The 288,358-nt window shown below is 31.6% G+C and overlaps 4 protein-coding genes and 1 long non-coding RNA gene across 6 annotated transcripts; 3 read left to right on the forward strand and 2 right to left on the reverse strand.

Annotated features, from left to right (window-relative positions):
- The first annotated feature begins 12,275 nt into the window (after window positions 1-12,275).
- Window positions 12,276-14,918, forward strand: LOC119616486. The gene is made up of 3 exons (XR_005232548.1): window positions 12,276-12,954; window positions 13,026-13,332; window positions 14,687-14,918. It is a non-coding gene; the product is annotated as an uncharacterized LOC119616486 (long non-coding RNA).
- Window positions 14,919-21,170: 6,252 nt separating this feature from the next.
- LOC119616487 lies at window positions 21,171-23,142 on the forward strand. The gene is made up of 2 exons (XM_037972848.1): window positions 21,171-22,089; window positions 22,144-23,142. Exons 1-2 carry the CDS (start codon window positions 21,502-21,504, stop codon window positions 23,125-23,127), a joined length of 1,572 nt encoding a protein of 523 aa, XP_037828776.1. The 5' UTR covers window positions 21,171-21,501; the 3' UTR covers window positions 23,128-23,142.
- A 5,918-nt stretch (window positions 23,143-29,060) lies between these two features.
- LOC119616475 lies at window positions 29,061-31,602 on the forward strand. The gene is made up of 3 exons (XM_037972836.1): window positions 29,061-29,613; window positions 30,296-30,515; window positions 30,603-31,602. Exons 1-3 carry the CDS (start codon window positions 29,061-29,063, stop codon window positions 31,600-31,602), a joined length of 1,773 nt encoding a protein of 590 aa, XP_037828764.1.
- Window positions 31,603-38,103: 6,501 nt separating this feature from the next.
- LOC119616477 (protein fuzzy homolog) lies at window positions 38,104-232,408 on the reverse strand. Of its 2 annotated transcripts, none has more exons than XM_037972839.1 (4): window positions 232,243-232,402; window positions 231,612-232,178; window positions 148,412-148,908; window positions 38,104-38,599 (listed from the first exon to the last, which is right to left on the reverse strand). In XM_037972839.1, exons 1-4 carry the CDS (start codon window positions 232,318-232,320, stop codon window positions 38,542-38,544), a joined length of 1,200 nt encoding a protein of 399 aa, XP_037828767.1. In that variant the 5' UTR covers window positions 232,321-232,402; the 3' UTR covers window positions 38,104-38,541. The 2 variants fall into 2 exon arrangements, with proteins under 2 accessions (XP_037828767.1, XP_037828766.1); XM_037972838.1 differs by lacking the exon at window positions 38,104-38,599 and adding an exon at window positions 134,971-135,657 and having other exon boundaries at window positions 232,243-232,408.
- Window positions 232,409-284,990: 52,582 nt separating this feature from the next.
- On the reverse strand, window positions 284,991-285,461 carry LOC119616485 (dolichyl-diphosphooligosaccharide--protein glycosyltransferase subunit DAD1). The gene has a single exon (XM_037972847.1). The coding sequence runs from the start codon at window positions 285,353-285,355 to the stop codon at window positions 285,017-285,019; it is 339 nt and encodes a 112-aa protein (XP_037828775.1). The 5' UTR covers window positions 285,356-285,461; the 3' UTR covers window positions 284,991-285,016.
- Window positions 285,462-288,358: the final 2,897 nt, after the last annotated feature.

Consider the following 288,358-nt stretch of genomic DNA (forward strand, 5'->3'; position numbering starts at 1 on the left):
AAAATTTGTCTACAAAATTTGAAGAGGATCGGTAGATAATTGACCCTACCCTCTCAGGAAAACTTTTTTGAAATCAAAAAATGATATACATCACGATATACTGAAGCTTTTTAAAGAACCTGAACATATCAATTATCTCAATGAGAAATAAATTTAAAAAAGTATTCATACCCAGCAAAAACTCGGTAACGCTTGTACTTACATAACTACTTACTTATTAATGACTACTACTTACAGCCTACATTACTTTTAAGTATACTTATAATGACTTATATATAGTCATATAATTAAGTACTTTATTTTGAGTTTTTCAACACACAGAAAGCGTTTCTGTGAAAACCAATATTGGACACAATAAAATAACTAAGCATTGCTGTTGCAAGACAGCGAACTAAAAAACAAGAAGCCCGACCCATATTCTATGTTTTAGTGTTTTTAAAACAAAACAACTTTTATCTCTTTATTTATAAGTACTTATATAAGTAGTGATTTGTAAGAGAGCGTGGTAAGTATTCGCCTCCAATGTCATGACCGTGTTAAAATAATGAGTTAAAATGATATTGAATAAGTAGTGAAAAGCGGATTTATTAGCTTTTAACTCATTATTTTTCAATATAAGTTTTTGCTGAGTATTGGTAGGTTTTTATTTACTCACAATTAATTTATATGTATAAATTATATTTAGATAAAACTTATTCCTATATAAGTAGTTATTAATATCAATTGTTCATTAATTCATTACATTCGAAAAGAAATATTACCACAAAAGTTGTGTTCAAACTGTTGCAATAAAAATATTCAATTTCAAACATATATTACCAAGCAACCATTGAATTTTTAAAGCTCATATTAATATATATGATCAGAAATATTGTCAAAATTATTGGTGTCAAATTTTAGTCATTTAAAAAGTTACAGATTTATGATCAGAAAACGACAAAATTTTCCCACTGTGCTACGTTCACAATGAAAGAGTAGGGTAGAAGGGGGATCATACGCCATAGGGGCACATCTGCCAATAGCGAATAACTTGAAAACTGAGTAATCGATTTTATCGCATTATCAAATTTTGTTTTCGTTTATCGATTATCTATCATCCCTTAAAAATTGAAACATTAACTTTACATATGATGGGAGGCAGACATGATTAATTGTTTTTCAAAGAGCTGTGAAAATATTTCACTGTGTGAACTTTTTGTGCTAACTTTTTTAGTTTTTGTGATAGAAAAAATATATTGGTCAGTATTAGAACGTCAATAATAGTGAACAATAAGACATAATAATATTTTCGATAATATAATTTGAAGCCCGAAAAAAATTGAAACTAAACCCCAGAACTGCCCGTGGGGCCAAAATATGTAATGCTTGTGATGTAGAACAAAATTTGGTTAAAATATAGAAAATATCAGTAATAATTTGTTTTAATTTTTTTTCTTAAATGATGAAACAGAACACGACTGTAACTTCAAGCAAAAACGTCGTCAAAACGACATAGGCCCATAATTAAAGCTACGCCAGTAACTACAAATTCTCTCATATTTCTATTTATTTTCTTTTGTTTTTATTTTTCGTTGCCTATTTACATGGTTTTGTTTATAAAATGTATGAAAATATTTTGAAAGTATGGTAATGTTGTTGAGAGAATGAGTACCTAAAAATATGAGCATAAAAATAAACGCTCTCAAAATAAAATAAAATCTATTTTTACAAGCGCACTTTACGACTTCAAAAAATGTCAAATTGTATGGAAAGAAGCGCTATGCCCCAGTTATGTTCCATCATTAAGTTTTGTGAAATAAACAATAAATATCTGGTTTATTATACATTGTTTAATGAATTAAAGTATAAAACAGCAAAATAAGTTTTTATTTCTGTAATTTTTTCTTTTATTTTACTAATGACAAATCTGCCCCATCCCCTTGGCACATTTACCCCATGGATGGGGCGGTATCGCCGTTTTTGGTCAGTGCAGAAAAGTTAAAAAAATATGTACATGAGGATGACTTAGGAAAGATTGAAAGGAATAAAACTAAAGCCAACATATCTAAGTATCCGAACCAAGAAAAAAATTAATAATATGTATTGTGGTTTTAATTTGAGGCCGCCTCAAAAAAAAGTGGCGTATGGTCCCCCTTCTACCCTATTTGACTATCTCGTTTTAATTCACTCCAGAGTGGAGTACTCTGCCATTGTGAACGTAGTTTAATTTCGGTTTTTTGTGGGTATTGTATTATGGTAAATATTAAACATACTACTTATGAAAAAATTTCAAATTAGTTTGCGAGTCACGTGTCGTAGTTATCCTGTGAAAGAGAAGGATGTACTCGAAGAGAGCTCTAAGCTACCTCAGCCTTTAAATATAGGTGAGGGTTCCGACTCTGAATCCTCAGATGATAATAGCAACACCATTATAAAAAATCCCAAAAGGATGAAGTGGAGCAAATAGTGAAACAGGTGAGTGATAGCATAGCTAAACTACCTATTATTAAGATAAGACTATCTGGAGCACAGAGGAGGAAGTTGAAAAAGATGCTTCAGGAAATCATAGTTAGTCAATCCAACGACAATCCAAAGGAAAAATCGGACTCTCTCACAAATATGAGGCAAAGAGGATCAGGTCTCCCGAAGAGTTGACAACTGAGAATAGACCTAAGAATAAAAAGAGCTCCCCGTCTTCTAATACACAGTCGAAGCCAAGCCATACTTCACTCAAAGGAACCTCAAGTCAGAATTCCTGAGAGTAAGGGTGACAACGCCAAGATAGATATTCCGAAGACGACCGCGTCGGCGATATCAAGTTATGGGTATCTCAAAAGAAGCCCCGAAAAGCGAGGAAAGAGAGGCTAGACAGTGGAAAAGGAAAAGAGCCGCCATCTTACGCCAAAGTTGCCAGAAGAAGACACCGGGACGATCTCTGCTATGCAGTTTACGATGCCGGTAATCCGACAGGCAAAATTCCAATAGACCAACAGAGTAAGGTAGAAGATCTGGTGAACAATAAGATAGTGGACCACGTAATCGCTTCAAAGGGCAAACAACCAATAGAGAGCGTGAGCTGCGAGTTCAGCATGGGCGTGATGTTGATGAGGTTGGCATCTCACCAATGTGTTAGCACCCTTAAGAACTTGGTGGAAAGTATCCCTCCTCCCTGGGACGGCGCTAAGCTAGGACTGGCAAAGAAGAGCGAACTTCCGGTTCTCTTAAAGTCCACTTTATACATAAAATGATGGGGCAGTAAACTGGTTAATGAACGTATACTGGAAATTCTTGGTGGTCAAAATGCTGAGCTGGCCGTGGAAAATGGACGTCTTTTACAACAAAGAAGAACCTGAGGAAACTTTATGTGTAATAGGTATCGACCAGAAATCTATGGCTAGTGTTGCCAAGAATAAAGGTAGGGCTTACTTTGCCTCTAAAGCTGTCATATTCAAAAAGGACACTAAAATACCTAAGACCACAGCATCAGTAGCAACTACTGATAACGTTAAGGAGTCAAATTCTAAATGAAGGTACCACTAACTCGCCAAAAGAAGGTGCAGCTGCCCTTTCCAAAATTGGGGAGGCGCCGATTGAAAGGGATGTCAAAACCGGTCCCGATAAGGTCACTAAAACACCTAAGACGGCACCCAAAGCATCATTAGCAAGAACTGGTAATTTTGAGGAGTCAAATCCTAAAAGCGAATAGGAAATCACTCACTCGCCAGAAGACAGAACAGCAGTGCTGTCCAAAATTGGAAAAGTGTCGATTAAAAAGATTGCTCTTCCTATGCCTGATAAGGACACCGCAGTGCCATCAATGGTACCCACTGCATCAATAGCCACTTCAGGTTACCCGGAGGAGTCAAATCCAACGAGCGGGGAGGTGATCACTAACTCGCTGGAAGACAGTTTAAATGGATGATGAGGTTATCCAAATAAACCTCCATCGGAGCGAGACGGCTACAAACGCTTTGATGGCTAAAATTAACACAGGTAAGATACATATAGCTTTAATCCAGGAACCTTGGACGATTCGCAACAAGGTTTCTGGATTAAATCACGTAAATTTCCAACTTTTCTACGCTGATACAGGGTCTCGACAGAGAACATGTATCTTATGTCACAAGAACTTATGTTTTCTCCTCTCAACAGGATTATCCACATCGATTCTCCGACACTACCACCAACGTCGGAGCTAATGAAACTGGTCGAAGAGGCTCAAAGGAAAAATAAGAAAATTGTAATAGGTTGTGATGCCAACTCCCACCATGTAGCTTGGGATAGTACAAACACCAATCGCAGGGGACAAGCCCTAATGGATTTCCTTAATACTAAAGACTTGATCACATTGAACTTAGGTAATAAAGCTATCTTCGTCAATAGAATCAGAGAAGAAGTATTAGATATAACTATATGTTCAGAAGAGCTTACAAACGAAATTCAGGATTGGAGAGTTTCGGACTAGCACTCCATTTCTGACCATCGGTACATAAGATTCGAAATACCACGGCCGCCACCAAAGCCGATAAAGTTTCGGAATAAGTCTAAAACTAATTGGACAACGGTCGGTTCCTTACTAAAGAATCGTTTATGTCAGGACACTTTTCAATGTCGAAATAAAGAGGACAAAGACGCCAAAGTAGAAATGCTCACAAGTGCCTTGGTTGAATCGTTCGAGGACAGCTGCCCCCTGCGAGAGCAGAGATCTCCCTAGGAGAAACCCTGGGTAACCGGCGAGATGCGGAACCTTGGTAAGACTCTTCGCAAACTATTTAACCGGGCATGTCGTAAAAAGACCGCAGTATACTGGGATGAGTATCGTAGTAAACTTGGTGAATATAAGAAAATTGTTCGTAAAGCCAAACGAGACTCCTGGAAACTTCTGTGAACAGGTAGACAGCGTAAATGACGTATCGAAGATAAAAAATTCCTATCCAGAACTCATGTCCAACCAAATCGATGATACAGGAAGGAGGCTGGAGGATATGGAGGAGACAATGAAACTCCTAATGGATTCTCATTTTCCACCCGGTATATCGAATAACATAGATGAACCGATATTGATATGGTTAAAGGGACAATCAAGAGATTCGCTCCCTATAAAGCTGCAGGGCCGGATGGCATTTTCCCGGCACTCTTACAGATGGAGGCGCGACTGGTTTCCGTACATCTGTCTCAGATATTCACTGCATGCTTGAAATTCACATATACCCCCATTAAATGGTAGGATGCAAGGGTAATATTTATACCTAAACCTGGGACACCTAAGTCTTATTGATCGATAAGTCTTACGTCCTTCTTACTTAAAACCGTGGAACGGATAGTTGATAGTATGTTTGAAAGCAGTATACCCGACAAAGACCTAAAATTTAAGCAGCATGCTTATGTAAAGGGACCGCTTTAAACGAAGTTGTCCACTACATAGGTGCATCCTTTGATAGCAAACTATATGCACTGGCGGTATGCATTGACATCGAAGGGGCCTTCAATTACGTGCACACTGATACTCTTATCCAATCCCTAGATCAGTTTTATGTTGACCGGATTCTCCGTAACCGGATCAACCACATGCTAAGGAACAGATGGATAAGCTGCGAGATGTACGATATAACTATCAGGAAAAAGGTATTTCGCGGTATACCACAGGGTGGCATTTTGTCACCTTTATGCCATGTTTCCACTGAGGCTTTTTGAGCAAATCCAGTTGACTTGGGCAAAACTAGTTGAAATCATATAGATTTCCTATACATTTTTGACACATCCAAATCTAGTTAATCTACTAGATTTGATTTCAAACATGTCGAAAATGTATTTTTTCGAACAAGATTTGCTTATGCAACACTGCGATGTGTCTAGGGCTATCTATCTTTGGGCTATCCATTCAAATTGAATGTTTTCATCGAAAAAGTGGCATTTAATAAATAAATTTATTCGTTTAAACTGTAATTTTTTATTTTTAATATATAATTTAAAATAAAATTAACTTTATTGTGGATATGAAAAAATAAAGTGACAGAATTTGTTCGAAAATTCGAATATCAAAAACGAGTAAGTTCAGTGGAAACACAATGAAGAGGTTTACGCAAATCTAGCAGATTTCAATCCAGTGGAAACATACCATTACTTTGGGTTACCTCGATTAATAGCCTCCTAAGGACCCTAACCGAGAAAGGACTTAGACCTGTCTGCTATGAAGACGATGTCGTAATATTTTTGAAGGGAAAGGATCCAAATTACTTGTGTAGAAGAGCTGAGGAGGCTCTGAATACGGCCTTGAGCTGTGCTCAACCGAGAGGCCTCAATGTCAACCCGGCAAAAACGGAAATCAGTCTTTTCACAAGAAAGACACAAATTTCTACGTATACTGAACCTTGCTTCCTGGGCAAGAAGTTACCAGTGACAGACAAAGTTAAGTCTTAGGTGTAATCCTCGACCGGAAATTAAAATGGAGACACCACATAGAGGATAGGATCAACAAGGCACATCGGTGCTGGGCGATATGTAGGAGAATTATAGGCATGAAATGAGGTCATAGTCCTACTATGACAAATTGGCTTTATAAAAGTGTAATTAGACCAATTCTAGCTTATGCTTCAATAATCTGGTGGACTGCTTTAGACAAAAAGTGCAATATCAAACTACTACAGGGAGTTCAGCGTACATGCTGCTTGGGTATAAGTGGTGCCATGTGTACTACTTCAACCAAGGCTCTGGAAACGTTGCTAGATATTCCACCCATTGAAACATAATTAAGATATGAGGCGGTGCTTACAGCCGAACGGCTCTTTACTTTAGGCGAACTAGCCAAAAGCGGTTATAGGACACGTCATCAATGTATACTGGACACATTGGAAAGTTGTACATAATCATCGGACGTGCCTGCTCGTAGAGCAGACACATAATATGTCGGAAACTTTGAAACGCTGATCCCAGATAGAATGTCTTGGTCAAGCGGAACATTAGAGCAAATACCAGTAGGAATCCGTTGTTACACGGATGGCTCTAAATTAGGGGACAAAGTGGGGTTGGGCTTCTATATTGAAGACCCAGAAACTCAAATATATCATCGTTTACCAAATCATAACACAAGCTTCCAGGCAGAAGTAAGAGCAATAACGGAATGCGATATCAGGTGACAGAACTAAATCTAAGACCGTATTGTATTGTAAGAAAGCTTTAACTGAACACTCTCCCAGAGGTAAGGTTTACATCATATGGGTACCAGTAGTCGGCAACGAAAGGGCGAATGTAATACCTTTAAAGGGAAGAGAGGAAGAGGGAAGGAAGAGAGCTAGAAGCAGTTAACCTGACAAACGCAAAACCATTCGACGCAACAAAAGCTGAACTAAAAATATGGGTGAGAGAATCCCATAAGGCCTCTTGGAATAATGAAACAGAGTGTAGAACCACGAAGATTCTATGGTGTGACCGTGATGAGAGCAAGACGAAAAATCTCCTCAAAATGAGCAAGTCTGAAGTTAGTATGATGGAACGTATTCTGAGTGGACACACAGGATTACGACCACATCTCTGCAAAATTGGACGCGCGGATTCAGACGAATGTAGAGCATGTGGAGAGGACAGTGAAATTCTGGAGCACTTTCTTTGCCTTTGCCAGGCATTCGTCGAAGTTAGATCCAAGTATCTTGGAAGTGATGTTATTCCGGAAATAACATTCATGACTAACACTGATTGGAAGATTCTTAGGAATTGCTTTCAGGATACTGAGTTTCTGAACACTGAAAAATAATTCATTCAGTGAATTTTTTTCATGATAAGGAGCGCACAATAGGCCTGGTAGTGGCCTAGGTGTATTTCTTCGTATTTGATGTAGTATACATCCTCCTATCAACCTAACCTATTTTTAAATATTCTAATTTATTGTTTGCTTTGCTTTCGTCACACTTTCGTAATTTTGGTAGTTGCTTTATTTCTATTCTGCTTTCAGAGCATAAAGATCGTGTGCGATTACTATCACACATGTTAAGCGTTGCCACTCCCAATGATTTATTTTTTTTTATATTTTATTCGAAAGTAATTGATTTTTTAAAATGTTAGCTTATTAAAATGAAAATATTTCTTTAATAAAAAATAAATGACTACATATATGTCTAAAACTTACAGCTAATGGTAAACAAAAATGTAATTTAAAGCATTTTAGTAATGTTTTTTTGTAAGATAATAAAATAACTACTCAAAAAATTAACACAATTTGTAATTTAACAAATATTTAAAAAATTAAGATATTAATTCGTTTATAAAATATTTAAATAAATATATCTATATATATAAAAATGAATGTGTGTTTATTTGTTTGTGGGTTTGTTTGTTTGTTTGAAGTCTATAGACGGCTAAACTGCTGGACCGATTTTCTTGAAATTTTCACAGTGCCTTCCTGTATGTCTGGAAGGAACTATAGGCTACTTTTTATTTAGAAATTTTAAGTGGGCGAGGTGCCACGCCTACATTCAAAATAATAATTAAAAGTTGCATATCTCAGAAACTGCAACAGCTAGAGTCCTCAGATTTTGTATGGACAACTTTGACATCCATATGAACATGTGTGGAAAAAATGGGCGGCCTATCTATAGTGGGCGTGACACCTCCCATATAATAAATATGAGAGGAGGTAAATTAGTATATCTGAGAAAATATAACAGTTAGAGTTCTCAAATTTATTTTCTTTATTAACAACATGAATATTTAGGACAAAAAATAGGCGGACTAGCAATAGGGGGCGACGCACCTCCCATATGAATTAAATAAAAAAATTTGTTTATCTGAGAAACAATTAGAGCTAGAATTTTCAAATTTTGCAGGAAGAACTTTAAAATCCGTGTGAACATGTGGGGAAAAACGGGCGGACATTCTTTAGGGGGGCTTGGTACCTCCCATATGAATTAAATGCAAAAATTTGTATATCTCAGAAACTATTAGAGATAAATGTGAATATTTGGGTAATAAATTGGCGGACTAGCAATACAAACTATTAGACAGACCTGGGATAAGTGCATTAAATATGTTAATGCATTAACAATTTTTTCAACATTAAAAAAAATTTATGTTAATGAAAGTTTATTGCATTAACATTAACATGGGTACATTTAATGCATTAAATTTGCATTAACATTAAATATTTTTGAATTTAATGCATTAATTTTACATTAACATTAAATAATAAGTAATAAAATTAATGCATTAATTTTCCTTCTTTATCTATATGCAGTGTGACCATTTTGGCATTTTTGCAGCTAGATTTAGCATTTTTTATTTTGATTTAGCTGTAAAATTTTAATTTGGCATTTTATTTAGCATTTTTATAAAATATTTTTAGCATTTTAAGCTTTTTTTTTTGCAATTTTAGTATATAAACAAAAAAAGACAAATTTTTGCAAAAAAGATTTATATTGGAAATAGGTTTAACCGGAAAAAATCAGAATTAAATGTCTACCCAAACACAAGCAACAAGAAATATGAGAAACGTAACAATTTACACTGTAATTCAAAATAATGCAAAAAGATTCATGAAGATAAATAACTTAAAATTACGCCAATACAAGTGAATACTTTAAAATGTTGTATTCTAAAATATTTTTCTGGAACCCAAAGCTTTTTAAAATTCGAGGTGATAGAAATAATTCAAGAGATTTCATATATTTTTACAAATACGTTCAGTACGCTATTTTACAAACTAATACTTTTTGTTTGCTCATGGAATGAAACATATAATTTTGGAAAAGGCTATGTATGACAGTTAATTAACAAATTTTATTTTTTCCTATTGTGACAAACCTTTGACTGGGGGTGGAACTGGCACGCTGGTGGTTGCACGGCATTAGCTCGTCGGATTGGGGTCGGTTCTTTCCCACCCAGTTTGTCGACATTTAAATTTTCTCGTGCCTTCTAAGATTCCCAAATATCCTAAAATTAACACTTAACATAACAACTGGGACACAATGTAATGGTTTACCGTATATATTAGACGAACGGACGTTTTGACAGTAGCAGGTGGATTAATTCGGTGGTTAATTGTATCAGGAATCACTGAAGGTACGGTTGGAGTTACCTTCCCGGGATGCCCACCCCTGATATGGCATTATTTTAGCCATCCATGGTCCCTATGTACCCGTGTTTGAATTCGTAGGAACCCCTAAGTAAAACTTACCATTCGCCATGACTCACACCATTACCTTTCTCTTCTTCAGCCTTGCATTCTTATGAACACTTATATGCAAAACGTTTCAAATTTTAATCTTAAAAGTAAACATATTTTTTTTATTAATAGAAATTATCTTAAACAATTAGTTTCATACGGAAGCAATGCTATAGAAAAATAACAATTATCAAATAATCAAACAATAACAATAATAACAAATAATATATACAAATTTAAAAGAAAAATTATAATTTAAAGGCTAGATAGTGAAGATTTAACATGAGTCTAATAATTTTATGATATAGGTATGTGAATATGTATAAACTAAACAAAATATAGACTATAGTTTGCATAAGTTCTTTTTTTTTTTTTTTAAGTATCTACATATATATTATCTATTATTACATATATTTTCTTTTACTATATCATTTAAATGTTCATGACAGGATTTTGTATCGGATTTATTCATTAACTCATTTACTTATTTATATAGTTGTTTTTATGGTTATTTATTTCTTTACTTTATTTATTTATTTAATTAATTGATCAATTTATTAATTTATTTATTTATTCATTTATTTATTTATTTATTTATTTATTTATTTATTTATATAATTCATTAATTTATTTCAAAAAAAATTATTTTAAATAAACGTTTATTTAGAATATTATTTAGGTTTATATTTCTCTTAAGAGCATTGTAAGAAATCCGATAAATTAAGAAATTAAATTAATTGTTAAATCGAAATATTAAATTATTCTTATTATTATCCTATATGTTTGAGAACAATTAATGGATCAAATTATGGAATAATTTGTAAATTTGATCAATTAACTGTCAGAATCAAACTATTAAATGGTTTTAAGTTTGTTTTAACAAATTAGTGATATTTTTTTTGGGGTATATAATATATAAGTCTGTTCAATAACAAAATGAATTATTATGAATTATACCAAATTGTTTTATTTTTTTTTTATTTTTCTGTTTGCTCACCCAAATATAGAATATATTTGTATGAATGTTTTTCTTGTTTATTGTAAATAACTTTTTGTTATTGAACAGATCGGATATTAACAATTTTAATTAATGTATAATATAAAAAAAAATATGTATACATATTATTAATTTATTCAAATTTATATGTCTTAATTATTTTGAAAAAAAATAATGGATTTTGAATTAAAAGAAGGACTATGAATTACAATACAGCTTACAACACAAATTTGAATTATAATATTCTTTTCTCGTTTCAAAAAAAAAAATTTTGTGTAAAAGATTTTTTTTTTTTTTTTTTTTGGAACGATTTTGTATTCTTTTGATTTCCTTAAATCATATACTGTCATATAACGACATATACGCTAGTACACAACATACCACAATGACTTTGAACACGTTTTTTTTTCTGAAGGTGACCCTATGTGTCCACCACGACCTTCAGAGGTCGAATAGGTCATGAAATGTCAAGTTATGGTTCGACTTATACTACAATTTTAGGGCTTACCCTGGAAGTTTTGCTTTTCTTTAACCGTTGTATCTCAAATTCTGTTCCACAGTTTAAAATCGAGGTTAGTGGTTTGGGACTACCCTGTTCTACCTCTGGTTTCTGTCTGGGCTTCAAAAATAGTGGTTTTTCTGATTTCTCCCTCTTAAGGCGGACTTACACCGAACCGGTGAACAGTTGTTGTTGTCTCCACTAAGTTTAATTCGTTTAAATTTTCAGACCTAGATGACTCTGTGATCTGGTTTTTTTTTTTTTTTTGCAAACAAACAAAACTAAATTACCATTGATATTCCTAATCATTATCATTAATGATTTTATACAACACTAACAATACAGAACATGTTTTACAATTATATGAATATTTATGTTCATGTAATGTATTATCATATTGCATAATGTCGTTACTAATTTGTCGTCATATTAGTAACGATGTGTATTTACAAAAAAAAAAATTTTAAGAAATCGTTCTTACCTTTGAATGTCTTGTCAACGGTTTGAATCGGTTAATTTAATCTATTTAAAATAATTTTCTCCAACGGATTTGAAATTTTCCCACTATCTATTTGATTAAAGCAAAACTTCAAATTACACAATTTTGCATAGACTTTACACTCTAACTTCCATTTAATCAATGATCGATACAAACGTGATCATAAAGTATCGATGATCGTCAAAATCAATAATCTTCGGGTTTTTTTATGTTCTTTTCGTCTATCCAAGAGCACTGTAAGGTCATTCTATGTTCTTTTCGTAGTGTATATTACTGTGAATGACCTGAACCCTACTGCCCCCTATATGTCATGATCATGCTAATGAATGACGTTTGGCGTTGTACTAAAAAGTTAGGTCAAGAGCAAACCAAAAAAAATGGGAAAGAAGGGACCAAAACAAAACAAACAAATAAACAAACTACATTTCTCAAATTTTTGTCGTGAAGTTTAGAATTTTAATAAAGAATTTAAATAAGGAGATTTTTTTTTTTTTAAATCAGAAAACCGTCAGTAAAAAATGACCTATTCGGAGTGCTCTCCATGAAAGAATGGATGGAGTACGGAGAGTTCATCACGATAACTCGTTCTTTTTCCCTTTGAAGGCAGTATTGTGATGATAAACAACCAGCGATGTGGGTATGTGGTACTGAAAGGTGCTATTCCTAGTCAGGTAATGTTCCTTAAAACAAGGTGACCGTCACAAAGCCAGTGTTTGTTGCGCAACCTGTGTAGCAACAAAAACTGGGAACTGCGCAGCCGGGCACGTTGTGAATATCTAGGTACGTTTTGTGTTGCTGTAAAATTTAGGGCCTTGTTAATATTCCAGGTAAGTTTAAATAGTGTGAAGTCATTCATCTTTTTCTCTACAACCATTAAATGTAATTTGTATTCACACAGGTTCTATTATTCCTCCGATGTTAACATTTCTACAACTTCCCCTATATGAGACACACTAAGTTCTTTACCGTATCACTATGGCATTAAGTATAATTAGTTATATATTCCTATTGTCATATACCGTTCCCTTGTCCATTCATTAAATGCTAAACATTTTAATTTTCCCTCCAGGTAAATCTTTTTTCAAAAAAAACGTGGCAGATTTGAATAGTTACTAGGTCCTGTATACAATTAGGAATGTTTCGTGTAATCGCCTTGGGTTCTAAAGTTTGTTTCGGATTAGTGCTGATAACTGTGTCATAAGATGGTGAGTAAAATTTTCCATTTGTCTTTCTTTCGATTTAAGATACTACGATTTACCTATTCGTCTACTAAGTGCCGATTCTAATCGATTCAAACGCCTTGGATTATTCTAAAATTAATTGATTTACTATGCAAATATCTGTTTTTGAATTTTGCAACTAAGTCAACCAAATGCTAACTGAACATGATTATTCATATTATAAAGAAAAGCCTTGATACGTAGTGTTAGAAGATAGATTCGAAAATCTTTATTTTTGAGATCTAAACCAATCCATCAAAATGAAGAAATTTTAAACTGTATATGTTCCATACTAAATGTTTAGTAATCCTTCTTTCAAACCTATCTTTACTTATACTTCACCTAAAATCCTGTTGTCTGTAGGTATTTTGGTCATGTGATCAAATCTTATTTTTCGTTTCCTATATTCTCTAAGGACAGTTTTGGCATGTAAAACTATTGCTTGAGATGTTGGGCATGCATAATACCGATTAATTGACCGTTTAAATTCTCAACTTCATATTGATTAGATCCCAATTTTCTTCTTATCCTACACTTTAACCAGGGCTTACACAGTTTCGCATTTATGCCTTTTGCAAAATTGCTCTGTATAAAGTTTTTTCTAAAGATTTCTTGCCCCTCTCTAAATGTTACGTACTTGCTTCTTTTGTTGTAATTGTAGCAGTAGTAGCTGTTGTTGTTGTTGTTGTTACAGTTCTGTTTGGGGGAGGGTTAGTTTTAGGTTTGGCCTTAGATCTTAGTGCTCTTTCCTGTTCCATGATTGTTTAAATAAGAACTAGTATAACGAAAATGAGTTTTCTCTTTTCCTCTAAAACAAACTAATTTAACAATCCTATTAGGGAATCTAAACTATTTATAGTTTTTGTTTAATCAAAATAAGCTAATTTAACGATAAAAATGTAATATAAATCTTCTCCTAAGAGGAAACACTAAGCAAAAGAAAAGACTCAAGACACAAGCGTGAATCAAAAAAAAATAATAATAATAAACTTAAGCATAAAATAATGTACGAGAGTAATTTAGAATGACTAATTAAAATAAATGATTAAGTAAAAAATAGTTATATAAAAATAAAGGAACGATTTTCCCTTTTAACAACTGTATTGTGAGTTGATCGGTTCGGTCGTGTGTACTAGATTTAGTAATTATTTTCTTTTAAATTATAACAAGGAAACAATATTTTACACACTGTACAAATCTACAATATAATACCTGAAATGTTCTATCTTATTAGTTGTTATTTTAAGTTTTAGTTTTGTTATTTTTTTTTTTTTTTTTAGTTTTAAGCAAAGTAAATTGCTGTTAGTTAATTAATATATTAACTTTTTTGTTCTTTCAGATGTTGGCTGGTGTGAATCATCAAGTTTGGCTGGTAGTTTACTGCTGATTGGTGATCCTGATGATGTTTCTATCCCAAATTCTAAACATTTTACATTATTTTCCCTAAATTCACGAAATTAAGAAAATGTTCCGTATTTGCAGAAACATCTTTAAATCTTTAAATAATTTTCCTTAAGAAAGTTAAATAAAATTTTACCCCTGTTAGAGTAATGAAAATGTATGTTTTTTTTTTTTTTCGTAATTGGACTCTATTTCCTATCTACTACTGTCAAAAAAATGCGGACGAAATGTATCTATACTGGACAATACTATTATGGACTACTTATAGAAAACTCATCGCAACGAGTCTGTTAAAGTCGCTAATAAGCTCGAGACGTTATTGTCGTTTGGCCTATGACTTACTTTATTTTCAGAAACGTTTCGATTCGAATGTATAATGGAGTCAATGAAATATAACAAAATTTGAACTAATCAAATTTCCTCGCCGTGTGTTCGTTAGAGTCGCTAATAAACTTAAGACGTTTTAGTCATGACGGTTTATGACATACTTCAACGAAACACTTTGATTCAAAATGATTGGTTCTCCAATACTGTTATGATTACAAAACAAACGCCGCGACTCAGGCATGGTATGTTGTTTTATAACTCCTTCCGGGACATGCGTTTGTTGTATAACCATTACCTTATTGAAACTTTGTATGGCATTTTGAAAAATGCTCATACGTTGGGCGCCATAAATATGACAAACCTTTGACTGGGGGTGGAACTGGCACGCTGGTGGTTGCACGGCATTAGCTCGTCGGATTGGGGTCGGTTCTTTCCCACCCAGTTTGTCGACATTTAAATTTTCTCGTGCCTTCTAAGATTCCCAAATATCCTAAAATTAACACTTAACATAACAACTGGGACACAATGTAATGGTTTACCGTATATATTAGACGAACGGACGTTTTGACAGTAGCAGGTGGATTAATTCGGTGGTTAATTGTATCAGGAATCACTGAAGGTACGGTTGGAGTTACCTTCCCGGGATGCCCACCCCTGATATGGCATTATTATAGCCATCCATGGTCCCTATGTACCCGTGTTTGAATTCGTAGGAACCCCTAAGTAAAACTTACCATTCGCCATGACTCACACCATTACCTTTCTCTTCTTCAGCCTTGCATTCTTATGAACACTTATATGCAAAACGTTTCAAATTTTAATCTTAAAAGTAAACATATTTTTTTTTATTAATAGAAATTATCTTAAACAATTAGTTTCATACGGAAGCAATGCTATAGAAAAATAACAATTATCAAATAATCAAACAATAACAATAATAACAAATAATATATACAAATTTAAAAGAAAAATTATAATTTAAAGGCTAGATAGTGAAGATTTAACATGAGTCTAATAATTTTATGATATAGGTATGTCAATATGTATAAACTAAACAAAATATAGACTATAGTTTGCATAAGTTCTTTTTTTTTTAAGTATCTACATATATATTATCTATTATTACATATATTTTCTTTTACTATATCATTTAAATGTTCATGACAGGATTTTGTATCGGATTTATTCATTAACTCATTTACTTATTTATATAGTTGTTTTTATGGTTATTTATTTCTTTACTTTATTTATTTATTTAATTAATTGATCAATTTATTAATTTATTTATTTATTCATTTATTTATTTATTTATTTATTTATTTATTTATTTATTTATATAATTCATTAATTTATTTCAAAAAAAATTATTTTAAATAAACGTTTATTTAGAATATTATTTAGGTTTATATTTCTCTTAAGAGCATTGTAAGAAATCCGATAAATTAAGAAATTAAATTAATTGTTAAATCGAAATATTAAATTATTCTTATTATTATCCTATATGTTTGAGAACAATTAATGGATCAAATTATGGAATAATTTGTAAATTTGATCAATTAACTGTCAGAATCAAACTATTAAATGGTTTTAAGTTTGTTTTAACAAATTAGTGATATTTTTTTTGGGGTATATAATATATAAGTCTGTTCAATAACAAAATGAATTATTATGAATTATACCAAATTGTTTTATTTTTTTTTTATTTTTCTGTTTGCTCACCCAAATATAGAATATATTTGTATGAATGTTTTTCTTGTTTATTGTAAATAACTTTTTGTTATTGAACAGATCGGATATTAACAATTTTAATTAATGTATAATATAAAAAAAAATATGTATACATATTATTAATTTATTCAAATTTATATGTCTTAATTATTTTGAAAAAAAATAATGGATTTTGAATTAAAAGAAGGACTATGAATTACAATACAGCTTACAACACAAATTTGAATTATAATATTCTTTTCTCGTTTCAAAAAAAAAAAATTTTGTGTAAAAGATTTTTTTTTTTTTTTTTTTTTGGAACGATTTTGTATTCTTTTGATTTCCTTAAATCATATACTGTCATATAACGACATATACGCTAGTACACAACATACCACGATGACTTTGAACACGTTTTTTTTTCTGAAGGTGACCCTATGTGTCCACCACGACCTTCAGAGGTCGAATAGGTCATGAAATGTCAAGTTATGGTTCGACTTATACTACAATTTTAGGGCTTACCCTGGAAGTTTTGCTTTTCTTTAACCGTTGTATCTCAAATTCTGTTCCACAGTTTAAAATCGAGGTTAGTGGTTTGGGACTACCCTGTTCTACCTCTGGTTTCTGTCTGGGCTTCAAAAATAGTGGTTTTTCTGATTTCTCCCTCTTAAGGCGGACTTACACCGAACCGGTGAACAGTTGTTGTTGTCTCCACTAAGTTTAATTCGTTTAAATTTTCAGACCTAGATGACTCTGTGATCTGGTTTTTTTTTTTTTTGCAAACAAACAAAACTAAATTACCATTGATATTCTTAATCATTATCATTAATGATTTTATACAACACTAACAATACAGAACATGTTTTACAATTATATGAATATTTATGTTCATGTAATGTATTATCATATTGCATAATGTCGTTACTAATTTGTCGTCATATTAGTAACGATGTGTATTTACAAAAAAAAAAATTTTAAGAAATCGTTCTTACCTTTGAATGTCTTGTCAACGGTTTGAATCGGTTAATTTAATCTATTTAAAATAATTTTCTCCAACGGATTTGAAATTTTCCCACTATCTATTTGATTAAAGCAAAACTTCAAATTACACAATTTTGCATAGACTTTACACTCTAACTTCCATTTAATCAATGATCGATACAAACGTGATCATAAAGTATCGATGATCGTCAAAATCAATAATCTTCGGGTTTTTTTATGTTCTTTTCGTCTATCCAAGAGCACTGTAAGGTCATTCTATGTTCTTTTCGTAGTGTATATTACTGTGAATGACCTGAACCCTACTGCCCCCTATATGTCATGATCATGCTAATGAATGACGTTTGGCGTTGTACTAAAAAGTTAGGTCAAGAGCAAACCAAAAAAAATGGGAAAGAAGGGACCAAAACAAAACAAACAAATAAACAAACTACATTTCTCAAATTTTTGTCGTGAAGTTTAGAATTTTAATAAAGAATTTAAATAAGGAGATTTTTTTTTTTAAATCAGAAAACCGTCAGTAAAAAATGACCTATTCGGAGTGCTCTCCATGAAAGAATGGATGGAGTACGGAGAGTTCATCACGATAACTCGTTCTTTTTCCCTTTGAAGGCAGTATTGTGATGATAAACAACCAGCGATGTGGGTATGTGGTACTGAAAGGTGCTATTCCTAGTCAGGTAATGTTCCTTAAAACAAGGTGACCGTCACACTATACGAAATAAAGAGGTTTTAATTTTTATCATCCTTCAGGAGTTCTTGTTAATTTGTTGAAAATAAGTATTGAAAAAAATCAATAATATATAATTAAGACTTTCTCATCCTACTTTCTGTTCTTTTTATTTTTACCAAATTTTTAGTAATTTTGTTGTCACGTTTTTTTTTAATTAAAAAAAAAATACATAAATTTCGAAAATATTATTGACAATTTATTCCAGAATTACAAACTTACGGATTTGAATATATCTCTCAATTCATTTCATACATTCTCATATATATTTTTCCGAAAAAATCTTGGAAGTATGAGTTATAAACCTGACATCTATTCACCGAGATTTAAAATTATTTCAACGGAATTTTCAATATTTTTGTGACATGAAAACCATTTTTAAAGTGTTTTGAGGAAGACAAATAAAATTGTTTATATAAAAAAAGTAAAACTAGAAATATTATACTTTTCCTTCCGAAAACACATATAGGTTTTATACCATGAGCAACTAGTGTAATTAATAGAGTTTTAATGTAATTTTTGCATTCAGAAATATTTTAAAGTTAGAGACATTACATATTGCTAAATTTACAAAAATTTTGAAATAATTTTTAGCATTTCTGTTTATCTTAATACCACTGAACTTAATTTTTTGCCCTACTCCACTATACTACGTTTGAGTATACTAATCGGTTAAGAATCATTTTCTGAATCGATTATGCCATGTAAGTCTGACCGTCTGGTAGAGGTTGAAATTTTCAAAACAATAAGCACGTATGCTTTATTGATCCAATGACAAAACCTTTTAAAAATGGTTAAAGTCCGTCCTTTATTTTACCTAGCCCCCATACATATACAAATGTATAAAGCCTTTCTCAGAAAATTAGTTTAAATATATCGGAACCAAGGTTCAATTCAACATAAATGCTTTATTACGAAAAATAAATCAAATTTTATACTCATATGGTCAACCACGGCAGAATATACTTTCTTACTTGTTATGAATTACAATGAATTTCAGTTACAAATTAATATGAATTGTTCATAAAAACACTTACAAGATTTTAGCATTTTTTTGGCATTTTAAAATCAATTTAGCATTTTTTCTAGCATTATTTTGGATGGGATTTAGCCGCAACATTTTTTGAGACCTGGTCACACTGTCTATATGTATAAAAATGAATGTGTGTTTATTTGTTTGTTTGAAGTCTATAGACGGCTAAACGGCTGGATCGATTTTCTTGACTTTGACGTATATATGAACAAAATGGGATTGGCTATAGTGGGCGTGTCACCTCCCATATAAAAAATATTAAATTGTTATATCTAAGAATATATAACAGTTAGACTCCTAAAATTTTGTCGAAGCCACCTTAGTATCAATATGAATATTTTAGACAAAAATGGACTGACTAGCGATAGGGGGCGTGACAACTCCCTTATGAATATATGAATCTATATATTTAAAAATGGCCGGACGGATTTTCTTGAAATTTTTACAGTACTTTCCTGTATGTCTGGAAGGAACTATAGGCTACTTTTTATTTTAAAATTTCAAGTAGGCGAGTTGCCACGCCCACATACCCAATAAGTATTTAATGTCGCATCTATATATATAAAAATGAATGTGTGTTTGCATGTATGTTTGTTTGTTTGTGCTTTATAGACAGCTAAACGGCTGAACCGATTTCCTTGAAATTTCAAATCAACACAAGTGAATCATCTTCCGAGTATAAAAGTGTATTTATGGCATCGCTAGTTCCATTAAGAATTCGAAAGTATGCTGACAGCGAGTCTCCATCAACCAGTTTCGATGATATTTGGAAGAATTCGACTCCAGGATCCAAAGCTTTTTGTAGGCCAATAAGCTTTGAGTATATAAAGGAATCCAAAACAACAACGCAAGATTTGATAAATCGTATTGAAGCAAAAATTTAAAACTTGGAACCTATAACAATCGAAATAGAAAATTATTCGTTTAACATGTCCTATGATTTAAAACTTACAATGATTGATGGGAAAGTTGGAAATGCCATTACAGGAACATCATCTACTTGGTACTGCTACATATGTGGTGATAAAAAATCAGAATTTTCGAATATTTCCAAGCAAAGGTCAATAAATGAGGAAACATTACAATTTGGAATATCCCCCCTACATGCTCGCATACGATTCCTGGAACATTTTCTACATTTAGTATATGATTTAAAGTACAGAAGCATACCGGAAAATGCAAACAAAAGTGCAAATAACAATAAGGAGTTAATGGAAATGAGAGCCAGTGAGAAAAGAAGAATTCAAGAGGAATTTAAAAAGCGGATGGGATTAAATATTGATAAACCACTCACAGGATATGGAAGCACAAACGATGGTAATACCGCTAGACGTTTTTTCAAACATTTTGAAACTACTTCCGAAATAACCGGAATTAATATGGATTTACTGCAAAAGGTCAATATTATTCTAATGGCGATAAATAGCAAGCACAAAGTGAACGCAACAAAATTTGGAGTGTTACCGCCACTGTCTATTTAAATAATCAGTTATTGTATTTTGATTGTTAACTTCACATTCTAAACATTACTAAACACATCTTTTGTAAACGTCAAAATTTTATATGTATTTGTTGAGTGAATTTTTTATACTAATTATTTTATATTGTAATTGTAAATTCCACGCGGTTAATCATAAAATTGTCTCTCCTATAAATATAAGAAAAAGGTGTCCATTTTGTAAAAAAATAAGCTATTCAAAAGAATCGCTCTTGGTATACACACCAAAAAGAATTTTAATTCCGAGTATTTAGTTAAATAATATCAAGTTTAAATAAAAAACTATTTTTTCAAAACAATAAAAGCTCGGTTTTTACAATCTGTAGTGGAAGCCAGGAGCTTAAAAACAGCGACAACAACTTTTAAATTCTTTTTGATAATTGTTAAAACAACCCTTCATCACCTTTTGGATAATCTAGAAGAACAACATCTGGCCGATATAACGTAAGTCCTAATATCATGGATTCTTCATATTCCTTACAGGGTCAACCACCAAACCTTCACCAAATACAAAACCCAACCACAGAATCTTCTATCATCTGCAAAACATGTCAAAAATCATCAGACAACAATAGCGCCATATTTTGCGATAAATGTAAGTCAGCATTCCATTTAATATGTGCCAACGTAGATAATAGCCAACCTCAACGAACATGGCTTTGCCAGAACTGTTCTACACAACAACAAATATCATTTGATTCACCTCGTTCCGTTCGTACCTGCTCCTCAAACTCATCACGTGCATCCCATTCCCGTACACATGCCTTAGAACTTCAACGCCTGCAGGAAGAAACAAATCTTGAAAGAGAATTTATTCGGAAAAAATACCAAATTCTTGTACAGGCAAATGAAGACGATGGTGATATGCCGTCAGTATCAAATTCCGTACATGAGTGCCTAAAGGAACAACAGGATCGTACTGAACATCACACAAGATCTGAAAAACAAAATTTTAATGAAACAACATATTTTGCATATCCCGAACGAACTGCAGTATCAACTTTACCTATCACAACTTTATTTACCCAGCCAACATATGACAATAACGTAAGTACTGCAACAATTGCCCAACCCAGCTCTACAGTAAATTCATCAATACAGAACACAGCATCGAACTGTTCAACGTTTATTAATAATCCATCTCAAAATAATGTATATACTTCAAGACAAAGAATAAATGACATTTTAAATAATAATTCAAACATTGAAATTCAAACTCAAGTGCAACCAGAGCCAAATGTTCCCTTTACAGGTCCAGCGTTTCCCGTACACCCATATGTATCCTGTCCAAATATGGACTCATCTCATTATACTACAACAAATCAACAAACACGATCAGCTCCGCCAATGGATTTTCGTTACAATGAACCTACGTTTCATATGCACCCATCGTCTACCTTAAGGTCAAATAACCTCACACACCAACAAATGAATACACGGCAAACTGTGCCAAAAGATTTACCGACGTTTACGGGCTTGCCTGAAGAATGGCCACTCTTTAGCTCAACATACAATTGGTCCACCAATATTTGTGGCTTAACAGATGCAGAAAATTTGGTTCGGCTACAAAGAGCATTACGTGGAGAAGCTTTGCTATCTGTCCAGCATATTTTAATTCACCCCACTTGTGTACCAGCCGCTATGTCAACTTTAAAACTGCTTTACGGCCAACCCGAAAAAATATTAAGTTCTCTGAAAAACAAAATAAAATTACTGCCTGCTGTAAACTCAAACAAATTACACACAATTACTTCTTTCGCAGTTGAAGTTAAGGGTTTGGAAACAACAATTAAGGCTTCTGGTTTATTAGATGAGCTTAATAACTCTTCACTATTGCAGGAATTAATTGTCAAAATGCCATCTTATTTTCAGTTGAACTGGGGCTCACACAAAACAGAATTGATAAAGAAAAATAAAAAGGTAAATTTAACAGAATTTGCAGACTGGATTTATAACGTAGGAATATCAGCAAGCAGCGTAAATGTTGAGAGTAACAGTAGTATATTGACGTTGCACAGTGGGGCAGAATGGAAATTTTTTGGAAATAAATCTGGCATTTCTAAACGGCTGATCCGATCGGGATAAAATTTGGCGTGAGCGTAGCCAAGGAGTATTCGAGTTTAAGTTTTGAAGATGAACCCTGCAGATGCCCCAGGGACGGCGCTGTGGCGGCTCAAAGTAGGGTACCTACGACATGTAAAATTTTTAAACTCGTGCCATTTTTTTGTTTTTCACCCAAATACAAAGATTTTTATATTTTGTGAAAGCGCTCGACGAGATCTTGAAAAAACATGCTTGGACATACTACTTATCTCTTATAATATCCGAGTTATAGGCATTTAAAAATTTAGTGATACAAAATTTACCATACCTTGGTCCGCCTTTTTTTGAATACCGGGCGTAATTTTGGACCAAATGGACTCAATTTTTTCTTGTTAGTTAGACAACAAAATTTCCAATAATATACAAAAAATTTCAGATCAATATCGTTTACAGATCCAAAAATATACGTTTTTTAATTTAATAATTCAAAAAATTTTAGATTTTTGGCGTTTTTTTGCCAAAAATGTGTCTTAACTCTTTTATTAATAAAATAAATTTTTTATTAAGAACATATAACAATTTTATAGTTTTCTAAAAGGTATCTTTACGCAGAACGCTTTGGCGTAAAAAACTTGTCCTATTTTTTGAAAATGTTGCCACTGCGTCCTTCCGAATATGACCTATTTTTTATCAAAACTTCAACTTTGGGCGACATGTTCTAAAATCCCAAAGCTGGGATCAGAAAACTGAAAGCAGTTTTGGAAACCTCAATATGTTTTCTATTTACTCCAAAAGTATTTTCCCAGCCCTAAAAGAAATGTGGACCCTATGGGCAAAAAAGTAAAAAATCCCATTTTTGGGATTTTCATTCCTATTTTTGGGAATTGCGGGATGCCCTTTGACCTTTTCAATTTTTTTTTTGCATATTCTTATTTGAAATGACAAATTTAACAAGCGTTGAAAATTTCATTGAGTTTTGTTCATAAATAAAGATTTTGTCATATATTACATATTTGTTTAATTTCTAAAACTATGATTTATATCAACATTTTAATAGGATCGCAGATAGCTACAACAATTTACTCCATATTTATCCCTTAATATCATTTTTTAGTTAGATATGGAAATTCTCGACCCTTTACAAAAAATTTCAAGCCAATATCTCAATTACATTCAAAAATATGTTCATTTAAACCTGTGTCCTTTAATTTCATCTTTTTCATATTTTAGTATTAAGTATGACAGCACATATTTAAATCTTATATTTACCTATTTTCTATTTGTTTGCTTATCCTTATAATTGAAAGGTCCTATTATGCTTAAATTTTCAAAAATTTATAACTATTTTTTACCTAAATTTTTTCGACAGATCATTTCGTTCTGTTTCGTTTATGATCATGTAGGTAAAAATGTACAGGTAATGATAATTTCGATTCATTCACTAATAAGAAATATCAATGACTGAATTACAGGTTATAGTAATATAGTCCTAAATGTTAATAGGTAGACAATTCGTAATTTTTTACTTTGGAATACCTGTATTGGAAATGACAAGAATTGGTATATAAGTAAACTTCTCAGATTTTAAGTACCATATTTAATAAATCTACAATGAAGATTACATTAAAGTACGAAGAGTTGTGTTCCGTTTTATGGAGTATATCTTCAAAAGGGCCAGAAAGAATTGAAGACATTTCAAATTATATAAAAACTACATATAGTAGAAAAGTAGACAAAACAGGCATATCAAAAATTGAAAACTTTTTAAAACTTTTTGATGTAAAAAGTAAGTCTGTGGATGGAAATCAAAAGAAATTTCGATTAAAATTTTGTAGTTGGATGGAAACTACTACGGAAATCTCAACTTACAACACATCAATAGGAGCGCCTTGCAAGTCATACGAAGACTTATGTTCAAGGTAAAAAAAAAAGAGGGTCACACAAAAACTTTTTTCAATCTCAAATGAGGAAATTGCTGATACATTTAACGAAATGCTGAAAAAGGAAAACCAACATATGGATGTCGTACATATTGCAACTATTCTTCCTAATGCATCACCAAAACGACTTAAGCGAATTGTGGAAAGTATACCAACTCCAACATCATAATCAAATTTTACTGAAGAGGAAGCAATAGCGCTTATGTTGGAACTGGGTCTCAGTCGAAATAAGTACCAAATATTAAGAAAAGCTCTGCATGAAAAAGGACACAATATATTACCATCATACAAGGCGATCCAGGAAAAAAAAAAACAAACTATCCTACTAAATCAACAAAAAATAATGAAGAATTGAAAGAACTGAGAGCTGCGAAAAAAAGCAGAATCCAAGAAGAATTTAAAGTTCAGATGGGATTAAACATCGACAAACCACTTTCAAGTTGCGGTAGTACAAATGACGGTAATACGTCGAGAAGGTTTTTTCGTGATTTTGAAATTACTTCAAAAATAACTGGAATCGACAAGGAGTTGCTTCGAAGAGTTAAAACTATTTTAATGGCACTGAATAGTAAACATAAAATTAATGAAAATCAATTTGGGGAATACACATCTGAAATTTCTAAATTACTTGTATCTCTGTATCCATGGAGGGAACTAACACCAACAGTACACAAAGTATTGTGTCATGGTCAAATAATAATTGAATCGAATATTCTTCCACTTGGAGAGTTAACAGAAGAAGCCCAGGAAGCGAGGAATCGAGATTTTAAGCATGTTCAACTATTCAGCTCAAGAAAATGCTCCAGGCAATCACAGAATGAAGATATTTTTAATAGTTTACTTCTATCTTCTGATCCTGTTCTTTCAACTATGCGAAAAAGATGGATTTGTTATGAAACTCTATCATCTCAAAACAAGGAAGATTTAAAGGACTTATATTACCTTCTGGATATGTATACCGATATGACAGATTATTTTATAGAAAATAAGTAGTGTTAGGAATTAACTATATAAGTAGGTTGTAAGAATTAATTGTATTATGTTTAAGATAAACAGTTCAAATAAAAAAAGCTATTATACTAACTGATGATATTGTATTAAATTGTGTTTTATATTTCGGTGGGCGGGAAAGGTAATTTGTGTGGGGTGATTTAGGTGTTGTTGTGCGTGGCTCATAATAAAATTATAATTTTTTTTATTTAATATACAATATTATAATAAAATAATTAACTAAATAATTTTTAAAAATTGTCCAAATATTTTATTCAACACCAATGTATGTTCTGTCATACTTAATACTAAAATATGAAAAAGATGAAATTAAAGGACACAGGTTTAAATGAACATATTTTTGAATGTAATTGAGATATTGGCTTGAAATTTTCTGTAAAGGGTCGAGAATTTCCATATCTAACTAAAAAATTATATTAAGGGATAAATATGGACTAAATTGTTGTAGCTATCTGCGATCCTATTAAAATTTTGATATAAATCATAGTTTTAGAAATTAAACAAATATGTAATATATGACAAAATCTTTATTTATGAACAAAACTCAATGAAATTTTCAACGCTTGTTAAATTTGTCATTTCAAATAAGAATATACAAAAAAAAAATTGAAAAGGTCAAAGGGCATCCCGCAATTCCCAAAAATAGGAATGAAAATCCCAAAAATGGGATTTTTTATTTTTTTGCCCATAGGGTCCACATTTCTTTCAGGGCTGGGAAAATACTTTTGGAGTAAATAGAAAACATATTGAGGTTTCCAGAACTGCTTTCAGTTTTCTGATCCCAGCTTTGGGATTTTAGAACATGTCGCCCAAAGTTGAAGTTTTGATAAAAAATAGGTCATATTCGGAAGGACGCAGTGGCAACATTTTCAAAAAATAGGACTAGTTTTCTACGCCAAAGCGTTCTGCGTAAAGATACCTTTTAGAAAACTATAAAATTGTTATATGTTCTTAATAAAAATTTTATTTTATTAATAAAAGAGTTAAGACACATTTTTGGCAAAAAAAACGCCAAAAATCTAAAAATTTTTGAATTTTTAAATTAAAAAACGTATATTTTTGGATCTGTAAACGATATTGATCTGAAATTTTTTGTATATTATTGGAAATTTTGTTGTCTAACTAACAAGAAAAAATTGAGTCCATTTGGTCCAAAATTACGCCCGGTATTCAAAAAAAGGCGGACCAAGGTATGGTAAATTTTGTATCACTAAATTTTTAAATGCCTATAACTCGGATATTATAAGAGATAAGTAGTATGTCCAAGCATGTTTTTTCTCGTCGAGCGCTTTCACAAAATATAAAAATCTTTGTATTTGGGTGAAAAACAAAAAAATGGCACGAGTTTAAAAATTTTACATGTCGTAGGTACCCTAGTTTGAGCCGCCACAGCTCCGTCCCTGGGGCATCTGGGGGGTTCATCTTCAAAACTTAAACTCGAATACTCCTTGGCTACGCTCATGCCAAATTTTATCCCGATCGGATCAGCCGTTTAGAAATGCCAGATTTATTTCCAAAAAATTTCCATTCTGCCCCACTGTGCGTTGGCAGATCTTCATTCAAACAAAACAAGAAATGTACATGTTAACACACATGATGCACAAAGTAAAAGAAATTGCATAGTCTGTTATGAACATTGTGGCAGTGTTGGAAAATGTAAAAAATTCTTAGCAGCAGATAGAAATGAAAGGTGGAATTTAGTGAGAAAACTCAACCTCTGTAAACTTTGTTTACGTCGTCACTATGGTGTCTGTAATAGTAACATTATGTGTGGATATGATGACTGTAAAATAAGACACAATTCTCTTCTGCATAAAATAACATCTGATCATAGGGAAGAAAATGTAGAACAAGATGAAAATAAAAACAAAAATGTTAACGTCAACTTACATGCTGCACACAGTGGAAACAGTAGTGATAAAATTCTGTTTAAAATTCTACCCATAACTATATATGGTACAAATAATATTTGTTTAAAAACATATGCATTTATTGATGAGGGTTCATCAATCAGTCTTATTAACGAAAATATAGTGAAGACTTTAAAGTTGAGTGGTGATCCTGAGCCTTTGTGTTTAAAATGGACAGGCAATATGGGACGCAGTGAACACGATTCTCATCGTGCATTTGTGCATTTCTGGCCCTAATAAAGTAAAGCACTCATTACAAGTTCGTACAGTGAAAGAACTATCTTTGCCTAACCAAAGCATTAATTACAAAAATTTGTGCAGTCAGTATCCACATCTGAAAGGCTTACCTATATGTGATTATACAAACGCCATACCAAGTGTTTTATTAGGTATAAATAATTTGAAGCTTTGTGTACCAACACGTGTAAAAGAAGGTAAAAGTAATGAATCTATAGCTATTCGTACGCGCCTCGGTTGGCTATTATGTGGTAACTCAGTTGTACAACAAACAAATCAAATTGAATATAATTTTCATATATGTGATTGTGATCGTCATTATGACAGTAAACTTAATTATTTAATAAAAAAGTTTTATTCACTCGAGGTAGCTGGTATAGCTAATACAGCTCCTATAGTTGGAAAAGAAGAACAAAGAGCTATCCAGTTACTAGAAAAACATACTAAACAAATATCTAATGGCCATTATGAAACTTCTTTACTGTGGCGATATGATGACGTGAAATTACCCCAAAGTTTTGATATGGCAATGAAAAGATTATTGTGTCTTGAAAAGACTTTGAAAAATAATAAAGAATTGTTTAATATATTTGACAAAACAATTGAAGAATATTTAATCAAAGGATATATTACAAAAATTAAGCAAAATGTTAACGATGAAATTAGAGTTCCAAATATGTGGTATTTGCCAATATTTCCGGTGTTTAATAAAAATAAACCCAACAAAACCCGAATAGTTTGGGACGCGGCCGCGAAATCACATGGGGTTTCATTAAATAACTTCTTACTCAAAGGTCCAGATATGTTAGCGTCGCTTCCATCTATTCTTTTTAGATTTCGACAAAGAAAAGTAGCTGTATGCGGTGATATAGAACAAATGTTTCATCAGATCTTTATTCAGAAAGAAGATCGTAATGCACAGCGTTTTTTGTGGCGAGGCTGCAATGAGAATAAAGAACCAGATGTGTATATGATGAACGTGTTGATTTTTGGAGCATCATGCGCACCGTGTATATCACAATACGTAAAAAATCTACATGCTTCCAAATTTGAAAATGAATATCCTGAAGCCGCTGTTGCCATAAAAGACAATCACTATGTAGATGATTTTCTAGTTTTGACAGATAGTGCAGAAGAAGACAGTAAATTAGCTAAGGAGGTAAGATTCATTCATAATCAAGCTGGTTTTAACATTAGAAATTGGTGTTCAAATAGCGATAATGTACTACAGGAGTTAAAATCTAGTAATTCGAATAATAATATTTGTTTAAATATAAGTGATGGCATAGAAACAGAAAAGGTCCTCGGAGTATTTTGGATTCCCGGTGACGATGTTATCACGTTTAAACTCTCGTTATCAATTTTAAATAGTGAAATTTTTCTTGGACAAAAAGAGCCAACAAAACGTGAAGTTTTAAAAATTTTAATGAGTATTTACGACCCTTTAGGTCTAATTGGAAATGTTCTTATGTACCTAAAAATAAAAACCTGTTTCAGAACAACAATTTATAAAATGGAAAAACTGGTTAACATATTTACCGCACTTAAACAATATTAATATACCTCGTTGCTATTTACAAGTATTGCCAAATTACAACAACATTGATGTTCAATTACATACCTTCGTAGATGCTAGCGAATGGTTATGCTGCCGTGTCCTATTTTAGAATCTCTAATGGTAAAGAAGTTGTCGTATCATTAATTGGGTCGAAAACTAGAGTGGCACCGCTAAAATTAGTTTCCATACCTCGATTAGAACTGATGGCTGCTGTAATAGGTGCGAGATTTTCTAATACTATTATTCAAAGTCATTCTATCAATATTAATCGGAAGATATTTTGGTCAGATTCGCAAACCGTTTTGTCCTGGATACGCTCAGACCACCGCAAATATCATCAGTTTGTTGCCGTACGTGTAAGCGAGATTTTATCGTTATTTCTGAGATAAATGAATGGCTATGGATATCCGGAAAAAATAATGTGGCTGACGAAGCAACTAAATGGGCGAAGAAACCAGATATATAAAAATCTAGTCGCTGGATTAATGGCCCTGCATTTCTTAAGTTTCCAGAAAATGAATGGCAAAATAAAACTATAAATTTATCACAAACAGAAATGGAACTAAAGGAACACAATCTATTTATAGAAAACGTAGATACAATCATTAACATTGAGCGCTTTTCACGCTGGTGTAGAGTTTTAAGAAGCACAGCATTTGTAATTGGTTTTTGTAATCGCCTAAAAATCAAAAAAGCAGCTGAAAGTGCAGAGTTAACTCAAGATGAATTATTGAAAGCCGAATTAGTTTTGTTGAAACAAGCTCAGCAACAAAAGTTTTTTGATGAAATCAAATCCATTCAACAAAATAAAAAGTTACCAAAAACAAATTTTTTATACAAATTATCTCCTTATATTGATAGTGATGGTGTACTTCGTGTAGCTGGACGTATTGAAAATGCAGACGTTCCTGATGAATTAAAACATCCAGCAATTTTACCAAAACATTGTCGTATTACAAAACTTCTAATATTGCACTACCATAATATACATCATCATATTAATCACGAGACTGTCGTGAATGAACTACGACAGAGATATTATATTCCAAAGCTTAGAGTTGTGTGTAGATGTGTTGTACGAGAATGTCAGATGTGCAAAGTTATAAATGTTTTGCCTGTGTTCCCTCAAATGGCCAAATTGCCCAGAGCTCGCCTTGCTGCTTTTCGGTCGCCTTTCACCTTTACGGGGTTGGATTTTTTTGGCCCCTTGTATGTTACAGTTAATCGCCACAAGGAAAAAAGATATGGCGCCTTATTCACATGCCTGACAGTTAGAGCTGTCCATATTGAAATTGTCCATAGTCTTAACACAAGCTCATGTATTATGGCAATTCGTAATTTCGTAGCACGTCGCGGACAACCAAGAGAATTTTTCAGCGATAATGGAACGAATTTCGTAGGGGCTGAACGCGAATTAATGGAAGCAATAAAAGAGGTGAACAAAAATGAATTGGTTCGAAACTCGAGACCATTAACTTACGTCCCAATCGAAAGCGAAAATGGAGAAGCAATAACACCTAATCATTTTCTACTAGGTAGTTCAAATGGAATTAAGCCCCTTGCTACATATGATGATGACGGTATTATCTTGAGAGAATTTTGGTTACGTTGTCAGCAATATGCAGATAAATTTTGGAAGCGTTGGGTAGCTGAATATTTGCCAACGTTAACGTGCAGAACGAAATGGTTTGAAAAGGCTAAACCATTAGCTGTTGGAGAATTGGTGGTAGTGGTTGACCCTGCAAATCCGAGAAATGTGTGGCCTAAAGGGCGAGTCATAGAAGTTTACAAGTCCGAAGATGGCCAAGTACGTAAAGCGAAGGTTATGACGACTGGTGGTATTTTAGATACCTGCAGCTAAACTGGCAATCTTAGACGTGGCTCAACATAAGGAGTAAGCTTTCAAAGTGCCTTTTCATCTTACTGGGGAGGGGTGTTACCGCCACTGTCTATTTAAATAATCAGTTATTGTATTTTGATTGTTAACTTCACATTCTAAACATTACTAAACACATCTTTTGTAAACGTCAAAATTTTATATGTATTTGTTGAGTGAATTTTTTATACTAATTGTTTTATATTGTAATTGTAAATTCCACGCGGTTAATCATAAAATTGTCTCTCCTATAAATATAAGAAAAAGGTGTCCATTTTGTAAAAAAATACGCTATTCAAAAGAATCGCTCTTGGTATACACACCAAAAAGAATTTTAATTCCGAGTATTCAGTTAAATAATATCAAGTTTAAATAAAAAACTATTTTTTCAAAACACTAAAAGCTCGGTTTTTACAATCTGTAGTGGAAGCCAGGAGCTTAAAAACAGCGACAACAGAGAGTATTCTACAAAAGTTTCTAAATTACTTTTGGAATTATATCCCTGGAAAGAAATGACACCTACAGTTCACAAGGTCATCATAGAACATAATATTCTGCCTTTAGGAAAGGTCATCATAGAACATAATATTCTGCCTTTAGGAGAGCTTACAGAAGAACCCCAAGAATCGAATCGACTTTAAGCATATTCATCAGTTTAGCTCAAGGAAGTGTTCTAGGCAGTCTCAAAATGAAGATATTTTTAATAATCTGATTCTATCTTCTGCTCCTGTTTTATCTTCTGTAAGGAAACGTTGGATTTGCTACAAAACGTTAGCATTTGAAAATATTCATGAATTTAAAGATTTACTTTATCTTTTAGATATGGACTACTGTCTATTTTTCAAAACTGTATATAATTTTTGAAAATTAAAAAATTCGCGGAATACTTTTTAAAAAAAAATAAAAAATGTTTTTTATTCAGTTTTTGCGAAGATACAAATTTTTCAAATTGCAATAAAAATTTTATTTATGAATATTTTTTGATGAAATTTTACAGTTAGGTAGATTTTTTTACTCAAAATCCAAAATTAAATAAAAAAGTTTTAAAAAATCTCAAAAATGGGATTTTTTGGTTTTTTGCCTATTATATCCATACCAGGGGCGGGGTTATCGAAACCCGTTACAAAATGATTAAGAACATATTGGGTCGTATAAAACAGGTCACTATAATTTGATATCGACTATGCGATTTGAGAATTTTTGCTCAAAATTGAATTTTCCATAAAAAAATAGGGTTTTTTTGGATGGACCTGGTCCCCTCGGTATCAAAAATTTTTAGGTTTTGTTTCATTTATCGTATTTTATGTAAAGTCAGCTTTCCAAAAAGTATAAAATTTATATACATCTTCTTAGAAACTTTTTAGATAACTTAAAAAGAAAAAGATACTTTTTTCCCAAAAAAATGGCAAAAAATCGCCTTTTTTTAATTTTTTAAATTAAAATGCCTATAACTTTGGACTTAGTCATGATTTTTACATAATTCTTTCACTGCTTGATATATAAACTTATTGTTAAGCGAATAAAAAAAATGGCGAAAATCGGGAATATTTGGACCCGCTATTATCAAAAAACTAAAGTAAGGACGGTAAAAATTTTAAAATTTTAATTTTCAAATGCGAATATCTCCTAAACTATAAGAGATAATTTACTGCTACGATGCTCGATGAGGAGATTCTATATACGAAATTTTTTTTAAATCGGAACTCAAATGAAGAAATAGGATCGTTTTAAAAATTTAACATAGCCGAGGTGTCCTAATTTGAGGACCCCCCGCCGGGCCCCTGGTTGGCCTATAAGGTCCAAATTCAAAACCTAAACTCGACAACACCTCCTCTTTGTGCATACCAAATTTCATTAAAATCCGTTAGAAGTTACCGAATTATTTCCCTCTTTTTTTTTTCCTATACCACTGTGTATCGGTTCATAATCGACGCATATAAAGGTCCTCTTCAGAAAATTACTCATACGCACACGGTTTAAAAATTTTAATAATATTTGTTAGTTCAAAAGATCTCGGTCCATATTTGACTTAAATAGGTAGGTAGGTAGGTTGATAGGAGGATGTATATTACATCAAATCCGAAGAAATACACCTAGGCCACTATCGGGCCTGTTGTGCGCTCCAATTCATGTTAGTCAGGAATGTTATTTCCGGAATAACATCACTTCCAAGATACTTGGATCTAACTTCGACGAATGCCTGGCAGTGGCAAAGAAAATGCTCCAGAGTTTCACTGTCCTCTCCACATGCTCTACATTCGTCTGAATCCGCACGTCCAATTTTGCATAGATGTGGTCGTAATCCTGTGTGTCCACTCAGAATACGTACCATCATACTAACTTCAGACTTGCTCATTTTGAGGAGATTTTTCGTCTTGCTCTCATCAGGGTCACCCTATAGGATCTTCGTGGGTCTACCCACTCTTTCTTTATTCCAAGAGGCCTTATGGGATTCTCTCACCGATATTTTTAGTTCAGCTTTTGTTGCGTCGAATGGTTTCGCGTTTGTCAGGTTAACTGCCTTGAGCTTCCTACCTTTTGAAGCTATTACATTCGCCCTTTCGTTACCGACTACTCCCGAGTGGCCTGGTACCCATATGATGTGAAGTACCAGTATTCTGTTAAAGCGTTCTTACAATCCAATACGTTCTTAGATTTAGTTATATCGCCTGATATCGCCCTAATTGCCTTCTGGCTATCGGTAAGTGTATTAAGCGCTGTGGGCGCCATATTTATTCTAATCCAATTTACGCATTCCGTTATTGCTCGTACTTCTGCCTGGAAGCTTGTGTTATGATTTGGTAAACGGTGGTATATTTCTGTTTCTGGGTCTTCAGTATAGAATCCCATCCCCACTTTGTCCCCTAATTTAGAGCCATCCATGCAACAATGGATTCCTACTAGTATTTGCTCTAATGTTCCGCTTGACCAAGACATTCTATCTGGGATCAGCGTTTTAAAGTTTCCGACATATTATGTGTCTGGTATACGATCAGGCACGTCCGATGATTGTGTATAACCTTCCAATGTGTCCAGTATACATTGATGACGTGTCCTATAACCGCTTTTGGCCAGTTCGCCTAAAGTAAAGAGCCGTTCGGCTGTAAGCGCCGCCTCATATCTTATATATGTTTCAATGGGTGGAATATCTAGCAACGTTTCCAGAGCCTTGGTTGAAGTAGTACATATGGCACCACTTATACCCAAGCAGCATGTACGCTGAACTCCCTGTAGTAGTTTGATATTGCACTTTTTGTCTCAAGCAGTCCACCAGATTATTGAAGCATAAGCTAGAATTAGTCTAATTACACTTTTATAAAGCCAATTTGTCATAGTAGGACTAAAAATCCATTTCATGCCTATAGTTCTCCTACATATCGCCCAGCACCGATGTGCCTTGTTGATCCTATCCTCTATGTGGTGTCTCCATTTTAATTTCCGGTCGAGGATTACACCTAAGTACTTAACTTTGTCTGTCACTGGTATCTTCTTGCCCAGGAAGCAAGGTTCAGTATACGTAGAAATTTTTGTCTTTCTTGTGAAAAGACAGATTTACGTTTTTGCCGGGTTAACATTGAGGCCTCTCGGTTGCGCCCAGCTCAAGGCCGTATTCAGCTCTTCTGTATTAAAAGTATTACGACATCGTCTGCATAGCAGACAGTCCTTTCTCGGTTTGGGTCCTTAGGAGGCTATTAATCGTGGTAACCCAGAGTAAAGGTGACAAAATGCCACCCTGTGGTATACCGCGGGATACCTTTTTCCTGATAGTTATATCGTACATCTCGCAGCTTACCCATCTGTTCCTTAGCATGTGGTTGATTCAGTTACGGAGCACCCGGTCAACATAAAACTGGTCTAGGGATTGGATAAGAGTATCAGTGTGCACGTTATTGAAGGCGCCTTCGATGTCAATACATACCGCCAGTGTATATAGTTTGCTATCAAAGGATGCACCTATGTAGTGGACAACTTCGTTTAAAACGGTTTCCACCGATCGTCCCTTTACAAAAGCAAGCTGCTTAAATTTTAGGTCTTTGTCGGGTGCACTGCTTTTAATCATATTATCGACTATCCCTTCCAAGGTTTTAAGCAGGAATGACGTAAGACTTTTCGGTCGATAAGACTTAGGTGTCGAATAGCTAGGTTTCCCTGGTTAAGGTATAAATATTACCCTTGCATCCAGCCATTTAATGGGGGTATATATGAATTTCAAGCATGCAGTAAATATCTGAGACAGATGTACGGAAACCAGTCCCGCCTCCATCTGTAAGAGTGCCGGGAAAATGCCATCCGGCCCTGCAGCTTTATAGGGAGCGAAGCTCTTGATTGCCCCTTTAACCATATCAGATGTAATTACAATGTCCGTGTTAGCCTCCCCTTCGTCCAATATCGGTTCATCTATGTTATTCGATATACCGGGTGGGAAATGAGAGTCCATTAAGAGTTTCATTGTCTCCTCCATATCCTCCAGCCTCCTGCCTGTATCATCGACCATAGATTCCGGTTGGACATGAGTTTTGGATACGTCATTTACGCTGTCTACCTGTTCACAGAAAAGTTTCTAGGAGTCTCGTTTGGCTTTACGAACAATTTTCTTATATTCACCAAGTTTACTACGATACTCATCCCAGTATACTGCGGTCTTTTTACGCCGTGCCCCGTTAAATAGTTTGCGAAGAGTCTTACCAAGGTTCCGGATCTCCCCGGTTACCCAGGGTTTCTCCTGGGCAGATCATCGCTCTCGCAGAGGGCAGCTGTCCTCGAACGATTCAACCAAGGCACTTGTGAGCATTTCTACTTTGGCGTCTATGTCTTCTTTATTTCGACATTGAAAAGTGTCCCGACATAAACGGTTCTTTAGTAAGGAACCGAACATTGTCCAATTAGTTTTAGACTTATTCTGAAACTTTATCGGCTTTGGTGGCGGTCGTAGTATTTTGAATCTTATGTACCGATGGTCAGAAAAGTAGTGCTAGTCCGAAACTCTCCAATCCTGAATTTCGTTTATAAGCTCTTCTGAACATATAGTTATATCTAATACTTCTTCTCTGATTCTATTGAAGAAGGTAAAGCTACCTTACCTAAGTTCGATGTGATCAAGTCTTTAGTATTAAGGAAATTCATGAGGGCTTGTCCCCTGCGATTGACTTAAGCCATTCCTTTTACGGCATACGGTTTGATGGTGGGTATATGAGATTCGGCAAAGCCGAATATAACACTCTCACTTGTTTTTTCTTGAATTTTTTATGACATTTTCAGAGGTTGTCTCAGATTTTTGCTCATATCTCCGTTATTTATGGACCGATTTTGCTTATTTTCAATAGGAAACTTCTCGAAGGTATGTCCAACAGTATTATTAAAGATTTTGACCCCGAAGATATCTGGGGTCTTCAGAAAAATGATTTCAACAAACATATAGACAGACTGTCAGACAGACAGATGGACATAGCTTAATCGACTCCGCTATCTATAAGGACTCGGAATATATATACTTTATAGGGTCGGAAAATTATATTATAGAAATTACAAACTGAATGACAAACTTATATATATTTCTCTCACGAAGGTGAAGGGTATAATTATGACATTATATATAATACTTATTTTGAAAAGTACAATCACACTTTGTGTAATTTTTTACTAAAAACTATGTATGTAAACTTAAAGCTAAAATGTTTATTGTATAAGAAACATGTTTACGAAAAATCTAAAATACTTACTTTTGTATTTATTTGTGCATACAAATGAATGTAATTAAAACAAACCAAAAACAACATGCATTTTTTTGTAAAATATTCCAAACTGTCAAAAAAATTGTATGTACAACAAATATGAAATCAATTAAAAAAAAAATATATGAATTTTGTGAAAATATTGCAATTTTTATATATTAATAGGTCTGTACTCGATAATTTGTAATAATTTGTAACAATTGTTACTGGATTCCGTTCGCGTACTTTTGAAAACTTGCAACAAGAGAGTATGAGAGCGATAAAAATGACAGTTCGTTGATAGAGAATTTTTTAATTTTACTGGATATTTTTTTCCCAGTAAAAATATCAAACATATGTTGACAACATATGGTTTATAAATGAATATGTAAACAAATCAAAGAAAACGAAAATTTGGTAAGTTTTACATTTTTAGAAATAAATATAAAAATGAATAACACACAAATATTAAAAAATTTTTTGTAATTAGATTTATTCTAATTTTATTTATCATAAATTAGTTTTTAAAAGAGTTTGTTTGTTGTGAAAAATCATAATAAATATTGACAATCTAGCGTTTTAAAACAATATAGAGTGTCTTTCTCTTAGCGATTTTGTGTAAATTTTTATTTTAATAATATGTTTGTAACACGAAGTTTTAAAACAATTATATATTTTTAATGATAATACATGTTCTGTTAACTTTAAATATCCTTTTATGTATAAGAAAAATTATATTTTGTTTTTCATGTTTTGTTAGCGATTGATAATCCAGTTAATGCTTTATAATTTTGTTTATTATTTAATTCATAATATTGTAGAAACAAACAAAAAAATTCTTAAATAAATAGAGTTTTTTGAGCTATTTTAGTAAAGCACCTAAAATAAATTTTTATACTGAATGTATTATATTATAAATTACTTGAGATTAGCACATACATGCGATAAAATAAAGAAAAAATCCGCAAAATCCGCAATTTTCTCAAACCTGTGATCCACGGTTGTCAGGTCTTATAATGAAGAAAAATGTTAAAATCGTCTAACAAGAAAAAGTATTTCTGACAATGTTGCAAGACAAAAACTGTAAGTTGACACGGTTGTTAGACATTTTTTGAAATGTTTTCTGCCAACATTGTAAGATCTAACAACCGGGTATACATATGTACATAGCTTCAGTTTTTATGGTAAAATAATTAGAAAAAAACACCACCGATTACCAACAAAGGCTTTTATCTTGGATTATTTGGTTAAATATTTGTTCTCCAATATACCTGAAAATACACAGTAAAGAATATATTAAATATATTTCCAGTATATCAGAAAAAAATATATAAGAAAATTTAAAAATAATAAAGTAAATAATATTTTATTTTTATATTAATTAATTAATAATACATAAGTACATTAGGTTGGGTCTAAAAAAAGGTAAGTCAGTAACTCCCAAGGATTAAATATATGTTACAGCCGTACCTAAATAAAAACGATGAGCGTAGTTAAATATAAACAAATTACAAACGGAATGACAAAATCAATATACCCCCATCTTTTTTGATGGTGGGTATAAAAATAAATAATTAATTTTTACAACGAAAATTACATTTATATTAATGGTAAAAATTTTATGTGTAGCAGTGTTGACACATAACTCATACAATTTTTTCATAAATTTTTTTTATCACCATGCGGTACAAAAATTATGTTGCCATCGCAAAATCTAAAATTTTTGACACCGTTTCATTTCTTATTTATTCTTTGGTGTTAGGATTTATTTACGTGAACAAATTTTTTTTTTAATTTTTGGAAATGTTATTATCAGAAATGTCTAAATAAAAGCGTTGAGCGTTGATAATAACATTTCCAAAAATTAAAAAAAAATATTTTTTTCACGTAAATAAATCCTATTAACTATCCAATTAACTACACTAATTCAACTTTGAAAAGCTACTAGAACTAACCTTTATCTTAATACTATACTTTTATCTTTATACTATCTTAATTTTATCCAATTTAACTTAAAATATAATTAATTTATCTTAAACTTAAATTTTTATTAAATTACTTAAACTTTTCTACCTTAATTGTATCTAACATAACTTAAAACTTTAATTTTCTCAAATTTAATCTAAATTTTGATAATAATTTAACTTAATCTTAACTTAATTTCAAATTTTATTTTAATTTCAATTTAATTAACTTAATTTTATCTAAAATTAAACTTAATCCTAACTTAAAATTGTAATAACTATTATACACTAACCCTACCCAGCAAAAAAATTTTGAAGTTGTTAAAGAAGAAGGGATATTTTCATGATTTCTTTAGTAAGTATTCTATTTAATGCGTTTTAAATACATGCCTAAATTCTAATAAATTTGTCATCAGTGAAGGCATGAAAAATGCACCCAAATTCACTCATGTAACTCCACTATATGAATTGTAATATTTTACTGTAATTTGGTATTCTCTTAGGAGATTTAACGAAAACGTGCATTTCATACAATAAAGATTAAAAATTACATAAATTTTTTTATTAGATTTTTGTTAAAATTAGTAATATTAAGTCCATTAAAATTAGTAATATTAAGTCCATTAATAAGAGAAGGAAAAAACCAAGACTGCTTAACGGATTTTAAAACACAATGGGTATTTTTTCTCTGCATGAATTTAAATCCAGTCAAAATCAGTTAGTTATGTTTTATCTTATTCTATTTTTGTCAATATCACTCAAAAAAATAATTTAAATATTGATAATTAAAACGAAATACCATTAATGCATTTTTAAATAAATATAGTGCACCAATGAAAATTTGCTTGAGAATCATCGAATATTCATTGGTTATAAGAACTCATTTAAATGACTAACTATTTTTGCAAATACGAACCCATACATGCCAATGACACGCTAATGTTAAAATCATGCATGTTTCCCCTAAATATGAACCAGTTCATTATCAGTTCAACCCATGCATTTACTACTTTTTTTGCACGTCTTTTTTTGCTGGGATATATACACCCTAAAATACACACATAAATATACTCAAAACCTATATAAGAAATGAGAATTTAAAATTAAAAATTATAATTAGAAACCAAATTCAACAAACTTCAGGCCTGTTGTCATCGTTGGATTATGTTTGGTAAGTTTTAAATTATGTTTAAATTCTCTAAATTTTCTGTAAAGATATTCTAGGTAGAGGTAGTTTAAGTAATTTAATAAAATTTAAGTTTAAGATAAATTAATTAGATTTTAAGTTAAATTAGATAAAATTAAGATAGTTTTTTAAGATAAAAGTTAGTTCTAGTAGCTTTTCAAAGTTGAATTAGTGTAGTTTTAGCGTTTAATTAAGATTAACGATTGATTAATTTAAGTTTTAGTGAGTAATTAGTTTGGATTTTCAAGTTTAAATAGTTTTTAAGTTAGATAATTAGTTGTAGGTTATTTTTAGTTTGATTCTTGTTGGATTTTAGAAAGATGCTGAGGATTGGCGATACTCATATTAAAATTTTCAAAATTAAGTAAATTATCCTCAGAGTTCTTTAATTCGTTTCAGTATTAACTTGAAATGATGGTAAAGTTGAAAAATTAACATAAGTTTTTGGTCAATAAAGATGATATGATTGCTTGGATAAACGTGGATCGCCATATCTTTTGCAGATAATTTATTTATCAATGCAATAACCGTCTCAAACCTGATTCTAATTCAATTCCCGGTTTTATCCGCAATAGAAATTACCAAAATATCTGTCCGTTTACAATTTTAAATACTTTATTATAACGGAAATTGATTTATAATATTGTATTTCCGTATTGTTTAATAAAATTTTCTGTTTAAATGAAAAAATTTTTGAACACATACAAAACTTTCAATAAATTGTTGTTGGAAATTTTTTTAAGTATTTCCAACCCAATAAACAATTTGAAAACGCATAGCTCTCACAAAACAGATACAGCTTAAGATATGCACAAGCAGATCGACAACTGGACCTGAAAGGGCGATTTGGAAGATAAATGCTTCTTATGCCTTGACCTCACAAAGTGGACCTCCAAAAAACAGCTTTAACGAGCATAACTGCTTTAGAAGTACGAGTACAGCGATTAAAGTCGACATAAGTAAGTTTCTTACGAACCAAAACCTCTCTACCAATTTTTTTAGGATCGGTCCATAATTGACCCTACCCCTTATAAAAGGTCCCCTTCGGAAAATCACTATAACGCTTATTACTGGCTCAAAAATAAGAATATAGCAATGAAATTCGATACACATAAGTTTCATGAGAGTAGAAATCTCTCTACTAAATTTTATATGGATCGGTCCATAATTGACCCTACCCCACATATAAGGTGCCCTTCAAAAAATTACTTTAATGCTCATTACTGGCTAAAACATACGAATATAGGAATATAATTTTACACTAAGTTCCTCGCTAACCAAAATTTATTTACCAACTTTTATGTGGATAGGTCCATAATTGACCCTATCCCCCTATTGGGTCCCCTTCAGGAAATGGCTTTAACGCTCATTACTGGCTTCAAAATACGAGTAAAGCGATGGAATGCGACCCACGTAAGTTTTTTACGAGCCAAACCTCTGCACCAATTTTTTTTTGGATCGGCCCATAAATGACCCTTTTCCCACATAAGGTCCCCCTCTGAAAATGACTATAACGCTCATTACTGGCTTAAAAATTGGAATATAGTGACGAAATTTGGCACACATAAGTTTTATGCGAGCCAAAATATCTACCAAAATTAGGGAGGATCCGTCCATACAAGTTCCCCTTACTGGTTAAAAAATACAAGTATAGCGATAAAATATACAAGTATGCAAGTTCCTCGCGAGCCAAAATTTCTCTACCAAATTGTATGTGGATCGGTCCATAATTGACCCTACCGCCCATATAAGGCCCCCTTCAGAAAATTACTTAAACGATCATTACTGGCTTAAAAACATGAGTTATGAAATACGGTTATGAAATTCGCTACCGAATTTCATGCAAAATGTGTTGGTAATTTACCCTACCCCCCATATACATATGTAAGCCCCCTTTAGAAAATTACATTAACGCTAATTACTGGCATAAAAATGCGAGAACAGAGGTGATATTCAATGTTAACAAGTTCTATATGAACCAACATCGGTCTACAAAAAGTTATGAGGATAGGTCAATAATTGACATTACCCCTCATATAAGATCCTCTTTAGAAAATTTGATGAATAAAATTCAGAAAATTACTAGTACAGCTATGAAAATCTAAAATCATTCCGAATTTAATGAGGACTGATATATAACTTTCCCTTCAGAAAAGAGTTTTCGTTATTAAAATACGAGTTTTCCTTATTTAAAATAAGAGTATTGCGATGAAATTTGACATAAACAAGTTCTATACAAAATGAAATCTTTGTACACAATTTTATGAGTATCGGTTCATAATTGACGCATATGAATGAAGGTACTTTTCAGTTTAAAAATTATCAAAAATATTTTCTTTTAAAAAATTAATATTTTGTTAGTTCAAAAGAGCTCAGTCCATAATTGACTTAAGTCATATTCCAAATATCGCCCTGATGTTTATAGGGGAGCATTCCTTTTGCGGCATATGGTAGACGTTTCGATGGTGGGTATATGAGATTCGGCACAGCCGAATATAACACTCTCACTTGTTTGAAATTGGTTTTTTATTAATGAATAATTGTTTTATTAAAAAAACTAGATATTTTTCTTTGTATTTTTCATGTAAAATTTGGTACTGTGCGTTCGAGTATTTTTTAGTTAAATTATTTTAATAGTGAAATTATGTTGTATTTTAACGTAAAATATTCTTCAATTATTTGGGGAAAGCCTGCGTATCGCCGCCAAAGTTTGTAAATGTGTTTATAGGAGAAAAATTACACTTCTTCGAGTACACTAAGTATTAATTTTCTATTTATTTATTTTATTTATTGTAATATTTTAAAGCCACATTTGGCCAATAAAATTAATATTAATACATACATATTAATAATAACAATAGTAAATATTACAGAGTTTAACAACTTGTTTAAAATTACAAGTAAAAACTAAAAACTAAGGCCCCCAGCCAAAAAAGTAACATAAAAGATATTTGAATATTTACTGCCGGTTTCTCTAAATGCGAAAGAACATTTTCATTCTTACAAATATATTGAAAACAACAAATAAATTTAAAAATTTGTTTTTGTTTAATATATTTATAAGAAAGAAAATGTTGTTTCGATATTGTGAAATAGGCAGTTAATACTAACAAAGGAATGTGATAATTATTCAGAACTCCACAGTTTATGGGTCCATAAAGTCCGATTTGAATAAAACTTCGGATATATATTTTATATTATCTGAACTATAATACTCTGAAAATACTTTATTTAAAATGTAAAACAGTAATGAATTAATACGTAGCAAAATAGTTTTTTGGCATTATATCCCAAAAAAATTTAATTTTTTTGTCACATTTCGAATTCATGTGCTTTAAGACACGTTAATGGTCTGGGGAATTTGCAATAACTTTTAAACTTTTTAACCAATATTTGTGTCTTATATCTTTATGAAATGCTTATTATGTGTACATTACGATTCCTTTACAATAAAGTTCGAAGTTTATTATTAAATAGCAACATTTGAGCAGAAACTGAAAAAATCGATTTTTCAGAGCAGTTGCGGCACCTGTTAACGTTATCCTATCAGCCTAATTGTTTGTATGACATGGTTTTACAACCCATAGAACAAATCTAGAGCGGGGGACTGGCACTATTCGCAATTTGGTTTTTTTTGAGCCCCTAATGTACATATATGGTTGTTGTAATTAGTGCAACAGAGCTGAACAAAACACAGTCTTCATGTATGAGGATAAAAAGAAAGGAAAACATTAATGTTTCCTCTAAAAATGGGAGTCCATGTAAGTTAACTGATAGAGATGCACGTCAAATTGGAAGGCTACTGACTTCGGGACAAGCTAAATGCCCTAGAGTAGCTGCTAATATTACTAATAAGAATGTTAGTGTATGGACTGTGCGAAGATCTTTAAAGAAAATTGGCATTATTCCAGCCCAAACTAACACCTAAACAAAAAAAAAGCTCGCCTAGACTTTGCTAAAGCTCACCAATTTTGGACATTAGACGATTGGAAAAGAGTTTTGTGGTCAGATGCACAGTGGGGCAGAATCGAAATTTTTTGGAAATAAATCTGGCATTTCTAAACGGCTGATCCGATCGGGATAAAATTGCGTGGCGTGAGCGTAGCCAAGGAGTATTCGAGTTTAAGTTCTGAAGATGAACCCTGCAGATGCCCCAGGGACGGCGCTGTGGCGGCTCAAAGTAGGGTACCTACGACATGTAAAATTTTTAAACTCGTGCCATTTTTTTGTTTTTCACCCAAATACAAAGATGTTTATATTTTCTGAAAGCGCTCGACGAGATCTTGAAAAAACATGCTTGGACACACTACTTATAATATCCGAGTTATAGGCATTTAAAAATTTAGTGATACAAAATTTACCATACCTTGGTCCGCCTTTTTTTTGAATACCGGGCGTAATTTTGGACCAAATGGACTAAATTTTTTCTTGTTAGTTAGACAACAAAATTTCCAATAATATACAAAAAATTTCAGATCAATATCATTTACAGATCCAAAAATATACGTTTTTTAATTTAAAAATTCAAAAAAATTTTAGATTTTTGCCGTTTTTTTTGCCAAAAATGTGTCTTAACTCTTTTATTAATAAAATAAAATTTTCTTTAAGAACATATAACAATTTTATAGTTTTCTAAATGGTATCTTTACGCAGAACGCTTTGGCGTAAAAAACTTGTCCTATTTTTTGAAAATGTTGCCACTGCGTCCTTCCGAATATGACCTATTTTTTAATCAAAACTTCAACTTTGGGCGACATGTTCTAAAATCCCAAAGCTGGGATCAGAAAACTGAAAGCAGTTTTGGAAACCTCAATATGTTTTCTATTTACTCCAAAAGTATTTTCCCAGCCCTGAAAGAAATGTGGACCCTATGGGCAAAAAATCCCATTTTTGGGATTTTCATTCCTATTTTTGGGAATTGCGGGATGCCCTTTGACCTTTTCAATTTTTTTTGCATTTTCTTATTTGAAATTACAAATTTAACAAGCGTTGAAAATTTCATTGAGTTTTGTTCATAAATAAAGATTTTGTCATATATTACATATTTGTTTAATTTCTAAAACTATGATTTATATCAAAATTTTAATAGGGTCGCAGATAGCTACAACAATTTAGTCCATATTTATCCCTTAATATCATTTTTAGTTAGATATGGAAATTTTCGACCCTTAATTAAATAAGAACCGTTTCTTTATTTTTTTTCGACTTTATTGTCGTGATGTTCTTAAACAACTAACTTAAATTATATCATTTGTTTATCAACTAAAACTCTGACAGACATTCAGTCAGCAGTTTTACATTTGAAAAGAAATATGAGTTGTTTTCATATTTGAATTTATTTATGCTGACAATGTATTTATGTATTATAACAATAACACATACAAATCAACAAGCAAACGGGAGTTTACTATTGTGCATGGATTGTGTATCCATAACACCCCCGGACGAAGATGTTTGCCCATTTTCCAAAGGAATTATGGGTAAGTTAACTGTAACTTGAGTTTTCTTATTTTCTTTAATCTTAATATAGGTGTAGATACATAAGACAACAAAAATAATTATTATAACAGTGGCAATAGATACACTGTATTTTCTCATGATATTTTAATTCTTTGATAATTTTGATATTTTCCATATGTTTGTAATGTAATTCTTCTAAAGTTATTGATTCATTAGTGGTTATATTTCTAATATGATTTGGAACAATAATAGTGTCTTGATAGTTTTTCTTATTATACCATTTATCCAAATAAATTTGACAATTTTCAATATAAATTAAATAGTTTCCATTTAAAGCAAAGTAAGTGGGAACTTATTACAAGTATGATTTACATCAAAGTTTCCGTTAATTACTACAATAGCATTAATTCCAATCTCTATCACCTCCGTTAAAGTGTTAATTTCATAATTACATGTCATTTGATTTTGATTAAATATATTTTGAATACAGTTATCTTGAACTGATTTTTTGTTAGTTTTTTTATAAACAGTGCTTTGCTTAACAATATAGTTCTTATTATCTAATACAATTTGTTTTTTATTCTTGTTTGGAATTGGTTGGATAACAATTTCTTCATATGTTTCAGTTTTCATATTAGGAATCCTAATTATAAAAATTATGTTTTTATCATGCAATGCAACATCCAATTCGATGTTTTTAATTTTGTCTATTGTAATGTTAAAGTCGTTAATCTCTTGATCGGTAAGTATGTCTCTAGTAAGAGTCCTTAATTTAGAAGCCAATAATAATTCTCTAACTTGTTCAATTATTTTTTCTATATGATCTAATTCGTATTGTAATTCGAATTTTCTAACTTGTGTTAGAGTTTCATTGATTAATTGTTTATTTTGTATAATAGATATAGTTTGTAAATTTCCCAAGTCAGACAGTTTTACTAGTTGATTTTCAAAATGTTCGTTTATTGTAACTTGTTTATTAACTTGTTCGATAATGTTTCTGTTATTTTCTGTTATGATTTTTAATTTAGTTTCTATTTCAATTCGGTCGTTATCATCCATAACACCATATATCCATTTAAGTCCCGTTCCAAATACGTTTACTAGTCCTCTAATCTGTCTATGCCTAGGTATAATCGAATATAATTGCTTTTCAATATGTCTAATTTGATGATTTAAGTATTCATTCTTTAATGACTCTATTTTAAACTTCAATTCCTTCACATAGTCGGAATATTTTTCTGTGTTGAATATATGTAGTATTTTAAAATAATTTTCAATAAGAGCCACTTCTCCCGTTTGTATTAAAGTAAATCCGTTTCCATAACTCAAATCAGTTGTCAATAGTTTTTGTGCTAGGGCCAGGTTGATCGTCAGCATCGTCAACAAGAACCTCCAAGATAGAAATATATTTTTTCTCTTTAATAAACTGATCTTTATGATAAAGATTTTCCTTATGAATATACTTTCTAGGATTAATTTGTTTTGCCTTAACTTTCTTAATTTTTTGATTCAATTTTCCCTCTTTTCCTACGTTTTTGGCATATTTAGTATTAATACTATGATCATGTCTATTTCTATTTATGTAATCTAAAGTTTTTTGTTTTTTACTTTACTTTTTACTTTATTTGAAAACTGTAAATCTATTGGCTTTTTGCCAGTAGTTGAATGTGTCAAATTGTTATAAGCACTTAAGGCTTGTATGGGTAAATCAATATTAAAGTTAATGTCATTTTCCTGTTCCTTTATCTTCAAAATTCTTATCTGTTCATTCAAGGTTCCATGAAGTCTTTCGACATCAGAATTACCTGTGTGTCTATTTGGAGTAGTAAAATGATATTCAATATTTTGTTTTTCCAAAAAATCTGTAAACAATGTTGACCTAAAACCACCTTCATTATCCAATATAATTTTATTCGGTTTTTTCATCAAAAGAAACAGTTTTAAATAAGCTTTAATTAATGTCAAAGTTGTTTATTTATTATTAACAATTGTTAATAATTTTTTTTATTTCTTTTTTCAGGTTTGGATAGTAATATAATTGTTTTAAATCTTCATAAGTTTTGTTTATTCCAGGGTGATTATTATCAAACCTATGATGTTTGGCTATTATTTCTAATATTTCTTCAACATTCTTTTCTTCAATAATATGATTAGTTAAGAATACTTCAGCTTCAATAATATTATTAGGGTTAGATTTTCTGTTTTTGGATTCATTTTGGAGTTTTATTAAATCCTCTTTGTCAGGACAATATAATGCCACTGCTTTAAATAGTATGATCTTGTCTAATATTCGCGCTATCAGCTCAGAATCAAGTTCTGTATAGTTATATATTATTCTATTATTAGAAAATATTATATCTTCATCAATTTTAGATAAATCTCCTTTTTTAAGGATAATTTGATTCTTGAAACTTTGAAAAGGTTTTTCTGTAACCTTAAACAAGTCTGAACTGTCTTCTTCAGCAGAATGTACAGTTTGGTTGTCATCTTCAATGACTGGAATACTTTCCAAAATGTCTACTCTACTAGTTGTTTGTTTTTTACTATAAGGGTTTCTTGGGTTTTTCGCAAGATCTTCCCTAGAGTGTATTTCTCTTAAATGTTTATTTAATGCACTTATTGTTGCATAAGTTTTTCCACATAAAGGGTAATTTGTTTTTCCCTCATGCATTAACATATGTTGATTTTCGCTAGTTTTATCTCTGTTATTTTTACCACATATTTGGCATTGTGAATAATATTTTTGGTTTACGTTAGTTTCCCTAATTCTTGAAAGTGCATCCGCTACTTTGTTTTCTTTACCTTGTACATGGGATATATCGAACTCATATTCATTGAGCTTGATTTTCCATCGAATAAGTTTAGAATTGGGTTCTTTTAGGTTTGCTATCCATATTAAAGGTTTGTGATCTGTATGTAAATCAAATCTTCTTCCGTAAAGGTAATGTGAATAAATTTTCTATAACAACCACTTAGTCCTAGGAAACTTTGTATTCCCTGACCGTTTTTGGAATGGTTTGTTTTTTAATAGCTTCTATTTTATTAGGATTTGGCCTTATGCCTTCGTTCGTAACTATATGTCCCAGAAACTCAGTTTCTTTTTTCAAGAACTCGCTTTTATTTAAAGACACTTTTAATACCCCATTTACACATACACGAAATCTAGTAGATTTCATTTAAAATCTTTTTCCAAATCTAGTCCGTTTACACTTACTATTCTTGACATTTAAGATTTCATTTTTTTCTAATATTTCTTGAAAAAGTGTGTGATATGAAAAATAAGAAGGAAAAATGGGATATTTATCAAAATTCCACTTAAAATAAAAAAATAGATATCTAAATATAACATTACCTTTTATTTTAGATTAACTTTTCATTCATGTTTTTCAATTTATAAAAATTTTGTCGACATTTTAATTTTGTTTGTTTGTTTTGTTTCAGATCAATATCATTTACAGATCCAAAAATATACGTTTTTTAATTTAAAAATTCAAAAAAATTTTAGATTTTTGCCGTTTTTTTTGCCAAAAATGTGTCTTAACTCTTTTATTAATAAAATAAAATTTTCTTTAAGAACATATAACAATTTTATAGTTTTCTAAATGGTATCTTTACGCAGAACGCTTTGGCGTAAAAAACTTGTCCTATTTTTTGAAAATGTTGCCACTGCGTCCTTCCGAATATGACCTATTTTTTAATCAAAACTTCAACTTTGGGCGACATGTTCTAAAATCCCAAAGCTGGGATCAGAAAACTGAAAGCAGTTTTGGAAACCTCAATATGTTTTCTATTTACTCCAAAAGTATTTTCCCAGCCCTGAAAGAAATGTGGACCCTATGGGCAAAAAATCCCATTTTTGGGATTTTCATTCCTATTTTTGGGAATTGCGGGATGCCCTTTGACCTTTTCAATTTTTTTTGCATTTTCTTATTTGAAATTACAAATTTAACAAGCGTTGAAAATTTCATTGAGTTTTGTTCATAAATAAAGATTTTGTCATATATTACATATTTGTTTAATTTCTAAAACTATGATTTATATCAAAATTTTAATAGGGTCGCAGATAGCTACAACAATTTAGTCCATATTTATCCCTTAATATCATTTTTAGTTAGATATGGAAATTTTCGACCCTTAATTAAATAAGAACCGTTTCTTTATTTTTTTTCGACTTTATTGTCGTGATGTTCTTAAACAACTAACTTAAATTATATCATTTGTTTATCAACTAAAACTCTGACAGACATTCAGTCAGCAGTTTTACATTTGAAAAGAAATATGAGTTGTTTTCATATTTGAATTTATTTATGCTGACAATGTATTTATGTATTATAACAATAACACATACAAATCAACAAGCAAACGGGAGTTTACTATTGTGCATGGATTGTGTATCCATAACACCCCCGGACGAAGATGTTTGCCCATTTTCCAAAGGAATTATGGGTAAGTTAACTGTAACTTGAGTTTTCTTATTTTCTTTAATCTTAATATAGGTGTAGATACATAAGACAACAAAAATAATTATTATAACAGTGGCAATAGATACACTGTATTTTCTCATGATATTTTAATTCTTTGATAATTTTGATATTTTCCATATGTTTGTAATGTAATTCTTCTAAAGTTATTGATTCATTAGTGGTTATATTTCTAATATGATTTGGAACAATAATAGTGTCTTGATAGTTTTTCTTATTATACCATTTATCCAAATAAATTTGACAATTTTCAATATAAATTAAATAGTTTCCATTTAAAGCAAAGTAAGTGGGAACTTATTACAAGTATGATTTACATCAAAGTTTCCGTTAATTACTACAATAGCATTAATTCCAATCTCTATCACCTCCGTTAAAGTGTTAATTTCATAATTACATGTCATTTGATTTTGATTAAATATATTTTGAATACAGTTATCTTGAACTGATTTTTTGTTAGTTTTTTTATAAACAGTGCTTTGCTTAACAATATAGTTCTTATTATCTAATACAATTTGTTTTTTATTCTTGTTTGGAATTGGTTGGATAACAATTTCTTCATATGTTTCAGTTTTCATATTAGGAATCCTAATTATAAAAATTATGTTTTTATCATGCAATGCAACATCCAATTCGATGTTTTTAATTTTGTCTATTGTAATGTTAAAGTCGTTAATCTCTTGATCGGTAAGTATGTCTCTAGTAAGAGTCCTTAATTTAGAAGCCAATAATAATTCTCTAACTTGTTCAATTATTTTTTCTATATGATCTAATTCGTATTGTAATTCGAATTTTCTAACTTGTGTTAGAGTTTCATTGATTAATTGTTTATTTTGTATAATAGATATAGTTTGTAAATTTCCCAAGTCAGACAGTTTTACTAGTTGATTTTCAAAATGTTCGTTTATTGTAACTTGTTTATTAACTTGTTCGATAATGTTTCTGTTATTTTCTGTTATGATTTTTAATTTAGTTTCTATTTCAATTCGGTCGTTATCATCCATAACACCATATATCCATTTAAGTCCCGTTCCAAATACGTTTACTAGTCCTCTAATCTGTCTATGCCTAGGTATAATCGAATATAATTGCTTTTCAATATGTCTAATTTGATGATTTAAGTATTCATTCTTTAATGACTCTATTTTAAACTTCAATTCCTTCACATAGTCGGAATATTTTTCTGTGTTGAATATATGTAGTATTTTAAAATAATTTTCAATAAGAGCCACTTCTCCCGTTTGTATTAAAGTAAATCCGTTTCCATAACTCAAATCAGTTGTCAATAGTTTTTGTGCTAGGGCCAGGTTGATCGTCAGCATCGTCAACAAGAACCTCCAAGATAGAAATATATTTTTTCTCTTTAATAAACTGATCTTTATGATAAAGATTTTCCTTATGAATATACTTTCTAGGATTAATTTGTTTTGCCTTAACTTTCTTAATTTTTTGATTCAATTTTCCCTCTTTTCCTACGTTTTTGGCATATTTACCCAGCAAAAAATAATTGATGTCATACTTTACAAACGACATCTTAATCACATCTAAAAATGCGATTGCATACTTTTCGCTTTTATAAACCAAACATATACTTACAAATTAAAAAACAGTTAAAAATGAGAAAAGAGTTGTAGAAAAGTCACTACAAACAACATATTCGAAGTACTTCAAATTTTGATGAAAAACCAATGAAATTTACATAAGCGTTTCATTGAAAGAATGTGGTTTCTTTTTGACATACAAATATCGGATTTTTACAGCTTCTAAAGACAAGATTAGATGTAGTTCAAAGTTGTCAAAAATGAACAACATCCCTCCAATGACACGCTAATGTAAAATTCATAGGTTTTTCACCTGAATTTGAATCACTTCGGGTTACTAGTTGTGATGAAAATTCTACATCTTTTTCCACACTTTTTTTGCTGGGTAGTATTAATACTATGATCATGTCTATTTCTATTTATGTAATCTAAAGTTTTTTGTTTTTTACTTTACTTTTTACTTTATTTGAAAACTGTAAATCTATTGGCTTTTTGCCAGTAGTTGAATGTGTCAAATTGTTATAAGCACTTAAGGCTTGTATGGGTAAATCAATATTAAAGTTAATGTCATTTTCCTGTTCCTTTATCTTCAAAATTCTTATCTGTTCATTCAAGGTTCCATGAAGTCTTTCGACATCAGAATTACCTGTGTGTCTATTTGGAGTAGTAAAATGATATTCAATATTTTGTTTTTCCAAAAAATCTGTAAACAATGTTGACCTAAAACCACCTTCATTATCCAATATAATTTTATTCGGTTTTTTCATCAAAAGAAACAGTTTTAAATAAGCTTTAATTAATGTCAAAGTTGTTTATTTATTATTAACAATTGTTAATAATTTTTTTTATTTCTTTTTTCAGGTTTGGATAGTAATATAATTGTTTTAAATCTTCATAAGTTTTGTTTATTCCAGGGTGATTATTATCAAACCTATGATGTTTGGCTATTATTTCTAATATTTCTTCAACATTCTTTTCTTCAATAATATGATTAGTTAAGAATACTTCAGCTTCAATAATATTATTAGGGTTAGATTTTCTGTTTTTGGATTCATTTTGGAGTTTTATTAAATCCTCTTTGTCAGGACAATATAATGCCACTGCTTTAAATAGTATGATCTTGTCTAATATTCGCGCTATCAGCTCAGAATCAAGTTCTGTATAGTTATATATTATTCTATTATTAGAAAATATTATATCTTCATCAATTTTAGATAAATCTCCTTTTTTAAGGATAATTTGATTCTTGAAACTTTGAAAAGGTTTTTCTGTAACCTTAAACAAGTCTGAACTGTCTTCTTCAGCAGAATGTACAGTTTGGTTGTCATCTTCAATGACTGGAATACTTTCCAAAATGTCTACTCTACTAGTTGTTTGTTTTTTACTATAAGGGTTTCTTTGGTTTTTCGCAAGATCTTCCCTAGAGTGTATTTCTCTTAAATGTTTATTTAATGCACTTATTGTTGCATAAGTTTTTCCACATAAAGGGTAATTTGTTTTTCCCTCATGCATTAACATATGTTGATTTTCGCTAGTTTTATCTCTGTTATTTTTACCACATATTTGGCATTGTGAATAATATTTTTGGTTTACGTTAGTTTCCCTAATTCTTGAAAGTGCATCCGCTACTTTGTTTTCTTTACCTTGTACATGGGATATATCGAACTCATATTCATTGAGCTTGATTTTCCATCGAATAAGTTTAGAATTGGGTTCTTTTAGGTTTGCTATCCATATTAAAGGTTTGTGATCTGTATGTAAATCAAATCTTCTTCCGTAAAGGTAATGTGAATAAATTTTCTATAACAACCACTTAGTCCTAGGAAACTTTGTATTCCCTGACCGTTTTTGGAATGGTTTGTTTTTTAATAGCTTCTATTTTATTAGGATTTGGCCTTATGCCTTCGTTCGTAACTATATGTCCCAGAAACTCAGTTTCTTTTTTCAAGAACTCGCTTTTATTTAAAGACACTTTTAATACCCCATTTACACATACACGAAATCTAGTAGATTTCATTTAAAATCTTTTTCCAAATCTAGTCCGTTTACACTTACTATTCTTGACATTTAAGATTTCATTTTTTTCTAATATTTCTTGAAAAAGTGTGTGATATGAAAAATAAGAAGGAAAAATGGGATATTTATCAAAATTCCACTTAAAATAAAAAAATAGATATCTAAATATAACATTACCTTTTATTTTAGATTAACTTTTCATTCATGTTTTTCAATTTATAAAAATTTTGTCGACATTTTAATTTTGTTTGTTTGTTTTGTTTTCCTCTTTTTTCTTGTGTAGTGTCGTATTTTTTAGTATTATTTAGGAAAAAACAGAGTTGCATCACTAAAAACTATTAGATTTTGAGTAGATTTTAACGAAATCTAGTTACGAAGTAGATTTTGTTTTGTATGGGAAATCTAGTTAAAATCAAGTAGATTTGGCTCGAAATCTCATAAGTACTAGATTTCGTGTATGTGTAAATGGGGTATAAGTTTGCTTTCCTCAATGTAATAAATATTTTTTCTAAGTTACTAATGTGCTCTTGTAGAGAAGTCGAAAATACTAAGATGTCGTCCATGTAAATAACACAGATTTTGTTAACATGTTCCCTAAGAACATTGTTCATCATGCGCTGAAAAGTCGAAGGAGCGTTCTTAAGCCCAAAAGGCATTCGAACGAACTCAAAATGACCATTATGCGTAGAGAAAGCTGTTTTTTTGCGGTCTTTAGGTTCTACTTCTATTTGATAGAATCCCTTGGTAAGATCTAATGTCGAAAAATAATTCGCTCTACCTAGTTTGTCTAGTATGTCATCTATTCGTGGTATAGGATATTTATCTTCCTTAGTAACCTGATTTAATTTGCGGTAATCTATGACTATACGCCAATCCATATAGGTGCGTTATATGGTGAATTTGAATGTTTTATGATTCCTTGTTCTAACATTTCGTTCATTTGTTTTTCTACTTCTTCTGTATGAATACTAGGATATCTATATGTTTTAGAATATATGGGACCTGTCAGTCCTGTATCAATTTTATGCTTTACTTCATTTGTAAAGGTCAAATCATCACCTTTATGATAGAAAACATCTTCATGTTTCGGAATTAAGATACGAATAGCTTTTGATTCTTCGGAATTCAAATGGTCCAAACGTAAAGGATTATTAGTATTACCTAATTGCTCAATACTATAAAATTCTGGTAACCGATTTATATCATCTGAAACTGTCGTCTCCTCATCATCTCCTTCATAATATAACCTTAATGTCCTTCCATTTATTTTTAAAGTTTTTTCTTCGTAATTAATTGTTGCTCTGTTTAATCTTAAAGTCAAATGTCCCAAAAGTCCATGGAAAAAATCATGAAATTCGTATAAACCGAAAGTGGTATCTGAAACTAATGGTATTTGCATACTGTCTTTTGGTATAATACCCTCGTGGGAAATATTAAAAATTCCTGATGCTGTTTTAATCGATATGGGGTTCTCCAACCTTTTGATAAATTGTGGGGGACAATGGTCAAAATTTAAAAAGTTTTCGGTCGATCCTGTGTCAATTAATAGTCGCAAGGACCTTGATTTTCCTCTAAACAGGATATATGGGAGTCCGAGTCTCCCGGGTCTTTTAGGTGAGAGGCCATTACAGGAAAATTTCCTGGTTCATGAGACCCGTAACTCTGTCTGTCTTGTCTAACATAATTTTTATAATCAAAATTCAAACACTTACAATTACATTCCGCTTCCTTGGACTGCTGACCATGATGGTTTTGTCTTCTCGTCTGAGTTGTTGAAACGTCCATCGGTTCCGGTTGTTGCTGTGTTGTTGGTAAGTATAGCTTAGGTTGCCAGTTGTTATGTTGATCATTATTTCGTAGCCATCTATTGTTTTGTTGCCCGTTGTTGTGTTGTTTGTTGTCCCGTTGTTTGTTATAATTGGTCTTAGGCTGCCGATTATTTCTTCCTTCCTTCCTATCGGTGCCCTATTCTTCATTCAAGAACCCTGATTGGGCCAACTCATGCATAGCTTCCTCCATGGTTCGAGGTTTTAGAGAACAAAGAACTGTTCTCATGTGTACGGGTAATCTTGTTGTGAATACCTTTAGTGCAGTTTGTATGTTCCTTTCAACATCCTGCATATTTCCTTCTTGTCTGCTTTTTTGGTTCAAAATTGCCAACTATTGTAGTATGTAGTTGTGGAAGTTTATTGTACTTCCTCTGTATTGCGCCGCTCGCAGTTCCTCATACAATTGATCAGCTGTTTGGAAACCTCCAAAATTGGTTTCCAACATTGCCTTTATTTCACTCCAGTTATTTAAGTGTGGATGTATTTCCATTGCTCTTCGAGCCTTACCCATCAGTTTGCTTTTTATTATGTTGATGCACATCCTTTGTGCTTGTTCATTATACAACATTAGGGTAGGAATTATATCATCAACGTTGGTGCAAAAAGTGCACAAATCATCCTTCCTTCCATCAAAGGTTTGAATTTTTTCCAGATATTTTAGCGGATTAATATCTAGAGTCTATATATATATATATATATATATATTTATTTTTTTTTCTTTCGAATACTCGGTGAAAAATGTTGAAACACTTAATATCGCTTGCTTCTCAGCATATATAATTTGCGCTTATATATACGAAATATACACAAGGATATCCGAGTATCCTACCGACTGCGCCAATTAAATAAAAACCGTTTCTTTATTTTTTTTCGAACTTATTGTCGTGATGTTCTTAAACAACTAACTTAAATTATATCATTTGTTTATCAACTAAAACTCTGACAGACATTCAGTCAGCAGTTTTACATTTGAAAAGAAATATGAGTTGTTTTCATATTTGAATTTATTTATGCTGACAATGTATTTATGTATTATAACAATAACACATACAAATCAACAAGCAAACGGGAGTTTACTGTTGTGCATGGATTGTGTATCCATAACACCTTTACAAAAAATTTCAAGCCAATATCTCAATTACATTCAAAAATATGTTCATTTAAACCTGTGTCCTTTAATTTCATCTTTTTCATATTTTAGTATTAAGTATGACAGAACATACATTTGGTGTTGAATAAAATATTTGGACAATTTTTAAAAATTATTTAGTTAATTATTTTATCAAATACTATAACATTGTATATACAATAAAAAAATTATAATTTTATTATGAGCCACGCACAACAACACCTAAATCACCCCACACAAACCACCTTTCCCGCCCACCGAAATATAAAACCCAATTTAATACAATATCATCAGTTAGTATAATAGCTTTTTTATTTGAACTGCTTATCTTAAACATAATATAATTAATTCTTACAACCTACTTATATAGTTAATTCCTAACACTACTTATTTTCTATAAAATAATCTGTCATATCGGTATACATATCCAGAAGGTAATATAAGTCCTTTAAATCTTCCTTGTTTTGAGATGATAGAGTTTCATAACAAATCCATCTTTTTCGCATAGTTGAAAGAACAGGATCAGAAGATAGAAGTAAACTATTAAAAATATCTTCATTCTGTGATTGCCTGGAGCATTTTCTTGAGCTGAATAGTTGAACATGCTTAAAATCTCGATTCCTCGCTTCCTGGGCTTCTTCTGTTAACTCTCCAAGTGGAAGAATATTCGATTCAATTATTATTTGACCATGACACAATACTTTGTGTACTGTTGGTGTTAGTTCCCTCCATGGATACAGAGATACAAGTAATTTAGAAATTTCAGATGTATATTCCCCAAATCGATTTCCATTAATTTTATGTTTACTATTCAGTGCCATTAAAATAGTGTTAACTCTTTGAAGCAACTCCTTGTCGATTCCAGTTATTTTTGAAGTAATTTCAAAATCACGAAAAAACCTTCTCGCCGTATTACCGTCATTTGTACTACCGCAACTTGGAAGTGGTTTGTCGATGTTTAATCCCATCTAAACTTTAAATTCTTCTTGGATTCTGCTTTTTTCCGCAGCTCTCAGTTCTTTCAATTCTTCATTATTTTTTGTTGATTTAGTAAGATTCTCTGGCACACTTCTATATTTGAGGTCGTATGCTATGTGTAAAAAGTAATCCAAAAATCGTATTCTGGCATGAAGTGGTGAAATTCCGAAAGACAGGACTTCTTCATTAATACTTCTGCTTTTGTTTATATTTGAGAATTGCGACTTTTTCTCATTACATATTGAGCATCTCCAGAAGGAAGAAGTTTCTGTTATGGCATTGCTGACCTTTCCATCAATCATTGTTAAGCTTAGCTGATATGATACGTTAATAGAATTTTCCTTATTTGGTCTTCTGAAAAGTCTGACACAATTCTTGATGCTGTGTTTTCGAGCAAAGATGATATATCAATACAAGCTTCCACGTCATTAACAGCAATAGGTGATGGTAGGATAGTTTGTTTTTTTTTTTCCTGGATCGCCTTGTATGATGGTAATATATTGTGTCCTTTTTCATGCAGAGCTTTCCTTAATATTTGGTACTTATTTCGACTGAGACCCAGTTCCAACATAAGCGCTATTGCTTCCTCTTCAGCAAAATTTGATTGTGATGTTGGAGTTGGTATACTTTCCACAATTCGCTTAAGTCGTTTTGGTGATGCATTAAGAAAAATAGTTGCAATTTTCGTTAAATGTATCAGCATTTCGTTAAACGTATCAGCAATTTCCTCATATGAGATTGAAAAAAGTTTTTGTGTGACCTTCTTTTTTTTTGACCTTGAACATAAGTCTTCCTATGACTTGCAAAGCGCTCATGTTGATGTGTTGTAAGTTGAGATTTCCGTAGTAGTTTCCATCCAACTACAAAATTTTAATCGAAATTTCTTTTGATTTCCATCCACAGACTTACTTTTTACATCAAAAAGTTTTAAAAAGTTTTCAATTTTTGATATGCTTGTTTTGTCTACTTTTCTACTATATGTAGTTTTTATATAATTTGAAATGTCTTCAATTCTTTCCGGCCCTTTTGAAGATACACTCCATAAAACGGAACACAACTCTTCAAATAAGAAAATGCAAAAAAAAAAAAAAAAAAAAATAGGAATGAAAATCCCAAAAATGGGATTTTCTACTTTTTTGCCCATAGGGTCCACATTTCTTTCAGGGCTGGGAAAATACTTTTGGAGTCAATAGAAAACATATTGAGGTTTCCAAAACTGCTTTCAGTTTTCTGATCCCAGCTTTGGGATTTTAGAACATGTCGCCCAAAGTTGAAGTTTTGATAAAAAATAGGTCATATTCGGAAGGACGCAGTGGCAACATTTTCAAAAAATAGGACAAGTTTTTTACGCCAAAGCGTTCTGCGTAAAGATACCTTTTAGAAAACTATAAAATTGTTATATGTTCTTAAAGAAAATTTTATTTTATTAATAAAAGAGTTAAAACACATTTTTGGCAAAAAAACGGCAAAAATCTAAAATTTTTTGAATTTTTAAATTAAAAAACGTATATTTTTGGATCTGTAAATGATATTGATCTGAAATTTTTTGTATATTATTGAGTCCATTTGGTCCAAAATTACGCCCGGTATTCAAAAAAAGGCGGACCAAGGTATGGTAAATTTTGTATCACTAAATTTTTAAATGCCTATAACTCGGATATTATAAGAGATAAGTAGTAGTAGTAGTATTTGGGTGAAAAACAAAAAAATGGCACGAGTTTAAAAATTTTACATGTCGTAGGTACCCTACTTTGAGCCGCCACAGCGCCGTCCCTGGGGCATCTGCAGGGTTCATCTTCAAAACTTAAACTCGAATACTCCATGACTACGCTCACGCCAAATTTTATTCCGATCGGATCAGCCGTTTAGAAATGCCAGATTTATTTCCAAAAAATTTCGATTCTGCCCCACTGTGGGATGAGACGAAAATTAATAGACTTAATTCAGATGGAATCAACTATTTTTGGTCTAGAACAGGAGAAGCCACCCAAACATACCAAGCCATGGAAACTGTTAAACATGGAGGTGGCCCTGATGGTATGGGGATGTTTTACCTATTTTGGAGTGGGCCCACTTGTCCAAATACATGGAATAATGCGTAAAGAAAATTACTTGGACCTCCTTTATGAACATTTTCTAGTGGCTTTAGGACAGTTGGATTATAATGAGGAAGACGTAATATTCCAACAGGATAATGATCCGAAACATAAGTCGAAAATAGTTAAAAAACCAAAAATTTCATGTGATGGAGTGGCCTGCTCAAAGTCCAGACTTAAACCCCATAGAAAATTTATGGGCCATCTTGAAACGAAAACTAGGGGGTCTCGAACAACAGCCCGGAAGTATGAAGGAACTTTGGGAAAAAGTATATGAAATGTGGGGTGATATTGACATAAAATACTGCGAAAATCTTATGGAGAGCATGCCACAACGTATTAAAGAAATTATTAGCAAAAAAGGCGATATAACCGGTTATTAATATTATTTTTGTAAATATTTTGAAGAGAGTGCAAAAGTGAGTTTTTTTAGTTTTTCTATATTTAATTTTTTTATGTATTAAATGAAATATTATTTTAGTTTGTAATATGTATTTGTGTTTAATGGAGACCTACTAATACTGTATTTTTTTTATTTTATTTGATTTCGTTTTTTATATCCTCCACCACCATCAGTGGTGATAGAGGGTATATATAACTTTGTCATTCCGTGTGTAACACCAAGAAATATTCATCTGAGACCCAACAAAGTATATATATTCTGGGTCCTTATGAAATTCTGAGTCGATTTAGCTATGTCCGTCTGTCCGTCCGTCTGTCTGTCTGTGTAAAACACGCTCACGTTAAAACGAAGCAATATAATTTAACCAAATTCACCCAAAACATTCATTATTATCCGGTACAGTTTGGTATTGAAAATGAGCAAAATCGGTTCACATTGGGAAAAGTTATGAATCAAAATTTAAAACAACCTCGAAAAAAATAAGCATTTTTTACACATTCTGGTGTAATTTTCTCGAAAACTATGCAAGATAATTTCATAAAAGTCGACATACATTCGTTTCTACACAAGATCTTGATTCCTACTGAAAATTGCCAGAATCGGTTCATAATTTCATATACATCCCATACAAAAGTACATATTCCCGGAAAATGAGTTTTTTATTAATAACTTCCGTCAGAATGTCGATATCTTCACAAAATTTTACAAATTAAAATCTTATGTTAATAGAATTCATTGAGAGAAAAAATTTTCTGGATCGGTCCATAATTGGACAAGGTCCCCTCCCGAAAATCACTTAAACGCGCATAACTCATTACTAAAATAAGATATCCATATAAAATTTGGAATAAGTATTGCTCATATGCACAGAAATATTAATGTGAAAGTTTTTTCCGATCGGTCCATAATTGGTCATAGCTCCCATACAAGGACCCTTCCCGAAAATCACTTAAACGCGCATAACTCATTACTAAATCAAGATATCCATAAAAAATTTGGTACAAGTATTGCTCTCACATACAGAAATATTACTATGAAATTTTTTCCGATCATACAAGGTCCCCTCCCGAAAATCACTTAAACGCACATAACTCATTACTAAATCAAGACATCCATATAAAATTTGGTACAAGTATTGCTCACATATACAGAAATATTACTATGAAATTTTTTTCCGATCGGTCCATAAGTGGTCATAGCTCCCTTACGAGGTCCCCTCCCGAAAATCACTTAAACACACATAACTCATTACTAAATTAAAATATCCATATAAAGTTTGGTACAAGTATTGCTCATATGCACTGAAATATTACTGTGAATTTTTTTTCCGATCGGTCCATAATTGGTCATAGCTCCCATACAAGGTCCCCTCCCGAAAATCACTTAAACACACATAACTCATTACTAAATTTAAATATCCATATAAAGTTTGTCAAAGTTTTGTTCTCACATATATAAATATTACTATGAACTTTTTTTCGATCGGTCCATAATTGGACATAGCTCCATACAAGGTCCAATCCCGAAAATCACTTAAACACACATAACTCATTACTAAATTAAAATATCCATATAAAGTTTGGTACAAGTATTGCTCTCACATATAGAAATAATACTATGGAATTTTTTTCCGATCGGTCCATAATTGGTCATAGCTCCCGTACAAGGTCCCCTTCCGAAAATCACTTAAACGCACATAACTCATTACTAAATTAAGATATCCATATAAATTTGGTACAAGTATTGCTCACATATACAGAAATATTATTATGGAAGTTTTTTTCGGATCGGTCCATAATTGGCCATAGCTCCCATACAAGGTCCCCTCCCGAAAATCACTTAAACGCACATAACTCATTACAAAATATTGATATATATAGATTTACATAAATTACACTATAAAATTGTGTTGCAATCGGTCCATATTTAGTCATAGCTCTCATACTAGGTCCCCTCCAGAAAATCACTTAAATGCACAATATTCAATATTGCCAAATAATGATATAGATACAGAATTTTGAAATTTTGTCTTTATATACATAATTGGTTATAGCTCCCAACAAGGTCCTTTTACGAAAATATCTTAAACGCACATTACTCATTACCAAATGAAGCTATTGATTCAAAATTTGGCACATATATTAGTTTTGTATAAAAAAATTATATTTCAAGATTTTTTCACGATCGGTTCAGAACATGGGTGCGGTCGGTCCCATACATGTTTCCCTTCAGAAAATCACATAAATACTCATAACTTATTACAATATTAAATAAATCTTGAGATTTTTTCTATTTAAGACATGAGAAAACTTATTTCTACAAATATTTGATCAATTAGAAAAGTATTAATATAAAAGTAGCTGGTGGAGAGTATTTAAGATTCGGCTCAGCCGAATGTAGCACTCTAACTTGTTAATAATTAGAGTTTCACAAAAGCATCAGTAACAAAAAAAGGTTCACTTTTGCTCCACTGTGTACATATATGAGTTTTTTAAAATATGATGTGATTTAAAAAATGGTGCAACAAGTTTACGTAATAAATTGATTAAACTTTAAAGTAGAAAGTGTTGAAGTAGTTTTTAGTACAATTATTAATTTTCCATTGGTTTTCATATTTCGAGGTCGAAGGATATGGTCATAGTGACCACATCTCTCAAAGAACTCATATAAAAAAATTATATTAAATAAAAATTCCTATAAATTTTCACAAACTTAATTTGGAAAAGCTAAAAACGCAGTTTAATAAATATCTTCTATATACAGTGAATCAATTAAGTAATTTGCCTATGTAAAATTTTATAAATTTTAAGAAAAAACTTTGTCTGAACAATTATTTTTTTCAAAGTTAAGCAATTTGTTTGTTGTGTTTTTTAAAGAATATCTTATATTTTAATTTTCTACCAAAAAAAGTAGAATCGTGATATTAACTAACGAGATTTTTTATAAAATGTGAACGTTAATTTTGTAGGTTTTTTAGTTTTTTTGTTTATTTTTTTAATATTGCTGTATATTTTTATACAATTTTACATTTTTATTAAACCTGTATATTAAAATAAATTTTTTTTAGATATTTAAGTAGTGGTACGACTAAATTTGGACATTTCTTTAACCGATTTATTATCCTATATACCTATAAGAATTTATCAATATTTGACTTAACATGAAATCTATCGTTTCTTTGATTTTATTTCGAAAATAAGTAATTTTGAAAAGGATACATTATATACTAGAAAATCAATGGATTTGGACCTAGAAAAAATGTTTAGTGGGGTATAAAACTACATATTATAACAAAATAATCTGAGTTTTTGTCATTTTGTATTGATAAATAAAAACTACATTACGAAAACCCCATCTATTTGGGGAGTACTGTGAGAATTTTATTTAAAATTGTATAATATTGATTCTTATTCAATAAATCTAACACTAAGTACCATCATAGCCACTCTAAGTATGGGGATATCACCGTATACCACTGTAGAACTATTACATGCTAAAATCTTGATTTTCTACCTCATATTTTGAATGCTTTATTTTATGAATAAAATACAGTAGGCGTAGTTGGATCTGGATAGTTATTCTTGATTTGGGTTCTAACTATATATAAGTGTATATATTAGCTGAAAAATATTACTTTTGTGGACCTTAGGTGATGAGAACCGCCTCTATTTGTAAATATCTAAATTAAGTATTTTTCCTGAACCACACGAAAGTTCACTTTATATTGTTTCCAAGCAACCTAAGTTCTGTTTAGAGGTCTAAATTTAAACATAATGTTCTTTTAAGTTCGTATATGGACTTTGGAGTAGATAAATGAGGACTTCAATGGTTTTTGCTTAGATACAAGTCGCTCTCCTTTGGCAGTTAAAGATTTTGAAAGACAACTCAGTGCGATTTTTTTTTTTAATAATTTCTTGTGTTATTTCATCAATTTCTATATTTTATATTTTTTAATGATCGATTAAACATCTCATAATTGAATTTCATTGATTTACACTTGTTCTTAAAATCTAAACTAATTTTTTATATTGGAATTGCCTCATTATTTCCCTTTAAACATTTTTAACGCAAATAACTACACATTTTCACACAATGAGGATATGATTTTTGAAAATTACAATTGAAAAATACTTAACACGTGTCCTTTTAACAATAAAACAATTAATTCCAAAAAGCAATTAAAAAATAATTTGAAAAACGCAACGAAATTAACTGGAATTTTCAATATGCAAAATATTTTATTGACGTGCAAATTCTCGGGTGGCGGATAGGGGGTGGTGATGGACCATCTGTCCTCTCCCAGCTTTAATTTCACTTAAGCTGAGGGAGGGCAGATTGTCCACCACCTGGGAATATTATATTCCCCGCGGACCAAAAAACTGGAAAAAACAAATATGGAAAATAAAAATAAAAAGATAAAAGTTACGGTGCAGGGCCTAAATAACCCAGTACCGGCGGCAAGTGTTGATCTACTCGCGAGTCACGTGTCGTCGTCATCCTGCAATCGTGAGCAAAATACTACTACGGAGGTGGGTACGTTGGCCTCCGTGGCGGACAATGCGTCAAGTGTACAGCATGCCACTGGCAAAAATATAGGGGTGAAAAAGAAGGATGTACTCGGAGAGAGCTCTAAGCTACCTCAGTCTTTAAATATAGGTGAGGGTTCCGACTCTGAATCCTCAGATGATAACAATAATACCATTATAGCAAATCCCAAAAAGGATGAAGTAGAGCAAATGGTGAAAGAGGTGAGTGATAGCATAGCTAAACTACCTATTACTAAGAAAAGACTTTCTGGAGCACAGATTAGGAAGTTGAAAAAGATGCTTCAGGAAATCATAGTTAGTCAATCCCACGACACTCCAAAGGAAATATCGGACTCTCTCACAAGATCTGAGGCAAAAAGGAGCAGGTCTACCGAGGAGTTGACAACTGAGAATAAACCTAAGAGAAAAAGAGCTCCCCGTCTTCTAATACATAGTCGAAGCCACAGTCAAAGGAATCTCAAGTGAGAATCCTGCGAGTAAGGGTGACAACGCCAAGACGAACACGTCGGCGAAATCAACCTCGAAGGTAAGGGAATCTCAAAAGAAGCCCCGAAAAACGAGGAAGGAGAAGCTAGACGGAGAAAAAGGAAAAGAGCCGCCATCTTACGCCAAAGTTGCTATGCAGTTTACGATGCCGGTAATCCGACAGGCAAAATTCCAATAGACCAACAGAGTAAAATAGAAGACCTGGTCAACAATAAGATAGTGGACCATGCAATCGCTTCAAAGGGCAAACAACCAATAGAGAGCGAGAGCTGCGAGTTCAGCATGGGCGTGATGTTGATGAGGTTGGCATCTCACCAATGTGTTAGCACCCTAAAGAACTTGGTGGAAAGCATCCCTCCTCCCTGGGACTGGCAAAGAAGAGCGAGCTTCCGGTGCTCTTAAAGTCCACTGTCTACATAAAAGGATGGGGCAGTAAACTGGCTAATGAACGTATACTGGAAATTCTTGGAGGTCAAAATGCTGAGCTGGCCTTGGAAAAATGGGATGTCTTTTACAGGAAAGAAGAACCTGAGTGAACTTTATTTGTAATAGGTATCGACCAGAAATCCATGGCTAGTCTTCCCAAGAATAAAGGTAGGGCTTACTTCGCCTCTAAAGCTGTCATATTCAAGGTGCCGATTGGAAGGGCTGTTACAACAAGCCTCGAAAAGGACACTAAAAAACCTAAGACCACAGCATCAGTATCCACTACTGATAACGTTGAGGAGTCAAATTCTAAAATCGAGGAATTTACCATTAACTCGCCAGAAGAAAGTGTAGTTGCCCTTTCCAAAATTGGGAAGGCGCCGATTGAAAGGGATGTCAAAACCGGCCCCGACAAGGACACTAAAACACCTAAGACAGTACCCAAAGCATCATTAGCAAGTACTGGCAATGTTTAGGAGTCAAATCCTAAAAGCGAGGTGCAGCAGTGCTATTAAAAATACTGCTATTCCTATGCCTGATAAGGACACCGCAGAGCCATCAACAGTACCCACTGCATTAATAGCCACTTCAGGCTACCCGGAGGAGTCAAATCCAAAGAGCGAGGAGGTGACCACCAACTCGCTGGAAGACAGTTTAATGGATGACCATGATTGAGGTTATCCAAATAAACTTCCATCGGAGCGAGACAGGTAAAATACATATAGCTTTAATCCAGGAACCTTGGACGATTCGCAACAAGGTTTCTGGATTAAATCACGTAAATTTTCAACTTTTCTACGCTGATACAGGATCTCGCCCGAGAACATGTATCTTATGTCACAAGAACTTATGTTTTCTCCTCTCAACAGGATTATCAACATCGGATGCAACGGTGCTGAAGCAAGGTCGTGGCAACATATTCCTTGCATCTATTTACCTGCCTTTCGATTCTCCGACACTACCACCAACGTCGGATCTGATGAAACTGGTTGAAGAGGCACAAAGAAAAAATAAGAAAATTTTAATAGGTTGTGATGCCAACTCGCACCATGTAGCTTGGGGTAGTACAAACACCAATCGCAGGGGTCAAGCCCTCATGGATTTCCTTAATACTAAAGACTTGATAACATTGAACTTAGGTAATAAAGCTACCTTCGTCAATAGAATCAGAGAAGACGTATTAGATATAACTATATGTTCAGAAGAGTTTATAAACGAAATTCAGGATTGGAGAGTTTCGGACGAGCACTCCTTTTTTGATCATCGGTACATAAGATTCAAAATACTAAGGCCACCACCAAAGCCGATAAAGTTTCGGAATAAGTCTAAAACTAATTGGACAATGTTCGGGACCTTACTAAAGAACCATATAGGTCAGGACACTTTTCAATGTCGAAATAAAGAGGATATAGATGCCAAAGTGGAAACGTTCACAAGTGCCCTGGTTGATGCGTTTGAGGACAGCTGCCCTCTGCGAGAGCGGAGATCTGCCCAGGAAAAACCCTGGGTAACTGGGGAGATCCGGAACCTTGGGAAGACTCTTCGCAAACTATTTAACCGGGCACGGCGTAAAAAGACCGCAGTATACTGGGATGAGTATCATAATAAACTTGGTGAATATAAGAAAATCGTTCGAAAAGCCAAACGAGATAGCGTAAACGACGTATCGAAGATAAAAAAATTCCTATCCAAAACTCATGTCCAACCGGAATCTATGATCGATGACACGGGCAGGAGGCTTGAGGATATGGAGGAGACAATGAAACTCCTAATGGATTCTCATTTTCCACCCGGTATATCGAATAACATAGATGAACCGAAATTGGAGCAAGGGGAGGGTAACACGGAAATAGTTATTACAACTGACATGGTTAAAGGGGCAATCAAGAGCTTTGCTCCCTATAAAGCTGCAGGGCCGGATGGAATTTTCCCGGCACTTTTGCAGATGGAGGCGGGACTGGTTTCTTTACATCTGTCACAGATAATCACTGCATGCTTAAAATTGGCATATACCCCAGTTAAATGGCAAGATGCAAGGGTAATATTTATACCCAAACCAGAAAAACCTAGCTATGCGACACCTAAGTCCTATCGACCGATAAGTCTTACGTTCTTCCTACTTAAAACCTTGGAACGGATAGTCGATAGTATGGTTAAAAGCAGTACACCCGACAAAGACTTAAAATTTAAGCAGCATGCTTATGTAAAGGGACGATCGGTGGAAACCGCTTTAAACGAAGTTGTCCACTACATAGGTGAATCTTTCGATAGCAAACTGTATACACTGGCGGTATGTATTGACATCGAAGGCGCTTTCAATAAAGTGCACACTGATACCCTTATCCAATCCCTAGACCAGTTTAATGTTGACCGGGTGCTCCGTAACTGGAACAACTACATGCTAAGGAACAGATGGATAAGCTGCGAGATGTACGATATACCTATCAGGAAAAAGGTATTTCGCGGTATACCACAGGGTGGCATTTTGTCACCTTTACTCTGGGTTACCACGATTAATAGCCTCCTAAGGACCCTAACCGAGAAAGGACCTGTCTGTTATGCAGACGATGTTGTAATACTTTTAAAGGGAAAGGATCCAAATTACTTGTGGAGAAGAGCTGAGGAGGCTCTGAATACGGCCTTGAGCTGGGCTCAACCGAGAGGCCTCAATGTTAACCCGGCGAAGACAGAAATCTGTCTTTTCACAAGAAAGACAAAAATTTCTACATATACTGAACCTTGCTTCCTGGGCAAGAAGATACCGGTGACAGACAAAGTTAAGTACTTAGGTGTAATACTTGACCGGAAATTAAAATGGAGATACCACATAGAGGATAGGATCAACAAGGCACATCGGTGCTGGGCGATATGTAGGAGAACCATAGGCATGAAATGGGGTCTTAGTCCTACTATGACAAATTGGCTTTATAAAAGTGTAATTAGACCAATTCTAGCTTATGCTTCAATAATCTGATGGACTGCTTTGGACAAAAAGTGTAATATCAAACTACTACAGGGAGTTCAGCGTACATGTTGCTTGGGTATAAGTGGTGCCATGTGTACTACTTCAACCAAGGCTCTGGAAACGTTGCTAGATATTCCACCCATTGAAACATTTATAAGATATGAGGCGGCGCTTACAGCCGAACGGCTCTTTACTTTAGGCGAACTGGCCAAAAGCGGTTATAGGACACGTCATCAATGTATACTGGACACATTGGAAGGTTATACACATTTATCGGACGTGCCTGATCGTATACCAGACACAGAATATGTCGGAAACTTTGAAACGCTAATCCCAGATAGAATGTCTTGGTCAAGCGGAACATTAGAGCAAATACCAGTAGGAATCCGTTGCTACACGGATGGCTCTAAATTAGGGGACAAAGTGGGCCTGGGGTTCTATATTGAAAACCCAGAAACAGAAATATACCACCGTTTACCTAATCATAACACAAGCTTCCAGGCAGAAGTGCGAGCAATAACGCAATGTGTAAATTGGATTAGAATAAATATGGCGCCCACAGGGCTTAATATATTTACCGACAGCCAGAAGGCAATTAGGGCGATATCAGGTGATAGAATTAAATCTAAGACCGTATTGGATTGTAAGAAAGCTTTAACTGAATACTCTCCCAGAGATATGGGTACCAGGCCCCTCGGGAGTTGTCGGCAACGAAAGAGCGAATGTAATAGCTTTAAAGGGAAGGGAGCTCGATGTAGTTAACCTGACAAACGCGAAACCATTCGACGCAACAAAAGCTGAATTAAAAATATGGATGAGAGAATCCCATAAGGCCTCTTGGAATAATGAAACGGTGGGTAGAACCACAAAGATTCTATGGGGTGACCCTGATGAGAGGAAGACGAGAAATCTCCTCAAAATGAGCAAGTCTGAGGTTAGTATGATGGTACGTATTCTGGGTGGACACACAGGATTACGTGCACATCTATACAATATTGGACGTGCGGATTCAGACGAATGTAGAGCATGTGGAGAGGACAGTGAAACTCTGGAGCACTTTCTTTGCCATTGTCAGGCATTCGTCGAAGTTAGATCCAAGTATCTTGGAAGTGATGTTATTCCGGAAATAACATTCTTAACCAACACCGATTGGAAGATTCTTAGGAATTACGTCCAGGAAACTAAGTTTCTGAACATGGAAAAATAATACATTCAGTGAACAATTTTTGTTCATGAATTGGAGCGCACAACAGGCCCGATAGTGGCCTAGGTGTATTTCTTCGGATTTGATGTAGTATACATCCTCCTATCAACCTAACCTAACCTAATAAAATGCAACAACACATGCACCAAAATTTTCATTTTAATATTTTTTTTTTGGTTTTCCCATTCTACACAATCTCTATTTTCAATTGGAAAACATAAATTGACTTTTTACCTGTTTTTTTTTTTTTTGAATTTTATTTATGAACAAAAACCAAAATTCTCTTAAAAGTAGTTTTGTTGGTTTGAAGCCCCCATATGAATTAAATAGAAAAATTCGTATATCTGAGAAACTATTAGAGCTAGAATCTTAAAATTTGACTTAAAGAACTTTGACATTTATCTGAACATTTAGAGTATAATTGGCGGACTTTCAATTGGGGAGTTGGTACCTCCCATATAAATCTATATATATACAAAAAATAATGTGTGTTTTTATGTGTGATTGGACTTTATAGTCTGCTAATTCTATTCACAGTATCTTCCTGTATGTCTGGAAGGAACTATAGGCTACCTTTTGTTTTAGAATTTCAAGTAGGCGAAGTGCCATGCCCACATACAAAGTTAGTCTTAAAAGTCGCATATCTCAGAAACTGCAACAGCTAGAGTCCTAAAACTTTTTACGTACAACTTTGACATCCATATGAATATTTGTTGACAAAATGGGCGGAATGGCTACAGTGGGCGTGTCACCTTACATATTAAGAAAATATTAAATTAGTATATCTGAGAAAATATAACAGTTAGAGTCCTCAAATTTTGTCGGAGCCACTTTAGTGTCGGACTAGCAGCGGACTAGCAGCAGAGGGCATGGCACCTCTTATATGAATTAAATACAAAAATTCGTTTATCTTGGAAACTTTTAGAGCTAGAATCTTCAAATTGCACGAAGAACTTTAACATACATGTAAACATTTTGGGTAATAAATTGGCGGACTGCCAATGGCGGGGAGTTGTATATCAAATTAAGAACTTTCACATTCATGTGAACATTTAGAGAAAAATGGGCGGACTTAAAATGGGGGATTGGCACCTCCCATAGGAATTAAATACAAAATTTCGTATATCTGGGAAACTATTAGATTATTCACATTTTCACGTTTAAATCTTAATTAACACTTGGAAAAATTGGCGAACTTGCAATAATTTGAATGCCATCATTTATATTGCTTTTAGAGTAGCAAAGCACACTGGGTATAGCTAGTACATATATAAAAATTAATGTGTTTTTGTATGTTTGTATATTTAAAGTTTATAGACTTCTAATAGGCTGCACCGATTTCCTTGAAATTTTCACAGTGTATTCCTGTATATCGGGAAGAGGTTATAGGCTACTTTTTACTTTGAAATTTCAAGTAGGCGAGAAGCCACGACCACACATAAAATAAGTATTAAAAGTCGCATATCTCAGCAACTGCAACAGCTAGAGTACTAACAGGTTATAGTGCTATATTCGGCTGTGCCGAATCTTAAATACCCTCCACCAGCAAGCTATTTTTAATTAAAACCCATTTAACTATCTACTTTTTAGATAACTCGGCAAAATTGTTGTTTCCGTATTGATATGCATATGTCAATCTAATTTTAGTTAAGTCTAGAAAAATTTATATTAATAGGTCAGTTCGAAAACATTTTAATATAATGATATATCTATATACAGAACATATTCTTGTCGAATTTTATCCGGATATAATCATTTAATAACGAATTAAGTGGTATTAAGTGATTTTCAGAAGTAAACCTTGTATGGGAGCTAAGACAACTTATGGACCGATACGGAAAAAATTCCGTAGAATGGTTTATATGCTCACAAAACATATTCAAGTCGTACTTTATCCCGATAGCTTTATTATTCAAAGAAAATATGCGATTTTTGTAAGTGGACCTTATATGAGAGCCTATCCGGAAAAAATTTCGTAGAGTGATTCATATGAAGACAAAACATATTTGTGTCGAATTTGTTCATGATAACTTTATTTGACAATGAAATATGTGCATTTAAGTAATTTTCGGAAATGGGCCTTATATGGGATCTATGACCAATAATTTACGATCCGGGAAAAAAGTGGTAGAATGATTTATATGTACACAAAACATATTCAAGTCGAATTTTATACTTATAGCTTTAGAATTTTATAAAATATATGCGTTTAAGTGATTTTCGGAAGTGGACCTTATATGGGAGCTATGACCAATTATGGGCCTATCCAGAAAAAAATTTGGTAGAGTGATTCATATTTAGACAAAACATATTTGTGGCGAATTTTATCAAGATAGCTTTATTTGACAATGAAATATGTGCCTTTAAGTGATTTTTGGAAGTGGGCCTTATATTGGAGCTATAACCAATAATGGACCGATCCGTAAAAAATTTGATACAATGATTTGTATGTACACAAAACAAATTTGTGTCGAATTTTATCCCTATAGCTTTTGAATTCAATGAAATATATGCGTTTAAGTATATTTTCGGAAGTAGACCTTATATGGGAGCTATGACCAATTATGGACCTATCCGGAAAAAATTTTATTAGAGTGATTCATATTTAGACTAAACATATTTGTGCCGAATTTTATCAAGATATCTTTATTTGACAATGAAATATGTGCTTTTAAGTGATTTTCGGAAGTGGGCCTTATATGGGAGCTATGACCAATAATGGTCCGATCCGTAAAAAATTTAGCAGAATGATTTGTATGTACGCAAAACATATCTGTGTCGAATTTTATCACAATAGCTTTATTTATCATGAATATGTGCGTTTAGGTGATTTTCGGAAGTGGACCTTATATGGGAGCTATGACCAATTGTGGACCGAATGAGATATACGTTGATGATTTCTGTTTACATTATATTTGCATGTACAAAATTTTGTATTGATACCGATATATTTGAGGAGTTATTAACGATAAACTAATTTCCGGGAATATATACCTTTGTATGGGGGCTATGGGAAATATTGGATCGATTGTAAAGATTTTGAACATAATTTATCACTGCCTTGAAAAAATAATGTGTGACAAAATTCATCGCAATATCTTTGGTAGTTTCTGAGAAAACTTCAGAAGAATTATGAAAAAAAGTAATTTTTTTCGAGGTAGTCTGAAATTTTCACTCGTTGTGAACCGATTTTGCTCATTTTCAAAACCAAACTGCTTAGGATAATAATAAATATTTTGGGTGAATTTGGTTGATTTCCTTTGCTTAGTTTTAACGTGAGCAGAATTTCATAAGGACCCAGAATATATATACTTTGTTGGGTCTTAAATAAATATTTCTTGGTGTTACTAGTATGAGAGCTATGACCAAATATGGACCGGTCGTAGAACAATTTTATAATTAAATGTATGGATATCAATATTTTGTAAAGAGTTACGGGCGTTTAAGTGATTTTCGGGAGGGAACCTTGTATGGGAGCTATGACCAAAGATGAACCGATCGTGAAAAAAAATTTTGAAATAACATTTCTGTGTACAAAAATAGTATGTATGTCAAATTTTTTATGGGTATCACTATTTGGTAATGAGTTATGTGCCTTTAAGTGTTTTTCTGAAAGGGGCCTTGCATGGGAGCTATGACCAATTATGGACCGATAGGAAAACAATTTCACAGTAATATTTCTGAGCAATACTTGTGTAAAACTTTATATGGATATTTTAATTGAGCAATGAGTTATGCGCGTTTACGTGATTTTCGGGAGGGGACCTTGCATGGGAGCTATGACCAACTATGGACCGATCCGAAAAAACTTTCATAATAATATTTCTGTATATGTGAGCAATACTTGTACCAAATTTTATATGGATATCTGAATTTAGTAATGAGTTATGCGAGTTTAAGGGATTTTCGGAAGGGGACCTTGTTTGGGAGCTATGATCAATTATGGACCGATCGGAAAAAACTTTCACAATAATATTTCTGTATGTGAGAGCAATACTTGTACAAAAATAATGTGTGACAAAATTCATCGCAATATCTTTGGTAGTTTCTGGGAAAACTTCAGAAGAATTATGAAAAAAGAGTAATTTTTGCTGATTTTCAATACCAAACTGCTTAGGATAATAATAAATATTTTGGGTGAACTTGGTTGACTTCCTTTGCTTAGTTTTAACGTGAGCGTGTTTTAGGCAGACAGACAGACAGACGGACATGGCTAAATCGACTCAGAATTTCATAAGGATCCAGAATATATATACTTTGTTGGTCTTAAATAAATATTTCTTGGTGTTACACACGGAACGACAAACTTATATATACCCTCTATCACCACTGATGGTGGTGGAGGGTATAAACATTTTTATCTACAACTTTGACATCCATAAGAATATTTGTGGACAAAATGCGCGGAATGGCTATAGTGGGCGTGGAACATTCCAATCCCCCCATATTAAGGAAATATTAAACCAGTATATGTGAGAAAATGTAATAGAGTCCTCAAATATTACCGGAGACACTTATTGTCAATATGATTATTTAGGACAAAAATAGGACGGCCTTGAAGCCGCCAAAAAAAAATGTTTATATTGGAAACTATTAGAGCTAGAATATTAAAATTTTGCACGAAGAACTTTAACATCTGTGTAAAAATTTTGGGAAATAAAATGGCTTACTACCCATGGGAGGAGCGACACCTCCCATATGAATCTATATATATAACAAGTTAGAGTGCTATATTCGGCTGAGCCGAATCTTAAATACTCTCTAATACTTTTTAATTGATCAAATATTTGTAGAAATAAGTTTTCTCATGTCTTAAATAGAAAAACCCCAAGATGTAAACAGCTTAAATCTATTACAATTCCAAGATTTATTGAACATTACAAACCCCATTTTCTTTTATATTTATATATATATATATGCTTTAAGCAAAATTTCTGTACATAAAAGCTATATCTCAGTCAAATTTTTTATCTATATCGTAATTTAGTTATAAGTAATGTGTGTTCAAGTGATTTTCTGAAGGGAACCTTGCATGGGACCGACCGCACCCATGTTATGAACCGATCGTGAAAAAATTTTGAAATATAATTTTTGTATACCAAACTAATATATGTGCCAAATTTTGTGTCAATAGCTTTATTTGGTAATGAGTAATGTGCGTTTAAGATATTTTCGTAAGAGGACCTTGTATGAGAGCTATGACAAATTATGTATATAAAGACAAAATTTCAAAATTCTGTATCTATATCATTATTTGGTAATGAATATTGTGCATTTAAGTGATTTTCTAGAGGAGCTAGTATGAGAGCTATAACCAAATATGTACCGATCGTAGAACAATTTTATAGTGTAATTTATGTATATAAGAGCAATATTTGTGTTAAATGTATGGATATCAATATTTTGTAAAGAGTTACGGGCGTTTAAGTGATTTTCGGGAGGGAACCTTGTATGGGAGCTATGACCAAAGATGAACCGATCGTGAAAAAATTTTTGAAATAACATTTCTGTGTACAAAAATAGTATGTATGTCAAATTTTTTATGGGTATCACTATTTGGTAATGAGTTATGTGCCTTTAAGTGTTTTTCTGAAAGGGGCCTTGCATGGGAGCTATGATCAATTATGGACCGATAGGAAAACAATTTCACAGTAATATTTCTGAGCAATACTTGTGTAAAACTTTATATGGATATTTTAATTTAGCAATGAGTTATGCGCGTTTAAGTGATTTTCGGGAGGGGACATTGTATGGGAGCTATGACCAACTATGGACCGATCCGAAAAAACTTTCATAATAATATTTCTGTATATGTGAGCAATACTTGTACCAAATTTTGTATGGATATCTTAATTTAGTAATGAGTTATGCGCCTTTAAGTGATTTTCGGAAAGGTTCCTTATATGGGAGCTATGACCAATTATGGACCGATCGGAAAAAAATTTCATAGTAATATTTCTGTATGTAAGAGCAATACTTGTACAAAATTTTATATGGATATCTTAGTTTAGTAATGAGTTATGTGCGTTTAAGTGATTTTCGGGAGGGGACCTTGTATGGGAGCTATGACCAATTATGGGCCGATCGGAAAAAACTTTCACAGTAATACTTATAATACAATACTTATTCCAAATTTTATATGGATATCTTAATTTAGTAATGAGTTATGCGCGTTTAAGTGATTTGCGGGAGGGGACCTTCTATGGGAGCTATGTCCAATTATGGACCGATCCAGAAATTTTTTTCTCTCAATGAATTCTATTGACATAAGATTTTAATTTATAAAATTTTGTGAAGATATCAACATTCTGACGGAAGTTATTAACAAAAAACTCATTTTCCGGGAATATGTACCTTTGTATGGGAGGTATATGAAATTATGGACCGATTCTGGCAATTTTCAGCAGGAATCAAGATCTTGTGTATGAACGAATGTATGATGACTTTCATGTAATTATCTTGCATAGTTTTTGAGAAAATTACATAAAAAATGTTTATTTTTTACGTTTGTTTGTTTGTTTGTTTGTTTGAAGTCTATAGACGGCTAAACGGCTGGACCGATTTTCTTGAAATTTTAATAGTGCCTTCCTGTATATCTGGAAGGAACTATAGGCTACTTTTTATTTTAAAATTTCCAGTAGGCGAGGTGCCACGCCTACTTATTAAATGACTATTAAAAGTCATATATCTTGGAAGCTGGTACAATTAGAGTCCTCAAATTTTGCACGGACAACTTTGACATCCATATTATTATATGGATTTTTTTGAACAAAATGGGCGGAATGACTATAGTGGGCGTAGCACCTTTCATATTAAGAAAATATTAAATCAGTATATCTCGGAAAATGTAACAGTTAGAGCCCTCAAATTTGGTCGGAGCCACATAAGACTCAATATTAGTTAATATAAAAAGACTAGCAGCAGGGGGCGTGGCACCTCCCATATTAATTAAATACGGAAATTCGTTTATCTTGAAAACTATTAGAGTTAAAAGCTTCAAATTTTGCACGAAGAACTTTAGCATCCATGTAAATATTTTGGGTAATAAATTGGCGGACTACCAATGGGGGGAGCGGCACCTCCCATATGAATTGAATACAACAAAATATTTTATCTAAGAAACTAATAGAATTAGATTTCTAAAATTTTGGAAAAGGGACTTATTCATCTGAACATTTTGGGAAAAAAAACGGACTTTCATCAGAGGGTGGCTTGGAACCCCCATATGAATTATATACAAAAATGTGTATATCTGAGATACTATAGAAGCTAGAATCTTCAAATTTTACATGAAGAACTTTGACATTCATGTGAACATTTAAAGAAAAATGGGGGGACTTTCAATGGGGGGATTGGCCCCTCCCATATGAATTAAATACAATACAATATTATTTACATTTTCCATAGCTTACATTAAAATCCTTATTAGCGTTCGGAAAAGTTGGCGAACTTGCAATAATTTAAGTGGCATCTCCCATGTGTAAGTGTTTTTTTTTGCTTTTAGGGTAGCAAAGCACACTGGGTATAGCTAGTCTATATATATAAAAATTAATGTGTGTTTATTTGTGGGTTTGCTTGTTTATTTGTTTGAAGTCTATAGACGGCTAAACTGCTAGACCGATTTTCATGAAATTTTCTTTGTGTATGCCTGGAAGGAACTATAGGCTACTTTTTATTTTGATATTTCAAGTAGGCAAAGTGCCACAGGTGAGTAAAGGACCAATATTATTGTGCGTTACAAACATCAGCACAAACCCAATATACCCTCCCCCCTAAAGTGGTGTAGGGTATAAAAATGAAATACAATTAAATATTGGACAACATGATGTGATGAATATACCATTTTTATTGATTTGAGCTATATTTTTATAAAACGCTATGCTTTTTAATTTTTTGATTTTTATTTTTTTTTTGGCAGAAATAATAATTATTTTTGGATTTTCATTTTTTGGGCAGAAATAAAAATCAGTTTATTGTAATATACATACGTACATATCATTTGTTTGTTTGTTCCTACATACATTCATACATGCATGTATACATACATACATACATACATACATACATACATACATACATACATACATACATACATACATACATACATACATACATACATACATACATACATACATACATACATACATACATACATACATACATACATACATACATACATACATACATACATACATACAAATTTTACATGAAGAACTTTGACATTCATGTGAACATTTAAAGAAAAATGGGGGGACTTTCAATGGGGGGATTGGCCCCTCCCATATGAATTAAATACAATACAATATTATTTACATTTTCCATAGCTTACATTAAAATCCTTATTAGCGTTCGGAAAAGTTGGCGAACTTGCAATAATTTAAGTGGCATCTCCCATGTGTAAGTGTTTTTTTTTTGCTTTTAGGGTAGCAAAGCACACTGGGTATAGCTAGTCTATATATATAAAAATTAATGTGTGTTTATTTGTGGGTTTGCTTGTTTATTTGTTTGAAGTCTATAGACGGCTAAACTGCTAGACCGATTTTCATGAAATTTTCTTTGTGTATGCCTGGAAGGAACTATAGGCTACTTTTTATTTTGATATTTCAAGTAGGCAAAGTGCCACAGGTGAGTAAAGGACCAATATTATTGTGCGTTACAAACATCAGCACAAACCCAATATACCCTCCCCCCTAAAGTGGTGTAGGGTATAAAAATGAAATACAATTAAATATTGGACAACATGATGTGATGAATATACCATTTTTATTGATTTGAGCTATATTTTTATAAAACGCTATGCTTTTTAATTTTTTGATTTTTATTTTTTTTTTTGGCAGAAATAATAATTATTTTTGGATTTTCATTTTTTGGGCAGAAATAAAAATCAGTTTATTGTAATATACATACGTTCATATCATTTGTTTGTTTGTTCCTACATACATTCATACATGCATGTATACATACATACATACATACATACATACATACATACATACATACATACATACATACATACATACATACATACATACATACATACATACATACATACATACATACATACATACATACATACATACATACATACATACATACATACATACATACATACATACATACATACATACATACATACATACATACATACATACATACATACATACATACATACATACATACATACATACATACATACATACATACATACATACATACATACATACATACATACATACATACATACATACATACATACATACCGTGAACCGATTTTGTTCATTTTCAATACCAAACTGTACCGAATAATAATTAATATTTTTGCTGCATTTCGTTAATTTCCATTCCTTCGTTTTAACGTGAGCGTGTTTTACACAGACAGACAGACGGACGGACGGCCATAGCTAAATCGACTCAGAATTTCATAAGTACCCAGAATATATAACATATACTTTGTTGGGTTTCAGATGAATATTTCTTGGTGTTACACACGGAATGACAAACTTATATATACCCTCTATCACCACTGATTGTGGTGTAGGGTATAAAAATGAATGTGTGTTTATTTGTTTGTTTGTTTGAAGTCTATAGACGGCTAAACGGCTGGACCGATTTTCTTGAAATTTTAATAGTGCCTTCCTGTATATCTGGAAGGAACTATAGGCTACTTTTTATTTTAAAATTTCCAGTAGGCGAGGTGCCACGCCTACTCATTAAATAACTATTAAAAGTCATATATCTTGGAAGCTGGTACAATTAGAGTCCTCAAATTTTGCACGGACAACTTTGACATCCATAAGAATATTTTTGAACAAAATGGGCGGAATGACTATAGTGGGCGTGGCAACTTTCATATTAAGAAAATATTAAATCAGTATATCTCGGAAAATGTTACAGTTAGAGCCCTCAAATTTGGTCGGAGCCACATAAGACTCAATATTAGTTAATATAAAAAGACTAGCAGCAGGGGGCGTGGCACCTCCCATATTAATTAAATACGGAAATTCGTTTATCTTGAAAACTATTAGAGTTAAAAGCTTCAAATTTTGCACGAAGAACTTTAGCATCTTGAAAACTATTAGAGTTAAAAGCTTCAAATTTTGCACGAAGAACTTTAGCATCCATGTAAATATTTTGGGTAATAAATTGGCGGACTACCAATGGGGGGAGCGGCACCTCCCATATGAATTGAATACAACAAAATATTTTATCTAAGAAACTAATAGAATTAGATTTCTAAAATTTTGGAAAAGGGACTTATTCATCTAAACATTTTGGGGAAAAAAAAGCGGACTTTCATCAGGGGGTGGCTTGGAACCCCCATATGAATTATATAGAAAAATGTGTATATCTGAGATACTGTAGAAGCTAGAATCTTCAAATTTTACATGAAGAACTTTGACATTCATGTTAACATTTAAAGAAAAATGGGGGGACTTTCAATGGGGGGGATTTGCCCCTCCCATATGAATTAAATACAATACAATATTATTTACATTTTCCATAGCTTACATTAAAATCCTTATTAGCGTTCGGAAAAGTTGGCGAACTTGCAATAATTTAAGTGGCATCTCCCATGTGTAAGTGTTTTTTTTTGCTTTTAGGGTAGCAAAGCACACTGGGTATAGCTAGTCTATATATATAAAAATTAATGTGTGTTTATTTGTGGGTTTGCTTGTTTATTTGTTTGTCTATAGTCTATAGACGGCAATTTTCTTTGTGTATGCCTGGAAGGAACTATAGGCTACTTTTTATTTTGATATTTCAAGTAGGCAAAGTGCCACAGGTGAGTAAAGGACCAATATTATTGTGCGTTACAAACATCAGCACAACCGCAATATGCCCTCCCCTTCTAAAGTGTTGTAGGGTATAAAAATCAAATACAATAAAATATTGGAGAACATGACGTGATGAATTGATTTGAGCTATATTTTTATAAAACGCTATGCTTTTTAATTTTTTTATTTTTATTTTTTTTTTTTTGGCAGAAATAATAATTATTTTTGGATTTTTATTTTTTGGGCAGAAATAAAAATCAGTTTATTGTAATATACAATAAAATTTTCAGATTTTTTACATTTTAACACAGATGAATTTAATATAATTCGTTGATATTAATACATAATAATCCTCAATAAAATTCACGGAAACGGTTTTTTCCGTTTTTCAAAATTCAATCTAGATCGAAGTTTATTTGAATTATTGAAATTTATGTACGCTACCAAAACTTTGCAAAATAATGTAAACAACAACATTCAAATATTTGCTCCAAATATTTGTTATAAATATTTATAAAGTTGTGTCAAACAAAATGTTTAGACTTAAACAAATATTTGATGGTATTGTTTTATTAAACAAACACACACATGTTTTGCAGCCACAGTATATCGTATATTTTCATGCAAGAAAAAAAAACAATTTACCAATTTGTTTTAATTTTAACTATTTTTGACTATGTTTGATTGTAAAACATCAATAAATTTTGTTTATAAATTGACTTCCATTTCGGGATAAAGATCTTATATAAAGTTCAAACTATGTGCATAATATAAAATCATATTTATCATATCAAATCACCAAAGACATTGCAGCATATCCTATAATCTTTGTAAAACATGTCACAATCATCAGCTTATACAAAATCATAATATCATAACGCCTGTTATATAAAGTGCATATCGAAACCTTTTTTGAACAATGGACTTGAAATTTCTAAAATCCGTGCAAGACTTCTGACGCAACATGCATCGAAATTGGTTCAGATGTTTAAAATGATAACCAAGAAGCAGAAAATCAACTATGCTGAATAAACACAAGATTATATCAAATTTTAATCTGAATATTCAGTGCAAAACCCAAACCAATGTGTTTTTTCATTCTATTTAAAATATGTTTTGCCTATACCGAATCATACTACAGGACCTGCCTTTTACTGCAGAATAATTTAGCTAAGTATATTTAGCCAAATTTATTCTCATATGAAAAAGAAATTACAAATTATATTTTAAACTTCATATTGAAAATAAAATTTATATATTTTTTTGTTGCAAGGACATGATAAGCCACTTTGAAAATGTACTAGAACTTGTTTTTTGAAAATAAAAAAATTTCAATTATTGTTAGGCAATAACTTGATAAGCCACAATTTTTCTTATCGCAAAAATATTGAAAATTCAGTTGAAATAATCATAAAACTCTGTGAATAGATGTCAGGTTTATTACTCATACTTCCAAGAGTTTTTCGAAAAAAAAAAATAATAAATGTTAATGAAGGATATATTCAAATAGCTGAGTTTACAATTCTGGAATAAATTGTCAGTAATATTTTCGAAATATTTTTTTTTTAATTCACAACTTTTTAGTTTTTTACACACTTGGTGGATTTTTTACGAAATTTTGAAACATTTTTTAAACTACTTTACGTTTTTAATTGACCTTTAATTATCTTCTTAAAATTTAACCAATGTCGTTTATAGTGGGACGAAATACGGAGCAGTTTTAAAAATAGAAAATTTATTTGTTAAGTATATAAACTTTATTCTTATTAAATTCTAAGATTATCTTGCAATGTCCATCCATCTGCCTTGAAAGCATGATAAGGTCCGAACGGAGAGAGCCAGAAGGCTAAAACATTCCACAAATATTTCCTACAGATAAGGTTTCTTTGGTAATGCAAATGGGCTATATCGGATCACATGTTAAATACATTTTAAAGTTTAAAATGTATTTAAAATGTGTCTTCATGTAAATTTTTAGACGTCTGTTTTTTCCAATTCTCTTTTGAGAATCTTCCAAAAAAATAATGCACATTTATACTTTGATTTTTTACATGCAATTATTCATGTTTTTTTATGCTTAGTTGTATAATCCTTTTTAATTATTCGTAACTAAAATAATATTAAATTTTTAATACAGGGTAATTCCAAAATAAATCGACCAAAAAACGCTGTTTCAAATTTTTGTCCCCTTCGATTTTTTTCGAATTAGGGGCATATATTCTCCTTAATGCGGTTTCTACGACGTATAAATTAGATCCATAACTCATTCGGTTCATATTTTATGGGTCTCTAAAGTAGGGCATCTCGGGTTGATGACTGAATAACTTTGGAACCAGTTATCCGATTTTAACAAATGATGTTTCGTTCGACAGGTCTTCGATTACTCGTTTTTGACATTTCATTAAAATTACATGAAGTCCTGGCGCAAGGACCATACAGTAGAAAATGTCCTTTATCCTTGAATACCATAAAAAAACATATTTTGTTTTTCTTAATTTTTTATGACAAATAGACAAACTTATTGTTATTGCTTTGTAAACATTTTAGAATGGGATCTCAATGGTTTGGAGGAGTTTTTATTTAGCTACATTTACAATTTCCATAGGAAATGAGTGCTTTTTATACAATTTAACACATTTATGGTCTAATAAATTAAGATTTTAATGCCGAATAAAAAATTACCACAGACCATCAAATTAATGTTATAAATATATGAATAATAACTGAAAACGTGTCACATATAATTAAAATATTGGAGGTCAAAATAATAATTTTTTTTGAAATATCTCCTTTTTCATACATCATACGGATTTAGGAGTCATTACAAAATTTGTAGAGAATAAAATTTACGGCATTTTGGTTTCAGACAAGTTTTGGAGTTGTAGTTATTTTTCGTTCATTTAAGATATGTTTTTCTAACCTCAATATATTTTGAACAACAAACGTAATTGTGATAACTTTATGTACAGCCAATAGTAATAACAGCATATCATACTTTTTCTTAAGGGTGAGCAGGCAAGCGTGTCGAGTTTGTTGGCAAAGGAGGGAAAGAAGAAAGGGAAGTAGCAAGACACGCACGAATCGTAATTTGAGGGGTTTTTTCCGACATTGCACAGTGGGGTCTCCCTGAACAAAACTTGGCATTAACTAAGCTATAATATTTTGTTATAAATTATGGGTATCGGTGGATAGAAGAAGTCCTCTAGATACGAAGTAAAAAAAGAAAAAGTTTGCACTTGATGCAATTTTTTTTGCAAAATTTTCAAAACAAAATTTTTAAAAATTTTATTTACGAAATATTTTTATTATATTTATATATATCCTATTACTTTCGTTTACAGTTATATAGGATTTGGGATAGGGAATTATACGAAAATCTTTTTTATTTCCTATATTTTGTCACTAAAAATCGCTAACATGATAATAAGTGGCTTATATTCCGGTGTACTAGGCTTTAAAAACCTTTCAAGTTCATATCATGGAGTGTTAGAAAAGTGAACATTAATGCCGAAGAGGCAAACATTTTTATTTTGGTGTTATTGAGAAGATTTCAGAGTATCTTTGGGATATGGTCGCTTAGAGGCCATCAGTGGCCAAATTGTAGTTTTCACTTTTAAAAATTGCAAAAAAAAAACATAAATATCTATAAAAAATTACCTTTTAAAATGTCGTTAATAATTAAATCTTTGTCTGCAAAGATGATTTAAAATAACACCTTTTCATATATAACAATAGTATATTTGGTATCGAAAAAGAAAATTTTTAGAAATTAGTATTAAATGGTAGATTCGTACAAAAAAAGTTATGGTATTAAATAATAAAAAAATTTGTAGAAAAATATACATAAGAAAAATAATCTTGCTACATCATTTAAAGGTGTATACAATAAAAAAATACGAAAACTAATGACGGCGTTATATAGAAAAAAGTCTTATCTTTCCAGGAATATTAATATTAATTAATATTATACATAAGAAAAATAAACTTGCTACATCATTTAAAGGTGTATACAATAAAAAAATACGAAAACTAATGACGGCGTTATATAGAAAAAAGTCTTATCTTTCCTGGAGTATTAAATGTTTATCAAAAAAATCATTTCTCAATATTTACTTTATGCCAAGTTTACTTAAACGAGACCCAAAGTGCATTGCTTTTCCATGTTCGTGATTTTGCTAGTTGCTTTATTTCTATTCTGCTCTCACAGCGTAAATATCGTGCGCAACTATTCTCACACATGAATTAGTGTTATGAGTATTAAAATGTTATTACATCTTAAAAAAAAAAAAACAAAGAACTAAAACATACAGCTAATAGTAGCAAAATATGTATTTTAAAGCATTTTAGTATTTTTTTCATACATTTTCTTATATAAATATTTACTTAAATAATTAAAACAATATTTAATATAACAAATATTAAAAAAAAGATTTATTCATTTATAAAATATTTAAAACAATAAATTAAGAATTATAAAAATGGCAACTCTTACACTCATAATTTCAAAAAGCGAAGAGCTTTTAAAAGAAAATTGAGAAATGTAAAAGAGGACTTATACTTTTACTTATATGTAAAAGAAGACTTATACTTTTCTTATAACGTATCGAAGATAAAAAAATTCCTAATAATGCATTTTGGTTGAAAATTGTAATGATTACTGAAGAAATTTCAGTATTCAGTAAGATTTGCATTACCATTATTTTTTACTGTTTACTGAAATTTGTTTCAGTATTCAGTAAAATTTTACTGAATACTGTAATTTTTTTCAGTAATCAGTAAAAGTTTACTGAATACTGAAAATTTTTTCAGTAACCAGTAATTATATACTGAATACTGAAATTTTTTTCAGTAACCAGTAAAAATTTACTGATTACTGAAATGTGTAATGCAGTAAAATTATACTGCACTGTGCCCATGTATGTTTGTAGTACAAAATACATATATTGAGGTTAGAAAAACATATCTCAAATGAACAAAAAATTACTATAACTCTAAAACTGCTGATAATACGAAAAAAATTTCTGAAACCAAATGCCGTAAATTTGAAAAGATGTATTATTTAAAAAATAATTAAAATATGAGATCATATAGTAAATTAATTTCATTTGTACATAAGTACATGTTTTTTTTTTCAAAAACAACTATTAAAATATTTTTAAATATAAAAGCAGCATTACTGTTTCAAAAATACAAGTATTGCTATGAAATTCGACATAAATAAATTTCATATAAGCCAAAATCTCTCTACCAAATTTTATGACGATCGGTCCATAATTGACCCTACCCCCCATATAAGGTTCCCTTTAGAAAATGACTAACGTTCATTACAGTCTTAAAAATACGAATGTAGTGGTGAAATTCTACACACACAAGTTTTTTTTGAGGATCGACTAATAAACTACCCTACCCCCCATAAAAGGCCCCCTTCAGAAGATTACTTTAACGCTCATTACCAGCTAAAAAATACGAGTATAGCGATGAATTTCAACACAAGTAAGTTTCTTGCAAATATTACCCTGATGTTCATATTAATATCGATATATAATGATAAAATTCAACATAGATCTAATATATTATACATTTTTTCGATAATAACAAAGCATTCCTTTTCGGCTATCATTTGATGGTGGGTATATAAGATTCGGCATGGTCGAATATAGCACTCTTACTTGTTTTATTATCAATTTCTAAAATGGAAATTTTTCAAATATACACTGCATACTTATTCTAATAATTTAAATTTATCCTACTGGACTCTTTAAGTAATATGTAACTTAAAAAATTTAATATATGTATTTTTAACTTGTTTTAAAATATCATGAGCTTTTTTATAAATTTTGGAAAAAAATGATTCTGCTTGCTCTGAAAATATGAATACATTAAAACAATAGGTAGGTTGATAGGAGGATGTATATTACATCAAATCCGAAGAAATACACCTAGGCCACTATCGGGCCTGTTGTGCGCTCCTTATCATGAAAAAAGGAACTGAATGAATTATTTTTCAGTGTTCATAAACTCAGTTTCCTGAACGTAATTCCTAAGAATCTTCAAATCAGTGTTAGTCAGTCAGTTATTTCCGGAATAACATCACTTCCAAGATACTTGGATCTAACTTCGACGAATGACTGGCAGTGGCAAAGAAAGTGCTCCAGAGTTTCACTGTCTTCTCCACATGCTCTACATTCGTCTGAATCCGCACGTCCAATTTTGCATAGATGTGCTCGTAATCCTGTGTGTCCACTCAGAATATGTACCATCATACTAACTCCAGACTTGCTCATTTTGAGGAGATTTTTCGTCTTGCTCTCATCAGGGTCACCCCATAGGATCATCGTGGTTCTACCAACTGTTTCATTATTCCAAGAGGCCTTATGGGATTCTGTCACCCATATTTTTAGTTCAGCTTTTGTTGCGTCGAATGGTTTCGCGTTTGTCAGGTTAACGGCCTCGAGCTCCCTACCTTTAAAAGCTATTACATTCGCCCTTTCGTTATTGCTCGTACTTCTGCCTGGAAGCTTGTGTTATGATTTGGTAAACGGTGGTATATTTCAGTTTCTGGGTCTTCAATATAGAACCTAGGGATGCCAATCCCGAAATCCGGATCCCGAAAATCCCGGGATTTTTCGGGATTGGCAAATACCGAAAAAATCCCGGGATTTATTTTCCAAATCCCGGGATTTTTTCGGGATTAGGATATCCCGAAACCGGGGATTTTTCAAAATAAATCCCGGGATTTGTTTCAAAAACTGTTTTTATTTTCTTTTTTTGAGCCATAATTTTCATTAATTTGAAAATTACGATCTTATTTTATTTTCGACTCATGCAAAACTAAATTCCGCAGAGCTAATTTTATACATATTTAAACCTTTTATTTTTTAAAGTGGTATGATTCCATACACATAGCACATATAAATTTATTTATTCACTTCGTTTTTATACCCTACACCACTTTAGTGGGGAGGGTATATTGGGTTTGTGCTGATGTTTGTTATAATATTGGTCCTATACCCACCTTAAAGTATACCAATCGGTTCAGAATCATTTTCTACAGCGATTTTAAAGATAATTCAATGAAATTTTGCATGATCCTCTATTGTACTAGAGACGGATCCTATTGAGAATGGGTAACATCGGTCCAATACTTGACCTAGCCCCCATACAACTGAACCCCCCGAATAGGGATTTTAAGTTCATAATTATGTTCAATATACTCGTATCTCGACAAAAAGCTGCAAAGCCAAGTTCTATACTAGCCTTCATGACCCTGATGTATTTTTTGATGATACGGCCTCATTTGACCCTAGCTCCTATACAAAGCCCCCTTCGAAATATGACTTAAATGTACACAATTTTATTCAACAAAAAATAGCTAAAGTATATCTGAGGCAAGCTACAATTCAACTTAGATGCTTTATTATGAACAATAAATCACATTTTATTTTATAACTGGTGTAGGGTATTATATGGTAGGCTTCGCCCAACTATAACTTCTTACTTGTTAACACATCGAAATGTTGGTCGTAGACCGACCCAAAAAGTATACACATTCTGTGTCTGTAAGCTGAAAACACGAGTTAGAAGACTCATTCTATTTGGGCTGCAAATTTGGACCGAAATTTACACAAGAAATCCTAATTGGACCTCCTCTGAAAATCACATTGATGCTGATATTAATATCAATACATTACAATATGTTGATGGTGGGTATTTAATTTCGGCACAGTCGAATATAAACTTTATTTTTCAATACTAGAGGATTTTACATTTCTAACTTTCTACAAATCTGAGTGATACCGGTGAAGGTAAATTACCTTGTTCTGAATGCACATAAAATTTTAAATTAATACTACGAATATAATAACATGTTCCAAAACTAAATTGATGTACGAATAATTGAATTGGTATCTGTTATAATTATTAGTTCACATGGAACAGTAAGAGGTTTTAACAACTTAGAGTGCTATATTCGGCTATGCCGAATCTTAAATACCCTCCACTAGCAAGCTACTTCTTATTAAAACTCATTTAAATATCTATATCCGTATTGAGGGTACTAACATTAATGCATATGTCAAACTAATTTTAATAAGGTCGAGAAAAATGTATATTAATTCCGTAGAATGATTTATACACATTTATTTCGAATTTTATCCCGATAACTTTGATTGTCAATGTGCATTTGAGTAATTTTCGGAAATGGTCCTTATATGGGAATTGTGACCAATTATCGATCGATAAGGAAAAAATTTCGTATAATGATTTATATGCCAAAAAAAATTTCAATACGAATTTTACTATAATAGATTTACTAATTAATGAAATATGTGCGTTTAGGTGATTTTCGGAAGTGCTTTATATGTATACGAGCTATGACCTTACACAAAACATATTTTTGTCGAATTTTATCAAAATATCTTTATTTGATAATGAAATATGTGCGCTTAAGTGATTTTTTTGAAGTGGACTTATATAGCAGCTATTACCATATATGGACCAATCCGGAAAATTTTGGAAGAGTGATTCATATAAAGATAAAACATATTTGTGCCGAATTTTATCAAGATAACTTTATTTAACAATTAAATATGTGCGTTTAAGTGATTTTCGGAAGTGTGACTTATATGGGAGCTATGACCAATAATGGACCAATCCGGGAAAAAAGTGGTAGAATGATTTATATGCACGCAAAATATATTCAAGTCGAATTTTATCCTTATATTTTTAGAATTTAATGAAATATATGCGTTTAAGTGATTTTCGAAAGTGGACTTTTTATGGGATATGAATTTTATCAAGATAGCTTTATTTGACAATGTGCTTTTAAGTGATTTTCGGAAGTGAGCTTTATATGGGAGCTATGACCAATATTGGACCGATCCGTAAAAAAATTTGTGGAATGATTTGAATATACACAAAACATATTTTTGTCGAATTTTATCACGATAGCTTTAGCTGACAATGAAATATGTGTTTTTAAGTGATTTTCGGAAGTGGGCCTTATATGGGAGCTATGACGAATAATGGATCGATCCGTAAAAAAATTTTTAGAATGATTTGTATGTATACAACACATACTTGTGTCGAATTGTATCACGATAGCTTTATTATTCAAAGAAATATATGCATTTAAGTGATTTTCGGAAGTGGGCCTTATATGGGAACTATGACCAATTATGGGCCTATCCGGAAAAAAAATTCGTAGAGTGATTCATATTTAGACTAAACATATTTGTGTCGAATTTTTCAAGATAGCTTTATTTGACAATGAAATATGAGATTTTAAATGATTTTTGGAAGTGGGCCTTATATGGGAGCTATGACCAATAATGGACCGATCCGTAAAAAATTTGGTAGATTAATTTGTATGTACACAAAACATATTTAACTCGAATTTTATCACAATAGCTATATTCATCAATGAAATATGTACGTTTAGGTGATTTTCGGAAGTGGACCTTATATGAGAGTTATGACCAATTGTGGACCGACTGAGATCTACGTTGACTGTATGATTTCTGTTCATATTATATTTGCATGTACACAATTTTGTGTTGATACCGATATATTTGAGGGAGTTATTAGTTTATCGTTACTAATTTCCGGGAATATATACCTTTGTATGGGGGCTATGGGAAATATTCGATCGATTGTAAAGATCTTGAACATAATTGATCACAAGCATAAAAAAATAATGTGTGACAAAATTCATCGAAATATCTTTGGTAGTTTCTGAGAAAACTTCAAAAGAATGTTGAAAAAAACTTAATTTTTTTCGAGGTAGTTTGAAATTTTTACTCATAACTTTTTACGTTGTGAACCGATTTTGCTGATTTTCAATACCAAACTGCTTAGGATAATAATAAATATTTTGGGTGAATTTGGTTGATTTCCTTTGCTTAGTTTTAATGTGAGCGTGTTTTACACAGACGGACAGACGGACATAGCTAAATCGACTCAGAATTTCATAAGGACCCAGAATATATATACTTTGTTGGGTCTTAAATAAATATTTCTTGGTGTTACACACGGAACGACATTTACGCTATCTACCTGTTCACAGAAAAGTTTCCAGGAGTCTCGTTTGGCTTTTCGAATGATTTTCTTATATTCACCAAGTTTATTACGATACTCATCCCAGTATACTGCGGTCTTTTTACGCCGTGCCCGGTTAAATAGTTTGCGAAGAGTCTTCCCAAGGTTCCGGATCTCCCCAGTTACCCAGGGTTTTTCCTGGGCAGATCTCCGCTCTCGCAGAGGGCAGCTGTCCTCGAACGATTCAACCAGGGCACTTGTGAACGTTTCCACTTTGGCATCTATATCTCTTTATTTCGACATTAAAAAGTGTCCTGACCTAAACGGTTCTTTAGTAAGGTCCCGAACATTGTCCAATTAGTTTTAGACTTATTCCGAAACTTTATCGGCTTTGGTGGTGGCCTTAGTATTTTGAATCTTATGTACCGATGATCAAAAAAGGAGTGCTCGTCCGAAACTCTCCAATCCTGAATTTCGTTTATAAACTCTTCTGAACATATAGTTATATCTAATACGTCTTCTCTGATTCTATTGACGAAGGTAGCTTTATTACCTAAGTTCAATGTTATCAAGTCTTTAGTATTAAAGAAATCCATGAGGGCTTGACCCCTGCGATTGGTGTTTGTACTACCCCAAGCTACATGGTGCGAGTTGGCATCACAACCTATTACAATTTTCTTATTTTTTCTTTGTGCCTCTTCAACCAGTTTCATCAGATCCGACGTTGGTGGTAGTGTCGGAGAATCGAAAGGCAGGTAAATAGATGCAAGGAATATCTTGCCACGACCTTGCTTCAGCACCGTTGCATCCGATGTGGATAATGCTGTTGATAGGAGAAAACATAAGTTCTGGTGACATAAGATACATGTTCTCGGTCGAGGCCCTGTATCAGCGTCGAGGCCCTGTATTGGCTTTTCGAACGATTTTCTTATATTCACCAAGTTTATTATGATACTCATCCCAGTATACTGCGGTCTTTTTACGCCGTGCCCGGTTAAATAGTTTGCGAAGAGTCTTCCCAAGGTTCCGGATCTCCCCAGTTACCCAGGGTTTTTCCTGGGCAGATCTCCGCTCTCGCAGAGGGCAGCTGTCCTCAAACGCATCAACCAGGGCACTTGTGAACGTTTCCACTTTGGCATCTATATCCTCTTTATTTCGACATTGAAAAGTGTCCTGACCTATATGGTTCTTTAGTAAGGTCCCGAACATTGTCCAATTAGTTTTAGACTTATTCCGAAACTTTATCGGCTTTGGTGGCGGTCGTAGTATTTGGAATCTTATGTACCGATGGTCAGAAAAGGAATGCTCGTCCAAAACTCTCCAATCCTGAATTTCGTTTATAAGCTCTTCTGAACATATAGTTATATCTAATACTTCTTTTCTGATTCTATTGACGACGGTAGCTTTATTTCCTAAGTTCGATGTGATCAAGTCTTTAGTATTAAGGAAATCCCCTGCGATTGGTGTTTGTACTACCCCAAGCTACATGGTGGGAGTTGGCATCTCAACCTGTTACAATTTTCTTATTTTTCCTTTGAGCCTCTTCGACCAGTTTCAATAGCTCCTTCAGCACCGTTGCATCCGATGTGGATAATGCTGTTGATAGGAGAAAACATAAGTTCTGGTGACATAAGATACATGTTCTCGGTCGAGGCCCTGTATCAGCGTAGAATAGTTGGAAATTTACGTGATTTAATCCAGAAACCTTGTCCAAGGTTCCTGGATTGAAGCTATATGTATCTTACCTGTGTTAATTTTAGCCATCAGAGCGTTGGTAGCTGTCTCGCTCCGATGGAGGTTTATTTGGATAACCTTAATAATTGTCATCCATTTAAACTGCCTTCCAGCGAGTTAGTGATCACATCCCCGCTCGTTGGATTTGACAGATCCTCTACCTTACTCTGTTGGTCTATTGGAATTTTGCCTGTCGGATTACCGGCATCGTAAACTGTATAGCAGATCTTCTTCTGGCAATTTTGGCGTAAGATGGCGGCTCTTTTCCTTTTCCACTGTCTAGCCTCTCTTTCCGGCTTCTTTTGAGATACCCGTACCTTCGAGTTTGCTTTCGCCGACGTGATCGTCTTCGAAATATCTATCTTGGTGTTGTCACCCTTACTCGCAGGATTCTGACTTCCTTTGAGTGAAGTATGGCTTGGCTTCGACTGTGTATTAGAAGACGGGGAGCTCTTTTTCTTCTTAGGTTTATTCTCGGTTGTCAACTCTTCGGAAGACCTGATCCTCTTTGCCTCAGATCTTGTGAGAGAGTCCGATTTTTCTTTGGAGTGTCATTGGATTGACTAACTATGATTTCCTGAAGCATCTTTTTCAACTTCCTCCTCTGTGCTCCAGATAGACTTTTCTTAGTAATAGGTAGTATAGCTATGCTATCACTCACCTGTTTCACCATTTGCTCTACTTCATCCTTTTTGGGATTTGCTATAATGGTGTTGTTATTATCATCTGAGGATTCAGAGTCGGAACCCTCACCTATATTTAAAGGCTGAGGTAGCTTAGAGCTCTCTCCGAATACATCCTACTCTTTCACCCCTATGTTTTTGCCAATGGCATGCTGTACACTTGACGCATTGTCCGCCACGGAGGCCTAGGTACCCACCTCCGTAGTAGTATTTTGCTCACGATTGCAGAATGACGACGACACGTGACTCGCGAGTGGATCAACACTTGCCGCCGGTACTGGGTTATTTAGGCCCTGCACCGTAACTTTCATCTTTTTATTTTTATTTTCCATGTTGTTTTTTCCAGTTTTTTGGTCCGCGGGGAATATAATATTCCCGGTGGTGGACAATCTGCTCTCCCTTAGCTTGAGTCAAACTAAAACTGTGGGAGGACAGATGGTCCATCACCACCCCCTATTCGCCACCCGGGGACGCACTCGGTAGGAAAAACGGGAAAACTCCCCCCAATAAAAAAATAAAAAACGTTGCAAATAAATGATGTGTGTTCTTTTCATAACATCTTTGGATTTTTTACACAGAACAAAATTTTATGATCTAAAATATTTACAATGGAGACATGTTTTTATTGTTGCATAAAAAGCTTTTAAGAAAAAACAGTACAAAAAACAGTAGAAATTGTAAAAAACAGTACATTTGCGAATTTCGAAAAAACGAAAAAAAAAACATTTCGGTGAAATTATATGAGGTTTATAATGTAATAATTTTAATTAATTATAATAAATAATTCTATGTAAAAATTTTAAAAACTTAAACATCAGCAACTTCAATTTTGGGGCGACCCTAATGTACATAAATACATACGGCCATACAAACAGATGATTTGTACATACATGCTATATGTTTATTAAAATAAAATGATTTTTATTTCTGCCAAAAAAATAAAAATCCAGAATAATTATTATTTCTGCCAGAAAAAAATAAAGATCGAAATAAAAATCAAAAATAATAATTATTTTTGGATTTTTATTATAAAAATCATAACGGTCTCTGTTAAAAATCTGTATAATTGTGTGAAAATATGTTTATTTAAAGCATATACCGGCGCTACTATTGTTCTGAATACGAAGATTTTCGGCAATTTACATGTATACAACACGATCGCATACGAACTTCTCAACAAGAGCGTCAAAAATACAAATATTTGCTTGCTTGACAGCATTCAACAAAGCATATATTTTATCGCTTTGTTTCAGAAATTGCAAACACAATTTTAAAAAACAAAAACACAACTTCAAAAACCAAACCAAGAAAGTATAGTCGGGCGTGGCCGACCACATGATACCCTACACCATTTATGAATATTAAATGTGATTTATTTTTCATAATAAAGCATTTATCTTGAATATTACCTTGATTCCGATTTATTTAAGCAATTTATTGACGAAAAACTAATTTTCTAAGAGAGGTTTTATATCGGCGATAGGAGCAAATGTGGACGGATACCGATAAAATGGGCTGTATAGATTTGAATTTATATTATGCTAGGTATACCCAGTGTGCTTTGCTATCCTAAAAACAGCATTTTACGGTTTTTGAAGATTCCAGTTCTATTAGTTTCCCAGTTGCAGAGCAAAATTTACAGATTCCAGCTCTAATTGTTTCCCAAATAAACGATTTTTTGTACTTAATTCATATGGGAGGTGCCACTTCCGCTATTGCTAGTCCGCTAATTTTTGTCCTAAGTATTCATGTTGATACTAAAGTGGCTCCGAAAAATTAGAGGACTATAGCTGTTATATTTTCTCAGATATACTAATTTAAGGTTTTCTTTATATGGGAGGAGCCATGCCCACTATAGCTAGTCCGCCCATATTGTCCCCATATGTTCATGTGTATGTCAAAGTTGTCCATACAAAATTTGAGTACTCTAGCTGTTGCAGTTTCTCAGATATGTGATTTTAAATACTTATTATGTATGTGGGTATGGCACTATACCCACATGAAATTTTAAAATAAAAAGTAGCATATAGTTCCTTCCAGATACACAGGAAGACACTGTGAAAATTTCAGGAAAATCGGTACAGCCGTTTAGCAGTCTATAAACTCCAAACAAACAAATAATAAATAAAACACTTCACGATTTTGAAGATTCTAAATGTAATAGTTTTGCAGATATACATTTTTTACATTTTGGGGATGTCACGCAAATTATTGCAAGTTCGCCAATTTTTCCAAACGTCAATTTAGATTTTAATGTTACCTATGAAAAAATTAAATAATATAGTAGTTTCCCACATGTACGAAATTTTGTATTTAATTCATATGGGAGATCCCATTGATAATCTGCCCATTTTCTCTAAATGTTCACATAAATGTCGAAGTTTTTCATGTAAAATTTTTTAGTTCTTATATTTTTTCAGATATATGAATTTTTTATTTAATTCATATGGGAGGTTCCAATTTGCAAGTCCGCCAATATATTACCCAAATGTTCACATTGGCTTCAAAGGATTTTTGCTCTAATAGTTCATATGGGGGTGCCACGCCCCCTACAGCTAGTACGCTCCTTTTTTCCTTAAATAATCATATTGATCCTAAAGTGGGTCCTACAATATTTGAGGACTCTATCTGTTATATTTTCTGAGATATACTGATTTAAGATTTTCTTCATATGGAAGTGCCACGCCCACTCTTGTCATTACGCCCATATTATCCAAAAATATTCTTATGGATGTCAAAGTTGTCCATACAAAATTTGAAGACTCCAACTCTTACAGTTTCTGGGATATGCGACTTTTAATACTTATTTTGAATGTGGGCGTGGCACGATGTCCACTTGAAATTTTCCAGCCGTTTAGCTGTCTATAAAGTCCAAACAAACAAACATACAAACACACATTCATTTTTATATATGTATATAGATATATAGATTTGTCTGTTCTAAATTTCATTGCAATAACAGTGTTAATATATTAATTGCGGATATTCAAGTCACTTTCTGAAGTGGGCTAGGGTCATATGAAGTCTGATAGTTTCGAAATTCGGCGAGGTCATTAAGGCTTGTATAAAACTTAGTTGTGCAAACTTTCATCTAGATACATCTATATTATACATAATTATGAGCATAAAAGCCATTTTCGGGGGTTCGGTTGTATGGGGGCTAGGTGAAATAATGGACCGATTTTAACCATTTACAGTAGGCGTCGTCCTTGTCAAAACAAACATGTATTCCAAATTTCATTAAATTATCTTGAAAATTGCGACCTGTAATTGATAACAACGTTTACATGGACACACGGACGGACGGACATCGTTAAATCGACTGATTCTGAGTCGATCGGTATACTTTAAGGTGGGTATAGTACTAATATTTTAATGCTTTACAAACATCAGCACAAATGCATAGTATCCTTCCCTCTATAGTGGTGTAGGGTATAACAAGAACATAAGTTACAACTAGTAAGAGTGCTATATTCGGCTGTGTTATATAACCACCATCAAATCATTTGTCTTAAATTTCAAGTGAATTTCGGAAAATGGACCTACCTATATTGTATGGATGTTTTTGCTACCATGATTTAAACATTTATTGGATTTTTTCTGAACTGATTTAACTATATATATATAAAATGGATATGTGTATGTATGTATGTATGTATGTATGTATGTATGTATGTATGTATGTATGTATGTATGTATGTATGTATGTATGTATGTATGTATGTATGTATGTATGTATGTATGTATGTATGTATGTATGTATGTATGTATGTATGTATGTATGTATGTATGTATGTATGTATGTATGTATGTATGTATGTATGTATGTATGTATGTATGTATGTATGTATGTATGTATGTATGTATGTATGTATGTATGTATGTATGTATGTATGTATGTATGTATGTATGTATGTATGTATGTATGTATGCTTGTTTTCACAGTGTCTTCCTGTGTATCTGGAAGGCTACTTTTTATTTTAAAATTTCATGTGGGAAAAGTGCCACGCCCACATACATAATAAGTATTTAAAATCCACATGAACATATGGGTGCGAAATGGGCGGACTAGCAATAGGGGGAGTGGCACTTTCCATATGAATTAAGTACAAAAAATCGTTTATTTGGGAAACTATTGGAGCTGGAATCTGTAAATTTTGTTCAAAGCACTTTAACATCTATGTGAACATTTTGGGGGAAAAATTGGCGGACTATATACGAGCTGTGGTATTTCCCATATGAATTAAATAAAAAAAATCGTTTATCTGGGAAACTATTAGAGGTAGAATCTTAAAATTAACATAAAAGTGAACATTTGGAAGTAAAATGTGCGGACATTCATTTGGGGTTCTTGGAACCCCTCATATGAATTAAATACAAAAATTTGTATATCTGAGAAACTATTAGAGCTAAAATCCTTAATTTTTTCGCTAACAACTCTGACATATAAATATTTGAATCTAGAATCCTCAAATTTTGCACGAAGAATTTTCACATTTATGTGAACATGGTAGGTACCATACGCCTATTGTGGACTATTAAAAGGGGCTATGGTACCTCCCATATGCATTAAAATAAAAATTCGTACAACTGGGAAACTATTAGAACTAGAATCTTCAAAAATCTTAAAATGCGGTTTTTTGGGTATAGCTAGTCATATATAAATAGTAATATAGTCAGGGTGATGGTAGTACTTATTTTATCTTATTTAATTAGATATTTCGAAGATTTAACAAAGATTTTGGTTTCAGTAAAACTTTATGTCGAATATCAATGTTTTCTAAGCCTTATATGAGGCTTTGATACAATATGGCCCGATGACCATAATATTTGACAGAAAGATTTTAGATCCTATGAAACTAGTTCATGACGAATTTTATCGATATACTGGTATTTTTAAGCCAGTTAAGGCCGTTAATGTCATACTATGAGAAAGGCCGGTTATAGATGATAAGGTCAATCATGGACCGATCCTCAAAGAACAGTTAGAACAATGTTCGTATAAAACTTGTTTATGTCGAATTTCATTGCTTTACTATAATTTTGAAGAAATTGTTTATGTCGAATTTCGTTGCTGAATTTCGTGGTTTCCATAAAACTTGTTAATGTCAATTTCGTTGATATACTGAAATTTTAAAGCAAATTATGAACTTTAAAGTAATTTTCCGAAAGGAACCTTATATGTGGGGTAAGATTTATTATGGGCCGATGTCCATGTATGGGGGCTATGCGAAAACATGGACCGATATTCCCATTTTCAATACCAAACAAACTGCATCAATAAAAAATATTTATCTCTTATTCTCGTTCGGACTCTATCGTGTTTTGAACAGACAGAAGGACAGACAGACGGACGGACATGGCTAGATCGTCTTAGAATTTAATAATGACCCAGAATATATATACTTTTGTGGGTCTGCGACCAATATTTCGATGTGTTACAAACGGAATGACAAAAACAATCTTTTTTGATGGTGGGTATAAAAAAATATACACCCAACATTTTCTAGAAGGCATAACAATGAAAGCAAATAAGTTCATCTTGTTTAATACTTTTGTTTGTACATTTTAATTTGAAATGTTGTTTCTATGTGAAGAAATTATCATTCTTATGTTCATTGATTATATTTTGTTTATAAATATTCCCATTTTATAGTAATGCAATTTAATCTTCAAAATTGAAAATAGCCAAACATTTTTTTTAGCGCAATTTCATTTAAGAAATACCAATAGTGTGTGTGTAGTGGTGATTTTTTTCATCTGCCTCTCTATACGCCAAAGTGCCAGTATAGCAACGAAAATCTACATAAATGAGTTTTATGCGAACTAAAATCTCAACGCTTAATTTTAATAAGTTAGAACCATAATTACCCCTACCCCCCATATAAGGTCCCCATTTAAAAATTACTATACATAACTTGCTTCAAAATGCCAGTATAGCAACGCAAATCGACATAAACAAGTTTAATCGGAACTAAAATCTCTCTCAAATTTTATAAGGATCGGTCTATAATTGGCCATACCCCCTCTTCAGGAAATAAATTTAAATCCCAAAAAGAGGCTTAAAATTCATGTACTGCAAAGAAATTCGACATGATCAAGTTTTTTGGGAACTTAAATTTATTTGTCCCCTCAGAAAATGACTTTAACACAGATAATTGGCTTAAGAAACGTGGATAGCAATGTATTTAAACATAACAAGTTTTATTGAAACCAAAATATTTGTCAAATTTTGTGAGGATTTGTCCATGTACATATTATGATAACATACTACTGTCACTCCGACGTTCATACCACTATTTATATAAGATAATTAAATTTCAAATAAATAAGGAAATTGTGGAAACAAATAACAAAAGAATATATTCATGTAGTATAGGACCACTTTCCGAAATTCACTTGAAATATGTATATGGCACATGATTTGATGGTGGGTATATAAGATTCGTCATAGCCGAATACAACACTTTTACTTGTTTAAACTCGCTATTTACCCCTGCTTGTCAAAATTGTTAATGTTGCCATTTTTGTTTTCATTTTAACGCGTGCTTTTTGTAAAAATGTCTGAGAAATTTTTTATTTTTCATTTGAAAACGTGTATTTTAAGTGTTTAATACTTTTAAAAATGTCCCAATTTGTAAAAAAAAATATGTATATAAAACCCTGTGATTTTTAATATAAATACTAAAATAATTTCTTTTTAATTAATAAAAATTATTCCATTTTTAATAAAAATTATAAACATTTTGCTAAAAAAATAATCAAACCGATCAACTCAGAAACTAAAGACGTGCACAGTTACAACTGTTTGTACCACTTTCGCAGTGTCTACTGCTGTGAGTGCGTATTGATGAGTAGTTAAGTAGATCTGGTACAAGTTGGTATTGTTATTTTCTCAAACATAGGTAGTGTGAGTGAGTACAAAGAGAATAAGAGTAACATATTTGTTTTGCTATAGTTTTGCTGAACAGATAATGTAGATAATGATGGTTGTACAACAAATAACTTATTGTATGTACCTATACGAACATTAACTAACAAACAGAATACAAAAACGAATGAAACAAATATAATTTTAAAACGATACGTTTTATTACTTCATTTCATTGTTTATAAAACAGTACAAAAATTAATATAATTCAGTTTTTAAATTTGTTTTTAAAACAAAACTAAAAATAACAAAATGAACAGGAATTCGTTTATTTTTTTATAAAAAATACATTAAAATAAAATGATTTAATTCTTAAAGAAGTTATTTGAACAAACTAAAAATAACTAACTTAACAGTAATTCATTACGATTAAAAAAAACCCTTAGAGAAAATAATAATTAACATTCATACATGTATGTACATATTTATAAATATTTATAAATAAAAAATTACTCTTTGGAATTTATGTTCACAAATAATATTTCATTAAATGATTTTCCATTAACGCCGATTTTAGATCTTTTATCGGTTATCAAAGCACGAGCAATAGAAAAAACACGTTCTGATGGTGCACTTGATGCTGGAATAGCGAATATTCTACAGCATAACTTATATAATAATGGAAATTCATTTTTCCTGCCTTCCCACCATTTTAAAATATTAAAATCATTTTGTAAAGTCACATTAGTATTTTTATATCTATTTAATTCATTTTCAATTTTAGATTCAATGGAATTAGCTTCCTGTATTGGTTGTACATATTTTTGAAACAATGAATATAATTTAGATGTATTTATTTCAATTGAATGGTTTGGTATATTAACGTCATTTGTATAAAAATGTAACAAAGATTTGCATTTACTTAAAACTTCAGTTTTCTCTTCTAAACTAAATTGAATTAATTGATTGGTTGGTGGAAATAAAAATATAGCTAATTTATGAAAAATTGTAATTTTGCTCTCTACTAAAGTTATTAAGGTATCATACAATTTTTTTTTGAATTCTGAAATAAAAGTTGGTTCATCGTTACTAGCGGTGGAACATATTGTTTTTAGATTTTGAATATGAGGGTGAACTAAGTGTAATGTAACGTAGGAGCTACCTTCAAGCTCTTTTGATGCTTCCATAAATGGTTTTAAAATTGCTATCAACTGGTCCAAATGGTATTCTTTAATAATATTATATTTTTCTACTAAATTTTTCTCAATTAATATTTTTTGAATGTCATTAAAATTAGATTTAATAGATAACAAATTAAAATAAACAGTATTCCACCTAGTGGGTGATAAACTTTTTAGTGAAGTAGTTAACTCACAATTAAGGCCTGATTTCTTAAAATATTTGACAAGTTTTGACGATACTGTTATTATTTCAAGTATTTGTACTGAAGAATTTATACATTTTTCTACTGTATTATGAAGAAGGTGATTTATACAATTAATATTTTCATATTCTTTTAAAGCCGCTTTTATATTGGCTCCTCTATCTGTTACCACAACTATTGGATCATTTAATGAACAATTGAAGTCACTGAGTAAATTCTCCAATTTTTGTTTTATATTGGTACCTGTTTACATATGTATGTAACACAATATAAATTTTTATCGTTATTAATTTCATAAAATTAACCTGCAACTACCTAAAAGTGAAGTTTGTAAATTTTAAAATGCGTTTTTAAAAATTTTGATTCCGCATCTATTTGCTACCATTTATTTTGTCAAACTTCATTTTCAGGAGCGGCTGTGAATATATCTTTTATACCCACCATTAAAAAGATCGCGGGTATATCGATTTTGACATTACGTTTGAAATACATTGTAATATTGTTTGTTCCGTCTGTCGTTTCATATGTCAATGAAATACATACAATAAGTTCCAAAAAATACGAACCATAATAATCTCATAATTTATAGCAATATTTTCGGAAGTTTACTTTTATTATGCGATACCTGTTTGATGGTGGGTATATAACATTCGGAACAGCCGAATATAACACTCTTATATGCTTATAAAAGAATATTATTTTACTGATAACTTACTGGTATTTGATATGCCTTTCATCGACTTTACACCAAGAAGCTTACTTTTATACACACCATCAATAACATAATGAGTCGTTAATGCAAGGTAGGATATTTTTGAGAAATTTTCTGTCCATAGGTCACAGGTTAGAGCATACCCTATTTTTCTTATGGATAACAACTCTTCCTTAAGTTTTTCAAAATGCACAGAAAAACTATTTTCAACATTTCTGCATATAGTTGATGGATGCGGTATCAAAGATTCTACATTTAAATTAGGTCCATATTTATTCCCAATTGATAACAGTAAATTCGAATAAGATTTTAATCCATTATCATTTACTAATGAGTATGGCCGAATATCTCCTAGAATCCATTCCGTTAAAACTTCGGTGCAAGCCTTTTTATCTTCTTGACTTGGTTCAATCACAATTTTTTCATATTCACTTTTTAATTGTGTATAGCACTTATGTTTATTTAAATTTGAAAGTGCATTTTTATTGTACTTGTATACATTTTTACAATTTTTGCATGCAACAAAATTTTGTATTTCTAATTCGTTTTGATCTTTTATCATGCCAAAACAATCCCATATTTTGCTTCGTCCTCTTTTTTCACAAATTTTAAATTCACTCGACAAAATTTTTTCTTTTATTTCTAAATTATTCATTTTTATATAACTACAAACAAACTTAATACACTAATCTACATTGGTTTGAGTTTTTACTATAAGTTACCACAAATACTCAAAAGTATTAGCAGTACAACAGTTATTTGACAGAAAAAAACAAATACAAATGAGTATTTAACTCAAAACCATAAGCAACTCTTACTGTTATTTGTGGGTATAGTGGATGAGCACAAGCAAAAGCATACAATATCAGTTACACTCATTCTCTCATTTATACTTGTAGTATTAGGTATCTACCATGGTGTATTTGTTTTGCAAACACCATGTGGTGTACTACTGCACGTCTTTATCAGAAACACTTTCTGAGTCGATTAAGACATGTCTGCCCGGCTGGTTGGCTAGCCATGTAACCTTGTGAGCGAGCTACAGGCCGCAATTTTGTGGTTGTACAGCAACTCGTGTCGCTACTTTATTAATTTACTTCGGACGTAAGGCTTATAGGTCGATAGGACTTTGGTGTCGTATAACTATTTTGGGTACAAATATTACACTAGATCCTAACATTTAATTGGGGTATGTGTAAATTTTAAGCATGCCGTGGAAATCTTTGACAGGTGAACCCGATATACCAGGAGGGAAATGAGAGTCCATTAAGAGTTTCATTGTCTACTCCATATCCTCCAGCCTCCTGCCCGTGTCATCAATCATAGATTACGGCTGGTCATGAGTTTGGATAGAATTTTCTAAAATTTTAATTTTTCTTTGAAAAAATTCTAAAGCTGTTAAAATAATCTCTAATTCACAAGGATTCGCTAAAAGTGCCACCCTAGATTTATTTGATGCCAACTTGCAACATTTTACAATTTCGAAGTTAAAAATTAAAACAAAATTTTAAATTTTCCTGTAATTTTAAAACATAAATATGTATTTTGATACGGTGCATCATAATTTAATTTTTTTGTAACTAGCCTATTTACACTACAATGAAATCTAGTACTTATGAGATTTCGAACCAAATCTAGTTGATTTTAACTAGATTTTCAATACAACTTAGAGCTTTTAGCATTGTTTTTAGTGCTTTTAAAAATTTTCGACGCGGAAAAATTTCAAGTTAGTGCTTTTTAGTGTTTTTTCAATAACTTTGGTGACACTAAATTTAGTATCGAAACTGTAACATTTATATTTTTTTGGAAATTATGAAATATGTATTTTAAAAATTATAATTTTTTAAGATAATTTTAATTTATTTTTTTTACATTTTCTATAAAAATAATGCGAATTCAATGATTTTGTAATTATCGGTACCATGTGTGTTAGATGAAAACGTTTTTCAGTCCCTGTTTCTATCATTTAAGTAAATAAAGTCTTATAATTAAAAGACTGATAACCAGGGCAACCAAAAATATGCTCTAAAAAAGTGTTTTATGCGCATAAAAAATGCACTTAAAAACTAAAAATATGCAGAATATGCACTTAAAACTTCTCATTTTCAAAATGAAATCCCCGTTTTTTACCATATTTGAGAGCACATAAAAAAGTCCAATCTGTCGATTTAAAAATAAAGGTTTAACTCTTGTCATATCTCTATATTTCTTCGAGATATCTTAACTTTAAGCTTGGGACAACCATAAAATTACAAAAACTCAATTTTGCCTTTATTCTATGCCAAACGTATTTGCCTCAATTTGTTCAACCTTGAAGTTATTTTATTTTATAAAAAGGTTTATTTATTATAATAACTTCTTTGTACAAAATTTATTTGTTGAATGAAAAATTATAAAGACAAGTTTGAAAATAAAAAAATATAAAACTTGATTTAAAAACATAATAACATAAAGTAAATAATACAGGTTTTTAAAAGAAATAGAAGTATGTAGTGATACACTACATTACTCCCCCACCAGTAATAGAATTAAAAGAAAAATAACTTATTATTGAATGTGGAAGGTTGTGTTAGGTTTATTATTTGATAGTTGTGTTGATTTGTCAATATGTGCTGGTTTTAGTAGATCAATTGAGTGAGTTTTAATAACATTACCACATTGGATATTAAAAGTGTTTTTATTATTTTGAATAACTTTAAAGGGTCCTTCATAAGGGCATTCTAAACTGTTCGGTCTAAGTATTTTAATAAAAACATATTCACAATACCAAAGATCTTTAGGTATAAAACAATTATTACTATTACTATGATGAATAACTTTGCTTTGAACTGTATTAAAATATGATCTTAATCTTTGGAGTAGTTCATCAAAAGTTGGAATATTATTATTTTTAACTACCATATCACCAGGTAGTCTCAATGTTTGACCATAAACTAATTCAGAAGGACAACATTTGAGTTCTTTTTCCTTTATGGTTGATCGAATTCCCATCAAAATAATGGGTAATTGTTCAGACCAATTTTTCACATTGTTACTAGATTTAAAAGCAGTTTTTAATTGTCGATGAAAGCGTTCAATCATTCCATTCGCTTGCGGGTGATAACTGGATGTATGGATTTTATGTGTTCCTAAAAGCTTCGTTAAATCGTTAAATAATTTAGATGTAAATTGTGTTCCTTGGTCAACCGTAATTTTAAGTGGAACGCCAAATCTAGGGATATAATTGTATGCGAAAGTGTTTACTATTGTTTGGGCTGTAATGTCTTTAATTGGGTATGCTTCCGGCCATCTAGTGAATCTGTCAATTATTGTCAAAATATATTTATTTCCATTTGAAACTGGAAAAGGTTCGACGATGTCCATGTGTATGTGTTCGAACCTTGCTTGGGGAATATTTATTTTCTCAATGTCAGATTTGGTATATCTTTGGATCTTTGATTTTTGACAATCAATGCAATTAGAAGCCATAAAATGTATATCTTTTCGCATTGATGGCCAAAAATATTTACTTTGTATCAGTTTTCGCGTTGCACGAATTCCTGGGTGTGATATAGAATGTAAATTATGAAAAACTGTTTTCCTTAAAGAGAGTGGAACAAAGGGACGATTAGTTTTATCTAAAATATCACACCATATTTTAAAATTATGTGATGGAATATCAACTTCTTTCAAATTATTTTTCGTTCTCTTATCACTTATAAGATTTTTTAATTCCTCATCTCCTTGTTGTTCTTTATAAAGTATTTCAAGGTTAATATTTTGGTTAGAAAAAGCAAAGATTTCAGGCGGTCTAGAAAGTGTATCGGCTACAATATTATCCATTTATAAAACATATATTTGAAGTAAATTGGGCTATGTATTCTAAATGACGTGTTTGTCGTGGTGATCTTTCAACTTTAGAATCCAACACATATGTAAGGGGTTTGTGATCTGTTAGAATTGAAAATTCTCTTCCCTCTAAGAAGTGTCTAAAGTGTTTTACGGATGAATAAATCGCTAAAAGTTCTCTGTCAAATGTAGAATATTTGCACTCAGTTGGAGTTAATTTTCTAGAAAAATATGCAAGTGGTTCAACTTTATTGTTTTTACGTTGTTGTAAAACAGCTCCAATGGCTAAATTAGAAGCATCTACAGCTAAAGTTAGGTAAGCGTTTTTATCAAAATGAGTAAGTAAAGTTTTCTCGGAAAATTTAACTTTCAGTAAATCAAAAGCTTTTTCAGCATCAACATTCCATACTAGTTCTTTGCTTTTCGTTTTAGAAGCTTTGGTTATTATTTCATGAAGAGGCGAAAGAAACTTGGCAACCATTGCACAGTGGGGCAGAATGGAAATTTTTTGGAAATAAATCTGGCATTTCTAAACGGCTGATCCGATCGGGATAAAATTTGGCGTGAGCGTAGCCAAGGAGTATTCGAGTTTAAGTTTTGAAGATGAACCCTGCAGATGCCCCAGGGACGGCGCTGTGGCGGCTCAAAGTAGGGTACCTACGACATGTAAAATTTTTAAACTCGTGCCATTTTTTTGTTTTTCACCCAAATACAAAGATTTTTATATTTTGTGAAAGCGCTCGACGAGATCTTGAAAAAACATGCTTGGACATACTACTTATCTCTTATAATATCGGAGTTATAGGCATTTAAAAATTTAGTGATACAAAATTTACCATACCTTGGTCCGCCTTTTTTTGAATACCGGGCGTAATTTTGGACCAAATGGACTCAATTTTTTCTTGTTAGTTAGACAACAAAATTTCCAATAATATACAAAAAATTTCAGATGAATATTGTTTACAGATCCAAAAATATACGTTTTTTAATTTAAAAATTCAAAAAATTTTAGATTTTTGGCGTTTTTTTGCCAAAAATGTGTCTTAACTCTTTTATTAATAAAATAAAATTTTTATTAAGAACATATAACAATTTTATAGTTTTCTAAAAGGTATCTTTACGCAGAACGCTTTGGCGTAAAAAACTTGTCCTATTTTTTGAAAATGTTGCCACTGCGTCCTTCCGAATATGACCTTTTTTTTATCAAAACTTCAACTTTGGGCCACATGTTCTAAAATCCCAAAGCTGGGATCAGAAAACTGAAAGCAGTTTTGGAAACCTCAATATGTTTTCTATTTACTCCAAAAGTATTTTCCCAGCCCTGAAAGAAATGTGGACCCTATGGGCAAAAAAGTAAAAATCCCATTTTTGGGATTTTCATTCCTATTTTTGGGAATTGCGGGATGCCCATTGACCTTTTCAATTTTTTTTTTGCATATTCTTATTTGAAATGACAAATTTAACAAACGTTGAAAATTTCATTGAGTTTTGTTCATAAATAAAGATTTTGTCATATATTACATATTTGTTTAATTTCTAAAACTATGATTTATATCAAAATTTTAATAGGATCGCAGATAGCTACAACAATTTAGTCCATATTTATCCCTTAATATCATTTTTTAGTTAGATATGGAAATTCTCGACCCTTTACAAAAAATTTCAAGCCAATATCTCAATTACATTCAAAAATATGTTCATTTAAACCTGTGTCCTTTAATTTCATCTTTTTCATATTTTAGTATTAAGTATGACAGAACATACATTTGGTGTTGAATAAAATATTTGGACAATTTTTAAAAATTATTTAGTTAATTATTTTATTATAATATTGTATATAAAATAAAAAAAATTATAATTTTATTATGAGCCACGCACAACAACACCTAAATCACCCCACACAAACCACCTTTCCCGCCCACCGAAATATAAAACACAATTTAATACAATATCATCAGTTAGTATAATAGCTTTTTTTATTTGAAATGTTTATCTTAAACATAATACAATTAATTCTTACAACCTACTTATATAGTTAATTCCTAACACTACTTATTTTCTATAAAATAATCTGTCATATCGGTATACATATCCAGAAGGTAATATAAGTCCTTTAAATCTTCCTTGTTTTGAGATGATAGAGTTTCATAACAAATCCATCTTTTTCGCATAGTTGAAAGAACAGGATCAGAAGATAGAAGTAAACTATTAAAAATATCTTCATTCTGTGATTGCCTGGAGCATTTTCTTGAGCTGAATAGTTGAACATGCTTAAAATATCGATTCCTCGCTTCCTGGGCTTCTTCTGTTAACTCTCCAAGTGGAAGAATATTCGATTCAATTATTATTTGACCATGACACAATACTTTGTGTACTGTTGGTGTTAGTTCCCTCCATGGATACAGAGATACAAGTAATTTAGAAATTTCAGATGTGTATTCCCCAAATCGATTTTCATTAATTTTATGTTTACTATTCAGTGCCATTAAAATAGTTTTAACTCTTCGAAGCAACTCCTTGTCGATTCCAGTTATTTTTGAAGTAATTTCAAAATCACGAAAAAACCTTCTCGACGTATTACCGTCATTTGTACTACCGCAACTTGAAAGTGGTTTGTCGATGTTTAATCCCATCTGAACTTTAAATTCTTCTTGGATTCTGCTTTTTTCCGCAGCTCTCAGTTCTTTCAATTCTTCATTATTTTTTGTTGATTTAGTAGGATAGTTTGTTTTTTTTTTTCCTGGATCGCCTTGTATGATGGTAATATATTGTGTCCTTTTTCATGCAGAGCTTTCCTTAATATTTGGTACTTATTTCGACTGAGACCCAGTTCCAACATTAGCGCTATTGCTTCCTCTTCAGTAAAATTTGATTATGATGTTGGAGTTGGTATACTTTCCACAATTCGCTTAAGTCGTTTTGGTGATACATTAGGAAGAATAGTTGCAATATGTACGACATCCATATGTTGGTTTTCCTTTTTCAGCATTTCGTTAAATGTATCAGCAATTTCCTCATTTGAGATTGAAAAAAGTTCTTGTGTGACCCTCTTTTTTTTTACCTTGAACATAAGTCTTCGTATGACTTGCAAGGCGCTCCTGTTGATGTGTTGTAAGTTGAGATTTCCGTAGTAGTTTCCATCCAACTACAAAATTTTAATCGAAATTTCTTTTGATTTCCATCCACAGACTTACTTTTTACATCAAAAAGTTTTAAAAAGTTTTCAATTTTTGATATGCCTGTTTTGTCTACTTTTCTACTATATGTAGTTTTTATATAATTTGAAATGTCTTCAATTCTTTCTGGCCCTTTTGAAGATATACTCCATAAAACGGAACACAACTCTTCGTACTTTAATGTAATCTTCATTGTAGATTTATTAAATATGGTACTTAAAATCTGAGAAGTTTACTTATATACCAATTCTTGTCATTTCCGATACAGGTATTCCAAAGTAAAAAATTACGAATTGTCTACCAATTAACATTTAGGACTATATTACTATAACCTGTAATTCAGTCATTGATATTTCTTATTAGTGAATGAATCGAAATTATCATTACCTGTATATTTTTACCTACATGATCATAAACGAAACAGAACGAAATGATCTGTCGAAAAAATTTAGGTAAAAAATAGTTTTTTGAAAATTTAATAATAGAAAATAGGTAAATATAAGATTTAAATATGTGCTGTCATACTTAATACTAAAATATGAAAAAGATGAAATTAAAGGACACAGGTTTAAATGAACATATTTTTGAATGTAATTGAGAATTTCCATATCTAACTAAAAAATGATATTAAGGGATAAATATGGACTAAATTGTTGTAGCTATCTGCGATCCTATTAAAATTTTGATATAAATCATAGTTTTAGAAATTAAACAAATATGTAATATATGACAAAATCTTTATTTATGAACAAAACTCAATGAAATTTTCAACGTTTGTTAAATTTGTCATTTCAAATAAGAATATGCAAAAAAAAAATTGAAAAGGTCAATGGGCATCCCGCAATTCCCAAAAATAGGAATGAAAATCCCAAAAATGGGATTTTTTACTTTTTTGCCCATAGGGTCCACATTTCTTTCAGGGCTGGGAAAATACTTTTGGAGTAAATAGAAAACATATTGAGGTTTCCAAAACTGCTTTCAGTTTTCTGATCCCAGCTTTGGGATTTTAGAACATGTGGCCCAAAGTTGAAGTTTTGATAAAAAATAGGTCATATTCGGAAGGACGCAGTGGCAACATTTTCAAAAAATAGGACAAGTTTTTTACGCCAAAGCGTTCTGCGTAAAGATACCTTTTAGAAAACTATAAAATTGTTATATGTTCTTAATAAAAATTTTATTTTATTAATAAAAGAGTTAAGACACGTTTTTGGCAAAAAAACGCCAAAAATCTAAAATGTTTTGAATTTTTAAATTAAAAAACGTATATTTTTAGATCTGTAAACAATATTGATCTGAAATTTTTTGTATATTATTGGAAATTTTGTTGTCTAACTAACAAGAAAAAATTGAGTCCATTTGGTCCAAAATTACGCCCGGTATTCAAAAAAAGGCGGACCAAGGTATGGAAAATTTTGTATCACTAAATTTTTAAATGCCTATAACTCGGATATTATAAGAGATAAGTAGTATGTCCAAGCATGTTTTTTCAAGATCTCGTCGAGCGCTTTCACAAAATATAAAAATCTTTGTATTTGGGTGAAAAACAAAAAAATGGCACGAGTTTAAAAATTTTACATGTCGTAGGTACCCTACTTTGAGCCACCACAGCGCCGTCCCTGGGGCATCTGCAGGGTTCATCTTCAAAACTTAAACTCGAATACTCCTTGGCTACGCTCACGCCAAATTTTATCCCGATCGGATCAGCCGTTTAGAAATGCCAGATTTATTTCCAAAAAATTTCCATTCTGCCCCACTGTGCATTGGTACATATCGATGATAATAGTTTATCATTCCAATAAATTTTTGTAGTTTTGTTATCGAATTTGGTTTCTGATATGAAAGGATTGCATTAATTCTTGCATTGGATGGTTTTATACCCTCAGCCGAAATCGGATAACCTAAAAATTCGAGACTTGATACTCCAAAAATGCACTTTGATGATTTGATATTGAGACCATATTCGTCAAGTCGTTGGAAAACTAGTTTAAGATGTTTCAAGTGTTGTTGTTCATTTTCGCTAGCAATTAACACATCGTCTATATAAGTGAATACAAAATCTATATCAAAGAAAACTTCATCGATAAATCTTTGGAATGTTTGTGCACTGTTTCTAAGACCGAAAGGCATTCTGGTAAATTCAAACATCCCAAAAGGTGTAGTAATGGCTGTTTTATGAATATCATCTGCAGCCATGGGAATTTGGTGATATGCTTTTACTAAATCAATTTTTGAGAAGATTCTCTTACCTCTAAAATCTGTTGTAAGATCTTGAATATGAGGTAAAGGATATCTATCTGGTATTGTAATGCAGTTTAATCTACGATAATCCCCACAAGGTCTCCAATCGTTAGGTTCCTTTTTTGGAACGAGATGTAGGGGGGAAGATATATATGAATGTGATGTTCTACAAATACCAGATTCTACCAAAAATTTATATTCGGATTTTGCGATTTTAAATTTTAAAGGATCTAATCTGCAAGGTTTTGAAAAAGGAGGATTTCCTTTAATTTCAATTCTGTGAACTGTATTATGTTTAATTGGTTTCGAATAATCTGGTTCAGCAGTAATTGAAGGAAATTCTGTTAAAAGTTTCAAGTAAATGCCCTTAATTGGTAAGATTTTAAGTGAATGTATTTCTGAAATTCCTAATGAAGCAATAGTAGAAATATTTGTATTTGAATCTTTAATTAGTTTATTTTTTATATCTATAATAATACCAAATTTTTCAAAAAAATCGGCTCCTAATATAGGATGAGAAATATCAGCTAAAATGAAAATGAATTCGAAAGTTCGATGAAGACCTAAATCAAGTATCAATGATTTTGTTCCATATGTATTAATAATAGAACCGTTAGCTGCAGATAGTACTATATCTGAATTGTTTTTGAATTTACTATATTTAGATGCAGGAATTACCGAGACTGCTGCACCGGTATCAATTAAAAATCTTAAATTATTATGTTTATCAAAAATAAAGAGGCGACGTGATTGTTCATTTTGGGTCCCTTTATTCGTCGCTGCAATATTATGATAATTTAGTTTAAATTTTTGGTGTTATTCTCAACGAAATTGCAAGGAGAAATGCATTTTGAAGCTTTGTTGCCAAATTTCTTATGGTACCAACAAAAGTTAAGATTTTTATAATTTCTTTGATTTCTATTTTTGCTATTTCTATGATTCCTTATTTCCGATACTTCAAGAGATAATTTATCTATATTTTCTGCTAAACTTGAGGTAATTTTAATTAAATTATTGAAGAGATCTGAAGATAATGTGGAAGTAGATGGACTAACAGAAGATATTTGAGTTTTATTTGACAATTCATACATTTTATCAGCTAAGGCTAATTTATCAGTTAAACATGTTAAAGTCGATGCTGTAAGATGCATTTGAATAGCAGATGGAAGCTTTCGCATCCACAATTTTGTTGAGAGATCATTATTTACCATCGAATTATTTATAGCAAGTTTCTTTAAGTCATGGAAAAACTCAGATGGTTTCCTATCTCCAATATCAGATTCGTTGAGAAGTTTTTCAAAACGAAGATCTTCACTCATAGAAAAACGTTGAAGTATAATTGTTTTAATATATTCATATTTATTTTCTAAAGGTGGATTGTGAATAACATCTATCAATTTACTTAGAACTTCTTCAGATAATGAAATAACAACAAGTTGATATTTAGTTATGTCGTCTATAATGCCTTTAAAATTAAATGTTAATTCTGTTTGTATGAACCATGTTTCAGGACAAGAACTCCAAAATTGTGGTAATTTTATAGAAACTTGTGTTGGGTTATGGGTTTGAGTGTTTGTACTTGAAGTGCTATTAGAAAATGGAGTTGATTGAGCATCCTGAAATTCTGTATTATTTGTATTGTTGTTTTGTGTTGTATCTTGTTCTCTCATTGATCGTGTAATAACCATTTTGGAAATATGTAATGAATTACTGGTGAAGGGTTTACAAACAAGAACTTGTTCTATATAATGTTCACTATAATTGTGATAAAATTACTATTTATAACAACAATTAAATATGTATATAAACAAACGTACTTATTTATTAATATATACCTAATATTTATTCTTTATTTTGTAGACTGATTTAGTGATATCTTCTTAAATTGAATAATTTCTCTTGATAAACAATCTTGAATAGTTTGAGATCTTGAAGTTTTCTTGAATTGAACAATTTCTCTTGATGAAGTATTTTGAAGTTTAATGTTTGTTGAGTTATTAGATTCAAGTGGCAAAGATTTATTTATTGATCCAAGTACCACATACATATATAATTATAAAGCTGGGTTATTCACAATTGAATGCTGAATTTGTAATGATTGCTTGAGAATATTGTTATTTAATTTATATATTTTTGCATCTATTTAATTTTTGCGTTAATTTATTTTGTTTTTAATATTGGTTCGCTATTTATATTTCATATAATTATTTGCAGGATCGCCAATGAAGTTATTTTATTTTATAAAAAGGTTTATTTATTATAATAACTTCTTTGTACAAAATTTATTTGTTGAATGAAAAATTATAAAGACAAGTTTGAAAATAAAAAAATATAAAACTTGATTTAAAAACATAATAACATAAAGTAAATAATACAAGTTTTTAAAAGAAATAGAAGTATGTAGTGATACACTACAAACCTTTATTTTAAAGTCGACAGATTGAACTTTCGGACCACACAACGGATTTTATAAATGAAGGTGTCTTCTCGCATTTATAAGGTCTTAAATATGGCCAAAAACCTGGAGAATTGGATTCGGATTAAGCGATGCTCAATAATTCAGAAAAGTAAACTTAGGTCTCTGGGTTTCGACTTTTTATAAAATTTTGTTGGCCTATGTAATTTTCTAGGAAATGATATATAAGCTTAATTTTTTTGCTTTACATTAAATTGATTTATTTTTTTATATTTGAAAAACAAACAAGTAAGAATGTATAGTCGGGCATGGCCGACCAGTGAGTAGGGGGCCTTAATTCCGAAATATTTAAACAAAGACAAAACAACGCACAGTGGTATAGGAAAAAAAAGAGGGAAATAATTCGGTAACTTCTAAACGGTTAATCCGATTTTGATTTGGTATGCACAAAGAGGAGGTGTTGTCGAGTTTAGGTTTTGAATTTGGACCTTATAGGCCAACCAGGGGCCCGGCGGGGGGTCCTCAAATTAGGACACCTCGGCTATGTTAAATTTTTAAAACGATCCTATTTCTTCATTTGAGTTCCGATTTAAAAAAAATTTCGTATTTAGAATCTCCTCGTCGAGCACTATAAAAAATGTCGTCGGAAAACTCAACATCTTTTAGAAAATTTACCTAGCACTATTATTTTCATCCATATATGTAACAAATTTAAGAGTTAACCTTATGGATGAAAATAATAGTGCTAGGTAAATTTTCTAAAAGATGTTGAGTTTTCCCTAATTAATTTGTCACTTAAAAGACATTAGGTAGGCATGTTATATATCAATGGAAAAGTAATTTTGTCTATTTTTCAAAACTGTATATAATTTTTGAAAATTAAAAAATTCGCGGAATACTTTTTAAAAAAAAAAATAAAAAATGTTTTTTATTCAGTTTTTGCGAAGATACAAATTTTTCAAATTGCAATTATTTATGAATATTTTTTGATGAAATTTTACAGTTAGGTAGATTTTTTTACTCAAAATCCAAAATTAAATAAAAATTTCGAATTTTCTTATTAGAAATCCCGGAATTCCCAAAAAAGTTTTAAAAAATCCCAAAAATGGGATTTTTTGGTTTTTTGCCTATTATATCCATACCAGGGGCGGGGTTATCGAAACCCGTTACAAAATGATTAAGAACATCTTGGGTAATATAAAACAGGTCACTATAATTTGATATCGACTATGCGATTTGAGAATTTTTGTCTCAAAATTGAATTTTCATAAAAAATATGGTTTTTTTGGATGGATCTGGTCCCCTCGGTATCAAAAATTTTTAGGTTTTGATTCATTTATCGTATTTTATGTAAAGTCAAAAGTATAAATTCTATATACATCTTCTTAGAAACTTTTTAGATAACTTAAAAAGAAAAAGATACTTTTTCCCCAAAAAAAAATGACAAAAAATCGCCTTTTTTTAATTTTTTAAATTAAAATGCTTATAACTTTGGACTCAGTCATGATTTTTACATAATTCTTTCACTGCTTGATATATAAACTTGTTGTTAAGCGAATAAAAAAAATGCGAAAATCGGGAATATTTGGACCCGCTATTATCAAAAAACTAAAGTAAGGACGGTAAAAATTTTAATTTTCAAATGCGAACATCTCCTAAACTATAAGGATAATTTACTGCTACGACATTTTTTATAGTGCTCAGAAGAGCTTATAAACGAAATTCAGGATTGGAGAGTTTCAGACGAGCACTCCTTTTCTGATCATCGGTACATAAGATTCAAAATACTAAGGCCACCACCAAAGCCGATAAAGTTTCGGAATAAGTCTAAAACTAACTAGAGGACAGTAAAACTCTGGAGCACTTTCTTTGCCACTGTCAGGCATTCGTCGAAGTTAGATCCAAGTATCTATAAGAGATAATTTACTGCTACGACATTTTTTATAGTGCTCGATGAGGAGATTCTATATACGAAATTTTTTTTAAATCGGAACTCAAATGAAGAAATAGGATCGTTTTAAAAATTTAACATAGCCGAGGTGTCCTAATTTGAGGACCCCCCGCCGGGCCCCTGGTTGGCCTATAAGGTCCAAATTCAAAACCTAAACTCGACAACACCTCCTCTTTGTGCATACCAAATTTCATTAAAACCGTTTAGAAGTTACCGAATTATTTCCCTCCTTTTTTCCTATACCACTGTGCAACGGTGGCAAGGGTAATATCGGCCTATCCTTACAGATGTTGGTGGAGGGATTTACATTAAAGATATTAATGCAAAATTTCTCGTGATATTAGTGTTTATAAGTGAATTATTGACTTTCATGTCCTTTTCTGAAGGGGACTTTGTATGGGGGCAAGGGTGAAATGAGGTCCGATCATTACGAAAATTGGCAGTTTCGTATAAGTTAAAATACGAAACTAAGTTGTGCCGATTTTTGTAGAGATCCTGAAACATTTAACATAATTATGAGCTCGAGGGCCCTATTCGGGGGAAAGTGATTCTGAGCCGATTTTCGGGTGTTACAAGCAACAGCACAAACGCATAATATCATCCCCAGTATAGTGGTGTAGGGTATAAAAATGTTATTGAATTATAAAATAAAGCTTTATTTCAATATTTTTCAAAGTGAATGGGTCAAAAAAATTTGACAAACAAAATTTTATCAATTAGAAGGAATTTAATTAAAACGTATGGGTTTAAAAATTTATGACTGCTGGAATTAAAAACATTTCATTTAAACTTTTATTTTCTAAATAAAATTTTCTAAAAAAATCTAATAAAAAAATTAAAAACATTTTCTATTTATTAATTTCCCAAAAAAATTTTGAATTTATTTTTATTTAAAAATTATAAAAAATATGAAAAAATTAGATGAAAACAACGAAATATGCAATAAAAATATGCGATTATGAGTAAAATATGCGGGAATATGCTGTAAAATGCAAAATAAGCAAAAAAATGCTGTAAAGAACAAAATATCCAAAAAAATGCTCTAACAAACCGATGCCAAAATTCATTAAATTTTCTGAAAAGGATAAATAGCTAACTCACGTCTCCACACGACGCGCAGCAAAAAATATGATATTGCATATTTTTGGTTGCCCTGCTGATAACTAACATAAAAATTGGAGAATCAAGGACTGGAGGCACAATTGCATTGGGGCTAGGTTAAAAAAATTTACGGATTTCCAACATTTTCAATAGGATTCATTAAATTATCTTTAACATTACCACCTTTTATTTGATTACAAAGTTTAGAAACATTAGCACAAACCCACTATAGGGGTATAGGACATAAAAACAGGCTTTTAAACTTATATTTAAATTGTATAAAAGTTATAAATAACCCTTTTCAACAGATCGACGGTATTATTGAATTAAATATTTTAAGGGCTTTCCAGACAGTTCTCGATATAAATTTTCGAACTTTAATCCCTATACGAAAATATCGCCAATTTTTTTAAACATATTTGTTATTTTTTATGGCTGACACTTTTTATTCCTTAACGTTGTACATATCGAGCCCTTTTTGCAAAATGGACGTAAGCGACATGATTTTCGATTTTCGTTTTTTTTATAGTAATCTATAATTTAGGTCTATTAGCATCATCTCTGAAAATTTCGTGGCTATAGATTACAAGAAAAAGAAAAAAGACGTAAGTACACATTTATTTTCTGTTTATGAATTTTGTAACAGCAAGGTGTCGGTTACGTCTAAATTTTCTTTTAAAATATATTAAATTTATAGAAAAATGTTGAACAAATTAACGTATTAAATATGTTTGTGAATGAAATGCCACATATCTGAGTATAATTGTTATAAATTCGTGTCATTGTAATTTATGTGCTGAAATTTATAATTTTCTATAACTTTTTATGAATTTAGTTCATTCTAATTTATAATTACATTGCATTTCTTGGGGGAGTTTTCCAGTTTTTCCTACCGAGCGCGTCCCCGGGTGGCTGATAGGAGGTGGTGATGGACGATCTGTCCTCTCCCAGCTTTAATTTCACTTAAGCTGAGGGAAAAAAAACAAATATGGAAAATACAAATAAAAAGATAAAAGTTACGGTACATGGCGCACCGGCGACAAATGTTGATCTACAAGCGAGTCACGTGTCGTCGTCATCCTGCAATCGTGAGCAAAATACTACTACGGAGGGAGGTGGGTACCTTGGCCTCCGTGGCGGACAATGCGTCAAGTGTACAGCATGCCACTGGCAAAAATATAGGGGTGAAAAAGAAGGATGTACTCGAAGAGAGCTCTAAGCTACCTCAGCCTTTAAATATAGGTGAGGGCTCCGACTCTGAATCCTCAGATGATAATAATAATACCATTATAGCAAATCCCAAAAAGGATGAAGTAGAGCAAATGGCGAAAGAAGTGAGTGATGGCCGAGGAGTTGACAACTGAGAATGAACCTAAGAAAAAAAGAGCTCCCCGTCTTCTAATACACAGTCGAAGCCACAGTCAAAGGAATCTCAAGTGAGAATCCTGCGAGTAAGGGTGACAACGCCAAGCCACATATTCCGAAGACGAACACGTCGGCGAAATCAAACTCGAAGGTAAGGGTATCTCGAAAGAAGCCCCAAAAACGAGGAAGGAGAAGCTAGACGGAGGAAAAGGAAAAGAGCCGCCATTACGCCAAAGTTGCCAGAAGTAGGCACCGGGATGATCTCTGCTATGCAGTTTACGATGCCGGTAATCCGACAGGCAAAATTCCAATAGACCAACAGAGTAAAATAGAAGACCTGGTCAACAATAAGATAGTGGACCATGCAATCGCTTCAAAGGGCAAACAACCAATAGAGAGCGAGAGCTGCGAGTTCAGCATGGGCGTGATGTTGATGAGGTTGGCATCTCACCAATGTGTTAGCACCCTAAAGAACTTGGTGGAAAGTATCCCTCCTCCCTGGGACTGGCAAAGAAGAGCGAGCTTCCGGTGCTCTTAAAGTCCACTGTCTACATAAAAGGATGGGGCAGTAAACTGGCTAATGAACGTATACTGGAAATTCTTGGAGGTCAAAATGCTGAGCTGGCCTTGGAAAAATGGGATGTCTTTTACAGGAAAGAAGAACCTGAGTGAACTTTATTTGTAATAGGTATCGACCAGAAATCCATGGCTAGTCTTCCCAAGAATAAAGGTAGGGCTTACTTCGCCTCTAAAGCTGTCATATTCAAGGTGCCGATTGGAAGGGCTGTTACAACAAGCCTCGAAAAGGACACTAAAAAACCTAAGACCACAGCATCAGTATCCACTACTGATAACGTTGAGGAGTCAAATCCTAAAATCGAGGAATTTACCATTAACTCGCCAGAAGAAAGTGTAGTTGCCCTTTCCAAAATTGGGAAGGCGCCGATTGAAAGGGATGTCAAAACCGGCCCCGACAAGGACACTAAAACACCTAAGACAGTACCCAAAGCATCATTAGCAAGTACTGGCAATGTTGAGGAGTCAAATCCTAAAATCGAGGAATTTACCATTAACTCGCCAGAAGAAAGTGTAGTTGCCCTTTCCAAAATTGGGAAGGCGCCGATTGAAAGGGATGTCAAAACCGGCCCCGACAAGGACACTAGAACACCTAAGACAGTACCCAAAGCATCATTAGCAAGTACTGGCAATGTTTAGGAGTCAAATCCTAAAAGCGAGGAGGAAATCACTCACCCGCCAGAAGACAGAGCAGCAGTGCTATTAAAAATACTGCTATTCCTATGCCTGATAAGAACACCGCAGAGCCATCAACAGTACCCACTGCATTAATAGCCACTTCAGGCTACCCGGAGGAGTCAAATCCAAAGAGTGAGGAGGTGACCACCAACTCGCTGGAAGACAGTTTAATGGATGACCATGATTGAGGTTATCCAAATAAACCTCCATCGGAGCGAGACAGCTACCAACGCTCTGATGGCTAAAATTAACACAGGTAAAATACATATAGCTTTAATCCAGGAACCTTGGACGATTCGCAACAAGGTTTCTGGATTAAATCACGTAAATTTCCAACTTTTCTACGCTGATACAGGGTCTCGCCCGAGAACATGAATCTTATGTCACAAGAACTTATGTTTTCTCCTCTCAACAGGATTATCAACATCGGATCCAACGGTGCTGAAGCAAGGTCGTGGCAACATATTCCTTGCATCTGTTTACCTGCCATTCGATTCTGCGACACTACCACCAACGTCGGATCTGATGAAACTGGTTGAAGAGGCACAAAGGAAAAATAAGAAAATTGTAATAGGTTGTGATGCCAACTCGCACCATGTAGCTTGGGGTAGTACAAACACCAATCGCAGGGGCAAGTCCTCATGGATTTCCGTAATACTAAAGACTTGATAACATTGAACTTAGGTAATAAAGCTACCTTCGTCAATAGAATCAGAGAAGAAGTATTATTATTATATGTTCAGAAGAGCTTATAAACGAAATTCAGGATTGGAGAGTTTCGGACGAGCACTCCTTTTCTGATCATTGGTACATAAGATTCAAAATACTAAGGCCACCACCAAAGCCGATAAAGTTTCGGAATAAGTCTAAAACTAACTAGAGGACAGTAAAACTCTGGACTTTCTTTGCCACTGTCAGGCATTCGTCGAAGTTAGATCCAAGTATCTTGGAAGTGATGTTATTCCGGAAATAACATTCTTAACCAACACTGATTGGAAGATGCTTAGGAATTGCGTCCAGGAAACTGAGTTTCTGAACATGAGTTGGAGCGCACAACAGGCCCGATAGTGGATAGAAATACACCTCCTCGGATTTGATGTAGTATACATCGTCCTATCAACCTAACCTAACCTACATTTCATTTATATTATTACCATTTAACCAACTCTTATATTTCGTCGTAAATTTGTGGATTTCGGAAGTCGGACCTATATATGAAATCTTAATGAATCTATACTACCAGAATTTACTTATTTATTCGATATATTGCGAATTGTACTACCATGTATGGATATTAATGTGGACATCTGGGTGATTTTCAGAATACGGCCTTTAACGAGGGATTTGGTCAATTGTGGACCGAGGTCTATATAATTTAAACGTCGATTAGTTTCAAAAACAAATCATTTTTGAAGAATTTTATCATACTTTCGTAATTTTTGAAAGATTTGTTAACTTTTAACTTATTTTATGTATGAGGGACATATGGACACATCCTAAAACAACATCATACATCAAATTTCGTTGCTATACTGATATTTTTAAGTCAGCTATGGTCATGAAGTAATTTTCTTAAAGAATCCATATATGGAGGCTAGGGTCAAATATTGCCTGATAAATTTTATACTTCCCAACATAATTTACAGATATATAAAACTGACTTCTGCAAAATTTTATAGCTATTGCTACATAAAAAACATATTTATTAACGCTTTAACTATATTCCGGGGGGCACTGTTATTGGAGCTAGGTGAAATCATGAACCAGTTTTGCCCATTTTTAACACCAAACAATATTTGTCATCAATGAGCATTTTTGGAGAATTTCATCGCTCTTGCTTCTAACGTTCGGAACCAATCCGGTTTTCAACAAACAGATTGACAACGGACTAGATCATCTTAAAATCTTATAAAAAATATTTATTACACTCTTAAATTTCAGATATATACAAATTATATAAAGATATACACAAAAAATTATTTTTTTAGACAGAGAATTTAGACGTAACCGCCTCAACTTTGTTTATATCATAAAAATTTGTCTCGGCAAAAAAGTTGTAAGCGACAAAAAAATCGGATATAGCGTAAATATAAAATCGAAACAAATTGCATCTTATAGTTTAGATATAAAAATATATATTAACGGAGTTTTGCAGTAATGCTATGTCCTACTTCGAAGATAATTAAAAAAAATGCTCTCCTGTAAAATTTAGTTTTTGTCGTTTACGTCTTTTGTGCGAAAAGGGCTCGATATGTTCGAGTATATTCGAGCTGTTAGTTTCCCTTTTTATTACCATATATACCTTTATTACTACTTTTTTCACCTTGAATATACTGAATTTAAAACAAATTAGAATTTTATAGTATATACATATGCATATATATTTTTTTTAATTGGAAGATATATTTTTAGAGCTTTTTTGCGCGTTGTCAACTTTTTAAAGTCTAATAGTTTTTAGTGATGTGTTACGGCAACCCTAACAAATGCATAAGAGTTCAACCAACTGGCAACTTCAATAGATAAACTTCTTTTTACTTTTTGTTATTATCTTGTTCTTATTATTCATTGTTATCATAAATACGTTACTGAACAGTTAGTTTTTCATATCATTTGCAAAGTAAATAAATATTCTGAATTACTATTAAACAAAACAATTGTGGCGATGAGGATCGTGAATAGGAAAAATCCTAACGATTTTTATTATTGAACACACGTGATCAAAATAGAACAATGACAAGAAAATAGCAAAATTACTCGCAGATCACCAAACGTCTATATACGGAATTTTTGTTTCAAATAACTCAATTTTGCGTTGCAGGTACCAGGTTTCACACAAACGTGGAAATTTATTAGCCAACCTCAAACTTGTGACACAAAGGACACGGCAAATAACTCAAACTTTCTTTTTCACTTTTAGCTGATTTGCGGTCACCACAAAATGAAGAGTAAAATATAATAATATTTTACGACAAGCATTTTTACGTTGCGACCCTTTTTTAGTACTTGCAAAAATATCAAAACATTTTAACATTTCTTACCACCAACTCACAACGTCTTATAACAACCCCACACACTTTGCAATTGCTTTAGGTCTCTACACCAAACATACAATTGTTACCTCAAAATATACCAAAACGACCTGTTCCATACGCCGCTCGTGTAGAAATCGAAGAGGAGCTGCAACGTCTTCAAAGTAAAGTTTTCAGTAATCTGGATTTATCTGACGCCTATCTACAAGCAGAAATAGACGATGAGAGCAAAGAATTAGTGACTGTTAACACACACAAAGGTCTATTTCGTTTCAACCGTTTAACACCCGGAATAAGATCAGCACCTGGTGCTTTTCAACGCATCATGGACAAGCTATGTGCCAAAGCATACATGATGACATCATGTTAGCCAGCAAAGACTTATCCGAGCATAAGGTAAATCTTCAAAAATTATTTTAGCAGATTGAGTTTGGTTTTCGACTCAAATTTAAAAAATGGCAATTTTTCAAAAATCAGATTAAATATCTTGGCCAATTAATAGACTCTGTTGGCATTCGTACAGATTCGGAAAAAATTATGCCAATCCATGACCTTAAAGTATCTGAAAACATTTCAGAGGTAAGATCGCTGTTAGGATCCATTAATCATTATAGTAAATATGTGCCTGATATGAAGAAGTTAAGAAAGCCATTGAACGATCTTCTTAAAAAGAACTCTATTTTCAAATGGACATCAGAATGCTAAAATGCTAAGAGCATTCTCACTTCGGATTTGCTTCTTACGCATTATAATCCAACTTTACCCATACATGTAGCAGCTGACGCCTCCAGTCACGGCATCGGTACAATTATTTATCATACATTTCCCGACGGAAGTTTCAAGGCCATATGTCACGCGTTATGATAATTAACTGCCCCAGAGAAAAATTATAGTCCTAATTTTTGCAGTGAAGAAATTTCAGCGTATACTTTTGAGACTTAAATTCATCTTACATACCGACCATAAGCCTCTGCTGACGATTTTTGGATCCAAAAAGGAAATTTCGGTCTACACAGCATATCGTCTGCAAAAATGGACGCTAAGGTTATTTTGGCTTATGATTTTGACATCAAATACACAAACACTCAGGATTTTGGCCATGCACTCGTTCTCTCAAGGCTCATAAGCTCCCATGAAAAGCCATCAGCTTCAATAAATCTGGAAAATAAATTCGAAAACTATCTTAATGAGTCTTTGTCAGTGCTTCCTGTTACCCATAACATGATTGTGAAAAGTACCCAAAAGGACAAAACACTTCAGAGAATACTACATTACATGAATTCTGGCTGGCCCACAAATAAAATGATTTGGAATCTGAAATAACAGAAAGGACTCCCTGTCCTTTGTTGATGGATGTTTACTTTTGAACACTCGTATAGTCGTACCAGGATTATATCGTAAACGCATTTTAAGACAACTACATTGAGGTCACATAGCAATTCAATTGTGCAAATCATTGGCCCGAAGCTGCGTATACTGGCCAAACATCGATAAAGATATCGAAGAGTTCGTAAAAAAATGTGACAAATGCCAACTTGCAGCAAAAAGCCCAGTGAAGGCAGATATACACTCCTGTCCAATAACTGTACGGAACCTTGAAAAGGTTCACATAGGTGAAAAAGGTAATTATTACCTAATTTTCGTTGACGCATATTCTAAGTACTCGGCAATATACGAAACGGAAACCATTACAACATTCGCTACCCTAAAACTTTTGAACAAGTACTGCAGCCAATTTGGAAACCCCGAAAAGCTCATAACCGACAACGGCACACATTTTTGTTCCAAAAACTGCGAAAATTGTTGCAAAGGTCGTGGCATTCAACACACGAGAACAGTTCGATTTCACCCAAGCTCAAACGGCCAAGTAGACCGATTTGAAAATACATTGTGCGAATTTAAAAAAATGTGAGGGAGAAGGTGCGTTGACGGAGATACTCAATACGTTCCTTGAGGTATAACGTTCTACACCTAATGAAAATTCACCAGCAGAAGCTATTATTGGCAGAAACATGAGAACCATTATGGACGTATTGAAGAGGCCTCAACCCCCATCAGATTTCAAATTTTAATTATTCAAATTTTAATTAAAAAATAAAAACAAAATCGCATTAAAAAAATCAACAATACTATTTTACTTTCATTTACTTAAACAATAAAAACAAAACACGTTTAAAAAAATAAACGAAAATATAATTAATTACTGAACAGAAAATGATTAAAATAAGCTGAAATGTTTTTTCTGTTAATATGTACGACTAGCTCTCTGCCCGCTAATTCGTTAGCGATAAATTTTTAGTTTTAAATAAAGTTTAAAATAACAATTAAACTGCTTTTTAATGTTTATTAATTTCTTAATTCACATGCAATATAAACAAATTTAACGTGGTGTTTTTAGTATAAAATATTATAATGTTTATGACATTAAAAGAGCTAAGTTAATGTAAAAGTTAAAGTGTTTTGGCTCTTAAATGCATTCCATCAAATAAATATTGCGCACATTTTTTATACAAAAACCCTACAATAAACTATAAACAAATTTATTAAACATTTATCAATACTGGAGAAAATTTATATATTATACCTCAAAATGTTCAAATTAATTTGGTCATCCCATCATAAATATAGATCGAATTATTACTTTGAAGGATTTCTAAATTTTTATTTGCGTGTTTATTTGTTTAAAAGATGTGGACGGTAATGGGATGTTTGGGGAAAGTTTTTACTCTGTTTGCGCTCTATAGTGTCGGTAATGGGAAAGTTTTTACTCTGTTTGCGCTCTATAGTGTCGAATTTCGAAAAAGTAACAGACACCTATCAATAATTTTTTTATATAAAAGATGATATATTTTGAATTTTATTTATATCTTTGCTTCTTCAGGAGATATTAAGGATAACAATTTTACCCTTTTTTACCCATTTCATCCCCTAAAAGTTCGAGTTTCCAAAAATCACTTCTTAGTGGATCTATACAATACCAAATCTATACAATGTGTACTACTTCAACCAAGGCTCTGGAAACGTTGCTTGATATTCCACCCATTGAAACATATTTAAGATATGAAGCGGTGCTTACAGCCGAACGGCTCTTTACTTTAGGCGAACTGACCAAAAGCGGTTATAGGACACGTCATCAATGTATACTGGACACATTGGAAACTTATACACAATCATCGGGCGTGCCGGATCGTATACCAGACACAGAATATGTCGGAAACTTTGAAGCGCTGATCCCAAATAGAATATCTTGGTCAAGCGGAACATTGGAGCACATACCAGTAGGAACCCGTTGTTACACGGATGGCTCTAAATTGGGGGCAAAGTGGGGCTGGGATTCTATATTGAAGACCCTGAAACAGAAATATATCACCGTTTACCAAATCATAACACAAGCTTCCAGGCAGAAGTACGAGCAATAACGGAATGCGTAAATTGGATTAGAATAAATATGGCGCCCACAGCGCTTAATATATTTACCGATAGCCAGAAGGCAATTATATACAAAATTGGACGTGCGGATTCAGACGAATGTAGAGCATGTGGAGAGGACAGTGAAAGTCTGGAGCACTTTCTTTGCCACTGCCAGGCATTCGGCGAAGTTAGATCCAAGTATCTTGGAAGTGATGTTATTCCGGAAATAACATTCCTGACTAACTCTGATTGGAAGATTCTTAGGAATTACGTTCAGGAAACTGAGTTTCTGAACACTGAAAAATAATTCATTCAATGAAATTTTTTTTGTTTTTTTTATGATAAGATCTATTTTTGTTTTTTTATGATAAGATCTATAACCAAAATTTCATGACTCTAGCATCTACTCCTGCTCTAAGCAGTGTTCCTAGTTGAGAAACTTTTTCTTAATTCTCTTTTAAAGTTTCCTTATTGTCTACACATAGAAACTTTTGCTTCAGCAACTACGTGTTAATTGCATTGATTTATTTTTGTACGAATGCGAAAAGTAATATAACAAAACAAGTTTCCGAGTAAGAGAAACTCCGTACCGCGATAGAGATGAACGATATTTGCAATGATAAAAGCAATGTAAATAAAAAAACACATTACGATTTTGAAAATTCTAACTATAATAGTTTTCAGATATACATTTTTTTACATATTATTAATGCCACTCAAATTATTGCAAGTTCGCCAATTTATCCAAATGTTAATTTAGATTTCAATGTAGCCTATGAAAAATTTGAATAATATAATAATTTCCAAGATATACGAAATTTTGCATTTAATTCATATGTGCGCCCATTTTTCTCTAAATGTTCGCATGAATGTCAAAGTTTTTCATCTAAAATTTGAATTTTCTAGCTCTAATAGTTTCTCAGATATATGAATTTTTATATTTAATTCATATGGGAGGTTCGAATTTGCTAGTCCGTCAATTTATTACCTAAATGTTGACATTAATGTCAAAGGATTTTTGCTCTAATAGTTTCCCAGACATACGATTTTTTCTATTTAATTTATATGGGAGGTTCCAATCACCCCTAACGAAAGTCCGCCCATTTACCCCAAAATGTTTAAATAAATGATAAATTTCTTCTTGTAAAATTTGAAGATTTTAGGTCTATTAGTCTATCAAAATGTTTACATGAATGTCAAAGTTGTTTTTAAAAAGTTGAGGATTTTAGCTCTAATAGTTTCTCAGATATATGAAATTTTCTATTTAATTCCAAGCCCCCTTATGAAAGTCCGCCCTTTTTCCCCAAAATGTTCAGATAAATATTAATGCTCTACGTGCAAAATTTAAAGAAGCTAAATGCCAAATGTTTACATGGATGTTAAAGTTCTTCGTGCAAAATTTTAAGATTTTAACTCTAATAGTTTCCAGATAAGCGGGTTTTTGTATTTAATTCAAATGGGAGGAGCCACGCCCCGTTCTTCTAGTCCGCCCCCCTTTTTCGTTAAACAATCATATTGACACTAAAGTGGTTCCGACAAAATTTGGGGACTCTATCTGTTATATTTTCTCAGATATACTTATTTAATATTTTTTCATGTGGAAGGTGCCACGCCCACTATAGCCATTCCACCCATTTTGTCCGAAATTAATCTTATGGATGTCAAAGATGTCTATACAAAATTTGAAGACTCTAACTGTTGTACTTTCTGTGATATTCGACTTTTAATACTAAGTTTGTATGTGGGCGTGGTACCCCTCCCACTTGAAATTTCGAAATAAAGAGTAGCATATAGTTCCTTCAAGACATACAGGAAGACACTGTGAAAATTTCAACAAAATCGGTTCAGTCGTTTAGCCGTGTATAAAGTCCAAACGAACATACATACATACAAACACACATTCATTTACATATATATATCGTCACATGAAACGCAAACGGCCCTAACTAACAAAAAAAAATGTATTGCATCAAAATAAATGTCCACACAAAAAATTGGACTCCTCCGACCATAATTATCGATTTTATTGGCAGAAAACAAAAGGCCCTATCTAAAAAAACATTTAAATATTAAAGGCAAAAAGTCCAATATATCCATTTTTATATACGCCGTTGTCAACTATCATAAAAAATTATAGGTTTCATTCAAAGTAAATTAATAAAGTAGCATCACTTGAACAGCTGACTATTTTTTTTAACTAGATAAATGAAGCAAGTTGTCAAAGTTTGTTTTGAAAATTGTTAACATTTTTTACGTCGCCATTTTTAAATTGTGTTTTGCTATTTGTTAAAATTTGTGAAAAGTTGAAAAAGTGAATTAAATGTGGTTTTAAAGTAGTTTAAAAGTGTAATAAATTGTATAATATATAATAATATAATTAAATCGTTAATATTTTTAACATAAAAGTAATATTTTTTATTTATGTTTTGTTCACATTGTTGTTCAAAGAAATTTTATTTTGACACAATCTTAAATTATTCCAAAAACAAAATACATGTGGTTGTTGTAGATGTTGTTGTGCAACAAGAGATGTCGCTACTTTATTAATATACTTTGGGTTTCATTATTAAACAATTTGTTTATATACTACATATAAATTGCGTTGCACAGTGGGGCAGAATCGAAATTTTTTGGAAATAAATCTGGCATTTCTAAACGGCTGATCCGATCGGTATAAAATTTGACGTGAGCGTAGCCAAGGAGTATTCGAGTTTAAGTTTTGAAGATGAACCCCGCAGATGCCCCAGGGACGGCGCTGTGGCGACTCAAAGTAGGGTACCTAGGACATGTAAAATTTTTAAACTCGTGCCATTTTTCTGTTTTTCACCCAAATACAAAAATTTTTATATTTTCTGAAAGCGCCCGACGAGATCTTGAAAAAACATGCTTGGACATACTACTTATCTCTTATAATATCCGAGTTATAAAATTTAGTGATACAAAATTTACCATACCTTGGTCCGTCTTTTTTTGGACCAAATGGACTCAATTTTTTCTTGTTAGTTAGACAACAAAATTTCCAATAATATACAAAAAATTTCAGATCAATATCACTTACAGATCCAAAAATATACTCAATTTTTTCTTGTTAGTTAGACAACAAAATTTCCAATAATATACAAAAAATTTCAGATCAATATCATTTACAGATCCAAAAATATACGTTTTTTAATTTAAAAATTCAAAAAATTTTAAATTAAAACATGTGTCTTAACTCTTTTATTATACCCTCCACCACCATCAGTGGTGATAGAGGGTATATATAACTTTGTCATTCCGTGTGTAACACCAAGAAATATTCATCTGAAACCCAACAAAGTATATATTATATATTCCGGGTCCTTATGAAATTCTGAGTCGTTGAGAGAAAAAAATTTCTGGATCGGTCCATAATTGGACATAGCTCCCATAGAAGGTCCCCTCCCGAAAATCACTTAAACGCGCATAACTCATTACTAAATTAAGATATCCATATAAAATTTTGTACAAGTATTGCTCTTATATACAGAAATATTACTGTAATTTTTTTTGCGATCGGTCCATAATTGGTCATAGCTCCCATACAAGGTCCCCTCCTGAAAATCACTTAAGAGCACATAACTCATTACAAAATATTGATATATATAGATTTACATAAATTACACTATAAAATTGTGTTGCAATCGGTCCATATTTAGTCATAGCTCTCATACTAGGTCCCCTCCAGAAAATCACTTAAATGCACAATATTCATTGCCAAATAATGATATAGATACAGAATTTTGAAATTTTGTCCTTATATACATAATTGGTTATAGCTCCCAACAAGGTCCTTTTACGAAAATCTCTTAAACGCACATTACTCATTACCAAATGAAGCTATTGATACAAAATTTGGCACATATATTAGTTTTGTATACAAATATTATATTTCAAGATTTTTTCACGATCGGTTCATAACATGGGTGCGGTCGGTCCCATACATGTTTCCCTTCAGAAAATCACATAAATACTCATAACTTATTACAATATTAAATAAATCTTGGGATTTTTTCTATTTATGACATGAGAAAACTTATTTCTACAAATATTTGATCAATTAGAAAAGTATTAATATAAAAGTAGTTGGTGGAGGGTATTTAATATTCGGCTCAGCTTTGGCGTAAAAAACTTGTCCTATTTTTTGAAAATGTTGCCACTGCGTCCTTCCGAATATGACCTATTTTTTATAAAAACTTCAACTTTGGGCGACATGTTCTAAAATCCCAAAGCTGGGATCAGAAAACTGAAAGCAGTTTTGGAAACCTCAATATGTTTTCTATTTACTCCAAAAGTATTTTCCCAGCCCTGAAAGAAATGTGGACCCTATGGGCAAAAAAGTAAAAAATCCCATTTTTGGGATTTTCATTCCTATTTTTGGGAATTGCGGGATGCCCTTTGACCTTTTCAATTTTTTTTTTTGCATTTTCTTATTTGAAATGACAAATTTAACAAGCGTTGAAAATTTCATTGAGTTTTGTTCATAAATAAAGATTTTGTCATATATTACATATTTGTTTAATTTCTAAAACTATGATTTATATCAAAATTTTAATAGGGTCGCAGATAGCTACAACAATTTAGTCCATATTTATCCCTTAATATCATTTTTAGTTAGATATAGAAATTCTCGACCCTTTACAAAAAATTGTAAGCCAATATCTCAATTACATTCAAAAATATGTTCATTTAAACCTGTGTCCTTTAATTTCATCTTTTTCATATTTTAGTATTAAGTATGACAGAACATACATTTGGTGTTGAATAAAATATTTGGACAATTTTTAAGAATTATTTAGTTAATTATTTTATTAAAGACTATAACATTGTATATACAATAAAAAAATTATAATTTTATTATGAGCCACGCACAACAACACCTAAATCACCCCACACAAACCAAAATCACGAAAAAACCTTCTCGCCGTATTACCGTCATTTGTACTACCGCAACTTGGAAGTGGTTTGTCGATGTTTAATCCCATCTGAACTTTAAATTCTTCTTGGATTCTGCTTTTTTCCGCAGCTCTCAGTTCTTTCAATTCTTCATTATTTTTTGTTGATTTAGTAAGATTCTCTGGCACACTTCTATATTTGAGGTCGTATGCTATGTGTAAAAAGTAATCCAAAAATCGTATTCTGGCATGAAGTGGTGAAATTCCGAAAGACAGGACTTCTTCATTAATACTTCTGCTTTTGTTTATATTTGAGAATTGCGACTTTTTCTCATTACATATTGAGCATCTCCAGAAGGATGAAGTTTCTGTTATGGCATTGCTGACCTTTCCATCAATCATTGTTAAGCTTAGCTGATATGATACGTTAATAGAGAATTCCTTTATTTTTATGCAAATGGGCTCCAGTGCATTTATTTCATCTTTTAAATATTCCACTAAATCTTTTGTTGTTTTCTTTGACTCCTTTATATATTCAAATCCAATGGGTCTACAAAAAATTTTTGAACCCGGAGTTGTATTGATCCATATATCTTCAAATGAATTTCCGATGCTTGACGATGATGGATTAAGGGAATATGAACGAATTCGTAATGGCACTAATGATGACATAAATACACTTTTGTAATGTGCTAATGTCCGACTTCCACAAGCTTGTTTGTATTCTGGAAGTGCTGATAAACCGTCACATCCCCACTTACACATTAAGACAACATCACAGTTATGAATTTTCCTTAGTTGGTCTTCTGAAAAGTCTGACACAATTCTTGATGCTGTGTTTTCAAAGATCATATATCAATACAAGCTTTCACATCATTAACAGTAATAGGTGATGGTAGGATAGTTTGTTTTTTTTTTCCTGGATCGCCTTGTATGATGGTAATATATTGTGTCCTTTTTCATGCAGAGCTTTCCTTAATATTTGGTACTTATTTCGACTGAGACCCAGTTCCAACATAAGCGCTATTGCTTCCTCTTCAGTAAAATTTGATTGTGATGTTGGTGTTGGTATACTTTCCACAATTCGCTTAAGTCGTTTTGGTGATGCATTAGGAAGAATAGTTGCAATATGTACGGCATCCATAGGTTGGTTTTCCTTTTTCAGCATTTCGTTAAATGTATCAGCAATTTCCTCATTTGAGATTGAAAAAAGTTTTTGTGTGACCCTCTTTTTTTACCTTGAACATAAGTCTTCGTATGACTTGCAAGGCGCTCCTGTCGATGTGTTGTAAGTTGAGATTTCCGTAGTAGTTTCCATCCAACTACAAAATTTTAATCGAAATTTCTTTTGATTTCCATCCACAGACTTACTTTTTACATCAACAAGTTTTAAAAAGTTTTCAATTTTTGATATGCTAGTTTTGTCTACTTTTCTACTATATGTAGTTTTTATGTAATTTGAAATGTCTTCAATTCTTTCTGGCCCTTTTGAAGATACACTCCATAAAACGGAACACAACTCTTCGTACTTTAATGTAATCTTCATTGTAGATTTATTAAATATGGTACTTAAAATCTGAGAAGTTTACTTATACACCAATTCTTGTCATTTCCGATACAGGTAAAAAGTAAAAAATTACGAATTGTCTACCTATTAACATTTAGGACTATATTACTATAACCTGTAATTCAGTCATTGATATTTCTTATTAGTGAATGAATCGAAATTATCATTACCTGTATATTTTTACCTACATGATCATAAACGAAACAGAACGAAATGATCTGTCGAAAAAATTTAGGTAAAAAATAGTTATAAATTTCTGAAAATTTAACCATAATAGGACCTTTCAATTATAAGGATAAGCAAACAAATAGAAAATAGGTAAATATAAGATTTAAATATGTTCTGTCATATTTAATACTAAAATATAAAAAATATGAAAGTAAAGGATACAGGTTTAAATGAACATATTTTTGAATGTAATTGAGATATTGGCTTACAATTTTTTGTAAAGGGTCGAGAATTTCTATATCTAACTAAAAATTATATTAAGGGATAAATATGGACTAAATTGTTGTAGCTATCTGCGACCCTATTAAAATTTTGATATAAATCATAGTTTTAGAAATTAAACAAATATGTAATATATGACAAAATCTTTATTTATGAACAAAACTCAATGAAATTTTCAACGCTTGTTAAATTTGTCATTTCAAATAAGAAAATGCAAAAAAAAAATTGAAAAGGTCAAAGGGCATCCCGCAATTCCCAAAAATAGGAATGAAAATCCCAAAATGGGATTTTTTACTTTTTTGCCCATAGGGTCCACATTTCTTTCAGGGCTGGGAAAATACTTTTGGAGTAAATAGAAAACATATTGAGGTTTCCAAAACTGCTTTCAGTTTTCTGATCCCAGCTTTGGGATTTTAGAACATGTCGCCCAAAGTTGAAGTTTTTATAAAAAATAGGTCATATTCGGAAGGACGCAGTGGCAACATTTTCAAAAAATAGGACAAGTTTTTTACGCCAAAGCGTTCTGCGTAAAGATACCTTTTAGAAAACTATAAAATTGTTATATGTTCTTAAAGAAAATTTTATTTTATTAATAAAAGACTTAAGACACATTTTTGGCAAAAAAACGGCAAAAATCTAAAAATTTTTGAATTTTTAAATTAAAAAACGTATATTTTTGGATCTGTAAATGATATTTATCTGAAATTTTTTGTATATTATTGGAAATTTTGTTGTCTTACTAACATTCCAACAGTCCATTTGGTCCAAAATTACGCCCGGTATTCAAAAAAAGGCGGACCAAGGTATGGTAAATTTTGTATCACTAAATTTTTAAATGCCTATAACTCGGATATTATAAGTGATAAGTAGTATGTCCAAGATCTCGTCGAGCGCTTTCAGAAAATATAAAAATCTTTGTATTTGGGTGAAAAACAAAAAAATGGCACGAGTTTAAAAATTTTACATGTCGTAGGTACCCTACTTTGAGCCGCCACAGCGCCGTCCCTGGGGCATCTGCAGGGTTCATCTTCAAAACTTAAACTCGAATACTCCTTGGCTACGCTCACGTCAAATTTTATACCGATCGGATCAGCCGTTTAGAAATGCCAGATTTATTTCCAAAAAATTTCGATTCTGCCCCACTGTGCAACGCAATTTATATGTAGTATATAAACAAATTGTTTAATAATGAAACCCAAAGTATATTAATAAAGTAGCGACATCCCTTTACAAAATCAATAAGTGGTAATTTCAAAAAATTTCGAACAAAAAAGTAGGATTTTGAACATGTTTAAAGTTCATATTTTTTTTTTTTTTTTGATTTTTTTCAACAAGCATTAAATGTAACATCGTATATTTACTAAACTGTTTATCCGATCGTTTAATCGTTTTAGTTCCCAATTAAAGCCTATGTCTTGTAGTTTGATAATATTCAAGATATTTAAAAATTTAAAGTTTTATTTGTTGATGAACACAAAAATAAATTTAAAATTTTGAAACAAAAATTAAATTGTTCATGAACAAAAAAATAAAATTTTTGAAATTTATATGGAAATGATGTGGATTATTTTACTAAAAGTTGATTTACTTGAGATCCCCTCATTGTCCTATTCTGAAATTTTTATATTTTATTGAAAACACTATAAGCAATCTTATGTGAAGGAATAAAGAAAACATAAGGTGCCTTTTTTGAGATATCCTTGACTAAGATGTTGTTTGATGTCATGATTCAAACCCTAAAACAGAAATATTTTAAATAAAATATTTTCAAACTGCAAGACATAATTAGGAACTAAAACGATAAATATTTTAGAAAATATACGATGTCAAATTTAATACTTGTTGAAATCTTAAAAAATTTGAACTTTGAACCTTAATAAAATCTAAACCGTAATTTTATTTTATTTATTTGAAGTCTATGGAAATACAATCCTTACAGACTATTTAGATATAGATACATACATATAATAATAAAATTGTTATATAAATTTGTTATACAGGAATCAGAATGGAATTGTATAAAGAAAAGAATTTGTAGTAGTAGAATTAATTGTTATAGTAAAATATTATATCTCTACTAATAATATCCACGCTTTTATTAAAATCTATAATATGATATAGGTTATTAAATTCAATACAAATACGGCGGAATGGAACTGAATTCGCATAATTAGAACGAAAATATTTTACAATCAAAAACTGGTAATATCTCGATGGACGCTGAGGTATGTTTATATTGATTTTACTAATAAGAAGCTCAGAATGTAGTTTTCCATTGATGAGATTGATTAAAAAGGTTATGTTGAGCATTTTTCTTCGACTGTGGAGTGTAGGAAGCTTAATTAAGGCAAGACGACTTTTATATGGAGGTTATCTGACATTAATATTCCATCCAAGTCCACGGAGGCAAAATAGAAGAAACTGCTTTTGGACAGATTCGATCGAATTGGACTGTACATTGTATGTCGGATCCCATATAACAGAACCATATTCGAGAATTGGTCTAACAAGAGTTGTGTATAATTGTTTTGTTGTATATGGATCAGAAAACTCCTTTGCCCAGCGTTTTATAAAGCCCAGTACACCAGTTGCTTTATTTATTGTCCTCGATATATGATCACGAAAGTCTAATCGTCTGTCCAATAAAATACCAAGATCGTTAAATGTATGAACCATATCCAGTCGCATATCATTCATCAAATAGTAACCATTTTTAGGAAGCGATCTAGAAAAAACCATATATTTGCATTTTTTATTATTAAGGTCCATTAAGTTGTTTTTGCAACAAACAGTGAAGAAGTTAATGTCGATTTGAAGGAGAGATTGGTCGTGTTGGTCACTAAATGAAAGTAGCAATTTAACATTATCAGCATACATTAAGCATTTTGTATATTGGAGCGATAAGGGAAGATCATTAATGAAAAGCGCGAATAAGAGAGGGCCTAAATGGCTGCCTTGAGGTACACCATAGGGAACATTAATAGCAGTAGAAAGAGTATCATGAAATTTTACACATTGTTTACGGCCAGTTAAGTAAGATTCAGTCCATTTTAGTAGTGAGTTACAGAATCCCATTCGATGTAGTTTAAAAATAAGCAATTTGTGATTAACTCTATCAAACGCTTTACTAAAATCGGTATATATTGCATCAGTTTGTTTACCATTGACAAAACCTTCATTGACAAAAGTTGTCAGATCAAGTAGATTTGTGATCGTAGAACGCGATTTACGAAAATCGTGTTGATGACCAGTAATTATAGATGATACTTGATGGGATAATACATCTGTAATAATTTTTTCAAATAATTTCGGAATAGAGCTTAACTTTGAAATGCCTCTATAATTAGAAACTTGAGACCTGGTACCAGACTTGAATAAAGGTATGATGAATGAATCTTTCCAGAATTCAAGAAAATAAGTCAATTCTATAGACTTATTGAAGAGATATGTCAAATATATAGTACATGAGAACATCGTTTTAAAATACAGCTTGGAACTCCATCTGGTCCTGTAGCATATGACAATTTAATATTTAAAAGACTTTTCAGAACAGTATCTTCAGCAATAGAAGAAAAATTAACTGTTGTTTCGGGGAGACTATATGGGTATTGGATATTGTTGTTAAATTCAGTCGATGAGTAAGTTGTGGAGAAAAAATCAGCAAACATATTACTTATCGCAGCAACATCAGTAGTTATAACATCATTAAATTTCATTGTAGTTGGAAAATCGAGAGATCTCCTTTTCGAATTAACAAATGCGTAGAAAGATTTAGGATTATCCCTTAAATTATACTTCATTTTGCATAAATTTAAATTATACTTCATTTTGCATAAATAATTATTGTAGGCTAAGCGATTATTCTTATTAAATTCTGATCTTGCAATAGAATAGTTAATGTAGTTAATTCATGAACCATGAGATTTGTATTTCTTATACATTTTGTTTCTTCTATTTTTAAGGAATGAAAGACGTTTGGTATTCCACGGAGGACCATTAATATTTTTAGGAGTTTTTATTGGAATAGATTGTGAAAAACATTTGAGTAAGATCTTGTAAAAAGATTTTATCATATCATCCAAATTATTATTGTGTAGGGCAAAAATATCAATCCATTTGACTCCAGATAAAGCATCAATGAGTTTTTTGTAATTTGTTTGTTTGAAACAAAAGATTTTATCAACGGTTCGAATTTTATTACCAATTGAGTATGGGCAATTATATTCGATTTTAAGTGTTGGATGATATCGATCTTCAGGATTAGAAATTGGGGATGTTCTTGAAACACAATAATCAGCTGGTTCACAGACAAAGACTAAGTCAAGTAATTTTTCATAATAATTTTCAACATTGTTTATTTGGAAAAGGCAGTTACTGGATAATCCATTGATAAAATCAGCCATTATTTCATTTGAAAATAATGGCAACAGGCAGTTATTGTCACTATCATATGTCCAGGATATTGACGGAATATTGAAATCACCAATCAGAATTAAAGAATCAGAAGATTGCATTTTGGTTAAAATTTCATCAACAACTTTCCCATGCTCCTCATAAACTTCGATAGGAGATTTAGGGGGAATGTAAGAGCAAATAATATAATATTTTGTTTATCATGTTCACTTGCACACATAGAATTTCTACATTGACGGGTTTTTTTTAAACTACTTCGTCAGCAGAAAAGTTATAAACTACAGCAATCAGGACACCACCACTCTTGCTATGACCTTTGTTTCTATCACGTCTGAAAATCTGATAGTTTGTACATAGAATTTCGGAGTTAAAAATATTATTATGGAGCCAGCTTTCAGTGAAAGCGATAATATGTTGGTTGAAGCAAAAACTATCTGCATAAAGAGATGATAATTTTGTATTTAGACCTCTAACATTTTGGTAAATAATTGTGATGATGTTAACAGGAGCGTTAATTAGTTTTTTGATGCAGAAATTGAAGTATTAGGAAGATACGCTATATCATTCTTTGGATTTTCTTTGTAGATATATTCACGCACTATGGAGTTAGATGGCCAAAATTCTTTCTTTATAATTGACATTCACAGCCTAGTTTAGAAATTATATAATTAGAAACCTCATCGACAGATGTTTCAGATGCTAAACGATCAACAAAAATAGCATTTTTCATGCTAGTAGACGGCAATGTAATAGTATTGGTAACATCATCGTTAAAAGCTGCAGGAGAATCAGATGGTTTTGAGGCGAGTCGTTTTGAAGTCCTCTTACGTTTTGGAGATGAAATACCAGACTTACAAAGTTTATCCAATGAATAAAGCTTTCAAACATTTGCTCATAATTTTGAATCATTGTTGAAAGAACCATAAATTCATTTTTAATGTCATTAAATTTATCACGATTAGATTTCACAAACTGAAAAAAGTCCGTATCTATCTTTCTACAGTTACTACACCACCAACGTAATCCATAATTTCCATTAATATCATCAGCAACATGTACAGGAATTAACAAGCATTTAGAATGATATATACGATTGTATATCCAACAAGCTATCATATTATCATTATTATCGGAATTAGAACAGAATGAATGGGAACAAATCATTTTAAATTTATTTATTTTTTAATTTATTAATTTAACTATCGCGGGATTTAATATTGTGTAATTGGGAATGGAATATATTTATATCGACTGGCAGCACTGTTACGTCGTGGTTTATTTATAATATATCAGCTGATTTTTATTTTGTTTTTGTAATATATAAAGAAGTTTGTTATGTTACTCAGAGAGGGATATTGATCTTATTTTATTTTATTTTCACAGTTCTATTTCTTATTATGTTGTTATTGTTTCAATTCACACAGTCTACTTTATTTTAGTACTTTTCCCGACAATAATTAAGACAAAAAAATTTAAAACAAGAATATTGTAATTATAAGTTGAGTATGACATAAAACAATGAAAATTACAATAACTGTGGTATTAAATTAGTGATGAATTTGGAAATTTTGATGAACTTTAAACTTCGTATTGATACAAAGAATGTGTGTACCAAGTTTTATCAAATTCGGAAAGGGTAAGGTACAAAACCTGTTCGAAAATTTGTTAATGCCCCTAAGAATAAGTATATGTATGTATGTATGTATGTATGTATGTATGTATGTATGTATGTATGTATGTATGTATGTATGTATGTATGTATGTATGTATGTATGTATGTATGTATGTATGTATGTATGTATATAAAATAACTAATAACACTAGGTAACAACGATTTTGTTTAGGATATAAAACCTGTATGGTTTTCTTTGTTTAGGACGTCTAAGACCAGAAAAAGTATTTAAATAATCTAGGATGTCAAATCTTTTAATTATTAAGAAAAAATGCTGAAAAAGGGTTCGGAAGAAAAAATTTTATATTTATAGTTTTAGTTATTTTTTATATAAACAATTTTATGGGTCTTATTCACAACACTTTAGCAGATGTATTCTTATCGCAAAAATATTGAAAATTCAGTTGAAATAATCTTAAATCTTGGTGAATAGATGTCAGGTTTATTACTCATACTTAAAGAGCTTTTAGGAAACAATATAAATGTTGATGTAACAAATGAATTAAGATCGTATTCCGAAAATAAAACCGATACACGATAATAAAATTTAAGCATAAATATAATAAATGAGCAAATTTTGGTAAAACGTGTTGTGTTGGTGCGTATGTAAGATTCGGCATTCCCGAACTTTTACCTGTTTTTACATGCTCATACATTTTTATTTTATTGTATATTTTAAATTTTAATGATTTTTTTTTTAAATCTTTTTGGAAGATGTTAGCCTTTTTAGGATGTAGTCACTTCATTGTAGTGACACCAAATTTTTAACAAAACAACGCTCTTTTAGCTTATTTTTTCAAACATTTTTTACAATTATTACACAATAATATTTAAAATAATTCACTTCTTAATTTAATTTACAGTGTAAATTATAAATTACAATAAACATATGCAAAAAAAATTTTGTGAGAATTTCTTAAAATTTCACAAAACATCTCAAAACTAAATTTTTTCAGTTCTCTAAGTTAGAGTTTTATTTTCGGAATACGATCTTAATGGTTTGGATCACGGACCGAGCTCTAAGAAGGATGTTTTAAAACAAATAATTTTTTCGAATGTATCATAATACTAAAATGTTTTAATAATTTATTGAGAATAAATTTATTTTCTGAAAGAGGATTTATATAGAGGAGAAATTACAAACTTGCGTATATGAATATAACCCTCATAATTCATTTGTCATATTAACATTTATATTGTTTCCTAAAAGCTCTTGGAAGTATGAGTAATAAACCTGACATCTATTCACCGAGATTTAAGATTATTTCAACTGAATTTTCAATATTTTTGCAATAAGAATACCTTTGCTAAAGTGTTGTGAATAAGACCCATAAAATTGTTTATATAAAAAATAACTAAAACTATAAATATAAAATTTTTCCTTTCGAATTTAACCCTTTTTTTAGCATTTTTTAATAAATAATTAAAAGATTTGACGTTCTAGATTTTTTTAATACATACTTTTTCTGGTCTTAGACGTCCTAAACAAAGAAAACCATATAGGTTTTATATCCTAAACAAAATCGTTGTTATCTAGTGTTATTAGTTACTTAAAACATACATATGTATGTATATACTTATTCTTTGTAACAATACGAAGTTTAAAGTTCTCCAAAATTTCCAAATTCATTACGGTTTAGATTTTATCAAGGTTCAAAATTCAAATTTTTTAAGATTTTTTTCAACCAGCATTAAATTTGACATCGTATATTTTCTAAAATATTTATCGTTTTAGTTCCTAATTAAAACCTATGTCTTGTAGTTTGAAAATATTTTATTTAAAATATTTCAGTTTTAACGTAAGGACATCAAACAACGTCCTTTAATCAAGGATATCTCGAAAAGTGTAGATTTTCTTTATTCCTTCATATAAGATTGCCTATAGTGTTTTCAATAAAAGTTCAGAATGAAACAATGGGGCATCAAGTAAATCAACTTTTAGTAAAATAATCCACATTATTTCCATACAAATTTCAAAAATTTTAATTTTTTGTTCATAAACAATTTAATTTTTGTTTCAAATTCTTAAACTTTTTTGTCATCATCAAATAAAACATTAAATTTTTAAATATCTTGAATATTATCAAACTACAAGACATAGGCTTTAATTGGGAACTAAAACGATTAAAATCGGATTAACAGTTCAGAAAATATACTATGTAAAATTTAATGCTTGTTGAAAAAAATCCAAAAAAATATGATCTTTAAACATCGATAAAATCTGGACCGTAACGAATTTGAAAATTTTGGAGAACTTTAAATTCCGTATTTACATGAAGAATGTGTGTACCGAATTTCATCGAAATCGGGGAGGATCATGTTCAAAATCCTACTTTTTTGTTCGATTTTTTTTTAAATTACCCCTTATTGATTTTGTAAAGGAATATTTATATAGGCAAGGTCAAATCATGGACCAATTTGAAATAGTTTTTTGCATTTTCGTTGAATTATGTGAAAAATTGCGACCTGTACATTATACCTGGACAGCCAGTCGCACAGACGGGTAAACATGGCTTAATGGACTTTTAAAAACTTGATTTGAATTTAACACTTTTTTCAACGAATTTGGACTTTTTTGACCGCCATTTTGCACTTTATTCTGAGGGAGTTCTGGCAACACTGCTTGCGAGGAACTCTGCTTTTTTCGTTCCGAAATATTCGTCGCTCGCCCCAATTGTTCGTATAGGATAAAAGTCTACACAAGGAAACTTTTTTTGGGAAACTTTTCAATTTGTGTGTGAGAAAAAGAGAATGAAATATCAATCATCTCTCTCGCGGTACGGAGTTTCTCGTACTTGGAAACTTGTTTTTTTTTTGTTATTCTTCTTATTCGTACAAAAACAAATCAATGCAATTAACAAGTAGTTTCTGAAACAAACGTTTCTATATGCAGATATTAAGGAAACTTTAAATGAGAATTAAAAAAAAGTTTCTCAACTAAAGCTTCCAGGACATACAATTCTACAACAAAAGTTTCGTAGTGTGGATCGCCACTAGGCTGTAATAGCGCAGAAAGAATTAATAACTGTTTTACCTATCCACTGTATTACCACCCTCAAACAAATATGCATCAAAGTAAAAAACAACAATAACAAATAAATATTTATATGATTTCTAGTGTAAGTCGCATTTTGTATCGACTTGTATCTCTGTACACATTTCACACATAACATACACACAAACAAATAAAAGCTGTATTAGCGCTGAAAGAAATATTAATGTTTTACCTATCCACCAGGGTGCACTCATAATGTGAAGTTAATTCAACAGCTGATCACTGAATATACCCTACGCCACTACAGTAGGGAGGGTATTACGTGTTTTTGCTGATGTTTGTAAAAGTATACCATCGGCTCAGAATCACTCTCTGAATCAATTAAGCTATGTCCGTCTGTCCATGTAAACCTTGTGCAATTTTAAAGATAATTTGATGAAATTTGCCACATGCTCTTCTTTTGACCCATGAACGCTATTGAAAATGGTTGAAATCGGTCCATTATTTCGCCTAGCCCTCATACAACCGTACCCCCTGAAAAGGCCTTTTGAGTTTATAATTATGTTAAATGTTGTAGAATCTATACGAAAATCTGCAAATTTAGTGTGCAGGCCTTTAATAGATATTTTCTTTACGATTTTCAATTTAGTCACATTTCTATGAACATCATTATACTATATTTTGTATACGCAAATAGTGGAGAATTACATGGTATTATTAGTTCCCAATATTGATTGATAAAAAATAATATGTAATTTGTATTTTTACTACTAGTTGAAATTTTGTAATTTATAATAATAAAACTTATTTTTGTTACTTTAATTGATAACACTGTATGTAAAATTTCAACTTTCAAAAAGACACAGAAAAACATAATTTTGGATCGTAGAATCTAGTGGCATACTCCGTTTTGAAAAGTTGGGTCAAAATCGGGAGATATTGCATTTTAAAGTTTAAATTGTTTCTGAAGTAATTTTCGATTATTTAAATTTAAAAAACAAAACTCTTACGCATAGAAAAGTAAATAAATACATGAAACTAGAGTCCATTTGAATTATTATGCATATATATTTAGTTTTTCATAATTAGTTCCTATGTCTATGCGTGAAAACTTTTTTCAAAATTTAAAATTTGAAATAATCACCTCAAGTTCATACTTTAATACGCCATCTCTCCCGATTTTGACCCAACTTTTCAAAACGGAATATGCCACTAGATTCTACGACCCAAAATTATGTTTAGGTGTCTGGACGTTTTTCTGTTTCTTTTTGACATACTTACAGTGTAATAAGTGTATTTTTTAATAAGTTGCAATTTAAAACTGAATTCTAATAAAATTGGTGGATTTTTTTTGACAGAATGTTCGACAGAATTATTGAAGATTTGGATCCCGAAGATATCTGGGGTCTTCAGAAAATTGATTTCAACAGACAGACGGATATGGCTTTATCGATTCCGAAATCTATACACAGAGGAAACAGTTTCGTTGTGGCAACCGAATTTGTTGCCAATCGAATTTGGTCGGTTACGACAACTATCACATCAATCAATTGTAATAGCCGAATATTTCAATACAAAGTACCGAATAATTTATATAGACTAACCGAAAATATTGGTTAACATAACTCCAAATGGTATTAAAAAATTCGATTATAGTAATGGAATCATGGTATTTTTTTTTTTATTTTCGTATTTTTAAATAACATTTTTAGATAACATTTGACAAGAATTTTACCCAGGAAAATATTGTGTGCTTGTGAACGTACTCCAATCTTTTCCAGCTTCAAACTTTTCTTGACATTAAAATGTATCCATACTTCATGTTTAATGGATGGAATATATATATATATATGTATTTCCAATGTTCTCCAATTGCAAACTAGCCTTTTATGTGGCTGATGAAATGTAGCTAAAGGAGAAATCAGCAAATATGTTACATTCAAATGCATTTTGAATATTTAGATAGAAACTTACCCTTATTGTACAAATATTTTATATAAATTGTTGAAATTTTATAAATTTTATTTTTGTTATTTTTATTTTGAAAATGTCAAATTATTATTAAAACTTTGATTCGATTGAGACAAAAGTATTTAGTGTTGCTGTATCCGAATATTACAATTGTCTACAAAACATTGATGGTTACAGAAACTGAAATATACTCATAACAGATATTTTGATTGTAGTAATCGAAATGTTAGTTATTAAAACATATCTTTTTAAAATCCAGTTGATTGTCTCTACTGATATATCCAAGTAGTATAACAACAGCACATATTGATTGAGAACACTTTCTTGATAATTACTGGAACTGTAATTCTTTTATAGATATGAATTTTTAATTGTAAATATAGAAATTCGTTTATATTTATAATATTTTAATAATCGCAATAATTTACTGTATTAGTAACCAATTTCCAACTCTTCTTTTTTCTGTGTGTAAGGATCCAGAATATATGTATATCGTCCCTCTTTTGAATTTTAGTACTATGTGGATTTTTCGAATTTTTTTTTATTGTTGCAATTTGTAGCTCTACTGGTTATACTCATGTTTACAAAAGCATTTATCATTTGTTTATTGGTTTAGGATTTAGCAAGAGTACCTATGTGATTTCCATATATTAAATTCTCTAACAAAAAGTTCTATGTGTTTCAAATTATATTGATTTAAATAATAAAACCGCCATAATATTTTATTTGCCTTTTGGGGCAATCGAAATTCTAAGATAAATTATTTAATAGGAATTAAATTAATATTTTCTGCTAATTTATGCAGGAAAAGTAATCACAATTCCTTTATTAGTATTAATTTAATTGATATTTTTAAGTAGCACTGCTAAGGAAATTTATAAAGATATATGCAAAGATTTGATACTCATTGGGACCACGACTTTTAGTTCTTTATTTAATTTGTCTAAATGATGCCGAATACCTGTTTTAATATTGCCGTTCGAAATTCTTCATTTTGGCCAATTTGTCCACTAATTTGGATAGATTGCATTTACAAAGGTAAATATCGCTGATGTTATGGATGTAACGCTAACATCCGATGCATGGTATTAATATTGGTTATATATACCCTTTAAAGTCCCTAAGCCCAAATTTCGAACGAAATCTTAAAATCTGTACATAGGTTAGGTTAGGTTAGGTTTTTCAGACTGCTTACTAACACGAGTAAGTCTATACTTGGGTCCTATTTGGTCCCTTTGTAACGTCTGTAAAGAGAAAATATAAGGGAAAACATTTGGAAGGGGAAGAGTAGTGATAAAGAAAGTAGTGAAGAAACAGATATAGAAAGTAGAATGATGAGTATAGAATAGCGAAGAAGTTAAGACTCTGTTACCAGAAAAATCATAGTGTGTATTTAGTTACACACCCACTTCGACAATTTCAAGAATGCTAGTATACACTCAGGTTGGATAGCTGACAGATCAGATAGATCAGAAAAGTGAGACGAACCCAGCGCCTGATGACGGAGCGATTCCAGGGCCGGGCAGTTACACAGAAAATGAGTAATAGTTTCCTCTTCTTCTTCATTTTGACAGCTCCTACAAAAGTCATTATATGGAATACCAATACGTCTAGCGTGGTTTCCAAACTTTGAATGACCTGTAAGAACTGATAACAAAGCGCTCAGATATATTCTGTTTAGCCCTAAAATGTAGGATGTTTTATGAGAATCCATACGAGGCCACAGTAGCCTAGCGATCGAGCAAGTGTGCTCCTGAGACCATCGCTCCTGGGCTGAAATGAAGCAGTAATCAAGTATTTGCTTCTTGATGACCGCTAAGGGGACACCACAGAACTGGTCAATATCCAGTATGGTCATCCTCGTGCCGGCTTTTGCCAGAATGTCAGCAGTATTATTGCCAATTGTTTCCCCGTGTCCTTTGACCCAAATAAGGGTAATTCTTGAATATCTCGCCATCTCGTTTAGAGACGCCCGGCATTCTTGGACAAGTTTTGATGTAGAATACACACCTGTCAGGGATTTGATAGCGGCTTGACTGTCAGTATAAATTCTGATATCTCTGTTGGATATCCGATAGTACCTAAGCCAATTAGAAGCCCTTTTTATAGCTGAGATTTCAGCCTGCAAAATAGTACATTCGTCGTTGAGTCGGAAAGAGATTTTCGTCCCGAATTCTTCAATGAATATGCCCCCGCCGACACCTTTAGTTGTTTTTGAGCCATCTGTATATACATTAAAGCTTCCAACACTTTCAGGTGCTAATTCATTATAATCGCAGATTAAACTATACCGGAAGTTCCTCGATATGCACGGTTCCGGAATATGGTAGTCAATAGCTTGATGTAGGTTTGGTACAACATTTACAATCTTTGCATGACCACTGGAACCGTAGTTCCATCTATTCGTAATACTTAGTCTGGCTGCAGTATTCATTGCCAGTTGTTTAGCAAGAAGATCCACAGGCAGCCAGTTCAGCATGGCAAACAACGCTTTACTGGGCGTAGTCCTAAGTACACCTGTTATGAGAAGAGCAGATTGTCTCATAACTTTGGTAAGAATGTTTCTGTTAGATATTCTGTCAAGTGCATGCCACCAGACAATTACACCATACATCATTATCGGTTTAATCACCGCCTCATATAGCCAATTCACATTTCCTGGGTTGATACCCCAATGCAGGCCAATAGCCTTTCTACAAACGTATAACGCCGTAATGGCTTTGGAAGATCTGGAGATGATATTCAAGCTCCAAGACAGTTTTCTGTCGAGAATAACACCTAAGTATTTTGCGCTATCCGACAGTGTGAGAACCTCACCGTTGAGGCGTGGAAGGGAGAATTGAGGAATTTTGTATTTATTTGTGAACAATACTAGTTCCGTTTTTCCTGGGTTTACGCTGAGACCGCATCTAACACTCCATGAGCTTATTATCTTCAGCGCTTCTTCCAATCTCTGAGACAGAGTCTCAAGATGCGTACCAGTTACCGCTACTGCAACATCGTCAGCGTAGGCAACCGTCTTAAAACCTAGTGAGTCAAGTTTGACCAATAGTTCATTTATTGCCATATTCCAAAGAATAGGGGACAACACCCCTCCTTGAGGAGTGCCCCGGATGGCTTTTTACAGATTGTTGTATCACCCAGTGAAGATACAATAGTCCGTTCAGATAGCAAGTTCTTTACAAAACTCACAATGGATCGTTCCACACCCATCTGTGAGAGGGATTGACAGATAGGTGAGGATCTGACGTTATTAAAAGCGCCCTCAATATCGAGAAAGGCAACCAGAGTGAAGTTACCATAGCTCATGTACTTTTCAATGTACCCAACCAGGGAATGTAAAGCCGTCTCAACAGATTTACCTTTCGTGTATGCATGTTGAGAGTTTGAGAGTAGAGATTTGTCAATAGATATCCTGACATTGATATCAATTATCCTCTCCAGAGTTTTAAGCAAGAATGACGCCAGACTGATGGGTCTGAAGTCTTTTGCCTTGGTGTGAGATGTCTTTCCCCCTTTTGGGATAAAGATCACGTTACACCTGGTCCACTGTACAGGTATGTAGGACCAGTATAAACAGGCCTTGTAAATATTACTTAGCCAGGGAGTGATACGATCTAAATTATTTTGTAGATCCGCTGGAATAATGCCATCAGGGCCCGGAGATTTATAGGTGTCAAAACTCCTTATTGCCCAGCGAATGATGTCATCATCTATCATAACATCTTCAGCATCTGTACATAAAATGGGAAACATTTCAATATAAAACTGTTTTCCAAAAAGTCCTATGTGGAGTTTTTGTATTGCGCTAAAACGCAAGTATTTTTTCTAAATACATATTAATTACATTAGTTAACGAATCCGCGAAGATACATATTTTTCTAATGGGGGCTTTATGGAGGTTTTATAGGGGGGCAAGGGTTAAACGACGGCATGCTAATATAAAACTTAGTTGTACCAATTTTGGGGAGATAGTAGTATATTAATTGTAGTTATCAGTTAAAAAACCCAAAGTTATTTTGAGTCGTTCGGTATACTTAAAGGTGGGTGTAGGACCAATATTTTTGTGCGATACAAACATCAGTACAGACCCATAATACTCTCCCCACTATATATAGGGTATAAAAATTAATGAAAAGTTAATTTAAAATAAAAGGTAATGTTATATTTGAATATCTATTTTTTATTATAAATAAAATTTTAATAAATATCCCATCTTTCCTTCTTATTTTTCATATGAAACACAATTTTAAAAAATAATAGAAAAAATGTCAAAAATAGTAAGTGTAAACGGTATAGATTTGTAAAAAGTAAAAAATTTACTTGATTTTATATATGTGTAAATGGGGTATTAGGCTTTTTGGATTTCAAATGATATGTAGGTAACATTTGTTTATTGTATTTTATAATAAAATAAATTTTACTTACTTCATAGTGTGCATTGGTATAGATGAAATAAATAATAAACAAACTATGTTATTATTTAAATCAAAATGTGATATACACTTATGAGTGTCCAATGACCAATATTGACTGCTTAATTCGCAAACATTATTTGTTGTTAAGTTACTCCTATAATACAAGGCGTTCGAAAAGGAATCATCAAAAAAAGTTTTCAATACATCCATATTATAAAAATCTCCGAGGTAACGTGTTGTTGATGCACTGTGATGTATATTAGATGAAAATACACATTTGCGTGTCATTATATTGGCAATAATAATGGCTACAATGCCCGAATCCAATCCAATATGTTCTGGCAAACCTCCCGGTATTAATCTCTCCATACTATGTAATATGTTTGATTCTCCACGAAAAGTGTTTTCTGCAATTTCATGTAAGCTACGTAATGTGGGCTCAGCACCACAAATTACACATAAAGCACTGTTTGCTGAAATAGACAGTGTAACGAAACGGTATGCCACCTGGAATAAATCATTAAAAATGTAGTGAATTTAATATGAAATACTTTTACTTTAATTTTGATCAAATTAGTTTAGTTTTTTTATATTCTGAATTTTTCAAATGTTCACCTCTATCGCCAATAGAAGTGAAATTTTGGTTCCCTTGAAATTCTCATTCCCCTCGAAGGGAAAATTGCTATCGTGAACTTGTTGTGAACAATTCATTCACAATAATTTTGTATGCATGTTCACCTCTATCGCCAATAGAAGTGAAATTTTGGTTCCCTTGAAATTCTCATTCCCCTCGAAGGGAAAATTGCTATCGTGAACTTGTTGTGAACAATTCATTCACAATAATTTTGTATGCATGTTCAATAATTAAAAAATTTTATCAACAAATTTCACAACCGGGAATTTTGTTCACGACGAAAACGTTAATGAACGAAAAAAGTGAAAAGAGAACATATTTCACGTGTAATGTTGATTGGGGATAGGGGTGATTATAATGATTATTATAAATAATTTTGATGAAATAAGTTACAAAATAAAATATGTTACAATAAAAAATTAAATTGAAGTAATCTTATTTTTAAGATTATATTTATTGCCGTCGAAAACGCAAACACTTATTAAAAGTAACTTTTAAAATGATGATTAAATGAACAGAGTTGTATTAAAATGTTATGACATAAACTGCAGTCAAATTTGATAAAAATCATTTAAATTAAAAAATAAACGTTAAAAGTTAAATTAAAATAATTATTGAAAGAAAATGAAATTAATTATATAATTCATGTTTAAAAAAATAACAAAAATATACATATGAAATCGTCCCGATGATGCATCAAATTCTTCGTTTTTTAAGTCGGTCACTTCTTCCTCTATGTTGATGACAATAACTGATAAGTGAGGTCGTCATCAATAACATTTTTATATAACACGTACAGATTATCCTGTTTCCAATGTGTACAAGGGCATAAATATTTCCGACAAATAAGCATCTTGCTCGATGTTACGGACTTTAATTGGTAGTGCAAATAAAGTTGATATTTCACCAGATATCCTCTCTCCAATAGGAATGGCATCTCGAAATATATTCTGTATGGCATGTGCGAATAATCATTGGAATTCTTGTGTGTATGACATAGTGTTGAAATCATCTTTTGGGCCTCAACAAAGCTGATGAATTTTGACACTTCACTAACAGCCATACAGCATGGGGAAATTTCGTCTCTAATTTGCAAATAACAAATGTTCGTCTCCATCAAATTGGTAATGGAAAACTTCTGTTTTGGTTGATCCTCAAAATACCAGTACTTCTGCGTCATGTTGAAAACTATTCCTACCTGTTCCAAGAAGTCGGCACCCAGGAGAGTTCTACTCTTTGTGGCATTTGGTATTTTATCAGTGTTATTTTTCGCGTTCTGTTGCCAATAATGATCTCACATATGGTAAACATAACCTTACCCGTAGTAAATGAGCCATCTGCAAGTGTGACTTCCGCACGAACGTCTTGAAAAACGCATTTATTTGAAGTGAGTATTTTCTTTAACTCCAAAATTGCAACACTGCTTTTAGCACCGGCTTCACCTTTAAGACCAAAAAGTTCAACTTGGGCTATTGGCAATGAATGTCCAATAAGAGAGGACGAATTTTTGTTGAAGGCCAAATATTGGGGATTGTTCTTACAGCTTGTACTACATGTAGTGCAGTTTGACCTGTGTACACCAGGTGCTCCACATACATAGCAAGATTCACAAGTTTATGTTGATTTTGATATTTTGCTTAGACTGTTATTCGTCATGCTTAATTTTTTTAAAACTGGTTTCTGTCGTGGCCTTTTACGCGGCAAATGCTACAGCGATTCGTATTAGTAACCTCTTTTTGGCTTCAGGAACAGTTGTCAACGGTTGAGCTCTTAATAAAAACATCTCTGCTTCACGGCTGGCAGAAATTAATTGTTCGAAGATATTAACATTTTCACATCGAACAAGATTTCTAATGTTAATATTAAGGAGACCGTATAACATATTAAGTTGAATGGTATCAGTAGGATACACCTTCAGCTGCGACAAACGCAGTCTCTTCTTAAAAAAGAACACATCACTCGGCTCATTATTTTGTTGCTTGGCCTCAAAAAAATTGTCAAAAATCCGCCAGTCAGGAACAGGAGGGGTGAATGTAGTCCGAATGGGGTGGTGTATAGTCTGCTTAAACCTACATACATTGTCCTTCACACCAATCCACCATGACGAGGCATAATCTTCCAAAAGTAATGACATTCTTCGCAAAGCATCAACATCATATATCTTTTCAAAATCCTTAAATACGGATATGACAGGCACAAATTCTTCCACGGCATTTGGATCTCGTTGTCCTCTAAAACGGGTGGTAGACATCATCTTAGCTATGTCCGTCTGTCCATCCGTCTGTCTGTGTAAAACACGCTCACGTTAAAACGAAGCAATGGATATTAACGAAATTCAGCCAAAATATTCATTATTATCCGGTACAGTTTGGTATTGAAAATGAGCAAAATCGGTTCACATCGGAAAATGTTATGAATCAAAATTTAAAACAACTCCGAAAAAATAAGCATTTTTTACACATTCTGGTGTAATTTTCTCGAAAACTATGCAAGATAATTTCATAAAAGTCGACATACATTCGTTTCTACACAAGATCTTGATTCCTGCTGAAAATTGCCAGAATCGGTTCATAATTTCATATACATCCCATACAAAAGTACATATTCCCGGAAAATGAGTTTTTTATTAATAACTTCGGACAGAATGTTGATATCTTCACAAAATTTTACAAATCAAAATCTTATTCATTGAGAGAAAAAATTTTCTCGATCGGTCCATAATTGCACACAGCTCCCATAAAAGGTCGCCTCCCGCAAATCACTTAAACGCGCATAACTCATTACTAAATTAAGATATCCATATAAAATCTGAAATAAGTATTGCCCATATGCACAGAAATATTACTGTGAAAGTTTTTTCCGATCGGTCCATAATTGGTCATAGCTCCCATACAAGGTCCCCTCCCGAAAATCACTTAAACGCACATAACTCATTACTTAATTAAGATATCCATATAAAATTTAGTACAAGTATTGCTCACATATACAGAAATATTACTATGAAAGTTTTTTCGGATCGGTCCATAATTGGTCAAAGCTCCCATACAAGGACCCTTCCCGAAAATCACTTAAACGCGCATTACTCATTGCTAAATTAAAATATCCATATAAAGTTTGACACAAGTATTGCTCATATACACAGAAATATTACTGTGAAATTGTTTTCCTATCGGTCCATAATTGATCATAGCTCCCATGCAAGGTCCCTTTCAGAAAAACACTTAAAGGCACATAACTCATTAACAAATGGAGATACCCATAAAAAATTTGGCATACATACTATTTTTGTACACAGAAATGTTAATTCAAAATTTTTCACGATCGGTTCATGTTTGGTCATAGCTCCCATATAAGGTTCCCTCCCGAAAATCACTTAAACGCACAAAACTCATTACAAAATATTGATATCCACACATTTAGCACAAATATTGCTCTTATATATATAAATTACACTATAAAATAGTTTTACGATCGGTCCATATTTGGTCATAGCTCTTATACTAGGTCCCCTCCAGAAAATCACTTAAATGCACAATATTCATTACCAAATAATGATATAGATACAGATTACAGATTACTCATTACCAAATAAAGCTATTGATACAAAATTTGGCACAAATATTAGTTTGGTATACAAAAATTCTATTTCAAGATTTTTTCACGATCGGTCCATAACATGGGTGCAGTCGGTCCCATGCAAGGTTCCCTTCAGAATATCACTTGAACACACATTACTTATTACTAAATTACGATATAGATACAAAATTTTACTAAAATATAGCTTTTATGTACAGAAATTTAGCCTAAAGAATTTTTTGCGATCGGTCTATAATTGGTCATATCTCCCATACTAGGTCCTGCCCCTAAAAGCAATTTAACCGCATTTAACTAGTTGCATTATCAATTTGTGTAAAACTAAATTATATATCTATGTATTTTGAAAATCCTTAAATCTTTCAGCCACATGCATACATTCACATTATTAAATATCGTTAAAGCATATCTTAGGGCGCTATAAAAATATAAAAGAAAAGGGGGTTTGTAATGTTCAATAAATCTTGGACTTGTAACAGATTTAAGCTTTTTAAATTTTGGGGTTTTTCTATTTAAGACATGAGAAAACTTCAAATATTTGATCAATTAACAAGTTAGAGTGCTATATTCGGCTGAGCCGAATCTTAAATACCCTCCACCAGCAACTTTTTGTATTAATACATTTCTAATTAATAAAATATTTGTAGAAATAAGTTTTCTCATGTCTTAAATAGAAAAATCCCAAGATTTAAACAGCTTAAATCTACTACAATTCCAAGATTTATTGAACATTAGAAACGCCACTTTCATTTAAATTTTTATAGCGCCCTAAGATATGCTTTAGCGATATCTCGTATTTGCATGTATGCATGTGTGTGAAAGATTTAAGGATTTTAAAAATACATACATATATATAATTTTGTTCTACACAAATTGATAATGCAAATAGTTAAATACAGTTAAAGCGCTTTTAGGGGCAGGACCTAGTATGAGAGATATGACCAAATATAGACCGATCGTGAAAAATTTTTGAAATAGCATTAAGTGCTTTTTGCATTACAAAATAGTATTTATGAACAAAAATAGTATTTATTTATATCATTATTGGGTAATGAGTTATGTGCCTTTAAGTGTTTTTCTGAAAGGGACCTTGTATGGGAGCTATGATCAATTATGGATCGATCGGAAAACAATTTCACAGTAATATTTCTCTGTATATGAGCAATATTTCTGCCAAACTTTATATGGATATCTTAATTTAGTAATGAGTTATGTGCGTTTAAGTGATTTTCGGGAGGGGACCTTGTATGGGAGCTATGATCAATTATGGACCAATCGGAAAAAAATTTCACAGTAATATTTCTGTGCATATGGGCAATACTTATACCAAATTTTGTATGGATATCTTAATTTAGTACTGAGTTATGCGCGTTTAAGTGATTTTCGGGAGGGGACCTTGTATGGGAGCTATGACCAATTATTTACCGATCGGAAAAAACTTTCACAGTAATATTTCTATGCATATGGGCAATACTTATACCAAATTTTATATGGATATCTTAATTAAGTAATGAGTTATGCGCGTTTAAGTGATTTTCGGGAGGGGACCTTGTATGGGAGCTATGATCAATTATGGACCGATCGAAAAAAAAAATTCACAACAATATTTCTGTACATATGAGTAATATTTGTACCAAATTTTATATGGATAGCTTAATTTAGTAATGAGTTAAGCGCGTTTAAGTGATTTTCGGGAGGGGACCTTGTATGGGAGCTATGACCAATTTTGAACCGATCGGAAAAAATTTTCACAGTCATATTTCTATGCATATGGGCAATACTTATACCAAATTTTATATGGATATCTTAATTTAGTAATGAGTTATGCGCGTTTAAGTGATTTTCGGGAGGGGACCTTGTATGGGAGCTATGTCCAATTATGGACCGATCCAGAAAATTTTTCTCTGAAAGAATTCTATTGACATAAGATTTTAATTTGCAAAATTTTGTGAAGATATCGACATTGTGATGGAAGTTATTAACGAAAAACCCATTTTCCGGGAATATGTACTTTTGTATGGGAGGTATATGAAATTGTGGACCGATTCTGGCAATTTTCTGCACGGTCAAGATCTTGTGTAGAAACGAATGTATGGTGATTTTCATGGAATTATCTTGCATAGTTTTGGAGAAAATTACATTAGAATGTGAAAAAAATGCTTATTTTTTTCGAGGTTGTTTTAAATTTTGATTCATAACTTTTCCCGATGTGAACCGATATTGCTCATTTTCAATACCAAACTGTACCGGATAATAATGAATATTTTGGGTGAATTTGGTTAAATTATATTGCTTCGTTTTAACGTGAGCGTGTTTTACACAGACAGACAGACAGACGGACGGACGGACGGACAGACGGACATAGCTAAATCGACTCAGAATTTCATAAGGACCCAGAATATATATACTTTGTTGGGTCTCAGATGAATATTTCTTGGTGTTACACACGGAATGACAAAGTTATATATACCCTCTATCACCACTGATGGTGGTGGAGGGTATAAAAAAGTATTAGTATAAAAGTAGCTGGTGGAGGGTATTTAAGATTCGGCTCGGCCGAATATAGCACTCTAACTTGTTTTTTTCTGTGGTTGTATCCGTAGCCACTGAGTTGGGCGCTAATGAAGTAATCTCAGGTCAGTTCTATACAGGAAAGCTTTATTTGAGAAACTTTTGATTTTGTGTGTGACAGAAAGACAAAAAAATATCATTCATCTCCCTCGCGGTACGGAGTTTCTTCTGCTCGAAATCTTTTCTTCTTTTCTTCTCATTCGTACAAAAACAAATCAATGCAATTAACACGTAGTTGCAGAAACAAATGTTTCTATGTGTAGACATTAAGGACACGTGAGTACCTGCCGTGTGGGCCTATCTCACGGTGGTCTTTTTCATCCTCTGGGTGAACAAAATACACGCAGGTTGCAATTTACGTAAATGGATGCCGGTCCATTATACGCGCACTTTGCTCAAGTATTCGAGCTATATTATCTCGTGCCATAGTAGTTCCGTTGAGCAAGAACAGGTGTCATGAGCAAGCTCAATTTAACCCCGACAAGGAAAAACCTTATATGTCGCTCAACCACATTACTGAAATGGCTCCTTTGATTCGGCAACATCTCCTAGGGAACGTAATTGGTAGTTCCAAACACGGATAATTTTAATTGACAAGCTTTATTTCAGTGGCCACAAAGACCATCTGTGATAACTAGAGCATGTTTTATAGTAAACTCTAACACACTCAACCATGAAGGAAAATCGCCGATAAATTAAAGAAAGGGCAGTGACGACCTTGCACCACCGATTTTAACCATTTTCACTAGGCTTCGTCCTTGCGTGTGCGCCAAATTTCATCCAATTATCTTGAAAATTGCGACCTGTACCTTGCGCACAAGGTTTACATGGACAGCCAGCCAGCCAGTTAGACGGACGGATGGCCGGACATAGCTTAATCGACTCAGAAAACGATTCTAAGCCGATTAGTATACTTTAAGGTGGTATAGGACGAATATTTTTGTATGTTACAAACATCAGCACAAACATAAAACAATACCCTCCAAATTAAGTGGTGTAGGGTATAAATATGAAATTCAACATATAGGGTCCTAAGAAAATTCATTTCTATATGAGGGAACTTTATGGAACTTTTTCATTCTACAATTGGTACTTTTTGAAAGTTTGGTAATCTATCTTCTATATATATAAAAACAAGTAGGAAAGTATAGTCGGGCGTGGGCGACCATATGGTACTCTACACCATTGAGTATGTTAAAAATGTGGATTATTTTTAACAATAAAGCATTTAAGTTGTTTACTTTATTTCCGAAATATTTTAACAATTTGTTGAAAAAAGTGATTTTCAATATTTAACATAATTATGAACTCAAAAGCCCATTTTGGGTGGTAGGGTTGTATGTACGAAGCCATTTTCAATAGGCTTCGTCGTTGTGCCGAAAAACACGTATGGTCCAAATTTCATCAAAATATCTTGAAAATTGCGACCTGTACCTTGCGCACAAGGTTTACATGGACATCCAGACGGACGGACGGATATGGCTTAATCGACTCAGAAAGTGATTCTGAGTCGATCGGTATACTTTAAGGAGGGTCCAATGTAGGTCCAATATTTTTGTGCGTTACAAACATCAGCACAAACGTATAATACCCTCCCCACTATGGTGGTGTAGGGTATAATGAATGTTTTTTTTTTTTAAACGTTTATTTAACAAATACTAAGATATATAACTTAAACTATAAATAAACAAACTGTAAATAGAAAATCAATTTTTTCGCAAACATAGTCCCATATTCGGGCTCTCAAATGCTTTTAATCTATATATATAAAATTCTAACGTTACTGACTGACTGACTGACTGACTGACTGATTTATCATCGCACAGCCTAAACGGTTGAAGCTAAAAAGCTGAAATTTGGACAGGAGGTTGGTCTCCCACCAAATAGATCCACTAAGACGGGATTTTTGGAAATTCGAATGTTTAGGGGGTAAAAAAGGGTAAAAACGGGTAAATTCGGTAACCTTATATCTCCTAAACTAGAAAAGATACAAAAACCGTTTAAAGCTTATCGCCGTTCATTTAAAAAATAAACGGACAGGTGTCTGGTACTTTTTTAAAATTCGGCCCCTTTAGGGAATAAACGGGTAAAAACTCTATTTTGGTACTTTTTTCGCACCCCATGTATCTTTTAAACCAGTGCACATTCAAAAAATATTTTTGACTCCTTCATAACTTAACGAAAAAATAAAAATATGAATTTAGTACTTTTTGGATATTCGGACGTTTAAGGGGTTAAAATTGTACCTATTTTTGGTACTTTTTTCATAAAACATTGTTTTTGGTTTATTAACTTATACATATGAATACATAATAACGGGCTCCCACTACGATGTTGCAACTTTTTGGAATAGAATTTTTATTTCGTTAATGGGGAGGAAAAAAGTATCAAAAGGGGTAAAAACGGGAAATTTGATTTTATTCAACCACAATGATCCAATTTAGATAAAATTTTTAAATTTAGAAACACTAAATATCCTAATGGGGTGTTATTTGGAACCCCGGTATCAAGTGATATTTTTTGGTACTTTTCATTCTCCAACTGGTCCTTTTTGAGTTTTCTATGACATTGAAATAGAAACATGAAATTAATAATAAAGGGACTTTTCGCTACTTTTTCGTTCTACACAGGTACTTTTTTGAGTTTTCTTTAAAATTAAACCTAGAAACATGAAATTAATCATGTAGAGCTCGGAGTAAATGAGAATCTATAAAATGGGACTTTTTGGTACTTTTTCGTTCTTCAAAAGGTACTTTTTGAATTTTCTATAATATTGAACCTAGAAACATGAAATTAAACATGTAGAGACCGGAGTAAATGAGAATCTATAAAAGGGGACTTTTTGGTACTTTTTCGTCCTTCGACTGGTACTTTTTGAGTTTTTTATAAAATTTAACCTAGAAACATGAAATTAAGCATGCGGAGGCCTTAGTAAATGAGAATCTATAAAAGGGGACTTTTTGGTACTTTTTCGTCTTTCGACTGATACTTTTTGAGTTTTCTATAAAATTTAACCTAGAAACATGAAATTAAGCATGTAGAGCCCGGAGTAAATGAGAATCTATAAAAGGGGACTTTTTGGAACTTTTTCGTCTTTCGACTGGTACTTTTTGAGTTTTCTATAAAATTTAACCTAGAAACATGAAATTAAGCATGCGGAGGCCTTAGTAAATGAGAATCTATAAAAGGGGACTTTTTGGTACTTTTTCGTCCTTCGACTGGTACTTTTTGAGTTTTCTATAAAATTTAACCTAGAAACATGAAATTAAGCATGTAGAGCCCTTAGTAAATGAGAATCTATAAAAGGGGACTTTTTGGTACTTTTTCGTCCTTCGACTGGTACTTTTTGAGTTTTCTATAAAATTTAACCTAGAAACATGAAATTAAGCATGTAGAGCCCTTAGTAAATGAGAATCTATAAAAGGGGACTTTTTGGCACTTTTTCGCTTTCGACTGATATTTTTTGAGTTTTCTATAAAATTTAACCTAGAAACATGAAATTAAGCATGTAGAGCCCGGAGTAAATGAGAATCTATAAAAGGGGACTTTTTGGAACTTTTTCGTCTTTCGACTGGTACTTTTTGAGTTTTCTATAAAATTTAACCTAGAAACATGAATTTAAGCATGTAGAGCCCAGAGTAAATGAGAATCCATAATAGGGGACTTTTTGGTACTTTTTCGTCCTTCGACTGGTACTTTTTGAGTTTTCTATAAAATTTAACCTAGAAACATGAAATTAAGCATGTAGAGCCCTTAGTAAATGAGAATCTATAAAAGGGGACTTTTTGGTACTTTTTCGTCTTTCGACTGGTACTTTTTGAGTTTTCTATAAAATTTAACCTAGAAACATGAAATTAAGCATGTAGAGCCCTTAGTAAATGAGAATCTATAAAAGGGGACTTTTTGGTACTTTTTCGTCCTTCGACTGGTACTTTTTGAGTTTTCTATAAAATTTAACCTAGAAACATGAAATTAAGCATGTAGAGCCCTTAGTAAATGAGAATGTATAAAAGGGGACTTTTTGGTACTTTTTCGTCTTTCGACTGGTACTTTTTGAGTTTTCTATTAAATTGAACCTAGAAACATGAAAATAAGCATTTAGAGCCCGTAGTAAATGAGAATCTATAAAAGGGGACTTTTTGGTACTTTTTCGTTCTTCAAAAGGTACTTTATGAATTTTCTATAATATTGAAAATAGAAACATGAAAGTATGCATGTAGAGCCTGGATAAGTTGAGAAACTATAAAAGGGGACTTTTTGGTACTTTTTTGTTCTTCAAAAGGTACTTTTTGAATTTTCTATAATATTGAACCTAGAAACATGAAATTAAACATGTAGAGCCCGAATTAAGTGAGGACCTATAAAAGGGGACTTTTTGGTACTTTTTCGTTCTTCAAAAAGTACTTGTTGAATTTTCTATAATATTGATCCTAGAAGCATGAAATTAAGCATGTAGAGCCTGGAGTAAATGAGAATCTATAAAAGGGGACTTTTTGGTACTTTTTCGTTCTTCAAAAGGTACTTTTTGAATTTTCTATAATATTGATCCTAGAAGCATGAAATTAAGCATGTAGAGCCTGGAGTAAATGAGAATCTATAAGAGGGGACTTTTTGGTACTTTTTCGTTCTTCAAAAGGTACTTTTTGAATTTTCTATAATATTGAACCTAGAAACATGAAATTAAGCAAGTACAGCCAAGATTAAGTGATAACCTATAAAAGGGGACTTTTCGGCACTTTTTCGTTTTTCAAAAGGTACTTTTTGAATTTTCTATTATATTGAACCTAGAAACATGAAATTAAGTACGTAGAGCCCGGAGTAAGTGAGAACATATAAAAGAGGACTTTTTGGTAATTTTTCGTTCTTCAAAAGGTACTTTTTGTGTTTTTATGACATGAAATTAACCATGTGGAGCCCGGAGTTAATGAGAATCTATAAAAGGGGACCCTTTGGTAATTTTTCGTTCGTCAACTGGTACTTTCTTAATTTTCTATAATATTGAACTTAGGAACATGAAATTAAATAAAAGAGGTCTTTTGTTACTTTTTCGTACTTCATTGGTACTTTTTGAGTTTTCTAAAATATTGAATATATAAACATAAATTTAAATAGGGGACTTTTTGATATTGCAGATATATATACATTTACAATAATATTTATTTTATTCCATTACGATGAGGGTAGCGAAGCACACTGGGTATAGCTAGTATTTATATAAAAATATTTACAATATTATTTAAATAGTTCTACATACCAAATTTTTATATACATATAAATAATATTTTTTATGTTCAAATTAATTCATAATCATATGTGAAGTAAAACTTTGTCAAAAACTTCACAAAATAATGTTAAGGAAATAATTGTCAATAAGTAAAAGAGAGGTATAATGAATGTGTGTTTGTTTGAACGTTATAGACTACTAAACGTCTGAACCAATTTTCTTGAGCCATGCCCATATTAAGAAAATATTAAATTCGTATATTTGAGATAATATAGCAGTTAAATTAACAGTCAATATAATTATTTACAACAAAAAGTGGGCGGACTAGCATTAGGGGGCGTGACATCTCCCATATAAATTAAATACAAATTTTTTCAAATTTTGCACAAATTACTTTAATATTCATCTTAACATTTTGGAGGAAAAGAGCGGACTTTCATCTAGGGGGCTTGTAGCCCCCATATGAATAAAATTGAAAAATTTGTACATCTGAGAAACTATTAGAGCTAGAATCTTCAAATTTTACTTTGACATTCATCTAAACATTTAGATAATAACGGGCGGACTTTCAATGGGGGGGCTGGCACCACATATATTAATTAAATACAAAATTTCGTATATTTTGAAAACTGTTATATTATTCAAATTTTTCATAGATAGATAGAAATTGGCGATTTGTAACATATTGAAATCTGGAAAACTATTGCTGTTAGAATCTTCAAAATCGTTAAGTGGGTTTTTTATTTATATTGCTCTGAGGGTAGCAAAGCACACTGGGTATAGCTAATATTTAACATGAAATTCAACATATAGGGTCCGAAGTACTTTTTCGTTCTTCAAAAAGTACTTTTGGAAATTTCTATAATATTGAACCTATACAAAAGAAATGAAGCCTGTAGAGCCAAGAGTACATGAGAACCTATAAAAGGTAACTTTTTGGTATTCTTTTGTTCTTCAGAAGGTATATTTGAAAATTTCGGCTTATATTTACAATATGTATAACTCCCCAATTTAAAAAAAAATACCGCTTATACCCTTTTTATTCTATGATTTGTGATATAGATATCGAGGCCTAGGTGTATATCTTCGGATTAGATGTATATACATCCTCCCTTCAAATTAACTAACTAACTAACTCGATATTATCCCTATTATTGAAAGAGCTTTAAGAGACAATCCCACAAAATCCCACTTGATATTAAACTACGAATTGACTACAAATGATAACTTGATAATAGAGAACAGACCGACCGTCGGGTGCCCAATACAAGGGAAGAACAAGAATACCCCGTATATGTATGTATTTTGGTGCTAGAATTTACAGATGTAAATCTGTAAACAAATAAACGCACAAAAGAAAATGTAAAACACTAATTTATAACAAAATAAATCAGAAAAAAATTCATATTTTTTAATATAAATTGAAGTTAAAATTTGTGCAAATATCCACAGATACAATACGCTTAACAATTTAAAAAATCACAAAAGATATGTGTGTGTGTTCACGAAACAACGGAATTTTGTATCACTTGCTCACAGTTGAAATACATATATAAATAATAAATCTTCGGTGGACTGTATGGTTTCCAAGGGATGATGGAGTGAAAATGGCAAAAAATCCGATAAATGCACTGTGGGCCAGAAATCAAATTTTTGGCCAAAACCAATTCAGGTAGAGAGGAAAAAAAGTTTAAAATTATTAATCAAAGTCAAAATTTCATATTTTTATGTAAATTATTTATTTTTCGAAAATAATATATCGAGGGACTATATTCAATAGTCTCTATATGTCATTTTCATGAAAATAAGATTTTGATGGCAAAATATCCAGCAAACTATCCCGCATCAGTGACATAAATTTCAAAGAAAAAAATTATTTCTTGGCAATTTTACAGCAATTTTTAAATTTCTCTATCTTAGCCCTTTTGGTTTTTCTATGCCATATGGCATAGTCAGTTTTGAAGCCCGTTTTAAGGCAAAATACTTATGGGTAAATTTTTTTAATAATTCTATATTTTTCTTCGAAGTTTTTTTTTAAACAAATGAAAAAGATATTATTGATGGACACCCTACACCCTGTTATGTCACAAAGAGCGAGCGTTCCTCGTGAGATTCACAATTTGCAATAAATATACCATTTTATACCTTTATATATTTTATTAAAAAATTATTTATTTGTTAACTTTATGTAATATATTTGGTAAATAATCATTGCTTAAGTAATTAAAAAATAGATTTGATCCGAAACATAGTTCAATAGAGCTGCCCGATTGTCCCTTAAATACACTCTATGCCATGTGGCATGATGTTCAAAAACCACCTTTGCAAACAAAATGTTAAAAAATTACTTTTGATTATTCATATAGTGGGCTTAAGTATATATAAAATTAAAAAAAAAATATTTTAAAAAAGCAAAAAAGAAGTACCGAAAGGGTTAAAAAAAGAAAAATTCTGAATGCAAAACTCTCTATCTCATCCAAAAATTGCTTCAAACTCTATTATTTTGGATAATTTTCTGTTGCAAAATAAGTATTTTTACTAATTTGGACATGCTGAACACAAATCGGTGTAATTGTTTTCGAGATATCGCTCATTATGATACTAATTTGATAAATTTTATTGCCGTGTTTAACCATATAACATTGATTTTGGACCAAAACCTTATAATCTGTTGAAAATATGCCGGAAATATAAATATATTCTTCCAAACTAATCAAATTTGTACCAAGAAAAATAAAAAGTTGAGAAAATGCATATTTTATAATAATATTGATAGAATATATAGTATTTAAAATTCACCTTAATATTTCCACTAGCTATACCCAGTGTGCTTTGCTACCCTAAAAGGAATATGTATAAATAAAAATCCCACTTAACGATTTTGAATATCCTTACTACAATAGTTTTCCAGATTTATAATATGTTACATATGAGAGATGTCAAGCAAATTATTGCAAGTTCGCCAGTTTCTATCTTTCGTCAATTTCTATCTATCTAGAAAAAATTTGTATAATATAAGAGTTTCCAAGATGCACGAAATTTTGTATTTTATTCATATACGTTGTTCCAAGCCACCCATTGAATGTCCGCCCGTTACGCTCTAAATGTTCACATGAATTTCAAAGTTCTTCATGTAAAATTTGAAGATTCTAGCTCTAATAGTTTCTCAGATATACGAATTTTTCTATTTGATTCATATAGGGACTTCAAGACCCCCCAGATGAAAGTCCGTTTTTTCCCTCCAAAATATTCAGACGAATATTAAGAATTTAGTTCCATTAGTTTTCCAGATAAACGAATTTCTGTCATTAATTAATATGGGAGGTGCCTCTCCCCTCAAGGGTAGTCCGCCAATTTATTACCCAAAAAGTTTAGATGGATGTTGAAGTTATTCGTGCAAAATTTGAAGATTCTAACTGTAATAGTTTGCAAGATAAACGTATTTTTGTATTTAATTTATATGGGAGGTGCCACGCCACCCAAAGGCTAGTCCGAATACTTTTTGTCCTAAATAATTATATTGACACTAAAGATGCTCCGACAAAATTTGAGGACTCTAACTGTTAGTAGGCTCCTCGCCTACTTGGAATTTCAAAATAAAAAGTAGCCTATTACCTATTCCTGACATACAGGAATATGCTGTGAAAATTTGAATAAAATTGGTTCAGCCGTTTAGTAGTCTATAACGTTCAAACATACAAACAAACACACATTAATTTTAATATGTACAGTATATATAGATTAACCCAAAAAATATGTTTACTTAAAATTGCTTCATTTAATAATCACAAATTGAAGGCCGTCATATTGGATCCGTAATTTTTAATATTTTAAAATCTAATTAAGATTTCTTAGTATTATGTCCTGGTATACGTTACCCAAACAGTTTTTTACTTTATTGATCTTAAATACTGCTAAGAAACAAACATTTAATTTTTGGTTATGTTTGATCAGCCACCTGAGCTTAGTTCATTGAATTTTGAAAATCTGTATTCGCATTTGTAATTAGTGACTATGGATTTACAACATACAGTAGGGAGCAAAAAATGAGTACATGTTGGATATAAACAATTTTCAATGTCGAAATAAAGAGGATATAGACGCCAAAGTAGAAACGTTCACAAGTGCCCTGGTTGCGGTTTAAGTCGGTTTTAGTGATATTTATTAAATCACGTCGACAATTTTACCACTCGTAAAGAGTTCGTTTGTGAGTGAAATGACGTAAAAAATGTTTGTCGGACACGCCTACTTTAGGGTGGGCGGGCCTCTAAATTTCAAAATATGTATGGCCATATCTCGAAAAATATACATTTGTTTGGATATATATATCAAATTAAAGGTATTTCAAAGACCTTTCCAATGATATGTGTCGCTGGCTGCGACTTGAGCCTTATGTTGAGGACAGCGAGTTTAACAAACACCCAAAAAGAACCACAAATTTGTTTTAAAATTATGATGCAAGGGTGTAAACGTTTATTTCTAATAAAAAATTTAAATTATTACAAAAATAATATTTATATAAATATGAACCACTTACCGCAGTCTTTGTCCCCAACAAACTAAACTTTAATATTAAAGCCAGTAAATACTGAGCCTACAAATTTCTTTCTGTTATGTATATTTACTAACTGTTACATTCCAAACAAACAAAAAACTTAACGAAAATACTGCAGTAGAATTTAGGGACAAAGTGCGTTTAGTTCGTAAACAAATAAGAACAAAAGGGAATAAAAAGAACAATATAAAAATCCTAACGGTCATATGAACAAAATAATAACAACAATGATCATACAATTATAAACAACATTAAGGTGGCTCAATAAATATAAATCAAATTAAAGAAATAAAACAAATTTAAAGGGACAAATAAAAGAAATTAAATAAAACAAATAAATCAAATAAAGAACAAATAAATAATTTAAACAAAACAAACTAAATAAAATAACAATAAATATTAGCTCCTGCATGAGCCATTGGGTGACATCCCCACCCCCGTCGATCGGCTACGATTCACTATTCCAAATCAAGGATAGCGAATATTAGCACGACGAATAACACCATCTCTCCCTTTAAACACCTCTTCAACTTTACCACGCTTCCAATCTCTACGAGACACGACTGGATCACAAATTAGGACCAAATCACCAACAGCAATGGGCTTCGTACGTTGACACCACGTGGAACGTCTAGTCATCGTGGGTAAATATTCTCTTATCCACCGCTTCCAGAAGTGATCGCGTAACTGACGGGAAATGCGCCACTGCTTTCTCAGGACCATTGGTTGAACATTTATTTCCCCAGCAGGAGTTTGCGATGTATTAGGGCAACCCAGCAAAAAATGATTCGGCGTTAGTGGTTCCTCATCTTCATGGCTCAAGGGCAAGTGCGTTAAGGGACAAGAATTCACAATATTTTCCGCTTCAATAACGAAACTTTGCAACGTATGTTCCCGGGGGCCGATTCTTTTAAAGTTGACTGCAAGACACGTTTGACACACTGGACCATACGTTCCCATATACCACCTTCCGCAGGATTGTGGGGACAATTGAACTGCCAGTCTATACCCTTCGTATAGCATTCATCTTGAATACGAGCCACATCAAATACTTCACTGAACCGCTTGGCAACTTGGTCGGCACCAACAAAATTTGTGCCATTGTCGCTCCTGCGTCTTGTTGGAAGGCCACGTCGATTTATAAAATTGCGTATGGCAAGAATACACGCATCGGTGGACAAATCGAAAGCGACTTCTAAATGGATGGCTCTGATGGTTAGGCATTTAAATAAAGCCACCCAGCGTTTTTCATGACGACGACCAATCGTAATAGTCAGTGGGCCAATGTAATCCAAACCAGTGTAGGAAAACGGACGAATATATGGAGTCAACCTGTCCTTTGGCAAAGAACCCATAAGTGGTGGCACCGGCAATGTACGACGAAATCTGCAAATAAAACAATTAGAAACACGCTTACGCAAAATTTTTCTAAGGCGAGGAATCCAAAATGATCTTCTAATTTCACATATTGAGGATTCAAAATTTTGGTGTTTCATCTTTTCGTGTACATGGGCCACAAACAACTCGGTAACAGGATGGAACGACGGTAATATAATTGGACGCCTTATATCCAATGGTAACCAGCTAGCAGCATCAACACGACCATAGACACGAAGTAATGAATTTTCATCCATATAAGGGCACAGGGCGTACAATTCACTACTTTTGGGCAAACTACCTTCATTTTCAATTATTTCAATTTCTTGGCAAAAATGCTCTCGTTGAGCTTGACGGCAGAGCAATATTTCAGCATTTTTTAACTCGTCTGCAGTTAAACCATTTTCCTCACCAGGACCAATCTCCTTTCTGCAGCGGTTTATAAAACGTAACACCCAAGCCACTGTACGTTTTAATTTCAAATAGGACGAAAATCTTGTATAATTAATAACTGCATCAATATTTACCAATAGAGCAAATTTTGGACGAAGTTCTTCTACATCTCCTATATTTTGGGCTACATTTACCTTTTTAGGCCATTCATCTTCACTGTCATATAAAAATGTTGGACCATTAAACCACCGGGAATCGTTAGAAAAATCAACTTGGCTTTTCATTCTTGTAGTTTCATCCGCAACATTTAGATTTGTTGGCAGCCATCTCCAATCTGCAGGGCTAGTAGATTCAAGTATCTCCGTTATTCTGTGGGCAACAAAAGGTTTGTAACGACGACTTTCTGAGCCAATCCAATTTATTACAGCTGTAGAATCACTCCAACAAATAATCCTTGATACCTTAACGAAATGTTCCTTCAAAATTTTAACCATTAACCGAGTACCCAAAACAGCAGCCTGTAGTTCGAGCCGAGGAATACTCATAATCTTCAAAGGGGCACATCTAGATTTGGCAGCCACAAGAGACACTTCAATTTTATTATGGGCATTTACTGACCTCCAGTATGACACGGCTCCAAATGCGTCTTCACTGGCGTCGACAAAAACATGTAGTTCCAGGTGGTAAGGAACACCATTTCCAAAATAACAAAGAGGTACTTTGACCTTTTCAACATTTTGAAGACCTTGGCGCCAATTATTCCACACATCAACAATTTCACCGGGCAGTGCTTCATCCCAACCAATGCTATGTCTTCAAACTTCTCGCATCAACAACTTTGCGGTTATCATATAGTGGCTCAAAAACCCAAGTGGGTCGAAAACGGACATAACCACACTCAACAGCTCTCTTTTAGTTGGAGACCTTACACCTTCCATAACACCAGCATTCACATTGTGGAACTTTAAATTGAACCTGAAAGTATCATCTTTTGGTTGCCAATACATACCAAGTACCTTTTCCGTTTTTAGCTCATTAAAATCGCTGAAAATTCACCGGTTTCTCCACAGTACCTTTAAGAGCCACAATTACCTCCGAAGAGTTAGATGAAAGTTACGTAGTTCAAACCCAGCTGCTTTATGGATGTTGCGTACTTGTTGCGAAATTTCAATGGCCCTTGCAGAGCTAGGAAAACTATCCACAAAGTCATCCACATAATGATGATCCAAGATAGACTTCACTGCACGAGGATATTGATCACGATAACACAGAGCATTTGTTTCTTTAACATAATGAGCCACACAAGGCGAACAAGCAGCACCAAAAGTCATAACAAACATTTCATAGCAATCGGGTGGTTCTCTATTATCTTCACGCCAAAGGAACCTTTGGGAACATCTATCTTCAGGAGCCACAAGTACCTGGTGAAACATTTCTTTTATGTCCTCGCACACTGCTACAGCACCAACACGAAAATTGAACAAAACAGATGGCAACGGCTTACATTGCTGGGGGCCTTTAAGCAGGTTTGAATTGAGAGAAACACCTTCAACGGATGCGGCAGCATCAAACACCAACCGTTTCGAAATAATTTGCCACCAAATCATGGAGTCTTTGCTCAGGCTGAACCGACAACAAACACAAATGGGAATTGGAGGACTTACCCCTCATTTTACCAAATACGACCCATCCTAAAGGAGTATTGGCAGCATATGGACCATTTTCTTCCAGAGGCACAATTTCATCGGGAAGCCCCAGATGGCAATGATCCAATCCAATAAGCACTTTAGGGACTACGTCGTCGTATAATTTAATGGGCAAACCAGGATGAGCACTTAAATCCATATTTAAACTTTGGGCCGGTAATTTTAAATTTGAAACTCCATAAACATTATTTAACGCATATTTCCTCTGCCTACCAATTCCACTTACTTACAAATGAACCACAGTCGCCATTTCTTGTGACGCCTTACCAGCATACCAGTGTAGATTTAATCTGCTTTGTTGCCCTGAAGACCCAGTTGCTTCACCAAGGAGCTGTCCACCATAGTAACCGAAGAACCTTCATCCAACAACGCATATGTTTCGACTTTGTTACTAGGACCATAAAGCACAATTGGCACCACTCGAAATAACAACACACTTTTATCTGTAGCTTTGGACACACAACTAAGCACAGACTCATTTCCATTCGATAAACCACTTGGACCAGGAGTCTCAGATGAAACCGTATTATTAATTTTGACATCATGCAATAATTTGTTATGTTTTCTTAGGCAACCATCAACGGGACACGTCTTACGATAACGACAAAATCGGCTTGAATGTCCACTACCGAGACACGAAAAACATAACCTCAATTTCTTAACTTCACTCCAACGATTAGGCACACTCAATGAACCAAATTTTTTACAATCAAATATTTTATGATTTGCCTGGCACAGAGGGCATTCTTGTTTATGTTGACTATCAGCGACATGGAGGACAACTTTTCTTTTTGGTTCATTATTTTGACGATTTCCACTAGAACTTTGCACCATTCTTACCAAATCAGCGACACCTTTGAGCCACCTACTTAAATCCAAAACTGTAGGATATGGCTTTATAGTTGAGGCGTAGCGGGCCCACTCCATCCGTTTACTCATAGGAATTTTCCCGACCAGCTCTTCCATCAGTGTAGGATTTGCTAAATGCTGTTGTCCATTGGCAGTTTCCAAAAAGGCGGCTAGATTCTGCACTTTAACAGCAAGAGGCACAAGTTTGTCGATAGCACTTTCACTAATGGGCGAAATTTCTTTAACTTGTTGCAGCTGACAACGGCTGAGCATTTCGGGCCGACCATATTGAAAACACAATTGTTCCATAACCATACTCACATTATCTGGATGGATCAGCAACGACTTCACACATTCCCGTGCATCGCCCTTCATTCATGGCGATGGACAAAGCACGCTGGGCATTTAACAACTGGGCCTGGAGAACATTTATCTGGGTTTGGAGAACTTCTAAATTGTTGTTGTAGCTCGACTGGGGCAACGGCGGCTGAACAGCAGAGCTCAAAAAATTTTGTTGGTTAGGTTGAACACCGGCGGCAACTGTGGTGGCTACGGTACTCGTCGTTCCGGCAACGATGGAACTTGCAGGCACCTCGGCAATAGAAGGAGCAACTTAAGATGGTTGGGTTGAATAGGCGACACTGGTACTTACGTTTGGTGGAGGCACTCCAGCGGCAGTGGGAGTCGATGATGTTCCAGCGGCAAGGGAACTGGCAGGCAGGGCAGAGACTTCAGCGGCAGAAGCAGTCATTTGTTGGGAACCAACTTTTGTTCCGGCAGACGAGGAACCACTAGTAGGCTGATTCATTGTTGTCTGTAAGCGCTGACTTTTTCTTGCAGGGGAGCGTTGCATGATGAACCACAAATACACAAAAGGTTTCTCAAAAAACCACAAAAAATTTCACACCAAAAATTTAAACGGCAAATTGTTCACCAAAATTATTTTAAATAAATTTATTATTTGTCCCGGCAGACAGGAACCACTTGAGCTCTTTTCAAATTTATTTTATGTTCCGGCAGGCAAGGAAAAAAATAAATAAATTCACACAAAACTTCTTAATGTTCCAGCAGGCAAGGAACCACAAAATTATTCCAATTGAAATTTGTTCCGACGGACAAGGAACCATAAATTGACACAAAAGTACAAATAAAATTTTTTCCGGCAGGCAAGGAACCACTTAATTAAATTTCACAAAGGTTTATTAATGTTCCGGCAGGCTAGGAACAACAAAAAACAAGGAAGAATCCAATAACATTTGTTCCGGCAGGCAAGGAACCGCTTACATAAAATTACACAAAAACGTATTAATGTTCCGGCGGGCAAGGAACCACAAAAAAACATTTAAATCCAATAAAATTTGTTCCGGCAGGCAAGGAACCACAATCGCACCAAAGATTGCGAAATAAAATTTGTCGCTGGCTGCGACTTGAGCCTTATGTTGAGGACAGCAAGTTTAACAAACACCCAAAAAGAACCACAAATTTGTTTTAAAATTATGATGCAAGGGTGTAAACGTTTATTTCTAATAAAAAATTTAAATTATTACAAAAATAATATTTATATAAATATGAACCACTTACCGCAGTCTTTGTCCCCAACAAACTAAACTTTAATATTAAAGCCAGTAAATACTGAGCCTACAAATTTCTTTCTGTTATGTATATTTACTAACTGTTACATTCCAAACAAACAAAAAACTTAACGAAAATACTGCAGTAGAATTTAGGGACAAAGTGCGTTTAGTTCGTAAACAAATAAGAACAAAAGGGAATAAAAAGAACAATATAAAAATCCTAACGGTCATATGAACAAAATAATAACAACAATGATCATACAATTATAAACAACATTAAGGTGGCTCAATAAATATAAATCAAATTAAAGAAATAAAACAAATTTAAAGGGACAAATAAAAGAAATTAAATAAAACAAATAAATCAAATAAAGAACAAATAAATAATTTAAACAAAACAAACTAAATAAAATAACAATAAATATTAGCAACATTATAGGTAAATTTTGGGAAACATAATTTTTGACCCTGTGTTTTTTAGGTTTATCTAAAAAATCGGGGAAAATGCCTTTATAGGTCAGTATATAAATTAGATTGTTTAATTCTCAATATTGGGCTTCTTATTAAGGTATAATATGTTTTTATAAGTATTATAGTTCCTGAGATATTAATAATTATAGCCTACACCACTTTAGTGGGGAGGGTATATTGGGTTTGTGCTGATGTTTGTAACGCACAATAATATTGGTCCTATACCCACATTAAAGTATACCAATCGGCTTAGAATCATTTTCTGAGTCGATTTAGCTATGTCCGTCCGTCTGTCAGTCCATCCATGTAAACCTTGTAATCAAACTACAGGTCGCAATTTTGAAGATAATTCAATGAAATTTGGTACATAATCTTCTATTGTCCTAGGGACGAAGCCTATTGAAAATGGTTACGATCGGTCCATTATTTCACCTAGCCCCCATATAACTGAACCCCCGAATAGGGCTTGTAAACCTTGTAATCAAACTACAGGGCGCAATTTTGAAGATAATTCAATGAAATTTGGCACACGATCTTCCATGATACCAGAGACGAAGTCTCTTAAGTTAATAATTATGTTTAATATACTCGTATCTCGACAAAAAGCTGCAAAACCAAGTTTTATACTAGCCTTGATGACCCTCATGCATTTTTTAATTATAGGGTCTCATTTGACCATAGCCTCTATTCAAAGCCCCCTTCAAAATTCGATTTAAATGTCCACAATTTTATTCAACAATAAAGTACATACATATATCTGAGGCAAGGAACAATTCAACATAAATGTTTTATTATGAAAACTAAATCACATTTTTTTGTAACAGCTACCGCAGACGAAGCCTGTTGGAAATGGTTAACATCGGTCCATTATTTCACCTAGCCCCCATACAACTGAACCGCACGAATAGGGCTTTGAAGTTCATAATTATGTTTAATATACTCGTATCTCGACAAAAAGCTGCAAAACCAAGTTTTATACTAGCCTTAATGACCCTCATAGATTTTTTAATTATAGGGTCTCATTTGACCATAGCCTCCTTCAAAATTCTACTTAAATGTCCACAATTTTATTCAACAATAAATGGCCTAAGTATAGCTGAGGCATGGTACAATTCAACTTAAATGCTTTATTATGAAAACTAAATCACATTTTTTTGTAACAGGTGTAGGGTATTATATGGTCGGCCTCGCCCGACTATAATTTCTTACTTGTTTAATTATGATTTTGCTATTAAAAAAAACGTATGTATACTAATCTTTATTAAGCGAAGCTGGTGTTGGACATACCATAGATGAGAAAATTCTTGCGCGCTATTTAGAAAATCTTTATTAAGCGAAGCCGGTTTTGGACATACCATAGAGGAGAAAAGCATTGCGCCCGGCCGTAGGCCGGTTATTCAGGATATCTTTACTAAGCGAAGCCGGTGTTGGACATACCATACAGGAGAAAATCCTTGCGCCCGGCCGTAGGCCGGCTATTTTATGCTATTTAAATGTCCAACCCTGTTTTAAGCTTACTAAACATATATTTAGTTTGACATTTATATAAAAGGTAATCCATAGTTTACCGTTACTTTTTACAATAACAAATAAAAAATACAAAGCAATCAACAAGTTTGTAAAATTAAAAAATGGAAATCAACCAATTAATAACTTTATTTAAAATGTTTAATTGCCAGGAAGATGGTACTGTTCCATCTGAAATGGTCAAACATTTAATGGAATGGGGCTTAATACCTAAGGAAGGGGATTAAACGGGGCACTTATAATCCCCTTCCTAACCACACATTAAAATTATGCAAAAATAATAGTAAAGAAGGTTGGATTTGGAAGTAAGTAATTACATACATATGTTTATATACTTACATATGAAAAAAATTAAAATTTACAGGTGTTGGTAAACTGTTTCAAAAAATAAAAAAAGGTAAACCCTGCGGCTACAGCGCCAGTTTTAGAAAAGGGCCCAGGTTTTTATATTGAAGACCCAGAAACAGAAATATACCATATGGCGCCCACAGCTAGACAGCCAGAAGGCAATTAAGGTGATATCAGGTGATAAAGTTAAATCTAAAACTCTCTCCCAGAGGTAAGGTTCACATCATATGGATACCAGGCCACTCGGGAGTAGTCGGCAATGAAAGAGCGAATGTAATAGCTTTAAAGGGAAGGGAGCACGACGAACGCAAAACTAGGGCAGAATTGGGTGAGAGAAATCCATAAGGCCTCTTTGAATAATGAAACCGTGGGTAGAACCACAAAGATTCTATGGGGTAACCCTAACGAGAGCAGGACGAGAAGCGTCCACAAAATAAACAAGCCTGAGGTTAGTATGATGGTACGTATTCTGAGTGGACACACAGGATTACGGGCACACCTATACAAAATTGGACGTGCGAATGTAGAGCATGTAGAGAGGACAGTGAAACTTTGGAGCACTTTCTTTGCCATTGTCAGGCTTTCACAAAAATTAGATCCAAATATCTTGGGAGTGATATTATTCCGGATATAATATCCCTCACGAACACTGATTGTAAAATTCTTAGGGATTACGTCCAGGAAACTGAGTTTCTGAACATCGGACGATAATACATTTAGTGAATACTATATAAGGTTTTTCTTTTTACCAACAAACATTTTCCATGAAAAGAAGCGCACAACATGCCCGATAGTGGCCTAGGTGTATTTCTTCAGATTTGATGTAGATACATCCTCCTATCAACCTAACCTTTTATGTGTTAGTGTTGAGTACAATTAGGATAAACTATCAGGGTTTAAATTTTAAAAAAGTTCAAGTAATTATATTTCAAACATTCGCTAACTGAAAACAGTCAACTGTTCTAACACACTGCTGAAATAACTAGCACCAAGTTTTGTTTTGTTCAGCAGCCAGACGCACAAATAGTGGCCATGTTTAATTTTTACAAGTCAACTGAACTGAGCACGACGACTGAACAGTGCAAACATTTTTGAGTATGCTGCTTGTGTATTGTTTAGTTTTTGGTTTCGTTATCTTAATATGAAGGTAATAAAAAGTGGATAGTAGCGTAATTTGACTGGATAGTATGGCTGAAAAGACTTGATGATTTGTTTGTTTTGTAAGATTTTGTTGTTGTGTGCGCTTTTTGTTTAGCTTAGTAGAATGAAGTATTTCTTATTTTGGTGTTTACATTTTACATTGATAAACTGAAATCATAAATAAATTATACATAATTTATTTATGATTTCAATTTATCAATGAACATGTAAAAACACAAAAATAAAAAACACTTCATTCTACTAAATATTATATAAAAATAATATAAAATTTTCCAAGAAAAACTTTAATATTCTTCTGAACATTTTGGGGAAAAAGGGCGGACTTTTATCAGGGGGACTTGGAACCCCCCATATGAAGTAAATAGTAAAATTCGTATATTTGAAAAACTATTAGAGCTAAAATCCTCAAATTTTGCAAGAACAACTTTAACATCCATGTAAATAAATTGGCGTTGTCGTTTGTCTGAGAAACTAATAGACCTAAAATCTTCAAATTTTGCACGATGAAATTTAAATTTTTTTTAACATTTTGGGGAAAATGTGCGGACTATCATTAAGGGGGTTGGAACCTCCCATATGAAATAGGTAGAAAAAGTCGTATGTCTGGGGAACTATTAGAGCAAAAATCCTTAGAAGTCAATGTGAACATTTGGGTGATATATTGGCAGACTTGCAAATTGGTACCTCCCATATGAATTAAATAAAAAATTCATATATCTGAAAAAATATAAGAACTAGAAAATTTTACATGAAAAACTTCGACATTTATGTGAACATTTAGAGAAAAATGGGCGAATTATCAATGGGATCTTGGGATCTCTCATATGAATTAAATACAAAATTTCGTACATATGGGAAACTATTATATTATTTAATTTTTTCATAGGTTACATTAAAATCTAAATTAACGTTTGGAAAAAAATTTGCGTTACATCCCCAAAATGTAAAAAATGTATATCTGGAAAACTATTACATTTAGAATCACCAAAATTGTAAAGTGTTTTTTATATACATTGATTTTAGAGTAGCAAAGCACACTGGGTATAGCTAGTTAGGTATAAAATATACATACACAGTATGTATTTTAAATTTATGGTTTCTTATTTACATACATATGTGTTTAGATTTCCAAAGGTACACATATACGGCTGTATTTATAAAAATTTATTTTTGGTTTATTAAACAATTTGAGACAAAATTCAGGAAAATCGAATTCATAAACGTCAAATACATAGCTTAAAACACCTTCAATAAACCATTGACAAATATAAGAATTTTATTGTAGGCTCGACCCTTCTTTAAGCCAACAATAAGTTGATTTTTAACCAATTTTTCCTCAGATGAAGCTTTTTCGGTAATTTTAGATTGATAGCGAAAACTAATTATGGTTTCTTTTAAAATAAAATCTAAAATTTATAATTTTAACGATTACAAATTTGTACTCAAATCTAAGCATTATTGCATTAATACCTGAATATTTGACAGTATTTCAGTTTTTAGGCAATTTGGAAATGCCCGTCTGTCAACCAAATGATGAACAATATCATTTGATTCGCCTTTTTCAAAGTTTGTTGATTAAATATAATGCCATAAAGTATTTAATCATCACTGTTGCCAACTTTTTTCCCAAAAATATCGCTAAAGTCGACTGAAAAATAGCTAGAAAATAGCTAAATTCAAGACATTTCGAAAAATTTAGCGATAAATCGTCAAAATAATATTTATTATATGATTCTGAAAAGAAATAGCTAAAAAAAAGCTAAATTTTTCAGATTTTTTATATTATTCTAAAAAGTCAGCGATTTGTCGCTAAAATCTATATACATACGTAGGAATGGGATAGTGATACAAACACATCTTATAACAAACACATAAGAGAATCTTTTTTTTATGTTAAATATTTTCACTTTGGGTTAGGAAAAATGTCAAGTTGAGGATAATTTCGATATGCGACCCTATACAGATTGCTTTAGAAATGTTGTAAATATAAATTGAATTTCGAAATGCTGGCCTTTATGGATCGATCCTTTATTTTCGGCATAAGAGTATTATTTATTTTTCCATTACAATACAATTACAAATTATATTCTAACCTAATTTACCGAGCAGGGTGACGATAACCATACGACCGTTGTAGTGTAGCAGACCAGGATCTCTGCTAGGAATCGAACCCACAACCCCCCGACCTACAGGCTAGCACACTACCAACTAGCCTACCGGGGCACACAAGATTATTATACACTCCTTTTGTGGGAAGTTTATCTGCAATATCGATATGCGGCCCTATACGCCTTAGAAATGTTGTAAATTTTTAGGACTTTATGGATCGATCCTTTCGGCACTTATTTCCAATGTTCACTAATTTTTAGAATTATGGTAGATTTTATTATTATATCACTCATTTACTAAAAGACTAGGATAACTAAATATTCGTACAACAAAATATACCCCTTTTAAAGTTTTTCGTATAACTTTACCTGTACGCACAAATATTTGCTCCTAATTATGTTCTTCAGAACATTCAAAATAAGTATAATACACACAGCTAAAACTCAAATAATTTACATTGAATGCATATTTTTATATACATACATATATGTAAATATCGTCATTCGTAGCAACTTTTAAGCGATATTATCAAAATATAAATTAATAAAAAATGCCTTAAAATCTAAAGAAAAATCGCTTGATTTCCCGCTAATAGCTAAATCATATTTTCCCCCGCAAAATGGGATTAAAAATCGCTAGATTTGACGAGAAAATAGCTAAATTGGCAACAGTGTTAATCATGTAAATTATATTGATTAGTATTATAAGAATGCAAAATATATTCGCCGGCATTAAAATTAGTCAAATATAAAAGAAATTTATAAATTTTTGCAAAAATTTATCAAAAATTCAAGGAAAATAAGTAAAAAAAGAAAATGTTCAATAGTGATGTTAATTTTGTCGCAAAATATCCGTTATTCGGATACTTTTAATAATAATTAAAAATTATATGTTATATTTATACATCTGAACTAAATAAAAATTAATTATAGCCATTTACATATTTATTTTTCTTAAAAGTTCGTTTTTATTGTCAAAAATCTATTATAAAATAAAATATGAAATTAATAAACCTGAATCAACGAATATTTTATTTTTATTGAGCGCAACGCCAACACATAAAATGATAGCCAAATTGTACAGTGCTGCCAAGTTAAACATAAAAGAGCACAATAGTTAATATAGGTTAATTAGTTATTTATGAATATGACAATTTTATTAATTGTTTTTAAGGCTAAAGTGTGCTTTAACTATTGTGTGCATTAAAAACAAAAAAAGATTTTTTTGATGCTATTGTTAATATAAATACAAATTATATTATTAAAATGCATACTTTTATATGTACGTATGAATGTATGTATGTGCGACCATATGATACCTTACACCAGTTATGGATATTAAATGTGATTTATTTTTCATAATAAAGCATTTATCTTCAATATTACCTTGTTCCGATACATTTAAACAATTTATGGATGAAAAACTAATTTTCTAAAAGAGGCTTTATTAGGGGGCTAGGGGCAAATATGGACCAAACCCGATAAAGTTTTGTGAAAGTATTTATATAACATTTATTTAATATTTATTTGTGTAATATCATATTTGTGTTTATAAGTTAATTTTGGGCATTCAAGTAATTATCTGAAGGGGACTTTGTATGGGAGCTAGGGTCAAATGAGGCCCAATCTTTATGAAATTTGGCGAGGTCATCAAGACTTGTATAAAACTTAGTTTTGCCGCTTTTTATCGATATACAGGTATATTTAACATAATTATGAGCTCAGAAGCCATTTTTGAGGGGGTTGTGTTGTATGGGGACTAGGTGAAATAATGGATCGATTTTAACGATTTTCAATCCTCTAATTGTTTTTATGAATAACATGTAATTTTTTTACGAATTTTTGCATTTTCTGCTTCATTAAATAAAAACGGACACTTTCAGCATTACATTTCGTCAGAAAGGTGCCATTACATTAAGCACTACATGTGGCTATCAAAGTGAAATTTTTTAAACATTTAATTATTCTGGAATTTATTTTCATAACTTGATTGATGTGAACTATCTATCTTCTATATATAAAGCAAGTAAGAAATTATAGTCGGGCGAGGCCGACCATATAATACCCTACACCTGTTACAAAAAAATGTGATTTAGTTTTTATAATAAAGCATTTAAGTTGAGTTGTACCTTGCCTCAGATATACTTAAGCCATTTATTGTTGAATAAAATTGTGGACATTTAAGTCGAATTTTGAAGGGGGCTTTGAATAGGGGCTATGGTCAAATGAGACCCTATAATTATAAAATTCATGAGGGTCATCAAGGGTAGTATAGAACTTGGTTTTGCAGCAGTTTGTCGAGATACGAGTATATTAAACATAATAATGAACTTGAAAGCCCTATTCATCCGGTTCAGTTGTATGGGGGCTAGGTGAAATAATGCACCGATGTTAACCATTTTCAACAGGCTTCGTCTCCGGTAGAAGATCGTGTGCCAAATTTCATTGAATTATCTTCAAAATTGCGACCTGTAGTTTGATTACAAGGTTTACAAGCCCTATTCAGGGGTTCAGTTGTATGGGTGCTAGGTGAAATAATGGACCGATCGTAACCATTTTCAATAGGCTTCGTCCCTGGGACAATAGAAGATCATGTACCAAATTTCATTGAATTATCTTCATAGCTAAATCGACTCAGAAAATGATTCTAAGCCGATTGGTATACTTTAAGGTGGGTATAGGACCAATATTTTTATACCCTCCCACTAAAGTGATGTAGGGTATAAAAATCAATGTATGTTTGTTTGTTTGATTGTTTGTTTGTACCTTATAGGAGGCTAAACCACTGAAGCGATCTTCTTGAAAATTTCATTGTATGTTCCCCTGTATCTGGAAGGAACTACAGGCTACTTTTTATTTTGAAATTGCAAGTGGGAGGGGTGCCACGCCCACTCCTTTAAAATTCGAATATTTCGGAACATGGTACAACTAGAGTCCTCAAATTTTTTATGGACAATTTTGACATCCATAAGCTTCTTTGGTTGAAAAATTGGAGGACTAGCAATAGGGGGCGTAGCATCCCCATCTATATATATAAAAATTAATGTGTGTATGTATGTATTTTTGTTTGTTTGGACTTTATAGACAGCTAAACGGCTGAACCGATTTTTCTGAAATTTTCACAGTCTCTTCCTGTATGTCTCAAAGGAATTATAGGCTACTTTTTACTTCAATATTTTAAGTGGGCGACGTGACTATGCCCAAATACAAAATAAGTATTAAAAGTCGCATATCTTAAAAACTGCAAGAGCTACAGTCCTCAAATTTTGTATGCAAAACTTTCACATCCATATGAACGCAGCCTAGCTATACACAGAAAAAAGTTCCAGCATAAATATTATGAACTGCTTTCATTGACTAAAGTTAATAATATTTAAGAATAAGTTCCTAAATTGTATGAATTTTTTCATTTTTATATTTTTAAACATAATCTAGAAGCCTTGACTTAAAATATTAAAAATTTTCTTTATATTTTTCTGTTTGTTAAAAAATGTTTGAAATTTTCTTTGGAAAATTTTTTATTTCTTTATGATTTTTAGATTGAAAACAATCAAATACGCGCGTAACATACAGCATTTTCTGAAGAATGGATGCTTAGCTATATGCTGATGTTTTTTTATTTCATATTTTGTTTTCCAACATTTTTATTTATTTATCATAAAAATTCGCTAACATGTGATTATTTTCTAAAAAATGGAAGATATTATTAGGTAACGCGGATATTTATTCCAACTTTTTTTTGAAAATCCAAAAAATGAGCAAAAAAACAAAAAAAAAACTCTTTAATGTACAAATTCATACATTTTATGAACTTTTAATATTCTGAATGAAAATGGTTTGGGGAAAAAAAGTCATGTTCGATTTATTCAATTTATTACAAAATTCATTCAAGTTATGTATTAATTTTTTCTGTGTAGTGGGACCTCCCATATAAAGAAAATCTTAAATTAGTATATCTGAGAAAATATAACAACTAGAGTCCTCATTTTTTTCGGAGGAACTTTAGTATCAAATTGAATGTTTAGGACAAAAAATGGTACCTCCCCCGTCGTTGATCTGGGAAACTATTGGAGATAGAATCTTAATTTTAATTTTTCACAAGGACCTTTAACATCCACGCGAATATTTATGAGAAAAAGGGTGGACTTTAATAAGGGGGTTTTGGTACCTCCTATTTGGATCTATATGTATAAAAATGAATGTGTGTTTATACGTTTATTTATTATTTTTTTGTTTGTTTTTGCCTTTATAGACAGCTAAACGGCTGGAGCGATTAATTTTCATAGTGTCTTCCTATACGTCTGGAAGGAACTATATGGTACTTTTTAGTTCAAAATTTAAAGCATTAAGAGTCGCTTATCTCAGAAATTGGGGGAGCTAGAGTCCTCACATTTTGTATGGACAACATGAAATTAACAGCCTACATACAGTGGTCGTGGCATCTTAAATTAGTATATCTGAGAAAATATAACAGCTAGAGTCCTCATTTTTTCCGGAGGAACTTTAGTATCAAATTGAATGTTTAGGACAAAAATGGGCGGACTATCAACTTTTAGGCAGTCTTGGTAGCTCACATATGAATTAAGTACAAAAATTCGTGTATCTGGAAAGCTATTAGAGCTAGAATCCTCAATTTTGCACGAAGAACTCCGTCATTCAATAGGGGCTTGGCACCTTCCATAAATTAAATGCAAAAATTCGTATATCTGGGAAACTATAAGAGCTAGGATTTTCAAAAATCATAAAGGAAGTTTTTTATACCCTCCACCACCATTCCGTGCGTAACACCAAGAAATATTCATCTGAGACCCAACAAAGTATATATATTCCGGGTCCTTATCAAATTCTGAGTCGATTTAGATATGTCCGTCCGTTCGTCTGTCTGTCTGCGTAAAACACGCTCACGTAAAAACGATGCTAAATAAATTAATGAAATTCGGCCAAAAGATTCACTATCGTCTTAGGCAGTTTGGTACTGAAAATAAGCAAAGTCGGTTTACATCGGAAAGAGTTATGAATCAAAATTTAAAAAACTCCAAATAAATTAAGATTTTTTAACACATTCTAATACAATTTTCACAAAAACTATGCGATATAATTTCATAAAAATCAGCACACAATTGTATCCATATGAAAACTTGATTCCGGCGGAATCGGTCCATATTTTCATATACCTCCCATACAAAATTTGTATAGTGACAAACAAACATTAATAAAATTTTTCTAAACAAAAAATGTATTTCAATATATTTTGTATATTTTTTATTTTATATCGACAGGGGTAGCAAAGCACGCCGCACAGTGGTATAGGAAAAAAAAAAGAGGGAAATAATTCGGTAACTTCTAAACGGTTAATCCGATTTTAATGAAATTTGGTATGCACAAAGAGGAGGTGTTGTCGAGTTTAGGTTTTGAATTTGGACCTTATAGGCCAACCAGGGGCCCGGCGGGGGGTCCTCAAATTAGGACACCTCGGCTATGTTAAATTTTTAAAACGATCCTATTTCTTCATTTGAGTTCCGATTTAAAAATTTCGTACATAGAATCTCCTCATCGAGCACTATAAAAAATGTCGTCGTAGCAGTAAATTATCTCTTATAGTTTAGGAGATATTCACATTTGAAAATTAAAATTTTAAAATTTTTACCGTCCTTACTTAAGTTTTTTGATAATAGCGGGTCCAAATATTCCCGATTTTCGCATTTTTTTTATTCGCTTAACAACAAGTTTATATATCAAGCTGTGAAAGAATTATGTAAAAATCATGACTGAGTCCAAAGTTATAGGCATTTTAATTTAAAAAATTAAAAAAAGGCGATTTTTTGTCATTTTTTTGAGAAAAAAGTATCTTTTTCTTTTTAAGTTATCTAAAAAGTTTCTAAGAAGATGTATATAGAATTTATACTTTTTGGAAAGCTGACTTTACATAAAATACGATAAATGAAACAAAACCTAAAAATTTTTGATACCGAGGGGACCAGGTCCATCCAAAAAAAACCCTATTTTTTATTGAAAATTCAATTTTGAGCAAAAATTCTCAAATCGCATAGTCGATATCAAATTATAGTGACCTGTTTTATATGACCCAATATGTTCTTAATCATTTTGTAACGGGTTTCGATAACCCCGCCCCTGGTATGGATATAATAGGCAAAAAACCAAAAAATCCCATTTTTGGGATTTTTAAAACTTTCTTGGGAATTCCGGGATTTCTAATAAGAAAATTCGAAATTTTTATTTAATTTTGGATTTTGAGTAAAAAAATCTACCTAACTGTAAAATTTCATCAAAAAATATTCATAAATAAAATTTTTATTGCAATTTGAAAAATTTGTATCTTCGCAAAAACTGAATAAAAAACATTTTTTATTTTTTTTTTTTTTTAAGTATTCCGCGAAATTATAATTGAACTGAATAAAAAACATTTTTTAATTTTTTAAAAAAAAAGTATTCCGCGAATTTTTTAATTTTCAAAAATTATATACAGTTTTGAAAAATAGACAAAATTACCTTTCCATTGATATATAACATGCCTACCTAATGTCTTTTAAGTGACAAATTAATTAGGGAAAACTCAACATCTTTTAAAAAATTTACCTAGCACTATTATTTTCATCCATATATGTAACAAATTTAAGAGTTAACCTTATGGATGAAAATAATAGTGCTAGGTAAATTTTCTAAAAGATGTTAAATTTTCCCTAATTAATTTGTCACTTAAAAGACATTAGGTAGGCATATTATATATCAATGGAAAGGTAATTTTGTCTATTTTTCAAAACTGTATATAATTTTTGAAAATTAAAAAATTCGCGGAATACTTTTTTTTTTTTTTAAAATTAAAAAATGTTTTTTATTCAGTTTTTGCGAAAATACAAATTTTTCAAATTGCAATAAAAATTTTATTTATGAATATTTTTTGATGAAATTTTACAGTTAGGTAGATTTTTTTACTCAAAAACCAAAATTAAATAAAAATTTCGAATTTTCTTATTAGAAATCCCGGAATTCCCAAAAAAGTTTTAAAAAATCCCAAAAATGGGATTTTTTTGGTTTTTTGCCTATTATATCCATACCAAGGGCGGGGTTATCGAAACCCGTTACAAAATGATTAAGAACATATTGGGTCATATAAAACAGGTCACTATAATTTGATATCGACTATGCGATTTGAGACTTTTTGCTCAAAATTGAATTTTCCATAAAAAATAGGGTTTTTTTGGATGGACCTGGTCCCCTCGGTATCAAAAATTTTTAGGTTTTGTTTCATTTATCGTATTTTATGTAAAGTCAGCTTTCCAAAAAGTATAAATTCTATATACATCTTCTTAGAAACTTTTTAGATAACTTAAAAAGAAAAACATACTTTTTTCTCAAAAAAATGACAAAAAATCGCATTTTTTAATTTTTTAAATTAAAATGCCTATAACTTTGGACTCAGTCATGATTTTTACATAATTCTTTCACTGCTTGATATATAAACTTGTTGTTAAGCGAATAAAAAAAGAAATGGCGAAAATCGGGAATATTGGGACCCGCTATTATCAAAAAACTAAAGTAAAGACGGTAAAAATTTTAAAATTTTAATTTTCAAATGCGAATATCTCCTAAACTATAAGAGATAATTTACTGCTACGACGACATTTTTTATAGTGCTTCTATATACGAAATTTTTTTTAAATCGGAACTCAAATGAAGAAATAGGATCGTTTTAAAAATTTAACATAGCCAAGGTGTCCTAATTTGAGGACCCCCCGCCGGGCCCCTGGTTGGCCTATAAGGTCCAAGTTTAAAACCTAAACTCGACAACACCTCCTCTTTGTGCATACCAAATTTCATCAAAATCGGATTAACCGTTTAGAAGTTACCGAATTATTTCCCTCTTTTTTTTCTATACCACTGTGCGCCGGGTTTTAGCTAGTTGATTATAAATTATAATTTTGTTTGTTATAGGAAGAAAAATATTGGAAAAAAGAAATAATATTAATAAAACACATCCAGTTTCCTTTTATTCGTTTAACCGAATGATTTTGAATTATCCGATTATTAACCGGCTTACTTAAAACCTCAAATAATTATTTGTCGAATAAACCGAATAACACAAAACCCGAATAATTGAACACCCTAATATACATTCACATCAAATTTAAACACATAAATAAGAAACCATTCGATTCTACTAAATATAACAAATATTTTATACCTAAACTAGCTATACCCAGTGTGCTTTGCTACCCTAAAAGCAATATAAATAAAAAATCACTTAACGATTTTGAAGATTCTGATTACAAAAGTTTTCCACATATACAATTTGTTACATATGAGAGACGCCACGCAAATTATTGCAAGTTCGCCAATTTTCCCGAACGTTAATTAAGATTTTAATGTAATATATGAAAAATTTTAATAATCTAATAGTTTACCAGATATACGAATTTTTTTATTTAATTCATATGAAAGTCCGCCCGTTATTCTCTAAAAGTTCACATAAATGACAAAGTTCTTCATGTAAAATTTTAAGATTCTAGTTCTTAGATATACAAATTTTTCTATTTAATTCATATGGGGGCTCCAAGCCCCCGGATGAAAGTCCGCTTTTTTTCACCAAAATATTTAGATGAATATTAAAGTTCTTCGTGCAAAATTTGAAGAATCTAGTTCTATGTGTTTCCCAGATAAACCAAATTTTGTATTTAATTCATATGGGAGGTGCCAAGCACTACATTGAAAGCCCGTTGTTATATAAATGTTTAGATGAATGTCAAAGTTCTTCATGTAAAATTTGAAGATTCTAGTACTAATAGTTTCTCAGATATACGAATTTTTCCCCCCTCCAGATTAAAGTCCGCCCTTTTTTCTCCAAAATGTTCTGATGAATATTCAAGTTCTTCGTGCAAAATTTGAAGAATATAGTTCTATTAGTTTCCCAGATAAACGAAATTTTGTATTTAATTATATGGGGGCTTAAAATCCGCACTGTTTTTTACAAAATGTTCAGATGAATATTAAAGTCCTTCGTGCTAAATTTGAAGAATTTAGTTCTATTAGTTTACCAGATAAACGAATTTTTGTATTTAATTCATATGGGAGGTACCGCTCCCCTCATTGGTAGTCCGCCAATTTATAACCCAAAATGTTTAAATGGATGTTCTTCGTGCAAAATTTTAAGATTCTAATTGTAATAGTTTCCAAGATAAACGAATTTTTCTATTTAATTTATGTGGGAGGTGCCACGCCTTCTGCTGCTAGTCCGCCTACTTTTTGTCCTAAATAATCACATTGACACTAAAGTGGTTCCGACAAAATTTGAGGACTCTAACTGTTATATTACACCGTCCAACACTCAAAATTATACACTAACCGGTTGATATACGTCTGAAACTAGAAATTAAATGGAGAAAAACTGCGTATTTGGTTTTTCATTTCGTGATCCGGTGTCCTTTTTAAAGGACTTCAATGTTTTAAAAAGTACATTTTTCAAAAAATATTTAAAAATACTTTAAGTGATCAAACAATGCCAAATTTGATGTCAAGAGAACAAGATTTGTAAAATATTTTGTGTTATTTTTATTTTATTCTGCCAGGATCAAAAGATGTTAAAAATGTCTTAAAAATTTTTTGGAAAAAATAGTATTGAAAACCTTAATAAATATTAAAGTATAACAATTTTAAAAGACTTTTTTGATATATTTTTATCCTGACAGTATAAAATAAAAATTATACAAAATATTTCCCAATTCTTCTTGTTCTCTTGACATTAAATTTGGCATTGTTTGATCAGTGGAAGTATTTTAAAATATTTTTTGAAAAATGTTCTTTTTAAAACTTTGAAGTCTTTTAAAATGGATACAGGATCACGAAATAAAATACTAAAAATACAGTTATTCTCCATAAAATTTATAGTTTCAGACGTATATCATCCGGTTCACGTCTAACGAATTTTTTCTCTTACAGGAATACACTGTTAAAATTTCAAGAAAATCGGTTCAGCCGTTTAGTAGTCTATAAACTTCAAATATACAAACATATAAACATACAAACACACATTCATTTTTATACATATATTTTGTTTTTTGTTCATAAATAAAATTCGAAAAAACAGGTAAAAAATAAATTTATGTTTTCCAATTAAAAATAGAGATTGTGTAAAATTGGAACACCATGAAAAAAATATTAAAATACAAATTTTGGTGCATTTGTTGTTGTATTTTATTATTTTTCATCAGAATTTACAGGTTAATAAAGTATTTTGCACTTTGTAATTCCAGTTAATTTCGTTGGGTTTTTCAAATTATTTATTAATTTCTTTTTGGAATTTATTGTTTTATTGTTAAAAGGACCCGTGTTACCTATTTTTCAATTGAAATTTGCAAAAAACATATCCTCATTGTATGAAACTATGAAGTTATTTGCGTTAAAAATGTTTAAATGAAAATAATGAGGCAATTCCAATAAAAAATATTTTGGATTTTTAGAACAAGTGTAAATCGATGAAATACAATTATGAAATGTTTAATCAATATCATTACAAAATATAAAATAGAGTAATTGACGAAATGACCCAAAGAATTATTAGAAAAAACGCACTGGTCTTTCAAAATCTTTAACTACCAAAGGGGAGCGGCTTATATCCAAGGAAAACCATTAAACTCCTCATTTATCTTCTCTAAAGTCCATATACGAAGTAGGAAGAACACTATGTTTAAATTTAGACCTCTAAACATACCATAGGTTGCTTGGAACTAATATAAACGGTTGTTGTTTGTGTTTTTCATCCACAAAGTAATCTACATAGGAAAATTTTGAGTGTCAAAGTGTCGCAAACTGCTTGTATGCGGATGGTGGCAGTGCGATGGCCAGCGATGATGATGATGCCCCACCGGGGAATCCATCCAAGCGTAAAGGCAAGGTAAGTGACTCTACTAACAAAGCATTAAAAGATGGTAATGGAAACCCGCAAAGAGAGAGTGGTCAGCCGGACTTAACAACGCTTTCAGATGATAACACAACAGATGAAAATACAGCAGCCACTTCAAACATAACCTCCAATGAATCTTCAATTAATATGCCCATGATCAACTGGTACCCAGCAACACATTCAGGTTCTTTCCATGTCTTGGTAAAATCCGCGACTCAACTTTCAACCTCGAGGAAAAACTGAGATGTTTCTACATGAGAAACTTAGTAAAAATCAAATTCGAATAAATGCCATCATAAATGCCATCACAGAAGAAGTAGGTAGGTAGATTTCGACTGACTTTTACAACATGTGAGGGTGCCAACAATTTCATTATACTCAAGAAACTCAAGGACATTGGACTCTAAGCGTTCATCCCTGACAGATTTATTCAGAGTTGCTTTGTTATCAAGAATGCCCTACATCTTTCACGGAAAGTGAAATCAGAGATGAAATAGAGGACAACAATGCCCTAGATGTTATCTCGGTATATAGGTTCCAAAGAAAGTAGATGAAAAGCATATACCCTCTGGCACAGTTAAAATTGGTTTCGGCTGCCTGGATTTTCCGAAATGCCTAAAAATGTTTAACACAATTGTAAGTGTAGAACTCTACGTCCCTAAGTTACGCCAGTGTATGAAGTGCTTTAGGCTTGGCCATATTGCTATTAGGTGCAAGTCAAAGAAAAAAATGCCTTGAATGTGGAAAGTTGCTTATCCATACCACAAACTGTGATGATCTCACAAATGAACATCAACGATGGTCAAAGCATTTTACAAAATTTTAAATTAACAGTATCTAACATAAAAATTCCAGTCTCAGCAGCATCAAGTTCAACAACATCAACATAGTTCATAACTTTTGGGCATTTCTCAAATCAACACCTTTTTTTAATGATCCGACTGATGACAGACCCAATTCAAGTTTTGTAAACCACAAATTTTTAATGAGGAAAAGAAACAATTGCAGCTTTGGTGGCGTAGCAATTCTATTAAAAAAGTCAATTACTTTTAAACAAATCCACTTTCAATCGTCCCATGAAGTTCTCATTTGTGAAACAAGAAATTTATCAACCAACCTTACTTTGGCCTCAGTGTACGTACCCCAAACAGTTCCAACTAAAATTTTGGCCACAGAAATGAAAAAGCTAATAGAATTCCTGGACACCATACATAATGTATTTATATGTGGAGATTTTAATGCCAAATCTCGGAGATTCGGTGATCCCGTAAATTCTCCTCGAGGCATTTCCCTCAGGTCCCTGATTGACGACTCTGGATTTCATCTGCTAAACAACGGAAGTATTACCTTTAGGACATCTCTCACTGACCCTCACTGCAGCGGCTCAGTTTTGGACTTGTCTTTCACCAATTCGACTCTTAACATTGAATGGAGTTTATCTCGAACGACAATCGGAGGAAGTCACCACACACCTATCCATGTGGATATCAACAATGTAACACCTCATGCCAGGTTTTTCTTGTCCAAACGGAAATTATTGAGGAATATCTCAGAATCCCACTTTCCACCTAATCTCGAGGTCATAGAATCAACAATTCGGTCATTAGTACACAACTCTAAATTTCAAATCAACGAAAACTCCTCCAAGAGCCTTAAACATTGGTGGAATGATTCTGTAGACAGACTCTTTATAAACAAATTAAATGAACTAAATAAGCAACCAAACAGCAAAGCTTTCTATAAATTTGTAAACGCTAAACGATATGTCAATACGTTTCGTCCAAATGGAATCCCAACTTTAACTTCCAGTTCTTGGAATACAGAAAAAACCAAGTTCCTGACAACTCTATATATCAACCTAAGTATCCTGCCAGTTTCCCCAAAACCGATCCCTTCTCATTAGATGAACTCTTTTCCGTTTTTCAGGCGAAATCTAAACCCTCTGCTGCTGGACCTGACAGTATCACTTATGAAATGATTCGAAATTTTTCTTCCAAAGCAAAATCATTTCTTCTACAAGCCATAAATATCTCATGGCAAAACTGCAAAATATATGACTCGTGGAGATTTATACGCATTGCCCCCATCCACAAAAGGAACAAAGACCCGGAAATCTACACCAACTACCGGCTATTGCACTGATTTCTGTCCTTCTGAAGACAATAAATCTCATGCTGAAGGAAAGAATAACCGATCACATCGACAATCGGTCCCTCGTAACATCATGTGCTAAAGAGGCCAACAAGAAGGTAACCCTGATCTCTCTAGACCTATCCAAAATTTATGACTGTGTAAAACTGGACAAACTTCACTCAGTCCTATGCGACTTCAACTTACCTACACACTGGATAATTTGGATTTTAGAATTACTCAGACAACGTACTCTGGCTCTTGGTGATAGTAGGACTGACATTTTTAATGGACTACCGCAAGGAAGCTGTTTGAGCTCCGTCTTGTTCAACATCTACACAGCCTACTTCCATAAGATTGCTGACGAAAATACTCAGATTTTTATTTTCGCAGATGACTTTGTCATCATGTCTGCGAAGTGTGAGTATGACACCGCTGTGTGTCGAATGAAAAACGTCAAAAGTTTTAAATCTCTGGGCAGAATTATCAAAAATAGCTTATCCTTAAAAGAACATTATGACTCAGTAATAAAGGAATTTCTAGCCTCCTGCAATGCCATAAATATGGACACCTCCTACAAAAGTGGCCTACTCCCGAACAAAGCCTTAAATCTCACAAAGTCTTTACCCAGTAAACAATTTTTTCAGACATGTCTGGTGTCAGAAATTTTCTGAAATAATTCTTATACTTTATCAGAATTTTTAACGAATTTCTAAATTTCCTTTAGACATTTTACGGAATAACCTGCAAACTATTTGTTAGACTTTTCTGCACATTTTCTGAAGTATTAAACGATTAACATCAGACTTGTCTGCACATTGTCGAAAGGGAATTTCAGTGTTACGACAATTATGAGACTAATCTGCACATTGGCGAAGGACAATTTGTTTTTTTATTCCTATATTATTTTTTAGACATAAAGGAGAATAGTCTGTACATTTTCGAATAATATAAATTTCCTTTTGATATTGAAATTTTGTTTTTTTAATAAAAATCATGCACAAACCTGATTATTTTTTGAAATTCGTCAACTGTACTTTAAAAGGGAATTTAATTTTTATTTTCTCAGTTGGTCTTTGGAAATCAAGTAAACAACATCTGCATATGTGATTATTGTTTTTTTATGGTTTAATTTTATAACTTTAAATAGATTTATATAAGCGGCTGCTCGAAAAAGAGATTAAGCAGAAATAAACATGTTGAGAAGCTAGTAATCGTGATCAAATTTGGAGCAAGTTATTTTTTTGCATTGAAAAATTATATAGTAAAGAATGACGGACATCGGACTTTATTTGATCATTACCCCCATATAAGATCCCCTTCAGAAAGGGATCTTATATGGTATATCAGTATAGCTTTGAAATTCTACATAGAGAAAACTTAATTTTTATTTTCTCAGTTGGCCTTTGGAAATCAAGTAAACAACATCTGCATATGTGATGATTATTGTTTAAATTTCTTTAAAATTTGTTAATACACAAAAATTAGCAAACAATTACATCATTTTTTATGGTTTAATTTTATAACTTTAAATAATTTTTGTTTTTTATATATTACGCCGCCATTTTAAGTTAATATTTATGGCTTGACTTTAGCTATATTTCACTCCTAGACAATTTTTTATTTCGACGTCATATTCTTTGCGCGACTTCTGATATCTCGGATCTGTAATAAAGTACATATAATTACATAAAATATACGCTTTTAAAATGCTCACTTTTATGCATAAAGAGCTATTTTACAGGTATTTAAAAATACCTGTATAGTTCAAACTACAAACAATTAATTTGCTAGGGATATGGTCGAAAACAATTTTCTTCAAATTAATTTACAATACAAAAATTGCAATCTACCCCTATCTTAACAAAAGAAAGATCATTTTATTCAACATTTAATTCTATTAATTAATAACAAAATCACGTAGGTACATAAAAATTAAACATTTTATTTTATAAAAATCGATGAAAAATTAAAGTGTTATGCTAAGTTATACAAAAATGTTTTTCATTTTTTTTACATACAACTACTTGCATGTTTCTTTTTTTTAACAATTTTTAAAAATGTTTATACTAATTTTTATAAAATGTGATAAATTTATTTTATGATTCTTTTAAATAGTTACATACTTTTAAAGAAGTTCTTTAAATAATAAAAACTAATAAAAAACGAATAATCGGGAATGGCCGACCATATGATACCAGATATAAGCATAACTAAAATATGATTTATTTTTTAATATAGCATTTATATTGAATTCCATATCGTCACCTGAAACGCAAACGGCCCTAACTAACCAAAAATTAAAAATCAATTTTATTGTTGATTATAATGTATTGCATCAAAACATATGTCCACACAAAAAATTGGACTTCTCCGACCAAAATTAGCGATTTCATTGACAAAAAACAAAACGCCCTATCTACAAAAATATTTAAATATTAATGGTAAAAATCCAATTTATCCATTTTTATATACGCCATTGTCAACTATCATAATAACTAATAGGTTTCACTATTAAACAATTTGTTTATTCACTACAAATAAATCGCGTTGATAGAAACAAACTTTTCAATTTCAATAGTGTTTTGCTTCTGTAAAATTTTAAAAATTGACGATATACTATTTGAGCAACTTATTGATGAAAAACTGATTTTCTGAAAGAGACTATATATGGGAGCTAGGATCAATTATAGACCGATCCTATAAAAATTTGGTGGAGGGTTTTATGTTCTTATAAGAGATAGATATGCAGAATTTCATCCTAATTGTAGTGTTTAAGAGGGAATTAACGACCTTGAAGCCATTATTAAGAGCTCCAAAGCCCTATTCGGGGAGTACGGTTGTATGAGGGCTAGGGGAATAATGGACCGATTTAATCCATTTTCAAACAACTTCGTCCTTGGGTAATCAGCCTATTTGTATCGAATTGTCTGGGAAATTTCGACTTGTAGTTTCATTACAAGTCGGATGGACAAAGCTAAACCACTATAGTGCTGTAGTATATAATAAACTTTCCTCTTTTTTGATAGGAAGTAGGATCTGGAAGGGTTTGTAACTGAAAAAATAACAGTTTTATAATTCATTTTCAAAAAAAAATGTTTTCGACGGTTTTTCCTGGAAATTAATTATTTGTTGTGAGAACGGTTGATAATGAATATATGAACATTTTTAAATATCTATAAAATAGCTGTTTATGCATAAAAGTGAGCATTTCAAAAACCTATATTTCATATAATTAAAAGCTCTTTATTATTGTATAGCCACAATTTTAGATTTTGGGGAAGGATCCGAGATATCAGATGTCGGGCATAGAATGTTACGTCTAATTTAAAAATCGTCTAAGGGTGAAATGTAGCTACAGCCAAGCCATAAATATTGATATATCATATGTAACGATCGGACTTAAATTGACGACGAAATATATAAAAAACAAAAAGGGCGGTATTTCTAGGCGTGGCAAAAAAATAATTTTTATATTTTTGGAAATGTTATTAATATATCTTTAATCCTAGGGGGTGACTGACACAACTTTTTTTTTATCCATAGAGACCGACCCACTCTAATGCATGCTTTTGAGGAAGAATACGTCGCACAACTTCCTTATACATACACCGCAAATTTGAGCCCTCCAACATAGCATCTGTTGAGTTTATATTGACGCCTGCCAATGTGGGACTTCCTTTAAAATGAGCTGGCTGACTACTACGCGAAACACGCTGCCTATGTCGGCAGCATAATAACGCCAATGCTATCTCTAAAGGACGCTTTCTCAGAGATCTACAATCGCCTTTGGGACATATGGAGCCTAGAATACAAACAACAACAAAAAGGAAAGCAATTTCATGAGATCCTTCCAGATCTACCAAAATCGCACTGGTTCACAAATTCCAATATCTCATCCTACGAAGTCAAATTGATTAATTGGCTTCTAACTGGTCACACGTACAACAAACCATATCTTAAAATGATCGGATCTACGCTAACTGATTTATGTGATACATTCAACATACTCGAAGAGGACAACAACCTAATCTTTGTATGTCCAAAATATGCCACACACCGCCAACAGTTCCCTCTTTTTAGTATGTATGACAATCTTCTTGATGTACTCAAAATGAAACAAATTTCTTTCTACAAACAACTCATCAGATTCATCAGCGTGTGTAAAACTGATTTATGAAAACCAATCTCTCTAAACTACCTTGCCTTCCAACTCACCACTCATAAACCTCCGGCACAAAATTATCTACAGCTATGTATACAAAAACAAACCGTTTTTCACTCTGTTACAAGTCATATTTCAGCTATGTATAAAAGGGCAATCTAATGCCTACCTTTTTACAACTGTGGGACACTTTTCATCGCAATACATCGTCAAACACTTTTCTTTTAGAAAAACCAACTAATGCTCTCATAATCTTCAGTGTGTATCAACGTCTATTGTGACTTAAACAGCCCTGGCGTATAAGCATATGACACATGCTTGGCCATTTACACTGTCAAATTAAAAAAAGAGGATCGCCAAAGAGCACAATAAAAATAAAATAGAATCTATCTTAACCACAAGACGATATACATACAAAATGTATGAAAACTCATTGTCGACAGTGGTTGTGGTTACAGTTGTAATTAAGCTGTAATTGCATCAGCGTGTGCGCACAGTTGACTGTATTCAATTAGTTTGCGATTAAAAATTTTAACAAGTTACTTATTTTTTAGCCTAAAACTAAATTTAGTTCAATGTTTACTAAATTGCTGCTGCAATTAGTAGTTTTTCAAATCCCTGTAAAATATTCGTTGATTCGATTTTCTTAATTTCATATTTTTGTTTATGTTAGGTGTAACCCTGTCAACCACTGTCGCCCTTTACAGATCCAGTTGTCGATCTGCTTGCGCATATCTTAAGCTGTATCTGTTTTGTGAGGGCTATATGTTTTCAAATAGTTTATTGGGTTTTAGATACTTTAAAAATTTCTAACAACAATTTTATACAAACTTTTGTATGTGTTGAAAAAATTGTATTTCAAAAATTTTCATTTCAAAATAAAATTTCTTATAGAACGGAAATATAAATAACTCAGGAAATAATTTCCGTTAATTTAAGAAAACTTGTGAGATTTAAGGTATTATTTAATTATTTAATTCTTCTGAAGAATAAAAGGAATAATAAAGGAAATATAGGTAAAATAAAGTGTAGTTTAATTTTGGAATAATTAATAATGTTAATTTTAAACATAGATTTTGTAAACCAATTTTGTAACGACATAACTTGTGGAACGTTAAAGATTAAGATTAAAAATTTAAATAGCTTATCTGTAAATAAAAATATCCTGCGCCAGAAAAAATCAATTTTATATTCAATTTGCAACTTCAACAATATAATTTTGGATATAATTGACTTAATTCTGGAAAATATAAACTCGCCAAATCCTCAGCATCTTTCTTAATTAATTATCTAACCTGAAATATACTTAAACTTGAGAATCTAAACTAATTTAAACACTATAACTAATTATCTAACTTAAACAATACTTATTTCAACGCTAAATCTAAACTAAACTAATCTTGAGAAGCCTCCAAGACTATATTGGTTTAATTTAAACGATAAACTAAAACTAAAAACTATATTTTTATCTTTAAAACTATCTTAATTTTATCTAATTTAACTTAAAATTTAATCAGTTTATATTAAACTTAAATTTTATTAAATTACTTAAACTTTTCTACTTTAATTGCATCTAACTTAACTTAAAACTTAATTTTTCTTAAATTATATCTAAATATTGATAATAATTTAACTTAATCTTAACTTACTTTCAAATTTTATTTTAATTTCAATCTAATTAACTTAATTTTATCTAAAATTAAACTTAATTCTTACTAAAATTAACCTATAATTGTAATAACGTTTATACACTAACACTTTATACACTTTATACACATATACAATAACATACATTCATAAATACACTCAAAACCTATAAAAGAAATGAGAATTTAAAATTATAATTAGAAACCAAATTTAACAAACTTCAGGCCTGTTGTCATCGTTGGATTATGTTTGGTAAGTTTAAAATTGTGTTTACTGTTCATTTAAATTCTCTAGGTATTTAAATGTTCTAAATTGAATATTTTTTTGTTAATGTCTTTCTTTCTTTCTTTTTTGAGTCAATTTTTAGTTTGCAAAAATTTTGCATAGTTTTTATTAAAATATAAAAAAATTGAGATTTTTTCTTTATATTTCCTATACTTTCCTAATGAGATTTATTTATTGACATTTAATTGTCAATTAAATACTCTTTTGAAAGTTTAAATAAGCCTTTTTTACTTTTTTGTTTTATAGTTTGAATTTTAGGTTATCTGATTCCTAACTATATTTTAATTAACCGAGTAGTGGAATACTTTATCTGTACTGTGTTTTTATACAAATTAAAACATGTCTTTGACACGAAGTCAAGAAAATTTATCCAATATCGATCAGCCAACTAATGTGAGCTTCACGGTAGATATGGACTCAACAAACACAGGTGTAAGAACACGATCGAAAAGAACAGGACAATCACATAACGGACCAACTGGCAATTCAAATAAGACACAAATAAGGCAAATTGTGACAGAATCCTTGGGATTATTTCCAAATGAAATGATGAACTTAATCTCAAATGAATTATCATCGATAGTTCAAAATATGGCTCCCCAAAATAATCAGACTAGACAAGAAAACAGGAACAGGAAGACAAGGGCCTCGAATGGTATTGGAAATACCACAGACAGACATATGACATGGACTGGCATTCTTTGACAACTGCCTTACGGAACCAGTACAAGGATGATACGACGGACTTTGACATTCTTGAAGACATTAGAAGACGAAGACAAAAACATAATGAAAATTTCGACGAATATTTAGATTACATTTTGGCCATGACAGACAGACTTAAGACGCCAATTTCAGACCGTGACTTGTGTGAGACCCTGATTCAAAATTTAAAAACAGAAGTTCGTCATGAACTCCTACATTTAGAAATTTCTAATGTTTCACAACTTCGTAAAGAAGTAAGGAAACATGAAAATTTTATGAAGGACGTTCACAAGTACGATTATCGCAAGACTGACAGAGGACGCGTTTCGGAAATTGACGGCGAGGACAACGACTTTGAAATTAATAATACAGAAACTGATGACATTTGTGCACTTCAACAAGTTAAATGTTGGAATTGTGATAAAGATGGCCATACGTATTTCGACTGTATGGAACCAAGACGCATCTTTTGTTACGGTTGTGGTGCCACCGTAACGGAAACGGACAGAAGGATGTTCGACGTACGCATTAAGAACATCCGGGATATTGGACAGAAAACTTCGGACATTAACACGGACAACGAAAACGAGACTGAGACTGAAGACAATAAAACCGAAAACATATACCTTCTGATGAAGCCATATCACATCCGTTTGGCTGAATATAAAAAAGCTCGTGCTAGGATTTTCGGCGAAAACAAGATTAGTAGATCTTCAAAACGCATTAGAGAATTTTATAGAAAATTAAAATGTTCAAAATTTATACAATTTCCCCAATAATTTCACAAGAATTAGATAGTAGGCCATACATCAACATAAAAGTTAATGACAAATTTCACTTGGCTCTTTTAGATAGTGGCGCGAATAAGAGCGTAATTGGATGAAATTTAGAAATTCAGAGTGAACCAAATTTTAGTAAATGTTTAGGCAACGTACGTACTGCAGACGGACAACGACAAAACGTGACATTTCAAGGACAAACTAAACATTTTGAATTTTTAGTGGTTCCGACAATCAGACAAGACATAATTTGTGGATACGACTTTTGGACAGATTTTGGACTTAAAATGTCTTTGCCAATTGATGGTGAAATTGACTGTGCCGAATCTGACCCAGACAACCTTTAACTGACTGCTGAACAGAAACATAGACTAGACAAAATTATTGCAACGTTCCCTAACTCTGAAGTAGATGGTTTAGGCTGTATTTCTTTAATACAGCACAGCATTTACACGGGTGATACAAAACCCATAAAACAGCGATATTATCCGATTTCACCTGCGGTAGAGAAACAGCTTTGTGGGAAATTAGACCGAAAGATTTCTCTCGGAGTTATAGAGGAAGCTCCAAATTCCCCTTGGTCATCCCCAACACGGCTGTTGTCAAACCTGGAAAAGTTAGGATGTGTGTGGACAGTCGAAAATTAAACTCCGTGACTGTAAAGGACGGAATTTTGAACATTGACGGAATTTTGTCGAGACTTCCTCCAGTTTATTGTATTTCAAAGATTGATTTAAAAGATGCCTTTTGACAAATTAAACTGGACGAAGACTCGAAACCAAAGACAGCTTTTACAGTCCCTAATCGGCCATTGTATCAATTTACAAGAATGCCGTTTGGACTTTGTAATGCACGGCAATCGTTGTGCCGACTAATGGACATGGTAATTCCGTACACCTTGAAAACTCACGTTTTTGTATATTTAGATGACTTGCTAGTTGTTTCGCAGACTTTTGACGAACATTTGACACACTTGATGGAGGTTGCTACGAATCTTAGAAAAGCAGTTTTGACAATCAATGTTAAGAAAAGTAGCTTTGTACTAAGCCGTGTGAAATATTTAGGATTTGTTGTAGGGAACGGGACGCTGTAAGTGGACGAAGACAAAATTAAAGCTATTCAAGACTTCCCTATACCAAATTCCATAAAACGTCTAATACGATTTTTAGGCATGACTGGATGGTACAGAAGATTTATACAGGATTATTTCGCGTTGACATTTCCTTTGACAGAACTATTGACTAAGAAAAAGTCTTTTAATTGGACATACCAAGCTCAAGAAGCTTTTGACAAACTAAAGACAATACTGACGTCTGCACCATTACTCATTCATCCCGATTATAGTAAACCTTTCATTCTACAGTGTGATGCTAGCACTTATGGGGTGGGTGCAGAATTAGCACAGAAAGACGACGACGGGACGGAAAGGCCAATTGCCTATATGCCTCATAAACTCAATAAAGCTCAAAGAAACTACACAATTACGGAACTAGAATGTCTAGCCGTAGTGATGGCGATCAAAAAGTTTAGATCGTACATTGAGGGCTTAGAGTTTAAGGTTGTGACCGATCACGCCAGTTTGAAGTGGTTGATGGGTCAACCTGATCTCTCCGGTCGTTTAGCTCGGTGGGCATTGAAACTGCAAGGTTTTAATTTCACGATTGAACACCGAAGTATGAGAGATACGCTATCTCGGGCCCATGAAGCCGAAGACTTTTTGAGCTCTATTGAGTTGGAGACATTACCGGCAATTGACCTTGACTCGGACCCATTTAAAAGTGACGAATATTCTAGATTACGAGAAGGTTTTCAAAATTCAGGTTTACAGACTACAAAATTTTGGACGGTTTTATTTATAAAAGGATTGAAATTTCTTCTGGCGAAACGGACGAATCAAATTTGTAGAAACTATATGTACCGACAGAACTAAGACGAGACGTAATATATACGGCACACAATACACCAACATCGTCACATGGTGGAATTACTTGTTACTGACGTTAAGGACTATATTCAAAATTGTGACCTTTGTAAGACTTCGAAGACTCCGACAAATATTTTACGACCACCTTGGGACAGATGACAGATACTGAACGACCATTTCAACGACTATACATAGACTTAATAGGACCATTTCCTAGGACGAAAAAGGGACACATTGGACTACTAATTGTACTGGACCATTTTTCAAAATTCACTTTTCTTAAACCACTTAAGAAATTCGTATCTAAGGACATTATAAATTATTTACCGACTGACATTTTTAACTGCTATGGGGTACCGGAAACTTTAGTTTCGGACAATGGATCTTAATTTAAATGCAAAGATTTTGAGAAATTTTTGGAAAAATACGGTGTTAACGTGTATTAACTGCAGTATATAGCCCTCAAGCAAATGTGTTAATCGTTGTATTAACGAAGCTTTACGCTCATATATTCGAGTGGGATCTATATACTGACAGCATAAATTGTTCTCTTCGAAATAGTATCCATCAATCCATTATTAGGACCCCATACCAAGTAGTTTTCGGACAGACTATGGTGACTCACTGCAAGGACTACAAACATTTGAGGAAACTTTATCTTTTGGCTGACAGTGACTCTATAATTGAACTGCAGGACGAATTTACTTTGATAAGAAACAAAATTAGAGAGTTAATTAAACAGGCCTTCGACAAAAATGCACGGACATACAACCTACGTTCTCGGACAAAAGACAATCGGACAGACTGTTATCAGACGAAATTTTGCGCAAAGGACAAAGATCAATAACTTCAACTCAAAACTTGCTCATGTGGGCATTGAAAACAAAGTCTTGCGTAAATTTGGACAGTATAATTACGAACTAAAAGACATAGACAGCGACAGTACAGGCATATATCATGCAAAAGACATATGGACTTAAGACTGACTAGATTTTTCCAAATTTTAGTTTAGACTTTGCCCTTTCCAGATCCAGTTATCGATATGCTTGGGCATATCTTAAGCTGTATCAAGGCACAAGTAGCATTTAGTTTCAAAGTCGCCCTTTCCAGATCCAGTTGTCGATCTGCTTGTGCATATCTTAAGCTGTATCTGTTTTGTGAGAGCTATGTGTTAATAGTTTATTGGGTTTTAGATACTTTAAAAATTTCTAACAACAATTTTATACAAACTTTTGTATGTGTTGAAAAAAATGTATTTCAAAAATTTTCGTTTCAAAATAAAATTTGTTATAGAACGGAAATATAATTCATTTATGAAAACTTGTGAGATTTAAGATATTATTTAATTCTTCTGAAGAATAAAAGGAATAATAAAGGAAATATAGGTAAAATAAAGTGTAGTTTAATTTTGGAATAATTAATAATGTTAATTTTAAACATAGATTTTGGAAACCAATTTTGTAACAACATAACTTGTGGAACGTTAAATATCAAGATTAACAATTTAAATAGCTTATCTGTAAATAAAAACATCCTGAGCCAGAAAAAAATCAATTTTATATTCAATTTGCAACTTCAACAATATAATTTTGGATATAATTGAGTTAATTCTGGAAATTATAAACCCGCCAAATCCTCAGCATCTTTTTTGAATTCACCATTAATTATCTAACCTGTACCGCAATTCTGTAATTTGTTTATTTTAACTACAGATATTGTAAAGTAACGACAAATATCGGTTGCATTAACGAATTTCCAATTCTGTAACTTTTTAACGGCCTTAGAATATTTTAACGACAAAGATCGGAAAAATATGAGAATGTCAAAAGTTTTGTACTGAAATATTTTTCAAATATAAAATTATTAAAGTGAACTTTTTATTTGTCGTTATATTGCCGATACTTTTCGTTAACTAATGATTATGTTTAACGAAAAAAATCGGTGAAATAAAATTCAGAATACCACATAACGAGAATTATTGTTAACTTACGAATTTTTACCATTTAATGACAAATTTTTGTAGTTAAAAAGTTACTGAATTGCGGTACTGAAATATACTTAAACTTGAGAATCTAAACTAATTTAACCACTATAACTAATTATCTAACCTAAACAATACTTATTTTAACGCTAAATCTAAACTAAACTAATCTTGAGAAGCATCCAAAACTATATTGGTTTAATTTAAACGATAAACTAAAACTAAAAACTATATTTTTATCTTTAAAACTATCTGAATTTTATCTAATTTAACTTAAAATTTTATTAGTTTATCTTAAACTTAAATTTTATTAAATTACTTAAACTTTTCTACCTTAATTGTATCTAACTTAACTTAAAACTTAATTTTTCTTAAATTATATCTCAATATTGATAATAATTTAACATAATCTTAACTTACTTTCAAATTTTATTTTAATTTCAATCTAATTAACTTAATTTTATCTAAAATTAAATTTAATTCTAACTAAAATTAACCTATAATTGTAATAACACTTATACCATATAGTAGCATATAGGCGAAAGGGGTTGTCAAAAACCTAAGTCCCCTGTCAAAAACCTAACTGGTGAGAATGTATTAGTAGAAGCACAGAAATAAGCACAGTTGTTCAAAAGGTACTAAATAATAAATGTATTTTTGATACGTTATTTTTTGTATGTTATTACTAGGATTTCATATACTAGTGAATGAAAATATTAGTTAATTAATTTTTTCAGTTCTTTTTTTCTGCACTAATGGAAAAAGAAAACAAGTACCGAGGCCCACCATATTTAGCTTTTTGTCGAGATAGGAGTATATTAAACATAATTATGAACTTAAAAGGCCTATTCGGCGGGTTCAGTTGTATGGGGGCTAGGTAGAATAATGGTCCGATGTTAACCATTTCAATAGGCTTCGTCTCCGGTAGCTGTTACAAAAAGAATGTGATTTAGTTTTCATAATAAAGCATTTTAGTTGAATTGTACCTTGCCTCAGATATACTTAAGCCATTTATTGTTGAATAAAATTGTGGACATTTAAGTCGAATTTTGAAAGGGGCTTTGAATAAGGGCTATGGTCAAATGAGACCCTATAATTAAAACATTCATGAGGGTCATCAAGGCTAGTATAGAACTTGGTTTTGTAGTTTTTTGTCGAGATACGAGTACATTAAACACAATTATGAACTTAAAATCCCTATTCGTCGGGTTCAGTTGTATAGGGGCTAGGTGAAATAATGGACCGATGTTATCCATTTTCAATAGGCTTTATCTCCGATACCATAGAAGATCATGTGCCAAATTTCATTGAATTATCTTCAAAATTGCGACCTGTAGTTTGATTACAAGGTTTACATGGACGGACAGACGGACGGACATAGCTAAATCGACTCAGAAAATGATTCTAAGCCGATTGGTATACTTTAAGGTGGGTATAGAACCAATATTATTGTGCGTTACAAACATCAGCACAAACCCAATATACCCTCCCCACTAAAGGGTATAAGAAGTATGTGAAATACTTTTCTTATTTTCAGTACGAAAATTTACAACTTTTCTTTTTTCAGTTTTAATTAAAATGAAATGTCGAAGAATAAAAAATATTTTTTTTTCGTTTGTAAGATATTCATTTTTTTCGGGCTTTTAAATACAATAAAAGTGTGGCAAAAAATAATAAATATTATGTTTAAGTGATAAGAAAACTATTAAGAGCTAATATCCTCACAATTTCGCAAAGAAAATTTGAAGTTTTGTGAGTGCGTTTAGTTCTCTCAAGTGTGTTTTATTATCTCAATACTCGTCTGTGTGAAGACCCTATACTCATATACAATAACATACATTCATAAATACACTCAAAACCTATTAAAGAAATGAGAATTTAAAATTTAAAATTATAATTAGAAACCAAATTCAACAAACTTCAGGTCTGTTGTCATCGTTGGATTATGTTTGGTAAGTTTTAAATTGTGTTTACTGTTCAATTAAATTCTCTAGGTATTTAAGTGTTCTAAATTTAATATTTTTTTGTCAATGTTAAAACAATTATGTTATTAACATAATATCGTAAAGTATTATGTTAACAACATTCGAAAGTAAACTTCAAATTTTTCATTGTTGAATTTTTCAATTTAGAATACTAGAAAAATAAAACAAACAAATTACACTACACAACATAAATTAAACAATAATCTTTATTAATGTTAAATATGATGTTTATAAACATGTTCATTTTACATTTTAATAATAAACTTGTTTAATTATTAGACTTATATAATGAGCATTTAAATTAATTTTTATTCCACGAAAGTTTAGTTAAACATGTAATTAGGGAATAAAAAGAAATACCACAATCTTCTCGAGACTTTTAAAATTCAGACTTTATTTAAATTTTTTTGTTTTAGTTTTATAAGTTGATATTGATAGCTACCTTTTTAGGTTAATGTGCGGTTATTAGCCAATCCTGATGGAGACAAGAACACCACCCCAAACCCTGAGCACGATCGGAATAATAGATAGCGCAGATCTCCTGAAGGACAGGGCACATCGCGTGAACCGTTACACCACTTTACAATCTGGCATTCTTATTTACTACTGTCACATTTGAATTTTATTTTTATATTCTTGTTTTTAACCGTCCATCTCAATTACGCGTCTTTTTTATAGTTTTGTAAAATTCTTTAATAAATAGATTTTAAGTTTAATATTAAAAGTTGTCTTATTACACAAGCACAACAAAAGTCGAAAATTAATGACTTAATTTTTCGAGAAAACATCTTTAATCCTATTTTGTTACTGGAAAGTAAAGTACAACGCAATAATGTCCGACGACAAAGTTGTTCAACTTATGGCGCAACAGACGGAGATGATGGATTTTCTTGCAAAATTTCTCCAAGGGCAAGAATCAACAAAATGTTTGTCAGCAGACCAAGAAGGAAGCACCTCCAGAGCGGCATTAATGGAGTCCCTCACAAACTCTATGACAGAGCCTGAAAACGGATTTGTTTTCCAGGCATGGTATAATCATTTTATACACATCATCTGAAGAGAAGCTAGTGTTCTTGAAGAACAAGACAAAGTTGCACTTCTCTGGAGAAAAATGTCCGATCGTGTACACCAACGTCTTAAGAACTACGTGTTACCAAAAAAGCCTTCTGAGATGACTCTCAAGAAGACGGTGGAAAAACTCAACAAACTCTTCGGTAAAGGATTTTCTAGAATTCGCCAATAAAGTATGTGAATTATTCAAATTGAGCGAAATGAAAATTGATTAATTCAAATGTGTTATTTTCGTCTTGGGTCTCAAGTCGGGCAAGGATAACGACATTCACATACTCAAACTACTAGATGACTCAAAGAATTCCACGAATTTAGATCAACTTGTGGACGAAACACAAAGAATTCTCGATTTTAAAACCGACAACACTATGATTGAACATTAAACAAAAAGTGTATGTGCTATTGGTAAATCCATGAAAAAGCCCCAACCTACTACTAAGGTACCAAAACTACCTTGTTGGCTATGTGGAGACCTACATTATGTCAAGTTCTGTCCATTTAACAAACATAATCATTCTACTTGTCATCAAATGAGACATAAGGACAATTATTGTGACAGTGCTAAAAATGGTTATACACTCAAAACAAATTACACTGACAATAACAACGGCAACATCAAAAATAAAACGCCAAAGAAGTTCAACTCTTTAAAGTCAAGCTACCGCACCAATGCCATATTTTCTACAAAACGGTTACAGTTCCAAGAACTACGTAAATACATCTAATTGAGAACTAATAATCAACCCGTTCGATTAAAAATTGATGCTGTATCTGACATATCAATAATATCAACAACAACTTGGGAAGCTATTGGTAAGCTTAAGGCAATTACTACCGATGACAATCTTGCTCTGTTTCTCACGGTGATGCTACAATGGACCTTCAATGCTTCATTACTGACATCGAAGAATTGAATATTATTGGCATAGGTTGGATCGAATCATTTAAGCTTTGGGATCAACCAATATCAGCGTGGTGTCGTCAAATAAAATTTGAAAACGATATTTCTGAAATCAATGTAAATTACCCTGCTCACCTGCTGTATTTGATAGTTCGTCATTAGGGCAATGTACTACCAAAGTCCATATATAATTACTACCGAACAGTAAAGAAGTATTTATACCCAAACGCCCTGTTCCCTATGTTGTCAGGACGGAAATCGAAACTCAGCTGCTGACTTGAAGATGCAGGTATTATTACTTCCGTCGATCATCTAAATGGGCTGCACCAATCGTTGTTAACCGAAGGAATGGTAAGACAAGAATTTGTGGAGACAACTCCACCGGTCTCAACAATATGATAGAGAAAAAGCAATATCCTTTGCCAACGTCTGAGGAAATATATCACACTGTCACGGCAGTACCGTGTTTACTCACTCAGACTTGTCAGACGTCTATTTGCAAGTTGAAGTCGATGACGAAAGTAAGGACTTGCTTACTGTTAACAACCGCAAGGGGTGGACCAGCTCTGTGCTGGTGCAAAAGCTTATATAGATGGTATAATGTTATCAAGTAAGTCTATTTCGGAACACAAAATCAATCTTTATAAATTAATGCAGCGCATTCAAGAATTCAGATTTCATTTTAAATTTTAAAAGTGCCATTTTTTTAAACCACAAATAAAATATTTGGGTGAAATTATTGATAATCATGGTATACGACCAGATCCTGACAAGATCAAGTCAATTCAGAACCTCAAGATTCCGGAAAATATAACAGATGTAAGATTCTTGCTCGGTTCTATAAACCATTACGGTAAATAAGTTTCCAACATGAGAAATTTACGCAAGCCCTTTTATGATTTACTCAAAGAGGAACAGCCATTCCAATGGACAACACAGTGTCAGAAATCTTTAGATGAATTTAAAAGGATTCTAACATCAGAATTACTTCTGACACATTACAACCCGAACTTGCCAATACATGTTGTAGATGAAACATCCTCCCATGGTATCTGAGCAGTCATATACCACACTTTTCCCGTCCATACATCATGTATCCCGTTCGTTAACACCAGCCGAAAAGAACTACAGCCAAAAAAGGAAAAAGGGTAGAGTCATTCCCATTTTAAAACCTGGGAAAGACGCGACGGAGGGACAGTCATACAGGCCGATTTCCCTCCCTTCGAGGATATCCTGCAACCCACAATGCCCAACAACACGAAGAGATGGATCGTAAATTATCTGAGTGGTCGTCAGTCGTTCGTGGAGTTTAAAGGCAGACGCTCCAAACCCCGTAGAGTTAAACAAGGCGTACCTTAAGGTGGAGTACTATCGCCACTTTTGTTTAACTTCTACCTCTCTAAGCACCCCGCACCTCCACAAGGCGTGGAACTGCAATTATCACCAGCGAAATCGTCAACAACACTTTTTACCACCTGGACGAAGGAAGTAAACCTAAACCTTGGCATCGTGGTCGATGGAGTCCAAATTCCGACCGTGCACCACCCAAAGATATTGGGGGTCACATTTGATAGCCTCTTTACTTCCTCAGCTCACGCCACTGCAATCACGCACAAATTACGAAGTAGAAACAAGGTCCTCAAAGCGCTAGCGGGCTGCACTTGGGGTATGGATAAAGAAACCTTGTTGGCTACGTATAAAACGATTGATCGGTCAGTGCTTAATTATGCTGCTCCAGTGTGGTCACCTTCCCTAAGTGATACCCAGTGGAGAAACAAAGCTGCCAAAGTGCCGCCCTAAGGACTGTAACGGGCTGCCTACAAATTACCTCGGAACATCACCTGCACGAGGAAACGAAGGTCCTCCCAGTCAAGGAACACAATGTCATGTTGACTAAACAGTTCCTCCTGGGATGTCATCGGAGAAGTCATCCCAATTTTAACATCACACAGTTGGATACTCCCCCGAGGCATGTCAGGAAGGATCTTCGTATATACAAGGAAAACATATGCAGATATGTGCAGGATCCACTGGATCAGTCCTCGTATTCGGCAGCTTTGAACGACATTCATAGAGACGCCATAAATTCCGCGGTCGCAGGATACCGCATGAATGTCGTACTTGGAGGTCGCCCACCGCCTATAGCAGACACGGAAGAAAACTTGCCGCGGAAAACAAGAGCAGTTCTGGCACAACTAAGATCGGGATGGAGCAACAGGCGCATTGCCTACTGGTCGCGTATAGACCGTGCCGTCCCCAACGAATGTCCTGCATGTGGTCAGGGTCCCCATGATACCCACCACATATTCAACTGCTCACCCAACCCTACTTCACTCTGTCCAACGGATTTATGGACGCATCCAGTTGAAGTAGCCCAATTTTTAGGCCTGGACATTGATGCAGAACCCCCCCCAACTAGATTATTGTATAGTTTTAGCTGTTACAACAACAACAACAACAGCCAAATAGAAAAAAAGGATTAGCGCTTATATTTGCTGTGCAACGTTTTCACAAAATGCTTTTTGGAAGGATGTTTACACTTCACACAGACCACAAACCGTTATTAACAATTTATGGTTCAAGAAGAGTATTCCCGTTTATACCGCCAATTGTTTACAATGTTGGGCACTTATTTTACTTGCATACGACTTCGAGATAAAATACACCAACACACAGAAGATTTTGGGCATGCCGAAGTATTGTCACGTCTCATTGACAATCATGAAAAACCACTTGATGATTTCATTATCGCATCAATTTCTATGGATAATGATAATGACCTCAACGAATCTGTTGCAGCTATTCGTGTTTCTTACAACATGGTCGTTCAGGAAACCAAAAATGAATATCAACAAGGATATTGAGAACTATAATAAAAAGTGTACAAATTGTCAACTTAACGCTACAAATTCAGTACGAACAGATCTCTGTTCATGGCCTTTAACAACACGTCCTCTTGAACGAGTACATATCGATTATACTGGACCAACACTTGCTACGACAGAATTTTGTGTTCTGAGAATTTTAAATCTTGGTACATGCAAAAAGGCATCCAACACACCAAGACTGTAAGATTCCACCCCAGCTCTAATGGCCTTGGATATGTCGACATTCAAACGTGATTTAAAAATATCTGATAAGGAAGGAACGTCCGCCGAAGCACTTCAGACATTTCTAGAAGTCTACCGTTCAACTCCTAACCCCAACTCACCAGACAAACTCTCTCTTGCAGAATCTTTCATAGAACATTTTGCAAGTAACTGTTTTTTTTATTATTTTAGTCACAGTAGTTACCAGTGAATTATCAATCACCGTGATTAAATCACAGTCGTGAAAATATTGCTCATCTCTATTTCCCGTAGACAATCAGTTGACCCAATTTCTAGATCACCTCAAACAACTTAAAGAAGGGCGATGTTAGGGGTAACCCTGTCAACCACTTTACAATATGGCATTCTTATTTACTACTGTCACATTTGAATTTTATTTTTATATTCTTGATTTTAACCGTCCATCTAACTATGCTTTTTTTTCATAGTTTTTTAAAATTCTTTAAAATATTTTAAGTTTAATATGAAAAGTTGTCTTTTATTTACCCCGTGTCTATATTTGACAAATATTTATTATGCTAAACGTCAAATTGTTATTATGATAAAAAATTATCAGGTAGAGACGGCATTTATTAGCGTTATAACGTTGTTATGACAGTGTTGTCTAAACAATTGTTTAGACAACGTTGCCTTGATAACAAACGTCATTTTATTGTTTAGAATTTTGTTTTTGTGCAATTAAAATTGATTTTTAACATAAGTTTTAGTGAAATTAGTGTTTATTTACAAAATTTGTATTTAATTTTAATTGTTTTTATAAAATATATCATTATTTCAATAAAATTATTTGAGTAGTCGTGATAAAATCAGCATTTTGTTACCCCTATGCATTAACATAAACAAAAAACTGACAATTTTTCTGCTGACGTTTTGTCAAGTATCGTGATAAATATTTGTCTAATATAGACACGGGGTTACACAAGCATAAAAGCACAACAGTTTATAATAGATTTTTGATAATAAAAACTAACTTTTAAGAAAAATAAATATATATATATGGCCGTTATCGCTAAGCTATTGTTGCCAAAATACCGATAACGCTAAATAAGCTAACATATCGATATCGCTAAAATACCAATACCGATATTTTATTAAAAAAACTTAAATTTCCAAAAAGTGAGTAACGCTTTACTTTATTAATATTATTAACATCAGTGGCGTTTTTTTATTTCTTTCTCAAACATTGGCAACCTTCCTTTTATACCCACCATCAAAAAAGGGAGGGATGTAATTCTGAATTGCTGAGTTTCATCGCAATACTAATGGTTATAAATCAATTTTTAAACGTTTAAGATATTTTTTAAAGGGGGCTTTGTATGGGGGCTAGACTCAATTTTTGTTTTTAACTCATACTACGTCAAATATCCCACTATCTCACCAATATATATATATAGGCATAAACGACCATGCCAATTTTTTTAATGATTGCCCGTCGTTTGACCCTAGCCCCATACAAACCCCCTTTAAAAAATATCTTAAACGTCCAAAAATTGACATATAACTATTAGTATCGTGATGAAATTTAGCATAACTAAAGGGCCTTATAGACTACACAAGCGGCTTTACAAACATACCAATATTTTACGTTTGTGCAAGCTTTTTGTGTAGTGTATGAGGGTGTTTCGTGTTTGTACAAATGCTTGCGTTATATTTGTACCAGAGACAGTAATTGTTATTATTTTTATTTAAAAAATTAAATTTAAAAATTTTATTTGATTTGTATTGCATTTCTCAGAAAATACAAATTGCTTTATATTTGTATTTTTTATATTTTCCGTAAAAATTACTGAGAACTTTTTCAAATAAAAATCAATAATAAAAAACACAAATAATTTTTAAACCATAAGGCCCAAATAAAAATCAGGCAATGATTTTTTTTCTTTACCACAGATATCATCGAGCAAATTTGGTGAAATTGTGGCGAAATTAGATTCGAAAATTGGAAAATTAAAATTCTTTGAGTATTATTACAAAAAACACAAATAATTTTTTATTGAAACAAATAGAATAAAAATCAAAAATAATTTTTATTTTAAATTTTTATTATAAAAATCAAGAAAAAAAGTTTATTGAGGAAATCGATTAAAAGAGGTCTGGATAATATTTTGGTACCTTCAAAACATTTCTAGGACGATTATTTCATACTGATTTTTTTAAACAAAAATGTCATGGATAATAATGATTTTCTGTCTCTGGTTTGTATATAAATTAAAAAATTTTGATTTTTACACAAACATATTGAATTTTTGTTAAACTTTGTATGGTTTATATTCATTAATACCGAAATAAGCCAAAATACCGATAACGCTAAAATACCAATACGAAAATAATTCAAAATAACGACAAAGCTAAAATACCTTTGTACCTTATCACCGTTTCGAAACGGTTGCCAACCTTGATATATGGCTATAACAAATGTTTATTTAGTTCAGATGTATAAATATAAATATTATTTCTAATTATTATTAAAAGTATCCGATTAACGGATATTTTGCGACAAAATAAACATCACTATTGAACATTATCTTATTTTTACGTATTCTCCCTGTAATTTTTGATACATTTTTGCAAATATTGATAAATTTCTTTGATATTTGATTAATTTTAACGCCGGTGAATATATTTTGCATTAGTATAACACTAATCAATATAATTTACATGATTAATTACTTTATGGCATTATATTTGACCAACAAACTCTGAAAAAGGCAAATCAAATGAAAATTAGAATTTTTAGATTTTATTTTAAAAGAAACCACAATTAGTTTTCGCTATAAACATAAAATTACCGAAAAAAGCTTTATCTGAAAAAAAAAACTTGTTAAAAATCAACTTATTGTTGGCTTAAGGAAGGGTCGAGCATACAATAAAATTCTTATATTTGTCAATGAAGGTGTTTTAAGCTATTTAACGTTTATGAATACGATTTTCCTGAATTTTGCTTGAAATTTTTTAATAAACTTACAATAATTTTTTATAAATACAGCCGTAAGGATATACAATTTTACGACCTAAAAACGGATTTCATAACCTCAAAAATAAATTCACATATACATATAGCAACATTTTTCTGAGAAAAAAATTTAAAATCAACTTATTGTTGGCTTAAAGAAGGGTCGAGCCTACAATAAAATTCTTATATTTGTCAATGGTTTATTGAAGGTGTTTTAAGATATTTGACGTTTATGAATACGATTTTCCTGAATTTTGCCTAAAATTGTTTAATAAACCTAAAATAAGTTTTTATAAATACAGCCGTTTGGCTTAGTAGTACGTAAGATTGGCGTTATAGGCTTTGTATTACTTCAATGTAATTTTAAATAAATAAAATTATAATTTTTCCATACTAATTTTAACAATTTGTTGCAAAAATTGTTATAAGCACTAAAATATCATGTGTGCAATATTTTAGTTACAGAAATTATGTTTATTTTACTATTTTTACACATTTAAAATAAAATTGCCATCTGTTGGCGAATAGCAAAATAAAATAAATTTTCCTTGAAAATTATTTTGGTTTTGTTCTATGAATACAAAACATTGCCATTTTGAAATTACCTAAATCCAACTATTTATTTGGATTTAATAAATCCATATTGGTTTTTTCTTCTTTTAACTGCAGAATCGCCATGTAAAAAATAATTACGTGATTTTATTTTAATTAAAATTTGCATTAAAAATATACTATTAATTATTTTTAATGAAACTAAATTTTTTTATATGGGAATTCCACAGACATTTCGACCACTTCAAATTTTTATTCCTTTCGATTTAGTTATAACTCGAAACATACATTCTACTCTTAATTGCGGTTTCTATAGCTTATAAATTGGATGTTGATGACTGACTAACTTTGGAACCAGTTATCCGAATTTAACAAATGATGTTTCGTTCGACAGGTCTTCGACATTTCATTAAAATTACATGAAGTCCTTGCGCAAGGACCATATATAGCGGAAAATGTCCTTTATCCTTGAATATCTTAAAAAGGGATATTTTGTTTTTCTTAATTTTTTTATGACAAATAGACAAAATTATTGTTATTGCTATGTAAAAATTTTAGAATGGGATCTCAAAGGGTTTGAAAGTCATAGAAGTTTTTATTTAGCTACATTTATAATTTCCATAGGAAATGAGTGCCTTTTATACATTTTAACACATTTATAGTCTAGTAAATTGAGGTTTTAATGCCGCATAAAGTAAAAATTACCGCAGACCATCAAATTAATGTTATAAATATGATAGTGAATAATATCTGAAATCATGTCATATATAATTGAAATATTGGAGGTCATAGGTAATATAATAAATTTTTTGAAATATCTTCTTTTTCATACATCCTACGGATTTAGGAGTCATTACAAAATTTGTCGAGAATTAAATTTACGGCATTTTGGTTTCAGACAATTTTTTTGTATTAGCAGTTTTGGAGATATACTCATTTTTCGTTCATTTAAGATGTGGTTTATGGTAATTGTGATAACTTTATGTACAGCCAATAGTAATAACAACATATCATTATTTAATTATACTTTTCGCGCCAGAGTTGCTCTCTGACCAATAGTGCGATCTCTTGTAATGTAAATTTTTAAATTAAATTAGAAGCTGTAATGATGAATCGAAATTAATGAAACTTGGTACGCATAACTCGTTAGGTTAAAGAATCAGCATCGCCGATTTTAACAAATATCGTTTCATACATATATACATACAACATGAAAGTTTTTTCACAGTATTGCATTTCACTATGCTGTTTATTCCGTATATATTTTACTATATGAAAACTTGCTTCGATATCAATAAATTTTGGTGGGTTTAAGGCTTTGATCAGTTATATTATATCCACTAAGTTTCATTAATTTCGATTTATTATTATAGCCTCTAATTTAATTTATATATTTCCATTACAAGAAATCGCACTATGGGTCAGAGAGCAACTCTGGCGCAAGAAGTATAATTAAATAAATATATGTGTTCCTTATTAAAGGCTAAACGAACGTTTGTAGTACAAAATATATTGAGGTTAGAAAAACATATCTCAAATGAACGAAAAATGACTATAACTCTAAAACTGACGATAATACGAAAAAATTGTCTGAAACCAAAATACCGTAAATTTGATTCTCTACAAATTTTGTAATGACTCCTTAATTCGTAGGATGTATGAAAAGGGAGATATTCAAGAAAATTGATTATTTTGACCTATGACCTCCAATATTTCAATTATATAAAACACGATTTCATATATTATGCATCATCATATTTATAACATTAATTTGATGGTCTGTGGTAATTTTTACTTTATTCAGCATTAAAACCTCAATTTATTCGACCATAAATGTGTTAAAATGTATAAAACGAACTCATTTCCTATGGAAATTGTAAATGTAGCTAAATAAAAACTCCTATAACTTCCAAATAACTTCCCATTCTAAAATTTTTACACGGCAATGACAATAATTTTGACCATTTGTCATAAAAAATTAAGAAAAACCAAATATAATTTTTTATGATATTCAAGAATAAAGGACATTTTCCACTATATGGTCCTTGCGCTAGGACTTAATGTAATTTCAATGAAATGTCAAAAACGAAGACCTGTCGAACGAAACATCATGTTTAAGTTCGTTTTTTTTTTTTGTACGTGTATTTACGTTTTTTGATTATTTGATACTTGTTAGGATTTAGTACACACCCTTTTTTACACCCTTGGATGGGGATATTTTTCTAAATTTTAACGAGTAAAACCGCTAACGGTATTGGCTTAAATATTGTTCGCCACTTTCTGCCATTAAAATATAGCATTAGCTTCCTAATCGCTAACATATACGTTTCGTATAAATCATCCACAAACACAAGGTAATATTTAATAAAGAAATATTTTTATTTAAACAAAATTTTAAAAACACTTTTCGTTTTATTTCACGCACGAACATTTTGGTCCAATCGAGCCGGATTTAATTTGCCGCTTACAAGTACACCACAAATTAATTGGTATTCTTTTGTTTTATTTGTTTCATCACAAACTCGCCATATTTATTTGGACATTTTGCCAAACATCATCAGAGAATTTTAATTTTTTGGAATAGCAAAACAATTAATAAGGTGCGTACTTGATTTTAGAAAGTGCAGTGAAAATTTTGTAAAATAAAAGTGTGTAATTTTTTTTTTTTTTTTTTTTTGTTTATTTAAATAAAAGTGTGTAAATAAACACACACACATATATACACATATACAAAAATATATTACTTGTGTTTTTTGTAGTTGATCGCTTTGCCAACCCCAATTTAATTTGACACTTGTTTTAATCTCATTTATTTCTACGTAAATTATCAACTGCGCGTTTGTTTACGTGGACGGACAAAATTATAGAAAAGAAAATAAATTATTTTAAAAATTTGCTCATTTTATGACTAAAATAACATTTTTTGCGTCGTGAACGAAAAAAATAAATTAATAAAATTTATTGTGGCTTATTGAATAAAAAACAATTTGGTGTTATAGAAGTGTGTTTTGTTGTGCTTTAAGTAAATACATAAGCTTAAGTATTTACTTGTTTCTTCTTCTTCATTCTTAAGTGGTCACCCTACCGTCGGTCAGTTTGACTATCATATTGTTCAATTAAATTTGACAAAACTTATTTTTCGTTTAATTTTGACCAAATTTAGTGGAAATAATTAAAATTTAATTTATTAAATATTTTTTTTGATATCATCAATAAAAATTTTGATTTTTTATAAAAGTTTCAAACTTTTAGTCTAATAAATTAAATTTTGTGTTTTAAACTTTCAATTTGAATAGAAGAAAGGCAAACCATGTCTATTACACCACTTGATCGCTTTATTAGAGCTTCGGATTCAGTTATTAGTTTTGAGGCACAGTATAGAGCTCGTGAAGACACACTTGACTGACTCAAAATTGATTACTATAAAGAGAATTTGAACAAATTGTGGGATGCGGCTCAGTCGACTTATGACTTATGTTTAGATTTCTTGACAACTTCTGAGGACACTGAACCTGGTGAGATTGAGGTGTCTGCCGCGAAATTTCAAGCAACATTTGATTCTTTTGTTGAATGTGCTTGTAGCCTAGATAGGAAAAAACTGGAGACCTCGTCTTCTATTTCCTCTTGTTATTTGCCGCACCATCCTGTAATCAAATTGGATCGAAAAACTACTAAGAGTAGTTTTTAATGCGTCAAATAAAACCTCAAATGGACTTAGGTTAGGTATCGAGGGCAGCTGCTTCATGAGCAGCTCACTTGGGTCCATTTAAGGTTGGTCCCGTTGTGTTACTCTAGTGGTCACAGAAGTTTGTTATAATTTCACTCTCTGCTTCCAGATCTAAACCAACCGGTTTCATTAATGTAGCATAGGATATTCTTCAAGCCTATCCCTGAAAGCTCCTCCATACCAGCCAGAAAGGGAGCTCCAAAGTGATTCTCCCTACTCTCGGTAAACGTGGGGCAAAAGCAAAGAAGATGTGATATCGTTTCATCTTCTTCCTCATTATGACAACTTCTGCAGTAGTCATTATATCCAAGACCCAGTCTCCTGGCGTGAGTGCCAATGGCACAGTGTCCTGTGATTACTGATACAAGAGTCCGTATCTGCTCCCTTCGGAAGCTCATAAGTAGTCTTGATCTGCTGGCATCATATAGGGGCCAAATGGACCTCGAGACTTGACAGGTGGTTTCATTGAACCACCTGATTTGGGCTTTCCCATATAGTTCGTTAAGAACAAGTGCCTTACAGTTTGTAAGGGAAATACCAGTAAAGGCGTCTATTTCCTCCTCAGCCATCATTGTGCCTTTCCTGGCTAGTTCGTTAGCTATACAGTTACCCTGACATTTATCATGGCCAGGGACCCATATTAGCGTTATCCTAGAATTTCTCGCTATCTCATTTAGAGATACCCGGCATTCTCTGATTAACCTAGATGTCGTGAAGACACCCGCTATATTCTTGATAGCAGCTTTACTGTCAGTACATATACTTATATCCCCCGATATGTGATAATACCTTAGCCAATTCGCTGCTCTTTTAATAGCAGATATTTCTGCCTGAAGAACACTACAGTAATTGGGCAGTCGAAAGGATGATCTAATACCAAATCCTTCAATAAAGAAACCACCACCCACTTTACCACTCCTTTTGGAGCCATCAGTGTAGACTCTCGTTACACCTGGAGGTGGGTGAGTTTCTAGTTCGAGGTTCCTATGTGGAATCCTGAAGCAGAAGCGATTATCGAAGTTGGGCTTCGTAATGAAATAGTCAACATTCAAATGTAATAATTCGATATGTTTTATAATTCTAGAATGCCCGTAGTCTCTGTACTCAGACCATGAGCCGCAGGCATTTAATCTGATCGCAGAGTTAAGGGCGAGTTGAAAGGCCATTAAGTCAGCTGGTAACCAATTCAGCATGGTTAACAGTGCCTTGGTTGGCGTTGTCTTCATTGCTCCCGTTCGGGTTAATGCCCCAGTTTGTACCAACTGCCTTCTTGCATGTATAGATAGCCACATTGGCCTTGTTAACCCGGTTCTGAATATTCAGATTCCAGGATAGCTTACAATCTAAGATTACGCCAAGATACTTTGCGTGATCCGAGATTTTTAATCTAATTCCATTCAGCTTTGGCGGTATAAAGTTATCAATTTTATACCTCCTAGTGAAAAGGACTAGTTCAGTTTTCAGTGGGTTAACACTGAGTCCACAAGAAACACTCCATTTACTCAATAAGTTAAGAGCAGTTTCCATACAACGAGATATTGTATCGGGGAATTTACCCGATATCAACACTGCCACATCGTCGGCATAAGCGACAGTCGTAATTCTTCTGCTATCCATTTCAGACAGACAAAACTCCCCCCTGAGGAGTGCCACGATTGGCAAGTCGCGAGACGCAGACTCCCCCCATTGTGGCACTAATGACCCTATTGCTCAATAGCTTCCCAATGAGCAACTGAGTCTGGGAGTCAACACCCAGTCCTCCTAGCGCAGTTAGGATGGCACTGGGTTCAACATTATTAAAGGCACCTTCGATGTCAAGAAAGGCGACAAGAGAGTACTCCTTATACAGTAGCGAACGTTCAATATGTCCAACTAGTGAATGAAGAGCTGTTTCAACAGATTTACCTTTAGTGTATGCATGCTGTGATTTAGAGATTCGTTCCGGTGGGATGGTCATTCTCAAATGGACATCAATAACCCGTTCTAGGGTCTTGAGCACAAAGGACGCTAGACTAATTGGTCTAAAGTCCTTAGGTTTGGTATGTGATGCTTTCCCTCCTTTGGGAATGAAAACAACGTTATACCTCATCCACGTACTAGGAATATAAATGGACTTAGTTTGAATGATTGTTTGTTGGTCGGTCCTACCCTTCAAGCTGATTTAGTCCTACTTATTTTGCATTGGCGATTTTTTAGATTCGTGTTTAATTGCGATATTACTCAAATGTATCGACAGATAAGGCTTGATCAGTCTCATACTCCTTTTCAGCGTATTTTGTTTCGCGATTCTCCGACGGAGGAAATAAAGCAGTATGAATTTCAGACTGTGACCTTTGGCGTCAATTGTGCGCCTTATCTGGCCATCCGTAGTTTGTTACAGTTGGCAGATGATTGTGAGAGCCAATATCCACATGATGTTGAAACCGCTTTGGTTGCTCGTGATCAAATTAAAGCGGCATTATCATCAGCAGGGTTTAATCTTCGAAAATGGACCTCGAATAATAGGACAATTTTAGCAGGTTTTCCCCCAGAACATTTGGTAGATGAAAAACTTTTAGTTTTTGTCGAAGCGAGTAGTTCGAAAACGTTGGGACTCCAATGGAATGCTCATTTAGACGCGTTCTATTTTAACGTGGATCCCATTGCATGGCATTCAAAATATACTAAGCGGGAAGTTTTATCAACAATAGCTAAATTATTTGACCCAGTAGGTTGGTTAGGACCTGTTATAATAGTGGCAAAAATAATAATGCAGAGAATTTGGCAGGATCAGATAAATTGGGATGAGAATCTTAAAGTTTCAACGCTGTCCGAATGGGAGAAATTTGTGACTTCATATCATGAAGTCAATTGTATCCAAATTCCTCGATGGGTTCATTATGAACCAGAAGCCTCAGTGAAATTTCATGTTTTTTCTGATGCCTCGGAAAAGGCATATGCGGGGGTGATATATATTGGGGTGGAAACACCCAGAGGGAAAATTTATTTACATTTGCTCACTTGTAAGACGAAAGTAGCCCCGATTAAATCTATTACTTTACCTCGTCTTGAACTTTGTGGCGCTGTATTAGCGGCAGATCTTTTGAAGGCTGTGCTTTGTGAAATCGAAATTCCATTTGTGAAATCGAAATTCCATTCCATTATTGCTGGACTGATTCCACGATCGTCCTTTCCTGGTTGAAAAAAGACCCCTGTACTTGGGCAACATTTGTTGCAAATCGAGTTTGCAAAATACAAGAAATTGTTAGCAAACATAACTGGCATCACGTCAGATCTGAGGACAATCCAGCAGATTTAGGAAGTAGGGGAGTTACTCCTTCAATTTTAGCTCAGAGCTCTCTTTGGCTTAAAGAGAAAAAGTCTACATGGAATTTGAAAAGCCTAACTATGCTGGATACCTATCTAGAAGCTCGAAATGTGAAATCTCACGCCTCTTTCTTCACAAAGTATGAGGATGTGTTAGATAGATTTTCGTCACATGATCGTGCTATCAGAGTTCTATCTTATGTTTTTAGATTTTTCCATAGAACTCATTCGTCTTATAGGAACCGCTGTTGTTATAAAGCGACCAATTACCAAACTGAACCTTCGAATCATTTTAAAAGGATATTTGCTAACCTTCATTGTTTCCTAGCACTATGGATCGCATTATGGCCATGTCTGAAGCTGCTCTCCTTGAGGAATATGATGAGACAATGGAGGTTGACACAGCAGCAGCCACGAATCAACCGGGTTCTACCGACATGTCGGACGATGGCGCCACCAGTATCGCCGCCGTGGAAAACCCACCAGTCTCCGTGGTCCCTGCACCAGAGGACCCATTGACTTCCAACGAAAACTCCACTGCACCTGCAGTGGTTTCAGCTCAAGAGGTACCTTTGACGTCATCTCGTCTGAGCAACTGTCTGCCCCTATGGCAGTACCGGCTCCAGAAGCCGCAACTACGCAAAATCCTGATCCCGTATCAGGTGCCACGGAAGCCTCAGGTTCGAATTCGGTCGCGAATTCAGTAAGCGATCGACAAAATTGCCCCATTTGTAAGCGACGTCATCGACTATCGGGTTGTCGAAAATTTCAGAATATGTCTTTCGAGAGGAGAATTAGGATGGTGTTATTACACCATTTTTGCTCTCGGTGCCTTTCAGCGGAACACATCTCTCGTGATTGCACGAGTGTAGGCCATTGTAGGCAATGTAAAGGAAAGCACCATTCTATGCTCCACTGGAAATATCACGTCGCCACTAAATCTAAAAAACGCGCTCGAAACGAAGACCCGACCAGACGCCCCCGTGAACTCTTCGCCGTTGCCGTTGCTTCATGTCGTGACATTCTCACCAACAGCAACCGTTTTGTTGCTTGGCTCAAAAAAGAGCTTTCGAGTACGGGCAGCTTTAGACCTTTGCTGCAGTATGAGCTATATTTGCTCCTCCTTAGTTGCAAGTCTAAAACTGCCCGTGACCACTGTTGGTGCCGACAAAATATGTCGAGTGAACATTTGTTCACAATATGACACAACGCAAAATATTACGTTTACAGTTAAAGTAAAAAAAATGCAGGGCATTAAAACACCGTTGCAATCTGTACCGGACTTGGTTAAGATCAATTTTGCGGGACTGCAATTGGCAGATCCTAGTTTTAATGTCTCTGACAAAGTCGCGCTTGTCATTTTTCCGGAAATTGCTCCACAGGTTTTAAAAGGAAAAATTTATTCGAACCCGGGACTTCCAATGGCTCAATACACCATTTTTGGTTGGGTCATTTCTGGCCAAGCCTCTCTTCAAGAGGCCCAGTTCATGGTCTGATTTAAAACCATTCGCCCATGAGAGCAGTATGTAGTCTGCGTAAAACTCCATCCCATAGACTTTGTTCTATGGGAACATCTTTTACCAGCTTATATTTATATTATGGTTGCAACGTCCTATGTTGTTGCAAGGTGGCCGACAATATTTAGGTTCGTTTTTTTTTTTTTTTTTTTTTTTGTACGTGTATTTACGTTTTTTAATTTTTTGATACTTGTTAGGATTTAGTACACACCTATTTTTCTAAATTCTAACGAGTAAAACCGCTAACGGTATCGGCTTAAATATTGTTCGCCACTTTCTGCCATTAAAATATAGCATTAGCTTCCTAATCGCTAACATATACGTTTCGTATAAATCATCCACAAACACAAGGTAATATTTAATAAAGAAATATTTTTATTTAAACAAAATTTTAAAAACACTTTTCGTTTTATTTCACGCACGAACACATCATTTGTTAAAATCGGATAACTGGTTTCAAAGTTATTCAGTCATCAACATTTCTAATTTTGAACAAGAATACCCGAGATGCCCTACTACATAAAATATGAACCGAATGAGTTATGGATCTAATTTATTCGCCATAGAAACCGCAGTAAGGAGTAGAATATATGCCCCTGATTCGAAAGAAATCTACGGGACAAACATTTAAAACAGCGTTTTTTGGTCGATTTATTTTGGAATTACCCTATATTAAAAATTTAATATTATTTTAGTTACGAATAACTAAATAGGATTATACAACTAAGCATAAAAAGACATGAATAGTTGCATGTAAAAAATCAAAGTATAAATGTTCATGATTTTTTGGAAGATTCTCAAAAGAGAATTGGAAACAACAGACGTCGAAAAATTTACATGAAGACGTAAATTGAGCCTTTGTTTTTCATGTTTGTTTATTTCTTTTCAGCAGAGAAAAAGATCAAGGCATATACACATATGGGCAATTCGATTTTGATGAAATATGGGCAAATCGATTTTGATGAAATAGCAGCAGGTTAGTACTATTGGATAGTAGGCTATAAACAAATTTTCATCTCTATCGGGCAAGAACTGACGGACTTAGAGGGAGTCAAAGTTGGACATTTTGGTCATACAGGGTTTTATTTAAATGAGTGTAACTTTTCACTTTTTCCATAAAAACAATTTGAACAAGTAAGAAAGTATAGTCGAGCGTGACCGACCATATGATACCCTACACCAGTTATGAATATTAAATGTGATTTATTTTTCATAATAATTCATTGTTCCGATACATTAAGCAATTTATGGATGAAAACTAATTTTCTGATAGAGGCCTTTATATGGGCAGGGCTGGGCATAGGGCAAAATATGGACAAGCCCGATCAATATATATTTATATATTTATATATATTTATATTATATTTATATTTATCCTTTATATACTTTATATTTATATTTCATATTTATATTTATATTGCTATTTATATTTATCTTTTATATTTCTATTGATATTTATATTTAAATATTTATCTTTATATTTATATTTATATTTATTTATATTTCTATTATATTTTATTTCTTTTATTTCTATTTATTTATCTTTATATTTATATTTCTCTTTCTTTTCTTTTTTTTTTTTTTATTTTTCTTTTCTTTCTCTTTCTCTTTCTCTTTCTTTCTCTTTCTCTTTCTTTTCTTTTCTTTTCTTTTATTTTTCTTTTTTTATCTTTCTCTTTCTCTTTTCTTTCTCTTTCTCTTTCTATTTCTCTTTCTCTTTCTCTTTCTCTTTCTCTTTTCTTTCTCTTTCTTTCTTTTCTTTCTCTTTCTCTTTCTCTTTCTCTTTCTCTTCTCTTTCTTTTCTTTCTTTTTCTTTCTCTTTCTCTTTCTCTTTCTCTTTCTCTTCTCTTTTCTTTCTCTTTCTCTTTCTCTTCTCTTTCTCTTTCTTTTTCTCTTTCCTCTTCTCTTTCTCTTTCTCTTTCTCTTTCTCTTTCTTTTCTCTTTCTCTTTCTCTTTCTCTTTCTCTTTCTTTTCTTTTCCTTTTCTTTTCTTTAGTTCTCTTTCTCTTTATCTTCTCTTTCTCTTCTCTTTCCTCTTTCTATTTCTTCTCTTCTCTTTCTCTTTATCTTTCTCTTTCTCTTTACTCCTTTCTCCCTTTCTTTTCCTCTTTCTCTTTCTCTTTCTCTCTTTTCTTTTCTTTCCCTTTCTTTTCTACTTTCTCTTATTTTCTCTTTTCCTTTCTCATTTTCTTTCGCTTTCCTTCTCTTTTATTTATATTTATATTTATATTTTATTGTGATGAATCTGAATTTCATCGCGATATTTGTGTTTTATAATTTAATTTTGGACATTCGAGTAGTTTTCTGAAGGGAACTTTGTATGTGAGCTAGGGTCAAATGAGGCTCAGAAAACGATTTCTAAAAACGATTGATTCAGAGAAAACGATTCTAAGCCGATTGGTATACTTTAAGGTGGGTAGGTTAGGACGAATATTTTGTATGTTACTATAAAAGAAATTTTTGAAAATTTCTCTATAAAAAGAAAATTTTGAATAATATATATTAAATAAATTTTACTAAAGTTCTATTTTGTACTAGTAATAATTATACTATACAAATTTGAACAGTTGTCTTTTGTTTAATTTTTTTGTAGCCAATAATTTTGTGTTTGTTTTAAAATAAAAATGTTTGGGAAGTGAATTATTTCAATATAACGTAAAATGCAAAACGTCCTCTGAAATGCAAAAGGGCGTAACAACACTTTAAAAAATCTTACAGGAGAGACAAAAAACTAAATAAAATGAAAGCTATTTTTGTTATAAAAACGATATTTTCTTACAATTATTGTATGCCAACATCGATAAACACGTTTGAATATAACTGTACCGCCAGACATTGTCTATTATGTTGCTTTTTAGGGCTTTCTTATTTGTTGTTACGCCCTTTTGAATTTCATTTCAATAAAGCCGGTATTTTTGACAATAGGATTCTAAAAATTTTCAACAACATGTGTTCAAGTTCGATTTATGGTTTACACTTGTTTTGATAACATATGCAAATACTATTTTTTGCAACGTTAGAATCTTATTAAGCTCCGCTTTATTTACAACTTTGTTGGAAAATTCTAACGAGTAAACCGTTAACGGTACCTAAATATTGTTTGCCACCAATCTACGTTTTGTAAATTAAAAAACACTTCTTTTCTGATCGTCAACATAAGCACTACGTGCTCTTGGCGTTATTGCTTCTACGAGGTAAAATAATAATAATAAATAAATACAGAGAGATCTACGTCTCATTAAATTTGCAAATATTTTGTTTTATTTTCATAAAATCTTGGGAAATTGTGGTGGAGCTGAACATTTGGTCCTAGCGAACCGGATTTTTGTGTATCATATACGGATTTTTGGCATCTTCACTCCATCATCCCTTGGAAAACATACAGTCCACCGAAGATATATTTTTTATTAATTTTTGCGAAATTTCTACGAAATAAGGTACGTAAATATATTTCAATTGTGAGCAAGTGATAAAAAATTCTATAGTTGTTTCGCGATCACACACACATATTTTTTGTGATTTTTCAATTGGTTTAACTTGTTGTATTTGTGGATATTTTGCACTAATTTTAACTTTAATTTATATCAAAAAATATTTAAATTCTTTTGATCTTACGGACAATAATTTAAAGCGATATTGTTGATCTTATTTTATTATAAATTAGTGTTTCATTACATTTTCTTTTGTGCGTTTGTTTGTTTACAGATTTACATCTGTAAATTCTACCAACAAAATACATTACGGTGTATTCTTGTTCTTCCCTTATATTGGGTACCCTACGGTCGGTCAGTTTGACTATTATCAAGTTTGTTGATATAAATTTTGTAGTCAATTCGTAGTTTAATATCGAGTTATTAATTCATCTATTTTTATTACAATTTTTAATATTAAAAATGTCGGTCACGTCACTAAATGCGTTTATTAGAGCATCGGATGCTCTCGTTGCATACCGCGTGAGGTTTGATAATTTAGATGATGAATTGCATGACGTTTTTAAGTTGGAGATTCGGAAACGGGAGTTAGAAAGACTAGACTCTAGAGTCTAGTGAATTTAAAGTGGTAGCGGAAAAATATCAAGCCACATCTTATGAATATATTGAATGTGGAGGATCTATTTCTAAGAAAATAAGAACATTGGAATCCGCTTCAAAAACTAATGAACCTCCAACAGCGAATTTGAATTCCGATAATTCAGAGCATAATCTGACGCTCCCTCCATGCGATATCGACTCTTTCGTAGGGGATTATGTTTCATGGCCCGCTTTTAGGGATTTATTTACCGCAATTTACATTAATAGCTCGCGGCTTAGCAATATAGAACGTCTTTGCCATTTAATACGGAAAACCGAGGGTGAAGCTAAAACAATCGTTTCAAGATATCCATTAAATAATAATAGTTTTGAGTTAGCCTGGCGCGATTAAAGGAATGCATATGAGAATCCTCGTATGTTGGTGCATAACCAACTAAAGCTTTTATTTAGTCTTCCTGCCTTTGACAAGGAGTCGATCACAGCACTCAAAACCTTACAGAGCGGAATCGATAGTTTTCTTACGGCACTTTCTATTTATAATGTGCCCACAGATAATTGGGACCCAATTATCGTGTTTATGTGTATTCAACGTCTACCTAGTTCAACAATTATTTTATGGGAACAGGGCATTAAGGACAAATTAAGTTTATCTTCATGGAAAGATTTAGATAATTTTCTGAAGGAAAGAATTCTGACTTTGCAATGTCTTCAAGAAATTAAAGGTACAAACTCCACTAATATGGAATCTTCATTGCAATCTCACAATTCTTCCGTTAAAATTTCTTGTATTTTATGTCCTAATCAGTCCCACTACTTGCGAAATTGTCGTCGTTTTAAAAGTCTTTCAATATCTGATAGAATTTCAACAGTGAATGAGCATAACTTCTGCCCTAATTGTCTTTCGAGGACACATACTGCCAGAAGTTGCAAAATAAATAATAATTGTTATATATGCAATAATCGACATCACTCGATGCTTCATTTACAACATTTAGAAAATTCTGTGGTTGAAAGACCTACTGTTTCTACGGAACAGAACTCTGGTGCGGTTCTACGACCTACTAACTCCCACTACCAACAATCACATACGTCCAATAATGTAACGTCCAATTCACAAGTATTTCATACTAGTCAAAACCAGTCTGTTCTATTAGGCACAGCTACGGTAAATATAATTCATAATAACAATAAGCATCAGGTCCGCGCTTTAATTGATTCGGGTTCGGAATGCTCTTACATTTCTGAACGATTACGGAAAAGGTTAAAACTTCCCACGCATTCTGCACACGCTCAAGTTTCTGGCATCAATAATGTAGTTATTGGAGTTTCTAAATATTGTCCTGTGGAAATTGGTTCCGATTTAGACTCTTCAGTAAACCTTAGTACAAACGCATTTGTTTTACCAAAAATTTCAGGAAATTTGCCTTCAACTTCCGTAAATATCGATATTAAAAAGTTATTGCCAAATCTTCGTTTGGCGGATTCTAATCTTTTAGATAGTAGGCCTGTAGATATTCTTATTGGTGCGGATTTATATCATCGTATAATTTTACCGGAAGTACAGCAAAATATATTAGGGTCATTATTGGCACAAAAAACTGTATTTGGCTGGATTCTGACAGGACCAGCCAATCCTAGGGACTTTGAATCACATATCGCAAATTTACAATACACTACGTGGTCCAACGCTTCTTAACGTTTGTTTGAATATCACTTAAAATGCTCACAAGAATATATTTACGTCTACTTTAATATACATACTAAATTTAAATACACCACTTTGTGGTTGGGTCATTTATGACCATGCCCCTCTTTAAGGGGCCCAGTTCATGGTCTGCTTAAAACCATTCTCCATTTGAGAGCAGTATGTAGTCTGCGGAAAACTACATCCCATAGGCTTTGTCCTATGGGAACCCTTTTTCTACGAACCCAGTTCATGGTCTGCTTTAAAACCATTCTCCCTTTGAGAGCAGTATGTAGTCTGCGGAAAACTACATCCCATAGGCTTTGTTCTATGGGAACCATTATTTTACCAGCCCAGTCTGGTGTGATACCTTTGATCACTTGTTTTATGAAAAAAAAAAAAAAAAAATATTAACAAAAAAAACAATAAATTTATAGATATAGATCTCAATGTTAATTGCAACACTCTTTAGTGTTGCAAGGTGGCCGGCAATGTTCAAGTTCGATTTATGGTTTACACTTGTTTTGATAACATATGCAAATACTATTTTTTGCAACGTTAGAATCTTATTAAGCTCCGCCTTATTTACAACTTTGTTGGAAAATTCTAACGAGTAAACCGTTAACGGTACCTAAATATTGTTTGCCACCAATCTACGTTTTGTAAATTAAAAAACACTTCTGTTAAACAAGAAAACTACGTGCTCTTGGCGTTATTGCTTCTACGAGGTAAAATAATAATAATAAATAAATACAGAGAGATCTACGTCTCATTAAATTTGCAAATATTTTGTTTTATTTTCATAAAATCTTGGGAAATTGTGGTGGAGCTGAACAACATGTATTTTGAAGCAGTGGACATTTTATATTTTACATTTTTTGGTTGTTACGCCTTTTTGCATTTCAGGTGACGAAATGCTTTTAACTATTATTTATATATATATATATATATATATATATATATATATATATATTTGTTTAAAACCAAAATTTGTAAAAATATCGACGGTTTAAAAATTAAACTTTTGTGTTCTTACTTCTTGATAGATATCCCACTCGCATCCCATTATGGGACTATAAAACCCTTAAAGGAATTGTATAAACTTTCTTTTGAGCAAAAAAAGGGCTCATTTTGAAAAAAATTAAAAAAAATTAAAATTTCATCTGGCAACGCAACATCTATGTATTATAGTCTTTGGTCTAAGCTTTCCTTGATAAAAAAAAAAACAACAAAAAACGTCCATTTTGAAAAATAGGGGAAAATTTAGTTCCAAATATTACAAAAAATCTTATTCTAGAGTTAAAAAATATTTTTTTTATAGATATCCCACTCGCATCCCATCCCCCTTAAAGGACATTGTATAAGCTTTCTTTTGAGCACAAAAAGGGCTAATTTTGAAAAAAAAAAAAAAAATTTAATTAAATTTTTTTTGGAAACAACGGAAAAATAGCTATCTGAAATCCTTGGTACAATTTTTGCTAGGACCAATAGGTGAAAAATTATACTCATTTGAATAAAACCCTGAATGATCAAAATGTCCAAATTTGACCCGCTCTAAGCCCGGCAGTTCTGTACCGATATTATTTATTATTCTATTAAAATAAAAAAAAAAATAAAAATTTGTCTATTAAAAAAATGATAAAACATTTTCAATTAAAAAAGAAAATTTATAAAAAAAATTAAAAGTAGAAAATTTATAAACAATTTTCTATTAAAAATGGTAAATATGTACATATATATAAACATTTCTGTTAAACAAGAAAATTTATAATAAAATTTCTATAAAATAGAAAATTTATCAAAAAAGTAAAATAATTTGTGAAACATTTTTTATTAAAATGGAAAATTTATGGATTTTTTTACATTAAAATAGAAATTTTTTTGGAAAATTAAAATAATGAAATTAAAATATAAAAAGTTATATATAGTTTTTATAGAAAATGTTCGTAAAATTTATTTTTTATAGAACAGTTGAAGAATATTAATATTTTTAAATTGTTGTTCAAATTTGTTTTAGATAGAAATAAATTTTTTTCAAACATCTAAAAGAAATTACACCTTGTTTTTTCATGTTTGCCCAGACGTTTTTATGTTTGTCGATGAATGGTGGTGAGCGGGGTAGAGAAAAATGGGGGTATGGGAAATTGTATAAGCTTTCTTTTGAGCAAAGGGCCCATTTTGGAAAAAAATAAAAAAAAATCATTTTTTTGGAACGTGGAAATGGCTATCTGAACTCGTTTGGACAATTTTTTCTAGGGCCAATAAGTGAAAAGTTACACTCATTTGAATAAAACCCTGTTTAACCAAAATGTCCAAATTTGACCCCCTCCAAGTCTAGCAGTTCTTGACCGATAGAGCTGAAAATTGTTTGGGGAAAATTCCCCCTATGTATATGAAGAATTTCGTGTCAAGTGACCCAACTTTTAAAATTGAAGTCTTCCGATTTGGATTAAATTTGCACCAAAGTTAGTACTACACAGAAAAAAGTTCCAGCATAAATATTATGAACTGCTTTCATTGACTAAAGTTAATAATATTTAAGAATAAGTTCCTAAAATGTATGAATTTTTTCATTTTTATATTTTTAAACATATGCCCCTATTATGGTTTACAACTCAACTCAGTTGAGTTGAAATTGAAACAACTCAACTTTAGAACAACTCAACTTATATTTGGTATTATGAATTACAACCAATTTCAGTTGTAATTGTGTTGATGTTGCCAACATAAAAAGTGCTTTTTTGTCATAAAATTAAGTGAAAAGTTTATGAATTTCTGTTTTTCGTAAATGACAAATGTATTGAACATCTTTTTATTGTAAATTCGCTTGAAATCAGTGATTAATGAAATTTAAAAAAAATGTTTAAAAAAAAACTTTACTTTGTTTTATTTTAAAAATTTATTCTAAACAATTGAGTTGTAATTTGTTACAACTGCTTTTGATAAGTTGTAATTTTTTTCAAAAAAGTTGTAATAAATTTAAACTTTAAATTTTAAGTTGTTATCGATAATACCAAAGAGCAAAATTTCAACTAAAGAAGAGTTGAGTTGTAAACCATAATAGGGGCAATAATCTAGAAGCCTTGACTTAAAATATTAAAAATTTTCTTTATATTTTTCTATTTGTTAAAAAATGTTTGAAATTTTCTTTGGAAAATTTTTTATTTCTTTATAATTTTTAGATTGAAAACAATGAAATATGCGCGTAACATGCAGCATTTTCTGAAGAATGGATGTTTAGCTATATGCTGATGTTTTTTTATTTCATATTTTGTTTTCCAACATTTTATTTATTTATCATAAAAATTAGCTATGTGATTATTTTCTAAAAAATGGAAGATATTAATAGGTAACGCGGATATTTATTCCAATTTTTTATGAAAATAAAAAAAAATGAACAAAAAAAACAAAAAAAAATCTTTAATGTACAAATTCATACATTTTATGAATTTTTAATATTCTGAATGAAAATGGTTTGGGAAAAAAAAGTCATGTTCGATTCATTCAATTTATTACAAAATTCATTCAAGTTATGTATTAATTTTTTCTGTGTATGCACATTGGTTCAAATCAATAATTTTTCAGTGCGAAATAAAGATCGACAAAATAATAAAAATCTTTAATGTCTAAGAAGGAGCATATGCATTATTAGGTATATTAGAACAAACAACATTAACCCATTGTCTACAATTAAGATGACATACAGCTGTGGTCAGCTAATTGGAAACGCTCTCGTTATATTACTGCTTGACGTGATTTGTATAAAATTATGAAAATATTACGTTAGATTTTTTGTTCGAAACACATGTATTTTATAAATTGATGTTGTTATAATAAAATGGAATGCATTTTGTTGTGGAACATTTCTTATTTACTTTTCAATTTTAAATTTGGTGAAAATCGCCCAAAGCTAAATCAAAGAAATTGCGACAACTAATTGGAAACGGCCATATTTTATTAAAATTTTTTTTAAGTTAAATCTAATTTTGATAAAAAATGTAATTGCATTTGGGTATATATTGTTTCTAATTTATAAGAAATTTTACATCATTATTTTTAGGCTAAGAATGAAAATAGGCCAAAGAAATTCTCTTTCCTTGGGTAGATCTATTTTTGAACATCATAAAGCTTGTAAATCTTAAAAGGATATAGGAGAAGAGCCCTATTGTTCAAAAAAATATATTTTTAATCGTTTATAGCATTTTAAGAAATATGACACTGATACTAACGCTCCACGTGAAAAATTTTCCGAAAAAATATCAGCCCATCCCAAACCGGATAATAAGACAAATCTCTAAAGCTGGCCCAAAGGAATCATCCACGGGCATCCAGCGGTAAATTTGAGAAAAATTAGATATAACGTTATCTAAGCCAACTATTTCGCGATTTTTGACGGAATCGGGGCATCTTGAGAAAGGGCGGAAGAAACCTTTTCCAACTAAAATTCAAAGAATTTGCAATATCTCTTGTATATGAAATATCGTGTTGAATTGACCTGATCTTATCAAAATTAGACGGTTAATCAGTGGAATTATTTACTTCGGAGCTTTGAAACTGAGATTAATCGTATTATACCTCAATATACAAGGTACAATAAATGGTAAAAGGTGTGGCAGATTTTCGAATGAGATATGGCAAATTCTTTAAACTTTAGCTGCTAAAGGTTTCCTTCGCGATTCTCTTCCAATATGCCCCGATTCCACCAAACATCGTGAAATAGTTGGCTAAGATAACGTTATATCTAATTTTTCTCAAATTTACCGCTGGATGCCCGTGGATGATTCCTTTGGACCAGCTTTAGAGATTCGTATTATCATCCGGTTTGGGGGTGGGCTGATGTTTTTCTGGAAAATTTTTGACGTAGAGCGTTAGTATCAGTGTCATATTTCTTAAAATGCTATAAACGATCAAAAATATATGTTTTTGAACAAAAGGGCTGTTCTCCTATATCTTTTTACGATTTACAAGCTTTATGAAGTTCAAAAATGGATCTACCCAGGGAAGGAATATTTCTTTGTTCTATTTTCATTATTAGTCCTAAAAATAATGATGTAAAATTTCTTATAAATTAAATTAATAATAATATTTACCAAAGTACAATTAAATTTTTTATCAAAATTAGATTTAACTTAAAAAAATTTTAATAAAAAATGGTCGTTTCCAATTAGTTGTCGCAATTTCTTTGATGTATCTTTGGGCGATTTTCACCAAATTCAAAATTGAAAAGGAATTAAGAAATGTTCCACAACAAAATGCATTTCATTTTATTATAACAACATCAATTTATAAAATACATGAGTTTCGAACTGAAAATCTAACATAATATTTTCATAATATTATACAAATCATGTCAAGCTGTAATATAAAGAGAGCGTTTCCAATTAGCTGACCACAGCTGTATATGTATAACACAAGTTTTTTCATTTTGGAATGACTTGTCTGACTCGCGAAAGTTTTTTAGAACTAGTTTCCAGCGTGATGGTCTTTGTTTCTAAGCAGCGATGAAATTTTCCATTTTGTTGCTAAGAAATTATGATAATTAGGACCTTTAAAAACAGTAACAGCAGTTCTGGACCGATGCGCTAAAAATGTGTGTCTGGCCTACTATCCAATAGTTCTAAACTTGATTCATCCAAATCGGAAGACATCGATCACTTGACACGAAATTCCCCATATGTATGTATTATGTATATATGTATGCATATGAATGCAGATTTCTAGATTGGATTGATGAATTTTTATACTTACATTAGGACTCTTTTTCGGCAAATAAACTACGACATCATTTTGTAGAGAACTCGAAGTTTGTAGAAATAAAATCAACAGCTGTCTATCGATAATATCTAAATCCCACCAGCCCTCGGTTGCCACAGCTATTTTATGTCCAACAACGAGAGAACAAAACAAAGAGCCGCATTGTGTACTAAACTCTTCATTCAGGAATTGTAACATTTGAGCATTTTCGGTGGAGAGCAAGCAATTAGAAAATCCTAAAAGCTGACTTATACACGTATCTAGTATACCGTCAATAAGACGTAGATAATTTTTGGACTCCTTCTTCAGTCTTTCTAATAGGGATGGATGGGACATCTCGTCTCTGCTGATAAATAATGAAAATGCACCAAAAATAAGTTCTGGCAACAATTCAGCCGTATATCTACTGATGCCACAGGAACAAATGATAACTGTAATCGCATTGAAAAAATCGTGCCACACATAAGTCCAGTTATTAGCATAAGTAGTGTACAATGCAACCCCTAAAGATTTGAAGAACATATGCAATCCATTCAAAGAAGCAATCGTTGAAAATGGTAACTAACATTTAAGAAAAAATTACTATTGACATAAGAAAAAAATAAAAATATGTATATTTACTTACATTCTCACAATTACCTTTTTTGCGAGTTAAAATTGGTAATCCTCCATTCGTAGTCAAACAAATCAAATATATAGACATATTTTTTGTAAATTACTACAATATTTGAATGTTTTGTTTACGGAGAGTTTGTTTACTAAAATTACAACCAGCGTTGCCACTTTGGTCCAATTGGACCAAAATTGGTAGTTTCAAATCTCTGAAATGACTTTTGGTAGTTTGGTTGGTAGGTTTAAATTTTGGTCCAAATTTGGTAGGATGAGATAATTTGATCTCATGCATATGAATTTATAAACATTTCTGACCTTGTTATGGCAAAGTAATAAGAATTTTAATAAATACGTCAATCTTAGGTTTATCCTTGTTCTATGAAAATATTAAGTTTCTATGTATTTCAACATTTCTGATTCGTGAATGTTATTAAGTTAGTTAGTTTGAAATGAGGATGTTATATAAAATCCGAAGGAATACTTGTAGGCCTGCATCGGTCCCGTTGTGCACTTCCTAACCAATGCCTCAGGTGGGAATCGAATGCACGACGTCAGGTCTGACTATAACATAAACCACTAACTTACTGGAGGCCACACTAATTCATTTTTTTCTAAGAAGATTCATGAATAAATATATAATTTGGTGGGTCTACTACCTTACAAACGGAATCACAAAATTAATATACCCCAATCCTTTTTTGATGGGTATAAAAATATTAGGGGTATATTGATTTTGTGATTTTTTCTAGGTTCTTATTAGATTCTAAGACGATATAGCCATGTCCTCCCGTCTGTCTGTTGAAACAGTTTTTTAACAACCGAAATCTATGTCGATTGGTCCACGATTGATCCTATTACAGCCATATATCCCCTTTTACGGAAAATAATTTTATTATCAATAAATAGCAATTAGTATAATAAAAGGATTTATCCATAAAGTCCTCAATTTATACGATAGATGCTGATGGTGGATATACATATATGATTCATCATAGCCGAATATAATACTATTACAATTTTCTCGGGAATGATTTTTGTACAAATTTTGTCGAAAACAGCAATTATGTATTTCATAACTATATAGTATTTGGAAATTTTGTCTTATTACGTAAAAGTAAACCATTGTTTATTTAGAACAAATCATTGTATGATATTACATATTAGTTTTAAAAATAATGGAACTCTAAACAGAAGCAATTGTACCTAAGGAAAAATTTGGTAGTTTTTGTAACGTTTTGGTAGTTTTTTGTCGGAACTTTGGTAAGAAAAATAAATTGTGAGTGGCAACGCTGATTACAACTACTCAATGTCACAGAGCACTGCGCCGACAAATATTAACGGCGGTGGCGACTGACACTAAATATGTCGGCGGCGGCTTAAAATCGACTGTAAGCCGGCTAAGTTGTCAACTACGTTTAGTTTTTAAACTTTCGACGATTTTAAATAAAAACGGAATCCGAGAGATCAGAAAGTGGGATTTTGGAAGAAAATATATTGTTTATAACAACAAAACAGAGCAAGCACAAAAGTTGTATGAGAAATTATGCAGGGATGGATAAAAAATTCTTAAAAATTAAAAACAAATCCTTTCTCCAAGTTTTACGAGGATCTGCCGATATTTAACCCTATCCTCCATATAAAACATCTTGCAGAAAATCAGTTTCCAAAAAAATTTTGCATTAAGAAAATGATCAATAACGTAAAAACAAAGATATTTTATTTGTTTATTTACTAGCAATACCCAGTGTGCTGTGCTACCCTAAAAGCAATATAAATAAGAAATCCATTTAACGATTTTGATGATACTAACTACAATGGTTTTCCAGATATACAATTTGTTACATATGGGAGATTCTTCGCAAATTATAGCAATTTTGCCAATTATTCCGAACGTTAATTAAGATTTTAATTTAATCTATAAAAAATATTAATAATCTAATAGTTTCCCAGATATACAAAATTTTGTATTTAATTTATATGGGAAGTGCCAAGCCCCCGATTGAAAGTCCGCCCGTTATTCACTAAATGATCTTCAGTAAAATTTGAAGATTCTAGCTCTAATAGTTTCTCAGATATACGAATTTTTCTATTTAATTCATATGGGAGCTCCAAGTCCCCCAGATGAAAGTCCGCCCTTTTTCTCCAAAATGTTCAGATGAATATTAAAGTTCTTCGAGCAAAATTTGAAGAATTTAGTTCTACTAGTTTCCTAGATAAACGAATTTTTGCATTTAATTCATATGGGGGGTTCCGCTCCCCTCATTGGTAGTCCCCCAATTTATTTCCCAAAATGTTTACATGGATGTTAAAAATCTTCCAGAACGACATCATTTAAAGGGATCACAAAGAGATTGAAAAATATTCCAAAAGTTGTAGCATATAACAGTTTGAAATAATGTATGAATATTTGTCTTTTGTATGAAGTGAAGAAGATGTAGCATGCTTTCAGTTCCGACTGCTGTCTCGTCGGCTAATGGTAGGATTCTTACTTCTATCACTCGTACAGATTAAGTATTAGCTAATACAGAAAGATAAATTTAAAATGCATGCTTTTAGGGTTGATTATTAAGAAGGGAAAATAGAGGCTACAAGGGGGAAAATAATTTGAATATTCACGTTATATTTGAATTCACTTTCGTTGCATTGTTTGTGTTCGATGTTACCACAAATAATATACCCATTCCCAACCATGATCGTGTATTTTGCTCATCTGTCATTAAACACGATCCCAAATACAATTACCTATATACCGGTACCTTTAAAATCAAACTGATAGAATTTTAGTTACAATTCATTTTTATAATATTTATTAAAAATAGAAATAAATTTACCAACAAAGACTTTAATGGCTAAAGTAAAATTAAAGTTCACTATTTTCGAACTGTAGTATCATCATTCACTAATGATATATACTTATGTGTGTACATTTAATAAAAAAAATTCTAATAAAGATGCAAAAATTACCACACTGTGATATCGTAAATAGATTACCTTGATTAAAAAATAATTAAGTAAATATTCGTAATTAAACGCAAAAAAAAAAATAAAAATAAATAACAAAAAAAAATTTTGTCTCCGACAGGAGTTGAACCTGTAACCCAGCAAGAACACTAAGGTGTGTGTGTGTTTTGTTCTTAACTCTTATCGATTTCTAACTATTGTTTTGTTTTGTGTTTATAATTGAAATAATTAATTAGAAATTAAATCAAATAATCCCAATTTAATTAAAAACAATTAGTAAACGATAAAAAAAATATAAAAAAAAAATTAAATCTTGGTCAGGATTTTAATCTGGATTGCTCAATACACAATTTGTTGGGCAATCAGAATTCAGGCCGGTTGCTTAAGTTTGTTTGCAATTGAACTCGTTTAGTTGTTGTTGTTTTAATTTTCTTTCTATTTGTTGTTTACAACGATTTCAAAAATAAATACATAATTTTCCATTAAATTATTTGTTTCTATTTACACCAATTTTATTTTATTAATATTTAGTTATTATTTGATTTTCAATATAGATATTTAAATTTAACGGATAAAAATAAAACAAATTATGTAAAAAAAATACCACTCTATATGTATAAAACAAAACAAAAATACGATCTAAAAATAGGTCTGGTGAGTTTTTCAAATGTGGTGAATTCAAACTAGCCAATCAAATTGTGTATTTTTCTAGCTTTAGTAAAATGTTAATAGTAATTAATTATGTTTTCTATGATAATATATTCATTAAGAAACCCTTTTCTTACGTTTTTGGTCTTATTTTGACGGATTTTTAATTTTCTACCCGATTTTAATATTTGTTAGTGACTTTTAGATCAAATAGGCGGTGTTATAGGGCACGAATATATTATGGTTAATAGTAGCACCGTTTTAACATAATTAATCACTGTAGCTAACAGGCCAAGAAAACACTTTACATTCTAAGATTCATTCAGCACTATAAAAGTAGTTTTAAATATGTGTTAAAATAGGGAAAAGGAAACTTACATTTGTTTTCATGCACTGCAATTCCAACGATGAAAGATCTTTCACTGTCGTATTGGTGAATCCAAAGTTTGTTGATTTTCGACGATGAGAATGACCCTTTAGTTTAAGTTTTTTTAAGTTTTGTCACACACTGTTCACCTATGTTAAGTATAGACGGGGTTTGTGATTCGCTCAAATACTGTCTTTATTGAACCGATTTAATTTGTTTTTAACTCTTTTTTATCATTTTTTTTAGTACTTTTTCTCTGTTGTTTTTTTTCTTTTTATTATTTCATTTTTATAATTTTTTTGACACTTGTTTTAAATTTTTTTTCTTAAAAACCTTGTAGTAATTTTTGCATTAACAAAATTTTAACATTAACTTTTTAATTATATGTAAATATATCTATTTTTTTTTTCAATTTCATATAATCCATAAATTATTTTTATTATAAAATTTTCAAAAAACACTAAATTCGTCACTTGATCCAAGGTATGGAATATTAATTACTTTATTTTCTGCTTCTTCTTTTTGTTTTGTTTTCTTTATCTTTCAGGAATTGTGTTTTTTTTATATATTTGTCCCTTGGCAATTTATATTAAAAAAAATGTGTCTTCAAGAAAATCCAATATAATTCACTTTTTCACTATCACATTTGCCCTAATTTTTTTTATATCTACGGGACACTTACTAGCTCCTGTCTCGGATTATAATCGCCGTTTTCCTTAGATTTCCCTGGATGATTATGGGGGATAACAAGCGTATGGCCTGCAGGTGGTCAGCAGAAGATGTAGAATAGACCAATAGATGACAAAATTTCCTTTAAATAAAGAGTTGATAGATTCCTGTAGGGTTTAGAATCCAAAGAATTGTGAATTAGGATTCCGTGTTTTATTTGTTTATGCAAAATCTATGTATATAGTATATTTTTTCTCAATCTTACCCAAAATTTGTCCGTAATGAGCTTGCGGCTGTGATCTTTCTTCCTTCTTTCGTTTTTTTTTTTATTGAAGCAAGTTTAAACACTATTAAGTAAAACTTTTTTTTTAAATAAATATCTTTTAGTCTATAAACACAAAAATTTATAAATATTTATAAATATATTATGTCTATAAACAAAAAATATTACAATTATGAAATTAAACTTCTCAGAATTACATTAATACACTTTTTTTTAATGCAATTATAAAAAAATTAAATTTCAAAATTTTAGTAAGTTTACTTACAATTTTTTTCACTATAATTTAATGATAGTAACACATCTTTAAATTAATTAGTGTTTCTGGTACAATTAAGGCTCCGAGTATAGGTAGAATTAGGAAAGGAAGAAAGATGGCACCATTAGCCCTTTTATACCCAGATTTTACACAAAATACCTGGAAAAATAATGTTATAACACATACCAACATAAATTTTGCATAAATCAAACCCTGCCAACTTCACCCCAATTACTCGTTACTGCTTTACCCTCGGATGAACGAGTACTAATAAGAAGCTCATCTATGTTTTGACATAATGTTAACAGTATGATAAAACAGTAAAAGTAAACATGAAAATTATGCAAAAGTAAACGTAAGTAATTAAGAAATACAAATATGTTGAATTTCGTAGTGTTTCGCCTAAATAATATCCCAATAAACATCGATTCAAAAATATTCTGTCCTTGAAACAAACATGACATTATCAAAAATTTTAAGAAAATATAAAGTGTGAGATTTATAACATTTTCAAAGTTTAGTTTTTATTCAACATAGAAAATTTTCAATAAAAAAAATATTTATTTTACAAAAATAAGAGCAGAACATTTCTTCTCCGTAAAGAAAAACCATCCGTGAAAAATAACCGTAGAAATTAATGGACAATATGCAAACATGAATATATGAATGTTTTATCTTCAGATTATGTAAAAATATTAATGGATTTTAAAATATTTAGTGATATTAATAAAAATTTAAAACAAAAGTATGATAAAAGAACACTTGAAACACTTTGAAAGATTTACACTCTAAATTTGAAATACGTTTGAAAAGTACTTCCGATAATACTGTCTTTTTTTTATAAAGTTTAAAATTTTCAATTTAAAACAAAAAGATTCGAAATGTATAAAAATGAAGTGAACATTTTTCCATGCACATTTTGCAAATATTCTACACTAAAATAGATCTTCATTGTGATATAGGTTATTCATGCCAGTATATATTTCGAATGAAAAATCAAAACTAAAACTAATAACTATAATGATTAAACTATAATGACTATGAAGAAAAAAAAAATAAAAAGGCTGCAAGCGCCATTACATTTCCCCCCCGCTAAAATCAGATTTGGGGTTTTGAACACGACAAATCTGATACCGCTTGTAGCTGTCGAGGATAAGAAATGTAATTAAAACTTGTAGGTATTGTTAAAAGTTTTCTATTGCCGAATGTCCTTAGCATGGTAGACACCAATCAAGCGACCATTCAGATCTTCCAATTCATAATAACATGAACCAGTTTTCCTTCGGATTCTGGCTTTCAGGAAAGGTGGAGCTAATTTTGCGTTAAAGCCTTTTTCGAAATTGCTCTGTTTAAAATTCCTTCTAAATACTTCTTGACCAACGACGTAATCTATTTCTCTTGAACGTAAATTATATGTTCTCTCATTTCTCTCTTGTTGTTTTGCCATACATTTGCCAGCTCTAGAACGAATAATATCAAACGAATCCTTACGATCAAATTCCATGGCTCGATCTTCAAGCATTTCCAGCTTACGTAACAGTGCATATGAGTTTCCATTCGTAATCATATGTTGACCAAATGCCATGTAATAGGGCGAAGTACCTATAGAAGCATGTACAGCCGAACGTAAAGCACAACTAATACTGCTGATGTATTCATCCCAATTACTTTGATCATGTTTAATGTATGCCCGTATCGCTGATAGAACTGAGCGATTTACACGCTCAGATGCATTGGATTGGGGCGAATACACTGCCGTATAAACGTGATTAATGCCATAGTTTTGCAACAATTTATTAAACTGGTTAGACTTGAATTGTGATCCGTTGTCTGATACTATTATTTCCGGAGTGCCAAAGGTATGGAACAGTTCTTCCTCAAGGTATTTTATCACCACGTCAGCTGTAAATTTCTTTATCGCTCTCAAAAAGCAAAATTTTGAAAAGTGATCGACGACTATGAATATTCCCACATTACCAGATTTAGAACGCGGATAAGGGCCTAGAAAATCGACATAAAGTCTTTTATGTGCAGACAAATGGTTATCGTGAGCCTTGTGAAGGATATCCTTTATGAGCTCTTTGGGTATCCAAAGCTTCCACGCGAGATCGTCCTGCACTTTGTCTCCCGAACAGTGCTCCGTTCTTCTGTACAAGTAACCGTCAATTATCCTTAAGTCTGGTGTTTTTTCTATATTTTCTTTAATTCGGTCCAAAAGTTTATTATAGTCTGTCCCTTTAAAGTATGTATGCCACTTCTCGCAATACGTGCAAATGCCTCTCAAAGGTGTCAGAGACCACCAACAAATCATCCAGATAAACAAACACTTCCGTTCTCAATTCCGCTGGAACCACCTTGTCCATTAACCTTGACATGGTCTGGGGCGCATTACAAAGGCCAAAAGGCATGACCTTGTAATGGTACAAGGGGCGCCCAGGAACGGTAAATGCAGTCTTATCTTTCGATGATTTGTCGAGAGGTATTTGCCAAAAGGCATCCTTCAAATCAAGACTCGTGATAAATTCTGCTTTTGGTAATCTTGAAAGAATACCGTCGATAATAGGGATAGGATATGCATCCTTAATAGTAACAGAATTGACTTTACGACTATCTAGACAGAGTCTCACTTTTCCTGGCTTTCGAACAAGTACAATAGGCGAAGACCATGCACTGTCCGATTCCTCAATAACATCCATTTCTAGCATTCGATCAATCTCTGCATAAATAAGTTTCTCTATTGCTGGCGAAACAGGAAAATGACGTTGTTTAATAGGTGATGCGTTTCCTAAATCAATTACGTGAGAAATTACGTTAGTTCTACCTAATCCTTTTTTAGCAATCGAGGGGAAAGAATTGATTACTATTTGTAACTGTTGTTGTTGTGTACTTGTCAACTTTCTCTGTTCGGGTTTTTGTTCATCTCCAAGTAAAGACGGTTCAGACTAAAGTTCTGATACTAGGCCAGTTGGCAATAGGCCAAAAAGTGTCCAAAAGTCAAAGCCTAAATAAAGATTTTGTGACAGATTGGGAATAATATATAATTTTATCTCTTTCGTAACACCTCGAAAAGATATGTCAGTTTTCACAACACCAACAACATCCTGCTCTTTACCATCGGCTGTTTTTACAACAGATCTAATTTTTCTACAATAATTATTTTCCAAAAATTCCTTAGCCGCTTGTGCTCCTAAACAACTGACCGATGCCTCAGTATCTAGCAACCCACTAACTTTTGTACCAAAAATCAGCACATCATGGTCTTATATCATTTGGTTTGTCGTATATCGAACTTAACAGACTACGTCGCGTATGTTTTACCTGTTTCCAAAAATTACGCATACGTTCTGTTGAACGTTTTTATTTCAAAGTTGGTATAGGTTCATTGAATATTTTCGATCGTTTCGCATTATATTCGGCCAACCTAACATGGAAAGGTTTTAAATAAGTAGGAGGGGTAAGGGAATTAGTGTTCTTTGCTATATTATTGGTATTTTTCATTACTGTGAATTGATTATTATCAGAAATAATAGGTGTAGTATATGTATGGTCATAAGAAATAATAGATTGTTTTGAAACGTTTTGCATCTCATTTTTGGAAAAATCAGGGATAATTTCAGTATGGTCTAAAGGTAATTTCAGTCGGTACTGGTCGACTGATTTCGTCTGTGTGCACTTTTCGGTGCACTCGACGTGACGTTTTTTGAACCCGAATTACATTTTATACAATTTGGTTTATAAACATTGGCCAGGTCACAACCATAACAAAAACCTGTCTATCTTCTAGACATTCTTGATAACGATGTCCTGTTTTTCGGCAGTTCCAACAAACTAAAGAAATAGCGGACACGTCCTCTTTGAGCGTGATTACTTCCTCATTCAATTCATGAACTTGTTTTTTCATTATTGGCAATGGTTTCTGAAAGTTTTGTTTTCTACCTATGTCCTGCAAAAAGAACTCTCTGCGTCGACAAATATCGCGAAGTTCGGAAACGGAAGATATCTTCAAATTTAGGATTTCATGTTAAATTTCTGGTATTAAATTTCTCCTCAATATTTCAACTAAAATTTTCTCACTTAGAGGTTCTGACAATCTATCTGAAATATCTATAACAGCCTCATAAAAAGCATCAAAGCTTTCGCCATATTTTTGTTTTCTATCTCTGATCATTTCACGCAAATCAATGTCCGTTCTAGAATCTTTATATTGCTTTCGTAAAGCTATGCATAATTGTGGCCATTTAATGGATGAAACAGATTGGTGATATCTCCAAAACCAATCATTGGCTTTGCCTTCAAATAGGGTAGATTTATGATCGCATAACAGATCGAAATTACCATTAAGGGTTTGGTTGGTTAATGCCTCAATTCTACACAGAAAAAATGATCAGTAGTTTATTTTCAATTAACATGTTTTTCTCTTTCTTTAATTTTAATTTAAGCAATTTTTTATTTGTCTTAATTATCTCGTTGTTTAAAACCTAAGTTTACAAATTTGATTAAATTTTTAATTGATTCAATTAGTTTTTTAATTGATTGAAAAAAAAAATTCTGGCCAACTTTTCTATTTTAGTTTTTTTTTTTAAATATTTTATTTTGATTTCTTATGCTAACAATGTTTATAATTCTTAAATAGTCAATACGATTTTAGGCATATAATATTCAAGTTTCCTGACAATTTATAAAACACTTTATATGTTCAAATTTGATAATAAAGTGATATTTTTTGTAAATGCTCAACGCATTGTTAAAGGTCAAGTATTCCTTTAACATTGTGAGTAATCAATTAATAATTTTATTATTTTAATCATCAACTTAATTGGTTTTTAATACATTTTCTACCAAACAAACTAATTCATTTGATTAATAAATTAATAAAAATTAGATTTTGTTTTTATTAAATATTTAATTTATACAATTAATGAATTAATCAATTTTAAATTTTGTCTCAATTATTGATATTAATTGTTCTGATTAATTCGTTATTTGGAAAAAAAAGTATTTATTTAATTTTTTTACAAATTTGATAATTGATATCATCATTTTGGTGATAGGTGCAAAACTTGCTTGATACAATTATTTTGATAATTGAAACATATTTTTAGTTTTTTCTGTGTATAAAGAAAACTGTCCACCGACATTCCACGTGAGTCTCCTGAAAAACGTATTTTCCAATTGTGAATTATATGACCTATTTTATCAGGTTTAAATGAAGAGATATTTGAAATGTGCTCATCGCGTTCTCTATTAAGACTAGTAGATGGTAAGCCTTCAAGACTTTGTTGATCTACTTGTGAATTACTAGGACCGCCGATCTATCCCGCGGCTGGGAATCATTATTAACAGAAGATTAAGTATTTATCTGCATTCTACGGAAACCTGCTTCTATATTAGTTTCGATGAGCCTAGTTAAAGTCTGGCTTAGGCTAGTGAGCATTTCCGCCTGTTGAGCACCAACAGCAGCGGCGAACTGCCGGACATTGACATTTGCTGTTGATGACTCGGTTCACTGGTAGGTTCAGACTGTGGAGACGGCGTGTCAGCTGGTCTATCAGTATCAAAATTAATGCCTTTTTGTGCTTGGGATCTTGTTATCATTGGTGGTGGTATACTAGTGGGAGCACTCGGTGTAGAAACCATAAGTCTATTACCACATATTGGACAATTAGGCTTAGTTTTCACATTCTTTTGATAACATGATTTATGCAAAGGGTGACCACAGGGTGCCCTATATAAATAAATAGCGTCGTTAATAACGTGATTGCAAATTGCACAATTAGCTATACCAGCACTTGAATCAACTGATTCCCTGGTCGCCATTTTCAAATTACAACGAGAACAGTAAATTAAAAAAAAATCTTAAGAATTATGGATCAAATAAATAAAACTAATTTGCAATTCAACTTTTAATAACAAGGTGTTATTATAGCAAATGTATTAAATTTTCATTTAAAGAAAATATATAAAAAATCAAAATTAATCACTGTTTATCTTCCTCTTCGCATGTAGGACATTGGCGGAACATTTCCAAGTAAGTTTCGATACAAAGAAGATGAAAAAAATGCTGACAATTCCACAATGTTAAAATCTCCTGATATGGCATAATATATACCTTGCACACTTTACAAATATGTTCGGAATGATCTGGGATTTTGCTCCCCATTTCCAGTGAATCTAAACAGAAACAAAAAATAAATATAATCTAATATCTATGGCAGAAAGATCATGCAAAAGTAAAAAAAATGTAATAAATGTAAAGAAAAGATCGAAACAGAAAATCAAAATAAAACCAAAACTTGCGAAAAAAAATAAAGTTAAAAATAAATATCATAAAAATAATTAGTTTGATTTTAAAGCGTACTTTGACATAGGTTTTTGTTAGCAGATAAGTGATATCCAATGAAAATGCGTATATTCAAATTATTACAGAAAAGAATAAAAAAAAACAGATATTATAGAAAAGGTAAACATAATTTAATATTATTTCAAGTTGGTGCTTATTTGTCTTGACACAAATAATATTTCCGAAAATGAAATAGGACAACAATATGGGTGTAGGGATAAACAAATAAAAACTTTACAAGACGGAATGAGTTTAGCGTTAGCCAAATTACATCCTTTCCAGAGAGGTAAAAATAGTATTTATTTAATCAGAAAGACTTATACAATAATATGTAACTTAATGTTGGTTAACATCTACCTATTTAAGATTGTTACTTCCAGACATTACACATACGGAAAGGAAAAAAAATAACATTCAAGATGAAGAAAAGAAGAAGGAGCCACACACATTATTTTGAAGTAATTTCAAACGATGTTGTTGTTTTGTAATATTGAAAGTGTGGGCCCCACGTTGGGCGCCAAAAATTATCTATCTGTAGCATATAACAGTTTGAAATAATGTATGAATATTTTTCTTTTGTATGAAGTGAAGAAGATGTAGCATGCTTTCAGTTCCGGCTGCTGTCGGCTAATGGTAGGATTCTTACTTCTATCACTCGTACAGATTAAGTATTAGCTAATACAGAAAGATAAATTTAAAATGCATGCTTTTAGGGTTGATTATTAAGAAGGGAAAATAGAGGCTACAAGGGGGAAAATAATTTGAATATTCACGTTATATTTGAATTCACTTTCGTTGCATTGTTTGTGTTCGATGCTACCACAAATAATATACCCATTCCCAACCATGATCGTGTATTTTGCTCATCTGTCATTAAACACGATCCCAAATACAATTACCTATATACCGGTACCTTTAAAATCAAACTGATAGAATTTTAGTTACAATTCATTTTTATAATATTTATTAAAAATAGAAATAAATTTACCAACAAAGACTTTAATGCCTAAAGTAAAATTAAAGTTCACTATTTTCGAACTGTGGTATCATCATTCACTAATGATATATACTTATGTGTGTACATTTAATAAAAAAATTCTAATAAAGATGCAAAAATTACCACATTGTGATATCGTAAATAGATTACCTTGATTAAAAAATAATTAAATAAATATTCGTAATTAAACGCAAAAAAAAAATAAAAATAAATAACAAAAAAAATGTTGTCTCCGACAGGAGTTGAACCTGTAACCCAGCAAGAACACTAAGGTGTGTGTGTGTTTTGTTTTTAACTCTTATCGATTTCTAACTATTGTTTTGATTTGTGTTTATAATTGAAATAATTAATTAGAAATTAAATCAAATAATCCCAATTTAATTAAAAACAATTAGTAAATGATAAAAAAATATAAAAAAAAATTAAATCTTGGTCAGGATTTGAATCTGGATTGCTCAATACACAATTTGTTGGGCAATCAGAATTCAGGCCGGTTGCTTAAGTTTGTTTGCAATTGAACTCGTTTAGTTGTTGTTGTTTTAATTTTCTTTCTATTTGTTGTTTACAACGATTTCAAAAATAAATACATAATTTTCCATTAAATTATTTGTTTCTATTTACACCAATTTTATTTTATTAATATTTAGTTATTATTTGATTTTCAATATAGATATTTAAATTTAACGGATAAAAATAAAACAAATTATGTAAAAAAATACCACTCTATATGTATAAAACAAAACAAAAATACGATCTAAAAATAGGTCTGGTGAGTTTTTCAAATGTGGTGAATTCAAACTAGCCAATCAAATTGTGTATTTTTCTAGCTTTAGTAAAATGTTAATAGTAATTAATTATGTTTTCTATGATAATATATTCATTAAGAAACCCTTTTCGTTTTTGGTCTTATTTTGACGGATTTTTAATTTTCTACCCGATTTTAATATTTGTTAGTGACTTTTAGATCAAATAGGCGGTGTTATAGGGCACGAATATATTATGGTTAACAGTAGCACCGTTTTAACATAATTAATCACTGTAGCTAACAGGCCAAAAAAACACTTTACATTCTAAGATTCATTCAGCACTATAAAAGTAGTTTTAAATATGTGTTAAAATAGGGAAAAGGAAACTTACATTTGTTTTCATGCACTGCAATTCCAACGATGAAAGATCTTTCACTGTCGTATTGGTGAATCCAAAGTTTGTAGATTTTCGACGATGAGAGTGACCCTTTATTCATATATTTCTTTTAAAAAAAATATGATTATTTGATTTAATTTTGTTATTTACTTTTGTTTTGTTTTCTATTTCATTTTTTTCCTCATTTTTTTTTTTGAAATTTTTGTTTTTTTTTTTATATATACACACTGTTCACCTATGTTAAGTATAGAACGCTCAATACTCAAATACTGTCTTTATTGAACCGATTTAATTTGTTTTTAACTCTTTTTTATCATTTTTTTTAGTACTTTTTCTCTGTTGTTTTTTTTTTTTCTTTTTATTATTTCATTTTTATAATTTCTTTGACACTTGTTTTAAATTTTTTTTCTTAAAAACCTTGTAGTAATTTTTGCATTAACAAAATTTTAACATTAACTTTTTAATTATATGTAAATATATGTATCTATTTTTTTTTCAATTTCATATAATCCATAAATTATTTTCATTATAAAATTTTCAAAAAAATTTACTGACACTAAATTCGTCACTTGATCCAAGGTATGGAATATTAATTACTTTATTTTCTGCTTCTTCTTTTTGTTTTTTTTTTTTTTTTTTTATCTTTCAGGAATTGAGTTTTTTTATATATTTGTCCCTTGGCAATTTATATTAAAAAAAATGTGTCTTCAAGAAAATCCATATATACGGGACACTTACTAGCTCCTGTCTCGGATTATAATCGCCGTTTTCCTTAGATTTCCCTGGATGTTTATGGGGGATAACAAGCGTATGGCCTGCAGGTGGTCAGCAGAAGATGTAGAATAGACCAATAGATGACAAAATTTCCTTTAAATAAAGAGTTGATAGATTCCTGTAGGGTTTAGAATCCAAAGAATTGTGAATTAGGATTCCGTGTTTTATTTGTTTATGCAAAATCTATGTATATAGTATATTTTTTCTCAATCTTACCCAAAATTTGTCCGTAATGAGCTTGCGGCTGTGATCTTTCTTCCTTCTTTCGTTTTTTTTTTTATTGAAGCAAGTTTAAACACTATTAAGTAAAACTTTTTTTTAAATAAATATCTTTTAGTCTATAAACACAAAAATTTATAAATATTTATAAATATATTATGTCTATAAACAAAAAATATTACAATTATGAAATTAAACTTCTCAGAATTACATTAATACACTTTTTTTTTAATGCAATTATAAAAAAATTAAATTTCAAAATTTTAGTAAGTTTACTTACAATTTTTTTCACTATAATTTAATGATAGTAACACATCTTTAAATTAATTAGTGTTTCTGGTACAATTAAGGCTCCGAGTATAGGTAGAATTAGGAAAGGAAGAAAGATGGCACCATTAGCCCTTTTATACCCAGATTTTACACAAAATACCTGGAAAAATAATGTTATAACACATACCAACATAAATTTTGCATAAATCAAACCCTGCCAACTTCACCCCAATTACTCGTTACTGCTTTGCCCTCGGATGAACGAGTACTAATAAGAAGCTCATCTATGTTTTGACATAATGTTAACAGTATGATAAAACAGTAAAAGTAAACATGAAAATTATGCAAAAGTAAACGTAAGTAATTAAGAAATACAAATATGTTGAATTTCGTAGTGTTTCGCCTAAATAATATCCCAATAAACATCGATTCAAAAATATTCTGTCCTTGAAACAAACATGACATTATCAAAAATTTTAAGAAAATATAAAGTGTGAGATTTATAACATTTTCAAAGTTTAGTTTTTATTCAACATAGAAAATTTTCAATAAAAAAAATATTTATTTTACAAAAATAAGAGCAGAACATTTCTTCTCCGTAAAGAAAAACCATCCATGAAGAATAACCGTAGAAATTAATGGACAATATGCAAACATGAATATATGAATGTTTTATCTTCAGATTATGTAAAAATATTAATGGATTTTAAAATATTTGTGATATTAATAAAAATTTAAAACAAAAGTATGATAAAAGAACACTTGAAACACTTTGAAAGATTTACACTCTAAATTTGAAATACGTTTGAAAAGTACTTCCGATAATACTGTCTTTTTTTATAAAGTTTAAAATTTTCAATTGAAAACAAAAAGATTCGAAATGTATAAAAATGAAGTAAACATTTTTCCATGCACATTTTGCAAATATTCTACACTAAAATAGATCTTCATTGTGATATAGGTTATTCATGCCAGTATATATTTCGAATGAAAAATCAAAACTAAAACTAATAACTATAATGATTAAACTATAATGACTATGAAGAAAAAAAAATAAAAAGGCTACTAGCGCCATTACAAAGTTTCACTTTGAAAACATTATTAGAGTGTATGAAAACTCGCAACTCTAAAGGCAGACTATTCCTATTTTAGCGGTAATTTCTTTATGATTAAAATAAGTAAGAAGTAAGAGTTATATTCGACAAATCATTTGTCGTAAAAATGCAAATTTCGGATGTGGTTTGTGTGTTTCTCTTTCTTTAATTTTAATTTAAGCAATTTTTTATTTGTCTTAATTATCTCGTTGTTTAAAACCTAAGTTTACAAATTTGATTAAATTTTTAATTGATTCAATTAGTTTTTTAATTGATTGAAAAAAAAATTCTGGCCAACTTTTCTATTTTAGTTTTTTTTTTTAAATATTTTATTTTGATTTCTTATGCTAACAATGTTTATAATTCTTAAATAGTCAATACGATTTTAGGCATATAATATTCAAGTTTCCTGACAATTTATAAAACACTTTATATGTTCAAATTTGATAATAAAGTGATATTTTTTGTAAATGCTCAACGCATTGTTAAAGGTCAAGCATTCCTTTAACATTGTGAGTAATCAATTAATAATTTTATTGTTTTAATCATCAACTTAATTGGTTTTTAAAACATTGTCTACCAAACAAACTAATTCATTTGATTAATAAATTAATAAAAATTAAATTTTTTTTATATTAAATATTTAATTTATACAATTAATGAATTAATCAACTTTAATTTTTGTCTCAATTATTGATGTTAATTGTTCTGATTAATTCGTTATTTGGAAAAAAAGTATTTTTTTTAATTTTTTTACAAATTTGATAATTGATATCATCATTTTGGTGATAGGTGCAAAACTTGCTTGATACAATTATTTTGATAATTGAAACATATTTTTAGTTTTTTCTGTGCATATACATATATATATATATATATATATATATATATATATATATATATATATATATATATATATATATATATATATATATATATATATATATATATATATATATATATATATATATATATATATATATGGACTTTGATCATTAGATTAATAAGAACGTCACCGTGATTTTCGGATTAGAGACTTAAATGTGGAATTGGGTCAATTATGGACAAAGTTCTCTATAATTTAAAGTATTTTTTTTTAATTCTACCATAATTCTATCATAATGATAACTTTTGGAATGATGTATTAGCTACAAACTGATTTTCTGTAAGAGGATTATATTGGCGGACCGATCCTCATAATTTTATTTTTCATAAATGTAGTTTTCGGTTCCTAAAAATGTTTTTTCGTCGACATTGACATTTGAAAGCCATTTATGTGCGTTTAAGTAATTTTCTGAAGAAGATTTCATATACATATTTACATTACACATTTTCGTTCCAACAAAAATTGTTTTATTATGATATTATTAAGTACGTAGAAAACGTTAAAATCAATTATTGAAGGGGGCAGGGTCAATTATGGCCTATAGAGATTTCGATTGATATCGAGCAAAAATGGACGTAAGCGAGATAAATATTCGTTCAATTAGGATACTGCGTGTTTAATTTTATGTTTATATATTCAATATTTTAGAAAATTCAAAAAGTACCAGTTAAAGAACGAAAAATGACCAGAAATACTCCAGTTTAAATTTTCATTCACTCAAGTCCCTGATTGCTTAGTTGTATGTTTTTAGGTTCATTATAATAGAAAATTCAAATAGTACCAGTTGTAGAACGAAAAAGTTCCAAAAAGTCCCGTTTTATATGTTCTCACTTACTCTATGCCCTACAGGTTTAATTTCATGTCTATAGGTTCAATATTATAGAAAATTCAAAAAATACCTTTTGAAGAACGAAAAAGTATCAAAAAGTCCCCTTTTATATGTTATCACTTAATCCGGGCTGTACATTCCTAATTTCATGTTTCTAGGTTCAATATTATAAAAAATTCAAAAAGTACCAGTCTAAACCAAAAATTGATATTAAAAGACTTGATGGCGAAATAATCGTTGATGATAAAGATAAAGCCGAGGTATTCTATCAATATTTTATAAACTCAGTTCGAAATTTAAAAAGTCAGTTTGAGTATTATACGGATGATAACTTTAATTCACTAAGAACTTTAACATACAAAAGAAAAGAGTTTACTTTCAATTCAATAAACAGTACCCAAGTTTTAAACGAAATTTATAATTTAAATCCAAAGCGATAGTATGACGTCGAAATGTATTTTTGAATGTAAGGAAATCCTGACTCCACTATTAACTAGTATTTTTAACTCCGCAATTAATCAGTCAATGTATCCTAATGCCCTAAAAATTCATAAAATAATACCGATCCCTAAAGGAATCAACTGTAATACAGTGGAAAACTTTAGACCAGTGGCAGTTTTATCTGTTATTGACAAAATTTTTGAGGAACTTATATATATTATATATTCTCAGTTGAATGGTTTTTTGGAAGAAGAAGGAATAATATACTCAAATCAATATGGTTTCAGAAAAGGATGTGGAACGGATGAGGCTGCAATAAACGTTGTTAATTATATTTGTGATGGTCTAGATAAAGGATTTTCTGATGTTGGAGCTATTTTTTATGATTTTACCAAAGCGTTTGATCTTGTGGATCATACAATAATGATTGAAAAACTAAACTATTACGGCGTAAGAAATAGAGAGTTAATTTTTTTTAAAAGCTATTTAGAAAACAGACATCAATATGTGCAAATTAACAGCAGTTCTAGTTCAATGACTAATGTTGTATCTGGAGTATAGGCTTGCCAGATTTGAAATCAACAAAAAACGTACATCGTAGTTAAAAAAGCAGTACAATTGAATAAAAAAAGTACAATAGTTTATTTGCAAAAAAATTAAATTAAATTGTTCTAAAAACGCTATATTTACATTGGTTGTTACGATTTTTCACAAAAAAACTTATATAAAACTAATTTATGACAATAAAATTAATCCAATTACAAATCATTTTTTTAATATTAATGTGCTATTAATATATATATATTCTTTAAAAAGTGTAAAATTCCCTAAATTTTAGTTTCGTTTGGTTTGTTTACATTTTCAAATATCAACCATTTGTTGTGAACATATGTTTGATATCTTTTTATGGAGAAAAAATGTCCAGTAAAATATAAAAATTCTCTATCTCTAACTGTTACAAAAACGTTACAACTTTTACTCTGTTATTCAAATTTGTCATTCTTCAAACATCCTCAGATACCTAATGTTCGAAAAATTAGCCACCCTGCTACGAAAAATAAGAATGGCAGTATAGTTTTTTAAAAATCGTTCCACAGCGGGACTGGATAAAGCTATCGAATAGGTACCTACACGACGGAGCATTATGCATTACATTTTAACATTCAAACATGTCCTTCACATTTGCAGTCTTTTTTATGCCGAAAATTCATTAAAAACTTTCATTACAGTGATATCTTAATCAAAATTTAACAACTTTAAAGCATTTTGAATAAACGCACTATTTCATGCATGACAAGTGCATCGAAACCTCTTATAGTTGAATTTGCCTTTCTGAGCTTAGTAAATCCACTTTCAAACTATGTATCTCTGAAGTCCTTAAATAGCGATTCTATAGAATATTTGTATATGGTCATGATTACATCTATAAAATTATGGTAAAATTCAAAAAAGAAGTACAAAAAGAAGTACAAATACTAAAAAGAAGTACATTTGCGTACTTCTTTAGGGGTTATGCAGTTAAAAGTACAATTACAAAAAAGAAGTACGCGTACTGCTGAAAACAGTACGTCTGGCAAGCCTACTGGAGTACCTCAAGGAAGTGTTTGGGACCATTACTTTTCAATCTATATATAAATGATATAAATAATCTGGAACTTAATGGAAAAATGTTTATGTATGCTGATGACTTATGCATTCTCTACCCTTATAAGCAACAGTTAATTTTTAAAACTTTCGCTGAACGTGATGCAGCTCTAATCTTTGAGTATTCAAGACTAAACAAATTAGTATTAAATCCAAGTAAAACTAAACTTGTTGTATTTAAACCTCAAAGTAATGGTAGATTTAACAGAAATACTATCTCAATTGATGGAACAGATATTGAAGAAGTTGATTCTATTAAATATTTGGGGGTTCATATTCAAAATAATTTATCATGGCATCAACATATACAGTTCCTGCAACGAAAAATATCTCCAGCAATAGGAATATTATACAAACTAAGGCATAAATTGAATAAAGGTACAAAATATTTAATTTTTCAAAGTCTTATACAGAGTCACCTTAACTACATAACACTAATTTATGGTTCTAAACGTAATGCTGATTTAAAATCTTTACAAACCCTACAAAATAAAGCTTTAAAAGTGGTTTATAACCTTCCTCCTTTGTTTTCCACCATATCACTTTACAAAGACGTTGCTCATAATGTTTTACCCATTTATGGAATTTTTAAGTATCAATTGTTGCAATATGTCTATAAAGTGTTACATAATATTGGCCATCACACCATATGCTTTCAAAGAAACCAAAATATACTCAATACAAGGAATAACAACAATTTGAAAATATCAAGATGTCGCCTTGAAACCACCAGGCAGAGAATAGAATATATTGGTAGCAAGGAATTTAATAGTTTACCGCAACAATTAAAAGATTGTTTAACAATATCAACTTTTAAGAGAAGTCTAAAAGAATATCTTTTTCAAAATTTGGAAATGCTTTTGATATAAATTGTTTTTTTTTTGTTTGTTCTTTTTTTACATATGTATATTTATAAATAAATATATTTTATATATAAGTATATATATATATTATACATATTACATTATTACTGAGTAAAAGTAAAATTTGAAATTTGCCAACTTGTCTCAACAAAGCCCTTGAGGCGCTGAGACTTCTAATAATAAGAATTTAATGTATAAATGAATAATAATAATAAAAAAAAAAGAACGAAAAAGTACCAAAAAGTCCCCTTTTATATGATATCACTTAATCCGGGCTGTAAATTCTTAATTTTACGTTCAATATTATAAAGTCCCTTTTTATAATTTATTATTAATTTACTCCGGGCTCTACATATTTATTTTTATGTTTCTAGGTTTAATTTTATGGAAAACTCAAAAAGTACCAGTCGAAGTACGGTAAAGTTCCCCTTTTATAGATTCTCATTTACTCCAGGTTCTAAGTGCTTAATTTCATGTTTCGAGTTTCAAATTTTGTAGCAAGCTCAAAAAGTACCAGTCAAAGAACGAAAAAGTACCAAAAAGTGCCATTTTACAGATTCTCATTTACTCCGGGCTCTACGTGCATAATTTCATGTTTCTATGTTCAATTTAATAGAAAACTCAAAAAGTACCTTTTGAGTCCTTTTTATAGGACCTCACTTAATCCGGGCTCTACATGCTTAATTTCACGTTTCTAGGTTTATTATTATACAAAAACTTAAAATGTACCTTTTGAAGAACCAGGTTCTCGCTTAATCGGGGCTCTACACGCTTTCATGTTTCTTATTATAGAAAATTCAAAAAGTTCTTTTTGAAGAACGAAAAAGTACCAAAAAGTCCATATTTATAGATTCTCAAGTGCTTAATTACACGTTTCTAAGTTCTAAGTCAAAAAAGTACCAGTCGAAGTACGATAAAGTACCAATAAGTCCCATTTTATATATTCTCATTTACTCCGGACTCTACTTGCTTAATTTCATACCATACATCTACATACCTAGCCAGGTTATATCCTCTAGGTCCGTGAAGACGATAAAATATATAATTTTTTTTTTGTCGGCCACGCCTACTTTCGGGTGGGCGGGGCTCCAAAGTTTAATACATTTTTGTGTACATCTCGAAAACTGTATTGAAAATACCTTTCCAATGATATATAACATGATACTAAAATATGGACCGACTATGGGTATTTCCCGGAAAATATATATTTTGACCCGACTTTTTTTTTCATCTAAAAGAAATCGGAAAAAATGTCTATATAATTCTATTATAAATTTATATATATTAATAGCCAATGAATTAAGCTTTTATTTAAGGTATAAACCATTTCTGTATCTAATCAAATGAAAGAGATATTTGATTTCAAAATTTTCAATAAATGTAAAACTAAATATATGTTTAGTAAGTTTAAGACAGGGTTGGACATTTAAAAAATATTTTTTGTTTACATGGCTTTCTTTGCTAAAACCGACTTAAGCCATTGTTTCTTGTAAATATTCGGCCACCATAGTGTTTGGAGACAACAAGAGCTTCACTGAAAGGCACACCAGACAGACATCGCGCTCTATTATGGGTGTGTGGTAGTGATTCTACTGAGAACAATGGTATAATAATAAGTATGTATCCCAAGGATACCCCCTGAATATGGCAATCAGCTTCCGTCCATTGCCTCATATACCATGTCACCACTAGCCGACCGACCACCACCCGCCTAGGTGCCACTCCACAGTGGGGCAGAATGGAAATTTTTTGGAAATAAATCTGGCATTTCTAAACGGCTGATCCGATCGGGATAAAATTTGGCGTGAGCGTAGCCAAGCAGTATTCGAGTTTAAGTACAAAGATTTTTATATTTTGTGAAAGCGCTCGACGAGATCTTGAAAAAACATGCTTGGACATACTACTTATCTCTTATAATATCCGAGTTATAGGCATTTAAAAATTTAGTGATACAAAATTTACCATACCTTGGTCCGCCTTTTTTTGAATAGCGGGCGTAATTTTGGACCAAAACTTGTCCTATTTTTTGAAAATGTTGCCACTGCGTCCTTCCGAATATGACCTATTTTTTATCAAAACTTCAACTTTGGGCGACATGTTCTAAAATCCCAAAGCTGGGATCAGAAAACTGAAAGCAGTTTTGGAAACCTCAATATGTTTTCAATTTACTCCAAAAGTATTTTCCCAGCCCTGAAAGAAATGTGGACCCTATGGGCAAAAAAGTAAAAAATTCCATTTTTGGGATTTTCATTCCTATTTTTGGGAATTGCGGGATGCCCTTTGACCTTTTCAATTTTTTTTTTGCATTTTCTTATTTGAAATGACAAATTTAACAAGCGTTGAAAATTTCATTGAGTTTTGTTCATAAATAAAGATTTTGTCATATATTACATATTTGTTTAATTTCTAAAACTATGATTTATATCAAAATTTTAATAGGATCGCAGATAGCTACAACAATTTAGTCCATATTTATCCCTTAATATCATTTTTTAGTTAGATATGGAAATTCTCGACCCTTTACAAAAAATTTCAAGCCAATATCTCAATTACATTCAAAAATATGTTCATTTAAACCTGTGTCCTTTAATTTCATCTTTTTCATATTTAAGTATTAAGTATGACAGAACATATTTAAATCTTATATTTACCTATTTTCTAATTGTTTGCTTATCCTTATAATTGAAAGGTCCTATTATGCTTAAATTTTCAAAAATTTATAACTATTTTTTACCTAAATTTTTTCGACAGATCATTTCGTTCTGTTTCGTTTATGATCATGTAGGTAAAAATATACAGGTAATGATAATTTCGATTCATTCACTAATAAGAAATATCAATGACTGAATTACAGGTTACAGTAATATAGTCCTAAATGTTAATAGGTAGACAATTCGTAATTTTTTACTTTGGAATACCTGTATCGGAAATGACAAGAATTGGTATATAAGTAAACTTCTCAGATTTTAAGTACCATATTTAATAAATCTACAATGAAGATTACATTAAAGTACGAAGAGTTGTGTTCCGTTTTATGGAGTATATCTTCAAAAGGGCCAGAAAGAATTGAAGACATTTCAAATTATATAAAAACTACATATAGTAGAAAAGTAGACAAAACAGGCATATCAAAAATTTAAAACTTTTTAAAACTTTTTGATGTAAAAAGTAAGTCTGTGGATGGAAATCAAAAGAAATTTCGATTAAAATTTTGTAGTTGGATGGAAACTACTACGGAAATCTCAACTTACAACACATCAACAGGAGCGCCTTGCAAGTCATACGAAGACTTATGTTCAAGGTAAAAAAAAGAGGGTCACACAAAAACTTTTTTCAATCTCAAATGAGGAAATTGCTGATACATTTAACGAAATGCTGAAAAAGGAAAACCAACCTATGGATGTCGTACATATTGCAACTATTCTTCCTAATGCATCACCAAAACGACTTAAGCGAATTGTGGAAAGTATACCAACTCCAACATCATAATCAAATTTTACTGAAGAGGAAGCAATAGCGCTTATATTGGAACTGGGTCTCAGTCGAAATAAGTACCAAATATTAAGGAAAGCTCTGCATGAAAAAGGACACAATATATTACCATCATACAAGGCGATCCAGGAAAAAAAACAAACTATCCTACTAAATCAACAAAAAATAATGAAGAATTGAAAGAACTGAGATCTGCGGAAAAAAGCAGAATCCAAGAAGAATTTAAAGTTCAGATGGGATTAAACATCGACAAACCACTTTCAAGTTGCGGTAGTACAAATGACGGTAATACGGCGAGAAGGTTTTTTCGTGATTTTGAAATTACTTCAAAAATAACTGGAATCGACAAGGAGTTGCTTCTCAAAACAAGGAAGATTTAAAGGACTTATATTACCTTCTGGATATGTATACCGATATGACAGATTATTTTATAGAAAATAAGTAGTGTTAGGAATTAACTATATAAGTAGGTTGTAAGAATTAATTGTATTATGTTTAAGATAAACAGTTCAAATAAAAAAAGCTATTATGCTAACTGATGATATTGTATTAAATTGTGTTTTATATTTCGGTGGGCGGGAAAGGTGGTTTGTGTGGGGTGATTTAGGTGTTGTTGTGCGTGGCTCATAATAAAATTATAATTTTTTTATTGTATATACAATGTTATAGTCATAGAAAAGCTATACATAGAACTGAAACTGAGTATGACAAAACCTAAGTCTGCTGTCAAAAACCTAAGTCGTGAGAATGTATTAGTTGAAAAATATGTAACCCAACAAACACAAACTCTTTCGTTTAAAAAAGTTTTTATATTTTTGTTTGATATTATATTTCGATATTTTATGAAATAATGGTTTGAATTAGCCATTTTTATTCAATATCAGTTGACCAATGTAAGAAAGATCTTCATTAAAAATTATTTTTAATTTTAAATAAACTCTTTGTGGTTGCTGGGTTGAGTCAATATTGACACTTAAAAATAATATTAAAAAAATAAAAACGATTGAAAAATTTGTTTTTTTCTGAAAATGTTTTCAATAATTTTATGGGAAAAACATAACCTTTAGCAGTGTTTATTGCAGCAGCAGGGGCTATTTTGCCAAAGAAATTGTGCTAATGCTAAAATTAACGCTTGATATGAACGATTATTGTTAATTTCAAAGCAGCCCAAATGCAGTCAAAATACACCCTACACCACACTAATGGGAACGGCATTTTGTTTATGTCTTAAAGTTTGTAACACCTACGTCGATGTAATGATGTAATCCGCCCATAAATTAGCCTATTGAACTTTTTTGTAAGTGGAAAATGCTATACAAGAATAGGGTATTTATAAAATTCGACTCAACAAATTTTATATATACGAAATTTTGACTATATATTGTTATAATGAGCAGTACATTCATTAATTAAGCAAACATCAATCTCTTGAATATAACTTCTACATTAAAAAATACTAAATAACTCATTGCTACTTACTCGCAATGTGGTAGGGTATGATGTATTCGGATACATTTTGTACTTTCATATTTTTGTTATTTTATGTAAACAAAAATAAAAATACTCATACAATTCTATTAAATTCACACAGAACCTGTACATGTGAGAGAGTAATATTTCTTACGCTCAGTTTCAGTTCTATTTATTTTTCTATGGTTATAGTCTTTAATAAAATAATTAACTAAATAATTTTTAAAAATTGTCCAAATATTTTATTCAACACCAAATGTATGTTCTGTCATACTTAATACTAAAATATGAAAAAGATGAAATTAAAGGACACAGGTTTAAATGAACATATTTTTGAATGTAATTGAGATATTGGCTTGAAATTTTTTGTAAAGGGTCGAGAATTTCCATATCTAACTAAAAAATGATATTAAGGGATAAATATGGACTAAATTGTTGTAGCTATCTGCGATCCTATTAAAATTTTGATATAAATCATAGTTTTAGAAATTAAACAAATATGTAATATATCACAAAATCTTTATTTATGAACAAAACTCAATGAAATTTTCAACGCTTGTTAAATTTGTCATTTCAAATAAGAATATGCAAAAAAAAAAATTGAAAAGGTCAAAGGGCATCCCGCAATTCCCAAAAATAGGAATGAAAATCCCAAAAATGGGATTTTTTACTTTTTTGCCCATAGGGTCCACATTTCTTTCAGGACTGGGAAAATACTTTTGGAGTAAATAGAAAACATATTGAGGTTTCCAAAACTGCTTTCAGTTTTCTGATCCCAACTTTGGGATTTTAGAACATGTCGCCCAAAGTTGAAGTTTTGATAAAAAATAGGTCATATTCGGAAGGACGCAGTGGCAACATTTTCAAAAAATAGGACAAGTTTTTTACGCCAAAGCGTTCTGCGTAAAGATACCTTTTAGAAAACTATAAAATTGTTATATGTTCTTAAAGAAAATTTTATTTTATTAATAAAGGAGTTAAGACAAATTTTTGGCAAAAAAACGCCAAAAATCTAAAATTTTTTGAATTTTTAAATTAAAAAACGTATATTTTGGATCTCTAAATGATATTGATCTGAAATTTTTTGTATATTATTGGAAATTTTGTTGTCTAACTAACAAGAAAAAATTGAGTCCATTTGGAAATGGACTCCAAAATTACGCCCGGTATTCAAAAAAAGGCGGACCAAGGTATGGTAAATTTTGTATCACTAAATTTTTAAATGCCTATAACTCGGATATTATAAGATATAAGTAGTATGTCCAAGTATGTTTTTTCAAGATCTCGTCGAGCGCACGAGTTTAAAAATTTTACATGTCGTAGGTACCCTACTTTGAGCCGCCACAGCGCCGTCCCTGGGGCATCTGCAGGGTTCATCTTCAAAACTTAAACTCGAATACTCCTTGGCTACGCTCACGCCAAATTTTATCCCGATCGGATCAGCCGTTTAGAAATGCCAGATTTATTTCCAAAAAATTTCCATTCTGCCCCACTGTGCACTCTCTTGTGGGTATTCTTCCAGGAGACCATCATGATGCCTCCTCTTTCTTGCAAAGAAAGACGTTCTTTATAGACAAATAAATAATTAATTAACACCACTACATACATTTTATAATTTTCTAGATCTCACAAATATGCCAAATCTATCCGGAAGATTTCAATAAACACTTTTGGGTATTAAACGAAAACAAACTCCGTCTGGAAAAACATTTTCATCATAGTTATTAACAATTTAACTAAATTAAACCCAACACTTGCTGTTTCTTTGCACAATAACCCTCGGTATAGTAGTATAGCATAAAATCTTATTAATTTCAATTGTTAGTAAAAAATAATTTTTTTATTTAAAGAATATCATTTCTGTCATTTTAGATTTTTGCACACACACAACAACAGATTTTTTTGCAAACAAAAATGCAAAATTTAAGTAACGTATTTATATATATATATATATATATATATTGTTTAATTTGTTAACATTTAATAGATTTCAAAATTAAGCCATATGTAAAAGTAAGCTGCCGCTGTTCGGCTAAATTCTTCATATCTGTTTCTTTATATAAAGTGTTCCGGAAGAGATTTTTTTTAGTTAATCACGTTATCCGTACAATGTTAATATAAAATAAATATAAAATAATTTTGTTTAATATGTTAACATTTAATAGAAAAAAATATGCCATTATTTAAATAAAATGATATTTGTTTACGAGATGCTTGGTATTTTTAGATTTTTTACATAAATAATTCAAAATATTAAATAACTTTTTCTCCGTTTAACGGACATTTTTAAAAATAAAAATGTAAGCAATAACAAATTTTGACAGCTACGTAAACCAGGCGAATTAAGAAAAAAATTATAAGCTGATTGAATAACACCACCTTATCTGAATTCGCCTTGTATGTAGTTTGACATTGTGCCTGCACTTGAAGGCGAATTGGCTGTAAGGGAAAATTTTCAAAACAGCTGACAAATAAATCAAAGCGAATTTATATTAAACAAAAAACGTTTATAAATTTTAATCTGTTTATAATTTATTTGTGGACTCCGGTACGCACATAAAGAAAACAACCCGACGAATAATAAAACAAACCGTAACAGCTGTTTTATCAAAATAAACATTTTTTTTGGTGTGGTGAGTTATTTTTGTTTACAAATATGTGTTTCTGCACGTGGAAAAGACGCAAAAACTCATTTCATTATTTACATTTTCAATATGTGTTTATGCACGTGGAAAAAATTCAAAAAAATTGATTTTCATGATTTACATTAAAAAAAATATTTTTGATCAATTAAAATATGTGTATAAATGTGGAAAGGAACAAATCTGATAAAATATAAATATATTTGGGATTATATCGTTACAGAATGCCTTTTAATAAAAAACATTCAAAAAATGTTACTATGGTCATATATATAAAATGATATATAACTGCTATCGGACGATCTTGTGCACGATAAAAACCTATATAGAACTTTAAGTTGGAAGTGTAGAAATCGGATGGCATACATTTTTTTCCGGATTTCATCGTTCTAGGGTGTGTACTACAACAACAAACTTTTTTTTTACAAAAAATGTTACTATAACCGTATATATAAAATGATATATAACTGCTATCGCACGATCTTGTGCACGACAAAAACCTATATAGAACTTTAAGTTGGAAGTGTAGAAATCGGATGGCATACATTTTTTCCGGATTTCATCGTTCTAGGGTGTACACTACAACAACAAACTTTTTTTTTACAAAAAATGTTACTATAGCCGTATATATAAATGATATATAACTGCTATCGGACGATCTTGTGCACGACAAAAACCTATATAGAACTTTAAGTTGGAAGTGTAGAAATCGGATGGCATACATTTTTTTCCGGATTTCATCGTTCTAGGGTGTGTACTACAACAACAAACTTTTTTTTTACAAAAAATGTTACTATAGCCGTATATATAAAATGATATATAACTGCTATCGGACGATCTTGTGCACGACAAAAACCTATATAGAACTTTAAGTTGGAAGTGTAGAAATCGGATGGCATACATTTTTTTCCGGATTTCATCGTTCTAGGGTGTGTACTACAACAACAAACTTTTTTTTTACAAAAAATGTTACTATAGCCGTATATATAAAATGATATATAACTGCTATCGGACGATCTTGTGCACGATAAAAACCTATATAGAACTATAAGTTGGAAGTGTAGAAATCGGATGGCATACATTTTTTTCCGGATTTCATCGTTCTAGGGTGTGTACTACAACAACAAACTTTTTTTTTACAAAAAATGTTACTATAGCCGTATATATAAAATGATATATAACTGCTATCGGACGATCTTGTGCACGATAAAAACCTATATAGAACTTTAAGTTGGAAGTGTAGAAATCGGATGGCATACATTTTTTTCCGGATTTCATCGTTCTAGGGTGTGTACTACAACAACAAACTTTTTTTTTACAAAAAATGTTATTATGGCCGTATATATAAAATGATATATAAGTGCTATCGGACGATCTTTAAGTTGGAAGTGTAGAAATCGGATGGCATACATTTTTTTCCGGATTTCATCGTTCTAGGGTGTGTACTACAACAACAAACTTTTTTTTTACAAAAAATGTTACTATAGCTGTATATATAAAATGATATATAACTGCTATCGGACGATCTTGTGCACGACAAAAACCTATATAGAACTTTAAGTTGGAGGTGTAGAAATCGGATGGCATACATTTTTTTCCGGATTTCATCGTTCTAGGGTGTGTACTACAACAACAAACTTTATTTTAAAAAAAAATGTTACTATAGCCGTATATATAAAATGATATATAACTGCTATCGGACGATCTTGTGCACGATAAAAACCTATATAGAACTTTAAGTTGGAAGTGTAGAAATCGGATGGCATACATTTTTTTCCGGATTTCATCGTTCTAGGGTGTGTACTACAACAACAAACTTTTTTTTACAAAAAATGTTACTATAGCCGTATATATAAAATGATATATAAGTGCTATCGGACGATCTTGTGCACGATAAAAACCTATATAGAACTTTAAGTTGGAAGTGTAGAAATCGGATGGCATACATTTTTTTCCGGATTTCATCGTTCTAGGGTGTGTACTACAACAACAAACTTTTTTTTTACAAAAAATGTTACTATAGCCGTATATATAAAATGATATATAACTGCTTTCGGACGATCTTGTGCACGATAGAAACCTATATAGAACTTTAAGTTGGAAGTGTAGAAATCGGATGGCATACATTTTTTTCCGGATTTCATCGTTCTAGGGTGTGTACTACAACAACAAACTTTTTTTTTACAAAAAATGTTACTATAACCGAATATATAAGTGCTATCGGACGATCTTGTGCACGATAAAAACCTATATAGAACTTTAAGTTGGAAGTGTAGAAATCGGATGGCATACATTTTTTTCCGGATTTCATCGTTCTAGGGTGTGTACTACAACAACAAACTTTTTTTTACAAAAAATGTTACTATAACCGTATATATAAAATGATATATAAGTGCTATCGGACGATCTTGTGCACGATAAAAACCTATATAGAACTTTAAGTTGGAAGTGTAGAAATCGGATGGCATACATTTTTTCCGGATTTCATCGTTCTAGGGTGTGTACTACAACAACAAACTTTTTTTTTACAAAAAATGTTACTATGGCCGTATATATAAAATGATATATAACTGCTATCGGACGATCTTGTGCACGATAAAAACCTATATAGAACTTTAAGTTGGAAGTGTAGAAATCGGATGGCATACACTTTTTTCCGAATTTCATCGTTCTAGGGTGTGTACTACAACAACAAACTTTTTTTTTACAAAAAATGTTACTATAGCCGTATATATAAAATGATATATAAGTGCTATCGGACAATCTTGTGCACGATAAAAACCTATATAGAACTTTAAGTTGGAAGTGTAGAAATCGGATGGCATACATTTTTTTCCGGATTTCATCGTTCTAGGGTGTGTACTACAACAACAAACTTTTTTTACAAAAAATGTTACTATAACCGTATATATAAAATGATATATAAGTGCTATCGGACGATCTTGTGCACGATAAAAACCTATATAGAACTTTAAGTTGGAAGTGTAGAAATCGGATGGCATACATTTTTTCCGGATTTCATCGTTCTAGGGTGTGTACTACAACAACAAACTTTTTTTTACAAAAAATGTTATTATGGAAGTATATATAAATTGATATATAACTGCTATCGGACGATCTTGTGCACGATAAAAACCTACATAGAACTTTAAGTTGGAAGTGTAGAAATCAGATGAAAAAATTTTTTTTCCAGATTTCATCGTTCTAGGGTTTGTACTGCAACAACAAACTTTTTTTTACAAAAAATGTTAATATGGCCGTATATATAAAATGATATATAACTGCTATCGGACGATCTTGTGCACGATAAAAACCTATATAGAACTTTAAGTTGGAAGTGTGGAAATCGGATGGCATACATTTTTTTCCGGATTTCATCGTTCTAGGGTGTTTACTACAACAACAAACTTTTTTTTTTACAAAAAATGTTACTATGGCCGTATATATAAAATGATATATAACTGCTATCGGACGATCTTGTGCACGATAAAAACCTATATAGAACTTTAAGTTGGAAGTGTAGAAATCGGATGGCATACACTTTTTTCCGGATTTCATCGTTCTAGGGTGTGTACTACAACAACAAACTTTTTTTTACAAGAAATGTTATTATGGAAGTATATATAAATTGATATATAACTGCTAGCGGACGATCTTGTGCACGATAAAAACCTATATAGAACTTTAAGTTGGAAGTGTAGAAATCGGATGACATACATTTTTTTCCGGATTTCATCGTGCTAGGGTGTGTACTACAACAACAAACTTTTTTTTACAAAATATTTTATTATGGAAGTATATAGAAAATTATATATAACTGCTATCGGACGATCTTGTGCACGATAAAAACCTATATAGAACTTTAAGTTGGAAATATACAAATCGGATGGCATAATTTGTTTTGTGGATTTCATCGTTCTTGGGTGTGTACTACAGCAACAAACTTTTTTTACAAAAAATTTTACTATATCCGTATATAGAAAATTATATATAACTGCTATCGGAAGATCTTTGCACGATAAAAACATATATAGAACTTTAAGTCGGAAGTGTAGAAATCGGATGGCATAATCTGTTTGAGATTTTAGGTAGGGTCAACTGTGGACCGACCCTTACAAAATTCAACAGATAAATTTTGTTTCATATAAAAGTTGTTGTCGAATTTTATAGCTATTTTTTTAAGCCTGTTATGAGTGGTAGTAATTTCCCGAGGTGGACCTTATATCGGGGATAGGTTAAATTATGGACCGATCCCCTTAAATTTGACAAAACGATGTTGACTCCTTGTTTATGTGGAATTTCTTTGCTATATTGGTATTTTTATTACAATTATTGGAGTTAATATCTTTTTCTGAAGGGGAACTTATATGTGGGTAGGGTCAATTTTGAACCAACCCAGAAAGGTTTTGGATCATATAAATCTTGTAAAATAATTTCCTGATCCTCATAAAATTTGGCAAAAAGATTTTAGTTCCTATAAAACTTGTTTTTGTCGTTCTTCTTCGCTATACTGGAATATTGAAGCTCAATAATAAACTCCATCAACTAAAAATATTTTTTCAAATATTGGCTAAGATCCTAGTCTATAGTTTTATGGATTTTAGACCAATATTTCTGTGTAAAAGTTCCTTGGCTCCCTGATGAGTTTATCGTATACCGATATTGTCCATTTTCAATAACAAACTCAATCTTAGACTGTAATAAGATCCCAGCATATACTTTTATGGATATTAGACCAATATTTCAATGTGTTACAAACGGTGTAAAATGTTCCTTGACTCCCTGATGGGTTGTGTCTTCCAAGTGGTGATTTAGCGATCTTGAAAGTGACGGAACTAATAGGGAATCACATTGTTCGCCGGTCTCTGGTAAGATTTTAGGTTGATAGTCATGCTGCATTTAAAGCATTAATATGTCATAGCTGTATTCTTGCATAGTCGTAGAATGAAGAAAAGATCTAAGTATTATTATGAGACCGTTTAAAATAAGGCTGTGTTGGGTACCAGGACCCTGCAATATACACAAATGAGGTATCTGGCGAACTGATACGATGAGGCTCGAATCTTGTCCCATATGAACGGAACAAGAAGTTAAAGCCACCCCTTTTTCATTTTTTAGGTTGATCTCCGGTGGATTCCGTGACTCTTTCAACCAGTCATGGAATATAGAATGAATTGCACATTATATATGGCCGTTTTAAAAATACTTGATTCTAATGAAACCGGGATTATTATTGGGGTAGATGGTGTACACCAAGAACACTTGCACTGGCTATAAAACATTATTAAAATACATAAATTTTTCTTAGCACAAAATAAATATGTCTAGTAATTTGTTTTTGTTTCATTTGTTTACGTTTTTACAGAAACTCACCACACAACAATCAAAAACAGCTGTTAGGGTTTGCTGTTTTATCAAAAGGTTGTTTTATTAACGGGTATGACTCCGGTAGGTTAGTGGTTAGTGTTCTAGTCTGGTAGACCGGAGGTGGTGGGTTCGATTTCCACCTGAGGCACTGGTTAAGGAGCGCACAACAGGCCCGATAGAGGCCTAGGTGTATTTCTTCGGATTTGATGTATATACATCCTCCCTTCAAATTAACTAACTAACTTATAATTTATTTTGATGGTTTAACTTTTAAAGATTAAAAGCACAAAAATATACCCTAATCACACAATTTAACTTTAATCACAAAATTCACATATACAAAATGAAACCTGTTTGACATTAATTATACACCACCATGAACATAATAGCAAAAAACGATCAGCTGTTCTGATAACACTACCTTATAATTAATATATCTTGATCTCAACCAACAAAATTGGCACAATTGTACTTTTTTTGGTACAATTCGATTTTTAAAAGTACAATGGTACACCGATGACCCATTTTGTACAATTTTAAATATATTCCCTTATTGAAATAATAATTTAAAATTGTACTTTTAACAAAAAGTTCAAAGAACTACCGACTTCGGTCAAATTTTTAATAAACTTCAGAATAGGACATTTACAATTCCTCTTTATATTCTCTAATATTATAAAGAATCTTGAAAGAGATTACAACCAGACAACCAGGAATAACATTACCAAAGAGAGTAATTTTTATGATTATTTTGTATTCGATCGCTTTTCTATGGAATCGTCTATTAACTAGACTAGGGACCAATCTAATGTCTAATCTATAGACTAGTCTATTGTCTAGTTTATAAACTACTCTAGTCCATAAAGAGACAATAGACTGTCTAGTCTATTGACTAATCTAAGAACCAGTTTATTGACTAAATGGTCTTGTTTATTGACTAATATAATGACTAATCTATAGTTTTTAAAGTACTTTTAACTTTTTAAAGTATTTCTACGGACTATTCTATTAATCAGTCTTTGGACTAGTATAAAAACTACTCTATATAGGTACTAGTCTATTGTCTAGTTTATAGACTACCGTCTAGTCTATAGAATAGCCTATTGCCTAGTCAATGGACTAGTACATTGACTAATGGACTTGCTTGAAATGCTTTTATATTGATATAAATTTGCAAAAATATAGATTTGGTACAATCGGATTAAAAAAAGTACAATTTTAAATTATGTTTTGTAGAATTTGAAAATACCATTTGCCATCCCTCTTAAAGTTTCCTTAGACCTGGTCCACACTAGGAAACTTTTGATGAGAAACTTTTTCTTAATTCTCTTTTGAAGTTTCCTTAATGTCCACACATGAAAACTTTTGTTTCAGAAACTACGTATTAATTGCATTGATTTGTTGTTGTACGAATGAGAAGAATAACAAAACAAAACAAGTTTCCGAGTACGGGAAACTCCGTACCGCGAGAGAGATGAATGATTTTCTTTCTCTTTCTCTCTCACGCAAAATCAAAAGTTTCCCAAAAAAAGTTTCCTAGTGTGGACCGGCAAATTGAAAATTTTGTTTCAGAAACTATCTGTTAATTGCATTGATTTGTTTTTGTGCGAATAAGAAGAATAACAAACAAAACGAGTTTCCGAGTACGAGAAACCAGTGTTGTCAACTATTTTATACTAAAACGCGCCGTCCATTCACTCAAAACGCACCAAAAAGGGCTAAAATTATATTTTTACACAGTCACTAAAAAATATAGTATTTAGCTAAAATTAGTTTATTAAAAAAATTACCCTTTAATTGGAATTTTGATTCGGGAACGAAATTTAAAAAATTAAGGTTAATACAAATATGTTCGATTTTCTTATTCAATGATTAATTGCTATCATCGATCAAGATCTCAATAACTAGTCAAAGAGATTTTTTGAAACTTGCCATAATAAATTTTAATTAAACTCTTCATTTCCAAAAATACCAAGAGCCAAAACTTTGTGAAAAAAACTGAAGTAATCGTCAAGGAATTGTTTCCTTCACAGTGAAGTTATAAAAAAATAATGCTAAATTTTTGCGAATCAAACTTTGTGCGATCCAATTTTTTTTTTTTTTTTTTTTTTTTTTTTGTATTATTCACATTAAAATATTAATAGTTTTCACGAAATGCAATTTTAACTTTAAGTTCAAGTTAACCTAACTAAAATTAAGTTAATTTACAATTTTTCCCTTTTTTGACGCGAAAAACTTCCCTTGTTGTGAATTTTTTATAGAATTTTTCTAACCAATAAAAAGCTGTTATTGAGCAGAGTACTGTCTAAAATTATTCTGTTTTATCTTTATTGTTAAACTAGAACAATTTTATGTTATTAAAAAGATTTTTCATTTCTTGAAAAAAGCGCTAATTTAGCGCCTTTTCCAAAAAAGCGCTAAGAGGAAAAAATGTGACTTTTGGATTGTTAAAAGGCGCTAAATCTAGCGCCAAAAGCGCTAAATTGGCAACGCTGCGAGAAACTCCGTACCGCGAGAGAGATGAATGATATTTCTTTCTCTTTCTCTCTCACGCAAAATCAAAAGTTTCCCAAAAATAGTTTTCTAGTGTGGACCGGCAGATACAAAATGTATAAAAACTCATTGTGTACTCGGTTGTGGTTCCAATTGTAATTAAGCTGATAGGCTCATGATAAAAATAAAGATGGTAGTGCCAATCAAAAATTTTTCATTTAAATAAGGATTTTTGAAGTTTCTCTTTTTATTAAAATTGAATGAATCGTTGCCATATTTTTAACAAATATGTTGAGTTCAGAGAAATTTTTAACGAAGAACGTGTAATTTATTATTAGAAGATTCATTCAATTATTAATTTTTGGCCACAAATTGATAACAATAACAAACTGTTCTAAGGGCTAATCTTTAGGCGAAAGATTAGCGATTAAATTAAAATTAATCCTCGAAATACGTTTTTAAGTACTCAATTAGTTAATTTTGTTTGCAAGTTTAAGCGCCCAATGGAGGTGGTTTAAACTTAAGCACGAAATGCAAACGTGTAAACATCTGATGCAAAAAAAATAATAAAATTTTTATACATAAAAATATAAACATTAAAATGTTCTATTTATTGATTAGTATAAATTATGGAGACTTCAAAATACATTTTTTTGTTTTAAATTTAAGTGTTCATTAATTTTCATATTAAATTTACAATTGTCTTCTTCTTTTTTATAAAACATTCATCGTTTTGATAACAAACAGTGACGATTGTTTTGTATGGCAACACTGTGATGTTTAATCTTGTACTCAAAAACATCAAACATCATTAACATAAGATTAAATTTATTTTTAGATTAACTAATCTGATTATTAATTGGCATTTGATTGCCATCTCAAAAACCCGCTCTAAATGAGATATTTTATAAATTATTTTTATTACAATAATAAATGAATATATTACTAAATGCTGGATTGTAGTATAGACTTATAGTGCAATATGTAGACTAGCATATAGCCTAAACTAAGGCGAATTCAGATAAGGTGGTGGCAGTTCTGCAACAACAACATTTTACATGTATTTTGTTTTTGCATTTGGTTTACGTAGATGTCAAAAACCATAAGTACGGCGAATTCATATAAGGTGGTGTTATTCAATCAGCTTATAATTTTTTTCTTAATTCGCCTGGTTTACGTAGCTGTCAAAGTTTGTTATTGTTTACATTTTTATATTTAAAAATGTCCGTTAAACGGAGAAAAACTTCGTTAATATTTTGAATTATTTATGTAAAAAATCTGAAAATACCAAGCATCTCGTATATATATTTATATAATGGCATAATTGGTATGTATACAAATATGTTATTTAAGAAAAATATTTTTTTCTTTTTTTTTTTAACATATTACACAATATTGTTTTATATTTTATATTAAAATTGTGTAGAAAACGTGATTAACTAAAAAAATCTCTTCCGGAACACTTAATATTAAGAAACGCATATGAAGTATTTACCCGGCTGGCTTCAGCTGACTTCTACGTTATGGCTTAATTTTGAAATCTAACCTAAACCTAACCTAACCCATGTAGATAAAGAGATTAACTAAAAAGTCTGTTCCGGAACGCTTTACATAACAAAACCCATGTGAGGTATTTACCCGTCTGGCGGCTGCTACATTATGGCCAAATATTGAAAATTACTCCGCCGGAGTAGAATTATCCATTCGCAACAAATATTCATTCATTCGTAATATAATATTTTCATGAATATGTACTTTTTTACGTTTATTTTTCACAAAAAATTAAGTTTTACTTATTCTTACTCAAATTTTGCAAATTAATCTGCCGGAATAGAATTTTTCGTTTGAAACAAACATTATTCAATTCAGAATATATTTTCCTCACAAATTTTAATATCTTTATCTTTATTTTTTAATATAATATAAACATTTTACAAAATTTTTTCATCAAATGAATTCGAGTTCATTAATTTTAAATGGATAACACGTACCTTGCGATCGCTAATATACAAATCCATATAAACCTTAGAAAGAACAATCCTTACGCATTGATTACGCTCTTGGTCGGTAGTGGTAAAATTCCGGTACTAGTGCCCATGATAGTTTATCGATGTGTTTACTTTTTATTTTGCAAAATTAATTTAAACATTGTGAAAAATTTATACAAATATAAATAGAAATAAACAAAATTAGGCGAATTTGCGCTGACAGAGACAGCATTTATGAACAAAAAAAAATAATAATAAAAATAAACAAACACCAGATGTTCCTTTTTAACAAATACTGACTGGTTATCTTGTGCGTGTGACAGTTTTATCGACGCGCTGCACTGCCTTATAGACATAAGCAATTATAAATATATACATATATTTACCTTTTATATACATTGAAAACATACCCAATACACAAAGCTAATACGTGAACATGGATGCCGATGTCGATGTTGTTTCGGATTCACCTAATATAGGCTGGAGCATGTTTCGACTGAATAGAGTGAAAGAATTAGAAAAAATTGTTAAACAACTAAATGAAAAAGTTAAAATGTTAGAGGTTTACTGTCGTCAGCTTAAAGAAGAAATTGATTTTTTAAAAATTTAAAAATTCACAAAACATAAATTCTGAATCTACAGATTCCAATGGCCCAAAAACCTCAAAAGTACAAACTACGGAAAATATACAATTTGAACCTGATGAGGATGAATTAGCCCGTGAAACCGATTGGATCTTACATAGAAGTAAAAAAATAAAAATAAGAAGATTTCTAATGATACTGCAACAACAAGCCAAAAGTCTAGCAATTCAAATGATCCACAAAATAACGTCGAACAACTACCTAAACAACCCCTCAGGCCTCCACCTATAATGGTATCTGACATAATCAATTTTCCAAACTTTCATGTGTTTTTGAAAAGTATTCTCAAGGAGTCATTCCTAGTTAAGCTACTTAGTAGTGGTACCTACAAAATTAACGTTTTTGAAGTAGAGGATTATAGAAACCTAACGAAATCCCCATCTGAATCTTCATATGCTTGGTATAGTTATGAGAACAAAAACACAAGACCAGTTAAAGTCATGGCAAAAAATCTATACTACAGTTGCGATACTAACTCAATTATAAATGATCTTAAGGCACAGGGTTTTAATATAATTGAAGTAATGAACAAACATAAATTTAAAACAAAAGAGCCATTAAATATGTTTATATTAACTTTCGATTCGTCGGAGGATATAACTAAAGTATATAAAATAAAACATATTCTTAATAATGTCGTAAATATTGAACCAATAAAACAACATAAAATGATACCTCAATGTAAAAAGTGTCAAGGTTTTGGGCATACCAAAAACTATTGTAATAAACCACCAAGATGTGTCAAATGCGCAGGAAAACACTTATCCATTGAATGCAATGTCGAAATTGAACATCCTAAATGCTGCAAAAATTTCTTTAAGACCATCGAACAACGCTTAGCTCTTTTGGAGCAAAAACATTTATAAACAAATTGCAAATTTCCTTAAGATTATGTTATGGAATGCAAACGTATTACAAAAGCATCAGAGAGAATTAGAGGTTGTCCTAAACGAGGCAAAAATAGATGTATGTCTTATTGCAGAAACCCATTTCACAAAACAATCGTTCATTAGATTTAGAAATTATGAAATTTACCATACTACTCACCCCAGCAACACTGCAAGAGGAGGCAGTGCAGTGATTGTTAGAAAAAATATAAGCCATAATCCGGAAGAAATTTACCAAACTGAAGAATTTCAAGCAACAACAATTAAACTTTATACCTACAAAGAAAGCATTTTAATCACATCTTTATATAGTCCACCACGCCATCAAATCATATGCGATAAATATAAACTTTTAATTGAAAGGCATGACTCAAGACATATAATTGGAGGGGACTTCAATGCAAAACATACCTATTGGGGATCCCGCCTTACAACTACCAAAGGCAAAGAATTACTTAAAGCAACAAGAACGACCGGATGTGAAGTAATGGCACCTAGAAACCCAACATATTGGCCTACAGACCCAAATAAACAACCTGATCTTATCGATTTTTTTATCATAAAAATCGTATTAAAGTAGAAGACGGTTTTGAGCTCAATTCTGATCACTCGCCTATTTTCCTTACTCTATATGAGCAATGTCTGTCTAAAGATCCACTTCCATATTTAACAAATAAATTTAATGACTGGCAATATTTCCATACTGTTCTCTCTAATACCATTCAGCATAATTCAAACCCTTGCACTATTGATCAACTTGAGAATGAAGTTGAAACATTAACCAAACAAATTCAATCGTATGCCTGGAATAGTACGCCTTTTATTTCTAGTAACTCCGTTATACATCGTTATCCCAAAGATATAAGAGATATGATTTCTCTTAAACGTAAAATAAGAAAAAGATGGCAACAAAATAGGCCACCAACAGAAAAAACAAGATTAAACCAAATTACACACAACGTAAGCATTGCTATAAAGAAATTTAAAAACGCAACATTTAACCGACATCTGAAAGAGCTGACAAATGATAAATCCACGGATTATTCATGCTATGGAAAACAGCAAAAAACATAAATCGACTTATGCAACGGAATTCTCCAATTAGAGTTAATTCTTCAGAATGGGCGAAAACTAATATGGAAAAAGCCGATATCTTCTCAAATTATCTTTCAAATATATTTCATGAAAATGAGCAAGTTAACGATAATATGGCTACAATTAGCAATGTGCAGCAAAATACTATAATAGAGAACGTTACAACAAACGAAATACGAACAGAAATATTAAATATGAAATTAAAAAAATGCCCAGGTTTTGACCTAATAACATCGGAACTGCTTAGGCATCTGCCACCTATCGGTATAGAAAAAATATGTACAATTATCAACGCCTGTTTCAGTCTTCAACATGTACCAAGCATGTGAAAAGTTGCCGAAGTAATTATGATACAAAAGCCGGGAAAACCAGAGACAGAAGTAACCTCCTATAAGCCAATTTCACTATTACATATTCTTTGGAAACTTTTTGAGACTATATTTCTTAAACGTTTGAAACCACTAATTGAACAAAAACTTCTTATACCAACGCACCAATGTGGATTTCGCAACAATCACTCAACTATCGACCAAGTTCATCGCATAACAAATGTAATTGAAAAATCCATGGAAGATAGAATGATATGTTCAGCCATTTTTTTAGATGTGTCAAAAGCATTTGATAAAGTTTGGCACTCTGGACTAATTTATAAACTAAACGAACTTTTGCCCAACAAATATGTTCAAATTATAAAGTCATACCTTGAAGGCAGATACTTTCGTGTCAAGCAGGAAGAAGCATTTTCGAATCTGAAAGAGATACCTAAATACTGGCGTTCCACAAGGAAGCATATTGGCTCCCATGCTATATCTCTTATATACGAAAGATATTCCAGTGCCAACAAGTACAACCGTAGCAACATTCGCTGATGATACTGCTATCTTTTCTGTTGCTGAATCGGAATCTACTGCAAATATAATCCTTCAAAATGCGATGAATTAAATAGCAGCAGTGTTGCCACAACAAAATTTTTTTTCTAACCAAAATTCGAACAAAAAATAACCAAATTAAGAAAAAAGTAAACAAAATTATTTTTATTTGTTTCATGTTTACATTTGGACATTAAAATAACAAATTCATTTTCTGAAGTGGTATATGTAACTATGTTAAATTTCGTCGCTAAACTGGTATTATGAAGACAGTTATGAGCGTTAAAGTGGTATTATGAATACAGTTATGAGCGTTAAAGTAATTTTCTGTAGGGGATCTTATATGAGACGTATGGTCAATTATGGACCAATTCTCATAAAATCTGACAGAGATATTTTAGTTCCTTTAAAACTTGATTTTGTTGCTATATTGCAGTACATTATGAGCTTTAAAGTCATTTTCTGAGGAGACTTTCTATAGAGTCAATTATATACCGATCCTCATAAACTTTGACAAATACATTTCCAATAAAACTTTTTTATATTGAATTTCATCGCTATACATGCTTTTTTAAGCCAGTTACTAGCAATATAGTAATTTTCTGAATAGGGCATAATATGGGGGCTAGGTAAAATCGTTGACCGATATTTCGCATTTTGAATACCAAACAAACTGGGTCAACTAAAAATATTTTGGCAAAATATTTCAGTTTTCTATCTTGTTTCTTTTCGACTCTGTCGTGTTTTCAACAATAAATATATGTCTCTTCGCGGAGTCGTTAACTAATGTAATTAACATTTATTTTGAAAAATAACTGAATTTTTAACGCGTTTTAGCGAAATTCAAAAATACTCCACATATGACTTCTTGGAAAACAATTTTAAATTAAAAAATTCTTCCCATTTTATGTACAGATTTGGAGATTTCGTTCAAATTTTGGGTTTAAGGGGTATATTTGACCAATTATAATACAATGTAGCGGATGTTAGCATTACATTCATAACTTCAGCAATATTTGTAAACGTAATCTATCCAAATTATCGGACAACTTGACCAAAATTTAGAGTTTAAGATGGTAAAATAAAAACTAGTATACAACATCATCTAGAAAATGTAAATAAAGAACTAAAAGTAATGGTGAGATAGTAGAAGTCAAGGGTCATGAGTATCAAATCTTTGCATATATCTCGATTATTGTTCGTCGTACGAGTTTAGATGTTATCACAACTTTTGTAGATAATACAATTCCATTTTCCTTAGCTGTGTTACTTAAAAATATCAATTGATTAATACTTTAAAGATATTGTGATACTATTCTTGCATTAATTAGCAGGAAATACTTTATTAATTCTTATTAAATCGTCTTAGAATTTCGACTAATTAGCACAGTATCTGTTTATGCAAAATACGTATAGAAGTTTCAATTATACTTTAAATTTTAAATTTAATTTGGAGGACATAATCTACTAAGTACATAGACTATTCCCACCAAATTCCATAAAAATCGAAATGAGAAATACAGCCTACTTCGTTTTTTCATATAAGTCCCAATAGAAATATTAACGAAAGGACGGACGAGTTTGAATCGACCCAAAAAGTGATTTTAAGTTCATGGATGTACCAAAAGGAGAGAGAGGATCCATTATTTACGGTGTTAGATTGGCTAGTGTAATTAAAATAATATTACTGTGTTGTTTGATTTAAATCAACTCATTTAATATGTGGAAAATGCATAGGTACTTTTGCTAAATCCTAAACCAATTAAGATTTTGAAAAATACTTTTGTGCACATAAGTATAACCAGTAGATGTACAAATTGCAGTAATAAAAAATTTCGAATAGTAAAAAAAAAATTCCACATGTTACCAAAATTCAAAACAGGAACTCAGACCTTCATCGCGATCTAGGTATGAGAACTGTTAAAGAAGAGATACATATCGTGGCTGCAAAACATGATTCCATGTAAATGTAGAGGCTTCCCAACTGTTGCAGAACTGCCACCACCTTATTTGAATTCGCCTTGGTCTATGCCAAGTTGTATTAATTTACAGGTGAAGTCAATAACACAGCTGATTATGTTGTTTTTTATTTTCTAACTGTCAGTTTATTTACTTTTATTTTATTTTGTGTTTTAAATTGTTTTGTTTTTATATGCCGCCGACATTTTTATGTAAAAAATATCCTGACAAATGCTGATGTAGATGCACGTACAAATACTCCTACGAAGCTCTTCAAAACACCCGGGACGCAAATGCACAAATAGTCTCATACAAAGTAATGACGCACATACAAGAACCGCGACACAGTTATCATATTTACCAAAAATATTGGAATTTCGCTATTGTTGTTTATATATTTAAGGAAGTTTGCAAAATGAATTATCTTCCTCAGCAAGGATGTTTATACAAGCGTCTATTAACATCATTATTCCATAGGCAATGTAACAATTGTCTAAACATGAATTTTTTTTATTAACAATTAAGTCTGCATTTTAAAATTTTCGTTTTAATATTAAGAAAAATCATTTATTTATTTATTTATTTTATAACAGTCTTAGGATTTACAAAATATCCTTACAGACTATTCGCTTAAAATTAATTATAATAAATTAATTAAAAATAACTTGAACTTTTCTTTAGAATAACAAAAATCTAAAACAATATTTTCATTTAAATTATTAAATAAATTCTGTGCTCTAGTTAATGGCTCATTTAGAGCGGGTTTTTGAGATGGCAATCAAATGCCAATTAATAATCAGATTAGTTAATCTAAAAATAAATTTAATCTTATGCAAATCCCCTTTGATGTTTTTGAGTACAAGATTGAACTTCGCAGTGTTGCCATACAAAACAACAGAAAACGTCACTGTTTGTTATCAAAACAATGCATATTTTATAAAAAAGAAGAAGACAATTGTAAATTTAAAATGAAAATTAATGAAAACTTGAATTAAAAACAAAAAAATGTATTTTGAAGTGCCCATAATTTATACTAATCAATAAATAGAACATTTTAATGTTTATATTTATAAAAATTGTATTATTTTTTTGCATCAGATGTTTACACTTTTGCATTTCGTGCTTAAGTTTAAACCACCCCCATTGGGCCCTTAAACTTGCAAACTAAATTAACTAATTGAGTACTCAAAAACATTTTTCGAAGATTAATTTTAATTTAATCGCTAATCTTTCACCTAAAGATTGGCCCTTAAAGAGTAATTAGTTCTATGTAAACCAATATGAAAATAATCATGAAATCTCAATGATCTTGATGGAATATTTATGTTAACATATGACAATAAATCAGGACATATTATGTTGTAGTTTAATAAATCAAATAAAAACATGATAGATTGGAATGACCTTCTAGACTCAAGTGATTTTATACCTAATAGATTACAACGGATAGTATAGCAAATTAAAGGATTGTAGTTTACCATGTTTAGGGAAAGAGCAAGTTTAGTAAATTTTCTCTGAACTCTTTCCAAGCGATTTACATGGACCCAATAACATGGGCTCCAAATAACAGAGGCATACTCAAGAACGGATCTAACAAATGAAAAATATAAAACTTTGAGAGTAAATTGGTTATTGAAATCAACACTATTTCTTCTAACAAATGCAAGAAGTGAATATGATTTAGGAATAATATAATTGAGATGATTGATAAAAGTTAATTTATCATCAAATAAAACACCTAAGACCATTATATTAGTAACTTGGTGAAGTAACGTGGTTTGCATATAATAATTAAAATAAATTGTATGTTTCACTTTATGGAAAGATAGATAACAGCACTTATCAATGTTAAATTGTAATTTATTACGATCGGACCAAGAAACTAATTCATTTAAATTATTTTGCAAAAGTATTGCATCTTGAAAATCTCTAACTCGATGAAATATCTTAACATCATCTGCGTAAAGTAAAAAATTACAGTTTTTGAAGCATATATAAATATCATTCATGAAAAGACAAAATAGAAATGGTCCTTACACACTCCCTTGAGGAACACCACACGTAGCCACATAAGGAATAGAAAAACAATCATCTATTTGTACATAACATACTCGTTTATGTAAGTAAGAACTAAGCCAATCTAAAAACTTTGAATGAAAACCAATTTTATCCAATTTTGCAAGCAATATATTAGTCAGTATAAATAGTGTCAACCTGATATCCTAATTCAAAATTTGAAATACAGTAATGACTAAAAACTGCCAAATTAGTTGTCGTTGACCGACCCCGTAAAAAACCATGTTGCTCCTCAATTACAATAGGTTCAACAAAAAATTACATTTTCCTAACTAAGGAATGTTCAAATATTTTTGAAACAGTAGAAAGTTTGGAAATTGGCCTATAATTTTCAACATTACATTTCGAATTGTTTTTGTTTATTTTTGTTTTTGACATTTAGAAAATATTTTTACAAAAACAAAATACATGTTGGTTTTGCTTAGTTGTATTTGTTGTAGAATTGGGACTACCTGTAAATCATTATGCCATGAGTCTGTCCTAATATCTAGTCAATCCCAATGTAATTTTAAACCGTTGTTTAAACAAACATTAAGAAAGGGGATAAAGGACAATACACTAGTCTATAGCCTGGAATATACACTAGTATATACTCTGAACTATACATTTGTCTATATTTGTCTATTTGACTATACTATAGTCTGGACTATTCACTAGTCTTCAGTCTGGACTATACACTAGTTTATTGTCTATTGCACATTGGGGCAGAATGGAAATTTTTTGGAAATAAATCTGGCATTTCTAAACGGCTGATCCGATCGGGATAAAATTTGGCGTGAGCGTAGCCAAGGAGTATTCGAGTTTAAGTTTTGAAGATGAACCCTGCAGATGCCCCAGGGACGGCGCTGTGGCGGCTCAAAGTAGGGTACCTACGACATGTAAAATTTTTAAACTCGTGCCATTTCACCCAAATACAAAGATTTTTATATTTTCTGAAAGCGCGACGAGATCTTGAAAAAACATGCTTGGACATACTACTTATCTCTTATAATATCCGAGTTATAGGCATTTAAAAATTTAGTGATACAAAATTTTTCTTTATACCATGGTTAACACTATTTTAATGGCACTGAATAGTAAACATAAAATTAATGGAAATCGATTTGGGGAATATACATCTGAAATTTCTAAATTACTTGTATCTCTGTATCCATGGAGGGAACTAACACCAACAGTACACAAAGTATTGTGTCATGGTCAAATAATAATTGAATCGAATATTCTTCCACTTGGAGAGTTAACAGAAGAAGCCCAGGAAGCGAGGAATCGAGATTTTAAGCATGTTCAACTATTCAGCTCAAGAAAATGCTCCAGGCAATCACAGAATGAAGATATTTTTAATAGTTTACTTCTATCTTCTGATCCTGTTCTTTCAACTATGCGAAAAAGATGGATTTGTTATGAAACTCTATCATCTCAAAACAAGGAAGATTTAAAGGACTTATATTACCTTCTGGATATGTATACCGATATGACAGATTATTTTATAGAAAATAAGTAGTGTTAGGAATTAACTATATAAGTAGGTTGTAAGAATTAAAAGTATTATGTTTAAGATAAACAGTTGAAATAAAAATAGCTATTATACTAACTGATGATATTGTATTAAATTGTGTTTTATGTTTCGGTGGGCGGGAAAGGTGGTTTGTGTGGGGTGATTTAGGTGTTGTTGTGCGTGGTTCATAATAAAATTATAATTTTTTTTATTGTATATACAATGTTATAGCCTTTAATAAAATAATTAACTAAATAATTTTTAAAAATTGTCCAAATATTTTATTCAACACCAAATGTATGTTCTGTCATACTTAATACTAAAATATGAAAAAGATGAAATTAAAGGACATAGGTTTAAATGAACATATTTTTGAATGTAATTGAGATATTGGCTTGAAATTTTTTGTAAACGGTCGAGAATTTCCATATCTAACTAAAAAATGATATTAAGGGATAAATATGGACTAAATTGTTGTAGCTATCTGCGACCCTATTAAAATTTTGATATAAATCATAGTTTTAGAAATTAAACAAATATGTAATATATGACAAAATCTTTATTTATGAACAAAACTCAATGAAATTTTCAACGCTTGTTAAATTTGTCATTTCAAATAAGAAAATGCAAAAAAAAACTGAAAAGGTCAAAGGGCATCCTGCAATTCCCAAAAATATGAATGAAAATCCCAAAAATGGGATTTTTTACTTTTTTGCCCATAGGGTCCACATTTCTTTCAGGGCTGGGAAAATACTTTTGGAGTAAATAGAAAACATATTGAGGATTCCAAAACTGCTTTCAGTTTTCTGATCCCAGCTTTGGGATTTTAGAACATGTCGCCCAAAGTTGAAGTTTTGATAAAAAATAGGTCATATTCGGAAGGACGCAGTGGCAACATTTTCAAAAAATAGGACAAGTTTTTTACGCCAAAGCGTTCTGCGTAAAGATACCTTTTAGAAAACTATAAAATTGTTATACATATGTTCTTAAAGAAAATTTTATTTTCAAAAACAAAATTACGCCCGGTATTCAAAAAAAGGCGGACCAAGGTATGGTAAATTTTGTATCACTAAATTTTTAAATGCCTATAACTCGGATATTATAAGAGATAAGTAGTATGCCCAAAAAATATAAAAATCTTTGTATTTGGGTGAAAAACAAAAAAATGGCACGAGTTTAAAAATTGTACATGTCGTAGGTACCCTACTTTGAGCCGCCACAGCGCCGTCCCTGGGGCATCTGCAGGGTTCATCTTCAAAACTTAAACTCGAATACTCCTTGGCTACGCTCACGCCATGACCCCTATTACAATCAATAACCAATTAATAACTCAACATTCGGACATTAAATACCTCGGCATACATCATGATCGCCTAACGTGGAAAAAATATATACATAGATGCAAAGTTGATACAAATTAAATTAAAGGTAAACCAAATAAACTGGCTTATTGGTAGAAGCTCCAAGCTTAGCTTAGATTGTAAACTCATCCTTTCGCCCATGTGATGACAATCGCAAGATTATCAAATCGCAAATGATTTGAAAATCGCCAAATTTGTTTAAGTATGTGATGAAGTTCGCGCGTTTTGTTTGCGTTTAGTAATTTTTCTAAGTCTTTTTCGAAACAATAAAACATAAAATAAAAAGGAAAACCGTCAATACAAACGAAAACAATTGAAAAAATTATGAGAAACATCCAAAAAATAATAAAACATACATACATATCGTCACCTAAAACGCCAACGGCCCTATCTAACATTTTTAAAATTTTACAGGAGAAGCAAAAACCTATTTATATTTAAAAGTTTGTTTCAGTCAACGCGATTTATTTGTTTTTGGTCAATTTGATGTGGACATTTGTTTTGATGCAATACATTAGAATCAACAATAAAATCGATTTTGAATTTTTGGTTAGTTAGGGCCGTTTGCGTTTCAGGTGACGATATGTGACAGAAAATAAAAAGGAAAATGGTCAATACAAAAGAAAACAATCGAAAAAAATTATGAGTAAAATCCAAGACTTTTTTGAAATTGTTATTTTTAAATAAAATTATTAAAAAGCGTTATTAGTCCTCATCAACACTAGAAGAAAACATGTCTGATTTAATTTTTCAATCATTTGATCTATAGCACACTTATTTTGCGATTTGATTTCACAATCGCCAATGTTAGACGAAATGCGGTTGTCATCACATGGCCGTTTATAATTCTATTGTAAAACCACGGCCTAAGCATCAAATATAGAAAAAATTCAAAGACGCAAAAATAAGATTCTTAGAATAATCACCAATGCCCCTTGATATACATATCAAAAACTCAAATATACATAAATAATTTAATTTAAATCTACCATTAGTGAAAGCTGATATAGAAAAGCGCGTTGTAAATTATTTCACAAAGCTTGAGACCCACCCGAATAATCTTGCCCGCGAAATATTGAATTACAACGGCCATATCCGATTAAGGAGGAGAGACACAACCGAAATTATCCGATTCCAGGAGGAAGCAGTACCAACATAAGAAACCTGATTTTTCGTTCGGCAATGGCTGGACTTAATAAATGGATTTTAAAATAAATATATGAAGTAGGTACTTATTGTTAGTGGATTTAAAAAAATGAAGATACAATAAATAAATGCAATACGAAAAAAATATTGATTCAGATGATGAACATTTTGTATTGTTTGTACATTTACAGATACATTTTAACATTTTGTACAACTCTTAGATATTTCAATGACACTAACATCATGTCTCATATCCGCTCAAATTTTCGCTCCAATTGAAAATCAATACATTTCCCGCGTCCTCTATATGTAGACGATTCCAATTTTCCCGGTTATTTTGTACATTTCTTCAATATATTAAACAGAAGATAGTACGTACCTACATGCAATTTGAGAATATTTTGCAAAAAATATTCGTTCATTACTCATTTAAATTATTAATTCTTTTTAATGCACCGTTATATTTTAGAACTGTATCCTTTAACTGTTTTTCTTCTGTAAGGTCATTTTTTGAGTTTGATTATACACTGAAAATAATCCATGCTTAACTTTACGAAAAAAAATTTCGTAACTACTTTTTTCGTAATATTTACAAAAATTTCGTGTATAATACGAAATGTTATTTAATAAAACCCTTTTCTATTTTTACGAAAGTACGAAAACCTTTCGTAATATTGTTTTCTTAAATTTTAGCGAAATTAAACATAATGATATTAATTTTATTACCATTAAGGGCCAATCTTTAGGTGAAAGATTAGCGATTAAATTAAAATTAATCCTCGAAAGATGTTTTTGAGTACTCAATTAGTTAATTTTGTTTGCAAGTTTAAGCGTCCAATGGAGGTGGTTTAATCTTAAGCACGAAATGCAAAAGTGTAAACAGCTGATTCAAAAAAATTAATAATATGTTTATAAATATAAACATTAAAATGTTCTATTTATTGATTAGTATAAATTATGGCCACTTCAAAATACATTTTTTTGTTTTTAATTTAAGTTTTCATTAATTTTCATATTAAATTTACAATTGTCTTCTTCTTTTTTATAAAATATGCATTGTTTTGATAACAAACATTGAAGTTTTCTGTTGTTTTGTATGGCAACACTGCGAAGTTTAATCTTGTACTCAAAAACATCAAAGGGGATTAACATAAGATTAAATTTATTTTTAGATTAACTAAACTGATTATTAATTGGCATTTGATTACCATCTCAAAATCTTGCTCTAAATAAAACTACAACATTTTTATAAAATTTAAGAAAAAGTATAATATAATTCACGAACTATTTTCATAAAAACAATGTAAAATTCGTGTGGAGAATAATTTTTAACTAAAATTAGAAAAATTATTTTAAAATGAACAAAAATGTTTGCATAAACTAATATTTCGTAAATTTTGCATATTTATTCAAAATTCACTTTTTTCAATTTATGTAAATCAATTTTTCAAAGATTATTTTGCATTATACTGAAATATTTCGTACAATTTCGTTATATTACGAAAGAATTTCGTGGTGCGAAACAACGAAAGATTCGTACAATGTACGACATTTTTCGTATATATTAGGCATGGATTTTTTTCAGTGTAGAGGTGTTGTATTTAAAAAATAATTTACAAAAACATAGATTAGTATTTAAAATTTTTGCAATTGGAAAATTTATTAGGACAGTATTTATTACCTATCATGTAAATTGAACAAATATTTTAAAAAATATTACAAAATATGTTTTTAAATACATGCTGTACGGACAATTGTTTGAGTCAGATTAAATTTCAATGAATGTAAAACCTTTTTAAAAGTAAATGTTGTTGGGCTTATTTCATATTGTCATATGAAATCCAAAAGGTCCCAAGTTACAAAAAAAACAAAATCGACTTTTTTATTGATTATGACGCAACGTTTAAAAATACATGTTCCTACTAAATTTTACACTTCTACAATCAAAATCAACGTCGCTATTTTCGAAATTCTAAAAGATTATGTTCTAAAAATACCTTAAAATTCATGAAAATTTTAAAATTCTTTTGAGTTTTTAACTTTGAAATTAGATATTTTTGTAACAGCTTTAGAATTTTTTCAAAAAAAAATTCCAATTTCCGAAAATTTGTATGAAAACAAAGAGGCCTTATGCTTTCCATGTTTTTGAATATTTGATCAACAAAAACCGATTTTAATTTAGTTAAAAATGTTGAAACTTACTATTTTTTAATGTAACAAACCTCCTTTTGGGTTTCAGAAAAAACAAATTGTCAAGGGCGTAAGTTTCATATCCCCGCAATTAAAACAAAAACCGAAAATTTTTCTTCAAATACTAATTTATCAATAAAAAATAAGCTTAACTTGAGAAAATTTTGAAAATTATTTATCATTTTAAAAGGTTTTTTGCTTCTCCTGAAAAATTTGTTCAATGTAACTTAGGGATTTTTGGATTTCATAAGATGATGTTTTTTATTTACAAAAAATATAAGATATTATACCTTAAAGTGGTTTTCTTAATCTAAATTTAAAATAAAATGAGAATTTCCCAAATGTAATCAGTTTAGAAGAACTGCTTTATATATTTCCTTCGATATTATTTGCAATTACAAAACCCATGCAAAAAAATTACAAAAAATAGTAATTACGTGTTTTCGTCAAATATTTGATAGATGTGAATGTACCTTTAGTTTTTTAATTTCTTCAAATAAGAAACTTACATATCTGAAACAGTTTAAATGATTTTTTGTACAGCCGGTACATTACCATCACAAAGTATACAAAGGTGTCATCTGATCTGGGGTTTAACGAACACCAACTTCTAAAAATGTTATATCTGTTCTAAAAATGCTGAAACTAAAAAAGAAGTGACAAATGTTTTTACGTTTTTCAGCTTATTTAAAAGTGCAATCAACTCATAAAAATATTGCTTGCGGTCGTAAATGCAGTACAAAAGGAAATTTTATGAAACTCCTATCACAACCGCATCTGTATTTAAGAACGCACCCATTATTTGAATACAATCTAGTATAGGTATCTAGGGCTATATCGTTACTTCAATAAAAATGCGGAAATGTCTAAATATCTTTAACTAATTTAATGACACATAAAAGATATTTTTATTTTGAAATGTTTTATTTTTATCCAATGAAGTTCATTACAACCAAATGTAAAATAACATGGGCAAAAATGAAATCAGCAAATCCTCGTTCTGGTGAAATTCCTGCAAACACATTTTTGTTTTGTGGGTTTGCTTGTAACCTTAAGCACACTCCCAGTACAAAACAGCTCACGGTACTGATAAATCCAGAGAGAAAAGAATTAAAGGGAAATGTGCCAACCATACAACAATAAACGAATTGAATTATGCCGGTTAGTAATATATAAGCAAGATAAATATCAACGATTTTCAATTTCTTAGGCGTCTTGCTTATGTAGTCATTGTAAAACTTTTCCAAAACTGCTTTTATTTCCACCATTTTTAATATTGCGAAAGATTATCAGGTTTTACAATTATACTAACAAACACGTCAACTAATAAAAAACTGATGAGCATAAACAATATTCGACAGCAATATGTACAGGGTGACAACAATAAACAGTTATTTTCAATGGGAATTTATCACCTGTCTCTATTAGAGAAATATTTATTATGCTAAACGTCAAACTGTTGTCATGATAACATATTAGCAGGTACAGACAGCATTTATTAGCGTTATAGCGCGTTATGAATGTGTTGTCTAAACAATTGTTTAGACAACGTTGTCTTGATAACAAACGTCATTGTATTGTAACCAGTGTGTATTATTTATAATGCTAAACGTCAAATTGTTATGATAAAAAATTAGCAGGTACAGACAGTATTTATTAGCGTTATAACGTCGTTATGACAGTGTTTTTATTTTGAAACATTTTATTACCCCTACGTATTAACATAAACAAAAAACTGAACATTTTCTGCCGACGTTTTGTCAAGTGCCGTGATAAATATTTGTCTAATATAGAATCGGTATAAAATTTGTATAGAATTTTGTTTTTGTGCAATTAAAATGGATTTTTAACATACGTTTTAGTGAAATTAGTGTTTATTTACAAAATTTACAATAGCAAATACAGCATTATTTCAGTAAATTTATCTATGAGTTGTCTTGATAAAATCAGCATTTTGTTACCCCTATAATTAACATAAAAAACTGACAATTTTTCTGCCGACGTGCTGTGATAAATATTTGACTAATATAGAAATGTTTAAACCATGATAAAAAAACTATTTGGTATAGTCACTATTAGCGTTATACCATCGTTATGACAATGTTGTGAACATTGTCAAACCACCTTTATACCCCATTTACACATACATGAAATCTATTAGATTTCATTTAAAATCATTTTGCAAATCTAGACGTTTACACTTACTTTTTTTTTTGACATTTAGGAAGATTTAATTTTTTTCTTATATTTCTCGCAAAAGTGTGATATGAAAAATAAGAGGGAAAAATGGGATATTTATTAAAATTGTATTTATAATAAAACAAAGTGCTATATTCGGCTGTGCCGAATCTTAAATACCCTCCACCGGCAAGCTACTTTTTATTAAAACCCATTTAACTGTATAATTTTTAAATAATTTGACAAAATTGTTGTTTCCGTTGTGAGGGTATTAACACTAGTGACCGCAAAAAGTCGATGTTGCAATCTTGTTCGTCTTAACCGCACAAAATTATTCCCCTTTCCAGATATTGAGATAGCCAAAATTTGAGCTCGATTAATAAACGTTAACACGTGCCGCTCGTCGCTCAAAGTTTGAATAAATCCAAAGTTTTGGCCACAAAGCTAACATATTAAGCTATAACTCCAGAACGGTAAATAATTGAAACACACTTAGTACCTCAAAACAAAGCTAATATTGTACTTCAAAATTTACATTATACACATAATTCTTCTTATTTTAAGTCGAACAGAGTTACAACGGATTTTGTGTCAGAAAACGTGACCTGGTCGCGGTAGGAGCATACTTCGTAAATTTTGATATTATGTGATAAATGTTGCTATTAGCTAAATATTTTACATATTATTGTTAAAGAATCATAATGTACATGGATTTAGTATTTCAAAAAGATGTAAAACACAAAACTTGGTTCAAAAATGTAAAAGTTATTAAAAATTCCCCAGGCACTTGATTAGGAAATGTGGAAAAAATTTAAATTATTTTGGAAAATATTCTAATAAAACTATTTTATTACATAAAATATATCTATATTTACTCGAATATATGTTTTTATCATTTAAAGATATTGTGGACCTGTTCTCAGCTATGATAAAAAAAATATTTTTTACACGGCAGTTTCAAAACTCCATTTTAAGTTTTTTTAAATCTTTGTTAAACAAATTTTAATATTTTATGGTCAAAAGATTAGGGAATAAAACAGTGAAAAAATTAGGTCAATACCTCTTATAGTTAAGCTGTACCTGCGACTTGAACTCTTGCGAATTTCAAGAAAAACTATTTTTTGTAATATTTTAAACAAAATATTTACATAATATTATTTCTTAGATAATATAAAATATTTCCCTGAAGTTATATATAAATCGGGAAATCCTAAGGCGTAAACTTTGGAGGTCAAAGGTAAAATTTTGCAATATTTGTAAATTCTCATTGAAACATATCGAAATATTATTTATTTGTTGGCCATATTTACTAAAATTACAAGAATTGATATTTAAAAAAACAACAACAAAATTAAAATTAACCCTTTAAAGCACTTGGGTCCAATATATTCCCAAAGTTCAATAAATCAATTTTAATAATGCTCTATATAATTTTAAAAAATAAAAGGTTAATTTTATTTTTTTGTTGTTATTTTAAATATCGAACCATATATTATAAATTCCTATAATTTTAGAATATATAGCGAACAAATAAATAATATTTCGACATGTTTTAATGAGAATTTTTAAATATTGAAAACGCATATCGGGTAAATACCTCATGTGGGGTTTATATACAAAATATAAAACAATATACGTAGATTAATTTGTTAACATTTAATAGGAAAAATATTATTGATATATTAAGTTGGTACATGCGTACCAATCATTATTTATTATTTATAAGAAAACTATTCACAAAATGCTTGGTATTTTCAGATTTTTTACATAAATTATTCAAAATACTATCGAAGTTTTTCTCTGTTTTAACTTAAATTTTTAAATAAAAAAATGTAAACAATAACAAACTCTGACATCAGTGCGTACCAGTCAAGTGAAGAAAAAATAATCAGCTGATTGAATAACACCACCTTATGTTAATTCGCCTTGGTGGTGTTATTCAATCAGCTGTTAATTTTTCTCTTAATTCGCCTGGTTTACGTAGATGTCAAAGTTTGTTATTGTTTACATTTTTATATTTAAAAATGTCCGTTAAACGGAGAAAAACTTCGTTAAAATTTTAAATTATTTATGTAAAAAATCTAAAAATACCA

This window comes from Lucilia sericata, unplaced genomic scaffold (assembly GCF_015586225.1).
Source record: "Lucilia sericata isolate MDLA Ls3-8-SP2 unplaced genomic scaffold, ASM1558622v1 Contig000074F_arrow, whole genome shotgun sequence".
NCBI classification, from domain to species: Eukaryota; Metazoa; Arthropoda; class Insecta; order Diptera; family Calliphoridae; genus Lucilia; species Lucilia sericata.

What these genes read in the sequence shown, in the direction of transcription:
- LOC119616487 (XM_037972848.1), top strand. Translation starts at nt 21,502, where the DNA reads ATGGATTCTTCATATTCCTTACAGGGTCAACCACCAAACCTTCACCAA. An exon ending in AGCCAACATATGACAATAAC is followed by an intron (nt 22,090 to 22,143) that starts GTAAGTACTGCA and finishes TCATCAATACAG; the next exon opens with AACACAGCATCGAACTGTTC.
- LOC119616475 (XM_037972836.1), top strand. Translation starts at nt 29,061, where the DNA reads ATGTTTCATCAGATCTTTATTCAGAAAGAAGATCGTAATGCACAGCGT. An exon ending in AGTTTTAAAAATTTTAATGA is followed by an intron (nt 29,614 to 30,295) that starts GTATTTACGACC and finishes TATCACAAACAG; the next exon opens with AAATGGAACTAAAGGAACAC. An exon ending in AAACAAGCTCAGCAACAAAA is followed by an intron (nt 30,516 to 30,602) that starts GTTTTTTGATGA and finishes TTATATTGATAG; the next exon opens with TGATGGTGTACTTCGTGTAG.
- LOC119616477 (XM_037972838.1), bottom strand. Translation starts at nt 232,320, where the DNA reads ATGTCTATATATTTGATTTGTTTGACTACGAATGGAGGATTACCAATT. An exon ending in TGCCGAAAAAGAGTCCTAAT is followed by an intron (nt 148,909 to 231,611) that starts GTAAGTATAAAA and finishes GATTTATTCCAG; the next exon opens with GTGGCATACCGTTTCGTTAC. An exon ending in ATACCAATGCACACTATGAA is followed by an intron (nt 135,658 to 148,411) that starts GTAAGTAAAATT and finishes GGTTTTTTCTAG; the next exon opens with ATCGCTTCCTAAAAATGGTT.
- LOC119616485 (XM_037972847.1), bottom strand. Translation starts at nt 285,355, where the DNA reads ATGGTGGAAATAAAAGCAGTTTTGGAAAAGTTTTACAATGACTACATA.